Source organism: Amia ocellicauda, chromosome 16, assembly GCF_036373705.1.
Source record: "Amia ocellicauda isolate fAmiCal2 chromosome 16, fAmiCal2.hap1, whole genome shotgun sequence".
Classification (NCBI taxonomy): domain Eukaryota; kingdom Metazoa; phylum Chordata; class Actinopteri; order Amiiformes; family Amiidae; genus Amia; species Amia ocellicauda.
In genome coordinates, this window is record NC_089865.1 from 9,970,058 (window position 1) to 10,213,850 (window position 243,793).

The window sequence follows — 243,793 nt, forward strand, 5'->3', positions numbered from 1 at the left end:
TGCATATGAAATTGGCCTACAGTGCGCCTGACTCCTCCTGAGGATGCTGATGATGGTCTTCCTTGAGCAGAGGAGAACGAACAGGACAGGACACTAGGCATCATGTTGAAACTGTCAGAATTTATAATCACCCCCTGGTATTACCAAGGCAGGAAGTCCCGAGTCAACAGCTATCTGCACACTTCAATCACACCCTTTATTTCTTCACCCTGATGTATTCTACAAGAGTGCGGAAAAAGGGAAGAAGTGCAGTGTCTTCGTGTTTACAGGTGATATGAACCACAGTTATTTTTTAACAAGAATATATATTAATTCCCAGGTACAATAAGTGGCTGCCAAATACAGAATTTATGTCAATGGTTTCCACTCTTCTAGATTTCCATGAGAACTATTGGTAAAAGTGATCGGTGCTGAGCAGGGCTCTGCTATTCCAGGGTTTAATTTGGAAAAAAACTCTTGCTACAGACTTTAATAGGCTGATTTATTTAACAATTCAAGGGAATACAAATGGATATGCGAATGTTTTATATTAGCAATAAACTACAGCTTTGGAAAAAAAAGATTTCATTAATTATTACATTTCAATGTGTCAGTGTCTGCTAAATGTCTTATTTCTGCTAAGTGTCATATTTATATCCATTATGTTTCTGTTTCTCTGTCTCTTCTATTAAAAATTGAAGATTTTCAAAGGCCTTTAAAATGTAAAAACTAAGTTTTTTCTTTGTTTACTGGAAATATATTATATTAAGTAAAGCAAAGGCAGCTCAGACCATTATAAAACATTGGCCTCAGCTTATGCAACATGATTTGGAAAGGTATTCACTATACCATACAATAAAAACTGCATGTGTAACACAGATGTTTCTTAGATTAGTTCTAAATAGTAAGAAAAAAAACAATATTAAGGTATAGCAACTACTTTAAGGGATTCTTCTATTTTCTTCAGTTTTAAGAGGTGGGCTCTCATTTAAATAAGAAAGTTTACAAACAAGCTCGTCCATTTGTCCATGGACCCATTTGTCCATCTGTGGCTGTAATTTAGTTGCTGACAAGTACAGATGTAACACAGCATTCCAGTAACATATACAACTGTGTCTCCTTGACCACTGATAACACTTCCCTGCATTTGTCAAGTATGTGAGCTAAACAGATTTCTTTTTAATGAAGAAAAAAGCACTGCACATGTGTAGCGGCACAGACCTCTTGCGCTTTACATCATTGTGCCAGAATGCAACCCCTCCTGCAAACCGTGGTGTGTGATAGATGACTCCGCAACGCTTCTTAGGACACAAGAAATCAGATAACAGCAAACTGAAGAAACTGACTTCTTGACCGTATGAAAATGCATGGTAACAGCTCAGGGTGAAAAAAGAAAGCAAGGAAGAAACAATCCCAGATTTTTCTTTTTTAATGTGTAGTTTAGAGAAGCTTTTTTTAATTAAATTATGCATACAATGATTTTAAAATGACTGTCTTTGTGAAACCATAATTAATAAAGAAGAACAATCGTGAGAGCTAAGTGTAACATGACAAGCAATACGAGAGCCCTCACTTTTGAATTACATAAATTATATGTTTACCTATTATGATCCAGCCAGCACAACTGAACTTTTTTTTTTTTTGAAAGAAAATGACCAGCACATGATTAATTGCAAGCTCACGGGTTTTGCAGCTTCAAGAGTAAATCAACTGCTAAGAAGTGCTAACTTGCTAAAATATAAACTAATTTTAGGCTCCAGATATTAAAATATAATCCATCTTCTTCCTCCACGGGGAAAGCTAATTAGAAATTGTGACTGGCATAAGGAAAGGAGGCACAAGAACAGTGGGATTAAGTTCACATGCAGAAAACCTGAGCATTACATTAAACGGACAGATTTTTTTTTTCCCTTTCTTCTTATTTTTATTATTTCACTCATCCTGTTTGGCTGGCTAGCATTTCTTTCAGGGGAATCAATGACAAGACTGGATGTCTCTCTTGTAAATGGAGACCCAGAATTGCATTTTTGAATCCTACAGAATCCAACATATCCTTTAGAAATGTTGTATTATATGTTTTAATTTAGAATACTGTAATTATATATATATATATATATATATATATATATATATATATATATATAATTCGTATGTAAACTGCTTAATGTGCTGAAGTGTAAAATTAATATAACTAAATTAATTAATATAATTATGATGGCAATGGGAGAGGTTTCTTTCAGTTTGGTTACTCTACATAAGCAATTCAAAATCTTTACAACAATAAAAAGAGTCTAGGGAGTTTTGAAAAGGTTAGAGAAACAGATTTTAGTCTGTTCTCATTACCAGGATTATGCAGTGACAACTCATTTGTTTTAGTTTTTTATACGCCATACATGTTGTATATTTTACCTTATTTAAAACAAAATGCCTTTCGGTTGCTTTAATATGAAAACAAAACATGTCTACATGTACACATTATTATTTTTTTACCCCTTCCTTTGAAATGACAGAAATTTACCATTAAACAACATTTGTCATGGCCTGAGGGTGCATAGTTACCTGACTAAAGTTCATCTTTTGCTCAGCTTTTAGGTTCTTCATATGAATTGACCTTATTCAGTTAACCATCCGGATTCTATTGTAGATGTTAATTTACGCCCCAGAGGTATACAGCATCTTAAAACAGTACTGGTCACCAGTTCAGCTTTGAAGGTTTGCTCTGGAATATTCTGTGGTTCTCTAGGCTATACAAAAAACTCTAGTTGATTCTGACAGAATACCAGTGCTGTTAAAGCATCTGACAACAGTAAAGAGGAATTCAAATGTCCCAGTCACAGGAGGTATGTGGGACTTCCACAGCAAACATATTCTCATAAATCTTTCTCAATGAGCTCTTTCAGGGCTTTACTATTGTACACCACTGTATTCCTAGCAGGGCAAAGTAAAACTGAAAGCATATTAAAATGCACACCAACTGTTATAGAGGTGGGTACACCATGACAAGGCTGAACTGAAATCAGAAGAGGCTTGATTTTAATAGTGGGTGATTCACAAAGCAAAAGTGATGTTTTCTGCTATGAGTAAAACAGCTAAAAGGTATAAGGTATAAAATTGTTGTAATTCGTGAAAGTAAAATAAAAAAGATTAATCTTTTACCCAGAAAATCCAACAAGAAAAACCTAAATATACCTTTACTTTCAATCTGGGCTGAAACCTTGTAATGGTGGCTTCTTAAAATGAAGCAAAATGTTTGTAATTAATAGAAATGACATCTTTTCTGTTTAATGCTTTTTCTGTTTCATCATCCCATGGAGCATCTAAGGAGCACACAATTTAGCTGAGAGTACCCACTTAGCTGTGACGGCCACTGTTCTGTGTTAACCCTTTCACTTAAGAAGGTATTGTAATCCATTAAGAGGGACACATTTTGAGAGAATTTACTCTTATAATAGCAGGAGAATAGGTAGCCTGCTGAGTGTCCATTTGCTGTTCTCAAATGCATTGTAATGTCTTCCATCAGACTGTAATTATTCTTCAAACATGAGAAAAAGGGAGAACTTATGAACAAAAACTTAGTTTATACAGAATAACATCTTCAGTGGGAAATGTGATATATAATTTAATGAATATTTAAAGAAGGGCAAATCAGTGAGAAAGGCAGAAAAAAAACTTAATAAAGCACACTTCTCTTCTCTTCTATATATAGCTACTGAAAACAGAAAAGAGACATAAGGTTTAAGAGCTCAGACGACAGAGAAATGAAAAAATGAAGCCGAGAGAAAGAGACAGTCCCTGCTAAATAAGATCTCCCTTAAGGAATCATCAATGCCCGTCATGTGTCTCTACCTGTCTTTGACACATCTTTCAAAGTCCCTTATCACTGAATAAACAAACAAATAAACAGAATTAGCCACCACCGACTGGGATTTGCTAATGTAGACAGCTCCAGCCTCTCTATTAAATTCTGTTTGTGTGTGTGCGTGTGTGTGTGTCTGCTTAGCATATCTACACTATTTGGGATATCAGTTTCTGTGCAGCAGTATTTATATTATTTTAAATATTAATAAATGAGTCTGTGATCTTAAAACCTAATTTATTAGGGTATTCTTGAGTACCCAGTGAGACTAACTGTTAAAGGTATTAAACGGTATTATTTTGACTTGCATGTCATTCATCTAACTTGACAAGACATTGTGAGGGGAGACAGGAATAACACTTTATTTAAAAGCATCAAGACGTGTTTTGTTTATTGTTATTATTGCCGAAGAAAGGGTTTTTATTGGTGAAAAGGAGGATGACCCCGCCATTGTGTAACTTCTGTACAGTGTTGTAAAATGTGAGGCTACTGTAAATATTCAGTTTTTAAATCAGTTTTAAAAATAAACAGTCACTAATTAAAAAGAAAAAAAAGTACTGCAGTAGGAACATGTGGACAGTTGTCTACAGAAGGTCAAACTGAAGGGAATGAGAGGAGGCCTCTTGTGCTCATTTATAATTCTGTACACCAACATTGCCATCTTTTGGTGGTGCAGTGTATCCCAGTTGTCTGGAGGATGAGTTGCTTTCGAGATGTTCACATTTACCAAGGGCTATGCATAACATTTCCCATCCTGTTAAATTAAACATTTCTTTCTTTATTCTGTTATGTGAATTTGTGCATTTGAATTAACTATTAAAATGGTTTGTTTGTGTCCTTTCTCATAAGTGTGTTTGGTTGTATGAGTATAAAGACAGCTCTTTACATCTGAACTACACTGCTGTGAAATATACAAAAAATACATTGAAATGTTCTTTCTTCTGTAGGGAAACCTAATTGAATTTAAGGTTTTGGTTTTTCAGTTATTTGGAGAAAAGTTATAATTCTTTCAAGATTTATTTTTTATAGGGGAAATATTTTTTAAATTGAAGTGTCAAGTTTAAATAGAACTATGATTTAATAAAAATATTATGTCACAATGAATGCAGAGAAACAGACAGAATGTAATACAATGCAATATAGTAGATATAAATACCTTGATTTCAATGCTTCATATATGCATTTAGGATCTGTAGAATACAGTGTTGGATAGCACAATTGAATAATAATAATAATTATTATTATTATTATTATTATTATTATTATTATTATTATTATTATTATTAGTAGTAGTAGTAGTAGTAGTAGTAGTAGTAGTAGTAGTAGTATTCATAAAAATGATAAGTATTATTATAATTTTGTGTACATAGTTTAGAAACAATACAACCTAACACAAAATTAACAGCATCAAAACTGGTATATCTTAATTTGTTTGGGTATTTAAATGTATAAGCATTAATTAAATTGAATCTACTCCCACACAGACAGAATATAAAGTACTTGAATATTACTTCCAATGTTTCAATTAATTTGCTTTTACAAAACAGTAAAACACAACACAAATCACCAGCATTTCCATATGTATCGGTGAATGGTAAATTATGCAGTGTGCTTACTTATATGTCATTGTGGCGTCCACATTTTCCCACGGTGCTATATGGAACATCTGTGATAGAAAACTGGATCTGCTCTGACAGAGAGTGACAATTCATCCTGCCGTCTTTCCAACTGACATGTCACATTTTTAGATGACTTTATTGTGCGTCCTGTCAGTGTACTTAATCTGTGTGTCAGTCAGCCCCAAGCACCTTCACTGCTTCCAAAGCAGTTCTAATACCCAGTCCTTTAACTACATTATATTTTGTGTAATGTCATTCAGCTTAGTCAAGATACTATCTTCTATTTGCATCATTCTGCCACTCTTACAATATTCCATGAGTTTACAACAGCAAACTGGTCATTTCCCCATCCATTTCCACCAAGCTGACAGATGTCAATGGAGCCTGGCCATTATTAGGCCACTTTTTTATCATGGCCATACAAGATGTTGCAGTTTGCACATGGTTTTTGCAGGGATTTTCTAATCTTTTCACTCTTGCCTTCATTAATTGTTTCTTCTTGACTGTCACTTGTATGTACTGCTGTATATTTTGAGAAGAATGTCACTTCAAATGTGGAATAATCTTTTATATGTAACTGTGAAAAAAGAAAGAACAAAACGTATGGTCATTGGGCATATCTCACATGCTTAGCCTAAAATTCATTATCCTATTGAATGACTACACTTATGCATTTATTTATTTTCATTAAAATAAATAAAAGGAACAGATATTGTAATAATCACACCAATATGATGCTTTTTGCATTAGCCAGGAATGTAAAATACTCTTTCTTTTACCAAAAGCAAATTATGAAATGAGTCACCTTGAATAAGCAGCCACCAGATACAAATGTTTTATCCCTTTGGCAAATTGTTAATTCAAGTCTGACTGTATACTGTCCATGTTGTACCACCCACAATAATAAATCCATACAGATATCTGTGTGGTTTTGGCTGGTTCACACCAAGGGGTGGCTTTCAATAGGTAGTTTTTAAGAAATTATTTTAGAAGCTCTAAAGTGACAAATAGTTTTTCCAGGCTGATGTTTGGGGAGTACTGTCAAGTGCTGATGGAGCACCCCCAGACAATAAGAAGTTAATGACAGGTCTGAGTCTGAGGGTCATTTTAAGTGTCCTTCTTCAGAGGTAGCATGCCTGTGAGAATCCAAAAGCCACTTAAATCATCGCTCTTCACGTCTGACAAATCTTCACCATCATATTGTTATCTTTGCATAAAAGGGATAAAGACAATTGTACCTTTTTTGTGTGTAAGTCTGCTGTTTTACTCCAGAAACAAAGAAAGCTTTGAAACTCAATAAAAAATGATACAGTACCTGGTGACTGGATTTAATAGGATTTCCTTCACAAAATAAAACAAATTGACTTTTACAAGGGTCTGTATTGGGACTGAATTTATTTTAAAAATATATGTGCAGTACTATCCCTCCTCACAAAACAGGGTGTTTTCTGCCTTCCTGTAAGATTTAATTTCCCCAGGCATTATGAAAGAATATTTATTTAGTATCCAAAACTGACTTTAAAGATAAAGACTGACACCAAACCTATATATTCTTAACACTTTTAAATATCTGGAAAGTTAGAATGTCAAGTTGCTCGGTTTTATTTATTGAAATTATTATTCATTGTCCACTATCATTCTATCTTAATAATTTTCTTGGTAAATAACTCTTCATTGATTGTATTCTAAGTTTGTATTGATTGGTTGATTGATTGATTGATTGTACTGAGTATGTGCACCAAGTGTGCAGTAAATAAAGATATTCTGCATTCAGGGAAGCAGACTGCCAACCGACCTTATCAATAAATGTACATATAGATATTTCAAGTACAGAATTTGAAAATGCTCTCCTCCCTTTGGAGAATAGCAGAGTGTGCAGATTTAGCAAATGAGATGCCAGCGGCACGGGGGACTGTCTTAATCCAGTTTTAAATAAAGCATCATCTGTTCTTAATACTCACTCAGTTATTTATGTGATGTCATGGTTGTATGTAGAAATTCACACAAAAAGGATTTTCAAGTTGAAACTTTGAGTTTCCAAATCACTAACAATGATGGATATGTTTAAATGAACAGTAAGCGTATTGTGTTAACACCATCCTTTGATTTAACGTTTTATTGTTAGAATGCTCTTGAAATACAAGCATATTTCAGCCCACTCTTACAGAAGATCATAATATGTAATACAGTGTCAAGGCAAGTTGAAACCAACACTTAACAATATAGTAGGGTGACATCCTCTTTGAAACCATTGTTTGGGGTGGAGTTGTCTTTCTTAGCACCATGGTGATGCAACAAATATATTACTGACCAAATGACTGACTACAGTATTGTGATTTTCCAATGTGCTGCAAACATGAACTATAAAATGTACTTGTAGAAATCCATATATTATACATCTGTTTTTATCACAACAAACTCCTGCTAATTAAAGAAATTTCACATTATAAATATTCCAAGGGGACAGGTTGACAAAGAGGATTAATGTCTTGCCTTAATACACTAACCTTTCAATTACAAGACAGGGCTGGAAAGCTGCCCACTGCAAAGTAAATGGTGTTCAGCGTGATTCTTATGAATGAAGATCACATTTGTCTCCTGTTTAGAATAGCAGGCTCCATAAATCCTGTAAGAAAAATATCTTACTTGATAGTCACAATCCTGACATGTTGCAAGGGTATGCAAAATATTTTGCCAAGCTCCAAAAAATAATTACTTTTATAATAATCTGTGGGTTACATATTGGTACTGAACACTCTCATGTTTAACCCTTTATCTTCTTTTCTCCTCAGCACATGTTTGCTCCAGCATTTGTTAATGCATAGTTCAAAATCCAAGCAAAAAAACAAAAAACATCCAAATTATGAGACTTTAGTAGAAACAGCTGGTGGGGGTCTCAGTGGGTTAAATACTTATGCAGACATTAACTAATTTCTTTATGTCAACAGAAGCAACTTGAAACTTCTCTCAACATCCCACCCATCACAGGCATAACCTATTGTTGAGTCAGTAATGATAATTAATCACCCCTAGGTGAAAGCCATATGTTTGGAGCTATTAGAAAGATTAGAAAGGGAGCGCAGATAAACATGCTTTCATTTCTCAATTCCTTAGTTATTATTAAATGCTGAGATTCAATTGAATTTTAAACTGGAAGGCATGTTTATTTAAAGTCTAATGACCTCTCAGTTCCTTTTCTGTCTTTTGATACTTAGTAAAAATTAAATTGACTGTCCTGCAAATGGGTTCTGCATTTGTCAACCAGCTTAAAACAATTTTGCCATCACACCTGTCTGTTATTTTTCTGCTGTAATAATAAGTGGTCCCATCTCACCTAGTTGGTTTATTTTAAAGCACATTTCACAATGCCTTGTGTTCCCCCAGAGGAGCAGAGATTTTGGATGACTTCCTGAAGCTTGAAGCCCTTCCCAATTCTTCACCCTTGAAGGGAACAATATTTCACATCTTATTTCTGTGGTGTTTTTGAACAGGATGGTGATGTAGCAAGAATTATGCCTAGCTTTGTTTCACCATGACAGGAAAATATTTCTTGGTATGCTACCTACTGGAAGAAGGACATCTTCTAGCCATGATTTTTGCTTTTTCACTTTTCCATCAGAATTCTTACTGTGCAAAGCATGCACTTCCCCACATTTTATAATTGCAATTTTCTATTAGATAAGGCAATTTTAGAACAAAGTACGCTTATATTCTCCATATTAATAGAAAACAAGGGCCGTAAATTCCAGTTTTCAACTGGCCACTGTCATTTTAAATGTTCCTTCAGGGAGACTACCATCTGCTAAATGTTAAAATATTGTGAGACTTACTTCCTTTCCCGGGCTAAGTCTTCCATTGTGCCTCAATCAGATATCACAATTATGAATGTCAAGATATCTACATCACTATGCTTGACACTTGTAATATCCATATATGCCATTGCATATTAAAGACGAAGGATGAAGCTGCTTGCATTTTGAATTATAGCATCGTATGATATAGACCTGGAATCCTGCTATCTTTCCAATAATCATAAAAATGTAGGAATAATTAGGCATTGAAAAAAATCTGCTTTATACAATGGTATGTTCTTCAAGGGACAAATAAATTATACTCTTTAAATACTGCAGGTCAAAAACATATAAGAAAAAAAGTACATTTTCTTTTATATTACAAAAAATATATGTTAGATAGGTAAGCTACAGCATTTGTAAGGTTGGTGCTAATATTAACTTTGAAATTGTACAGCAAACCCCAACTCCCCGTAAAACTATCCGAGGAGCTAAGAAGAAAATGCAGTTAAAGAAATAGATGATTAGTGCAGCACCACATTTCACAGATGTCTCCAAAGCCACCCGAAGTTCGAGTGCCTATTCTTTTGGTGGATGTCGGTGAGTGTTGGAATGCAATCCGAAGCCTCGGGGTCATAGAGTGGTAAAGAAGCTTCCTTGAAGTAAAAGGCAACACAAGTCACTTACCCAGTAGAAGAACTGCAAAGCCTTTTCTCCAGAAAATCCATATATATTGCTGAATAAACCTCAAAATAAAAGAATGTCACATTTAGTCCTTGGGAACTAAAGTATTGTAGTTTACGTCTGGACAGGTAATATTGCTATGGAACTAGATCAAATGTGAAACATATGTGATTAATGTCAGCACCACTATATGTGCATTATATAGTTGACTGATTGATTGATGGATTGGTTGGTTGTAGCCCTGTTGTTGAAGCATACTGTCTGGGATCCTTCATGAAATGTTTGGATGAAATTTGGAGATTGATTAGTAATCAAATATGAGCAAGATGAGACAAATGATTTGTCATTTCCTTATGTTCTTATGATAGACTGCTTGATTGGTCAATGTGTGTGTGCTTATTTTGTTTTGATTTATTGAAAAAAAAATATATATATATTAATATATTTTGTCAGTCAAATGGGTGTCCTGCTTCTGGTATTAATTGAGTCCATCCCATTTTTTTCTTAATAATTTGCCATTTTTCAGCATTATCAAGTGGGTAAATTGTGCCTTTATTACATCGTATTTAGAATTGCACGTCCTTGGTGACCACGGTCCCATTTCTAATCTGTTAAACAAATATATTTCCTTGACCCATGTTTATTATTATATTAAATGCATTTGGAATCCATACTGATAAAGAGGTTGCTAAACTAGGTTGTGATCTGAACCAGGATGTCTTTCAATCACACCATTCACCATTTAGTTAAAATAATTTGAACTAAAAGGAAATGTGTTTGAGCCATTATTTATGTTTGCCTTTCACCTGCATTATGTTTTCAGATGCATGTGAATTACCTGCTTTGAGATCAACAGTACTTCATTTGGCCGTGTCTTTATTGTCTTTGGCAATCTGTATAAATATTTTAGCCATCAGAAATCATCATCTAGAACATTTTCTGGAACAAACTCCATCATGTGGATTCTAATTTTCTAGCCTCCTTTAAGAACAGGTTCAGAGAAGTGCCTGAGGTACTAACAATTGGATAATCAAGATGGACTGAATGATTTTCTCATCTGAGCTACCTGTTCCAAGTCATGTTCCTATTCCCCCTTCATCGATTTGTAAATTCAGATAAATTTGCTGAGAATCATAAGATAAAATACACAATTGAGTATAGTTTTGAATGTTCTTCCAATGAAATGACTCTATTTAGTTTTTTATTCTCCAATTAGGAAATTGAACAAATAATTGTATAAATGTATGCACCACTCCTTTTTTCAGATCACAATATATATATAGGAAATGAAAGCAAAAAAAATAAAAAAAATGCATGCTGTATCCCACAGTATATTGTTATGATGTGACCCAGGCTGCAAAGAGCATTTGTTAGGTCAGTCATTGTGAAGCTAAGGACGCTGTATACAAGCCTTAGCACCTTATTAGAAACAATGTGTATGCTGGGATAATGAACTTAAAACAATGCTAATTAACAGACGTGAACAATGGCTTTAAATTTATAAAACTGAATGGCATAGAGCTTGCTTGTAAGACAGCATTAAGCCACCTTAATCCATTTTAATTCAGAGCATAACCAACAGTGCAAATGAAATGGATTTGGAGGGTCGAGTTCAGCTCCTGAGAACCTGCGATACATTCACCTGTGACAATTCTTTATAGCATGATAAAGTAAGGGAAGTCTCTCAAGGACTGAGAGTGACTCCATCAAGTCTCCAGGGATCAGGTGTCAAAGTTGTCTATCAGATGCCTGAAAAGAAAAAAAGGACGCATTACTCTGTGCTATTGTGCGACAGTTGTCATTGACTGATCAGGCCTATTTAGTAAGCTTTCACAGTGAATGAAACCACCTGAATAGATGAAAGTGAGACAGCCTCTGACAAACAAGAAACCATGGAATATTCATTGAGCATCTGCGAGGGAAAGATTAATGTATTAGAAATTAAAATAGGGCCAAAACGTATGATCTTGCTCTAACACTTGGCCAGACCTGTGTCACCCGCCGCTAGTGCCTGAAGACGACAGACAATTCTGCCAAGGTAACTGAGAATCATTAAGCATCCTGCTATTGTGTGTGCTGAATAATAAAACTTTCCTCCTATTCTTTGCTTGGAGCTGACAATGAATAATTCTGGAGCCATTTGCAATGTTAACGGTACCTATCTGGGCCATCCTTGCCTTTATGATAAGGCTTCAAATATGCATTTCAACAGTCTGTACAGACACTGATTCACAGGCATTTCAAAGGACACCTGTCACTCAAGTGAAAGACCTGTCAGTCTCAGTTGTACGGTGGTGCCAGGGAAATGGCCAAAAAGATAATCTTTACTTTTTCTATTTTTTTCTTTCAGATTGTAACAGTTACATTTGCCATAGACTGACAAGTGATTTACACTGAAAAATAGATTGTGTTTAAACTAAAAAAGGTTTATTCTCTTAGGCGGTCTTATTCTTCGCTGGTTTACAACTGTATCAAATATACTATCAAAAATGTGATCTGGACAATACAGAATGTCATTATGCACAATATTATGAGCATTAAACCTGTTTCATGGCACAAAGGTGACATTGATAATTCATATCTTTTAAAACAGAATCTGGCTGAGTAAAGTAGCAAAAAGATGAACAGGAGCTATAAAAGTTCAGCATGAAATACAAATAGGTATTTAGATAAAGTTAAAAATATATTTAACAGTTTTCTTTCTTTGATCTAACTGTGTGACAACTAATAAGGGGTTAGGTTAGTTACCTTTCCAGTCATGCACGAATTTCAACTTCCTTTGTTGTGTATATGTATATATAAAGCAAGCCGTTTGTTTGGTTTCTTGTGTTATGCTTAAAAGTATTTCTTGATGCAATTCCATTATTTTTCTAAGACATGATAAATTATTAACTATATTCTGTGCAATCACTGGAAGGATCAAGTCACAATTCTGACCCATGACAGTTGTCAATAAAGAAAAAAGGTACTTTTACTGAGTGCTTGTAATGTGTACACTGTTGGAGGTGCTTTTTAAAGGCTATTAAATATGCAGGAAATATGTGGGTTTAGCAATGTGTCTTTACATATGGCATGGTCCTCTCATAAGAACACACCAACCACACTGTGATTGACATTTGAATTGTAAAACAACATCCGGACCATGCACACAAAGTAGAACACAGGTTGCAATAAATGACTTATTATTAATAGATTGTGTTTCTTAATGTTTACCAAATAATGTAGAAAGAAAAATCATACAAGAAATACATTTTTTTTTTAACTTTAATTTAGGCACAGATCACGATGATGACACACATTCTAAATTATGTTTTACATTTTGAGGAGACCTCAGGATAAGTATGTAATGAGGCATAATGCAAACTTAAAGGAACTGGCTATTTTAAATGTAATACAATAACACAGATATGCTTTAAAAGTACCCATACAATTGCCATTAATAGCCATTGTAAGGACATACTCTTTTAAATCAACATGCAGTAAAGAACTGGCATTGTACTATTTTCTTCAATACAAATGATGTAGAAAATCTTTTTTTGTACTTCTGAATGGAAGGACAGAAGCTAAAGTAAACCATGACAAACAATAAAACTATTAGATATATGTAACAAATCAAGAGTATCACAGACGAAAATAGAAGATTAACTCTTCCAGAAAAATAAAGCAACCACAAATGATTAGGAATTAGAAACATATTAATATTGTAATAATCAACAGATGTAGCTGTGTTATGGATAGTATGGTATATTGGCTAATGTCAATTGTAAAGTAAAAGATTTACCAGTTAATAGGATACATTTTTTTGTGGTTTGCCCAAATTTTATATAAGTATATAAATGGCTATGGGTTCTCTCATTGTCTTTTGTGTCAAAGTTCAAATTGGTCCTGTTTTCTTGGATCGATTCTGGGAGTCACTCGAGGCAGAAAGTGGCCAATGGAGGCTCAGAATTGATGGTCTATCAGAGACGAGTTTAATAGGAGTCTTCCTCTGAACTGGCTGAGCATCTCCATGGTGGGTTTTCGGCTAAATACAACCAGAACCTCATGTCATTTTGCTATCCAAAATTCTCTGACGTGACCTGTATTTCAATATTTGAAAAAAACAATGTGACTTGCTCCACATACTGGAGTGGCTATGTATCGGGATGTTGAAGATGATGGGAGTTAATTTATTTGGTTCATTTCAGTCAACAGTGATGTCAACGACTGAGTGGGCTTAGATATGTTTGGACACCTTTGCACAGTATGATTTTGATGAATCGTTTCTTATTAAGAACACTTGATGCTCATTGCCCTGTGTTCACCCCGTAGCACAGCTGTGTGTCATGCTTCCCTGCTTGGTTGGCTATCAAACCTCAATAAGATATTAGAGACAATACTGACCTGATGAAACGATGGTTACAGCTTTTTGTAATCTTGTATGTGTGTCATTAGCAAAGCAAATCAAGTTGCAAACCTTTCTATGGTTTTATATTTTATTGGGGTTGTTAAGGACACAAGCGGCACAAAAATGTGTATGACTTATAACTTCCTCAACAAAACCTCTTTGTCCAATCAAATAATAAACCAACCAAGCAAATGCAACTTTTATCATTATTTCTAAAGCCGCTTACAATCATAGGGTATATATAATTGTGTTGTAATCTTTACCATTCTCCAACTCTTTCTCAGAAACAGTGGCTGTGTTTTTCCCTAGAAAGAATACCGATTAATTGCATCACTTCGGAAGAAGTGTTTCATGGGAGAATGTGCAGATCTATGTGGAACGAAAAGAATGAATACTCTAATGTTTACAAGTCAAAATTCATCATTGTTTCCCTGAAAAATAAGAACATTTTCGAAATGGAGCAGAACACAGACCCTGTGTGAAAAAAAAAACTTCAAGTGCTCCTTTCTTTCAAATATTTTCCACACCATCTCTACGTTTAACAATATTCCCTTTGTAACACACAACGACACTGTTCATGACTATGACTCAACCCATGAATGTTCACTTTTATACTGAAGTCCAGTAGGCAGGCATAATCACAGATAAACAGCGAATGATGACTCAATGATCCTGTATGTTGTTTTTTTGCTTTTCTGTGGACCTATTTTTCGTGAGAAGGCATACTCCTTTTCCAGCTCCAAAACAAGTGCCAATGCATTTTCTGAATCTCTACAATGTCAATGGTACAATAAGGGCTTCAGACAGTTGGATAAACATTTAACACTAAAGCCACACTCTGAGTCCAAATCATACCTTGCCGTGAAATCGATTTCATTTGTTTTATTCATGGAAATCATATCCCTTAAACCAGGAAGTATTTTTATACATTGACATTTCATCCAAACGTTAGAGGCTACAGTCATGAACATAAGATGAAACCTTAATCACAAAAACAGAGCACGGCACCCCAAGCTCATCGAATGGAATTAATACTTAGGTACAGTTTTATTCTTAATTTTAAAAAAAAAAAAATTCTTCTCTAAAACAGAACAATGGACCATTTATGGACCTTTACTGTAGATTAATAAATTTAATTGAGTCCTTAGGGAAAATAATTCAGTTTAACTACTGGAACTAATTTGTACATTCAGTAATCCCTAATAAGTCAATTTATGTTTCTAGGAATGCAACTGGGTGTCTAGGGTACAGATGTGCGCTATATGTTTGTGAGGAAGTAAATAAATAAGTAGCCCTCTTGTATTCATTAAAATTACCATATGGACCTGTCAACACTTCTTAGAGCAGTTTTGTAACAATGCCATTTAGCCCAACATTGTACTGTGCCAATTGAATTAATGCATGTGACGCATAAGTGCCTCCCAACCCCCAGTGACAAGGAGGTTTGTGATTTGTAAAGATTCCTCTGACGCATAAGAGACCCCACATTTTTACAGCCAGAACCTGGCTCTTGACCAGAGGCCATCGACATCAACTGGTATTACAGTCTAAAGTACCTCACAGCTATTACTTCAACATTTCCATTTAAAGCAGCAAGGAAACGGTCAAGAAGAATATTTTTACTACATGCCCCCACCACATACTGTATTAACATGATGCTGAATACCTGCACTTATCGTATAGACAGAATGGCATCCACAAACAGAAACACGCTCCTTTTGCATTGGAATATGGAGTTAAGTGTTTTGTATAGGATATAGGATAGTAGTATTTGTTTTTGCAAAATAATAGTCTTGTTTATTGCAAAGATAGCAATGCTCTTGAGATCCCATTGGACATGGAATCAGATATATCAGCGGTTTTGACACTACACAATACAGGTTAAAGTGGTCTGTATATTTATTTAAAGCAATGACATACAAAATCAGCGCCACCTTTGTCATATCCTCTGGTTCCACCTTAGAAAGTATTAAATAGTGCTGGAGTACAATTGTGATGTTGTTCTGAGGTTGTCATTGCATCATATCCTAAACTGAAATAGATATTGTTAAGCCCTGGGTTGCCAAAGGTTTTGTTGTATATCATAGATTCGTAGATAGACAACCAACAGAACAACCCATTCCCTAAGCCCAGCAGTAGAACTGAGCCCTGACCTGACGCCAGCAATACAACTCAATAAACTGAGTTCTGAAAAGGGTACAAAATGTAGTACTGTAGCAGCAGCACAAATTAATATAATTGTGAAGGATCCAACATGGATGTCCAAAAAAAAAAACTTTTCTTCCTCCAACAACTGATCTATACTTCTCTAGATACTGATTTGTTTAACATTGCCTTGGTGTAAAATAGGTTTAAATAAATAAACTTAAAAACAGGACTATCATCCAAGAAAAAAATAAGTAATTTCACTTCTTTACAAAAGGATGCTTAATTTGTTTTAAACCCGATTGGTTTGCACATTCACATGAAGATGAGCACAGAAATTGATTGCTCTGCTGTTCTTTGACTCCGTAAGCACTGAAGCACTTGTGCATTTTATTAATTTAAGCCCATTAGGTAGCCTGCTGCTTTATATATTGGCATCAGTTTTGGATTAAGAGCTAATTAACCCCTCAATTTGCTGGTGACAGCGAAATGAAAACTCTGGAACAACAGTGGTAAAAACCAGAGGAAGACACTGTCAGCCCCTTCTTGACTTTGATTTGCTACTACCTGAAGCATAAAAAGTAATGTAAAAGCCTTGAGCGGGCTTTGATATTTCAAGATTTTTTTTTCTATATGACCTGGACCATAGCTAACAGAGCTTACTGGGGGTCATTGAAAAATCACGACAAAAAAGCCTCTTCAAATTCTTCCTCCATCTTCAACATTCTTTTAAAACCGATTTGAGAAACAAAACAGACCCCGCCCTCATTATGAACTCCTCTTCCCCATATTGTCTTCAGTGTAGGATGATTAAATCTCAATCCCTCCCTACATTAAAACCAATTACAATCACCTTCATTCTGTCACATACCTTATTATAACACTACACGTTCTCAGCTCTGTAGGACAGTTTTATAATGAGGATGGAGAGCACCGAATACTAGTTTTTCTCTTTTTTTCATAGCATAAATTATAAGCAATAATGAAAGTAAGTCAGTAAAAGGAACATTAAGATACATCTTCCCCTTTTTGTGGGTCAGTAATATCATATATTTTAAACTATTAAAGAATTATGACACTGGGAAGAGGAGACTGCATTTGCATTGATCCTGTTTTGCTCCATTAGTTTCATGCTCCTCATAATCCACCATAAACCTACTTTAAAACCTGAAGCTTTGCAGGCTGATTTTCTTTTTTATATGTGTATATTTCAGCAACTACTGACATTAGCTTTCAGTAGTTCACTTGCAGTTTGTTCCCTGAAGGAAAGATGAATTGCTATAACTACCTTTTTTTAACACCTGTATTTCCGAATTCTTCAATAACAATCAGGACAATATCTTGGTGAAATAGCAACAGAGGGGGGAAAGGTTAAATCAGAAACATAGGAAATCAGAAAAGGATTTCAGTCAGTAACAAAATCCAAATCCTTTACTGGCACTTAAAAACAATAAAATCAAGGATTCGAACTCTCTCATCCCCGGCCCACCTGAGACCCATCTTCAGTAAATATAGAAATATCCAGCTGGAATAAATGAAGCACCATAAACAAATAACAACCATAATTTATCACACATAGATAATCATGGACTATAATTAATCAAATACTATACATTTTCATTAAGCAGCAGTAAACTGCATGTTTAAACAAGCAAAACAAACCTAAATGTGTAACATTAAAGGTAAACATGTCTAAAAATAGTAATATCAGTAATATATTATTTTTAAATATTATAGTTACACACTTTAGTTTTAGTTTTATTATTACTAATTTTGGTTTGTTTATTTTTTTTTTCAATTGAAACGTGTTCATATATCCTGTTGATCCATATGTGTCAAGTGTAATTAATACAGTGGATTACAGAAATGAAAGTAATATACATTTTGTATGCATAATTACAATATTTAGTGGATGGAAAAACATTTTTGTTAGAAATAATGAGATCATTTATTTTGGAGAAACACAAAATAATGCAAGGGAACACATTTGTAAAGAACAGTTCACTATGTCTCAGTTACAGCTTAAATGCAACAGCTCCCTCTACAGTTTCCAGTACAGTGTTGTATTTCAAATAAAAACGCAAACCTAAGCGGTACATTGCCTAACCATGCTTTTTTATTATTCAGCCTGTAGATTTTATACATTTTCCATTTTCTCAATAAACAAATATATAAAAGCCATTTCAAATATACGTGTATGTGGTTGCATCACCTGTTGCAACCCTTGCAGTTCTCTCTAGTAAATTAAAAATATTATCAGTTCACATACATTTGCACACATATATATTCAAATGATTAGGACAATAACTATAAATGTATGCATTGTATAAATATCCAGACAAGAACAACCATTCCACACTGATAAACTCTGATCCACCAACTATACTAGCAGGAACAGGCTGTAACAGGTTGCAGATTGCCTTTAAATATCTTGAATAAACACACACCCTCTAGATTGCACATGACCTTTGATAGTATCCATTTCCAGCAGAGCAACATGTATTGCAATGTATTAGGTACAGTAGTGTGCATACAGGTATATATATGTATCTAGTGGTCTTATGTAAACTTTGTTTTTTGTTTCACTTTACCTTAGAATATAATGATGTATGTATTAAATAAATAAATAGGATTACCAAATCAATGCATTGTTATTTGTGTATACTGTACAATTGTACTATTCAGTGCCGTTTACGGAAGTCTTTGGGGTAAAAGTTTCCTTGTTGATCAAAGGATTAAAACTGCCAACAGTTCTTAGTTGTGCCCATCATTAATGAATAATTCCTCCATATATCTTATTTGAGAGCTTTAATTCCAACCTAAGGGAAGATTAACAGTGGTAAAAGCATAAGATGTTTTCCCTTTTTTCCAACATAATATACTGTACGTTGCAATGTCCTCTGTCTGTTAATCTGATCATTTCCTGAGAATAAAACTGTTGTTTTATTTCTGCTGTTTACAGTGATGGTTACAACATCTTTCAGAAAATGTTTTTTTCATGTGAAGTAACACAGCCCAGCTTTAAATTTCTTTTATCCCTTCAAGCGCAAAATAAAAAATGCCTGTGCTGCCACTACCTGATTCAATCAAGTGTACTACATTGGATACCCACAGGCTACAAGTGTAAGAAAAAGCTGACTTGTATTTTAATTAATAATGTAATACCCCATTCTCAACAGCTAGGCCGCTGGCATTCTGATTTGCTTTTTTCATATTTCTTGTAAACACTTTCAAGACACCACCAAAGCTGCTTGTAGCATTTTTCCCGAATCCACATTGATATTATTTTACAAGTGCATTTGATCTATAATATAGTTCCCATACTTGTGGTTACAGGCCAGTTCTTAAACCAAAACTCTTACAAACCTTTCTGTCATTAAAACATTATGATTCCTTTCAACTCTGGGAATAAAAAGATGCTTTACCATTTACAATATTCTTTTTTAAGCATCATTGGACCCTGAGAGAAAGTGTTACATTCACTCTCAGAGAGCACACAATAGCATGTGTCAAGGTTGCATTTACAAGCCTTGAAAAGAAAGTAGAATTCCCTTCAAGCCCGTATTCAAGATTGCAATTTAATTTATTTTGGCTTTCTACAACAGATGGTTAAACATTTATTAGTATATAAGGCTATATGATGTTTCTAAGTAAACACTTAGTTTTCCACTTTAGTGTGTCTGAGAGCTGTGCTGATTTAAATAGAAGCAGGGGGACCATGGAGTAGATCTTCACATATCTCAGAAAGAGCTCTACATGCAAATAATCCCACATGAAGGGAGGTTATTGATAGTAATTATGTCTGCTGAAGGCTGCTTCAAAAAGAAAACTTCCATGGATGCTATTTATGTGAAACTGAATTATCCAGCAGGCAGTTTTGTTTGTTTGTGTCTGTCTGGGGGGACTGAGGTAAGTATTATATTTTGTTCTTAATGGATAGTTCCTTCAGTCTTCATTACAAGTCAATTAATGAATTAATTAAATGTCTCTCATCTTCTTATACATAGCACATCATCCAAACCACCAAACAAAATAACCTCCACACCTATATTTGTGCACACAATTTGCACACAGTTTACAAAACTTTCAATATGCAACTTTTCTACCCTTAAAAAAAGAAAAAAAATAATTAATATTTTGTCTATTAGGCACTAATAATGAAATAATGAATTTACAACATAGAATAAATTAATGTTATTAAACAATATATAAATCATGTAATATAATGAATAGTGTAGAATTATCAACATGGATTCCTATTGTAAGAGATAGCACGCATAATGTATTATAATCCCACCATTCTGCTCCACAGCCTTAATTGGGACGGCCTACAGAAAGCCCACTGGCGCTGGTGCTTCAGCTGTTTGCAACCTTTCTCAGTAACACTACCGTGCAGACTTGCTAAATATTTTTCTGTGGAAGTATTAGTATATGTATAATAATGTTTAAATTCATTTTAATGTGTATTTGCATGAGTGTATGCATAATACCTGACAAAACTACCCAGTGTAACAAAGTAACAAATATACATTTTACAAAATATAAAATGACATTTTATTCGATTTCAAGCACAAAATTGAGCAATATAACCATAAACATATAATTTAGAAGAGATCTACCTCACAAAAAGAAATACCCCAGATTAAAGTATTCACACCTGAATTGAATGCTTAGTACAGGCAGCCCACAACCTCTACCCTGACCCTTTCACAAATGTGGTTTTGTTGACATATGTTCTGGATCACTGTCATCCACCATGCTTGAGCTTATGGTTGTGAGCTTCCATATAGGTGCTGGCTCCTGCTTTGGAAATAAATCTATCATATTGCCAAAAATGTATCAAGCTTGTCTGTGTTGTTTTCTTTTGGCATAATGTACACACAGTTTTTTGTATTTTATCTTGTCCATTGACATTTTATCACTACATATTCCTTATTTTATTGCATAATCTTACAGGTCATACAAGCAATATAGTTACAGACTACTATAGTTTTCCAAGTTTATAACACATGTGTATGTGTATCTCTCTTTCTATCTCTCTTTCTATTTATATATATATATATATATATATATATATATATATATATATATATATATATATATGTGTGTGTGTGTGTGTGTGTGTGTGTGTGTGTGTGTGTGTGTGTGTGTGTGTGCTTGTGTGTGAGTGAGTGGATGGATGGGGGGCATAATGTGCTTTTTAAAATCAGAAATCCATATAACAGTTCAAATGACAGTTTGTGAAGTCCATGGGGTATTTCAAATGTCAAGAAAAAGAGGCACACTATTTATGTTCTTTTTTTATCAGTGTATTATCACTTTAGTGAAATGCTACTTAGAATTGCAATTATAAACAGAAATGCATTTTTAGAAAATTATTATTACTGTTAAGTAAACAGCTCTGTAGCAAATTAAAAGTGATTATTTATGCCCTGAAAGAATGACTGTCTTTCTGAAATTCTGTCAAAAGGTCAATCATGGCCTCAAACCGTGATGTGTTCACTATGACCTGGAAGTGCCACTGATGACCCTACAACCAGAGGCCCTAAAGAGTTGATCATCTAACATGCAAATTGCCCGAAGACATGGAAATCTGACATTTTTCCTTATTCAAATGAACACAAACAATATGCATTTCAAGTAAAATGGAATGCTATGCCAAAAATAAATATAAAGAGTCAGAATTTCCTTTTGTCAGCCCTTTGGTATCTTCATAGCGGCCTCTCAGAGAAGACCAAACCGCTAATCACTAACATTGTAGTAGGGTTTCGACACCAGTTTTACTTAAGTTACTTCTTGTTGGTCATCATTTGTGACAAACTGAAAACATAATGGGAAATTCTTTAAAATTAATGAAATCCTAATTTTGGGCATGTTTGGACTCAAGGTATATTGTCACTTAAATGAATTCAGTTTGGTTCAAATATCTTATAAAACAACAATAGCAGGTTTCAGTCATATCTAAAGCACATCATTTTATATTTTATATCTGGAAAAAACAAAGAAAGAATAACATCAATTGTAATTATATACAAAAAGCAAATCATATTGTTTTAGCAAACTGAAAAAAGCATGATCCTATTCTGAAATGAATAAGAATAAAAGCTAAGCCATTGCGATTCTAATGACCAATTAGGAGAAGCATTTCATGTCATGAAAAAAATAACCAGGTTATGAAGGTTAAATTGAGATAATAAAAAATAACTACAGATGATTACCATATATTATACTGGTATTGTTTACAAACTTTCCTTCTGCAAAACTGACCATAATTAACATGATTCAATAATCGGTTTGTTTTGTCATTTATAAAAGGTTTCTATAAGAGAAAAGGTTAATATTTCAGAAACCAAGGCTTCTCGCTGTCCCCACTGTGCTTAATTTATCATTTTAAAATAATTACTGGTATTTTACTAATACTACTCAGTGTATTCATTGTCTGTCCTTGAAATAAAAGCTTCAGCAGACATAATCATTCAGACCATAATTGTATAATATAAACAAGTATAATTGAACTATTTATGCTTATATTTGATAGACACAGCTGTTAAGTATTTATATATAAAGTGAAAGTAAAATCATCAATAAATACAATTGGGAAAGCATATATATATATATATATATATATATATATATATATATATATATATATATATATATATATATATACTATTTTTAAAAGCATATTTACAAATAAGGAAGATAAAGGTACATTAGGCTGTGAAAAATCCAATTAACTCTGATATGTGAGTAATGCCTAATATACTTGATTCAATTTGTGGAGGACTAGGCAGAATATCACTTGGAAGAATCAAGATTTTGTTTTTAAAAAGTAAACATATTGCAATATATTCACTTTCAGTATGTCAGAGAATTGAAGTCTACTTATTTATCCTATTTGGAGTAATTACTATGATGGAGGGAGGCCAAGTTCTACAAACTGTAAACAAGGTTTCTGTCAAAGCATGTTTTAGAGACTATGGGAGCCTTTCCAAGAAGCTCAAGAATTGCAGAGCTGAGTGCAAACTCATCGGTGGTCAAGGACGGCAGCAGATGTCCTCAAAACCAGCAGACAATCACTGAAGAGTTCATTGAGACTTCATAAATAAAAAAGAGAAAACAGGTCAGCTATTAAAGGATTGTGTGGAGTAGCCCAGGGATCACTACTTGCTTTCAGTTTGTTTCTTATTTTAACAAATTACTTGGACTAAATCAAAACCTCTCACAAATTGCAAATTATGAAGTTTATATTTGTTTTATATGTTTATTGAATTTTATATAAATAATATGAAGTGGCTTCTAACACAATAAATTAAACTGTGATAGGGTACAGATTTGTAGGTCAAAGTTTGATGTGGTCTTGCCCTAAGATACATTCACAGATAACACAAAATTAAAAGGGGCTTTGGACTCAAAATGAAAAATAGTTAACTCTAAATAATTTGAGTAATGTTATATAATACTGAACTTTATTTATCAAAACACTTATACATTACAGATATCAGTTGCTAAATGAAAGGCTCATTTAAAACCTGCAAGAATCTAACCCTGGGTGACTGGGGTTGCACATTCCTAGCTTCAATTATACAGTGACACAGACTTGAAACACCTCCCAGCAAGCAAATACATTGTTGCACTAAAGAAGGCTTAGAAACAAAAGCTTTAGGTTAATGCCAGTGTCAATGCTAATGACTAGTAGGCATTGGCTAGCTTGGAAGTTTAAAACTATAACTTCAGTATAGTAGGTAGGCAATACTTTTTGTAACATGAAAAAATTGTTTGCATAACTGTGTCAAATTGTCAATTATAACACTTTACTAGTGGCGGTTGTAAGAGCTAAAACACTGGGGTCATTCAAAAAACAATTAGACACTGCCCTGGGGCTAGAGTTGTGCTAGTGTGGGAAGAGCCTCCATGGGCTACATGGCCTATTTTCACTCCAAAATATTCATATGTCCTTAAATACACAAGGGTGCTCGATACGTGTGGAGCCTAATACAGGAGAGAAAGTCATAAAGAGCTCATATTCTATACACAGCATGTTTATTTCTCAACATATTCCCCTACATCATTACTATACTTCTTCCAACTGGTGTTCAGGTTATTGGAGGCCATCCAAGGAACATTACAGTTCCTAGTCCACAGAAATAATGTTTTTATTGTTCTCGAAATGTATTCTCGATAATTCGCAATGTTCCTTGAATTCTGGAACCAGAAAACATTCGAATTGAGCTACTTAATAGGTGAGCAGCATGAGATAAAATCCATAATGAAGTAAAGTTTCATTGGCTCTTCTTGAGAAGTGAAGTCAGGATACCTCCCTCTCAAGGTTTTTTCTGGCTTGACTTCTCTTGATGAAACAAAGCCTTGTTGTAGGATGTCACCCATGCACTATCCTATATAAAATAAACAAATTTACTGGGACAATAAGATATGTTGGTTTCACCTAGGTTATTTTTTGTTTGTTTGTTTTTTAGCAAATCTTACACTTTCTTTCTCAATTTGCATCAGTTTTGGTACCGTGCTGTTGGGTGGTATGGGTGGTGGTAAGGGGATAGCTCTTTAAATATGGACCTCCTTGTCTTCAGGGCATTTCAGAGTGTATAAACAACAGCACAAATACAGGAGAGGGAAATCTGAAAAGACTGAACTTGGAGAATGATTTGGTCACCTTACAGGATTTATTTTTTCTCTTTTCCTTGGCAGCATTTCGATTTTCAATATATTTCAACAGATCGAAATGTAATTCAAGATCTTTTTTCCACACAAAGGCCAATCATTTTACCGACTGAAAAAAAAGAATAACAAGAAAAAAGGAGAAATTGTTATTTCTTACATTCTAATTCACATCACAAGGAACAGGAAGAAAATACATCAGATTCATTCAGTGCCTTTAGCCCCTGGCTATTCAGTGTACTGATATTAGTTTTAAATACAGATTGCCTGCAATAACACTGCCGCGCGATCCCTGCCTGGAGTGTAGAAATGGTTAGGAATACCTTACATCTACCGCTACACTGAAAACGTTTATTCAATCAAAAGGAAAAATAAATTTAGTCCTTCAGCTCTGTCAACTATAAACTGTTATTGATCCCCTAAATGAAATTTGTTCATGCTGATCGATCAAACACATTATCTTCTTTTCCAGTCTATTACCAGCAAGTGGAAACTCAAGAGCGTCAATAAACCTGGCCTGGTCACTTATGGTAGTAAATTTTGCCTTACAGCTGAGAGACACACACACAAAAAAATCAGCATAATCTACCCCTTGTATTTAAAAGCAATGGACCACTACCACAATCTCAACTTAAGTGCCTGAGAAATTGAAACCGTATAACATGTTAAATGCAACATGTCTGCTGCTCCTTGTGTAATTTTTGCACCCTGTTGATATTGTTTCCCTTCTTGTGTAAGCCTTCCAGCTGGCATATTCCTTTGGTTGGCAGGTCGGAGCAACATGAGACTAAAACCTGAATTGCCCCTGTTACCAGTTTTCAAATATCAGCTGAGACCAGCATTCCACCAGGGACGTATGCGAAACATGTCTAAAATATAAATTAGCTCCTCTCGGTAAAGCGGTGATCCAGGCAAAATGTAGAATTCATGCTAAGCATTTTGCTATTATGGAAAAAAATAAGCTTTAATAAGCACATATGGATTAGCACAGACCTGTGTGACAATGGGTTTTATTTTAATTGTAAGTTATAAGATTGTATCCATCCACCAATCCAAGAGTGCCTGATAAAAACAGCGAAGGGAAAATAATCAATATCAACCTTGTTTGGACAAATTCATTGCAACACCTAAATTTGTAAATGTGAGAATCCCCAGTCGTGGAGTAGGTCTCTTTGTCAAGGGCACTGAAGAGTATACAAATGTTAGAGCTCACAATCTGAACCCATGGAGTGTCAACAAGTGCAACTTCCACAATGCAACCATCACAAAAAGCAACACGAGGGGCTCCAAGCACCATGAGAGAACCTTAATTCTCTTAAATTGAAAACAACATCAAACAAGGGTTTACTTTCCAACCCTAAGGAGAAATCAATACAACTTCCTCCTCTATATGGTTTTAATAACAGCATTTATCCTTCAGTTCTGTCCAGTTACAACCTTTTACACTTCCAAAATGTATATTTTCAAACCAAACCTTTGCTATTTGTAGTGCATTTTACTAAATCAATTTATATAATAATAATATAATAATAATAATAATAATAATAATAATAATAATAATAATAATAATATAGACCATGATTTTCAGTGTGTCTTCAGTTATACCAAATGTTTATAGAGCTCTGTGGGAGAGGTCTGACCTCAGGGGAAGGATGTGCTCATGACAGCAGATTTATGTCACCGCTATCAAATAGAAGAACTAGTGAAAAGTGTTCATTGGTATTCCTGAAGAAATGCCAAAGTGTCCCTCTGTAACCCTCTCAAAACAGCTATTCATTTTTTTTATTTAACACTAAAATAAACAGGTTATGCTGCTAAATAACAGAGACTTCTTTCATCCTCGAGTCCAGGCCAGAGTCTGAACAGGAGCCAGATTTTAACATGCTGATGGTTTTATTTAGTTTCACTGAATTTTAGGGCTGATACTCACATATCCTTAGATCAAAAAGACATAATACTAAACTATTGGGTGAAAAATCATTTAAATTTATTTTTTCATCAATCCTATTTAAAATTTGTGATAAGGACTTTAAATTAGTGAACATTAAGGTAATACATTCTTCTGGTATTATTTTTAAATATTTCTTTTATAAATGCAATATTTACCAGGGTGGATTTGTGAGGATACAATAACCACCATATATGGCTGAAAAATTACATGAGAAATCATAATAAGCTTCCGGTGTCAAATATTCTTCATACTTCATTAATACTTAACTGGGCGCTGTTTGATTAGTGGAGTAGGATTTCAATGATAGAATAAACATCACAAAGGTAAACTTCTGTTTGATAGAAACATGTACTTTAGTTTTTTTCATGATTGGAGTCTTTTACGAGCTGAGATTTTTAAGTGTTCTATCTATAACAATGATTGCATTATAATACTATGTGTTTGCTCAATGTGTAATTTAAGGGAGATTTCCACTTAAAGTAAGACAAAGGGAAAAAGAAAAAAGGACAGAAAGTCTTCGTAGACCCTGCAAAGAAGAATGAAGGCAAGATAAATGTTTCTCACAAGCCAAAGGCAAATTATTTATTTATTAGAAATATAGATACTACTTATCAGTCTCTGTAATTAACAGTTAGTAGTTAATTAGTATCAAAAGGTATAATGCCATTCATTCAATGCTGGTGGTATTTAGTCTGTACACTGTTTTGATGCCTTCAAAGAAGATGCCCTGACTTACTCCATCGCTCAGAAATGCTAACCGAGTGTCTTAAGCAATGAAGGATGGGCCAAGAGCGGCTGAAACTTTTCTCACAATACTTTGACACTTCTAATGAATAACAAGGAAAGAGCGACAGCTTGTCTGCTAACTAGAAAGGCTTACTAAAAAATAAACCCATTCAGTTCCTGTGATAGAGACCAGCTGATAACTCAATTATTATGGAAAATTATTTTAAACGGCATAAAATGTAGGAAGTTCAATTTTTTTTTTCCTGTTTCTGCCACTATCACTCGAGCTATTGATAAGATGTCTAAATTTATTGCAGAATAATTCTGCAGGAAAAGAGATAAAAGGTTGCTGAATAAAATATGAGGCGAAGGCTGTAAATTGTAGCAATGCATATCATTTCATTCAAATGTAGGAGGCAATTACCATCTGCTATACTCATCAGTTCCCTCCTTTATGACTTAATTATATGTTTAATGCTATCAGATCAAGGAAAGGGCAAAACAGATGAATGAGAGAGAAACAGAAAAGATTCTGCAACAAGACAAAAGGCAGATGAAAAGTAACATAAAGGATGGAATTGATTTCATTTGTTGAAAAAAAAAAAGTTAATTTAAACACTATATTCTCCCATCTCCTTTTCCTATTGTGAGATAATAAAAACCATGTGTTTGCCAATATGCTTCCTACAAATTTAACAAATGCAGGCACGTTTCAAGAAACTGGGAGTCTTTCTGCTTGCATTTATAAAGTAGCACTGCTCGGCAACATTTCTGAGGATGATCAATGACTAAAACTTCACAGATACCCACCTTGTTTATAATAAAGACGTGAGCACAAAACACGGTGATCAAAAACAGCAATAAAGATAGTCAATAAAAGCCTGAGCAGAGAGCAGTATTCTCCTAGTGAGGCACTCCTTGCCTTTGAAATCGATTTCTGCCTTCGGTACTGAGGAGTTTTAAGAGTAGACAGATAAAATTTTAGTATAAACAGACAGAATGATATTTGACGCACAATTAATCTTGTTTGCTTGTTATTACAGTGTTCCCACCTGTAGGGATCAGGTTTGCAATGATCTAAAACTGACCCACTTAGATCCCATAAACTGTCAGTGATAGCAAACCCTTTCACAGTGAGCCTCAAGGAGAGACATTTGATTCCTGACTGAGAAACTCAATGTGGTCCAAGTGTAAGGAATAGGTGACACAATGATGACATTATGCGGCATATGATGTTTTACCTTTTATCTTGGTAAGGTTTTCTTGTTGTTGTTGACTGATGTTTGGATATTATTTTAGGATATATCATTATAAACTGTAACTTTTTTCTACCTGAAAGAATGATCACTGACTCTTATATGTCCTGCTGAGGGAGAGATGATTGAACCGGCTACAGGCAGCCATGTTGCCAGTGGGTGCCATGCATGTGTACCTCAAACCAGACCCCACTGCTCCCTGACATTTAGTCCTGGATATATGCCAAGGAAGGCTGTTGAATTGAGTCAAATAATGCTGAGTTTTTTTGATGTGAACTAATGTCCAGTTGAGGCTAAGCTGAGAGCACAAAACTCACTCCATTTGTGACCTATTTAAATCTCACTCTGTAGAGGTACAGTGGTTTAGCCCTTTATTCATGGTGCTTCATCATTTAATTTTAAAGTAGTCTCTAACAGCCAGGAAAGCAAAACACTGCACGGGTATTGACTGAAGAGGCATTGCTGTTTAAACAAAGAGGTATTAATAAAAGAAGACCTGCAAAACAACAACAAAAATGAAGTCAGCTATAAATACATCTAGGTAAAAAAAAATGTATTTTTAAAAATGACTGACTATTATCAAAACAATACAAGGTTCTGGGAATGCCTTGTTGAGCATATTTTAACAGCCATTTTAAAAAGTCAAAATATCACATTGTTCCTTCTTTTCATTTTGCTGATAGATCTTCAAAAACCAAACAGTCTTGTTCCATTGCCTGTCTGTAAAGTTTAATTAACAAACAAACAAATAAATAAATAAACAAACAACAGTGACCTTGGGTTAAAATTCTGATCTGTACTTTTCAGTCAGAAACTGAATAATGATAATGTTCCCCAGGCTTTAGCATTCTTTACAAAGGCCTCTCAGGTTTCAAAACTACTGCACATTTTCAAACCCTTAAGGTGAAATATATTCAATCTCCCTAGCAATTCCTTAATTAAGTCGTCGTTGAACACGGTATTGCAGCTTAGTGTGGGGGAGTTCTGCAGTCCAAGTTTTCACAGTCCAATTGTATGATAGGTGTGTTGTTTAAGGAGTTATAGTTTGGCTTTACTAATTATTTCTAAAACATGGAGTTTAGTTTCTATCCAATATGACATACTAACAAAATATTACCTTCTTAGGAATTATTATGCTTTTCATGTCTACTAGATATGAAACAAACGTCTATTTAAAGATATTGGAATGGAATAAAAAATTAGGTATGGAATCCACCATCTAGATTGAGAACTCGCAGTTCCGTCCACAAAATGTCCCACAGTTCCTGGCTGATGTCCAACTGTACTATTCTTGATTGCAGCTCAGTGCCGATTCATTAAAAGAGTACAATTCTAAAGAAATGTAAAAACCACTGACAATTACACTAAGAAGAAAAATTAATAGAATTTACCTGATGTTAGAAATATTAGTGGGGGGAATAAAGCTCCTTCTTCAACCAGGATTAAAATTGTACAGTGAAAGTTTGTACTGACAGAGCAGTATGAAAATGGAAATACAATTTTAAGAAGTATAATCCAGCTGTAGTCTTACTATTTATAGTCCCCTGTAGGGATGATTCCCTTGTCGACAGGGATATAGCCCAGGTTATCATATGTCACCCTTACATTTTTGCATATATTTCTGGAGAATCACTTATCCTTTTGTCATGAAACTTGGCATGAACATTCTTTAGCACAAGCCACTGAAACTATTAGAATACGGAGTTGTATGGAACGGTCTGTGTCTGTGTAATATATGACTCTATGCAGGTCTTTTAAAACCGTATCTTGATATGTAAATGACCCAACCTGAAAAAAAAAAAACATATTCGACAGATTATTAACAGAATTTGAGTTTGAGTATTACGAAGAGGTGTGGATATACAGCAAGTAACATATTTATTATTTGTAAGCTATATATTTACTTGCAATACACAATGTTTAGCACAAGTGAATGTAAAACAATTGAAATATATAGTATATAGCCTACTACATACACCAAATATGTATTGGAACTAGAGTAAACAGGACTCAAGAATATGATGGAAAGTCACAAAATATATTATAATGGATACACTCCCCTTGTGTAATATTTATTCGAACACTTTTGAAAATCTATCACATTACTGCTATAAAATATACTGGCATAGATTCCCTGCAATGTCCTTGTGGTGATGCAATATCCTTTATTGGTTGGTTGGTTGGTTGGTTGGTTGATTGATTGATTGATTGATTGATTGATTGATTGATTGATTGATTGGTTGATTGATGGATTGGTTGGCAGCAGGTAGAGCTATCATATTTGTTTCTTCACAGTGGTATATGGAACTCCAATGTATTACAATCCAAAGATACTGACAGATAACAACCATCGCTTCAAAGTCATCTTTGAGTAAGGAAACCTGTAAAGTCTACGTGTCCTTGTATAATAGGACCTGCAGGCAACACCTTTTTTTTATTTTTTTTATATCCAGTTAATAATAATAACAACATAATACAACATTGTCAATAAAAATAGAATACAGAGTAGTCTGAACAAGCTGTTATTCTCATTAATTGTAAAGTATCTGGAGATAAAGCAGTTTTTATATTAAATCAAGTCCTTACTATGTCAACCTAATCATAATAGGAAAATACACAAAGAATAAATCATCTACAAAGAGCCCTATTTTTGTTTTATTTTATGTCATGTGACTCCATCTCATGCTTGAGAGTTTTTACTCAAAATAGCACTACAGGATTCCTCTTGAATGTTGTGGTTTACATGTTCTACAGGAAGAACAGGTTTTTATGAAACTTGTGCAATGTGAGAAGGTCTACACACAGCATATATTTCTACGTCAAGATTCAAAAAAGAACAAAAGCTCCATCTTGTGGTTTTATAGTGCATGTCAATGCAAGTTTACAGATCACAAGACCTGGTTTTGTTATAATCTGTGCCTGGAACTTGGTTAATATTGTGTATTATTCCACTTAATAATAATAATAAAACAAGTCTGGTTTAATGACTTAATCCACTTGTTCTCAGGGTAGCAGATATCCCAACCTTTTGTTGCCAAGAAATGTAAATGCGGCACCCTATACCTAAATAAAACCATGTGCATATTTCAGATTAATTTAAATTACTATTATTAATGTATGTATGTATGTATGTATGTATGTATTTTTCCCAGAATAGTCATTAATGTGAAACTCAATAAATTCAATTCTATTTTTATGGCAGAATAAATTACTAGGTAAATTAGCTGGATTGTAAAGATTCAAAATGCAAAATCTCCACCATGTAAGAGTGATAGGCAGATGCTCCCAAATTAGCATACAATCCTTCTCTCAACAGATATGTAATCAAAATAAACCAAAGAGACCTTTCTGACTTCTCTCTGGGTTATATGGCAAAGACCCTTGCGTCCTTTCCATATATTACTGATGATCATTACAAAGTTCACAAAGTTCAGAATCCTATTGCACCATCTCTATGCCATTTACTAAATTGTGACATTAGAAATCTATGGAGGAGAACTGGCATTTGTGAAGCTAGTAGTCATTTATACAAATTACACTGTAAGCCAGTGACTAATTGGTTTATGGTAACATACCTATATATATTTACATATATAAGAATGGCTTAACTATGTAAAAAATGGGAAGGGGTATTTTTATTTATTTTTTATTTTACTGCATTAGAGTACAGTTTCCATGTGTCATGGAACAAAGCATTGCAGCAGTTACATGAAAATGATTTACAAATGATAAACCCAATTTATTGGATTTATGCAGGGTATGGGGTATCTGACCCAAACATGTTAAGAAATAAGTAAGATGAGTAATAAAGGTTATGTGTTAATTTTAATACATTGATAGTCTGATAGTAAACGTATACATATTTTCTTCACAGACTAAGGGAAGTCACAAATAATAGAAATAAAAAAGGTAATTGCTTTTAAATGAATTGTGCAAAGGTCTTGTTTCATTGATGGGTACCATCTGTCCAAACACAAGCTGCATATTCTTTACCTTTAATAGTGATTAATTTAACTGCTAATAAGTTACATACATCACAGTTAACAAAAAAAAAATTACCGGAGGAAATGTTATGAAACAAATTAGCTTTAACAATGATAGAAAATTACTTCACATAACTAAATATTACACCCGCTTCCGTTAGCCATATTTCTTAATGAATTCTCTAATTAATTTAATTCACACATTGTGCATAATTTGGAATTTAAAATGTCACTGGGTCAGATTTTACCATAGTCTTTTGCAGGCTGTCTGTTTCAACAAGAGACATATTAGCAAAACATGACCTCTATGCAAATTACATAGACCAACTGTTGTAATTTTAATTCCTATCCCTGATTAACATGTTCTTAAGCTATCTCTCTTACAGTTCTTATACATTATATACTTACCTGTGTCGATTTAGAAACTAATCATCAGGCTTCCCTGAGCAAAATATGTATCAGAATTCTCAGTTAAAATGTGTTATTAAGAAAACAACATAGGATATGTGTTAAATGTAATAATATTTAATTGTAGAAGAAGGCACACAAATGCTATGATTACATTTATATAACATGCTAGATGGAAAACTGTATTACAAAGATGAAAATAAATGATAGTTAAATTAATCTGATACACAGTTATTAAGAACTACTAATATTTTATCTTACATTTGATTCAAACAAACAAAACAAACAAACAAACAAAACACACAATTTATGACAAAAACATATATTTTCAGTGTTCATCTTGAAAATGCAAGTGTGTTAAATTAACTAATTTCTTCAGGTCGATCTGTATTAATCTCTTTACATCGTGATGTTTGTATTAAAAAAAGCCAATACATTAATATATAAATAAATTTAATCTGAGCTGCAGGGGTTTCCTGAGGGCAAACATTTAGCAAACAGGATAATAAAACAGGGAGAAGTAATGCGAAGGGCAGCCACTGAGGGAGGCCCAGGTTAGCCTGACTGGGATCCCTTTGCCCCAGTAAGAGTGACACTTGATGTGGTTGATGTAGCTGAGGGTACTCTTGGGATAATGCCTGATTTAGTTAGAAATGTAACATCTAAAATTATCCACAGTGACGGTTTCTGTTGTCTCTATCTCCACCTAATGGATATATGGCTGCATTAGCTTGCACAGTTTGGAGATCTAGAAAGTACATTATAAACTATTTAAAACAGAACAGTCATAGTGTCAGCTCCAGAGCATTTCTAAATATCAAATGCAAGTCATAGAATATGGGACAACCAAATTACTTTTATAACAGTAAAACAGGTAAAAACACTGCTTTAATCTAGTTCAGAGCAACACAGACTATTTATAATGGTGACAGCCACACTCAACTTGGGTTTAATTTCTCTGTTCACCGTAAAGAGATATATTAAGTGTATATACAGAGTATGGAGAATGCATAAACATAGAACTGATTGGGATGAATATCAAAAGACTGGAAATATCCATCTAATTAGTTTCTATAAGCATATTATTTTAAACCTTTGTTCTTTGTTTGCTCATGTATACTTATTTCAATGATCTCTGGGTCAGATCACAAAAGCATATCAACATACTGTGTAAAGCTGTAAAAGTAAAACAGGTCACTGCAATGCTGAACTGTCTGGATACAAAGAATTAAACAGGTCAACAATTATCTTTTAATTTAGAAAATATATTATCTTTCAATATCACTTGAAAACTTATACTAACCACATTTGCTTGTCCAGTTTCAATTTCAGAATTTCCTGTTAATCCCCCTTCTTTCAGCTTGTGACAGAAATACTGAAAAATATTTAAAATAAATAAATAATAATAATTGTGTGTGAGTGTGTATATATATATATACACAAGCAGATTATAATGTAAGGAACTATCTGTGTTTCCATTGCTTTATGAACATTCATATCATTATTAGTAATAATAATAATAATAATAATAATAATAATAATAATAATAATAATAATGTGTATTATTATAAGAACAAAATTATTCTTTGAACATGTTCAGTTTATTTAATAACTCGTGCTGAATCACAAAGGCTTTTATTCGGGCTACAATAAATCCAAAGCAATGCAACTTTAAAACTAGCAACACAAATATATATCTGAGTTGTCAGCTTAGCTGACTAGGTTTGGCCTACGTGTAACTTCGGGAAGAAAAAAGAAAAGGTGTCCTGCGCGGCGCAGAGGTGAGGCCGCTTGGCAGCTGCGGGCCGCTGAGCTCAGGTAGCCCATCAGGAAGTGCGGGACCCGGGCAGCGAAAGCGCCGCGTTTCACGCAAAACCGTCACTTCAATGAGCTGCGAGTGCCGGGAAAACATGCCAGAGCCCGGCGTGGAGCTGCAGCACACACAGCGTCGCACTGCGGCCAAGGTAAACAGTCTTGAGAAGTGGGAGATGTGTATAAAGTCAAGTGCAAACATCATATTGTAAAGGTATATATATATTAATATCAACTTTTCAAGCCAGTTTCAGATGAGGATGTGTGCACAACCGTTCATCAGAGCTGCTCTGCTGGAATAGCAATGCCACGCAGGCAGCGCGGAGGAGGACACTTATGAATGCTAAACCATCAGCTGGGATAAGATTTGATTTTACTTTTTAAAAATGAGGATCCGTAAATACTTCCGAGGCAGTGGACGGGTCCTGGCGTTTGTTTTCATCGCGTCTGTCATCTGGTTACTTTTCGACATGGCAGCGCTGAGGGTTTCATTCAGCGAAGTGAACCCTCAGCTCTTAAAGGAGCTCATAGTGAAAGAAAGGGAGGCTCTGAAACACCAGGCCACGACCAGGACACCTTTCCTGAAGAAAAGAGGGCCCAAACTTCCCCAACAGAAAAGTGACATGCAGCGGCTGAATGAAGTGCAGTTCGCCTTCAAAGTCGACGAGCAGGCGGGGGGGAGAGCAGCAGATGCCGCACAGGTGACACAGGATCTGCAACTCGGGCCGGATAAGAAAGCAGCCCGAGAAAATAAAGACTCTGAGCTCAAACGTGCACACAAAAACGCACAAAGTGATGCAAAACTACATGCTAAAGTGCAAGTTAAGTGGCCAAAGGACTTGATCACGAACACTTCCATCCGTGCAGCTCCTATAGCTGTGAACAAACAGGAAAACATTGCTAAGCAAGGCATGCACGTAAGAAAAGAGGCTATTTCAGACACACAAAAGGGTATACATGTCCCAAGCAAAGCATCTGTCAAAATACCTAAGGAATTGCCCAAAGCTCCACCTGGTGCGAAGGAAGAAGAACTGCACTTAACCCCCAAACCTGGGAAAAAGTCTCCTCACACGACTGGGGCTAGTAAACTAGTAGTAGTGGATAAGTCCAAGAACAATGTGTTAGACACAGGTGCCACATCTGAGATCAAAGCTGATGAAAAGGCACATCCGAAAGAAAGTCCAGCAGGGGATGACAACTCTTTACAGGTGAAAGTTAAAGAGTTTCCAAAAATGGACAAATCCAAAGACCAACAAAGTAATATTTCTATCCCTGTGAACAAGAAGGAGGTCTCAAAAGAAAGAGACGGTGGTCCTGGCATGGGGAAGATCTCTGTATTGAACATGAAGGAAGCAGGGGGAGAGGTGAAGGTGAACTCCACAGTGCGGGTGCGGGATTCAGGGACGCACAAAGTGTTGCACATAGATGTAACCCAACACCCAAGAGATGCCAAAGTCATCGGGCAGTTTGGACAACCTGCGGAGGTAGCCAAGGACAAAGAAGTGCAGGTGATGAAAATGTGGAATGAAGGATATTTCAATGTGTACCTCAGTGAGCAGATTCCCTTGGACAGGGCCATTCCCGATACCAGACCTCAAGGGTGAGTTTGACGTCGAATCCTTCACTGAAAAGCATTAATCAACAGATGTGTTGCTTTGTTAAACGCAGTCTTTAATCTGTCATATGTCTTGTTTTAGATGTTCTGAAATGTTGGTGCACAATGACCTTCCGACTACTAGCGTGATCTTCTGTTTTGTGGATGAGGTGTGGTCCACGTTGCTCAGATCTGTACACAGTGTGCTTAATCGCTCTCCTCCTCACCTGCTTAAGGAGATCATCTTAGTGGATGACTTCAGTACCAAAGGTAGGTCAACAACTAACTTATGAATTTCATGATTTGTGTCGGTCTAAAACGTGCTCCAAAATATTTTACAATTCCAATGCATGATGTTTTAATAATCTCATGGCAAGTTTTCCAAAGTGTATATCTCTCATAGACAGACAGACAGATAGATAAAAAAAAATACCTTTTAACTCTTCCAATTGTATGTTTCATTAGATGTTCGTTTTTCTCCAGTTTATAAACTTCTCCTTTATAAACAAACTGCTCATTCGCTGATATTCAGGGAATCACTGGTAGGTTTTTTTGTGTTATTACTCATCCTCTTCTCTCTTGTACCATCAATATTGTAAGATTACCTCAAGGAGAAGTTAGACGAGTATATGTCACAGTTTCCAAAGGTCCGCATCGTCCGCCTGAAGGAGAGACAGGGCCTAATCCGGGCCAGGCTTGCTGGAGCAGCTGTTGCTACAGGTAAACTTTGTAGCCCTTTTAATTTCATATTTACATCAACTACAGTTTTAATTATTGCAAATACATTAATGCTGGCTGTTCAGTGTAGTACAGATTTAATGCACTTGACCTTTTAATGTAAATGGTTTTGAATTCCAGGTGAAGTTTTAACCTTTCTTGACTCGCATATTGAGTGCAACGTGGGCTGGTTGGAGCCACTCCTGGAGAGAGTGTATTTGGACAGAAGAAAAGTTGCAATTCCAGTAATTGAAGTAATTAGCGATAAGGATTTGAGGTCAGCATTATTATATTAATCTAATGAAAAATGAAAACCGTTTCTGAAATTATCCCAGTGAATCTTTATGTACAACTAGTTGGTGTATTAGTTTATCCCATGGCCCGCATTTCTAAAATGAAAACATGCCGCATTTATTCTTTCCTAAACTAATTTCCTCCTTATTTCTATTTGTGTCCTCTGTTCTGGTCTTAAGCATTTTTTGTTCATCTTTTAAATGAAAATGTATTAATATCTCCAAAATAGATATGAGTCAGGAAATGCTTATTCCGGCCTCTCACTACCAAATAGATTGCATCAAAAACTTTTTATAGATCACGCATATAGAGGAACTGAATTTTTATGTGTGTATAGCGAAGTTTATGTGGATAATATGCAATGGTTTTGTGTGTGTGTGTGTGTGATAGTGATTTTATAGCCCACTATTTCAGAATATGAAAATCTAATTTGTTTTTTCTCCAGTTACATGTTAGTTGACAACTTTCAAAGAGGCATTTTCAAATGGCCCCTGGTGTTTGGGTGGAAGCCTATCCCAGAAGAAATCATCAAGAGAGATAAAATTAAAGATTCAGACCCTTTAAGGTGAGGCCAGCAGTCCACTAAAAGTTTTGAGCTGTTATTTAAATCTGGATGTTACTGTTAACATTTAGGGAAGTACTTTCATTTTTGTTGAAAAATATGTATTAAGTACTTCTTCAAAATTGCAAACATGCCTTCCTTTCCTCTTTTCTTAGCCTGTATATGTTTCCAGAATCACTGAATCACTTTTCTAATATCTCACCTGCAGATGTCCCGTTATGGCTGGAGGGCTTTTCTCAATAGATAAAAAGTACTTCTATGAACTTGGGACGTATGACCCTGGTCTTGATGTGTGGGGTGGAGAAAACATGGAGATCTCCTTTAAGGTATTGTATAGTGCTTGGCATTTTCAGAGCAGTGAGCTCACAAGAGGCACGGTGGGAAATGCTGCAATCTTTCCCTGTTGTTTATTTTCTGCAGATTTGGATGTGTGGAGGAGAAATGGAGATAATCCCTTGCTCACGAGTCGGCCACATCTTCAGGAATGAAAACCCCTATAAGTTTCCCAAAGACAGACAGAAAACTGTGGAGAGGAATCTGGTCCGTGTGGCTGAGGTGTGGTTGGACGAGTACAAGGACCTGTTCTATGGGCATGGCTATCACCATCTCCTGAACAAGAACAATGTTGAAGTGGGAGACCTCTCTGAGCAGATCCAGCTCCGCAAAAATCTCAAATGTAAAAGCTTCAAATGGTACCTGGAAAATATCTACCCAGACTTGGAGGCGCCATTAGTGAAAGCTGAGGGTCTGGTAAGATCATTGTGGCTTTTTAATGAAGTTGTCAGAAGAGGATCAAACCGTGGAAAGAAAACTATTGAAGGAGATATAGACTAGTTGATTTTTCCATTTAGTTATTCTTTCCCTACTGTATACAGTGTGACAATTACTTGTTGTTATTTTATGTTAATTAAGACTTATAACCAATGAAGCTTCTACTAACTAAATCCGCTATAAATTGCCTTAACCTCAATTTGTACTTCTCCATCAGCAAACTAATTTTAGTAAACCATCTGACATGCATGCATAAATAACTAAACCTTTGCATTTTGAGTTTATGTAACTTCTACTCCCCCTTATACATTTTTTTGACTTTTTTTTTATATATAGACAGACTGCATAGGTTGTCAAACCACACACTATAACTAGCACATGTACATCCTATGGAAAATTAAACCCAATGTGTGTTTCCAATTATGAATACTGAATTACCATAATTCAGAATCTGTATGAAAAATCCTGTACCAACACCAGAAGAGGAACATTCTCCAAACTGATGTTCAAAGTCATCTTTGCTTTAACATGCATATAAACTATGTTCAGTATGTGTGATTGCAGCACTAATTGGTTGTTTTTATTGTATATTGATAGATTTTCAATCTGGGTGCGAGAAAATGCCTTGTTGTTGAGAAGGAGAAGCTTTCATTCGAAGTCTGTGATCTCAGCAGACAGGTAAAGAATCAGTGTCAGCATTCACCATATTAAGCCTTTGCTCAGTTGTGTTGATGTAGTTTAATAACACTACAATTTGGAGTTCTGTTTTGGTTTGTTTTATGTACCTTGTATAATGAATTTCTTTGAAGGCTTTTCAAATGTAATTTAATCAGTGTCGCTTCTGCTTTTTCATCTTCATTGGACATCTAAACATACTCTTGTCATGATGTGTGAAATTATTTTTGCAGTAATTTGTATTTTTATCATTGGTATACTTTCTGCTTTTTTAATCCATGTATCTCATGAAGTGTCTCTTTTGTGAGATAAATTACATTTACATTTTTGTGATGTACATTTTGTAATCAGGGCAATTCTAATTTAAACTTCATATAATCCAATTTAAAAGTGATAGCTAGGGAAAAAGTAAGAACATCAATAATTACATGTATTTGGACTAGTTTTCAAGCAAGAAAGACAATGCTAGCAAATCCTTAGAGCACCATATGCTTTAAATAAAATTAGACATTTAATTTGTTGATTTCCACATGTATGTTTTATTGATTTTGCTTTAATTGAAGTAGAAATTGGAATTTAATGACAAGGTTTTTGAATTTTTTTTTTTTTTCTTCTGTCAGAACCAGCATTTTAATCACACTTGGTTACGACACGTCAGACAACAAAATGTCTGTCTCGCACTGAAGAATGCAAAAGATGATGTTGGTCCGGTGGAGTGTGACCGTGCAGACCCACAGCTGCGCTGGCTGCATAAATCGCATGTTTTTAATCCCCCTTTGGTAAGTAAGGATTTTATACTTTGATAATTTGGGGGTTTAATATTAGATTTCCTTAAAATGTTAAATTAAATATCTATATTTAATTAGCTGCCTACTTTGTCACGTTTTTGTTTAGTATTATTTCCATTCTTCCCCCATTTAGCTGGAGCATCTCATTCTGGAGCATCTTCCCCAGCCTGCGTGTTTAGAAGCTGACCGTAAGGGAGTAGCTGTGCTTCTGAGGAAGTGTGACCCTGGCAGTCCATTTCAAAAGTGGCAGTTCACAAATTACTATGCCGAATAGTCTTAAACACAAACTGTTCACTTGGGAACATTGAGATGAATGGAGTTCTTCTTCATGTGGATGCTTTACAGTGTAACGTTTCATATGAAGTGACTAAAGATACGTTTTTTTTTTAGTTGTTTCAGATATTTATGTGAAGAATTATGTTTGTTTGTCTACATTTTGAATTGTCTTGGCTGACAATATAACCTGCATACAACAACAGCGAGAGTCCTGTTTGAGGGAATCCGTGTTGCTTTCCAAACATCGTTCTAGATCATTTGCCGACTCTTCAGTAGCCTGCTATAGCCACCTACGGACTGCCTTTGACTTATAAAGCAATAAAAGTTGGACTTAGTTGAAATAAGCTGGTGATGGGGTTTTTTGTTGAATATCATAAGTAGTGCTTGTTGATTATTATGTTGGGGTGGGATTTTTCCTTTAAAAATATAATATGTCTGTCATAGGGATGGGTAGCAAATCAATTCCTTTTCTATATTTTGTTTTTATCATAACTGTAAGGGTGGTTAAGGGTGTAACACTAAAAGCAAGCCATGCAAATAACTCTAAATACAAGAACACAAAAAATGTACACGATGGACATATTATTTTGAATCTATGGACATGTTTTTCTTCTGTACCATAAGTGCCATAATAATGCATTGAAAAAGCTGAGCAGTATGTGTTCATATTTTAACTATGTTTGCAAAAACTGTGAAAATGTGTTACAATGTAATATTCTTTTTAGTTCTAGACAACTACATGCAAAGGGAGGTTATTTTTGTTTTGTTAGTAATACTTTAAGTATTTGTCTTTCTTTTCCTGTAAAAACTAAATGTGTATCCTATATCCAACTAGCATTATATCTTGAATATTAAGTTACAGTTACATTTTTCAATTGTGATCAATTTGTGTTCCTCCCTTCGACCACTAGGTGTCACTTTGTATCCATGAAAACATTTCCTTTCTCTCAAAGCCTTTCCAAAGATTGAACTTAAACTATACTGGTTACAGCATGTGGAAATCAGGTAACACTTACCAAATACTGCCTTCTTAGTGAATTTCTCCTGTGGTGCATTTGTGTGTGTGTGTGTGTGTGTGTATATATATTTTCTTTTTATAAATACATGCATCACCAGTTCATTATATATTTTGTTCTTTTTGTGAATAAATATATTTAAAACAAACAAGCATTTTTGTTGTCATGTATTGTACCTTTTTCTATTTCTGATCTTAACTTCTGATCATATCTTATAGTTTTTATCGCTGATTATCATAGTTATATCTACTATAACAATCCATGCAGCAGTCACCTCAATTGTGTGGAGAGGAGCACTCCGGAAATAAGATGAGCGTTTATTCATGTTACAAGACTATCCACTGTGTCTAATCCCCGGTTGTTGTTTCACTGACTCCATAACACTGAGCACACGGAGAACAGAGGTTTATTTCTTGTCATAAAATAGTGTTCAGCCAGAATGAAAGGTATCATCACAAAAATGCCCTGAAGCTTCAATAAAAGCATTTATATTTTCACAACCATAATGATATTCATGTCAGAAGACCTGCTCCATATACTGTTCAAATAGTTTAAACTAACAGAACACAATACACACTAAGTTCCTCATTGTTTATATCTCCCTGAACACATGTTTTAAACATCATGCGTGTGGTTATATAAATGTACTTACACTGCAGGTATTCCATGACAATTAGAAACTTATTCATTAATATTAATTGTGCAAGCTCTTTGAGAAAATGCTCCCTTCTGCTTTTTTGCTTTGTGAACACAGTTTCCATGTGTCTATGCTATATGTGCTTTGTTTGCAAAACATGTACTTTATCAATAAATTCAGCTGACAGTAATTTTTATTTTTCATGGATGGCAACTTAGATGTAAACCATTACAGCTGTTTATATGACACATCTGGAACTCATCTGCAAACTATTCTTTATCATGGTTTGTCCCATGATATTGAAAAATAGTAATTACAGGATCAATAGAAAAATAAGCTTGATTTTAAACTGTATTGCAGAGTAAAGAACTAAAGTTAAGAGAGTTCAGCCTCTTTCAGATAATTTGTATCTTTTTTCTTAAGGCATGTAAGTAGGATTATTGGAATCTAAGCTCCTTATTATATTATTTAATCTTAAACATGATAATCAGCTTTGTCCTGTATAATAAAGCAGTATTTAGCATACATGTTTAATTAAACCAGTTAAACTTTTTCTGAGGTGAACAGCTGAAATATCATATTTGTTAACAATTCAATAGGTTACTGGAGTCATTTTTCAGAATAAAGTTACACTAATCATTTTAGCAATTCTTAAAAAAGCTAAGAATCATCTCTAATTCAGCTTTCCCATGCATATGAAATGGCGTCAGAGAATCTAATTTGATTAATCATGTATTTCCAACTAATAATAAAACAATTAAGGATTAGTTCATATCTTTTATATTGTTTGTGTGATTTGAAGTTTTGCAGTCTCTGTTATGTTCTGCTTGATTTACTCTTGATTCTGTTTAAACGTCACCATTCAAACTATTCTAAAAAATCTATTCTAAGAGGTACTCAAGCTCTTCACCAACACATATGCCTTCCTTCCTTCATTTCTAGTTGTTTTTTTCTTCAAGCTAAACAGGAACAACAGCAGAAAATCTCACAGAACATAGGTCTCCAGGTTAAACAAGTGAAACAGCAGAACAAAGCAAGCGTGTGATATAAACTGTTCCTTTAAGGAGTGTACTGCCAAATGGCAAATGATAAGTCCTTTACCAGCTTATTTGGCCTCTCTATGAGGGCAGTCAGGAAAGTGGTGGTACTGTACAATGTCTCATTTGTTTTTCTCTTGACCTCAGCCACATTGTATTCTGATCTAAACCCTTATTGCATGTGCACCAGAGGTCACAAGGTCACTTTCTAATTTTGGTATTTACAGGAAGAGCAAGTTTCGATAGCCTCGGAAATGAAAATTGCCACCTTGAATGTAAATATTTGGGAAATAATTGAATCCTTTTCCATCATTTTAGGATCCTGACAAGTAAGCCAAGGTCTTTTATATTATATATTGATAGGCTTATATGAGCCCTTTAATTCTATCCCAGCTCTCAGAGGCTGGTAAAGGCGATACCACGTGCCCATTTCACCACCTGAGGCTTACACATGCATCATGGACTCAAACTCGTCAATTTTTTGCTTGGTGTTTCCTTTCCTGATTTTGCGATAGGACACGGTGTTGTACTTGGAGTAGTTGTGTTTGTTAATGTCAGGCTTCTTCCCAACACTCGATATGTCTCCTGAGGACTGCGAACTCGGGACCGGGCTCATGCTCTGGGAATCCTGGGAGCCGTATTCTTGCTGTGTTCCATCCCAGGATGTCTCATCATTCTCATCTTGGCTTTCATTCTGAAGCTCTTCTAAGGCGGTGTCTGTCTCCTCCAGCTTTTCTCCCTTTACTCCTGTGTCGTGAATTGGCAACTGTGGCTCCCCTGCGTTCTCCCCATTCACCTGGCATTCCTTTATCATAGGGGCAGGAGCTGCTGGCATCACTGCCTTCTCCTCTCCTGGCACAGGTGCTGTAGCTGACAGGGTTTCAAATGCAGCATTAGGTAAAGAAAACATATTAATCTTTACCAGAAAATGTGTAAACCTACACAGACTCAGTCCAGTCATATTGACCTTTTTTTTTCAATTTTGATGTGTTAATTTTTTGGTTATGGGCTTGACACATATGATCTGGAAACTTGTGAGGCTTAAAGTGAGATGGATGTGATTCAATCAGTTTCTTTGTTAACTTATAATATTACCAATGAAACTATATCGGTTTGCCACTGAACAAAATAAAAATGTACTTCCCTACCAGAGAAAATCTCTTTACTTCACCTCTTCAAAGCTATGGAAAATAGGTTGCTTAAAGGGGGATTTAGAGTTTTTATTTACTTTTGACAAATTATAAGGCCTTACAATGACTTCTGAAAAAAAATGTTATCTGATGAAATTTGTTGCCTGACCTGTTTGGGGAAATGTCCTTTTATTTTCATAACGAACTACTGGGCTTGGTTCTAAAAATTCAAACAACATACCAACACTCATAACTTCTTTAACACAGAAATAGTGTCGCATGTCACAGACTGTATAGGTTTGTAGATAAAACTGCACCAATGCAGAATGAATGTTAGTCTGTTTGTTCAAACATGCTGTATTCTAAATGCTTGCTTGCCAAATGTTATTTCCCAGATTAAATCTAGTAGATCTGGGTTTCATGTATTGTAGTGCATCACTAAATAATGACATTCTTTACAACAGCATAATCTGCCAATGATTATTGCCAAGAATGGGATATTTATAATTGCATTTTGTTAACAGGATTTAACAAGTGAAGGACAGTCAGTTACCTTCCACCTGCTCTTCTGTATTTGTGCTAGAGGAAGGGGCTTCGGAGGCAGCAGTCTCTTCCTGTTGTGCTACGTTAACATCTTGAATTGCCACGGGAGCTTCAATTAGAAAAAAGGAACTTTATCAATATCAATCTCCATAATACTAAGAAAAGCTGTGTAAACCTAGAAATAAATGATTGAAGAATTGAAAAACATTCTTTTCTGAAAGTACTTTTTATAACTTACTCAATATGGCTCCCCCAGTCACCAGATAATGATCGTACTATGTCAAAAACATGCTTTGAGCTGTTTTTTCAGGGGGCAAATCAAAAAGATCTTTACCTTCCTTTGACTTCTCCTCAACCGCTGGCTGTGTTTGCAGGTCAGCAGTGCTGTCCTTCTCTGCGTCCTGGTCTTCATGATCCACAGGACAAGATGTGCTGATGTTTGTGTCTGTTGCAGCTGCACTTACATCTGGTGTTATAATGGATGTGTTTTCTTCATTATCAAAAACCTGTGCAAAATCACACCCAAGCACCCTTGTGTCAGGTAGTGGCTCCAATGTGGTGTTTCCAGTATCGTTGGCAGTTGCAGTGTCTTCATGATGCTCTGCAGATGTAGTATTCATAGTGTCAGGCTCGGCTGGAGGAACGACATTTTGAGAGACCCTGACAGCAGTCGAGCTATCCACCTCATTGCTGGTCTCACTGGCGTCTACCGTTCCCTCAGCATCAGCATCTAAGACAGTTGTTCCCTCATCCACATTAACACCCTCTTCCAAAGCTAGTTCACCTATGTTGGCATCATCCTCAAAATCATCTTCTGCCACAGTTTCTTGAAAATCAGGGATAGCTGCGCTTGTATCTGCAGCATCCTCGGATGCAGGAACAGCCACCTCAGGAAGCGTCTCGGTGATTTCACCCTCTATACTCTCAGGCTGAGTGATCGTAATGATATCCCCTATGCCCCCAATGATTTCGACTACCTGTGAGTGGCATTTGGTAATTGTATTTCCTTCCAGATCGATCGGGGAAGCTGTTTCAATTACTTCAGCCATTTCTGCAGCGCTTCCCCCAATACACAAAACTTAGGTGAATAAACAAATGCTTATTTTTGTATATTGTATCTAAAAACAAGACCTTATTTGAAATGTCTTCTGTTGTATCCTAAGAAAGAGTTTTCCACCCTGTTTGTAACAAGGGAAGGACTGATTGATAGAAAAGTAACTCAATGTTTCCCAACCCTGCCAAAAGGCTCTTCGATCCAGCTGTCCAATCAAAAAACATTTAATTGCTTACAATTATGCAGTTGGATAATAAGGGAAGGCACCATCTTGCATTTTAATAAATGAATAATGTGAGGCAGTCAGGCTTTTGTGCTGGTGCGCGATGTAATTCTTTAAGCATGTTGGGCCAATGATGAACAGAGGTTTTGTGTTCTAGCGATAAATAGCTCTTTGTCCATTTGCTTAAACAAATGGAGTGATTGTCCTAATTCTTTAATCCTTCCTGAGTGACCACCTTTTCTCTTAGCCATTTTGTGTGCCGCTAGATTAACATTCCCACAGTTTTAGTGATCATGTTTGCCTAAAGCGAGGATCATTAAGTCTTAAATCTGGCAGAGATATTTCTATACACTGTATTATGTCTATAGTTGATCTAGTAACATGTGCCCTCTATGTAATGATCTATGCCGGGAAGTCATGAGGTAATCTGAAAAAGGAGAGAGAAATTACACAGAATTTATGTTCTTGAGGTTACAAGAAATCATTGATTAGTTAAAACATTATATTTTTCAAAGACTTTCTTGAAAGTTTGCCTCTGCTATTCCAACAGTGCTTTAATATATTGTTTATATAACAATATAGTCTTCATTTATTTACAATATGTGTTGCTTAAATATAGAGCTTACTCAGGAGATTCACCCATGTTGTTTGTTATTTGTTTCTCTATTTAATACAATAAAACTAATTTTGTGTCAATTTGACTTTAAATTCAGATCTCTATCTAATTATCTGAAAATTAAATAAAATAATATTTTACATAGTATTGCAATATGCATTGTACACGAGCACAAGTGTGTTAAAAATGAGTATAGAGACTGCATAGTATTTCACAGTATAATGGAAAATGTGTTTGAACTAAGTATACTAATTTTCCACATCGTATTGTTAGTACAGCAACTTTATTGGTCTTGTCAGGTACTGGGAAGGTGTTTTCTTTAGGTAGTGTCTAATGCTAACCATATTGTGAGAGATTAAACGCAGGCCTCGGCTCCGCTGGGCTGGAAGAAATTCATCCAAAGCCTGGCTAAATACCAATGTTGTATTAAGAGATTTCGCTCAGTTGGTTCTTGTCAACAGCCCGAAGTAACCAAGCAGACAAGAGAAAGAAAGAGCTGAATTCCAAAAACAGCCTGATAGAGGAAGTGTGTGCCTCACTTGTGATTTGTTCAATTTTTTTTTATCTAGATCTTTCCAGCATATAAATAACTTGTTACACAATGAAAAACAGAAGGAGATAAACTTGTTGTTTTTTTCCTCGAAGCTGTTGGTGTCATCAGGGCGATGTACATCTATTCACATTATTGAAGCTGGATGTATTTGTTCAGAGTTATAATTGTCTAGCTAAATGTCCTTCTCTCATCATGTAATTACCTTCAATTATATATTTTAAAGACTACCTTGCAGTATTTCACCCTGTAGGAAAAAGGGTCATTTCTTCTCTGGTGTTGTGGTTTCACACATTATAAATGTTCGTGTAATTTCTGTTAGTATGGGCGTTACAAGTGTCCTTGCACTCTTTCCACTGAATTTCATATTAACCCCTTTGAAAAAATATATTATTATGCTCCGTGTTGTTATCTATATATTCATTATTTTGTTTAGTTTTACTACATTCTTAAAGAACAGAATAGCTGCTTAAAACCAAACGCTTACTCTGACAGTTTGTTTTTTGTTTTTCTTTTGTAAAATCAGGTCCATACAAAGAAAACCATAAACCTGTAACATGTTGTTTTAAAATACCAGAAGCTTTTTAAAGTTTTGCCATAAGAATCTAAATAGGGTGACAGTTAAGGGCAAGGAGCAATTCCAACAGCACTGCAAAACATAAAGAGGTGGTAATACTTGTAGAACAAACCATGCTCGTATGACCAGCCAGTAAAGGAAGCTATTTTCATTTGACCTCAAACCAATAACTTCTTGCTGTGCAACAAAGCTTCCTCCTTATCCCTAGCCTCCACCTGTGTCTTGCTTTTGTGTAATGGGGAAGTGGCTGCCACACCTGTAGTCATACAATGGCCATAAATATAGTGTGAAATATGGGTGTAACAAATTATATACTAATGTCCTGGTTAAACAGTTTGCCATGTGAATTGTCAAGACCTGCGTGAAGTCTTTAAGACAAAAGAGACCTCAAAATGCATATCTTCAATGCAACTAATATGCCTTACACTACAATTGTACATACAATGCCGATGCAATTCCACAGATGCACAGCATTGACCTCTAGTGGATTTTAGCAAAATGTGTTATGGCATCTTTGCATTTATGCTCTTAAAGATGACAAACATGTTATTTGATTATTGTTGATAGGACGCAGCTCCGATATTAATTCCACTTTCCTTTCCGAACTATACATGTTTTAGACAGTCAGGTAACTTGATTCAGCTATGAGAATTGCTAATACTGATTTAGACCAAAGTATTTATATGTATTTTCTTTGGCACCTGTGGTTGTAATATTCTATTTGATTCCTGTATCCCCATTCAATAGGGATGAATGAATCAGTTTATGCTTGCATAAATCATAGCTACATTTAACCTTAATTTGCGCAGACAAAAAGCACTTGGGGTAGGAGAGAGTTAAATATCTAACTTCTTTAGAGGATGAATGGATCATCAGAAAAAAAGGAAAAGCAACCACAAAAACATGTTAAAACAACAAAAAGTGATGTTCACTCAGGCTACATTTGCTTATTTGTTTTATTTTTTGAAGCACTTAAACCTATCGAGAAAAAATAAAGCTCTCACTGACAGCAGCAAGAACATTAGGGCCCTGTTGACGCCAGTCACATACGCACGGTCTGATTTAGCTGATTTTAGAGAATCAGGCAGTGCAGGCTGTGTTTTGAAATACCCAAATGAATTGGCCTGTCTTTTCTTTGGCAGCAGGAGGGATGCTGTGAAAACCTAATGAAGTGTTCCAGTGCGTGCCAATGAGGCAAAAACACAATAATCAAGCAATAGTCAAAAAAAGGGATGAATTGCTTTAAAAGAAGACATTTCACAAGAGATTCACGTGGCCAGCAATGTGTTTTTCAATTATTTGGGGGCTATTGCAACTGAAACATCTTGTAACTCTTCTACTGTACTTTTATTGTTCCCTGATGCAGAGAGACTAGCTGTTAAGGATTTTGTTGCTTTTGTTGCTCTGAAAGAAAAAAATGCTTACTAAAGTTAAAAAAACATAAAACTATGTACTGAAGCAAAGTCCTTTTTTGTTTGTACCACATCTGAATTACTGTAAAACACAAAACTATTTAAAGAAAACACGTTTTGCGTTTCATTTTATGTCGGTTTCATAATGAAGTTAAAAAAGGACTCCAGTTTCTGTTCTACATGTTCAGTGCTGCAGACTGATACAAGGGCTGGTGTCTGACTCTAAGGTTTCACTTATATTTCTAAAGAGTTGTTGTTGTTTTTTCTAATTACTGAAACTATAACAGTCAACGATATATGATTTGCTTTTCTACTGCTAATATTAAAGAAAAAAAAAATTGATCAAAAGCTTCAACCTCAAAAAATAATTTAAATCAGCTTTCTTTTAAGAAACGTACATACATACATACATAATAAATGGTGCAGCCAATGAACAGTGAAGCAATATCATATTTGTAATACTGTGACAGTAGGAGTAGGTGACAAAGTAGTGCAGCTTCTGACACCACGTAAAGAAGGATCACTTTAAAAACCTATAACCAGTGTCAACCCTAGGTCTATTGCATAATATAATTGTACATAATTGTACTCACTGCATAAGTCTTACACTGATCGACATAGTCTCAATACAAATATTGTACAGCATTTCATTAAAAAGGCAGTGCTTTTTAGTTTCCTTGTGTGGCATTTCATGTAAAAGATAATTAAACATTCAAAAAAATAATTGGGGAATTATTTGCTTTTGCTACAAATTGACAAACAGGCAAATGTTTATGTTGACCCTGCCTTAGCCGTCTTACTTTACGTTCCATTAAAGGGTTGTTATGTAACTTGATGGAATTGATTGTCAATGATCTGCTTTTCTTAAATAATCTGACCTCTCTTTCTCTAAATAGTAATACATAGTATTAATAATAGTATATAATAGTATTAAATCATTCTATACATAAACTGTATCCATTACAAAATACAAAAATCACTAATAAACAAGTACGTAACTAAATAATGCACTCCATGCTTTTGACTCTTACAAGGCATGTAGTGTCTTTCTGCTTAAAAGTATTAATGATAAAACCAGCAACATACTGTAACTGGATGTGTCTGTAGCTCGAGGGTAACATGCTGTACTTGCAAACTATTTAAATGACAAATGAAATACCTCTCTTGAGATTTTCTGGCACTGGATAGTTTAAGGATCAATCCCATCACCACACTCTGCGGCGGAAATCCAACAGGACAGAAGATCAAAATGCTGCTATTTGAAAAAACAGACATGTTTTAATCCCACTATCAATGAGATCATAGAAATGCAGCAAATCCATGTTCATGCAGTACAAAGATGAAGAAAAACTAACTATTTTAAAGTAAAATATATAAAATGTCACTGCTTTGCAGTCTATTTTGTTTAGTCAATAAGATATATAAACTAATACATATGTAGGTCTGGGGAATTCTACTTTGTGTTGCAGTGCTATGCATATCAAAAAGGAAATAATATGAATGATTAAGAATAGTGCTTGGTCATTCATTTAATTAAAATGTTAACTATTAAGATTGTAAATCCCCTTAACAAGGTAGCATAAGACTTTTCAAAATGTTGCTAGGTATTTATGCTTTGCAAAGAAAACACACACACACACAAATATGCTACTGTGCATAAACCGTTAACATTTCCTGTTTTCCTCCAGGTTTCTAATTCACTCATTAAACTGTTATCTTCTTAACCATATAAACCTTGTACTAGAGTATTTCCATTCACAAGTCAATGTGCACCATTTCATGAATGCTATTCCAACTTACAGTATTTGTGTATTGCTGAAAGACATTATTGTCACTAAGCTTAAATGTAAAATACATCTAATTATTCAAAATGCACTGCACATGTAAAAGTACCTTTTCGATTAGTTTTATGTCTGTCAATCAAATCACTTTAGTGTTATCTGTATGAAATAAATTACTGTACATGGTGTATTTATGATTACAAAATATATATGTCATAGATATGCAGCACAAATATAAGTTGTAAAGTGTAGGGTTTTAGAGGCTAAGACCAACTGATATTAAATTCATGATACCAAGCACATTTAATTGCACATTTATTGGTCTCTTTATAGGCATTTAAAAAATATAAAACATTCTTTAATCAGACAAAACTATACAATTACAAAGAAATATACCTTTACAAAATTCATTGTTGTATATGTGAACATTCAAAGAAGCATCACAGACTTAGGAAGACATGCAGGAAACAAAAAATAGTGAAGCACTTTGCACCTTGGACACCCACATCCTGTTTTTGATCACTTCACACGCAGCGTGTTTCAGTGCTTGATACTTTTTTGTGGTGATACTAACATCACAGCAGTAAGACCTGTGCTACATCTCAACAGTTTTTGCAGTAATTAAAAAGAGGTGATATGCGTCATTACTTTACAGGGGTCGTGCCACGTAACTCTGTGCTTGACAACTACTCTGTTCCTAATTAAAAATACTGATAACATTGAGCAGTGATGGTAAATAAATTCATATGATATTGAATATGCTTGCTGTAAATGTGTCTGAGAATCAAACAGTTCTGTTTTTGCTTTTACCTAAATGTACAAGCAATATACCTAGATTATGCAAAAATATCATTTGGTCACTCAATAGCTAAACACAGCAGTTCAAAAGACATCATATACAGCACAAATATGAATTTATAGATACATTTCCTCTTCTGTTAACTGTACAGGTCTCTCTTTGGAGGTTTGTTCCCATGGGTTAAAAAATAAAGCACTGTTATCAATCCCTAGTTCAAAAACAGTTATTAAAACCTACTGAGACTTTCACAGGAAATGCTAGAGTGGAGCTTGTTTGCCCACATTTGGCATTATGTGTGTCCCTCTTCTTCTCTCAAACACTGCCCAGTGGTCTTTGTTTAATGAGACAAGACGTACAGACATATTTGGATTGTGTTTTTTTTGCGGGCTGCCCTCTTTCTAACCCATACAACTACACTTCTGCTATGACAGCATAGGCCGTATCTGCATATGCTACCCCAGATTTGTCCTGTTAATGCTAGTTATTAATAATGCTCGTGTGCTTCTATTCTGTAGTACAGCAAAATAATTATAATTATAATAAAAATGAGTAGTAAAAAAAATTAAACATTCTGGTTTGGTAAATGGCTCTCCTCCTCCACCACCGGGCGGGTTAGACCCGGAATGAATTTCATGAGTTTCCTGACACTTCCCCGCTTCCCTATTTTTCTCGGAAGTGTCCCAAAAATTGAGGAGACCCCCGTCGTGTCCCAGGAGGGCGACAGAGGCCCATTGCTGCTGGCCAGGCTGATGCTCCTGTTCCTGCTCACTGAGGCCTTTGACCCCGAATTGTAAATGTCCCTCGGAAAGAAGCAATTGTCGTCCACACTGGCCCTTCGACAGGGACTCATGTAGCCGCAGTCCTCAAACACGCACACTGGACAGAGGCTGTCCTCGCTGTTCTCTGTCATAATGCTCAGCTGGCTCTTGCAGCTGCTGTCGCTGGAGAACCTGTGTTTGCTCCGAAGCGCAGGTGAGAATACGGGGCCCTCGGAGCTTGTGGGAGAAACAGGAGACATGGGGGAGTCCAGGGAGCTGTGGCGGCTGCATTCATTCAGATTGCCTGGAGATTTTAAAGAATTGAACAGTCAGTTTGGTAATGAGGTCAATTCTTGACTGTTGACCTGAGTATGCTTTATTAACCTTTTGAATAATTATGAAACACACACACACACACACACACACACACACACACAAAATGCTTGCACCCAAAAGGTCAGGTTACTAAACAGATTTCTATCAGTTTCTAGTGTTAAACTACATCCTTTCAAACATGATGCTCAGTACTGATCACATATTATTCTCACTTTAGTTGCTGTCCCATAATTTACTTCAGCAATTTGTCGTTATTTGCTATTTATATGTCAGCTATCCATAAGAACGGATATGACACTTAAATGTTTGCAAAAAAAATGTGCTTGCAACATTAGCACGTAGTTTTTTTTCTCAAACGAGATATAATGAAGAAAGGATGTACTGTGGTTTCAGAAGTGGAAAAAACCCTTACCCCCAGAAAGTCGTTGTTCCTGTAATAGAAGAGTGTGCATCTCCACCCATCTCTCTCTTAAGGTTTGCTGTGGGAAACAAGATTTGTCCATTATTATATTTCTTAATGTGAAAGCCCAGCAGTATTTAAAATATTGTGTCACCTCCTTCTCATTTCTCAGAAAAGCTGCTGAACAGGAAATTAATTAAGTAACTACAATGTTATTACAGTTCACCTTCTGTTACAACTAGAAATACTCTTTCATTCACATGAACATAAACTGAAAAAGAGACGCACCTTAAGATACTTTAGCTTTGTTTCCAGCTCAATCCTTTTCACAGCAGTTCCACTGACAGTCTCCAACCTGAAAAGAAAGGAGATTGATGTGAATTAATAGGTGGTGGATCGAAAACTAAAAATTAATCACAATTATCACACTGGCCATGCTACATAACTTACATAGTAAAAACTCAGAGTGGATGTCAATGTTGTTATAACGATTATATACAGTGCCTTGCAAAATCATTCAAATCTTTCCTATGGTGTCCCAGTTTGTGAAATTACAAAATGCATACACTTTTTTGAAAGTTTGAATGCTCATATTATAAATGTCTAAAGGTAAGGTAAGTTACAGTAAATGTCAGCAAGAACAAATGAGAAAAGAAATGTCGATTACGTAAGTATTCAGACCTATCAACTCAATATTTAGGGGAAGCACCTTTGACAGCAATTACAGCCGCAAGTCTTTTGGGGTCTGCCCATTCTTTGCTTGGGGATTGCTTATGGTTTTCAAGTCTTTCCACAGATTCTCCATAGGATTCAAGTCAGGACTTTGACTGGGCCACTCAAGGAGTTTCACTTTCTTAAGTCACTCCATTGTAGATTTGGCCTTGTGCCTTGGATCATTGTCCTGCTGAAAGGTGAATTGTTGCCCAGGTTTTAATTCTGAAGACTGAAAAAGATTTTCCTCTAGTATTTGTCTGTATTTGCTCCATCCATTCCCAATAAATCCTAACAAGCTTTCCAGTTTAAATACTTATGCAATCATGATTTTTCCATATTAAGTATCTATTTACAATCTTTTTGTTTTTGCTTTGAATGTGTGGATCCGTTTGCGCATATAACACATTCGTTCCTATTTCAGAGTGTCATGACTGCAAGATTTAAAGCAACAAAATGTGAAAGCTGTCTAAATACTTTTGCAAGGCACTGTTTTAACTTGTTTTAACTTTAACTTGTTTTTTTAAACTATATTTCAGTTATGCAAAACACAGGGCCAAAAAAATACAAAAAAGGTAATTCAGTATAACATGTTTAAATGAAAAACCTGCCATCAGCTCAGAGTTAGAGTTGAGTTTCACACTGTAGGCAACTTTAAAGATTCATTAACATGTAAATGTATACTTTCCCCCATAAGATGTGGTAACCTATTGTGGATTTAACAAGTCAGAATCTTTATGTTGACTCTATGAAGTCACCAGGCTTCTTTTCATGTTTTAAGATTGAGCACACCCAGTCAAAGTGTTCAGATTTCATAGTCAAGGCTTATATTACTGAACTGCTGCTCATAAATGGTGCTCAAGAGTCCAATGAACTGTCATCTCATCTGCTGAATCTGCCACGACACACAATGTATACAGCCTAGCCTTACAGACCCAGCAAACAATATATACAATATGATTTTAACCATAATATATGATATTATATATAAGTACATTTTTAAATACTGTAGTATCAAAAAAGGGAAATTTGGGGTGAGAAGGGAAGAATTATCACGTCTGCCTTTATTAGACACAGGGATCATTTGATTAGCTGTTTTGGGATTATACCAGAAGTACTCACCTTAAACAATTAGAAGATGCTTTAACTTGGTCAACAATTTGCTGGTGACTGAAGCCCTCGGTGCTGATGCCATTGACCATAACGATAATGTCACCTGACAGAGAGGGAGGGAGGGCAGGGTTAACTGTGAAAACCATGAGAATCTGCACGTGTGTGTGGGCAGCTGGCTGTACGAGAAAGTTAACGGACACCTCCGCAAATGGAGGGGAAATGGAAAAAGATGGCTTACCAGTGGTTAGACCTGCACTCTCAGCTGGACTCTCAGGCTGCACTTTGCACACGAAGGTGCACATCTCCAGCATATTGGTGGTCTTGTGCTGCAAACCATAAGTCTGAAGAAATACAAAAACAAACATGACTTCAACTGCAAAATTATAGTTCTTTTATGTTTTCATTATTATTATTATTATTATTATTATTATTATTATTATTATATCAGATAGAATACTAATTACCTGTAAAATCACAGAGAAAGATATAACCGGCTTACCTGAATTTCAAATCCAAATGTTTCATTGTCTTGCTTTTCAAGCACGATGGTAGTCCTGGGCAATAGACAAGAAATAAAAGGCAATCAATTTCTCTGCAATTTATAATTTCTCATGCAAGATGACATCTACAATCTTTCAGCTACCAGTACTCCTAATTACATTGTGCTGCTTAGTTAAGTTGATAAACTGTTCATAAGTTCAGCAAAAGGGTAATGTTGATGATGATGATGATGATAATAATTTACCTCTGGGAGTCGGTGTAATCCACCAAAGAGTTGGAACGGGACCGAGTAACCTTAAAGGGAAAGGGTTCATTTTCGTGAAAATGAAATAATAAGTGTGGTACATTTTTATCATTTTTATGTGTTAGCAAAAAATATGTCTTTGTTCTGAGCATTTGTATAAGAAATTTATCATTTAAAAACGATAATATGAAATACATTTTCGAATAAAATAAAATAAATCTATGCATTTTTTACATCAATCACTTTTCTGCACCATCTATACAAATTTCCATTGCAACAATTAGTAAATCTAATTTAAATATACATCTGTAAACCAGAGAGCTTTACATCCTGCAGTCTTAACAGAACATATCAAATTTTATGCATGTGAGAAGTGTGTCCTTTACACAATTATGATCTTACCAAGAAACTATATTCAATTTGATTATTTCTAACAAAACGCTTTTTTGTAGATTACTTGAAAACAAAGCAGGTTCTTCAATAACAATAACGGAAACATATCCTGTTATCAGAAACTTTCATCCATTTGTCTATTACATTCAGACTATGTTGGCAAATGCACATTTTGCAGGTGAAAATATGAAATTCTGATATTTTGCATGCATTTCACTGTTAAACTACATCTAAACATGCTATATAAACTGTCAACAACAAAAACTCTTATATGTAGATCTGGAGATTTCAAACTCACCTGTTTGTGTCCCCTCGGCAATGTCCCAAGCGTTGCTACAACATTCTGAAAATGTTTGCTTTCACCATTGACTGAAGTATTATTCCTTAGCTTGTTTTCTAATATGTAATTTTCATTGCTGTTTTGTTTGATCAGTTTTCTGAAATTCATTTTTGCAGTTATTACATGCATCTCATTACACCATTACTGGAGAGTGGTGCACAACTTGTAAAGCCCTGCCCAGCTCTGCATGCAGAGAAAATGTGTCACAAACGGAAATCCAAACCATGTGATTGTTGTGAACCTACTTATGCATATCACCGGGGCTTGCCTAGTTTTTTTAATCTTTTATGTGAAGTTTTCATCTGACTTGGCAGGAGAAGGAATCTGCTCAGGTTTCTTTTTCCAAAACTGCCTTGTCTTTGTACAGCTCTGCGATTTGGTTTATGGTCTGTCAGAAAGCAGAAATGCGTGAGAAATATATGTGTTGTGGGCCACCCGTTAATTACCACCTGTTTCCTCCATTTCTAATTTCTTCACTAAAAGGGATAGACAAGAATCTTTCAGTTCAGCATAACTGTCTGAAAGTTCATCTGTCTGCTGAAAGATAACACAGACAAGCTTTTGTTGGGGATTGTGACAATGCAAACCAAAGTGTATGGGTCACTGAGAGAGCAACACCAAAACGGTCTTGTTCTGCCCACAAGCCAACCAGAGGTCAGTTGTCAAGAATAAATATACATCTGTGGTAGTAGGAGTGTCGAGTTCATTTCCTATTTTTAAACTAGATGTAGTTATCTTGAAAATAATATCAAACACATTTTTAAAAATGTTATGGAATATAGGTATTTGAGAAACTCTTGCTTACTTCCTTTACTGACCAACAATAAAGGAAAATCCCAACTTGACAAACTCATTGTGTTTAAGCTTTCTGTGTATTTTAGTATTCATCCTTGGTAACACTGCAGTATTGAAAAGTACTTTAATGAGGTTTAAGAAAGAGATTTCCCTACATCTTACCATAGTTGGAAACTGCATTGTTCCCTGAACTGAACTTCTAGCAATTAAGAAATTAAGGTGTAGCCAGTCTGCTAAGCTTAATACATTTCTGTCCCATTGACCTTGTTCAAACTGAGCTAGTCTGAAGCCCTTAATTCCTCTGAATACTTTGCTTATTCAAGTATTTTCCACAAAAACCAAGTTGTAAAAATACACATCAACCGTGAAAAGGGATGAAATGGGGGAGTGGATCAACATTTAAATTGCTTGTAGGCCTTGTCCACAGATGAAGCAGATTGTTAGTGTGGGGCTGCAGCTGCATAGTTATTGCAGATTGCCAATTAGGATGGGGGAAAAATAAGTTAAAACTTTTTTTTTTTTATTCATCTCTGATTGACCGAATACCTATTGCACCAATAGTTATGAATAATGGCCCTATCAATGCCCATTGTTAGTTGACATTCAAGACAGAGAACTTACAGAATTGCCTGATTTTTAGAGCAGGGCTTCTCAATACAAATGATTCCGCATATTTCAAAGCCTTCATTACTTAAAATACTAAGAAGTAAAGTACAATTGGTGAAATTTAAGCAAAAAAGTAATATTGGCTCATGGATTTCAATAAAATGGTAATTAATGGTAGGAACTGCCTGCAAAAAAGCCAAACAGATATATGTATTTTAAACCTAAATGATTTTGCACAGACCTTTCAAAGTGTCAAGACTGTGTATGCGTCAATGTGTATTGTTCAGAATGTTTACATGAGAGACATGGAAAAAAACAGACGTTTCAAACCAAATTATTAATACTGAAAGTAGTTTGTTAGTTTGGCATTCTCCATGAAAGGCAAACCACAAAGGCTTCACAATGCAGAATATTAACAGTTCTAGATCAATTCAGTGCAGCTCTCATTTTTTCCCTGAAATCAATCAGATATGACATGCGTTTTCTCTTGAAGCAGCCAGACAAGAACGTTCTCTGGGCTAGCTGCCAAGGAGAGAAAATATACACATTTAAGGCAAACAAAAAGAAGTAGAATAGTCTATAATATGTAACTCCAAGCTCAGAGCAAATCCCTTTACCTGAAAAGACTTTGCTTTGGCATTTACTAGCAATATCCAACATTGTGGCCATTGTGAAGCAGTCAGCTAAAATAACACATTTACCACAGTTGGATAAATTGAAGATAAGTTGCACAGAATAAGGCTTCAAAATTAACACTTGAGAATGATAGGGAGGAGAAACATATTGGGTACAGTCCAGGTTTCAGAAATGAAAAGGGAAACCTTAACCAGACATCTGTTTCATGTCACTGTGATTTCACAAGGCTACCTGATACAATGAACCTGTACCTACCTTCCTGACTCTTGTAAACCAGTGGGGGTGTATGCATGCACTCTACGTTGAAAACCTTTGAAAATGGCCTAAAAAACTAGTAGGTTTTTGAGTTTTTATTATTTTCCTTCCTCACAACTGCACATAACTTTTACATATTTCCACCTTTTGGTTTTAGGAATGTGTTCATGCATGTAAAAAGATTCTATATGCAAAATGTAAAAAGTACGAACAGAAAGCTGCATCTGCAGTATGAAATGGGTCAAGTGGAAGTGAAAAACGTGGGTCAGATCACAGGTTGTGCAACTGATAATCACAGCTTCCCTTATAAACAGCTACAACTGAAACTGACTGTTAAGTACATAGTGTGTTGCATGTTTTTCCACCTTAGCAAGGCTGCAGGTAGTTGTTTTGTGCTCTTTGGAGAAAATGTGGTGAAAAATACTATTTCAAATTTGTATGTCATGTAGGTTATTATTTTTGCTAAATCCTTATCAAGTACATCTAAAAGGAATTCATCTTGCATACTGAGGACTGTTTGACATAACTGCAAATAACTGAGAAGCAAACATTTAGCACCACTGCCTTTTACTGAGCAGTTACATGGCGGGTCACACACACAGTTTAAAAGCACCAATTGACAATGACTCATTTCTGTAGCTTGATAATCTGGGTTGAAACCAAGGACTTCTTTGGTTTAACTGGCAAATTATCTTTAATTATACATCAGGCAGCAGTTCGTAGCTTAATTTCTCTGAGAGAATAATACAGTTCAGAGAGAGAGCAGCAAAATGGAGAGATAGGTCTGTAACCAGCAGTGATTTAATGGTGTCTCTCCAAATTCAAATTGCATATGATGATAAAGTAAGATTGTTTTCCAAAAATGTGAGATTCTGATTGCTTAAACACATTATGCAATGGTTTACTTAAGACATATGACATAATTTGTTTTTAATTGATATCACATGAAAATATGATGCAACTTAAGAATTTGCACACACACACACACACACACACACACACACACACAAAACACATTATTATGATGGCAAATGTTCGGTATAGGGATATATGATCTTAATGCAGGTTAATGCAGTTCTGTCACTGTTTTCCTAACACTAGGCTAGTTACCATGTTCGGTTATTTATTACAGGAAATTTGACAGACATGTTCAGGAGAAATGTTAGAAATAAAAAGATGCAGATTTTTAGATTCCATGCGTTTCATATTTTACACACGTGGAATATTCAATTTGATTAAAGTATGCTGCTGTCCCAAGGTGAAAGTGTACCCTACTAGTGGAGTATGGGACGTGAACTACCTCAAGTATAATGGAAAGGGCATAGGGAACGATCTGAGACGAACAAACGTTTTCTTCACACAATGTAGAAAATTAGGTACTGCTGATTATGGGAGGCTCTACCCCTATGACTATGCCACTGTGCCATATGAATTCATAGTCACCAATCACAGTCACATTGCACCATGTCACTTGATCAGGTCATCTTCAAGACAATAATATTCCAGAAACATTTTTTAAACAGGGCTGTTTTGATAACACAGCTGTTTCAAATATTGTGTAAGAATTGTGCAAGGCATTTAGATAAATACATTTTATTTTATATAATATTTGCAACAACCATTTCATACAATAAACTTAACATTAAAACACAAAGATATGCAATATTTACATGAAACGGGCTACATAACTGAACCCTTCTTTAGCAGAACATATTCAGCCATATCAAACATGATACTTAATAGATTTGGGGGCATGGAGATATTTTCCAGAGAAAACAGCCAACATATCAAAAAAATGTTTCACTTCATCCCTGATTGGATCAATATATATTTATATATCCAATATCAAGAAGGCAGTTGTTACATTAAAAACATCTCAATTGTGTTAATACATAATATAGTGGTAAAATACTTACTGCTTTGCCAGATACAATCAGTCATTTGTGTATACATACATTCAGCCCGAGTTTGCAGCAAAATGTCACTGTTCTTGTTCTCTTACACACCAGGTAATAATACTGTTTTAAAGCAACATTGTTTCATGTCTTTATATATATTTTATAATCATGTAACCCCTCATTAAAATTGTGCATTTAAGATATTTAAATATGAGCAAATGTGGGCACACTACAACCAAAATCTCCTATCTCGGATGTCAACATCACAAACAAGAGGTGAATGAAAGGAATACGTTAATTTGATCAATTCACAATGGCCCAAAATAGATTGTAAATTTCCTGTCATAGTGTAATCCATTCATCAATTAAGGTGTTTGGTTTTAAAGGAGGCAAAGTTCAATTTTATATAAACTATGCAAATGTTTGTACAAAGAAGTTTAAACAATTATTTATTTTTCACACTTACAATTTTAATTCAGCAATTAATTCCTAAGTGAGGACAAAATCACAGTGCTGTATCCAGAAGTGTTTACTCCAACCACTGTAAAAAATCACTGGTTTTACTTTTCCATTTTTTGTTATAAGGGCCCAGAATTATTTTATTTCTTATTAGAGTAGACCAAGGGCCGGATTAAATCAAAACTTTGACCCACCTGCTCATAGCAAACTATTTTTTTTTTCCTATTACCGGGTGGGTCAAAGTTTTGATTTAATCTGGCCCCTTGACTAGTGCTAATCGAGGTCTGTTAAACCAGCCAATAAAGTATTACTTCAGTACACATTCAACTGTTAAAATCGGCCTTGTTCTGTTTAAAGACAAAAACCCCCCAGTGCTACACATTTTCTTTAACACTAATATTTTGGCCTTGATTCAATAAAACATTGATTAATTTGCCAGCCACACATTAAAATCCAAATCCTTCCTGCCGCAGGTTTTCTACTGACTGGAAACCTGCCAACAACTATAATTTGCATTATATGATTGGTGGCCAGGTGAAAATGTAAATTTAGTCTGTGCCTATAACATAAAATGCCTTAAAATCTTTTAACTATTTACAGTGGAATACAGTTTTCAATCTGTGTTTTAGATCTTGATATGGCTGTTTTATATCAACTGGTAACTTGTTACTGCACTGACTATGAGATTGCAAAACTCCCGATTTAATTTCCACCTGAAATTCCAAAGCCGCCCAAACCTGCATTTATACTTTTGCTTTTCACAAAGAAGTAAGTTAATGGTTTTGGGTCAAATATCTACATAGAGGTGTGCAAGGAACAAATATTTTCATTATTTCATGGTTACAGAAAACAGGCCAGTTCTGAACTCGCAGGAACGACACACTATTAACAATTAGTAAGGCTTCATTTTAATAGACAACAAACTCATGAACTGATGATCTGTAACACATAAACCAAAATACATATATATGCAATTAATAAAATCTGAAGGCTATGCATTACAGATGGACAGTGAAATTAATCATTTACATTTTGTGATAACATTTTGCACTTCTATTGACTTTCGATTTACATGCTACAGAACATCAATTTCCCAACCAAACTATTGCATTCTAACAATATTCTCCAAGGTTTGTCTGGTTGCACTTTCATTTTGACAGATGTTGCTGAACCGTATTGCCCTGAGCACACAAGGTGCTCTGATCTTTGCATAGTGACACAGTGTGCACATTTCACAGTTTTATTATTTTGAATGCGTAAATGCAGTATTTTATTCAACTTCAACTTTAAACTCTCTGTATTTGATTTGTGAATATTTGCTCTGTTTTGCCAGATTCTGGAATCTACAAATCTGTGTTGTTACATATTGTTCTGTGTTCTCAATTAAAGTCTTATTTCTGTATCTCCAAATAAATAATTTTCTATCACTGTGTTTATTTAATTTTACATTTTGCCATTTACTTAATCTTCAGTTTTAAAGACTGAACTAATTGATAATCTCCAAGTAAGGTATAATAATTATTATTATACCAGGAGCTTTGCTGGTAAAGATTAAGTTTTCCTTTCCCTTAGGTAACTTTGAGCCAAAAAACATTATTTATCTCTTCACATTTCTTGTCATATGCATACAAAAGACACACAGAAAAGTCACAAACCAAGACAGTCAAAACAATACACGAGATGGAAAAGCAATAAAAGCATACAGAACAAGAAAGATGCATGCAAACTGGGCAAGTTTACAGCAATATTTTACATACAATCAGAAATACTGTCATCAATTTACCCCCCCTTTCCCCTTTAGAAACAAACGTATTTTAAAATAATGTGGAGCCTGACATCCAATATACATTGAGTACATTCATGTAGTGCACATATTCCAGGCCAACATTACATCATACTGAGATATAACATAACAGATAAAAAGACAAATACCAACTCTCAAGCATATTCAAGCTGATGCATTTGATAAACAATGGGACACTAACTCAGAACAGAAGGCTGTTATCTGCATGGTCCTTTCATAATACATTTTATGGGGAGATAATTGCTATGTTGCATTCTGATACTCCACCGCCTACAGAGTCTTATTAAGTAAGCACCCCTTCCCAGATTACGGTATTATTGTAACTGTCAGATATTTAATTAAATCTACAATTAAGCGTTTAAAACTGGAGATGTGGACACAAGGTTGACTATTCAGCGGATAAAATCCAATGAGGTTGCCTAGTGCCAATTAAAAATACAATGGAATTATAGAAATGTGGAAAATGCATCTACACATTTTCCATTTTCAATAGGACTTCTGTCATGTCCAGAACAGGACCTACAATTTCAGCACTGGGGAGTCCAACTTGTCTGTAAATTATAATTCTGGGTTCAACTGTGTAACAATTTGAGTTGAATACAAATAAGTATAGCTACAGCTAACATCTAAATGCTCAACCACTGTAGTGTAACAAAACCTGTTTATAATCTGTAGAAATCCAGTGTAGATTTTTTGGTTTGTTTGTTTTTTTGCACCAAATTCAGATGAATTTCCAGATTCAAAATCCTTTAAATTATCAGCAGAAATGTCCACTACAGAGATTCCCTGTAACATTGCAGGTGTATTTATATATTCAGAAAGTGAAGTACTTATTTTAACAATATATTTTTAGAAGCAGTTCAGAGGAGATCTGTGGCGACAGTATATTGTGTGAACATATTGTTAAATATGTAAAGGTACACATTTTATGGAGACATGAAAGAATAAGGAGAACATTTATACTAATTATGTCTGAAAAAGGGAATATTTGTCATTTAAATTTACAATTTCCAGAAACAGTTTGAGGTTCTACACTACATTGCCAATTCTAATAAGGTTTAAATGATCAAACTGTTTAAAATAATCTGAAAAATAAATGTTAATATTTAGTTAAAATACTTATTTTAAATAATAATTCAAAAAGTTGTATTAAAATAAAAATGTATACTATTTCATGGAGCTCAAATATATAGTGCAGCATAATACAATACAATGCAATACAATATAATACAGTACAATACATCACAATTACAACAAAATATATTTATACAAAATATAAAATATGTGTGCTATTATTTACATCCAGGACTAGTTTCCTGTTGGCATTTTATAATCTGTACAAGAAGTAGCATTCTTTAAAAGGCTCTGAAATAACTGCTCCAAATGTTTATGACTTTAGGAATCATATCCAAAAGCAAAAACAGAATGCTTATTGAAACTTTTTTTTATCATCTTTTACATTTATGTATTCATATTTTCAGTATGATTCTGGAGTAAAATAACCAGCAAGTAGCAAAATATTCTATACAATATTTGTATCATACTTTGTCTGATTTTACATAAATGCATGTGAAGCGGAACATTTCTGGTTATGCTTTGAACCACAACAATGAAATGTTAAAGAAGATCATCTTGTGTTTTAGTTAGTGAACTCTATTGAATTGGAATAAAACATGGTTCAAGCATGTGTTTAACCACCTGTGGAAACGATTTGAGGTTGAGTGTTTAAGATCAAATGTGATTAAGCTTCGTTTCACTTCTTGCTTTCTGTGCACTGTCAATATAAAACATATTGGTTTAAATTTTAACAAAATATATATATGTACACTGTCCTATTATGCCATATTGTGTTCAAAACTACATCAATTTAGTATTTGTGTAACTATAGACATTACAATATTACTTTATACTTATAAGCAGCAAAGACAGTAATACTTTCTTATGCCTGCCCATGAATAATTGTACTTGAAAGTACAAACTAAAATCCCCTCCTATATGTACTACACTGCCCATCAAAGATTTCTAAACTTAGATATAATAACTGTGAAACAAAATTAACAAAATCAGGCTAAAAGAACAAAAGCTTCAGAAGAACATAATAACTAACTCAGAAAAAACTTGGTCCTTGGAGTATTTTTCAAGTGGAATTTGAAAACTATTTCAACTGTGGATGTTAATATAAAAATAACATTTAATTTTACCTGTAAGAAATATGGTGCCATTTGTTTTCACCAAGGGAATAGCCTTAGTTTTACCATCCTGACTTCTATGAAAGGTTCTGTGGTAACAATTATTCTACAGGTAGAACAAAGGTCCTGTACAATCAGGCATGCCAGTGAGTTACTCAGTAACATTAACATTACAATCAAATCTGCCTTGTTGCCTAGCATTAAATGTATGGCAAAAGCAGTTTTACAATATCAAGCTTTGGGCACTTAAATATGTTCGTGAGGTAGCATGAAGTTGAATACATCGAATGTCCTTTGCATCGTCTGCAAAAGCCAACTAATCTTTGACATCCTTGCTTACTGTAAGTTGACAGACCGTTTTCTTGATGCGGAGAGCTGTGAGTCGAGCAGCTGCATTGGCGTACCAGCACTCGCGCATTATTTTACCCATCACTCGAAGCGCCTGTGAGACAGACAAACAGACACAAATCCTAAGGCTCAAAATACCCTTTCAGACAAAGAAACATTTAAGGTGCACATATTCCACATGGTTAGAACAAAAGGCTTAAGCCCATTGCACACAGGATGCGATACGTCATATGTAGCCCGTCATCTGAAAAGTTGTCTGTCAAGGACATTGGATCCATTAATACCGCACCAGGTACACAACCTTTCCTCTTTTTGTACTGGTGTGTGTCTAGCAAGCTATGCTACGGTTTCTTTATAAAACCTTACTGCACACAAACTACACCTCAGACATAATTACAGAATGCATGGTTCAACATTAAACAAATTATTTGAAAGCGCAAATCTTTGTAAATAACGTAGGTCTGTGCTTTACCACTTTCTATGAGAATTCTAGCTACATCAATAGCTACCATGCCCAGCTCCTTCCCGATCGCTTGCTAAACATTTATTTGCTTTGTTGTATACAGTGAGGGAAAAAAGTATTTGATCCCCTGCTGATTTTGTACGTTTGCCCACTGACAAAGAAATGATCAGTCTATAATTTTAATGGTAGGTGTATTTTAACAGTGAGAGACAGAATAACAACAACAAAATCCAGAAAAACGCATTTCAAAAAAGTTATAAATTGATTTGCATGTTAATGAGGGAAATAAGTATTTGACCCCTTCGACTTAGTACTTGGTGGCAAAACCCTTGTTGGCAATCACAGAGGTCAGACGTTTCTTGTAGTTGGCCACCAGGTTTGCACACATCTCAGGAGGGATTTTGTCCCACTCCTCTTTGCAGATCCTCTCCAAGTCATTAAGGTTTCGAGGCTGACGTTTGGCAACTCGAACCTTCAGCTCCCTCCACAGATTTTCTATGGGATTAAGGTCTGGAGACTGGCTAGGCCACTCCAGGACCTTAATGTGCTTCTTCTTGAGCCACTCCTTTGTTGCCTTGGCTGTGTGTTTTGGGTCATTGTCATGCTGGAATACCCATCCACAACCCATTTTCAATGCCCTGACTGAGGGAAGGAGGTTCTCACCCAAGATTTGACGGTACATGGCCCCATCCATCGTCTCCCTTTGATGCGGTGCAGTTGTCCTGTCCCCTTAGCAGAAAAACACCCCCAAAGCATAATGTTTCCACCTCCATGTTTGACGGTGGGGATGGTGTTCCTGGGGTCATTCCTCCTCCTCCAAACACGGCGAGTTGAGTTGATGCCAAAGAGCTCGATTTTGGTCTCATCTGACCACAACACTTTCACCCAGTTCTCCTCTGAATCATTCAGATGTTGGCAAACTTCAGACGGGCCTGTACATGTGCTTTCTTGAGCAGGGGTAACTTGCGGGCGCTGCAGGATTTCAGTCCTTCACGGTGTAGTGTGTTACCAATTGTTTTCTTGGTGACTATGGTCCCAGCTGCCTTGAGATCATTAACAAGATCCTCCCGTGTAGTTCTGGGCTGATTCCTCACCGTTCTCATGATCACTGAAACTATACGAGGTGAGATCTTGCATGGAGCCCCAGACCGAGGGAGACTGACAGTTATCTTGTGTTTCTTCCATTTGCGAATAATCGCACCAACTGTTGTCACCTTCTCACCAAGCTGCTTGGCGATGGTCTTGTAGCCCATTCCAGCCTTGTGTAGGTCTACAATCTTGTCTCTGACATCCTTGGACAGCTCTTTGGTCTTGGCCATGGTGGAGAGTTTGGAATCTGATTGATTGATTGTTTCTGTGGACAGGTGTCTTTTATACAGTTAATGAGCTGAGATTAGGAGCACTCCCTTTAAGAGAGTGCACCTAATCTCAGCTGGTTATTTGTATAAAAGACACCTGGGAGCCAGAAATATTGCTGATTGATAGGGGATCAAATACTTATTTCCCTCATTAACATGCAAATCAATTTATAACTTTTTTGAAATGCGTTTTTCTGGATTTTTTGGTTGTTATTCGGTCTCTCACTGTTAAAATACACCTACCATTAAAATGATAGACTGATCATTTCTTTGTCAGTGGGCAAACGTACAAAATCAGCAGGGGATCAAATACTTTTTTCCCCTCACTGTACTTCTTTGTGGTTAGACATGCAGATGAAAAGCTTTTCCAGAGGACACAAATGAAGTGCATCAATCCACAATCTACCTGTCATTTTACATTAGTCAATGTCATTTTTGATGCATGTAAAATGTAAAAATGGATCGAATCAAACTCGTTTCGATTCCAAAATGGACGCATCACCATTGTACGACACTTATGGACTGAGTGTGCATGCTGAGATAGGGATGCATACACTAGTTTTTTTTTCTCTTTTCAAGCATGTAAGAATCAGATGCATCATCGGATACAGTGTGCAAAGGCCTTTAGTCCACAAGTTAGCGACAAACAAAAAAGTATACAGTACTGTGCAAAAGTTTTAGGCAGGTGTAAGAAAATGCTGTAAAGTAAGAATGATTTCAAAATTTGGTGTGACCACCCTTTGCCTTCAAAACAGCATCAATTATTCTAGATACACTTGCACAAAGTCAGGAATTTTGTAAGCATATAGTCAGATGTATGATTAAACAATTATACCAAATGGGTGCTAATGATCATCAATTCAATATGTAGATTGAAACACAATCATTAACTGAAACAGAAACAGCTGTGTAGGAGGAATAAAACTGGGTGAGGAGCAGCCAAACTCGGCTAACAAGGTGAGGTTGCTGAAGACAGTATACTGTCAAAAGTCATGTACCAAGGCTAGAGCACAGCAACAAGACACAAGGTAGTTATACTGCATCAGCAAGGTCTCTCCCAGGCAGAAATTACAAGGCAGACAGGGGTTTCCAGATGTGCTGTCCAAGCTCTTTTGAAGAAGCACAAAGAAACGGGCAACGTTGAGGACCATAGACGCAGTGGTCGGCCAGGGAAACTTGATGAAAAATGAAAGACACATCATGCTTACTTCCCTTTGCAATCGGAAGATGTCCAGCAGTGACATCAGCTCAGAATTGGCAGAAAACATTGGGACCCTGGTACACCCATCTACTGTCGGGAGAAGTCTGGTCAGAAGTGGCCTACACTGAAGACTTGCGGCCAAAAAGCCATACCTCCGACGTGGCAACAAGGCCAAGCGACTCAACTATGCACGAAAACACAGGAACTGGGGTGGAGAAAAATGGCAGCAGGTGCTCTGGACTGACGAGTCAAAATTTGAAATATCTGGCTGTAGCAGAAGAGTGGTATACTAATGAGTGTCTGCAGGCAACAGTGAAGCAAGGTAGAGGTTCCCTGCAAGTTTGGGGCTGCATTTCTGCAAATGGAGTTGGGGATTTGGTCAGAATGAATGGTCTCCTCAATGCTGAGAAGTACAGGCAGATAGTTATCCATCATTCAATACCATCAGGGAGGCATCTGATTCGACCCAAATTTATTCTGCAGCATGACAACGACCCCAAACATACAGCGACAGTCATTAAGAACTATCTTCAGCGAAAAGAACAAGGAGTCCACGGAGTGATGGTATGGCCCCCACAGAGCCCTGATCTCAACATCATCGAGTCTGTCTGGGATTACATGAAGAGAGAGAAACAACTGAGGCTGCCTAAATCCACAGAAGAACTGTGGTTAATTCTCCAAGATGTTTGGACCAACCTACCTGCTGAGTTCCTTCAAAAACTGTGTGCAACTGTAACTAGAAGAATTGATGCTGTTCTGAAGGCAAAGGGTGGTCACACCAAATATTGATTAGATGTAGATGTTTCTTTGTGTTCACTCACTTTGCATTTAGTTAATTGATAAATATAATCTATTAACATGTCTATCTTTGAAAGCATTCTTTCTTTATAGCATATTTTCACACCTGCCTGAAAGTTTTGCACAGTACTGTATATATTAAGAATAATACAAATAACAGTCAGTTTTACAGTCAGACTCAGTTTTAAAATCTCTGAACTTCAATTTTATGAACCCTGCAGCAATTACAAAGCTGATACTGTGTGCCAGTTTCAGACAGATGTTTTCTATGGCTTATGAAGCTCCTAGTATCTACTGCTTAATTGGTAGTTCTCTCAGCTTGGCTTTTCTAGGTGAGTACTAAGCATATACTTACTTCACAGTTCTGCCACTGATTGGGAATGTTTGGTCTCAGTTTCTGGTCACATGCAATTTTTCTCATATCATCTATAGAAGGATCACAAGGCACCAAATCATAGTAAGGCAACTGATAGTCTTCATAGATTCCTTGACCAAAAAAAAAAAAAAGTCAAGTTATTATTACAAAGATAATAAATAACTGCTGCACTGTAAATAATTAATGATTAATTTACTTTACTGGCATTTACTTAATTTACTAGAATTTAATTCATAGAAAGTTATGGTATATACATAAGTCTGCTACATTAATTTTAAAATAATGTAATTTATGCCACATAAAAAATAGCAAGCCATCGAGATTCAGCATGTGGGGTTTGGGGTCAACTTTCAGGGGATTTGTATTTGTAAAAAACATTAAAACAAAAACAGACACTTTTTTTCCACTGAAATGCTTTTGTGAATTACCTCTCACAGAGCATCTCCGCGTCAACTCCCAATACACCAAGCCCAAGGAGTAGATGTCAGCTCGTTTAAATGACTCAAAGTTGTTCATATTGATTGTGTCATCAAGAATTTCTGGGGCCATGTACCTGAAGTGAACAAACTCAGTTACTATGAATCATTTGTACTTCTGTTCTGACTGTAAGCCATGACACCTCTGTGTTTTAAGGTAGCCTAGATATGCTGTGGTGAAGCACTGATGGCAGTCAGGAAATGACAATTAGTTAATCTTGATTACTGTAATCAAAATTAAGTGTATAGAAGGATTTCCTATCCTTCCGATTTATTTACAGAAACAGTTTGCATGTTGATGAGCTTTACTAATATGTGGCTTATGTATTTTTCTGTAAATAGTGTAAATACAGCAGCATACATAGCACAGTGATATGACATGTGGATGACGTTATGTTGTGGTGCTACCCTTTGCCTGTTTTGCTGTTGGAACTTTTGCCTGTTTTTGGAATTGAGGGATGGATTGATTCCAATATAAACATCTGCATTTTCTCTGTCAATCTACAGTTAGTTACACTTCTTTGAGGAATGAATAAACATAAAGGCTATTGTAATAAACGGTTTTCTTTGCAGGATGCAGGTTTTAAAAAGATGCTGTTCTAAAGCAACTGTGACAGGCTCACCTTTTAGTTCCCACTCTGTGGTTAGATGGTATATCAATCGTGTTGGTAATCGAATCATGTTTAACAGCCAGGCCCAGATCTGCAATGGCCCCCGTTCCGTTCTTTTTCACCAAGATATTTTTTGACTTCAGATCTCTGTGAGCGATAGCTGGTTTTCCTGTTTAGCAGAAAATAAGAGATTTGCATTTCCTCTGTAAACCTCTATTATTATGACAGGGGCAGTGGATGGGCACTGTTTAAATCAGTACCAGAAAAACAAAATTTGTATAAGCAGAATTTTGCTTTGGTGACCCATACCTATTTAGAAGAATATGGACACTTAATAAAGTCCTTGGTACTGGAATTACAAAGTAATGGTGTTATTTTCTGAGTTGGTCTCTGGCATTGATGTGCTTGTCCAGTAATTTGATACTATAAATGTGGTTCATACAGAAAGATAAGTAAATCTGGCAAGTGTAAATGTAATGTGTAAGCTTCATTATTAAGGTCATTAATAATATCAAAGGCATCATTAGATAATCAATTCATCAAATAAAATAAGTCATCTAACAATCACACAGAAATATATTACCACAGCACACTGGTTAGTCGAGGTGTGTTCTCTCTTCGCCAAAACTTAAAGGTCTAATTTACCCTGAGTTCCGATTATTTCCATATGAAGGTGTGCCAGACCACTGGCAATCGAAAGTGCGAGCAGTATCATTCCTTCCACAGAGAGGGTGTATCGGTTTAGATAATCAAACAGTGATCCGTACTCGTGGTATTCTGACACCAGCCAAAGCTGCGTCCAGGTTCCATTGTCTAAAACACACAGAATCAGAAAATCAGTAACACATTCCTTTTCACATACATGAGCTGATTTTCCTCTGCCAATAACTCAGCTTATAACTAATTAAACTGACATATAACTTCTGTGAACTTGATTTGGTTATTTAAATAGCCATTAATAAAACAATCACTTTTGTGTAAGCATCACCATGGAAGGCCCTTTTAAGATTCCACATACATTTTCTTATCGTTTACGTATTAAATTACTTAAATGACAAATAATTCTTCTTCTTTACTAAATGAATATCCATGCAGCTAAGCAGGTTTTGCCATTTCCCCACAAACATTGATTACTGCTTCTATTGGTCAATAAGTTCTATATTATTCAATCCACAAAGTAGAGAAAAGTCTACCTTTGTTATCGGCCGCAATGAAACCCAGTATATTTTCATGCCTTAACATGATAGTCTGGTAGATCTCTGCCTCTCGGAACCAAGACCTCTCATCGCGAGAGGAAAAGATTTTTACAGCCACATCCTCCCCTCTCCACTTTCCCCGCCAAACCTCTCCAAAACGACCTTTCCCAATTATTTCATGGAGAATAATAGTCCTGGCAATTGTCCGTTGCACAAGCAGTGGCAGTCCTAAGATAAGTATTGAAAGATTTCAGAGAATATACTTCCAAAAATAATTAATAGAAAATTATTACATTGTGACATATAAACAAATGCTAACAACTACAGTGATGTTGCTTGGGATCTACAGGATGAAGACCATGAATGAAAATATTGAATCCATGTATCAGATAGAGCAGTGGGTGTCAGGTATAAAAAAATAAATGCATTTCTAACCTGGACCACATTAACAATTACATTTTCATTAAAAAATCTTATTGCGATTTCAAAGTTCAAAAGCATATGGAAACTGTGCATACCAAGTAGTGAGCTGAGGCTAGCTAATGAAAAACTGAAATGACATCAACTTCAGAGCATTTTCAGGGGTTACAAATGTTGCAATGACACATTTTGACACTGAAATTCAGGAGTTCAGCCTTCTACGAGTAAAATCTATATTTTTTGGATTGGTCTAGCATACCTGATCCAGATCCTGACGTGGTTAGATCGAATATCAGGTCTTTCAAGGACTTTTCACTTGACAGTAGGTTTCGGTCAGTCAAAGGCTCCTCCACGTCATGTTTCTTAGCCTTGCTGTAAGTGCATCGCTGGCTATGCACGGTGCAGATCCCCAGGATTATCCCCAAACAGAGGAGACACACTGGGACAATTATGACCGCCGCCAGCTCCAGGGCTCCCCAGCTTGGAGGATTAGATGAGTTTCCCACTAAAATCAAGAAAATGTTCCTTAAGGTTAGAGCAAAAAGTAAAGGCAAACATTACTAAAATAATATAAATATATAAAATATTGTTTTATTTGGAAACACATAATAATGGTAGTTTTTATATAGAATGGAGATATAAATTGGGGAGAGTAGTCAACCCCTAACTAATGACAACACCCAAATTCCCACTCAGGTATAAATACAGGTGATCACGTCTCTCTCCCTGGGGTTTCCTGCTACAAGTTCCTCTGCCTACCCTTTCACCCATCAGCACCTTCACAGCTGCCCCTCGGCTCGCTTGATGTGAAGAGGGGCTCAGGTTGCCATGTGCCCTAATGACCCAGGTGTCAATCCCAAGCCAACTGGGTAGGAGCCACGTCATGCCTGCAGTTATGTTTTTTGCATGGCTACCAATGCAATACCCATTAAGTTGGTGAGTGTATACCTCCCCAAGATGTCAAAATTAAGATTAAACATCCTGCTGAGCAAGCTTGCATGGTTTATGATTTCACCAGTGGTGAAAGTGGTGCACTATAAAGGGGAAATAAAATGACAGCCCAAAGTTGCAAACTGCAGACCTAGTTCCTGAAGGTACAGTTAAAAATTAGAGTGTTCTCCAAGATAAATGTTCTATATAACCATACAGATTGACTTTTACATTATTTTCACAACTGTACAAGAGTTTGGTTGTTTCAATTATCTGTTTTTACCATTATAATCCTGTACATAGCAACAGGGACAGACTTTTAAAAGTAGAATAAAATGAATTCCACAATTACAAAAATAGTTATTTATGAGACATACATACATAATATAAAACTGAAACACACCCAAATACATCTAGAATCTTGCGGTATACAGTGAATAAACCAGAGCACTGTCTTGTTTAATTACCACTAGGAAAAAGAGAACCATGTGGAAACTAAAAGTGATACTTCTGTTCAGAGGCAGTAAAAGTTCACCTGTGGGTGAAAGATACTGTTGTGATTTGGTACTCAAGGTTAAAAGAGTTCACCACCGACCTGTGCATCAAATCGGGCACTATCAATTTCTTAAGAAAATTACATAAAAAACAATTCTTTAGTTCACAGAATCACATCTGATTTTGCTTTATTATTTTATTAGTAGTAGGAGTTGTAATATAGACAAAAGCAGTAGTACAAGTTGTAATACAGCAGTAGTACTTACAGGGGTATTATAGTAGCTGTTGTAGTTGTTGTAGTAGCAGTAGTAGTAGTAGTAGTAGTAGTAGTAGTAGTAGAAGCAATAGCAGTACAGAGAGGGATACAAATATTATAAAATTGCACTGCCTACAGAAATAAAAAAAACGAATTAGGTAAAAAATTAAAAATAAAAAGGGCAGGAGATAAATACCGATTCAAAATAAAACCATAAATAGTCAAGATTAGCCTGGGCTGTCAGACCTGTATCTAATTGATATTAATGATATTGTTATGCCATCTAGTGGCTTGTGTTCATTTTAACAAGTAACCTCTATAACAAAGGGCAGAGTGTGGAGCAGTGGTTAGGGCTCTATAGTGGAGGGTTGTGGCTTCAGTCCCAGGAGGCACACACTGCCGTTGTACGCTTAGGCAATGCGCTTTACTTAGATTGCTCCGGTATAAACTCAGCTGTATCAATGGGTAATTGTATGTAAAAATAATTTGATATATTGTAAGAATTGTAAATCACCCTGGATAATGACATTTGCTAAGAAATATAGAATAAATAATAATCCTAAAACATCAAAGAAAAAAACATGTCCTGTAACTGTAGATGGAACCAAGATGAATTTGTCAAAACAACTAACCCACGAGTCCAATATATTTGAAAGTGATAAAATGAATAATAATATTATTAACACGCAAAAGATACACATATGTATATACATATATATAGACAGGTGACAAATTAAAGGCAAAACCAACAAAGTGTCTCAGTAAGGTGTTGGGCACCACGAGCCCCAGAACAGCTTCAATGCTTTTGACACAGATTCTACAAGTCTCTGGAACTCTACTGGAAGGATGAACACCATTCTTCCAAAAGATATTCTCTCATTTGGGATGATGGTGGTGGAGAGCGCCGTCTAACACGTCGGTCCAAAATCTCCCATAGGTGTTCAACTGGGTTGAGATCTGGTGACTGTGAAGGCCACAGCATATGATTCACATCATTTTCATACTCATCACACCATTCAGTGATCCCTCCTGCCCTGTGGATGGGGCACTGTCATCCTGGAAAAGACCACTCCCATCAGGATAGAAATGTGTCACCACAGGATAAAGGTGATCACTCAGAATAACTTTGTAATGATTTCCAATGATTGTCCTCTAAGGGTACAAGTGGACCCAAACCATGCCAGGAAAATGCCCCCCACAGCATAACAGAGCCTCCGGACCCCCTCACTGTATGGGTCAAGCAGTCGGGCCTGACCCTTCTCTCGGTGTCACCACACATGCACTGGCCCACGAGAATATGGTGAAGGATGACTCATCTGACCAGGTCGGTCAGATGAGTCATCATCTGACCCAGTCGTCTAGTCATCACAATTTGGCCCTTGTCAAAGTCACTCAGATCCTTACGTTGCCCATTTTTCCTGCTTCTAACACATCAACTTTCAGGACAAAATGTTCACTTGCTGCCTAATATATCCCACCCACTGACAGGTGCCATGATAACAAGATTATCAGTGTTATTCACTTCACCTGTCATAATGTTATGGCTGATCGGTATATATATATATATATATATATACACACACACACACACACATACACACTCACCTAAAGGATTATTAGGAACACCATACTAATACTGTGTTTGACCCCCTTTCGCCTTCAGAACTGCCTTAATTCTACGTGGCATTGATTCAACAAGGTGCTGAAAGCATTCTTTAGAAATGTTGGCCCATATTGATAGGATAGCATCTTGCAGTTGATGGAGATTTGTGGGATGCACATCCAGGGCACGAAGCTCCCATTCCACCACATCCCAAAGATGCTCTATTGGGTTGAGATCTGGTGACTGTGGGGGCCAGTTTAGTACAGTGAACTCATTGTCATGTTCAAGAAACCAATTTGAAATGATTCGACCTTTGTGACATGGTGCATTATCCTGCTGGAAGTAGCCATCAGAGGATGGGTACATGGTGGTCATAAAGGGATGGACATGGTCAGAAACAATGCTCAGGTAGGCCGTGGCATTTAAACGATGCCCAATTGGCACTAAGGGGCCTAAAGTGTGCCAAGAAAACATCCCCCACACCATTACACCACCACCACCAGCCTGCACAGTGGTAACAAGGCATGATGGATCCATGTTCTCATTCTGTTTACGCCAAATTCTGACTCAACAGAAATCGAGACTCATCAGACCAGGCAACATTTTTCCAGTCTTCAACTGTCCAATTTTGGTGAGCTTGTGCAAATTGTAGCCTCTTTTTCCTATTTGTAGTGGAGATGAGTGGTACCCGGTGGAGTCTTCTGCTGTTGTAGCCCATCCGCCTCAAGGTTGTACGTGTTGTGGCTTCACAAATGCTTTGCTGCATACCTCGGTTGTAACGAGTGGTTATTTCAGTCAAAGTTGCTCTTCTATCAGCTTGAATCAGTCGGCCCATTCTCCTCTGACCTCTAGCATCAACAAGGCATTTTCGCCCACAGGACTGCCGCATACTGGATGTTTTTCCCTTTTCACACCATTCTTTGTAAACCCTAGAAATGGTTGTGCGTGAAAATCCCAGTAACTGAGCAGATTGTGAAATACTCAGACCGGCCCGTCTGGCACCAACAACCATGCCGTGCTCAAAATTGCTTAAATCACCTTTCTTTCCCATTCAGACATTCAGTTTGGAGTTCAGGAGATTGTCTTGACCAGGACCACACCCCTAAATGCATTGAAGCAACTGCCATGTGATTGGTTGGTTAGATAATTGCATTAATGAGAAATTGAACAGGTGTTCCTAATAATCCTTTAGGTGAGTGTGATATATATTATATATATATATATATATATATATATATATATATATATATATATATATATATATATATATATATATATATATGAGAGAGAGAGAGAGAGAGAGATATATATATATATAGAGAGATATAGATATATATAGATATACACACACACAATTTACACTTAACAGATCTAAAGTCTAACAATATGTATAACAAAGAATCCTATACATAAGCAGCAAAAATCACTGCTAAACATGCATACAACTAATTTCAAATTGAAAATAAATTGTGCCTTGTGCAAATTTAAAATTAATCACATTTCCAGAGACAAAGACTTATAAGCTCCGTCTGAAATGATAATGCGGTCTTAACTTAAATGAACTCTATACACTAGTGGTGTTCGGAGCTTGCCAACTGAGAAAACAGCATTTGTGAGTTGTAAAAATGTCTCTCTTTAAAATATGACCATTGTGTTCATATTGAAAGCACAGTGAGCATAACACAAATGCTCACTGAAAAACAAACAACTAAACCATTACAAAAACATTAAATTAGATTTATTAATCTTTCAAGAGTAGGGTTGTTTAGAAAAACATTCTAAACGCTGGCACCCCCACGTACTATCTCCTGCGAGAAGCAAACACCTGGAAAGATAATTTAATGTGGCTCAAGTGCGTCTTACATTCACAGGCGGACTGGCCATCGGGCAATTCTGGCAAATGCCAGAAGGGCCGAACAATTTTTTTAGCTTCATGGGCCGCTCGACCTCAATTCACCAGCAAACACCCCCAACCACCCCCTCACCCCCCACCAGACTGCACTTTGCCAGCAACCGTCCCCCACGAGTCCAGGGCCGTTTTCTGGTCCCAGCCCGCCCCCTGCTAACATTTCCTTAATTATGGTAGCATTTGCTTGTGAAATAACATAGGAATGTCCAGACAGGTTACCCTACTATGCTATCAAAGCCAGACCTTTGTGACAATTATATTTTAAAACATTATACCCGTCTTATATAAGTATATTATCCGTTTTTGTATTACAGTTTTATGTGGAACTAAAAAGTCCTGGTTTAGCTTTAGTGCAGCAAAGGAAACACAATAAAGTTAATGTAAAACACTAAAGACTCTTATAAATAAGAGACTGGATGGACCTTGCATACGCATACTTAGAAATTAAAGCGCCATGATCCAATGCATCACCGTTTATTAATGTCTTTGTCCTTGTCATTTGATAAGAATATAAGGGCAAATTGACAAGATTTAATTACACACAGTAGCTCGCCAATAATCCCTGAATAATGAAAGGCTACCCCTCCTGTATGCAGAATTTTGCATATTCATGTACATACCATCTAAACTATTGTCATATTGGTGTAAAAGTCATGAAGTAGCCTGAATTTTAGGGATCTGGTCTTAAAAATATATATTTTTGCTGTTTGGGTATACTAATCATGGACTATCCATAGCTGCTACGGCAATGTTCTCTGGTCTTTTTGTTCTCTAATTTTCATATGGTTTGCATCCCTCAGAAACAATTACTAGGAATTCTTCTGGAGCTTTGAACTTTATTTACTTCCATGACAAAATATATAAGTTATTGTGCAAATCAAGGTAAATATATGCAGTGAGTGAAAATATTCTCATGCCATTGTGAAAAAGGAAAGGTTTTTTTTAATCATTCAATTGATATTTATACTGATCTATTCACTTATTCAGAGTATGAATGCTTGAATGTGTTAAGTAAGAGTTGAAAGACAGTTTCAAATGTACATTAAAATGGTATTTTATGTCCGTTTTCTATAGTTCTCAAAATGTAATCTTGGGTTTACAACAGTTATTTACTCCTTTGTAAGGTTAACATTGCACAATTGATGTCAGAAATGTGAAAACAATCAAAGTGTTTCGAAATGTGTTTTGCTTTTGCACTCTTGCCTACAAGTACATGCAAAAAGTGGTCAGCCAGCTGGAGCTGAGTAGATCTCATCAGACTAGCTGCTGATCCACTGCATTAGCAGGTCATGAGCATAAATTCTCTGCAGTATTAATACCTACTTGGGAAATTCAGATAGCTGCCTTCCAGATACAAAGATTTCTCTATGTAAATTGACTAGGGCTGTAACGATACACAAAATCCACAATTCGGTTCACACCTCGATTTTTGAGCCACGGTTCGGTTCATACCTCGATATGTTTTTTTTTTTTTTTTTTTTTTACTGGGGGGGGCAGTGAATAATTGTTGAACCTATTGGTGATTTAATAAAGAACTTTTTTTCTATTTTACTTCGTCATAAAGTTTAGGCAACACATTTTGGGTGAAATGCGGTCGGGTTGGCACTACATATCTGGGTTCCAGCACGCGGAGCAAACTTTTGAATCCATTGTTTTCAACCACTGAAAAGGGGCACATATTCATGACCATGAAAGCACCGATTGCGTTGGTAATATTTTGAGCACTTTCGGAGTTGGCTGGTAACTTCACTTGAAAGGCATTAGGAAGAGTAACCTGCTGATGTTGAGATTTCTTCCGTGTACCACTTAGATCAATGTCGGGATGATGTCTTCTGATATGCGTGTGCATATTTGATGTGTTGCCTGTCACCTGAGGAAGTTTTGTGAAACACTTACAGCAAATTGTATGTGTTCTGTCTACGACACGATTGCCATCCATTTACTCCACTGGATAACCAAAATATTCCTATACTACTGAGTTGTATGTGCCGGAAGGGTCTGCAATTTCAGGGTTATTAGCCATCTTGAGATAACGGAATAGCTCAACGTGGACACGTGATTGGAAAAGTGGTCACATGACATGTAGTTGGAAGACGCTAAAACAAGTGTAAAGTCATACTTGCCTTAACTTACTAACTAAATAGAATAATAATTTCATGATTTACATGTAATGTGTACTGTGCAATGAGAAAATGAATTTTGTTGTAGTGGAATTTTATTGTAGTGCTCAAGAGCTCAAGGGGCTGCAACTGATGGCAGGCTGCTGGGGTTGGAGAGGGGCGTGTGTCGCGGTTCATGCTATTGTAATTCTATAGAGCATTATATGTGAAACCTCTATATATATATATATATATATATATAAAAAAAAAAAAAAAGTTCTTGAACCACGACATGGGATCGTGGATGTTTTTATCGCGATTTCGGTTGAGGTTCGCGTATCATTACAGCCCTAAAATTGACACAGCTCTCCATTAACTTTGGAAAACCATTGCAAATATCCCCCTGCAAAGGAGCAGCACTGATGAAACAGAAGCAGACACGAGCATGACTCGGACACGAAAGATGCGACAAAACGTGTTGCTTAAAGTGCAAATGCAAGTTTTCAGACGTTACTGAGCAGTGAACCACCAATGAACCAATATAAAGACAATGCAACTAAAACCTGATGAAAGCTTGTCACAAAAGTATCCCTGGTAAAAGAGCTTAACCAGAGAAGCTGTTCATATAACATCTGTTAAAAAACTGCCCAATTAACTGTGATAAACTTTCACAAGGGATGTCATGTGTTGTACGAGTGGATGGGAGTCATGCACTGGATTTTATTTTAATAGAATTCAATTAAATGTAGTTAAACATTTAAAAATAAATAAGTGCATGTATTTATATCTCTTCATCTCCCTGTCACCCATGCCTTTAATAAATGAATAAACAAGTTGTTTTTCACCAGATGAGAAGGTAAGAATGTTCTCCAAATTGCTAAAGAGACATAAATATTGCTGAAGCGTCCACCCACTATCCCTGGTCTCAGGTGGCCGATCAGCCTGTTTTGGTTCCTAGGGTTTCCGTGACCCGAGTCTCAGTATATCACAAAGGTCATATTTTCTCAAGGCCTTTTTTGGATATATCCAATTCCAAAACTCTTTATTATTACTAGTTTGTTTTGAGGAAATTTACAGTTTTGCCCCCCTCCCCCATATGTCAGAAGCTGGATGAATATTAAACTTTGTAAAATAAAATTAAGTGCATCTCAGGCATGGATGGAGATCTACTCTAGTCTATATACATATGTGGATTTAATGTACTTCAAAAGCTTAGCCTATAAACCAGGGGGGAACCACAGCCAGGATCCTCAGTTGTCAGCTGGTTTGAATGCGTAGGAGATTATAAATCCAAGGATACACAGGAAAACATGTTGTGATCGTGAACGCACTATACTCCCAAAATAGCTACACGGGAGACCTTGCAGGGAAACTGCTTTATTGCCCTGTACATACCTCCTGTAATTTGTACAAACATTATGACTCCTAGTGCTCTTCAAAACAACATCAAATCATTAACCTGGAGCTTAAGTACAGAGCGACCTAAAAGAGACTCTCTCAACAGTGCTTCTGACACATGACAAACTGCTCAATACATACAAATAAATATTAAAACTGTATATTCTACCTTTAAAAAAAATGATGTACCATCCGGTATACTTTACCTGAATGGAGAGAATACAAATAAAGTATTGAAATAAATATTTTCCAGTGATATATTTCTTTATGTGAATCAGTACATTTTCAAACAGTTTCCTGATTTTTCTCAGACACATTAAAGCAGTGGTGCGAAGGCCTGGTCTTGGGGACACACTTTTTATTTTTATTAAAACAGTTGGGGATTTCAAGTTAAATATAAAAAATATATAAGGCACGTGAATTCCCCAACTTCCTGTAAACTAAACACTTAAAAAGGTCAATTAAAAATTAAATTAAGAAATTGAGAGCTCAGTCAGAACAAGATCCAGTACCAGGGCTGAGAACCGCTACATTACAGTGTGTCCTTAGGCAACCCTAATCGTTCAGTTGATTTTCTATGTGTTGCCTGATACTAAAGAGACATTTGCTTCTACTGATGATGTTTAGCAGTAAATATAGCTTGTGTCGTGTAGGGACAGCCAATTACACATACAAGTCCTCAGTTTACCATGTTTACCATGAGCGATACAAAATTAAATCAGAACAGCATTTAACACGAGTCTTAGAGGCAGCTTGCTTTAAGGGTGAGTTTCTTGAATTACACCAGCAACAATTAATACACTGCGTGTGGGAAGGTGACAGGAGAATTGCAAAACACAACCTTATAACTAAATAACAAACAAAAGTAATCTCAAACGCAAATCTGTGAATGTTTCTTATGCCAAAGTCTGTTCATTAGGTAGCTACCATGTCAAGCGTGCTGCATAGAGAATTAATTTTTCCAAATCATATTAAAACACTGTTGACAGTTTCTTTACACCAGTCCACAACCAAATGTACACAACCATACCTGAAATCGGTTTAAGAAAGTCGAACCCTCAGATGTTTTCTATGGCAGGCTTAAGGCCTGGTCATTAAAAGGCAGTTATTAAACCTGCCATCACACAAAGAAAAATAATTAAATAATTACAACATTCTGCACACTTTAAAATACAGTGTTGAAAAACTTTCAATTCAGTCTTTGTCTTTTATACCATCCACTTATACATATTGTTGTTTCAAACATTCGAATATCATGGATATACATACACTTTCAGCTGTAAACTCTATAGCTTTATTTTAGCCCTAAGTACATTGACAGGGGTACATTTCCTGCAGGATGAATTACTGGCTGGATGCTTGCATTTGAAGCCTGAGGAAATTACATTGATTTCAGCACCATCCAGTTAATAAAGTACAGCATTACAGGCAAATGGATGCTGTTCACTAATAAGGTTCACAATCGATAAGACGAAAGGTCAAGAGTTAAGCCTTCATGAAAGTGCATGGAATAGTTCAGGAACCAAAGGAATAATTATTTATTCCATAATTGAAATGACTCTCCTTTGGGGTCAACACAATCTAGTGTTTGGCTTTGTCTAGAAGATTTGTAGACGCCATCAATATTTTATTCAAAAGGTATTAAAATTGGGACTCAGTTCTCCTCTCTGACCTGCAAATCTTTCTGAATCACCGATGTTTTATGCATCAGTACATACAATCAATTCAGTAACCAGGGGAACAATCATTTGAACTTGGAGAAGCTGAGAGGAGCTGCTGATGACAACAAAACTTTAATTTGAATCCAGCCGCTTCGGCCACAGCGTAGGAAAAACCTAGCGTCTGGCACAGTGTGGGGTACCTAATCTATAACATTTAGGATGATTATTAAGTCATTATCACATCAGCTACTGGTTAAATACAAAATATCTGTTTTGTATTTTTGTAAAAGGTTCAAAAAGAGTAATTCAGATTACTTTTACTTATTTACTTTGGTTATGGATTACAAAAAATTAAGTCTATCTTCTGTTTTTTTTTTTTAATTATTATTTACTAATCATATTGTTTCCCTTTTTATATTTGACAGTGGGTGAACTTAAAATGAAAACGCACCAGGTGGAGATAATACCTAAATATCCATTCATTATAAGGGGATATTTCATAATAAGCCAGTCGATGTTGTGTCGATGACTTAATATTCGTTTTAATTGATAGTGGCACCTGAGGTTCTTAACTGGATTTCTGTCACATTTAATTTATTCCATGCAGAAACCGGGGCCTAATTTTGTATACATCGCTTCTTCCAGAAGGAGGCAAAGACAACAGTCATTGAAGTCACTGAAAAAAAAAAAAAGCTTTTCCAGATGGTTATATTCAACTAAACCTAGTCATATCAATCCAGGTGGACACACAAAAAAACTCCACCTTAAAATCATGAGAACATTCAGCAGAAAATGTAATCTATAACTTATAAATCTATAACACTGATTGCAGAGTCCTGCTAAGGGACATTAGACTCACCAATCTTTACATTGCGAAGTTAATTATTAGAGAAGATGGAAGTTAATAATTATGTAAACATATGTTTATGTTTTTTATTGCTTTGGACATAGTGATTATACAATGCATTTATTCATGTTGATCTTTTGAGGAAATTTACAGTTTTGCCCCCTGGTATAATACTGGACACTTAGTTAACATTTACTATCCAGGATGTAAAACCTAATTTATTGTATTCACTTCTGTAAATTGGAATTTGTAAAATGTATTATGCTTTGAATTGCTTTGTGTTATGTAAATCTGAATTTGTAATGTTTGATGCCTTGTACTGAACTGTATTTTTGCACTATGTATTGCACTTATGTTTTGTAAGTCACCCTGGATACAAATAAATAATAACAACAACAACATAGGGTTTGAATCACCCATGTATAATGACCATAACATCTAGAACTATAAGCTATGTAAGGCTTCCAAGCCAGTATTAATATAATTAAATAATTCAGTTAATATACCAGGATGGCATTTATAGAATGAAAGGTGTATGAAAAGGAGTTTGAACTTTAGAGAGCTTTCCATAAATGTTTTTCATATCCATTTAGATAACATTTTATTGTGAAAACGTATATGTGGAGTGTTCGTCAACCTTTTATAGCACATCCCTTCAAATGGTCAAATGTTCCCTGCAATCTTTCAATACTTGAGATCCTCATCAGTCATTAGAAACCTCTCTAAATTCTATCTATTCTATCTCAGGCATTCCAAGGTTGTGAACCTGAAAAAGCACACAATCAACTTTCCAAACTCCAATCATACCATCTGGACATGGAGGAAAAGGAGAGAGTGTAGGGCTTTTCAGGCATCAAACAAAATTAATAGCCTTCTGAAGATAAGAGGTGAAAAGCAGAGAAAATGAAATTTGATTAATTTACCTTGAAATTAAAATATGTCTGAATTACATTTTGTAAAAAAGAATCCAAAGACAAATTAACTTAATTAAATTATTAATTAAGTGATTAAGACAAATCACTGCATAGCTGAGAAAAATTACTTTTCTTAAACAGGCCTAGGACGTCAGTCTAAAAAGGAAAGTAAGCATTATAAACAGTACTGCATTGTGTTAACTGGCACACTGCTAAATAGGCTTTTCATCAATATTTTTTAAACGATATGTTTTCAAAGTTTGAGTCCACAGGAGGACAGATTGATACCAGTAATTGCACAAATAATCAGAAAAAGTATAAACAGCTACATCGTTTGTGCTCAACTATATTGATTTCTTCTATGAAACAGGCGGAGAAAAGTCTCATTTAATCTCGACCGTGTGCATTTTATCTTTGCTCAATCGTGAAAGTAAATTGCTGTGCTTTGATTACTACTACTATTAAGAGTGAGAGGCAAACCTACAGCTTGAAAACACCACTCAAGAAAAAAAAATATCAAAAAGATACCAAAGATAGGTGCTAACCACAGGGGGATAGATTCGAACACTGAGATGACTCCTCTGATATATTATTTACAGTATATATTTCTTTAAAGCTTTATATGTACGTGAGTTGGCTGGCAGATAGAGGGTTCATCCCCCTGTCTTGGATGGAAAAGAACAGCTGCACCGATACATTCAGGACACCCACCCAAGTCCCTACCACAGCAGTTTCATACTGCTCTCTGCAATTTGTTCCTACAGCAGCTTTATATTCTTGCTACTGGCAGAAGGTGACACACAAATCAATAACAAAACTGTTATTGCTACACACGTTTAATAGTGTGTACAGCAGGCTGCAGACTCCGATGTCGCCACCATTAGATCGCAACTGATATACATTTTAAATTAAAATTAAAGAGTTTGAAAATATAGGGCAATACATCGAATAAAGCAAGCAGAAAAAAAAAAAAAAAAAAAAAAAAAAAACTTTGAACAGTCGCACTGGAACGCTGTCTTAAAAGGGTTTCTCAATCCAGCTACTAGAAGGATGCAATGGGAAAAGGTATTTTTAAACTCTGGTTGGCAGGTCAACACCAGTTCTTTGCCCATCCTAAACTAACATTATTATGTCACAGCATGCATGAATTGGGTCAGTGTTAGTCTGTAAAGGTGCACTAGGAACAATAACTCTAAAGCAGAGGCAGCAAACAATGCTCCCGTCTTGAAGAATAGACAGACAGACATATTGGGGTATTTGCATATGTTGCAAAGGAAGAAAATACCTTGGGGCAGGTGGAGTGTGACGTTGTTGCAGAAGTCCGTGAAGCAGCACTGCCTTTTTGACACGTTCCTGGAGCTGTAGCAGAAGAGTGGACCCTTCATTTCGGACGGTGACACGCAGGACTTCACCACCTTCTCCTTGCCATCGTAGAGAGTGACTGAGTTCCAGCAAGCCCCCTCTGTCTCACACGTATTATTAATACACAGCTGACAAATGCACTTCAGACCTGAAATACAAAGAAAGAAGATTTTCATTTATTCAAGTCTTGTAGGAAAATCACTCTTTCCAAAGACTTCTGAGCTGGTTTCCACTAAATGATCATCTCACAATATTCCATCCATTTCCATTCCAGCTGGCCAGATCTTGTTCTTCCCAAGTTCTCTTTGTTGTTAAAACAGAAAACTGAAATTGTTTAATACGCTTTTACTTCGTATTATTGAACGTTGTGGAATAAAACTTACTCAGGGCTACACCAGTGCTAGAATATGTATGTATAGTTTAAATTACAGGATTTCAAGATGGTTTAAATTAAAATCATGAAGCTGATCATCTGTGGGTGTTATAGTGCTGAAAAGAGGGAAATTGGTCTGTAATTAGAATCTCTCACTGAAAATTCAATAAGAATCAAAACTTATTTTGGAGTAGAAATATTATTATGCAGCTAATCATTACAGTTATTAAATTACAGATTAGGGAATTTTAGTAACGTTCTGAAAATCTGAAACTTAACTGCACTTTGAGTATTCAGTAGTAAGACAAGTATTATGTTATCCTATACATTAAATTATTTTCACAGTTCACCTAAAATGAAATCTAAAATACAGAGAAAATACAGCTCTGGAAATAATTAAGAGACCACTGCAAAATTATCAGTTTCTCTGGTTTTACTATTTATAGGTATGTGTTTGGGTAAAATGAACATTTTTGTTTTATTCTATAAACTACTGACATTTCTCCCAAATTCCAATAAAAATATGAGTGGAATGGAATGGCTGCCATACATTTAGAGATGCTGATTTAAGAAAAAATTGCAGTGGTCTCTTCAATTTTTCCAGAGCTGTAGATCTTAACCTATACTTGGATTCACTTATACACATCCATGACAAGTGGCCATTTCCTGTAGCAAAAAAGGTTTTCCTTAATCAAATATATAACCCACCCCAAGTTGTATGTTCAAAAGCAAAGCAGTGTATTGCAGCCTGTAGTTAACAGACAGATGAATCCTGAATTCTTCTGAAAGCTTCTGTCCGACTTTGATAGCCTTAGGCTTTCTGCACAGTTCCTAGCCCAGACAAACCTACCTCAAAAAAACATTTCAGAAGTAATTTACTTGGAATTACACACTAGGACTATGAATAGGTCTGACATTAGCACACATTATTGAACCTGCTATGAACTTATTCAAATGTTCTTCTGAACAATAAAGGGGCAGTATAAATCTGGGGCCATGGCACAGCACTATAAAAATACAGTGAAATATGGAGGTTGTGTAGGAACCTGCCTTTGAAGGTATAAGGCACCACTGAATTGAAAGGAATATAAAATTTGATTTTCTGCTTTACAATTACAATTTACAGTCCTATGTTTACAGCAAAAAAACAAAAACAAATGACATTAATAAAACACCAGTCTTCCCCATAGCTCTTTTAAATCTGATTCTCAAACTGGATTCATTGCCTGTTGTATGACGGTCTGCTTTGGAGTCTTTGTTTTGTTGTAATGAAAGGTGCATTTTTGATACATTATTTATATATTATTATTTACAATAATATTAATAACTGCTATAGATGCTCATTTCGGTGCAGCTCAATTCTTGACCTGAATACAGTACAATCTCTTGTTGGAAGCCTTCCTGCAAGATTTGTTGCAAAGTATATGAAGAGAATTTCCATGGATAGCTACACAAGTGTGATGTCAGCTCCTAAAACACATGCTCTTTGAAACTGCCATGTGACAATGTTACAGATATGAGCACCCATAAAAAACACAACTCTCCGATATACTTTGTTTCTATATTTGGATGGGACTTAAAGGCTATAAAGGAAGTGACCTCACTGAAGGCAGTGCCTTCAGCAATTACCTCTTAAGTCAGGGCAAAGGTGAGATTTAAAACCATGATCGCTGCTTTCTAGTGCCCCAGCAGAGTGATTGAAAAAGCAAATACCTCCATCATGCTTCAAAACAAGCATGGTGTGAACTCCCTGCATATGGAGAGTTGTTGCAAATCATTGCCACTGGGGGTTTCTCCCATATTATTCCCTTATTGGTGATAAAAACCTCTTTCAATGTAGTTTTAAATCATACCAGTAGATCTTGACATTCAGCATTTGTATGAATTGAATTACTTAATGTAATGTATCAAGAGTTCCCCTCAGATCTGCAAAAACAATCCACAGGGATTGCACTGTAACAGAATACTCTAAATAATAATAATACATGTTCAATATCAATTAATTTAATACAAGTAACCATTTAATACAGACCTAACTGATGGCTACAGCACAACAGCCCTCAATAAAGGCAATATTTTAATGTCCGTAGGAGGAAAACCAGAAAAAGAGATTGAATCTGAAGGCCAAACACATTGAGTATTTTAAAAACATTAAAAAGCATTCACAGCACTGTCTGAGCAACACGCCTGTTGACAACTTGCAGTATTACATTTGGTAATATTGTGTTACATGTTCATTTATAACCAAACACTATGTGACTACGGGAGCTGTAATAATGAAATGGTAAGTCGGGTAGGGTCAGCTGAATTCTTTAAATCAACTTTGAAAAACATCCTTCTGGCATTTTCAACTTACTTTGAAAAGCTGTCTGTCTGGTTAATAATGGACATCTAGCGAGGCTTTACATGGTAGAAGGGATTGGACAGCTGATCCACATTGCCCAGAGCTATCCCTGAGTGAGAGGCATCCTTTACTATATTGTACGTCTCTCAAAGTCTGATCTTTCCTGCTATTCATCTTTGAGGACAAGTTCCTGGAAAGAGACTTGTGCAGATAAAAAAGGTCTTGGCTGGCAACATGACTTAATTCGCTTGCTCTAATATGTAGGTACGTTTTGATTTACAGGATTAAACTTGAACTTTTAATGATTCTGCACATTTAATGATCTGCCCTACACCACAGAAGACCTGCAGATAAAGACTGAATATTGCAATGCTGTCCTTCCAACAGTCAGAGCAACAGGTTGACATTTCACAATAGGTTATGGTTGGGATATGCATCAAACGAAGCGTATACCTTATTTAATACGAGTCTTGTTTCAGATTATTATAACTATTTTTCGTGTCATGAGAGGAGAGAAGAACTGACAAGTTAAACTGAATTACTATTATGAATTGGTGATGCCTGTACTACCTGACAGACCAATATGTTTTTTAGGTCGTTTACATCAACTCTTTCAAGGCTGAATATAATTGCACTACAGCTATTATCATACTAATGAAATGCTGTCAAGAGGAATTGGTGTTGAGGCCTAGACTAGAGAAAGGCCTAAACCGGGAGCTGACTTTAACTTTTAAATTCTGGAAAGGTCGGCTGTAATTTACTCTCAGTAGATTTCTTCCCAAGCCCTATTTTTTGGTTTTTACATTGGTTACATTTCACTTTCTAATTTCCTTTTTGTAATCCAATTAAGGTGGAGTTCAAAGTGCCTAAATTAAGCAGTATTTGACCAATGGTCTATGATAAACGCACACAAATGTGCTGCCTATGCTATGCTTCACCAATCATAACCGTGTAGTCTAAGATACGTTTCTTGTTTAAAAAATAAAAGCACAATTTAAAAAAAGTGATTCTTATAAAATGCATTACAAACCACATTATTCAAGTTCTAGGTGAAATGCGTTATTATAAATACGTTTACTAAAAGTTACAGCATAGACGTGTATATAGACTGAAAATAAAATGTTAAAAATAAATACATAAAAGTAACTGTTAAATCGGTATTTTAAATGGCAAATTGTTAAGCGAACACAAACGCACCAATAACAAACGGCAGAAATGTGTACAGTATCAAATCAAAACTGTATTCATTTCTATCGGCCGCCTGCAACATTAGAAACTTTGTGTCTGGGGAAACAGCGGGTCCCATTTCGCTATTCATTTCGTTTATAGTTATGTAACATTTAAACCCTTGTAAACCTTAAGTGTCGGCCAAATACAAACGCGTTAAAGTATCCATACAAGCGATTTACAAGACCTGTCAATTGTGCTCGCACGCAAGCTGGGTTCCGACCCTTTACAGGTGCCAATAAGGAGATTACACAGCGACGCAGCTAAGAAGGGAAACGAAATGCTTTGTAAATTGTAGCAGAAATAAGCCGCAAAACATCCCTGAATGCAATTCAATAACCGAAGTATTAATATTTGTCCACGTTTGAGATTGTTACCATATACATGTGATTAGGACTCCACAGCACCGAAGTTAAACCGTGTACCTGTGCTGAGCTGAGCGAACGACAGGAAGATCAGCGCCGCCCCCAACGCAGGGTACTTGTGATGGTGAGCCATGGCCACACACTCATCCGAAACGCCGAGCCCCGGATCCAGCCCAGTTCATTTGCTGGGGTTTTGCGCCGCTGCTCTGCCAGCCCCGTTTAACATTGCTGCACTGCTACTGACTGGTCACATAACTGAACACGCAACAGCACCGCCACTCCGCCCCCTGACTGATTGGAAGTAAAGAGGATTAATGCGCTCCCCCCCCCCCGTGATAAAAACACTGACTGACTGACAGTGTTTACTGGCTGGGAGAGCATGGTCAATGTGATGTCCTAAAGCAATATTATCGATCGGAATTGGCTCATAAATAAAGGCAAGGATGGAAATAGAATGTAGAATGTGTCCGTATTCTAGAATGCATGTGTGTTACATCTCTCTCTCTCTCTCTCTCCACACACACACATTGTTGTTGTTTTGTATAGTGTGATTAAAATGATTAAAACAAGCTAACGCAACAGTACACACAAAAACTGCAATGGAAAACAAGTTGGATGAATAATACATTCCCAGCTGAGCAACTGCACTCTTTATAATGCAGCTCCTGTTTGGACATTACTTTCCATAGAAGGTATCGGAGCTACCCTCCCCGGTTCTACGATTTCTTGCCATGAAAGCTATGTATTGCATTTGTATATGTTCCATCCAACCAAAACACAGTATTTATAACAGATCAGAGATCTAATTATTTTAAGCATCTCATAATCTCTACCTTCAGTGACATCTGGGGTCTATTCATAATCTAAACATGAGGCATGTACAGGTTTCATTCAAGTGCAGTTATGCAACGGCTATTTCTGTCCATGCTGTGTCGTTATTTGTCAGTCAGTCTTACAAATAATGTTTCTATGTCTGATCGATTTTAAAGCATATAGCTCGTCGATTGAGCATAGCTCTCTCACAGTCCGGCTATAGAAGAGTGTGGGTGTTGATTTCAGAATTCTTCATCCAACCCAGCTCGGGCACTGCATCCGGAAACTTAAAGAAACCAAGTGTGTTGCGAAGCAGGCCAAAAGTATTTCGAACTGTTGATCCTATACTGCCAAGGACTTGCCCCTGTCCAATCAGGATGCAGTCTTCATCTCAGCCACTCTCTCTTAGACTCATTCATCCCCCCGCACAACTGAAAGCTGCCCCCTCACATCTATCCTATGGCCTAATGTCCAAGATGTCTCCCTAGAAACATGATACTCCCTAATAGCGCACCCCTCTGCCCTCATACTCTTAGTACAAAATTGGCTGAAAATATAGTTTAGGACAGAGCTGGGGGGATGGATGTTGTTTTTTAGTTGTCCGATTGGTTATGGATACGAACAATAGTCATGATTAGCATATTCTTACCACTTACACACGTTCTCTCTTTTCTAGGTAACTCAAAAGAACCCCATACTGTACAGATTTATTCCCCATTGAACTATGTAGAGGTAAAAATTAAATTAACAATCCAAGGTTTATTTTATCTCCAGATGGCCGATAAGGCTTCAGTAACCTTAACACCTTGAACCATTAATAGCTGTAGACTTAATAAAATACAGGCAAGAATGAGAACAGAGACCCCCTGAAGTAGCAAGACCCTGTTAGATCAAGGTGTGGAATCACAGATAATGTCCCAAGTATATACAGTATATACTGGAAACAATTAAGAGACCACTGCAAAATTATCAGTTTCTCTGGTTTTACTATTTATAGGTATGTGTTTGGGTAAAATGAACATTTTTGTTTTATTCTATAAACTACTGACATCATCTCCCCCAAATTCCAAATAAAAATATGAATGGCATGGAATGGCTGCCATACATGTAGAGATGCTGATTTAAGAAGTGTAGTGGTTTCTAAAATTATTTCCAGAGCTGTATCTGGATTTCAGAAAGCAGTTACTGCACACGAGAGAAATAATAAAATCCATAATAAATCAGTGTCTGAAGCTACATCAGTTTCTATTTAACACTATTTCTGTACTACACTAAAGCACAAATTCACAATGTTTGACAAGAAAGGTACATTCATCAAGATGAAAGTCTTCATACAGAGACTTATCTAGTGACATTGTTTGTGATTTGCCTCACAAAAAAATATTGCAATACAATAAATCGACAGCTGGAACATTTTGCTCAAAATGGTCTTTGCTACCATGCCCCTTGTATTAAATGCCATTACTTTGCTTTAAACCTCCATGTCTTTGATAGTGGTACCATAAGCACAGGAAACTAAAGTTCTCCTCAGCATGCAAAATAAGGCTAGAATTTCATTTCAGTTTGCTTTTCATTTAAACTAAAATCAAATGATACAGCCAAGGCGGCAAGAGATCCTAACCTTTCACTTCAATAACTTTGCACTATTTACTTCATGCAAAGCAAAACCAACTCAGCACCAACATCTTGAACTTGTACCAAATGCGACAAATCATGATACATTGAAGGAAAAACAAAAAACCCTCTACTTAATATCCTGAAAGCCCACTCCACACAAATCTTAATGATAATCACAAACCAGGTTGAATTTACCCTGAGTAACAAAATAATTGATAAATTGCCAGGACATTTTATCTAATAAGCACAAAATCAACAACCTTTGCGAGTTAAAATGCCATTCCAGCGAGTTTGTAGAAGGGTTTTCGTCGGACAAAAATTGCAAGCTTCATTTCTGAAAAACAGTCAGTCATTCATGCCAATATAAAAATATAAATAAAAACAAAGTCCTAATATTAAATGCTAAATTCGATCTGCGTACGTTCTCTGTAAACCCGAATGTAACTATAGTAACAGCACAGGTGAGTTGGCGGAGGTCTCTAATTATTAGTCATTTATGAGCACAAAGACATTTCTGGGATGAATTTATAGATTACTTTTTACTTCTTGCCAGATGTACCGATTACATAAATATAGTTTAGTAATAAAGCATTTATCATTCGGATGTGTGCAAACTGCTTTAAGTCTTTATTTCTGTTCAGACTTTAATGAATAATGAATTCTATCATTTGTAGTTAAAATGGTGTGCACTTCAAGCCTTTTTGTGTGAATGTTTTTGTACTATATTTTTTTGTACTAATAAGTATCTTTGCATTCTTACAAAATGCTGCATAATTCTGAGACCGGCTTTAAGAACCAGAGTTTATCTCTCATGCCAAGTCTGTCAGTTACAGCTCCTGTTGCAACGCATAGGAGGCCGAATCTGCTGACCAGGAGGTTTCCGCCATGCCTGTGCCGGATGATTTGGAAGCCCCCTGGGTGAATGGACACATTGGAGATGTTGTAAAGGGTTTTATGCTGGCTTAGAAAGCAATTTTTCAGAGTAATTTGGCAATAGTCCATTCAAATTGCTGCTCTTTTTTCTCCATCTCTTTAAACTCTTACCTTTAAATTGGTATTGTGCAATGTGGTAATCCTTGACATTATTCTACAGTTTCTACATTAACCAGAAGCAATGGCTTATATAGGTGCTGCGGATCATAAACACTTATGGCAAGTTGGGATTCACTGTTCTTCTTTCCTCTAGGTCTTCAGCAGAATCTCTTCTTGTAATAAGTTATAAGCACGAACAGTTTCAGTGAGTCACTTTTTAATAACCTGAAATACATTTGGTTAAGTAACATTGCCTGTGGATACAGAGGATTACATTGGCATCTTCATTTTTATCATACAAAATATCTATACGAGAAATTAGAAACAAATAATTAGCCAATTGATATAGTTGGTTGTAAACATTCTAATTTAATTGATAGAAATCACTACTTAATATAAAATCATTAAATCGAAATAGGTCAATTTCTGGTTGACTTACAATGCACATTTTAGAGTAAATGTACCTTTACAGGGAAAATTACACACACAACCCCTTTCTGATACGTTTTCACATTCTTGCATAAATTCTCAATTGCGTTTTCCTTATTCTAGTATTTACTGTATTTAGCATCTGTACTCAATAAAGCTTATAAAACAAAACAAAAATATAAAACCTTAGATACTTAATGCAAGGACTGTAATGTGATATAAAAAACAATCTGCAGAAGATTATATTCAAAGACAGAAGTTGTTTTTTAATGATGGATAAAAAAAAGTAGCTTAAAATGCAGTTCAATTAATCTGTGCGTTAGCAATAAATAAATTAAAGGTTAAATGAAGAATACCAACCTATTTTCCAACAAAAATGTAAACCACTGTGTAAAAAAAGCTGATAAGATATCTAATTAATTGTTCTTCCGTTTTCATAATGTGTTAGTGGGATAAAAAAAAAAATTATTCATTTTTGGCAAGTTTTTTTTAAATGCATGAGTAACAGTGCAATTAAGGAATGCAAAGACTGCTAGTGCAATAAGCAAAAAAAAAAAAAAAAAAAGCACAGACAATATTGCTAATTGAAACAGATATTGTTTTTGTAATTTGTTATACCAAAGCAGTGTTTTAGAGAACTGTAGCTCTACAGCTACTCATTCAATGCCCATGTCACAGTTTCTTCTTTGAAGAACATGACTATTGGTAAATTCCTATGGATTAAAAATGATAGTCATCAAAGATCCCCGAATAGTGACAGTCATTTAAATGCCAACTAAGCCATCTTTGGATGCCAAAATTTCTCCCATCGGGTGTTTAAAATAAATAATATGTGCCACTATAAGAGCACTTTGCCCGGACAGGTCCCATGTCTCCTTTCCAAGCAGAACTCCTCTCCACTTCATCAAGGCCGTAAAGTCCCACTGGGTGGTGAGGAGTTCAGCAGTCGGCCTTAATTTTGTCCAAGCAGTTGTCAATTTTTGTCAGGGTCTTTTTAATGCGTAGTGCAGTTAACCTTGCAGATGGGTTCTGATACCAACACTCCTTCATAAGCTTTGCAACAGATGTTAATGTCTGAAAATCAACAAGGAGAAAGTTAAATGAAACATTCAAGAAAATCACATATTAGATGTACATTTTATGGTGCAACGTTACAAACAGCTTTGAGTAGTGCTACTTTAAACATTATTGCTCAGCAAGGCTTACAACAAGGCTAATCAATGTACATCTACACTACATAAACTTCCTCACTTGAGGAAGCTGTGCTCAATACAGATTTAAAATCAGTCCAGTCAGGAACAAACAATACGAAGATTTTCCTCCCAAACCAATAAACGTGAATAATGAAGATGCATCTAATGGCTGGTAAGGAGGCATATGTAGTTAATAATTGTTATGTGTTCCTTTTCAAGTGGACACAAGAGATCATGGCATTTTAGTTCTAGTGTAATGTACAAGTACATATATTAATGGTGTACAAGTACCAGGAAATGGGAAAAACAGTAAACAAAGCCATTAATACCTCAAATTAATTTAAAGTGTGCTAATTTGCTGCCTTGAGTGTTTCCTTAATTAAATCTAACTTCACTAATGGACACTATGTGCTTTTGAAAAACTGTTCCAAGAAACAAGGCACTGCCCTTTCTCTGTATTTTTTATGCTTGTGTTACAATGAAGTGAAGACCTTTACTGAATCTGGTAAATGGCTGAATGTAAAAAATCGTTTTGTAGATTTTATAATATTCCTCTTAGTGTTATACAGAAATAATGAGAGCATTGTGGAACCGAATGTTCCATCAGTTTTATACTTTTAGAAACAAGGCAAAATGTACAATACACATAATAGTATGGTTTGTTTGCTGAATATATAAATGGAAAATAAGATTATGAATATGTACAAATTATTAATATTCAGTTCACCCACAGTCACCATGACAACAAGGATAGCCTTCATAGCTATGAACAGTTTGACTCTTCTATTCAATTAATATTTTCCATTCTCCCAAGATTGTTTACATACTACTATCATGTTGAGAGTGCAATATCACCGAACAAATGCATGCACTTTCAAATCCTGTGTCATTACTTACCGGATCTGAAAACCACCTATTAGGAATGTTGGGCCTTTGCTGGTCTATACAAACAACCTTTTTCATATCTTCAAAGCTAGGGTCATTAGGGACAACATCGTGAAAGGGAGGCTTGTAGTCTTCTACAATTCCTGAACAGGAAAAAAACATGTTTAAAGTAAAACTACATATTTTTGAAATGTACTCATTATTTCGCGAATAATGCTACAACAAAAACAAAAACTTTGTAACGAGGATGAGTTTCTTTTTTATTTCCTATGGTTTTGGGTAATTTTATTCTACATTAGGGGGATGGATAACACTCCATCTTCTGGAAACAAGAGGAAAAACAAAAATATAGCCCAAAGATATTTCACGAGAAGGAGCAGATATCACTGGGAACATAGTAAGCACTCCTTACTCCTGAGAGCTGTGGTAAGAATTACAGAATAAGGCGAAATGTGAATTTCTCTTAAAAGTAGTATTCTAACTCTTCAACACAGAACCGCACTGCAGGAAGATGGATTAGATTGAACAACTATGCATCACTTAAATACAGTAATGCACTTAAACAATTAATGATCCCCAATGTGTACATATTAATAACATTTGCAAGCCTTTATACAAGCCAAAAACACAGAACCATTATGAAATATGTAAATAACATTACAATTCAGTATTTAGGGGAGAAAATCCCAGGAAACCATTAATTTTTACTTCATAATAAATGTTCTTAATCTTATTTCAAGGAAATGCATAACATTAATATTGGTAGGTTATTTTTTAAAGCTTTTTTTTTTATTAATATTACATTATTTTCACGAGAAAAGGTTGTTTCCTTCTTATAATACACAATTCTTTATCCAAGAGCAAAGTATACAAGTAAAGCCAATTATTTTCATTTTGGCAAGCATAATACAAAGATTATCTTTAAAGGTTTGAGTTTTGAAAGGAGCACATATTATTCCAGACAAAATTAAGCTGTAGACCAGACTCACGTATTACACTTACTGCACTTACTGCTTTAAGCCTTTAGGTCATTCCACATCACTGTATACTAAAAGAAGTATAATATAAAAGCAATGGCTTAACAGTTTTTGTTATCCTGTTGAAAACAAAACATTTCAATGCATAGCCAAAGACAAGGTACAGCCCATACTCACCATTGCTGACCGTTCTCCTGGCGATCTCCCATATAACCAGCCCAAAGGCCCAGATGTCCACTCGCTTGTAGGACTCAAAGCAGTCAACCTGGATGGTATCATCTAAAACTTCAGGTGCCATATATCTCTTGGTGCCCACTTTTGGGTTGTTTCCAACATCTAGCATGTTAGTGTCTTGAAAATGCATGACAGCAAGACCTGAAATGAACATCAGAGTTAATACAATAAAGGAGAATAGTCAAGGATATGCAAGGAATTCAACAATTATATAGTGAGGGTCTGACCTCAAAATATCTACAGCTGTCAAATCAAATGTCTTTGTGGTTGCCAGAACCAGCAGTTACCAAAGATAAACCGGGACATGCAATTACTACAAAATATGTATGATTAATAACTTTCTTCACATAACCAATTATTTTCAGTACAATACTTTTTTCCTGCCTACAATTTCCAAATATGATTAATTAGTAGGCACAATTTATTGTGTTTAAAGCCAACATTTAGACATTATAATGTTAAGTTAGAAAGATGTTAAATGTTATGTGTGTGTAAGAACACAAATCTAATCCATTGCCTGTTGCAAAGGTCTTTATAGAAAGGACTATACATACTGCCCTCTGGTGGCTAAGAATATAATTACAACTGGTATATCGATTACTTTAAATAACAGTGGTAGTACTTATTCAAATATATTAACCAGTGGAATAAAAACATATTTGAATACAGAGAAGAGGTAAAATGACTACAGACATTTTCTTTCCTCTACCGGTAAAGCCCAACTCTTTTTGCTTCCATTTCTATGATCTGTGCTTTACAGAGGTATAGAAGTTATGCTGTATGCAATAGGCAAGAGGTTTTTTTAGTGTGGTGGGGGGGAATGGTTTCTAAATTCTTGAGTCTGAACAGATTTTGTAATAGGGGTTATAAAGCCATATGAACATTACAATGATTTCCTCTCCACTTCAACCTGGTTCTCGTTTCTATTTTATTTTACTGAAAACAAGAAAAGTGTTTATACCAGCTCTCTGAAGCACTATTCATATATTTGTTTTCAGCTGCAACAAAAAGCCTCTTCAAGTTCTAAGTATTCCTTAATGCATTTCTGGTTAACATTGCTGTTTAACAATAAAGGAAAAGCAAAGAAGCCTACCCTGAGTCACTTGAGCTCAGAGGAGGAAAAATAAGGTTTGAATACCTTAAATTAGTGAACACTGCCAATATCCAGGATTCATTACCACTAAAAAGCATGAAAAAAATCTGATAATTTACCATCAATATCGTGATGGCAGTATCCTAATTAACTATTACTTTTTACAACCATGAATAAATCTGATGTTTACAAACCCTTTTCCAAAACAGATTATTTTTATTATTTATGTTCTTACACAAGCTGCAAAGGAGTTCGGACAACCTCAATAGAATTACGTAGAAGATAAATAGTTTATTCTGGCCTACATTTGCTTGACTAAGGGAACGATGAGGATTAAGCCAACTGGAATCCCCCCAGTATGTGGAATGAGCCAAGAAGCTGCTGCAAAGGCCATGTTTGTAGTGGAGAAAGGAGGCAAAGCAGTGAATGCTGGGAAAGTGTTTGTTGCCAGATACTTAGGCTTGGTGAGGCGGAAGTCAGGTGTGAGATTAGGGTTGTCCTCCACCCGAACTTCAGTTTAAAACTCCATAATGTATTCACATTAAGACATGATTCTTTTATATGATGAATGCTCACTACCATGTGAATGGTAAAATAGTATATTTAATATGTCCCAAATTATGTCTTGTATGTATTCTTCTATGTACAGCTGCAGGTTTGGTTTTTACAACTAAATTCCATATATTACAGCACTGTAACTCAAAATACTTTCAAAAGAGTGGAAAGCAAAAGCAAAATCACATCCACCAGAAAAAGTATTAAAAAAAAAAGCTATGCTATTCATCTGTATTTTTTTTCCAGCGCTGCATGTAGCCTTTGTTCAGGTATACGAGTTTATTCTTACCTAAATCAGCTATACAGCATTGCCCATTTTTGTTCACCAGGATGTTTTTACTCTTCAGGTCCCGGTGTGCAATTGCAGGTTTTCCTTGGGTCCCAAAGATCTCCACATGCAAATGAGCCAAGCCACTGGCTATGGACAGAGCCATGCGCAGGCAGCCCACTGTGTCCAGCGTAGCGAGCTGGAGGTAATCATACAGGGAACCCATTTCATGGTAGTGTGTGATTAGCCACAGCTGAGTACTGGAGTTTCTGGAAGTCATGTCCGAAGCAATAAAACCTGAAAATGTAATTGGAAACGTGATCAGAAGGACACTTCCCCTTTAACATCTCGTGCATGTTTTATTAGGCAGGGTGCATGCTGGAGTAGAGAAATTGAGTAGAGCAGATGGAATTGAATGCTACAATGCAGACAGTGATTCATGTTTCAATCTTGTAAATGTTCTGTATCAATGCCTATACACAAGATTAGTCCTGTGCCAGGGATACACGCTGTATGTATAAAAGGGAGATTGTTCCCCAAAAGATTAGGTTATTTGATTATATGTGGTTGTGTGTGGTTCTATAAGCTTTAAAACTTACAGATATTGTTGAATTCACATTATTATTATTATTATTATTATTATTATTAAAGTAATTAAGATGTAGTCTTAAAGTATATAAACTAAATGCAGTAATTTGATAAATGAAAATACAATGTATTTGGTATTAAATTAAAATGTATATTATTTATTTATTAGCAGATGCTCTTATCCAGGGCATAAGTGCAATGCAGTCTAGAATTACAGATCAAACATAGTACAAATTACAAGTTCAAAATTACATAAGTGCAGAAGAGAAATACACAGTTAATACAAGTCCTAGATCCTAGATTTGTGAGCTAATAATTTCAGACAAGATGTGAGTCCACTATGTTGTAAGTTGTAAGTCCAATATGTATGTAACAGGCCAATTGGTTTACCCAGTATGTTTTCATGTCTCAGAAGCACAGTGTTGTAAATTTCAGTTTCTCGAAACCAGGACTTCTCATCCCTAGAGGAGAAAATCTTGACTGCAACACTTTCCCCTTGCCATTGTCCTCTCCACACCTCCCCATAACGGCCTTTTCCTGTGCAGAGGAAGAAAAGAATCAGGTATTACATCACTGAAGCACTCTATCCAACAGATGTATATTCTGTATAACTAAGCATTCTTGCAGGCTCTTGTTACTCATTGAGAGTTATGAAGTACAAGCGTTTTTTTTCCCTTTCAGATGATAAATAGAGGACATTTCACTGGTAATGATTCTGGTTGTACATGGGTAATGTATTATACAATAGTAAATTGAGGACCTACTTGTGCACTGTAAGATATGAAGAGAGGAAATAAAAAATAAAAAACATATAGCTCTAGGCATGCCAGCACAAGCATTAAAATAATGCCTAGGCAATATTTAATCATGAATGAAACTTTTTATGCAAATGATCCAGTTGTTTAAACCACCTCTTGTTTATGAAACACTTCCCAATTTCAGTTAATAAAACAACCCTTTCAAAGCCCCACGTTGCCCTATGAAAGCAGCTCCTGTAGGTTCCAATTCAAAAAGCTAAATTAGCACATTGGAGGAGGACACGTTTCAAGAGGATTTTGAGTGAAATAAAATGTAATTAAAATTACTCACACAGCACTTGACAGACAGGCTGTATATGAAAGGTGGACATTGATTTATTATTTTTTTTAAATGTGTTTTAGGGGGATAGTGTTTCATTTAATTAATTTTCTACTCTAAGGCACTGCCCTTTAGCATCATTAGATGCATTACAATAAGCCAGTAACAAACTAATGAGATGGTTTCCAACGGTCAACTACATTGAGGACATACTGTACACAAGGTAAAGTTAAAGAGTAAAATTTTGATTTCTGGACCCAGTACAGTGTGTAAATTGTAAAGCCCCCTCAGGGACATTTCAGGGTGGAGTGAAATATTCAAGAGCTATGATTCACAGCTTGAGACTTTACCATTCAAAAAGATATGCAACTCTAGCAGACACTTGATGTTCATCTTAAAAATGACATATATTAGCTCTCATTTTGGATTTTGTACTGGTTTAGTACTCTTGCAGTACAAAGCCTCAGTTCCATCATGATGTAAATATTGGAGGCACACACAGTAAGACCGTGTTCAAATTGTAAGATAGACTGTTGCTGCACATTAGTAGTACAACCATCCTGCCACAGAAACAAAAAATCCTCCTTGCATACCCACATTTGCAACTAATGTAGTCAAATTCAGATTTATATAGAAAAGCAGGCAGGTACAATTATATTTATACATTATATACCTTTTGTTAATTTAATGTAAAAGTTTACACTAATTCCTGGATGTGAGGTAATAACAAATTTGTCATCATTTTGGGTCTGCACTACTCAACACAGCATGGTCTTTTACAAAGCCTTCAGTGACAACAGAAAACGGACCAATTAATGAACATTTAAAAACATGGGATGGGAATATACCCACAAACATAAGATGATACTGACCTACACACTCATTAAGGGTAATCTGTCGAGCCACTGTCCTTTGTACGAGGAATGGGAGACCAGAACCACTTCCTGAGGTACAGGAATGATCCAACAGATCCTGAAAAGAAAACAAAAGATGGGTGGTTATCAATTAAACTCAAAATCCTTATTTTTATTGGGTTAAATAAATTAAGCAAGCAGCAATCCAATACAGTTTAATAGAAATGTGAATTTTTAGATCTTCACTTCACACACAAACACAAAATTTGGGCTGTAAATTTTGTATTGACAAGATGAATTACACAAGCCTTTAAAACTACTTTAAATGTTACTGCAAGTGAAAAACTCACTTGAACCAATAAATAAGTGCTCTTCTGTACACTATTCAAGCCTCAGCAGAAGCATGAAACACTAGGCCTTCTTAAAAGTATTGTTAAGGCTTAGTAAATTAAACTTAGTCACTAGAGGGCACTGCTTAGCTAGTGAAATGTGAGTAAAGAAAAAAAAAAAGAAACATTTGTTAGCCATATGAAGCCAATCTAGATCAACAAGAATGACCTTATAATCCATACAAGCCTTAAAAGGTCACTTCTGTTACAATTAAAATAATTCCATGGTTTTAGATCATCACAAATCCAGCTCTGCCCTAAGGCTAAAAGATCTGTGTTAAATCAGGTCAAGAACCAACTGAGCAGCATTACAGTGGTGAAACGGAGCTGTAGAGAATGGCACATGTGTTTTGCTTTCTGAAATCCAGTTTTACTGCAACAACTGATACCAATGACTGTGGCTGACGCCGAGCCAAATGCGCTTTTAATTATGTGTACATAAACAATCTGAATGACACATTATTGAGTCTGTTCCCAACACTTGTGAAAATGGTTTGATGACAACATAGCTGCAAAATCAGTGTTTTCACAGACACCACCAAAAAACCAAGGCATGCAATGTCGGGAATAAGTCAGACTTAACTTTCCGGTTATCAACAATTGCACATCGTTTTCGGCACCAGAAAAGATATTTCACTGAAGTCCCTTTATGGAGATTAGGAGAGTAACACTTCACTTACTGCCAGAGTGTTTTCCCCAACATTTGAGGCGATCAGTCCATCGATCGTGCCATATTCCGCATCCCGTGCGTTGAGCCTCTCCATCTGATTGCGGTGAATCCCTCTGAAGACCAGGACGGCGGTGGCAGACAGGATGATGAGAACAATGATCGGAGCCACGATGACAATGGCCAGAGTTGTCGCACTATAACTGTGACCATTTCCATGCTCGGACTTTCCTTCAGATACCAAGAAAAACACATTTCACTATTTAATTTATGTCATATGGAACAGTAGGCTGTTCAGTTTCTCCACCCACCCCTGTGTTTCTCAAATAAATAGCTTTATATATACTGGAATAAATCATTCATTGATAAGGTGACAGTAGAGGGCAAACTAGTTTTCGTGACTATTTTCTTTTTGTGAGAGAAAGGGGGTTTAAAATATTAAAATGCATTTTACGTTAACCTACTGATTAATACATTCCCACATCACAGCAAGTGTTAGGTGTGATAATTGGCTATCTTAAACAACAAAAAACCTTCCTCCAAAGAGCCCACTGCTTTGATTTTAGTTTTGAGTTTACTTTAGGTGATACAGTGGCATAAAACAACACACACTAACAAGACTCCACTGCATTGATCTCAAAGCATTACTTTTTTCATATCAGTAGAAAATGCTTTGCAAGACCATATTTTCTTAGCTCTCCACATCTTCACATTATCCTCACTAGACAGAAACGAAATAACTTATTCTTGTCCACGGAAGACAAGCTAGCAATTAAAGTAGCAACTTCTGCCAAGAAAAATATCTTCTGTCCGAGAAAATTGCATTCAGGCCTTCATCCCTGCCTTTGAATGAACTCTGTGAGAGAAACTCAATGAGAAAATCAGGACAATGTGTCAGAAGACAAAGAATGATGGCAAAACAACCAGAAACAAAAGTAATTATTCACTCTCCAAAATACTTCAGATTAAGTCAAATAAAGTCTGAAATATTACAAACTTAGTTACAAAAAGCACACGGAGATGTCAAAAACAAATTATACCTCTCTTACTGGAAGCACAATTTGTATTTCACACACAATTTCAAATATAACCTTTGTTTTGCAGGGTGTTCATTTCAGAAAATGTTATTAATGTTAAAACTCAAGCTATTATTTATTTATTGTGTTTTCATGTGCTAAGAGAGCTTCTACGCTCTGCCAAGAAGTCAGCTCTTTCAAATCACTGTCAATCAGACATTTCTTCCAAGGTACCCTTTTATTGATCAAACTCCTAGAAACTCCTACTTTGCATGCGTTACCTATTTATTTTTATTTTCGGTATACAAATACAGAAATGAAAGACAAATACAGAAGGAATAGTCAAAGCAAATCCCAAAAAGCATGGTGAAGACAGTAACTATGGCTGTAGATCATCCACAGTAAGAAGACTGCCTTTTGTGCCCAAGGTCTACTTTCAATCAGCCACCTATAGAAATCTATGACAGGCGCAAGGAAGTAGACCATGACAAAACAATATTCAAACTTCTATTGCTGCTCATTGTTGACCTTCTCTTTTGACTGTAAAGGGCTTAGGTTAAGCAATATATTAGTCACAAAAGCAAATCTGAGGAAGGCAGTGAAAGTCTGCAGCAAACAATTTCATGCACTATGGCTTAAGGATCCCCCACCCCCACTTTCTGGGAAATGTACAAGCTTGGAAGCTGTATCTGCAACTTTAATGTGGGCAGAACTAACCTCTAGTTTCTGACTAGAAAAGAGGTATTTGCAGACATTGCATTCATGGTACTAGATTTCACACTAAAGGTAATAAAGAGGAACATTTACAGGGGTTTCCACATGTATACTTTACTACTGTTTTGTGGATGTCATGCATTTCCTAGAGTTTACTTATTTAAATTAACTAGCCATAATAATAAAAATGAAAACAGAATGAACAGTGATAAAAATAAAGCAGGAAGCAGTCTAAGAATTTAGTCCAATACAATTTTAGACATCTTACCATGAAGGTAAAACAATTTTGTTAATAAACAATTCTAATGCAACCAACAAAGTAGCCCTTTGACACATTTAAATTTAACCACTGCATATGATAATAAACCAAAACCATCTTGAAATGACATACAACATTATCTATGCATAGTAAATGATGTCATCCTCAATCAAAGCATTGTTTTACCTTTTTCTGGTAACTCCACAGTGATATTCCAGTTACACAAATGCCCTTGGCAACAGTCGACAACCTGGTCTGGGGAAGGCGGGGTTTTGCACGTCATCTTTCCCTGTTCGTAGACCTGAAAGCAGCCTCTCTGGTATACCGAAGTGCCATCGTTTATGGTGAGGGAAGAAAAACAATGCTGCCCAGTGCAGCGATCACCGTGCATACAGGACATGCCCTCACAGACACACTCGTACTGTTTCACGCCCAGCTTCACTTCTTCATCTGCAAAGGAAACAGTTAAGCACATTTAAAGAAACTACACTTCATGTACTTCCAGTAACATGCATTTTACTAGATTATTGTGCAGGAGACTGGGCTAGGGACTATAAATGAACTTAGTGTCAAAGCTTTACAAAGACTAACCCTACCCACAGATCTCAAATTTAACAGTATCTGATGTTGGATTCCATGGAGCAGACTTAGGAAGCCATTCGTAAACAAAAAATCTGTACTTAAACAGTGGGTTTGTTATATACAACTAGCAGGATGGTCAACATTTCCATTTCTCTAGTCTTAAATACAGATTCTTAGAAATACAACCTATTTGTGAAAAGGACACACACAAAAGGCATCAAGGATCACCCTAGCCAGTTTAATGTTTTGCAATGTCCCTAAAACTTTTTTCCACTCATTGAAGCCCATCTAAATTTAAAGAAACCAAAAATAAGCAAAAGGCAACAGATCTTACTTCTAGCATTAAATGTAACAAGGTGTGAACTATTTCATTGTTTTGTTATTTGCCTACAAAAAAAAAATTAAAAAGTGAATACATAATGGGAGCCAAGTGAAGTTTTGGTTAAACAAACAGGAAAACCAAAAATCACATGAAAGACCCTGGGCACTGAAAAGATAGTATTCGCTCAAGTAAGTGTCTACAATAAATAAGGTGCGACAAAGAGGCTCATAAATGCTTAGCAAGCATTGGGCAAACTGATTAATTACACAATCTCAGCAGTTGTCACAGACGCAGTGAGAAACCTTGAAAGTATTCAGTTTACATGAACGTGGCACCAAGTAAAACCCAGGGGTCTCCAAGTCTGATTTTCCCAAAATAAATACAGAAAATAAGACAATATTGGCGCACACGACCCTACTTCACTGGATTCAGACGATCTATGGTATTTTTGGTATTATGGCATTAAAAATTAAAAGGAATTATCCATATTAAGCATTTGTTTTTGTACTGTAGGAAAAAAAACAAATTTTCATCAATACATCTTTAAAAGAATAAATTGCCTGGCAACTTACAGAAAAAAAATATATAAGCAGTTAAAATTAAAGCTTCCTTTTCACAATCAATAATGGGACGTCCTTTGTTTAAATCTATTACTGGGGGAAACAAACACCTCTTCAAAGACTCCCTTCATCTATAGGAAGAATGAAATGGAAAACTTACCCTCCATGCTGGAAGAGGGCAGGATCAGCATCATTAAGACCGGGAGAAACATGACACCATCTAACATTGTGCAACTGAAAGACAAAAAAAAAAAAAGTTTGTTATAGCAGAAAGCGATATGCATAGATGTTCATGTCTGGGTATCCACAGCGTCTTTAAGACACAGACACCAATACAAGATGCCACACACGTTCTCGGCACCATTGTAATGCAGGTACAAATGAAGAGATGTCTGACATGGTCTATATACAAAGTACATACCGACAACTCCGCACATAAATGTCCAAGCTATGTTCACTGAAAACTACAGAAAATGAAAGAAGGCTTGTATATCCATCTTCAAAACGTTCGTAATTTATCTTCCGAACTCTTTAAGTAAACCGTAAGTTACAGACAAGTTAGGTCAGCGAATCAAGTCTCTCTCATCACAGGTCTATTGAATATCAAGCAAAAGGACAAATGTTACTTTTAAGTCAGTAAAGGGTAAACATTAAGTTTACGAACGCTAAGGTTATGTGGGTCTTATGCCTTCTGTTGCCTTGGCAACTTGGAGTTGAGTGGGGAAAAGCAGGAGGACCGGTATTATCCCATTGGCTGCCGCAGTATTTGAGAGAGACAGCAGGGCCGGCAGGAAGGGGAACAGACAGACACAGGAGGAGCTGGAGCAACCCAGCAGGACGGAGAGATGTGGAGCCCAGAACGAAAGAATTAAAAGGAGCAGCGAGGGTAGAACAGGCCAGGAAGGGAAAGGGAACAGTACTGTGAAACGTGCAAATGTGCGGTTTTAAACCCCTGACAGCATATATATATATATATATATATATATATATATATATAAAAAAGCATTTAAATCCAAGGCATCTCATTATCATAACATAATTCTGAATCTGTTTTTTGACTTAAAGGCACAGCATTATTCTTTTTGAGAATTAATGAATTACTTGTTATTATCAATACTACCAGTAACATCCAGAGAGTGATAACTGAGTGTGGGAAACTGTCAAATATTTTTGTGTTTTTTTTTTTTTTTCCAGGTACACCGTTAAATAGAGCATGCACCCCTTACAGTGCCAAGTGCATTTCCTCAGTACTGTTCCAAAAAATAGTAGCAGCCGTAACTTAAGTGCTCGTCTAGCGCGGAGCCGTTTTTCATCACTGGCTTGTCTGAAGTCTTTGTGTCTGCTTTGAAACATAAATGATTAATTACTTTGTTACCATTATCCAGTGAACATCACTAAAAGCTGGTCACACACTGACCACATGCTGCTATTTTAATTAGTGTTGAAAACAGGGGGTTGGTTATTGTGAGATAATCACGGGCCCGGAGCCATTAAGAGGCGTGTCATCCACAGGCATGCAATAGCCTCACAATGACCCAGTTCACCCACGGTCTGGAAGACGCTTCACCGTGAAGCATTTAATACCAGTCTCTTAGGGTTTCTTTCTTCACCTGAACAAATGCATTTGTCAATAATGGTTTTTCAATTTTGTATTATACCCATTTTCATATCTAATAAGAAAAAGGTAAGAAGTCTTCTTCAAAAGTTTTAGTGTGAATATGTTCACTACCTAAAATGCAGTTCCTACAGAACCCTTTTTAATACAAATATTTTATGACAGATGTGGTCAATTACTGAATTAAAAAATGACAGACAATAAGACCTGTACCTTATTTAACATGAACACCATGGGGATTGGAAAAGACAGAAAATAAAGTAATCCCACTTGATGGAATCTTGTTTATGCTTCCGATTACACTAATGAAGTAAATCTTGTGCTGACAGTTTTATACTACACTGATATTTTGAACTTAACTTTTCATTTAAATCCATTAATGCACTCAACACAAAACATTAGCCACACTAAAATGAAATAGGCATGCATTATTCATTTCACATTAGTACCAAAAAATGTGTTCAGATTCGCATTTATTTTTTACATAACCAACATCAGCATCTCCCAACATCCAATTGCAAATAGATGAAACTGGGGGGAAAAAACCTGGAAGCATATAGGCAGAAGACAGACAAACGGCAGAATAGATTTGCAAAACATGTTGAGTACTGGAGCGAGGTTTCAGAGCTCTGCAAGTACTCCTCCTCTGCAGATCTGTTCCCACATATTATATTATCTGGCACCCGCCAACATTTCGTGTTTAGAGAGCTGAAATTCTGCCAGGACTTTTTTTTTTTTGTCGTTGGGCAGTTCTTGTTGGTTGCCATTTTAACTCGGGATGTTGTGCTGTATCTTGTATCAGCCTATTAGAGTGAGCCAAGAAAATAGGGAGAGGAAAAAAAAAAAAAAAAAAACTAATCAAATAAATAAAGAATCACTCCCTCGGCTTTGCGGTCTTAAAGAGTACATCAACAAAAGCTCAATCTCTGAAGGTGAAACTGCTGTGAAATAACATAAAGCAGTGTCTTTCAGAATGGAAGTCTACTCCGCAGGCCTCACAAGAAAGAAAAAGGTGGCCAAGTTTAAGGAATCTGGTCCGTGAGAGTCGAGGCAGCAGCTTTGTGTGGGTCTCCATTCTTATTCTAATTATATTTCACTTGAGAGTTGTTCCTTGAGAACCACCTTAGTCGGCATTATAAGGAAACGGACAAAGCTGTCTCTTTAATGTCCGACATAAACAAGCCTCTCACTTTAAAAGAAAATAAATCGGGATTTGTTTTTAAATACATAACATTCATAAGGTCTTGTATTTAACAGTGTTATTAAAAGGAAATGGGTTTAAACCGGTTTGTTTTGCTTTTTAAATGGTATCGTGAACAGATTCTGGAACAATACTTCAAGCAGGATGGGCAAAACAAAACTATGGATGGTTTGTAAGTCAGTGTTTTTTTTTTCTTTAACTGATAAGAAGGCAGACCTCGCAGGTCCATCCAGCAGCACGTCCCACTGTTTTATCAGTGAGCTTTACAGCCGACTCCCACGGCTTTTGCTTCTGCTAAAGGATTACATGCAAGACAGCGCTTCCATTGTCCTGCTAGTCGCAGTGTTATCAGCTCACCACAAACATGAGCAGATAAACTGATTTGGGCTTGTCTGGGTTACAGTCCAAGAAAAATATGTACCTCCATCTACATAATATACGATAATACATTAAATACAGTTTTCCTTTTTATTTTAGTAAAGATGTAGAGATCTGAGAAAATAAGACCGTAATAGGGTTAACTTTTACAGAAGTGTGGTAATTAATAAATTGGTTTGCTACCGTCAGATGATCTTGCCAAACTTATGGGTTTTCTTTTTATAGGTAGATGTAATATAACATAGAAAATAAATTGTGTTGTTATCTCCCACCCTATCCTAAACATAGGAGTTCCCAGATTTATGCAAGACTCGTGGCACAAGTCCCTGCACGGGATTACCTTCTCTCTCACAAAAACCTAAAGGCCATGCCGATATTAAATGACCAGACAGGCAGAGTTGCTGTGGCACAGAGAGGCAGACGGGCCCCAATCAATTCCTTCACTTTTTATGGGTAGGCTGGGGCAACTGGAGAACTTTCCCCTGAGCCCCAGGCAACAGTGACAGCAAACCATGTGCAGCCGTTCAACTGGCCCACTCCCAAAACACACTGCAACTCCACGTATCGAGCGCTGTGCAAAGTGCCAACTTTCGGACGTAGGTCACTGTGTGCATGCACAAGGTTTGATATAGCAATTGGTTTGGCTGTAGTTATAACCGTCCAATTCTTAAACATGTATTGCACATTCACAAGTATGACAAGGTAATAACATTGACTAGACTAGAATAAAATCATTTTCAAACTTTTTTCACAAGTCAAAAAATGTTATATGACATACAAATATGCATTACAGAACACAGAATGTATCAATACTAAACCATTATATTCCAAAGACAGCATTGAAGGTATGGACACTTTTTTGCCACCACCAACTAGACATGGGTGTTTGTAACTGGACTGTCCCCGTGATTACCCTAACACTAACCTAGGGAATTCCTCCTTTCCTCTTGAGGGCATAGTTAACATGTGATTATAGAGATATAGAAAAACCCAATATCGTAGCATCTAACAACCATACATGCATCTAGTGTACAGACCAGCCCATGCCCTGGTATTGATGTTATCATCTAGACTTCAATCAGCACTGCAGACTCAGAATGTAAGGAATGCAATCAAATGCAAAGGCACTTTAAATACTTCCCCTTTCCAGTGTGCATTGGTTTCATGCATCATACTGTTAAAAAACAAACAAAAATAGTAGTTTTTTTTAATCCAAATTGCTAAATAATTCTGAATGCTTTACTTTAAATAATTCAATCTTTTGAATGTAACAGGAATGTAAAAAAGTAAATGTTTTTGAGATCCCATAATAATGACCAAATATCAACCTTCGAAATCATGCATGTTTTAACCTACTGTGAAATTGCAGCATTTTATTGCAGCTACTCCACAAATTAGTTACCCGAGAACTTTTTTTTTACAAATATTAATATGGTAGCAAAACCAATAGATACGTAAAATCACCATCAATAAAATCACTATACATCAAAGTGTCCTCTGAACCATTGTAGCACTGATGATAGAAAAATATATCCATACTAAAGATACCCACACTAAAACTTTTCCATCAATTCAATGTATGAATTAACTATCTAACACATACACACAGGAACAAATTCAATTTCAACCAACTACACAAACACCATCATTAACCAACTACAATCAAAAGAAAAGTAGAGATGTTTTGCAACTCATTAGTTTCTGAGTAGGCTTTTAATGGATGTACTGTAATTCAGAACAAACTAAATGCAATAGTAATTAAACGCAAGATTCAGAAATAAATAATGTTTTAAGGAAACTATTGTGACCACAGGATCATCACAGTGGTGGGACAGTAGTAGTGGTAGGACAAGCTTCCCATTAAGCAATTACATGAATTGAAAATGTAAACCTTTACCTATAGCAAATATACTATTAGAGAAACACACACACACCCAACCCAATTCTCCAGATTTCCTAGTAAAAGGACATTACACTTATGAGACACCATCTTCATCTTTGGCAGGATCGTTTTAAACAGGGGTAATTTACTGATTCTGTACAAATCATACATTTTAAGGAACAGACGTAATATTGGAAATGTAATGTCACAACAAAATACAAAGGGCACCAATTGGAAGTATTTTTTTTCCCCCTATTTTTATCTTAAGGATATTGATTTGAAGTGGTTTTGTAGCTACTTCTCTCATGCCATCTCCAAGGCTAACCCATTTCATTGTTAAAGAACCATGTCAATGCTCTGCTCTGCCAATTCAAATATTTTTACGACCTGAAGCAATGTTTGCATGAAATGGAATGAACAAACATTCTTCTACAAAATTGGTCTCTAGCTGGAGAAAATAAAAAGGTCACTATGCTAGAATTCACTCCTGGACATCAGTTCTAATAATCTCACTGTTGCTTTAGCTTTGTAAGAAAAACAAAATACACTTACAAATGGCTTTAAAGGCACTTAGTCCTAGAAAAATGCATGCTGCAGAGGGGCGTACTGTGATAATCTTAGTAGTTTGTCACTTAGTAGTGACACAGCCTCCCTAACCAAAAGCTCAGCTAATTAGCAATTAGAATTAATTAGCATTCTTTTCCTGTATTTCTTAGCAAACATAAGATGAAGTTTCCAATTGCGCCTCTCTCCCTCTCCTCTCTGCAAAGACTGCAGGATTCACTTCAATGCATAGGCACAGGTTTAAGTAGGGATGGGGGGTGGTATGTTAAAGTGTCCCCCCCAATAAATGTATCCCCAGTTCCACAGGTTTTGGGGATGTGTGTCCCCCGCCCAATTCTGAAATAAAACATATGCCCTGGCTTCAACACGTGTAATTTTAGGTTGTTTTGAACATTTTTCCTACACTTTGGGCTTCACATCTGCAGTTCTCACAAAAAGTGTCTGCTTTCCTATTAATGAAGGTTCAATCTGTTCATCTTCCTGACACTTAGATAGAGATATTCTGTCCATGATGTCATTGTTTAACTTTTGTCTTGCCATCATTGTTTAGGCTCTACTTAGTTGACTTGTCAAGGCACTATAAAGCTCAAATTCTTGATTTGCAAGCCAAAATAAATGAAATACTTGAGATTATACATTATGCTTTATTTCCAATGTATATATTCAAATCAAATTTAAAAGACTCCATAATTATAAAACCATAAAAACTAAGCAAAGTCAATAAAAGAGTATAACTACAATTGTAACCTGATATTGTCCTAGAGTATTTAAATGATTGTGTGCCATCATTCAGGAAATAAAAATAAACAGTACTTTAACTTTTAATGTAGCAAATTAGTGAGAATAAAAGGTATAGCAGTGAAGGACCTCATAAAACATGCATTCAAGACTGTCTCTGATGCAGACACTGGTAATGGGAATGTTTGGAGCCAGGAAATACTGCAGATCTGTGTTCCTGCACAGACACAGAAAGCTGACTCCAGTGTCATTTAAGTATGCCTTTTACCAAGATCACACTATGAATCATGGGAATCAATAAGAGAAACAACAAAAGAACATACAGTCGAGCAGACAAACAAAAAAGTAAGACTAGTGCATGAAGCAATTTTTTGCTTCCAAGATTTATTAAGGCTGCAAGTGTTCACCAACCTCACACCACACATGATGTTATGTTTCAGCTGAACAAGGCTTATGATTATTAAAGGCTCACGGATTTATACTAAAAATAACACACACTGACAAAGAACCGTAATAAAACTGCAGAACAATACACACAAAAATGGGCAGAGCTTCTACATTTTGCCATCGTTCCTCCTTCGCAAATAACTGCCCAATTCCCAGATCAGCTAAACACCGAAAACTAAAAGCACAACTTACTCCCAGCTCAGCTCGCATATCAGTGCACACATTAAATGCCAGCTTCAGAACTGATGTATCCTTAAGGAGATTGCTCCCTTTCTAGAACTGCTGCCAAGTCTTGCAGAACAAATGCGTTCCCCCACCCCGACCCTTAGTTTAAGTGAAACACCTACCCGTCTGAGCCACAGACTCCTGCTCAGACTTGAATCCCACAGTCTCGGTACATGGCGCAGTCTGTTGTTAATGACAGAGTCTGTAACCTGATCCTCCCGGAGGGTGCTTTGAGTAAGCACTTCCCTCTCCCTCTGCTTTCCCATTGTTCCGCCTCACACTGCCAGCTGTTTCTGACAGCCAAATTGCGGTGCACTGAGAAATGAATGCTGTCAAAGGAGGATTTTTCTTTTTTCTTCACCCCCCCACCCTCCCTTATTGCTTTTTATAATGCTACGGCCTCCATCGACAAATTATACACTTCATGGATCTAGGCTATAGAGGGCAGCTGTATGATAGAAATGCAGCAAAATGGTTAGGGATCATATGAAATACAAGAGAAAATATGTAAGATGAAAATACAGTCACTGCCATGTCACAGTACCATTATTGCATAGGAGACCGAAAGTAGATCAATATATGTGACAGCGCTTACCTTCTAACCTGATAGGCATTCACATGTTTGTAGACAAAAAGTGTTAATACAAACTGTGAAGAAAACACTGCATTCTCTGCCAACTTTTCACCAGACTGAAACCTTTATACTACAAGAACCCACTGTGGCTCAGTAAAAGCATGATTTAAGAAAAAAACTGAAGATTACAATGAGCACATCTGTCTTTGTTTCTCTTTCCCACAAATGTAGTTGTACAACAAAATATATAATTTTTTTTCTTTTTAGATTCAATCCAAGTCAACTGATAAAACCTCTATTATGGGTAACTGTAAACAGAAATGTACCCAAAAGAGTCTTTCAGAGATTCGGAGCAAAAGACATCAAATGCGCTTTAAGATGTTTTAACCTAAAAAAAATAAATAAAATCCCTAAAATCATTAGACTGAAGGCAGTATAAGAAATAAAAATGAGAGGAAGGGATAAGATTTCCATTTTTAGAAAGCAGTTAGCTTATTTCCAAAATGGTGAAATGAACACTTTTCTCGAAGGATGGTATTTCTCTTTAATCAAATTCATTATTTCCATTTAATCATAAGAAGATACCCACAAGAATTCAAATTAAAGACAATTCAGATTTTTTAAAAGCAATAACCTGATCCTGATTAATCTTATTATTTTTGTATTCAATATTTGTTGTGGATTACAATCTGGAATTATTCATGCCTAACTTTGAAATAACATCCATTTATTCTAGAAAGATAGAGACATAATAGCAAAATATGAGTGTAGTAAGAACTTGGCAATACTTCCCTTCACCTAATGTATGGCAGAAATACTTTGCACACTGTGTGGTCTTTGGGATTACAACCCATTCCTGTCAAATAACTTGTGTTAGGAATCCCAGGAAGTGGGTTTACTGGGACACTTTTCTAGGATAGTGATTTGGGATAGCCCACAAGTTGGGTGATTTGCCAGGTTCATGAGAGAATTGAGAAGCCCTGACACGTTTACACATCTTTAACACCTAATTTTAACAATGGCATCAGTCAGATGGTTTCAAATACAGGAGCATTGACTGTGTATTATGCAGAACATTATTTCACCCACATAATACAGATTTGTTTTCAGATCAAAAAAAACAAACTGTTGCTATCTTCTATATGAAGTATTAGAGTTAAGGATTTAGTTGATGAAAAAAAAAAAACAGTATGATAAACTAAAACTACAGAACTGTTCTGAAATGACAGGGTTAAATAAAAGGACATAGTGGATAAAAAAAGCAATAATAATTAATGAGCAATCAAGAAAGGCAGTAAGCTATACAAAAGCTACAGAATCTTAAAGGTAAAATTATATTTGAAATAAAGGTGATCTGTCACAATCCAAATGTCACTGAAACAATTGATGTCTACCTTTTCAAAATGGAAATAATAAAAAGTTAAATTGTGCTTGCTAGGAGAAGTATGGACTCATTTAAAACTACAGCAATATGTGAAGTAACAATTGATTTGTAAGGATATTTGATTAACGCAATCACCTATAACCCTCAAGAGCTCTAATGCTGCATTTTCTTGGGACAAACAGTCAACAAGCAATATCTTTTCCATTGCTGCAGTCTATCCCAGCCACTGATATAGGAATACAAGCAACGACCAAATGTTACTATTGTTTCCTAGCCTCAGAGAAAACAAGTGTCAATTTAAAGCTACTGCACCCAATCTAGACCCTTTAATGTACCATGCTGAGACTTCAGCTGCCAGTCCCAAAAATACAAGTCACCAGGAACTTCATGCAGTTTCCTGGTTACAGTACATGTGGTGCCCTACTGGGTTTCTCATATTATGTACTTCTGTCACCACAGGATAAGAACTGTAAGAAGGACAGAAACATTATATAGCCTTAGTTCCCCTGGGAACCCACTTACCAAATCTTCAACGACAAAACTTGAATACCCCAAATTCCTCTCAGAGCAATTCATTTAATTACATATTTGGGAGAGGGGGCTGGGGTTGTTAATTATTTAAGAAATATCTACAGATAAATGTGTAATACATATGATATTTGTGAAAACTAAAAGAAAACAAACATTGTGGAACAGATACTTATTCAAACTTATGTATTACAGTATCGGTCTCCCCTCATGACCAGCTGGTAACCAATCCAAACTATGTATAACAAAACAAAACTGAACAAAGAAGGTGTTAATTCTTCACTGTCAATTATGTTGTGCCTAGTCTGTATCTCAAACTCTTAGACGTAAATAAAAGGTAATTGCTTAAAAACCATGATGTAAACCATTTAATATTTGAATCGCATTATTTCAATCAATTCTACTAATTAGTTAACAGAGTTAAGTAAACACCCAGTGATCTTAATCAGCCCTAGGGAAAGCGTTTTAAGTACAGCATGTAGACAAATAGACCTGCAGTTTTTAAATAAACAGCCCAATGCTTAACCTTTTCAGCACTCATTGTTCAAAATTTGACTGAATTACCTTTTTAATTTCAAAACAAAGTATCCAACTTTGACAAAATAACTAATTACATCAGATTAGTTTCAGAAGGCTGAAATCACACATTTCTAGAGCATGCCAAAATAAAAGTTGATACATTTTGTATAAAACCAACAAATGATTAATAACCACTTTCAGAATGTATAAATTAGAAAGTTGTTTAACATATGACTCACATTTTAAATCAAACTAATTTCTCTGCTAACAATCTCAATTTAAAACATGCATGACTGCAGCCAAATTAAACTGATTTCACCCATTTAAAAATTACACTGCCATGTGTAGTATTCAGAGTGAGTTTTACTCAAGAATTTTAAGGATTTTAGTGAAAACTGGAGCAGAAGATTTTCTACATCTATTTTAATTGGATTCAAATTAATTGTACAAAGTATGTAAATTGAAAATAAAGTAGAAAAGAAGATGTTGCCAAACCCTTACAGGTTTTATGTATAATCCAATCCATATAAAACTATTCAACCTACCTATAGGTAATTCCCATCTGGAATCAAAACTGGCTGTCTTGGACAATACAACAAGGCTTCCCGAAATAAAGAATTAGGAAGAAAACTCGTTAAATGGATTATACTGGCTGGAAAGAACAAAGACAATAGCGGAGGAAAATGGGTGGCAAAAAGTAGATTTCTATAAAGGTAGTCTCTGAGCACCAGGCATTAGTTTGTGATATTCAAAATAAAATCTCCCATTGGCCTTACATAATTTGTAAAGATTAGACTAGTCTTGCATCAGTTTGAACAGAAAATAAAGAGGTTTGATAACTTGTATAAAAGGATTGTACTCATCTAGATTAACAGAAGGTAAATATAGTCTTGCAGAACACAGATGTCCTGATAAAAGCCTTTGACATTTACCCTTTATGATACATGATTTGCAGGCCATGGGGCATTTGCTAGGAGCATGTGTTATAATCTCAGACAGAAATATAAATAAATAAATAAATAAATAAATAAACACATAGTAAACCAGTAAGCAAAACAGGAATTCTCATCACTGCCCATTGAACCCAAACCATTAATCAATGCCTAGTACAGACAATGCATTCTCACATTTACCATAAAACTACAAGATGGGTCTGCACTACTGGCATCCACAATAAAACATCCTGACCCCATGTCATTTAGCAGCCAGACATCAGTGGGCCTTGCAATATCTACACCAGGGACTGTGTCCAATTTACCCTTTGATAAGTCTTGGTTTGTTTATTCCCATTTGATTGAAGAGGGGGAGGGCTACTGCTGTAAAATAAACAATTCAGTGCAGACGACATGATGAGTTACAGTAAAGCACCGTTGTATCATGTTAGAAAATCAGCATTCATGGTCATTTTGACTGTGGATCAGCCATTTTCTCCAGCCACTATGGAGCATACAGGCACCTTAAATGTTGGCAGATTGAGAAACCAATGTTCACAAATCAAGGGCACAAGAGTCTTCCACTGGACTTTCATAGATGTCATCAGTTCATGATGAAAAATAATAAAAACAAATTTAAAAGGATGATACATTTTTAATGTAACTTTACAAAGTAATGATCAAGCCTGCAGTACAGAAATTAAAATACTGAGAAAGTCTAATCTCATAAATGCATTTCCTTAATCGTTATCATCATAATGCACTGAATGCCTGTGCAAGTTCCATTTGTTGCTCTTCTTTCATAAAGATTATTGCATGTTTTTGCATAGACTTAAATTGTTAATTATAAACTTAGTATTCTGTTAGTATAATAAAGAATAGGTTAGTATAACCCTGTGTATTTTAAATAACATGCATTTAAAACTGACTCACGTAATACAAACAATGAATTACAGTCTGGTATTAGCTTTTCTGACATCATGTCTGGTGTCAAACTGATAAGCTGTGCTGTGTAGACTTGTCGTTTTATTTTCAGATGAGACTTATAAACACCCTTGGACCTTTGGACATGGCTCAAAGCAGTCTGAATTCTCACAAAACTGTCATGTAAAAGGATGCCAGAAACCTTTGTAAAATACATACTTTTTACAAAAATACATTTATAAAAACACTGATTCTGTATAAAAATGTGTCAAAGAGCAAGACAGTTTTACATTTATAAAACAGGGCATATTTCAAAGAAAATGTTAAGATGCAAAGACCGTGACACTACAGATACTGAAAATTGTTTATGGATTACAGACGAGTTAAGGGGAACAAAGTTGCACTTGCCTATGTATGGCTGGCTCTGTTGGTCGAACTATGTGCGATTAACACCAAGGTCAGGGGTTCAGTCCCTGCCTATTCCCACATATACACCACCTTGTCTAGCCAGTGTGATGAGTCATGGCTTCTTCCCAACATCACCATGGCCCTTCACCCACTAGTGGATTGAAGATAATACAGATAAGCTTCACTTCATTATCTGATGTTCAAGTTACACTTATGAATATGTAAATGTGGGCTGAATATCAAGTCACATCAATAATCAATGGAACTAAGGGATACAAGGTTTTTGTGAAAGGACCATTTAAATGTCTGTGCCATTTAGAGAAAATTGTCTAATTGAATTTAATAAAAATAGAAGATAAATGTATTTGCAGGCATTTAGGGAATGTTGTTACAAGAATTACTGTAAATGTGCTAAGACAGGCTTTAGTTAACAGAAATATATATATATATATATACACACACACACACACACACACACACACACACACATATACATATATTGCTTTTAAAACAAACTATAAGAATTTGATTACAACATAAATACCTACAAAAATATGAGCGGAGTTCTATTATATAATTGTGTAGAAGTTTTTTTTTTTTTTTTTTTTGGGGGGGGGTCTGTTTAAAAAAAAAAAAATGTTTCCATTTCCTTTTATTTTCTCAGTGCATCTGTAAATGTATAAATATCCAATTCTTATTAAAGTAACCTAAACAAATTATTATATCAGTCTTATGTATGGGGATTTGGTTAGTGCTCCCCTCTGAATCGTTTTTAAAACCTGGGCCATTTTACTCTCTGCTTTGTTTACCCCCCCCCCCCCCAATACAATAATAATAAAAAAAAAGATCTAGATAAGGGGTATAGCCTTCCAAAGCAGCCACATATAGAATAAAACTACATTTCAAAATGTAGTGTACAATAACTTAATTACAAGCATATGCGTTAAAAAAACGTTTGGTCTTTTGGTGTAAAAGGCGCTTAAATGTAGTGTTTGATTGCAATTGTAAGTTTGTTGCCATATGTTTTACTATTCATCTGAAACCAGACACCTTCATTAGGCTAAGCTGCCTCCAGGGTTGGTTTCGGTGTTCTTCAGAGGATTTGATTTTTTGTTAAGTTGGAGAAGGCTGGATACGTTGCCTGATATAATGTTTAATGCCCAGCATGGGCTCACTGGAACCAACACAGTAAAGAAGCGAGAGCCATGTTCCCAACAAAGTCTACATGACAAAAGGCGCCCCAGCCCAGCGTCAATGGGCTGCAGTTGTGCGCCAAGGGGAACTCAGATGGGGGCACTAAAAACACCCAAAATAGACGCCATGCAAAAAAAAATGTGGCCATGTCTAAAGTAAGAGTTGTATAATAATAAAATAAACATATTTCAACTTCAGCCATTCGTGTACGTCATCCACCGACGAACTGAAATGTGGCCAGCTAACTTTGAACAGCAATGTTTACTACTACAGACAATGGCATTTGTGTAATCGCCCACGATTCGAACGCTGGTACATTCGAAAACATCGGATTCGATTTTTAATTCTCAGGTTAGAGCAGCAACAGGGTTACGCTTACAACTTAATAACGTTCAGACACGCGTACTTTGTGTTCCGTGAGAGGGGGATTGTTTACACGGCCAAAGCATGGAACAATAAGAAACCCCACTGCTCTAACATTCAAGTCATCAAAACCCCATCACATGTAAGAAAGCAAATTCGACACAGTGGATCGTACCGCTTACCTTTATGTAAAATAAATTAAAGTGCTTTCCAAACAGAGGTCAAAGGGAGTACTTTCCAGCACAGTCCAGCCTGTTAGCCATTGGTCTGGAACCAGGATGCGGTGTGTTTTCTGGATCTATTCAAGAGAAACGAGCACCCAAAAGCAGCCGACATCGCCTTTCTTCCAGCTCTGCCATAGATTTCTAGCCCTCCCGGCGACGCTCGTATCCCAAAGACATGCAGCCGTGTCGGCCCGTAACTTCCTCGATGCTATCGGAGGAGCTGGGAAACTTTCCTCGCCGCCCAACACTGAGGAGTGCAGATTTTCTCAGAGAAGGAAGTAGCCCTCAACTCTCTGTCTACAGTCAGTGTAATTAAAAGCCCATTACCACATCATTTCCTCTCCAGCAGCCACCTGGGGAGACGCACAGGGTCCGTCCGATATTTTCAGTCAGAGCTGGGAAAGGCATGAGAGAGACTCGCAATTATCGCTCAAAAAGATAATTGGCAGACAAATGTTTACACAATTGTCCTACTACACCACGCCAGATAAAGTTAAGCCTGCTTATTCCATCTGCCGACTTAAGGGAGGGAGTGTGCCTCGATTTCAATTTTCTATTTATCATTTGATTTAATTATGCCCTAGTCTATTGTTGATGATGTTTTTCAATGGCATTATATATATATATATATATATATATATATATATATATATATATATATACCAACTTTAAACAATAGTGAAAACACAACTGGATGCTTAGTTAAACATGCATTCGTTTTAAAGTGGATAAACTATGCCTGGGTTTTGCCATTTTACATGTACGGGCATGTGCAGCAGAGCATCAGTAAAAATACAAAATAAAATAAAAAATCCCGTGTGTCTGTGTAGAGTATGAGTGAGATATCATTGGATCTAAATAAACAGAATTGACTTGTTCAGAATTATAAAATGTGTATTGTAAATGTAAATATATATGAAAGGGGTTTGTTGTTATGAAATAAGAATCACATTGAAGTCCCAGTTTTAATGTCATTAGTAATGAAGTGCCACATTCCTTGATGTTTCACAGAAGGCAAGAGATAGGAAATTCTGTGAAAAAAAGGAATCCATCTACCATATAAACTGGGTATGACATGGCTCTATAGGCTACATGATTCTCAATAGTTACTGGTAAAACATCACAGCTACACTTCTATCTGTATAGCCTAATAGAAAAGCATCAAAAAATTTGACAATGAAAAACTAAATGTATAATAAACAATATAATATATAACTAAAGATAATCAGAGAGTAATATAAATCAAACCTCAGATATACCTTGAAGTGTTTGTTGTAGCTGGTTTCATAGAGCCCAATTAGGATCAGGATAAGTGTGTGGATACAGTAATCTTGGACTGTGATACCTAAAATAACATTAGGTTGTCCAAGACTAGTGCTTCAATTGGGACTATAGGAATGTGGAATTTAAATGTAAAAAACAAGACAAAACCATGAACAGGTTCATAATTCAACTGATACAGTACTTACACCATACAGTGAAACTAGCCCCCCAATACTAATTTTACCTTTTTTAACACTATAGCCTAACTGCTTTCAGTGCAAATAGGAGACCAATAAGGAAGAGACAATGTGTTGTTTAGGATAGACAATGCCATGTGAGACTTAATTGTCATACGAGAACATATATTAGAGCAACAGCAGCATATATTACAGAATATGTTATATACACACAAACCTTGTGATCTTGCCAAGGACGTTGATTGGCAATTGTTAACCCATAATCCAGTTCTGTCACTAGTTGTTACCATGATTAAAGTGGAAACAGTAAGTCAGGTTAGGAGTAGTAATATATGCATCAGCAAAAGTGTGTAATATAATAGCAGGTGGGTTAGTAACTGTGATACTATGTAAACTACCATTGTATATATAATTCCCAGAAGCTGTGATATTACCATATATAGGCCTAGTTAATAGTATAGGTTACTGTTAATATATTAGTTATTCATCCAGTACAATCACGTTAAAACCAATTAAGCATGGTAAAATCTAATTAAAAATGTTAGGATTATGGTAAAAACGTGCTGGAAAATTAGATAAAATCGTGGTAAAGACATCAAATGGTAAATTGTAGTGTGATGTAGCACGATAAAAACATGGAAAAGTATAGTATATTCAAAAACACATACACACAGATCAGTTGTGGTGGTGTAACATAATAAGTGTGTATAATAAGACTATGGGCCAAACTGCACTCTAGTTGGAAGGAAACCCAGCTCGCCAGGACAGGCATCAGAGACCTTTGCAAAGCAGCAACCAGTGTCCTAATAATTACACAACGGCACAGTCCATAACTGTGAGGACCTATTCCAGTCACCTCCCCATAAGAATAAGTATTTCCTTGCACTGAATTAGCACTGGAATCGATCACCATCACACACGCGTCCAACGCCACCCCGGAAGTGATAATAGCGCGGCGGCGTGTGTGCGCCTGCGCGGTGAAAACCCAGACAGCCTCGTCCCCAGATTTGGCGCTTGCTCCTTGCAGGGTTCCGTCGCCATGGTTACCAGAAACGGCAGCTTCCTCCCAGAACCCAACAGTAAACACAAAGCTGGAGGCAGCGCACCACCCTACGCCGGCGAGGTAGGTGTCCTCAACCTCGTCCATTGAATACGAGCCTCTGGTTTTGTGTATTTGCAAAATCTTAGTAAAGAGTGTCATGTAAAATTGTTACGCTTTCCACTGAATATTGTCAATTGTAACGGAGACGCGTTTTTAATCGAGTGTGGTAGCGCCGGCCTACTGGTGAGCTACAGCTTTGTCAGTAAATGCCTGCAGTCGACATTGTCATTAAGATGTCAGGTGTTTTTACTGGTGAAAGAATTAAGACCGACCCATGTCAATTCTCCGTAAGGGTTTAAATGCGTTGTTTAATGAGAGTGATGTACCGTTTTTAATGTAGACATCACGCTTTGATGCTCGTTTCGTTTGTTCACAGTGACGACACTAGGATCTGCAGACATGAGTGTAACAGAAAAAGACCAACAGGGTACGTATTTTATATTCAATGTGATGTCCGTTCACATCTTCCCAGATTAGTATTTGATGTTATTGTTGATCATCCAGTGATACTGAAATGAGTGGGACACCTTGATGTCGAGTGAAATGATAAGAATCGGCACAAAATATTGATTTGTACGATTCTCTTAGCCTTCATCAAGGGAAAATGACGCAGTGGAGATCTTGCTAGTCTGTTGCCGTCCATTTTTGTCCATTTAGGCCTAACCGGCATGTGGAAAAAGACTATAGTATCTTCATTTTTTTTTAATTAATCTGCTAATAAGGCCTATGTACCAGCAAAGCACCTCCAGATGCCACTGCAGACACTATGCAATATTCTGTCATCTCACCTGTCTGCCATCTTGCAAGTGCAACATAATTTAATTTGCCCATAGTACGTTTCTGTCTTTAAAAAATAATAATGTATATTTTCACCAATCTCTAGGGCTTGTGCCAATCTTCTCATCAAATGTTTTTGAGCGCCAGACACTTGCTCAAAGATTTCTTTTTACTATTTTCTTTGGTCTGGTGACTATTAATGTGGAATTAGAATCTGCATCTCATTGAGCAGTGCTTATGAAAAAATAACCCCAGGCCTTTAAACACTCAATCTGTGGACCTTTTGGGTGTGTCCCAGTTTATTCCCTGTCCGCCTTATAATTCTATAGGTGTGTACAGGCTTCTGTGTCTTGTAGTGGTGTGCAGTCAATGACACCAAATGCTGGTATTATGCATTTTCCATCAAAGTGAAGGCTGATTATGGATACATATGGGTATTTAAATCCTTGGAGCCATACATTCCTCCTCTGTTATCTTTCACTGTATAAAATCATTCAAATAGCTCTCTTCCAGTCATTTTAGGTCCTGTGATCCATCTGCTGTTTTTAACTGAGAAGGGAATTTATATCCATGACTAAGGGTTATAGTTAATGGGAGTAATTGACTTTAAAAAGGGAGTAAATGGTATCCACTGCTACATTTGACTTGTGAAATGATGAATGGTCATGTAGACTTTTTCTTAGTAGGTTTTCAGTAACATTGAATGGAACCATTATAATTAGGACTCTGTATGTAAGACTGTATGTTGGTATATAACTCGAGACACTTCTGCTGTCCTTTTTTGGGTTTGTGAATCACTGCATAAATACATTCTGTAGATCAAATGTTTAGAAGAAACATTGAAAACTGCTTGGTTAAGGTTTGGTATTGCACATGTTTCAAAGTCATTCTACCCAGTTTAAATAAATGTAATGGCTTCTCTGAACAGGTAACCATATCCTTTTTAGAAATGTGCTAAACGTTTCATTTGCAATATGTCATAAATGTAACTCAACATGTCTTCCATTCTGTACAAAAGCTGAACACCTGGGAAGCATGTAATATGTAAATATATATTTCGTAATGTCTGATTATTGCACTAAATGGCTGTTTTAGACATGAGTAATGAGACCAGGGTTCCTGTCTCTCCTGGGACTGATAGGAAAGATCATCACACACAAAAAAAATGCTCTCTATCAGTCTACCCACACAATAGGGTACACAGCTTCGTTAAAATCACAAACGCCAGTGAAAATCGCAGAATTAGTGACATTTTTGGCCACGGTGACTTAATCCTGGCCTTTATTTATGAAAACAGCCATGGAGAAAAAAATGACTGCAATCTATCATACCTACATAATGATACAATTATATTTGTTTTCTGATTCTGGGTTAAAATCTGATCATAAACCTACAGCCAATGGAGCTGTGGGTCCAAGTTCACAGATTCCTGGCCTGGGATACGGCGTTGACATGGGTCCTGAGAAAATAACCCACGGACGTCGGACCGGTGTTTTTGAGTCAGATTCTGACTATGTGAAACTGGCTAAACGAGGAGGACAAAAGGGTATTCTATCCTGTCACCTATTTTCAAATTATTTGTTTATTGCTATGAATTAATAATCTTTCTCAGCTAACAAAATGTACTTTAAGTTCATTCAGTGTATGTTTGTTAATAGTATCTTCATTTCAGCAAACTATTCTAATCTGTTTTAACGGCATTTTAGAAAATTCTGGTTATATCAAATAATATAAACTTGGTTAAATGTAGTAGACTGGTGATTTATGTCTTAACAGCTCACTTATATTTCCCTCTAATGAAAGTTTTACTTATAACTCCTACACCTATTGTTTAATCACATCAAAGTGTTTTTTATTTCTGCTTTTCATTACAATTCAATTTATTCTGCTGAAATGATGGAGAGAGAATGAGTGCACTTAGCACTTTTAGTTTAAGAGAATACATGGCCTGTAAACGGTATGATGCAACCAGTTTCCTTAAGATCAGGTTGCCTTCGAGATTATGCTTGAACTTCCATGTTTTTACAACAGGTTTATTATGGCACGAGGACACAAATGTAGACTCAAAAACCAATTCAAATTACAAACCTCCAGACTGGTTTTCAGCAGAATCTGAGTCTCAGGAACAGCAAAGGTAAATAACCATTTAATATATTTTCTAAGAGATCCATGTGATCACTTGCTCGATTTAAATGATTTGGTTTATGTTTAAAAATGTATTTAGCAAAGTTTGTTTATTATTTTAAGTCTCAGTAACTTCTGACATATGAATAGGCCGTTAGGATGCATGATTAAAACTCTGCATTGCCTCCAAAAGAAGATTAGAAATACTGCAAAACAATTAAAATGTACACTTTTTTTTTATTTTTTATGACTGCATTTGTAACGTTTGAGAATATCCTGTATAATTGCCATTGTAGTTGTATGAGTGTTCATGAATATTTACAAAAAATACAACACACACAAATGCTAATTTAATGCAATTACTTATTTTGTTTAAAATGGCTGTTCTCTTGTGTACTTGAATCCTGTGTTCATATCCTTATTAAGGTAAGATATATGTAAAGCATAAGCATCAGAACTGTCTCATTGTATGAAATCTCAGTGCTCCTCTTTCTAAGATGTTCATGTTAATGGAAGTATTATCTCTCTTTCTAAATATTTTAAAATACAAGCTTGTGGGATACAACATGAATAGAAGTGTAGATTTCATGATTTTGAAGGGAAAGACAGAGTAGTTTAGAAGTACATTTGTTTCAGACCCTGGGAACAGGCAAATATTTGTGATAATTGTTGCTTTGGTAAGAATAAATGTTTCAGACAGAATTAGGTGTAGGGAAAATTACCATGGTTTTCTACTTGCAGCACATCTAAAAGAACAATTCCTGATTACATGACTTCCGAAGAATTCCAGAAAAGTCCAACTAAGGGAACTTTTCAGCCCCTAGATGCTCCCTTTGGGACTGATAATAAAACAACTTGGGAGCGGGAGCCTGATAGTTTTACATCTGGTAAAAATAAGGTGAATGGAAAACAATCATACATCAGTGCATTCTGTGACAAGTTGATTCATATTCCATTGTGTGTTCTATAACATCACCCATAACTGTATCATGAAGTTGGTAGAAAACTAAAACAAACCGGTTTGACAAGGGAAGATGTTAAATATTTGTTAACAGCTGGTTTGTTTGTTTTCTGCTTAACTCTAAAACTAGGCTGTAAAAAAAGCTGCCCTGCCTGCTTTAAAACCTCATTGGAAGTTTTTGTTTGTTATATTGTTATAAGATGGAATTGAACCATCCCGTGGATCAGATGGAGGACCTGACTTTGACCAGTCCAAATTCCCAGGAAGGGGGCAAGTTTAAGAAAACGTATGTAATGTGTTCTAAGTCATGTTTAGCTTTTTGCCACTAGAGGGCAAACTGAAGTTACATTTAATATGTGATGTCCTTCTCGTAACATCTCTTGGAGTATTTAAAAGTCTGTTTGCATACTTTGGATGATGTGTAAATGCACAAAATTCAGCCAACTGCAGTACTACAGACTGAACGAATGACCTAATATTATACCAACTGGTGGTTGATGTTGATCTGTACCACAATATTTTACGTATGTGTTTTAGGATTGAAAAGTTTGGGGAAACCCACCCCAAAACATTCTGCCATAAGGAGAATTCAAACAACTGTGAAACAGTTAGGCTAGTCCAACTTAATTCATACAGATCTGATCACATTCTGCTGTTGATTAATTTGATTAATTCAGATTTTATTAAAATTGTGCAAAAGTACGTCAACAACAATAATAAAAAAAGGCAATTTTTGACATCCTGTCATTTTGACTTTTCTGTTCATAGGTTTGCTTTTGGGGGAAATAGTTGTGAAATAGTGGACATTTTAGGCCTGATTGACCTTCTGTTCATGCGAGAGGTCATCCCTGACTTGCACACGCGTCTTAGTTATGTTTATTTTAATAGTCAGGATTGTCAGCATGTGAACTGTTCAAAGAAATGAGAAAAATATTTGGAATTATGTATAATTGGTGAAAGTATACAGCCACGTGTTCCTTCACAGCAATGTATAAACATCCTCATGTTTGAAAGACAAAACAGGCTTTCACATGTTTTTGAACTTTCCTGAGTTAATGTATACCCAGTGGTTTGATTTGAACACATGACTTCCCTAAGAAGCTGTTATATTTGTAAAACCTTCAGTATTCATATTTGTTAAAGGGAAATATATCCCTGGTCCCAAATACATTTAAAACTTGCATTATTATTGTTAGGGCTATTATAAATATATATATATTTGAATGCAGAAATATAACCTGATCAGCTCTGTAAAATCTACTGGACTTTTCGTAGTGAAGGGGAAAAAATGTCATATACTTTTTCAGGGTGAAAAAGGAGGAGTTAACAAAATCAAATTAAATTGGGTGTTTGTTTTTATCTTTCAAAATAGGGGTGGTGAATATGTTCTGCAAATTCCTTAATCACTGAATGTATTTTTGTTTTGGAAAATATTTGAAGTTGCAGTACACGTGTCTATGGAGACCTTGGAATCTGAAATGGATGTGTAATGGCAGATTGTTAGACGTAGGGCATTTACCGATTCTAGAACTCGTGTTTCAACAGAAAAATGCTGGCTGAATAACAAAACATATCTGAGGACATGGTCGCCTCATTGACACTGTTTTGTTTGGCTGCCTACCTCATACACCCCACCCCTCCCCTTGTTGAGGACAAAATGTGAATTGTTGTTGTAGAATGAGAGCAAACATCTTATATCTTGACTACACATACAGAGCATTTAATGATACCATCTCATCTACTACAACCGCTCCTATGAGTTAAAATAGGGTTAGTATTCTGAATAAATACAGAAACACAACTTTCGATTTTAGTTTTTTTTAGTTTAGTTTTGTTTAAGAATCATCACATATATATTTTAGTAATCCAAGATCTGCAGTAGACTGCAGCACCTATCATATTATTTATCATATCTTGTGGTTACCAAAAACATAGTGCTGTAGTATGACTTTGAACTCATCCTTAATGCTAGTCAAACTAGTAACTAGTAACCTGAAAAGGAAAATATCATTCATTTTGGATAATTAGTAGACAGATCGTATAAGTTTCTAGTTTATTCAACTCCACGTACCCTCCCTTATTAAGCTTTGGGTTGTTCTGTCCAATGCACATGGGCGTTTGCCTGTCTTTATGGTCTGTATGTATGTTCATGTATATAATATTGCAGAGACATCGTGAACGTATCCCACAGAGGGTGCTATATGCTTAATTAAATGTAAAGCAGTTTCGTTTTCCACAGAGCCTATCCCCCAGAGCAAGGTTTCAAATTACTATCTGATGTTGGTGTTCCACTGGATCTGTAAAAATGTGGGTTAGCCTATTTTGTGCTGTGCCAAAAAGTAGATTATTCAAACACAAACTTGTAATTTAAGGACGCAGAGACTGTAATTTATGAATCCTAAATAAGTATGTTCCTAAGAGTGACCTAGGTATAGACAAAGTAGTCCTGTCTACATTCATGGAAATTATATTCTGTTCCCTTTGGTCAGAGCTTTACTTTGGGATTACAATGGTAATGTGCAATGAGATTATAGTAAACACATGAACAAGAAGGTTCAGACTTCTCACCTCTAATTCTAAATTCAATTTACAGGTTACTTTTTATTGTATGGAAGAAATCAATTAGGATGTTTTCGTTTGATGTTGTTTTTAAGGGTGATTATAATGTTTCTTTTAAATAAATATGTTTATTCAGTAAAGGTTAAATAGTAAATTCCCAATGGGTCATAGACTTTGTTTTCTCAAAATTATTTTCCTTTACATTAATTTAGGTCTTTTGACAAAAAACAGCCACCAGTTAGCATGCAGAAACTGCTCAGTTTTGGCTATGCAGATGATTGGCATGCAGTAAATAAAGGAGAAAAAGATGATGAAGGATCAAGTAAGTATATAACTTTAAATCTATATAGCATGCTGTTAAGTCTTCATTGTGTTTATGTTGTCTAGATTGTAAATTACATACCAAAGAGAATTTCCAGTGGCTTCCTATGTTGAAATATGTTCTGTGCACCAGATTCGTTTGCAGCATTATGCCCCATGACCGACCGAGTAAGACTGTTACAAAGGGTACACTTTGAACTGTGAATTCACAATGTTCACAATTCCTGAACAAATAACCAAACCTTTCATAATAATAATTATTTAGATTACTTTTTACCATTTATTAATTTATTGTTCCCAACCCCCTATAACTAGACTCTGGGTTAACTCTTAACCTTGACTCTAATCATAGTGATAACCCTAACTTCAATTGCAGCTGTAACTTAAATCCTAGCCGTAATCCAAAAGTTAGGTATTAACCTTTACTATAACCACCTTAACCCTAACCGTTACCTCCAAAAGCCACAGAATGCCAATTTGGGTGCTGTTGTATTCTAAAATGATTGCATTTCTTTGCATCAATAATTATAATACCAATATGCTGCATTTTAAATTGGTGGTGTGTAGTAATTGGAGCAATCAAATGCTGTACACTGGTTTAGAAATGTAATTTAATCCTCACAGTGGTGACAGGAGGGGAGTTTAGTTTCAGTCCTATGATGAGACGAAGCTGGCAGTCTTCTCATGAATTCTGAATTACCGGTATACAATTCTCTTTCAGGTATAGAGTCAGAACATCCGAGCGCCATCACTCCAGACCAAGACCTCTCTTAGTGTGATATTGAGGATGTTCAGTCAAACCAGTCACATGTTATTAACAGACTGTTTGTATTTCTTTGCTGCAACATAACCGTTCCATTTTTTATTTTGTATTTTCTCTTTTTGTTACAATTGTACATGTAGTTAATCACTTCATCGTTTTATTGATTTCTCTATATAGTGTAACTTAAAAACAACTGCAAAATCAAAAGACACCTTGGTCCATAGAGCGTATTTATTTTTATTTATAGTGCAACCATCGGGAATTGAGTGACAGTAGTGGAGGTTACAACCCTCTTTGTTGTTGCCTTCCTGAAGAGGTTTGGTTATAATTAGTAATTTATTATATTTTTAATTTGATCTGTACTGTGGATATATCTGTCAAATAAAATGGTGTGATTTGTTTTCTGGTTAACAAATGAATTCCAGTTTACAATCTCTTCCCCTGTATTCTGCCACCATTGAATGTGTTTAAAACTTTAAGATATCTGGAGTCACTACATTGAAACAACGTTTAGAAATTGAGAAGACAAACCACAACTCATGCCACTTTCTAGGCAGCTATTTATACAGGTCATTGCCCCTTCCTCTGCCTCCCCATGAAGGCCCTGGCATCTGCCCCTATGCCCAAGGGGAGTCCTGGTCACCTTGGTGGTCTTGGTGGCCAGGCTCTTCTCCACAAGGCAGGACAGTTAAGAGCCTCAACTACTACTTAGGAGTAAACCCATGAGCATTATGTGTTCAGGGTTTTCGATCTCCTGAACTACATTGAGTTTAAATTTATTTCCATGGCTGTTCCTTTAAGAAAAATGCAGCTAGACCTAACTAACTTTCAATTACCATTCATCCAGCCAGACAGCTAGTAGAAGGTACAAGTTTTAGAAGGAAGTTGAAAGGATGTTTTTGGTTTTGATCACTGCTACATCTCTATATCACACTTCTAGCAAAATATCCCATTTTCCTAAATCATTTTCACTGCAATACAAACAGGTTACCTTATTCAGGACTGGTTTGAATTTATCATGAAGGGCTTGCAAAGTATACATATTACTGCTGCACTCAACCTATATTTGTGAAATTGTCAATTTTGTGATGCTGGCCTTTACCGCTGGGGTTTTATTTTAAGAAAGGCCAGTAAGATTTAAGTAGGCATTCAGAACAAGCTCCTCCCTATTGGGCAAAGTAACTGCAGCTGATCACAGCTTTATATAGCATTTGAGCTGAGCGCAAAACTGCTTCTGCATTTGCAAGATGAAGCTAATTTTACAATGTACTATCAATAACATGCTCTGTACACTGCCTGGAGATGTTTCAGCATATGAGAATAAATCTGATTGTTGTGAGCTTATCACTTATTTCTGTGAATTTTCTGTACCACAATATGACCATTTCAAGGACCTTTTCCTGGACTAAAATCATTCAGATTCCCCTTGATACTGCTCTCATTATCGGTGTTCTGCTTATTAAAGGTTTAATACTGTCCAGCAGATGTTGCAAGACTGTATGATGTCTTCCATTAATGTTTTTACCTTTTGAACTGCGAAGTTTGCATTTTTTGTTTGTTAGAATATCTTGAAGAAAATGTGACAATAAACTTGCATGTGCATGAAAATTGTGTTTTGTATTTGATTTCGCATGAAATATTGTAATCTCCCAATATACTTCATGTGAATGGTATGTTGTTGATGTATTATTTCCTGATGAAATAAACTAACCTTTGTGTGTATATATATGTATAACTCATTCTGAGTTAAACATTCATTTGTTAAACTTAAGAAAATGTAAGTAGATCAAAAGATAATTGAAGAAGTCGAAAGCTGTCTATCTTGGACAACAAATCAACGAGATATCATCTTAAGGAAGAAATGAAAATGGGATAGAGTACATTTGAAAGAAAAGGCAGACTATTGAAAGGAAATTACCCATCGACTATTTGATCAATTCAAACTACCAGTACTCCCTTATGGCTCTGAAACCAGGTCACAAAATGCAAACAATATACAGAAACTGGAAATGACTCAAGCATGGAAAGATGCTTGTTTGGAATAACAAGGACACAGAAAAACAAATAAATGGATCAGAGAACAAAGAAAAGTATGTGACATTGAAAGAGTGAAAATAGCAACGGGCCAGACACATTGCATGAACGAACTAAAGATGGACAAAAGAAGTTACAGAATGGATCCCAAGAGATTAAAAAAGACGACCACAATATATGGGATATGGGAAGATGAAATAAGATTATGGTATCTGTTAAATGCATAGAATATAGTCAAATTACACAATAACTTATTTTACTTGTCAGATGTGTTCAATCCTTTTCAAAGGTGTTTTACATTTAAAAAAATGTGTCCTGGTTAGTAACGGATACGGAGTGGTGGTAAGTGCTACAAAAGTATTGTCACATTTAGCTTAAATAGTAAACTATACAGTTACATGGCCCTTATTGATTAACTTGTGTAGTTAAGTATCTTTAGCTGCTTTTTCCATGTTGTCTGAAATAATGGATAATTCAGATGACTCAACATAGAGCCCTTGTCAGACAGCTTCACACACAGTTGTGTACAAAGGTTTGTATAAATGTTTTCAATTTATAAGTCTCAGTTATTACCACTTAGTCAAAATAGGTATTATGGGCTATTATTAATTTGACCTAAATTACAGTTTCTAGCTACACAAAAAACGATTGTGTAAAATGTTTGTTTGAAGTTATGTAGAAAACAAAGAAAAATAGTAATTACCTATTCTGTTAGAAACATAAAGTTAAGGTTGTAGAGTATAAACTTCAGCAGAAATTTAATGATGTTGTTTTTTCATATTACAATTTCTTCATAATTGTAGCTGAACACTACAGGTGTTAATAATGTTTATATATAATACATATAAACATAATGAAGTAGTAGTCTTAAGCTAGTTTTATACCAGGTTTTGCCAGCTAAACTAATATTGCCTTTCTGGGTTCAATGACCTTATGAGAAAGGGAACAGTCAATACACCTCACACTGTGACCAGCCATTTCTGGGACAGGGGACAACAGGTCAACACTATAAAAGCCCTGTGATCAAATTATACCTTTTTATTTTCTTCAGAAGGGGACAAAGCAAGAGTCACAAAGTAAAGCAACCTATTTGACGACATAAAATATCTGGGATATTTGATAAGGTATTGTTCTATTAATATACATGGAATAAAATAAGTTAATGATGTGAGGTGTGTACAAATATTTGTTTTCCATCCCTTTTTTGTAGGTTGGTAAGCTGGAAACGATGGCGCCTATTTTACAGAACTGTGTTGGGAATGAAAGGACAGAATATATTGAGTGAGTATAAATCTACACTCTTCTAAGTTATAGACATGCTTGTTTCAAAATTATAAATATATTAAAGTAAATATGATCTTGTTCTTACACATGTGAAATGTTATGCTTATTTCTGTGATTAAACATTAATTCTCCCAACAAGCTAAATACATACATATATAGTTTTAAAAAAAAATCTGAATTCATGAAATCAAATTCTGTACCTTCCTTGATGTCCACAATTTTATTCAGACATGAAGAGGTCCATGTTAAAAACCCACACTTGGATTCAATGGAGGAGGACATTCTGTATCACTTCAATCTGGGAACCAGGACTCACAACTTGCCTGCAATGTTTGGAGACATAAAGGTAAGTGGATATGGTTAGTCCATAATCTTAAGTAAAACATGTTATGTTGAATTGGAAGTATATTAAACTGTATTTGTCTCCTTTTTTTAAAGTTTGTCTGTGTTGGAGGGAGTGCCAACAGAATGAAAGCATTTGCTCAGTTTATACATACAGAGCTGGGATTAGCTGAGGACATCAATGCGATTGAGGATATCTGCGCTGGAACAGACCGCTATTCCATGTATAAAGTGGGGCCAGTGCTTTCCATAAGTGTATGTAAAACATTTTTCCTACATCACCTTCACCCCTTCTTAGAGATCAACTAATCAGTATCTTACAGAATATGAAATATGTGAAAAAAGTGGAATGTGAGTTAGTGGATCTTTTATAAAAATGGTTTGCTCTGAAGAACTGGAGAATTGTTCTTTAGCTTTCCAGATGGTGAGGTGCTTAAATCGATGTGGATACATTTTGGCATAAATCCTCACATCCTTTTCTTCACTATTAGTTCAACTTCTCGCTTTAGAACACAAGAAACTAAACAAAAGTGAGATAGTGTTAATACTAAACACATATATAACTGTTCTGTATATGTATTTGTATTATGAAACACTGCATCTTACAGTTTTAATCATGTCTCTCTTTAATATGGATGAGAGTTTAAAAATGTATCTAATTGACATTAGTTTTTACGCCTGGAAATTGAACATAAAGTGCCTAACATTCTTCTAAACTTATAAAAACTTGCAGCATGGAATGGGGGTGCCGTCAATTTCGATAATGCTACACGAACTGATTAAGCTTCTGCACCATGCACGGTGTCGGGATGTAACCCTGGTTCGCATTGGGACTTCTGGTGGTGTAGGTATGTTGTCTGTTTTATTGTTAACTATACAGATACAACAGATAGACAGACAGGCAGACAGATAGATATATAGATAATAGATGGATATAGATAGAAAGATAGACAGAAACATATATATTTAAATATCCTTCATTATTCAATTAGTTAAAAAAATAATCAGATAGTCAGATGAACAGATTGGTTTGATGTATTGGGGAAATGTTGGGTATACATGAAATATACATGTTCCAGGTAACTGAGATTCTCCTCCCCCACCATTGCCAACCCTTCTCCGCACTGTATTTCCAGGTCTGGAGGCTGGGACTGTGGTGATAACAGACAAGGCTGTGGACTCCTTCCTTAGGCCCCAGTTTGAGCAGGTGGTGCTGGGGAAGGTGATCGTGAGAAGCACTGAACTAGATGAAAACCTGGCCCAAGAACTGCTGCAGTGTTCAACTGAGATCCCAAACCTGCCCGCTGTCATCGGAAACACCATGTGCACCCATGATTTTTATGAAGGTAAAGCCACTAAGTTCATTACTAAAATCACCTTTTTTTTTAAGTTTTCTTAAGTAGACAGAAATTCCATCACTGAATGGTAAAGAGATCCTTGGGTGACGGGCTTTTGCCATTTTTAATGTTTTCACCACCCACTCACCAGCTGCATAACTCCTGAAAGTATTGTTTAACAGTTATGAGATACTAGAAGACCTAAGCAGAAACAACAAGGATTAAACTTGGGAATGCTAGGGGTTTTCTGTACAGGTTAACCTCATATATTTGTTCTGCCTTATTTGAGTCTTGCTTACACTGGATTGAATATCCACACAATATACTATGCCATGACATACTTACTGAGAAAGAGGCTTCTTTACAGCTTTTCATCTTCCCTGAGGACTTGGGTCAGGTTCAACGGAAGAAGCTTGAATGAGATGTGACATTAGGGAAGACTTCGTTAGGAATACAGTCCACACTTGCTATGTGCTTGCATGAATATAATGGAGTGAAATTCTTATTTTCTAAATGTTAAGCTATGTTTTTAAAAAAAAGCACCAAGTTGTTCTGAACTTGTACTGTTATTGTATCTGAACTAGATGGAGGCCCCACCAATATCAATATTGACATAACTGTGGGTAATATTGACATCTGAGTAAGAGTGGGGTGAGGGGTAGAAGGCCGCGTACAGATGGAAATTTCCAGATTTCAACATTGATTTTGTGTAGTGTAAGCATTTTTGCTTTTCTTTTTTTGGGTGTATTGGGAATTACACAACTGTCCTGTTTATCAATTAAAGGTCAGGGTCGTTTGGATGGGGCTTTATGTTCCTTCTCTACTGAAGACAAGCTGGAATACCTGAGAAAAGCCCATGAAGCCGGGGTAAGGAACATCGAAATGGAGTCGACCGTGTTTGCAGCCATGTGTCGCGTCTGTGGGTTAAAAGGTATTTTGATCTAATTAAAATATGCTCATTGCCATTTTTATGTGTTATTTTTTAAACCATATCGTATCTAGCTACATTTTATCCTTCTCTATATAATTTTACATTCATCTTTCAGTTATATACTAGAAACAATTGAAATGTAATAAAATGTATATGCTGATACTATACAGATTAAGAGAGAAAAATCATACTTTTACCTTTGTGGAGTCCATGTTTTGTTATTCACAATAAGTGTCCATTTTTAATATTGCAGCGGCTGTTATCTGTGTGACCTTACTGAACCGCTTTGAAGGGGATCAGATTTCGACTCCTCATGAAGTTCTCATTGAATATCAACAGCGGCCACAGTGCCTGGTGTCACATTTCATTAAGAAACGGCTTGGACTTTTGAACTAATTTGCAGAACATGTGATTTGTGATTTTCTGGTGTGTGTATATACCCTTCTGTAAATACTGCAGATTGTTGATATGTGCATTGTAAAATGTGTTTATTAAGAAAATGTTCTCCATACTTGTATAGTTGTGGAATGGGGAAATGTGGAAACTACAGTTGTATAGATATTGTGTAAATAACTAGAGGTTTTGAAGCTTCAAATCAATGAAGGGGCCAACAATGTTATAGAATTACTGATAATGTTCTCATATTCAGAAGTTTATATTTAAATAAATCTCATAAAAGTTTAAAATGATTCTTGTAATTCTACATTTGACTTCAAGCTAGTCTTGGTGTTCACAGTTCTGGAAAAATCTGCACAATTTCATTTTACAATTGAACTAGAAAGGTCATTCTAAAACACATAATCTCTAACTAAAACAAAGATATGACTGGTCAATGAACAGTCAATGTTAACTGACTTTTAACTATTCACACAAAGCTGGTTATATTTCAGTATGTTCTGCACCTAGTTAGTCTAAATCAAGTATATGTTTGTTTCATGTCTGTGTTTATGATGACAATGGAGAGTTATTAGTAATAGTCATAATGTACAATATGGGTGTGTACATATATATTCAGTATAGAATTAAACCCTTCAATCTTCGCATCACTTAAAAGGTAACCAAGAGGTTTCAATGCAATTTCAAAGTAAAACAAAACAAAACACACTGACTCATGCTGTGCAATGATAACATTCAAGCCCATACAAGTGAACTTGTTTCTTCAATGCATGCCATACATTCTTGTTGATGCCATTTATCGCATTTTGTAGTTTGCAAATAAAACTAAAATATAATGAAAAAATACTCCTGTAGCTTTTCTTTGCTCAACAGTTACAGCTAAAATTTCTGATTTTCTTGCAGTGACAAGAAAGTAATTCTAACCAGAAGGAAAACAGTAACAGAATTGCATCAGCAGAGCCTTAATCTGACCATAAATCTATAAAAGCAGAGATGGAAATATTTTTTTCATTTGTATAGCAATTCTCAACATGCTCAAAATCGAATTTCGATAACAAAACGTATGATTTATATAGCACATGCAAAATGTACTTTAATGTTATCTTATACATTTCTGTATTTCCAAATGTATCCATTATTTACCTTCGATACTAAAAATGTCACAAGCTTTGAAAAAAGTTACATTACATTTTATTCATGTATCACATTCTGTTCTCTAAAAACTACTTACAATATTTACAATAGTCTAAAGTTAAGAACATTAGAACATAAGAAAGTTTACAAACGAGAGGAGGCCATTTGACCCATCGTGTTCATTTGGTGTCCATTAATAAATAAGTGATCCAAGGATCCTATCCAGTCTGATTTTAAATGTTCCCAAATTTCAGCTTCAACACACATCACTGGGGAGTTCATTCCAGTTCATTTTAGTGCAAAATGTAGCTAAATTACTGAAAACAACACAACTGTGACTGTAAGATCATCTGTACCAGCTGCTCCATCTCGTACTAAAACCTACCATTGCCAAAATTCCTCATTTGGAATTTTCAGTTTGTTTTCTTATCCTGGAATATTAGTTAATCAGTTCATTAGCCTATCACTTACATAATAAACAAAAACTTGGTCACGTTTTTTACTTTTAGAATTTCCCTTCTTATAGTAAACATACAACATATATCTGCTTTTACAGATATGACAACATAAAAACTATTAACTCCTCATGCTGAACTTTAGTACTCATTTGCAGTGTCAAAAGCAGAGACCTTACACTTCACACTATTGTGTTACACCAGTTTACCTGCCTCTAACTGTCAACATTGTTGAATTCTAACTTCAGGAAATACAATATTTTAATCAAGCAATTTGGTCATATTTAGCCAGTATAATTGTTGAAAATAGGTTTGTGACATATTGTTTAAACTAAAGCAAGACAATTCATAGTAATAATAAAGTCCTCAAGTGCCTTATGCCAAGCAAGGATGAATACAGACTCCGATCATGTCTGAAACACAGTGGACTCCATGTCTCGTCTGGCTGGTCTGGGAGGGCTGATGGTGGAGAGAACCTCTTTAGCATACAGTGTGTTATGAAGGCCAGCCTCTCTGAGAGCTTGCTCAACCCGCACTCGCGGATCAGATACTATCTGCAAAAAGAAATAACAGTCGTAATGTACTAAGGTTATTATTATTATACAAAATATCGAAATTAATAAATAATTCACAATTAATTGTCAACATTTGATCTAAAATCTAAAACAAAATGTAAGATTAAACAAAACAAAACAAAAACAAGTTAATGATTAAGTAACTGTATTGGGCAGATGATTGGTCTATAGTCCAGCCAGTTAGAGAACTGGTAGAAAGATCCAACAGACCTAGTGTGAAATATATTCTGATATACACTGTTTGGCCTTGAGAAAGAAGGAGGTAATGTTGTTGTATGTTTGGTTAAAATATAACACAATTGTGTTGTTGTTGTTAACCCAGAGGAGTTATATAATATGGTCGATATGTATTCTGCTCCCTTGATCTTTAATATTGTGAGTCAGCTACTACATTGACTCATTGTACACAAATGTTTTTTTTTAAAACAGTGCACAAAGTTAATACATTGATCTGGCATTAAAGGGACAAAACTAATGACATTGGAATAATATGTTCACCTGGTTGTTAGTGTATGTATGCAATTGGAAGAGTGGCCTGTGAAGAACAAACTCCTCCTCCACTAGCGTCTTGTGTCGGGCCTTTGATGCTTCTGTCTCTCCCATCATCCTTTCTGGGTCCAGCTCAGCCACAACTGCCACCTTAGAGAAGAGATCACCAGAAGACTGACAGATCAGGATTAAACCTGCTCCGTGCCAGAAGGTGGCAGTGAATCTAAAGGTTTGCAGTCAGGGGAAACACCTGGTGTACAGCATATGTATTTTCGTGTTAAAGCACATTGTGTTAAATCTTAGCTTGGGTATACTCTGTCACTCCATAATTCTTTAATTTTTGTATGGGACTGAAGCTGTTTAAAGCAAGTACCTGATTTTTGAGATTCTCCAGTCGTTGTTGCCTTTCCGCCTCCTCTTGTTGCTGGAGGAAAGCTTGTACTTCTTTTTCCTTCTTATGCTGCTGCAGTAGGTCCTGCCGAAACTGCACCCTGGAAAGATATGAAGGAAAAAGCTAATTAGGCACAGTAAATTAAGTTTCTATCCTTCACATAGAAGCACAGCCTAAGGTTGCATTTCTCAAACATCTTCTCAGGGAATCAACATACAGAAGAACACAGAGGAGTCTTACAGGAACAGCACTCATGTTATTTGCCTAAATGCAATCATCCTAAACTGTATGTCCATATCAGTGTCTGCTTGCCATACTGGACTCCACAGCAGCTCTGCCAGACCCTAAAGCTTTTCAACTATTTTTCCACTGTGTATACACAGGGCACTTGAAAAGAGCTCATCGCTGCATGTCTTAATGGACCAATGAAGAATGAATCTGCAACTGGCAGTGGAGGGCGATAGTACTAACTCTCAAGAAACAGCCATTGTATTAATTAACACATTAATTAATATTTACATATATTATTAAAAGGCTAAAATTGAAGGTATATAAGTATATATACATACATTTAATCACTAAAACCCTGTTCAATAAAAGGTACCTTTCTCTGTCCTTTCTATTTTTCTCTGCAATAAGTTGTTTCAATTCCTCAAGTCGCCGTTGATCCCTTCTTTCCAGTTCTTCTCTCCTTCTTCGCTGCTCTTTATAATACTGTTTAATCTGGGAAAAGGAATATGTGTCCTTTTTACCTTTGGAACAAGAATATTGACTCTTTTTCACCAGATGTTGGGACATACAGTGTTTCTTTTAAGTTAATTGGTTAGCCAAATCCTTTATTAACATGGATGGACTATAGTCACAAACTTCAATACATTTACAGAAAAAAGGGTAAAATCTTGTTCAAAAAACTATCAAAGCAATAAATTACCATAAATATCTGAAAAGTATCTACTCAACTCCAATCTTCTGGACAGATTTACAAATCCCAGATTGGCAGAGAAAATTTGAAATAACTCATTTCAATTTTGTAGTATTTGATTGAATTGTAATTGCTCTTCAACATATTTAACAACATAAACCAGAAAGAAGTTGGCGTTTTAAAGAGCAATCTGTCAGGAATTCTAAGATAATTAGAAAAAACTGGCGCTTAATGAGAAAATAGTATTGCACACTCAAACAGCTCTCCATGTCATTGACCTGAAAATGGTTTAGTGGGACACTGAGGCAGGCACGATACATGACAAATGTGTTTATAATAATATGGATTTTGACAAAAGGAAAAGCAGATATAGCAAAAAAACGTGTTTAGTAAACAAGATAATTCATTGCCTGAAATATTATTTTGCAAAAATACACATAATCCATTTCAGCCTAAATGCTGTAATTAATCAGCCTTCACAACTTTCCCACAGAAGCCCTACAGTCATAACTTAATTAAAGAGTTTTGGAACTCCGAAATTTTCAGTACCATCTGTCAGAATGCCAAAAGGAGCTCTGCTAAAATCAAACTCTGCATGACAAATGAGTGTAGATATTATGTTACATCCCCTCTTTTAATTAAGCAAAATAATAATCCTTTACATTCATAAATCAAATTGAGAGACAAATATAGTATAGTGTTCATCTATTTGTTAACAATACTTTCTTAATTGAAGGTTAAAATGAATGTATTCCTAAAAGCCCATGCCATAATTGATATGCACACAGGTGATAAGTCCTACAGGTAATGGTAGTGGTTCTTTGAACTGCAGATGATGCTTTTCATACTCAGGAGAACACGTTATTCTTAAAACCTTTGAAATACACTGATCAGCCATAACATTATGACCACTGACAGGTGAAGTGACTAACATTGATAATCTCATTATCATGGCACCTGTCAGTGGGTGGGATATATTAGGCAGCAAGTGAACATTTTGTCCTCAAAGTTGATGCGTTAAAAGCAGGAAAAATGGGCAAGCGTAAGGATCTGAGCAACTTTGACAAGGGCCAAATTGTGATGGCTAGACGACTGGGTCAGAGCATCTCCAAAACTGCAGCTCTTGTGGGGTGTTCCTGGTCTGCAGTGGTCAGTACCTATAAAAAGTAGTCCAAGGAAGGAAAAGCGGTGAACCGGCAACAGGTTCATGGGTGCGGCTAAGGCTCATTGATGCACATGGGGAGCAAAGGCTGGCACGTGTGGTCCGATCCAACAGACGAGCTACTGTAGCTCAAATTGCTGAAAAAGTTAATACTGGTTCTGATAGAAAGCTGTCAGAACACACAGTGCATCGCAGTTTGTTGTGTATGGGGCTGTGTAGCCACAGACCAGTCAGGGTGCCCATGCTGACCCCTGTCCACTGCCGAAAGCACCTACAATGGGCACGTGAGCATCAGAACTGGACCACGGAGCAATGGAAGAAGGTGGCCTGGTCTGATGAATCAAGAGTTCAAGGTGTTGACTTGGCCTCCAAATTCCCCAGATCTCAATCCAATCGAGCATCTGTTGGATGTGCTGGACAAAAAAGTTCAATTCATGGAGGCCCCACCTCGCAACTTACAGGACTTAAAGGATCTGCTGCTAATGTCTTGGTGCCAGATACCACAGCACACATTCAGAGGTCTAGTGGAGTCCATGCCTCGACCGGTCAGGGCTGTTTTGGGACCTACACAATATTAGGCAGGTGGTCATAATGTTATGGCTGATCGGTGTAGGTCAAAAATAATTTTGAGGTAATGGGAATTTACTTTCTCCTTCTGCATTGTTAATCTGGCCTCCTCTTTCTGTTGTTTCTTTCTCAGCCTCTCTTCTTCTTCCTCATGCTTTCTGGCAGCAATGGCTCCTTCCAGCCTTGCTACTTCCTCCTGATGGGCACGCCACTGTTGGAGCTGCAGAGAGACAGGAGGGCAACACGTGCATTTATTAGCACAGGAATGGTCGCCATTTATTCCCCTTCCCTTTCCAGGGCACTGACACTGCAGAATGCACAAATGAACAATTGAACACAACAAATGAACAACAAACACAACTAAGCCCTGCCGCTGGAGTCGAGGGTAGCAGCATTGATGACGAAGACAGCAGTGATTTTGTGTTTATTGTCGAATGAGCTGAACCAGCCCTTTGAACCACATCTGTTTAAATCCCTCAGGAAACCAGTCATGGGCTGTTGCACCATGAAAAGCACAGAAGAATGGACCACATCTAAGCCACAATTCAGTACACTCTCCCTGCCAGGTTCTTTTGGTGCAAATGCTGAAATTCTTGTGACACTTGCACACCACAGTTACAGTTTTTTTTAAGGCTACCATTTACAAGTTACAGCTCATGATTCTGTGTATCTAAACTCAACATACACAGACTTTAAATGGAGCATAACTGCCCTGCTGTTGTCTTAAATAACATACAAGACCATTAAGAATCTGTTTTCCACTGGCATCCTCTGCTGTGTTGTTGAAGCATTTTGTAACAAACCTTATCAACACTGGACAAGTGTTTCCCAAGAAAGCATCTAGCATTTGCAAATCGGCACCAGAAATATTAAGTGTGTCCTTCTTTCACTGTGGTGCTTGCTTTTCAGAGTAAATAGTACTATTATTTGGGATTGCACAAGAGGAACTATTAAACTATCAAACTATTAATATGAATATTATCGGTATTCAGTAAAAACTATTTTCTGGTTCAGCAAAATTAACTAAAACCAATAAAGACTAAAATAATACCAGATGACAAATAATAATATAATATAAAAGGCATGGGGGGGCGGTTTGTAGAGAGAGAGAGAGAGAGTTTTTTTTAGAAAAGGTTGAGTTGCAGAGTATAAAAAAGGTCTGATAGAAAGAAAATGTATTTCAGGATGATCTAGGCAAAAGCCTTTCTGTGGTGTAGAAAGAAAAAAAAGTGCAGTAATCCAGAAATGTCCTGGAATAGAATATTTTGATCACCTAAAATAATTGTGCATATCAACTCATTTTAATTCACACCCTATTCAACCTATTTATATAGTCCATTACTAACACAGATTACTTTAAAGCTTTAGACATTGTTTAAACTGCTTTAAATACCTGTAAGTTATACTAAGCTGTGAGATGATATCACCTCTACCAAATGACACTGTGAAAGATGCCCTTACTGTCTGAAACTTTACAGGCCAATTGTCTACTATAGCACAGGGGGGAAGGTAACACTCCCTACATCACAAGAGGCAGACAAGTACTCTTATTATGGCCTTCAGTGGCTGGAACAAGCAATGACACGTCAGTGTGCTCTCTGATCATGCAGAGAGATTTTTTCACTGGGTCTTATCTTAAAGCTGCTTAGATATAAACAGAAAACTCAACTGAAGCTGTTGTTAGTTGTGTGTGTGTGTGTGTGTAAAAAGGATTTAGGTCTATTTTAATTGATATTAAAGGTTTTCCTTGATGTTGCATTGGGATTGAAGTTGATGTCCATGGTGCTATTAATCTGACCATTTACACTAAATGATGTCCAACTGCACAATTCCCAAGTGAGAAGTACAGTCCTGGAAAACAATGCCAGCAAACCGTCATTAATATATTCAGGTCCCAAACTTTTTTCTCTCTTTTTTGACACTTAGCTCCCTGTAGTTGGAAAGGTTTCAAAGCAGAAATTTCCATATGTGCATGTAAAACACGTGACAGCAATGCAATATAGCACAGATTTCATGCTTCACGATAATAAACTCTAAATATTCACAATGTACAACTCGCCTGGAACATGCACAATACAGGGCAAGCAATGACTGATATAGAAACATAATGTTTCAATATTGTTTCAATATTTCATCACTCCAAAATGTTTATGGTGTTCAATTAAACATTAAAGCATATCAACCTCTGATTATTAATATAACCAAGAGGAAAGTTTGTGATTTAGATTTCTAATATCCTTTTCTGCTCTTGAAATGTAGACATTTAAATTTGATATATTTCTGCTTTAAAACTATTCAAATTACTCTTAAAGTCACCCTTTGCAGAAAACGTTGTCCTTTCAGGTCCTATACAACTGAATTAATTCAGTCTGAGTTTAAATATAATTACTATTACAAATACACCATCATATAATTTCCTCCCCAGCTGACAGTTTTCCAGAATCATTGGCAAGACTAGGCATCTTGAAAAGCTAGAAAGAGCCATGACTGCTGAAATCATGTAGCCAGTACGGTGCTTGAGTTAGGACCTCATCACGTTTCAAGAGTCAGTGGTCCTCTTGGTTCTGCAGTTAGTTTGTCATGCCTGACTCAAAATACTTTTCGTATACCTGATACCAGATTTTCAGATGTGAATGATGACTCCAAATGTGATAATACCTGATAGAAAAAACAGAAATGACAGCTGATGACTGATTGCAAAACTAAGTGACAATGACAAACAAACCTCAATGCCAAAGGAAAACTGACAACTGCTTCTTGACAAAGGAGGAATTCTTAATATGGACACTGTACCTGATCCTTATACCACCGAGGTTGGTACTTTTAGATAAATACTCAAAACACTATATTTTGCAGTCACTGGTACAATACATTGTTTCTGATTTTCTCACAACATGAAATAATATCACCTAGATTGGAAGCAATGTTACTGGAATGGTCGTGTTTTAAATGTAATAAGGTGCCCTTAGGGAAGTGAACAGGTTTGGGTATGTGTTTTACAGCAGCTGCTCTAATGAGTTTAGCGTTGGTATATTAAATCCTGTTAGCATATCACTTCCATTATAATTCCAGAAACTTTGAGAAAGTCCAGCCCAGGAGCTGGATGACAATATGTTCAGTCTACCCCGTGATAAGAATGCACTAACACTGCAAGGACACATTTAACAGAACTGGGGAATGAAAATGTATCATTTCTAGTCCCTACTAGTTATTCATACTTTTACAGTTCTTCTGACTTTACTTCTATATTTTAAATATAATTTCCAGATAAAGATTCCAGCAACTGAGGAAACAGATGGATGTTAGTAAGAATACCCTGCTACAGATTTACAATTGTCTGGGGAGAGTACATGCACACTTTGAATACTTTTAAAACAGCCTTAGATACCCCTCAGCTGCTCATGAATGTGTACATACAAAAATGGGTTTAAAGCAGACAGAGAGCCTGCATTAACTGCAAATGCAAACTAAAAAAAAGAACCCATTCATAAAGATACTGATGTGATTGAAAAAAACAGGTACACTTGATCAATAGTCATTTTATCCTTGCCATTTCTCCAAATGTGAAATTGTTTTCCTTTCCCCCAGACAGCATGCATGTAACTAATGTGGAGAATAGTGACTAAAAACAGTGATTTCGTAAACAGTCCGATAACCAGCAGCAATAATTGCACTATCAATCAAGCTACTCTCCAGCTCCGATAAGATACTGTTCGTCTTCATGACAGCCACTGAGAATTTGGAAGGCTGCACGGGGAATAAATAAAACAAAAAACAGTGTTTGTAGCTCCTGACAGCGGAATTCAATGGTGGGTTCTATCCTTATTAATAAAAGTTCAGAGGGAGGAGAAAAGAAAGGTTCCCTTGTAACAGAAAACATCAGGGCTAATACCCAGGTGCAGTAAAATTTCATATTCATCATTAACTTCCTCAGTAAGATTACTTCCAAATGTGCATCATTACAACATAGTACCAAGTATAATTATATTTTATATCTTGTTCACTTTCCAACCTGGACATGTGTTTTATTTTAACAAAGATGTATGATGTGATGGAAAGTTAAATAGTAAAATTATTTTATTTTATCATCCACAGGGATATTATGGATCATTTTGATAGGTCATAATTATGTAATCATTTCCTTTTTCCTATGGGTTAAGACTAGGAGAGTTACATTATTATCAAGTGCTCAGTCATTTTAACTGATTAGCACACATGATGAGAAGAACATCTTCTGATCATTACCATAACTATAAAATATACATACAAATAATGTATTGCACCTCTATAACTGTTAGGAAGTCTGCTATGTTTTTGTAGTAAAGCACCATACAGAAAAAGTCTTGAATCTGGAGACAAAACCATGTTAAATTCATTTTCTAAGAAGAGGATCACGGCTTCATCTAAAGTTGTCATGTTCCTGTGGTGTGCAAAATAGCAACTGGAAAAAGAAAGGATAGCAAACTATTTCACTCAAAAGAAGTCTGTAGCTGGAAATGTCAAGAAGATAGAAGACCAGCTGCTCCTTCACATCTGCAAGTGCAATTTCTAAGAAGCTGCTCCATTAATGCGATGTTACAGTGTGCTGATCACAGCTATTACTGCACAGACTGGGGGTCCATAAAAGGGCTTTCATAACTTATTTTTCATTATGCGCAGAATGGACTATTTAAGCATGATTATGCATAAGTGTTCAAGAGGGAAAAAAAATTGAAACGTTTATGGCTGTAAATATCCCCTTCATATACTTACTGTGCCATTTGTAATTCTAATGGCTTTGTTCTGCTAAAGGAGAACATGTTGCTACTATAAATGTAATGCTCATCATTCAGAATTGATGTTGTATTTATGTGTATTTATGTTGATATCAGGAAAGATACAACAAGGCAAATGATGCTGTGAAAACCCATTGTGTTTTGATTGTATACCCAGCACTTCCTGGCCAGCTAAACAGATATATTTGCTACCTGCCACCGATGTTACGCCAGGGACAAAACTCCCATTGGAGATTAATGGTGGCCAGGTGAGCAGTTAATCAAATGGAACTGTCAGCTTCCACACCTTCCATGAGCCTTACATTAGACTCTGGTTTGACCCTCTCTAGTATATTAACTTGCAGTTTTTCACTGCACTGACTTAAGTGTTTTTGTACTGCAGAGGTGAAATTACTTTTTTCATTATGGAAAAAATGCCTGCCCATATGTCATTGCATTTCATTCACATAAAACATCTGTCGAGATCAGAGTAAAGCACTTTTTTTAAATAGGACACCTGAAATAAGCCAATCTTTTACAGTTCATACACTACTGTCAGCGGTTATGTTTACCAGTCCCAATGAGATTGTCACCTTTGACCTTTCTACTCAAATGATGAAGTTTCATTTGAAAATTATAAAACAACATCAGTATATTCAATAGAATATTTAAATTGCTTGTTTTCTAATGCGCTTTCACACAATAACTCATTAAATCTATGAAGCCATGAAAAAAATGGCAGCTCTAAACCATTATCTGAATGCTTTGATTCCGGGTAACCATGGTGATATTTTGGCCTTTTGTTTACAAAAACAGCAACACAGAAAAAAAACTAAAAACTTGAAATAAGTATAAACACTGAAATAAAATGATAAATATTTATATCTATATTTCTTAAGAGATTTAAAGGTAAAGGGAAATACTCCTGTTGTAAACTTATTTAAACATGTTCTTGGTTGTTTTCTGTTTGCTTATACAAAAACATCTCATTATACAGAACACAGTGTCACTGCAGAGGTGGATAGAGAGATTTAGATGAGGAACAATTTAAATGTGCATAATGTGCATGGTAGCAGCACATACACAGATTATAAAGTGCTTAAGGATTATGTCCATGTAGTACACTGTTATCATTTTATGGGGTCTGTATTTCAGGAGCATAAATGCAACAGCAAATGATGCTAATTCTGGCTGTAGCTTGTGATACTTATTATTCTCCAAGCGCAGTAAGATAAATACAAATGTAAAACGTTATAAATTACATAAATTTCTTCCAGTCACATGTCCAGTTTCATTTAAACACTAGAAGATAAAACTATATATGTGTGCACTGCAATCATTTTAACAAGTATTCTTCACAAAAGCAAAATGACATGACAGATTCCTGAAAGCATTATTTTATTGTAAGAATCTTATTACCCAGAAAATAAGAATCAGTCTCTTTTCTTCATTTTTTAGCATTTCCACTGGGATGTGTGAGGTGAAATTATGGACAATACTGACATTTGTACTACAGCTTTCAATATTTAGGTCAAGCTTACTTTCCTGATGAATGTACAATCTCTTACATTGTGGATTAAATACAAAATGGTCACATGTGGCTAAAGTGAGAAACGGTGAGAAAATTGCAGCTCTGAATACCACTGCTCACTGTATTCAATCAAAAATATCTCGAGCTTGCGAACAGGGAAGAGACATGGTTACCAGTATGGCTTACAAAATGGACTGGCAGCAACAAAGTCACTGTGAGCTAATCACAGTGTTTGTTATTAAAACTAAAATTGAGGGTGAAACCACAAGAGGGGTCAACGAGAGACTGTGCTGCAGTAGTGATCTGGTTGTTGTGTATTTGTATTGTATCTGGTGTATTTTACTGGGTGTCAGTAGGAATCTTGTGTTTACTGTCCATATAAAAGCATTTCATGGTCTTGATTTTGTGTCAATTGATAACAAAATGTGTAAGATAATACGAGCAGTAAAATAATCAGCTATACAAAGGAATAAAAATAAGGCTATATTTGGGGCTGTCCCATACTATAGTTTTGGGATGTAATTTATTTGTTTGCCTGGTGTTTACATTTTAAAGGAGTTTATTTAAAAGCTGCTTAATTAATTTTGGAGACTATTTCCATGGTTTGATTAGTACAGTTTAAGAAGGAATACTCTTATTAAAGCATTACCAGGTTGTTTCTCACAGGTTCATTATTGTTTTAATACATTGCTTACTTGGTATGTTAATCAGGTTCTGTGAATGCTTCTCTAAATTACAGCACACTTATTTCTGATGTAATCCAACCACTAATCAAGCTAAAAGTGTTATATAGGACCTCAATAAGGAGATAGTGACCTGCTATCCTATTTTGTTTAGCACTGCAAGTTTTTCTGCTTTCTGACACAAAATAGACATGCAAGACTAGTTCAGAGCAGTAGCCCAAAGGGTTTCTTGCCCTTGAGGACAACAGTGGTATATTTAGAACAGATATCTGCTTGCAGTGGGGCTCCTTCAGTTGTGGACTATAATGGTACATCAGACTATTCAGTAAGTCAAAATACATATTAAGCCTATTAATGAGACCTTCTTCTCCATGACAGTCGCTTTGTATACAACTGGCACTAAAAACCTGTGGGGAAAAGATCACTGCTCATCATTTAGCAGAGGCATAGGGGAAAATATTTTAGATTTTCCAAATAATATATAAATTATCCAGGAAACAGGATCTAGGAAAATCCATCTCCTCTTTATCAAGAGGCACTGTGTTTACATGGAAAGAACTGACTGTCACTGGAAACACTAGATGGCTGAAAAATAACTCTGATATCTACTGCCACATAAATCAAGATTAAAATGATGTTGAATTTTTTGATAAAACACCCCTAAAATATGGAACCATAATTTACTAATTGTGACCTTAGCAATTGTTTTGTATTGACATGTTCAGTGTACAGCTGAGGATAAGGCTATTCCACTACTGCTTTGGTTCCAGTTAAAGAGTTAAAGACATTGACTCTTATCTACCGTTGTCTCCACCAAATTGCTCCTAGCTCCCTACAGACTCTCATCTTTTCTAAGACTATTGTTAGTAAACTATCATTTTACTGTAACTTCCCCTGTGCTGAACCCATCCCGGAGCACATAAAGTTAGGTCCATAAATATTTGGACAGTGACACAATTGTTATCATTTTGGCTCTGTATGCCACCACAATGGATTTGAAAGGAAACAATTGTCAAGACAGCAGAGTATCGAGGTGGAAAAGACTTCAGATTACAATAGGCAAAAAACTAATATTTTTGTATTAACTTACAGAAGGATGCACACTCTCAGCAAGCAACACAGAGTAGTGTTGGATCAATCATGCCAATAATACATACTCAGCTCTGCAAAAGGCAGTGTGACCAAACACACCCTGTGCAGGTATCACCGACTGCAAAAATATGATGGATTTCCTTCAGTTTTGGAAGACTTATACATTACTATAGGAGATAAAGTATGATGTGCTTTGAATGTTTGAAGACAAGACTTTCATCTTTAATTTGAGGGTAGTTACATCCAAATTGGGTGAATGGGGTAGGATTTACACCCATTTTTATATGTGGTCCCCCCAATGTTAGGGACCCAAAAGTAATTGGACAATTGGCTGCTCAGCTGTCTCAGCTATTCCATGGTCAGGTGCGTGTAAGCAGATAAAAGGTCTAGATTTGATTTTAAGTTTGGCATTGGCATTTGGAATCTGTTGCTGTTAACCCTCAATATGAAGTCCAAAGAGCTGTCACGGCGAGTGAAGCAAGCCATCATTAGGCTGAGAAATCAAAACAAACCAATCAGAGAGATAGCAAAAACATTAGGTGTTGCCAAATCAACTGTTTGGTACATTCTTAAAAAGAAAGAACACACTGGTGAGCTCAGGCCCAGAAGACCACGAAAAACAATTGTGGTGTATGACAGAGGAATTCTTTCCCTGGTGAAGAAAAACCCTTTCGCAACAGTTGGCCAGATCAAGAACACCCTCCAGGAGGTAGGCGTATCTGTGTCAAAGTCAACAATCAAGAGAAGACTTCACCAGAATAGATACAGAGGGTTTACCACAAGATGTAAACAGGAAACAGGAAGACCAGATTAGAGTTTGCCAAAAAACATCTAAAGAATCCTGTACAGTTCTGGAACAGCATCCTATGGACAGATGAGACAAAGATCAACTTGTACCAGAATGATGGGAAGAGAAGAGTATGGAGAAGGGAAGGAACTGCTCCGAAGCATACCACATTATCTGTGAAACATGGTGGAGGTACTGTTATGGCATGGGCATGTATGGCTGCCAAGGGAACTGTGATGTGATGTGACTGCTGACAAAAGCAGCAGGATGAATTCTGAAGTGTTTAGGGCTATATTATCTGCTCAGATTCAGCCAAATGCTTCAAAACTCATTGGACAGCACTTCACAGTGCAGATGGACAATGACCCAAAGCATACTGCCAAAGCAACCAAATACTTTTTTAAGGTGAAGAAGTGTAATATTCTACAATGGCAATCACCTGACCTGAATCCAATTGAGCAGCATTTCACTTGCTGAAGGCAAAACTGAAGGCAGAACGCTCCAAGAAAAAGCAGGAACTGAAGACAGCTGCAGTGCAGGCCTGGAAGAGCATCACCTGGGAAGAAACCCAGCATCTGGTGATGTCTATGGGTCCCAGACTTCAGGCAGTCATTGACTGCAAAGGATTTGCAACCAAGTTTTGAAACTCACAATTTATTTCATGATTATGTTAGTTTGTCCAAATAGTTTTGACCTCAAATTAAAGATGAAAGTCTACACTTTCACAAACACATCTTGATTCAAATCCATTGTGGTGACATACAGAGCCAAAATGATGACAATTGGGTCACCGTCCAAATATTTATGGACCTAACTGTACATGGGACTTCACTGAATTACATCTACACTTGCACTTGGATGTGTGCTTATTGTACTTCGTACTGATTGTATTCACTGTGCTTTGCAATGCTTTGAAAATGGGTATGGGTGTCTGCTAATAAATAAATAAATAAAAAAGCAAAATGTGACTTGAATTAAAATATCCATGTAAACATGCCATCGGTTCAAGGAAAGCTGCGTATTTGATAATGGAAACAAGATTTAAGATATTTATTAAAAATAATGATGATTTCCTGGTAGATAAAGGAAAGGGACAAATTATGCTTTGGATAAATAAACACCCTTCTAATATTAATACTATATGTGTATTGTATTGTGTGAGTTTCATTATTAATTATGTAAGAAACCAAGACAAATGAGCGTAGTTTCAGTAGTCAGAAAATCAGAAGCTGTCGTGTTTCTCCTGTTATTTTTTTTAACAGTGCATGCTTCAGCGCTGAACTGTACTGAGTTGGATGGAATTGCCATCGGAATTACTGACTCACGCCCTGCAAATGTTTTGAGAATAAGATAACGACAGCAGTTCTTTGATACCGGAATGTCAAGTAAACTGACTTGTTGATTGATAGGCAGGAAATGTTTAATATTTGAGCCATATGAGTCTCTGATGATGCCAAATGCCATGCCAGAATTGTGATTTCTGATGCAACACATACCCTGTGCTCAGGCAGTGCTGTAAGGAAGAGCTGACTGAGTTAATTGCAGTATTTTTGACAGACATTAATGAAACCCACCAAGCCTCTGGGAAAGTAGATTGTATTATTTTTGAAACTGAAGAAAACTGTAAAGGGTTACAGTGTAAATATCTATACATTCAAACACTGAAGAACACATCAAATCCTGTACATTTACTATAAGCATGCCTTAAATACCTAATTATCTTAATTAACAGCTGCTGTTTTTAATTAAAAGCCCACAGCTACTGAAGAAGTAGGAAGACACAGCCCACGTACAAGCTTAGAAAAAATAAATATAAATATGAAAGAGCTTCAATTCTGTGTTATACAGTAATAACTGAGATACAAATAACTGAGATACATGCAAACCTATGACACAATATTGTTTCTAGTATATAAATTGCTTTATTTAATGGAGAAATACAATTACAAATAAAAGCCAAGTCTGTCTTAAGGCATATAGAGGTAGCAGCAATAAACAGGCAAGGAGTTTTTATTTGTTGTTATATGCTAAGCGCAGTGTGTGGGGAGGAACAGAAACAAACAAACACAGCTAGTGCCAGGGTAATGTACTGAGTTTGTTACACGATAGTCTTTTAAGTGATCCACTAAAGACAAAATGAAGCCTAATCTAGTTATTCTTGCTAACGTACCTTATCTTTCAGTTCTGCACATATTTCCTGTTGTCGTCTTTGGTCAGTCCGCAGGGCCAGCTCTTCTTCATAGGCCGTGCAGGCCTCGTCTACGGTCAGCCGTGCTTTCAGTAGGAGGTCTGCCCTGTCTCGGAGCCAGCACCGCACCAGGACCTTCTTCTGCTCCACGGTGAAGCGGTACCAATCCCAGCACCTCTCGTGGTCACTCTGAAACAAACAAACTGACTTTTCATACCTGTACCAACAATATTTTATTTTAATTTTTCAATCAAACCAACTGGCACCAAAGTACTTGTGTATCATTATCTTTTTTGTTTTTAAAAATTGCATTTACTTTTTTCTTAGGAAGGAAGATTCAGGTTACAGGGGTATGGAAGGAGATGTTCATATAGAAAGTAGAATAAAGGCAAAGTGTATTCAAAGTCTGCATAGTTTCAGTACCCTTTTTATGTTTCTGAAAGTCAGTTCCTACATGATCAATGTTCGCCTCTGAGCATGGCATCTCCAGAGCTATTCATCATTGTCACGAGACGCGTACTGGATGCTCCTTGTAGTTATATGATTGGAACCCAGCAAAATTATATTAATTTTTAGACTAATGGTGGCTAACTGAAAGTGTGAATATATTAGATGGCTGAATAGGTTTATTGGAAATGGAGGAACTAGACAGATTTGCTGTTCCAAACATTCAAAGCACAGTAGACTTTATCTCCTATAGTAATGTATAAGTCTTCTAAAACGGAAGGAAATCCATCATATTTTTGCAGTCGGTGATACCTGCACAAGGTGTGTTTGGTCACACTGCCTTTTACAGAGCTGAGTATGTATTGTTGGCATGATTGATCCAACACTACTCTGTGTTGCTTACTGAGAGTGTGCATCCTTCTGTAAATTAATAACAAAATATTAGTTTTTTTACTATTCTAATCTGTAGTCTTTTCCACCTCCATGCCCTGCTGTCTTGACCACAGTTTGGACATCAAGCATCCCATGGCATTTGTTAAGGGATGGGGGAAGAATCCAAAACAGGTCTGAAATTCTGTCCTGTTAAAAATGTGTCTAGCCGCTATGCAAATTGAAATGTGCCTGCTGGCCAGTGCACGCCTTTCAAGCTGTCCCTGGGGTCCAGTTTGTAGTGTGAACTGCTATGTTGTAACAGGCTCCATCCCAGAAAGGGGCTACACTTTGCTGCCTGACTTGGTTCAACTGGAGTGCTTTTCTAAAGCACATGGGAGAGTCTTGATTATAATGAAATGCACTATGTAAGTGCAGTAGACAATGTTATATAGTTGTGTTGTGTTATTACAATACAGAGGAATCCTGTAAACTCTTTTAGGTGGTTTCATTAAAACCTATGTTTTTCATTTTATCTAATGCTGTAAGCTACAACTTTCTCATTTGTTTAACTCTTCAAAATGGACGAATCTGATGATTCGACACACACAATGATACACTGATGTGAGCCAGCAGAGGGCAAACTTTACTCCCCTACTACTGTACTCCTTTTGAGAAGGTTTGAAAATTCAGATCCTATTTGGACACAGAAACACAGAAGCGCTTTGGAAATCTTATATCTTACATTTCTGTAGATAAATCAATGTAAAATAATAAAAAAAGGATTTATATAAAAACATTAAAGCAGCAATAGACTTTTCACAGACTTGACAGGAAAAAATATATGAAGTGATACCAGAGAGATTCATGGAGTGTCAGGCATTGAACAATTTGATTGAAATTATATATACTAGAAGAAGAAAGAAATTATGAAAGAGTTCTGAGTTTACCTTATCTGAAAGCAAAAAGACAACCATAAGAGTTAAAAGTCTAGGAAACACAAATTATCTCTCCTTACAGAAGTGTTAGCTATCTTGTACACACCAACACATTTTGTCATCACGTAAGAATCAAAGCTTTGGATTTGCATTTTAATTAAATACAAAGTGCTTGTGTGTGACAGTGCAAGGAGGTATTAGTTGTGGTGGGAGCTGATAAGACTGATAATTGTTAAGGTCAAAGAGAATGTAATTACTGAAAGTGGTCACAAAATATTGTTTGTATATTCATCTGTGTATGATACATTTTGACTGGGGTCTCGAGGTTACATCTCTTTGTTAGGCATTCAGCTAAGCATCATCCCAGGAAGTCCAAGTAGAGCTCATGTATTCTCTTTCAGAATTGTTTTTCAAATATAATTAACATTAAAAAATACCCTTTTGAAAGCCACTGACTTCAATTATTTCCCAAAATTATGTGAGAAGTAGGGGCATATATATGAAGTGATATTTAATCAAAATATTTTTAATGGAAAAAGATAATTTAAAATGGAAAAAACGAAAGGCATGACCCTGATAAAAGACCTTTTGCCAAGAAAATTACACAATGTTCTACAATCATTGTTCAATTAAAATGGAATTTACAACAGTTCATACATTTCTGCAATTTCTGTCTTCGTAACATTTTGTTACATCATGCAAACTGGTTTACACCACTGACCATTTTTCCTTTCTCTGGAACAGTGACTTCACCCTTGTAAAACATGTTTCAATCCATGAAACAAATAAATAAATAATCAAATAATCTTGATAATAAGCTACAGCTAATGGACAAGGGACACTCAAGCACATAATGCAGAAAGCACAGATCAAACTCATCACAAAATTATCCAAAAGGTGGGCAAATCCGGATTATAGTAACAGGTGTCACCGTGGATTAACAGATCCATTATGGAAAGTATTTAAAAAAAATAAGGTATGTTTTCCGTTATGTAAGAGATCACAGCCAGGCCAATAAGAGCAGTTATTTGCTTGGATGAATAGAAAGAAGAGGTAAAGAAGGGATTTAGAAAATAGTGTTGTGTATAGTATGGTATTGTGTGAGGTTAATAACAATTGATTATTTCCATAGAACTTGCAGAAAGACTAAAATCAAATACAGAATGTTTTTTTTGTTCTTTAATAGGCTTCTATAACTTAAAAAGTAGTGGAGTTCCTATTGAGGAATGTTGCTTTCTTTCACAGCCTAAGTCTCTTACATGAATCCTGCTGTTTTGACTCCCTGAAATGTAAATTGTAGCTGCTGTTTCTAGCATTCAACAGAAATTACTGCTCAGAACAAATCTACTTTCAAAGTGAATTTCTAAACAATATAACAGTTGGACTGAATGCTATAGTTTGAATGCAAAGCTTCCAGAAAATTGAACTGAAAAGACTTTTACTTATGCCTGCTACACAAGAAGAATGAAACATTGAAATATTCAATAATGAATTACAATGATGAAGGCAGGCTATATTTACAGTATATTCTGATAATCTCAAATCAAAAGAAAACCCCAACCCACTACAGCATTAAACATATGCAAAGGCCCCAGGGACCCTTAGAAGCCTTATCTTTTCTCACTATGAAAAACCACATATTTATTTTAAAATCTGTGTTGCTTTCCTCTGCATAAGATGCCACTAGCAAAAGGGTTCTTTCATGTAGGCAGCTTCTTTAAATATGCATTGAGCAGAGCATAAGCCAGAAATATGTACATCAGACTAATTTGTTCAGAAAACAAAACATAAATGTGTAGTTGAGATCAACCAAAATCCAGAATAGTTCTTCTTGCATCTAATGAAGTGATAAAAATAAACAGTTCATTAAGCAGTATGTATTCTACATGATAGTGCATTGTTCTAGGGTGACTGAACAGGACTCATATACTGAGCACACTGTCTTAACCATCCTGCATTTTTTCTCATTAAACCACTGAAGTACAGCTATGACTGTTTACTCTGCATTGAGATAGCATGATGCTGTAGTTGTAGTGTTATTAATAATACTGATTTGCACATTGCCTTTCTAATTAAGTAAAAATAATTATAATTAATTCATATTTGCATCATTTTCTTTCATCCGTACCTTTCCATGCTGTATTATTTCAACCACATCAGCCAATGCTGCCGATTTCAGTTTGCTACATTTTACTTTTCTTCTTTCATGAACAGTCAAGTGTATATTTCTGTATATAATTATCAACTAGTTTCATGAGCTTCTCATAGACAAAAAAACTTTCTCTTTGAGTTGTTTTCCTCTTTCAGATTTGTTCCTTATATATAGTCTTTGCAAATTTTGAATGTTGTTTGTACCTCATTAAATAAAACATTGACATCTTTTGCAATCTGCCTCACAGAATACCCTTTGTCATCAAGGGAAAATATGGACACACAAATATTTTCTTTTCTTCCATGAAGCCACTCTCACAGAGTCATATAAGGGATAATTATCTCATGGGAGTAACTGAGGTACTATGCCAGTGAAATTAATCCACTGTTCCATTTTCTTTGGAAATGGATTTTGTAGAAGGCAACAGATTAAAGCTCTGCTGAACAGTATTGCAATAAAATGTATTCATAAAAACAATATTTTCCCTTCCTTGTATTAAGATGAAGTGGGGTTTGTTTGATATATTTCATTCTGGAGCTATAATTGTAACAATAAATAAATACATCAATCTCTGCTGTCTCCACTCTGCTGAAGTACTGCTGTTTGGTTGACCTTTAGGTAGATTGTCCTCCTCTTAGTGGGATTTCATAAAGATTTATAGATGTTCCATAATTTTGACCACCTTTACCTATACTGTATAGGCTATATCTCTAAACAAATAGTCTGCACACACATGTACCTGGTTCTAAAAGTTATTTTCACAGCTAACAGTAATATATAGTTACAAATTACAATACAAATTTCCAGTCTGTCTATAGGTGAGGGAATGATAAAAGCATTTCAGCCTCACTGAACTGAAAAAGTTAAAATTGAACCACTATTCAAAATTTTCTACACTCCCTTTCTGTCAATTAAATAAGCCTACATTTTCAGTGATGGTGGATTATAAATCTCCCAGGGGTGAGAAAAAAATAAAATTCCACATTAAAGTGTGACAGATTAGATGTAGCTGGATATTAAGGCCTTACATCTAAGCAGAGAATGCCACATAGTTGCTATTGATACTATAAAGCTGGGTCTTTAAGAAGGCGAATGATACTTTTTCCAGTTGTCATAGTAACATCTAGGATGCAGCACATAAGACAGAGGAAAAACCTGTTCACACAGGCTGAGACTGGAAATCCTACAGCTCATACACAGATTGTATAGAGTAAATCATTCCCAGCACTACAAGATGATTGTTCACCCAATTTAAATCATAGATCCTCAGCAGTCAACAACACGCTCCACAAGAAGAAACAGTGATGAAACTAACCAGGTCTTGTCTCGATCTGTGAGGTAGAAGCCTCCGCAACATATCCATGTACAAAACTCTCCTGTCATTCAGGTCCTGTGGATACTGGTTCACAATCAACTGAAATACAAAGTGATCTGCCATGTCCCATCCACAACACCTGAAATAAAGGGCAAGAGATTAACAGCTACAATAAATAAAATATATAAAAATGTAATTTGGATTGTTAAAAAATATATATTTACTGAAGCTAATATCATGAAACAGGAGCACAGGAGTCTGATCTTAGGGCACACCAGTTTAGGTCAGGTTAATTGTCATATTACACAAATAAACATTATACCTGTCCATTCCACTAAGCCTTTGTGTGATGCTTTGTAGCCTGGATGTGTATTTTTCAGCGAGGGCCTGGAATTCATTCAGCAGAGAAGCCTTAAGGTCAGGATAAGGACACTCTAAACATAACACTTCCTCTGGAATCTGCTGTAAATCATTGGGAACCTCCTCTGAAGAAAACCATTCCTACAAATGTAAACAAATAAGACTATTTTATGCTGTGTTCATAGCACCACTAGGGAGACAGATAAACCGATCTCTAGTCTTTAAAGGTTTGAGGCAGTGCGTTAAGTCCTACCTCTCTAGCAGTGGCATTGATTTCCTCTTCCATAGATAGACATTGTGATTCAAGTTTTTCTGTAATGTCTTTTTGCTGTTCTTTTACATACTCCACCTAGAGCAAAGATGGCAGAATCCAGTTTTTAGTTTAATGCATATAATTGTATAACTACTACTGACATAGCATTAGTCTGGACCTTATACCACATTTAGGAAAGTAGACAACACTTTTAGAATTTAGCTTTGTGCAAACTGTTAGCTTTTTATTGAAATGCAAATAAATCATGTTTAAAGGATCAATAACTATAGAAAACCCTCCGATGTAGTTATTATTTTTCTCTACACTCCTTCATTGCAATATCATCTCTCCAAGCACAATTAATCCTGCATGGCTTTTACCCCTGCTCTCATGGGCTGCTTCCCCCCACCAGACTTTAAATCGTAATTCGAAATTTCAAATTATGCATACCAATAAGGTATTTGCATTAGGCTGGAAACTCTTTTGAGAATCACAGTTCCAGTCTCATCAAACCATCGAGTCCCAATTTCACAAATTCTTCACTGTGAACGAAGGAGGACAAGATATAATAAAGTGGTCCCTTAATGCACTGCCAGTATTCCTGTAAACTTAAACAGGCTAATAAAGTGGTATGCTGAGTTGCTAAGGAAAATTGAACAAAATCATCTAATTTCAGTCTACTAATGACATCTACTATAATTTCCTTCCATTATTATGATGTTTTAATGTGGAGTCAGCAAACAAGCTATACATCATTATTAGCTGTAGTATAATATCAGGTATTTTCATGTTCTTGATAGTATGTAAGTTACTATAAGTATATTTAAATATTATTCTTCATATTATTATTATTATTATTATTATTATTATTATTATTATCAAACAATGTAAATAGCCTCAAGAGTAATTAAGCTGTTTTTACGTCATAAACCCTTTATGATATGCAAATAAGCCCAATATGGAAAAGACGTGGTAGAGGGCAGCTGAAAAGTGGCATAAGGGAATAAGAAATGTCATATGGGACCAAGGGCTAATTATGAGGCTGTGACACTTTTGTCCCCTACAACATATTACTAGTGTGTACTGTTGTAAAAATACAGTAAGGCATCATGTGGTGCAGCATGATAATCACATGGTAAAGTGTGGTTTCCCACTGTAAACAAATATGATTAAAAATGGTAAAGTGTAGTGTGGTGTAGCATGGTAAAATAAAATCTCTGAATATTTAAACAGCTGGTTTCACAGACCTTGATTAGCACTAGTCTTTGCAACACTTTGCCTAACTAAATATGAGTATTACTTGTGGAAAATGTAAATCTTCCTTTGTGCTTTCTAAGTTTGATGCTTCAATACCATGCAGTCCATAGCTCATATATATGATTCTCAATAATGTGGCCTGAGTTCTACACATTGCCATAAAATACATAGAATCAAATTGACTTTACTAACTGAACTAATGAGTCTCATACATTTTTAATCATTCATATAAATATCAGAATGCATTATTTGTTGTTCAGAAGCATCATTTAAAGCCTTGAAGAAGACAATGTACAGAGGGCTGAGGACTGTGCTAATAAAATCCTAGGAGTGACTAGGATTCTAAGATTCACTTTCTAGGGAGAAGGATCCTTAAAGAAATTGATAGAATCACATATCATTTTAAAAAGCAGTTAAAATCCTGACTGAAGTCTTTGCTTGTCCAATCAAGCATGGAGGAGCTAAACAAATTATATCCCAAACAATTCAGAAATATTGGGAAAAAATGATGGGAAAAATTAGATACTCAGCTATGAAGCTGCTTAAATTGATTTTTTTTGTAGCAATTTATTTTCCTTTTGTAACCCCAAAGAAAACGCAATACAGTTTGTAGCAGTAAGACCTGCTTGATAAAGGATTTGATGCAGAACTCAAATCTATTTTTAATAGTAGATGTACAATAGCTGCAGTTTTGCAGGAGTAATCTGCATGCTGATTTATGATCAGAAACAGTAAAGAAACAAGGGAAATAAAATACCAAGAATAAGAGAAAAAGCCTAATCCAAAGCAAACCTTAATTAATTAATTAATTAATTAATTATTGTAATGTTTTTACTTTCACATCCACGATTGCGCTTTTATGATTACTTTGCACAACTTTGTTCTTTTCAACATTATGTAAATTTAATTTACAACTACAGAGATATTGTGTAAGCAATAAATATCTCTGTAATCCTCTTTTCTTGTATTTGCCCATTTCTGTGTTTCTGATTAGGCTCTGCATAGCTTAATGGTGAAAGCACTACTGGGATACATTGAGACTTATGGTCCCATACAGACAGTAGCCTACACTTCATAACATTTGGGCCAATGCTACAGAATCCATAGATGTATATAAAAACAGCCATTTAGGTGAGAAAAGAGTGAGGAATGATCTGCTGCTTTACTATATTATACTTCTTGACACATTTGAGCGTATCATTTAATCTTTGATTCCAGTGGAGGCTAACACTTTCAGACACACTCTGCTTTGCTTCAGTTTACTTGTTGAGGTACCATTCCTTGATATAACAGATACATGGCTTTTATATGATTAATTATTGATGTAGGCTATGTACTTCGTCTTTCTACATTTCTAAACTCGAGTCTCTATTATATAATTAAGTGGAAAAAGATGGCAAAACACAGTCTCCCTGCCGTGTCTTTCAGGTTGAAAAGACCTAAATGGATTTGTTTCACCCACTGCAGTGGAGCACTCATACAGTGTTAGGAGTGATGGAGGAGTGCCAATGGATGACTCACAGTGTTGCTCGAAAGAAGGAAGCATGTGGCTCAAAGAACACTTCTATTCATCCTGAAAGATGGCCCTTTTTCAAAGACATTTCGTCTGCCTTTACTTCATCTGTGTATTTAAGCCTGATGTATTTCTAACTGCAGTTTACTTTCTGAAGTTGAGCCTCCAGGAGAAGAGTAACCCTTGGCTTTACAGTGTGATTTAACAAGCCTTCAAATGTAATGGAAATAGGATGGAAGAAAGCCAATGAGGGCTTGGGTTCACTAGAGTTCATTGTATTTTAAGAAAATGTATCGTCTTGGTATGTTATACTTAATAATCATCAGATCTTTAAAATCAATGTTTTATTTTTATCCAATAGGTTAGATGAACAGATATAATTGATTGTATTTGCATTGTCTAAACTGAAGCTAAATAGGGTTATTATTAGGGTTATAATTTATTTTAAAATCTTTATTTACTTGATGGGGCCTCTTTAAAATGTTGTCCTACATGAAGATACTGAAATCACATGTTCATACCTGCTCAAGTATTAGGTCACAATGAAAGGACTTTGGGGGGAGCTGGGAGTTATATGAACGCATTTCACACAGTCTATAATGTAAATCATCCTTTAGTTGCCAGACGGGGTCCACTGTAGCAGCTCTGAATGATTCTCTGTCCTCCGTTAAGATTAGCTCTGTCAAAAAACGTATTACCAAAATATTTAAGTGTCAGAAAGAACAGATATAGGAAATATTAAAAAGCAATTTGAATGTGGGCATCATATACAGTACCATAGTCTTTCATTTCTAATAAGAGATGATCATTTAATCCATTTTGCTCCAGGAACCTTTGTAACTCTAACTCCGCTCTATCCCTGAAACATGAAAAGAAAACAACATTATCCCATAAAAAACATTTCTTAAAGTCATGCTCTGTATCTCCTCGTTACGGTGCCTGTTTTCAGCTTGCGCAAGCTGTACCTGCTGCTATAATACACCTGTTTAGGACAGGGGGTTTCAAACAAGTTCAGGCACTAGTCCCGTGTCTACTGCCGAGACATATTTAAACCGTAATCGAAGTAATGATTTTGCTTAATTAGAGTTTTTCAGCTCACAATGAGTTGGTAATATCATGTCAATTAAATCAATTTAGAGATACCTTGCACTATTTAACATTGTTATTTAACATTTCAACAGTTCAAGAATGAAAAGACATTAAAGCAGGTTGATTGAGTAAATTATTAGTTTTGGTGAGGGTGTAATTACGTACTTCAGAGCTCTGTCGGAAATAAAACAGATGTAAGTGTACTACAGGACCACGGTTTAATAAAAGCACTGTTGTCTCATTACCCACATACCACTATTTGTGTTTGTAAAGGTAAAGTTCACCTAGTGAATTAACACAAGCTGCTTCTTTCCCCCACGATGCACTGCATTCATTGATGCTTCAGAAGTGTGGAATCATCATTCCATCTGCCAGCAGTGAGTCATGGTGGCGGCTCATGCATAATCTCTTAGTCTTTTACATCAGCAAATATTCAACACAAAATGCTACCCCTAACAGTGGTGTACTTGCAAAGTTATAATTGCTCTATAATCAAACACGTCTTGCTAAATCATTTAATCAGTGGCAGAAGGAAAATATTATAACTGAAATGACTTCGAGCACAAGATTAACACTGGGGTAGTAGCTCTCACATAACACATTTTATAGAAGCAATCCCTTTTAAAGAACAATGTGTGAATGGGTATTAAAAAGTGATTCCCGTATTTCTGGATTATTCTTGCTGGATATCCTTTTACCTCCTGCTTAAACTGAAATTAAATTTGGCACAGTTTATAAGCTTACATAAAGTCTGCTTTATCAGAATACACTTGTGTAGTTCAAAAGTCCTTTGTAAGCTTGCCAAATATGAGTTTGGAATCACTAAATCCTATCATCAGAGGAATGCTTAATACAGGCCAATTGTAGTGTGTACAGTTCCAGAATCTACCTCACTGCTCACTCCATCATAAGTAGAGCCCTGCGTTTAGCATGACCAGCCTTTTAAAATTGTATTGCAATACAAAATGCAGGGCCTAACCATAACATCTAATTGAACTAAACATGCAAATAAACAAGGAAATTGATCAGAGTAGAAATATTTGCAGCAGTAGCAGTTAGGGCTCTGGACTCTGGAGTTGTGGATTCAATCCCAGGTGGGGGACACTGCTATTATACCCTTGAGCAAGGTACTGTATCTAGATTGCTCCAGTAAAAACCCAGCTGTATAAATGGGTAATTGCAATATATATATTGATATATTGTAACATTTGCAAGTCCCCCTGGATAAGGGCGTCTGCTAAGAAATATAATAATAATAATACAGATCATTTGTTTGAAGATAGGTGATTGAATTATGATATGATACTGATAGTCAGAATGGCCAATGATAGTCAGTCCTGATGAATGGAAAAGATAAATATGAAATGAATCCTCCTTCAAATAGAAAATCTCTCTTCAGTTATTGAAATAAGTCTCCCTTGACTTCAGTTATTGAAATAAGACCTCCTATCACCAGCAAACACAAACTGTTTAAGAAGTATTTTGCATGTGCCTTCATGAATATGATTTTAAGGAGCAGATTCAGTACTCTGAAATGATTACAGAATACACGGTATACTATATTATCTCTATTCTCCTCCAAATTTTAATTCAGAGACAGCCAAAGTTACTGACTACAGTGGTTGCCGGCATACTCCTGCTCCAGGGGAAATTGGTTTAAAAACGTAATTGGAGACAGAAAGAACTGTTTTACAGCACACTAAATATAGATTAACAATGGTATTAATGAGGCAGTTTGATAAAATGGGACTATGGGGTGTCCACTTCATCAACCTTATTAATTCAACTAATGCCTTTCATATTTTCTAGCGTCCGGCCTCGTCTTCAGGAGGCATATTCATTATGGGATCATGATACTTGTGCATGACATTAACCTTGAAACTCAAAGGTAAAAACTATTAGCCAGAGAACAAGGACAATATTTAACAATACCCCTCAGCTAGCAACGCCCTACATATTTCAGAAGGATAAACATAACCAAGGCCAAATTAACATTTTTTTTGTTTCAATGTAGCTTCTCTGAGAATGCTATTCATACCCCGCCACTGCATTGGTCACTGAATTCACAGCACTATCTTAAGGGTACTCTCTGTGGGCAGGAAAAACAATCAGGAAAATAAATAGCTGTTGGTCTCATACTCAATCCATCTATAATCTGGGTGACAGGGACTCATTTTTCTTTATATCTCCCTGAAATGTTTCTGCAGGATCTATGTTGTTGGTTTGAGGAGAAAGTTCCAAATCATTATTGCATAATTAGGTGTCATGTAAAGTCTTACCCTGCCTTCATTAATCTTGCATGTTCTTGGGACCAAACCTGTCGATGCTGTCTTAAAATCGTATTTTCTTTGGTCATCTTTGCGGCATGCAGGGTTTTGTGGATCTGAAATAAACACCCATTTTCACAGGATTCATTGTCTAGACAAACAAAGTAACAAATGCTATGCCTACTTTAACACAGGCAAAGTTGAAAGTATGTTATGAAACCTGAATAAACATTATGTAAGACTATATAGAATGTAATGTTTTCATCCTATTTTGACTTGTTTGTTTGCTTTTGTGGGAAGGACGTGAAACACAGTAATCTATACAAGCTATATGTCCCTCCACTTGGTGCTTAGAGAGCTTTGCAGTAAAAAGCTGATAATCTGCAGGAATTAATGTCATAACACAGACACATTGGAACATTTAGAATGAAACACACTTTCAAATTGAAACTGTCAACTGGAACATGCATAATGCACCTTTAACATGTTTCCAGAGGCAATATAAAGTGGTTAAGTTGTGCTTAATCTCCTTTGTTCTTTCCCCCCTTTATATTATTTCAGGATGCTTTGCTGATTTGATTTTAAACTCTACCCTGGTGGAACATAGTATTGATGAATAGTGACACTTTTAGAGCAACCTGTGCAGGTCACTGGTTCAAATAATTGTGCATAAAATGTTTCACCAAAAGATAGCAAATTATACAGTGATTAATTAGAGTCGAGGAAACAATTACTAAAGACATCAGTAGTTGCCTCATGCCTGCCACAGCCAATGAAATAAACACAAGAAAAAAGTTATGTCTATAAAGATTAAAATACACTTTGGATGATAAACTGCCCAGTTTGTTGTCTGATTGTAAGAACATACAAAATATTACATATGAAAAAAGGCCATTCACACAACTGTGATTTTCCAGTTCATGGCTGTAAATTGATCTACAAAAGAAAACAATTTTTAAAGCTATTTCTTCAAAGACCCACAGGAATCGATACCTGTAAGTTGGGACTCTAATTCAGAAAGTGCCTTTTATCAAATTCAACAGAGTGGCATGCTATTTTTGTATGATAATTATCATTAAAGACTTAAAGAAGCCCTAGAAAGAGTGCTATTCAGGAATGATAGGTATACAGTATTCACACATAACCTCGCTTATCTAACCCATGCAGAGTGCTGAATTGCAGTTAGCCACAGGGACCACTAATGAGGCAATAAAATGCTGCTGCTGCTGCATTTTACCAATTAGTATACTGCAGGTCTACAAGCATAATCCCCTTTGCCCCAGGGTTAACATCACAAAGTGATATGATACAGAATGAGAGACCAGAGGCTCCACACAGCTTTATAGTCAATCATTGTTAACCCAAAATCTACGCATTAATATTTATAGATCTGTTACGTTTTTCGCTCTCTTAATTTTGCATGCCTTATTATCAAAACGTAGCATAAGAAGAAGAATTTCTGCTCAGAATATATGTATAGATATTCTTAGTCAAACAAAACTGGTAATGCAATGGCTAGAGCTGAAATTAAGGCATCTAAAGCAAGAAGGGCAAGGTCAAATACTCCACCTCCATACAACATACAACTCCCTGCTGACAAGTTGTCAGAAATGTATCTAGTTATTTAAATAATAATTATTCACGCAAGGGAGGTGCAATATCGGCATAGGTATGTGAGCACTGCTATTAGCTGTTCTTCTCAATCTGTAACTTGAGTTTGATCAGAGACCGTCCATTTGATGCTATTGGAGCATTGACACTACTTATTTTACCCTCCGGTACAGGTTGAGGTTTCCCCTGCCACACAATAGCTTAAGACTTCCAGGTGTGCCTGACCAGGAGGCTTGATTGACTAATTGCCCAGCATAAGAATACAGCAATTTGCTTTCTCACAAATGGCTGGCCACTCAGCCAACTATCCCCCCAGACAGGCACCACTTTATTCAAGGAGTCTTCTCCTCAGAGAAAGAGCACACAAATGCTTTCAGTTACACTGGCCATTTGTAGAAAGGCTCAAAGCCCGCTTTGTGTGGTGCAAATACTTTCAACCAACTCTGAGCCATCCTACAAATGACCACCTCCAGAGGGGACCCCGCACTAGCTTCATCCTAAAACAGTGTAATTGTATCCGACCTCGGGACAGACTGCTCATGCATGAAGGGAGATTTCAAAAGGAGACACTGTGGTTATCTGACAGCCCAGCTGTGCTACAGGAACATAGGACAATAGCAGAGGACCATGCATGTTCAGTGCATAAAATAATAATTTACAGTGTTATGGTGTGGAATTCAGAACTATGCATAGTGGTAACTCTAGCAACAGCGTTTCTAAAAAAAAAAAAAAAACATTTGAACACACTTTTTTGAATACGCTGTTTCTTGGTTAAAACATATATGTTACGCAATTCTAAGAATTAGAATCTAGCTAATATTATATATTAATAATAATACAAAAATGTTAGCTATATTAATGAAAATTCATATTACATTTCTCTCAAACTATGACTTGCCATTCTGTACATACTGTGAGAAAAGCGAGTCTCCTTTTAGCAAAAAAAATAAAATCCCAGTTGTCTCTTATTATCTGTATTTTTCCCACACTATTTGAAATATATGCGTGTGTGTGTGCAGTATACAAGCCCAATTATGTACTGCATAGGCAACAGGTAAATACAAGAATCATCCCTAAATACTTGCATTTTTTAAATTGAGTACATAATCGTATGCATTACGTGCTAGGAATGAATTCTCTTGTTAATTAAAATGTTGAAAATTGGCCATGTTGTACCAGACAGTCAAAGGACAAAACTGATAATAAAAGTATTCCTTCTACAACTGAACTGATAATTGAGAGGAAATAATCCCCAAAACTAATTGAGCTGTTTTGGCCAAATGCAAACTGTCCAAATAAGAAAAAGACAGATACAGTGTCATATGGAATGTCAAAAAAGCATCATATGGAACAGCCTAAATGTCATACGGGATGCAGCTCAATATCAATTGCATTTGGCTTCTAATACAATACAAACTTTTCATGCATGACAAGAGCATTGGAGAAACATTTTGTGTGTGTATGATTTATGATACTGTATGTATAAATATATGTGTCTATGTAAATAAAATTGCTTTAATAATAGCAACTTAGTGTATACATGGCTTACAATCTACAATATTTCTACCAGTCTACTGTTTTAATGCATTCAATTCCATCACTGCTTGGAAATCTGCCTTTATTGTTTATTTGATTGCATTTTAATTGCTTTGCTTTGTTAAAGAGCTCTGCTGCTATAGCACTTGCAAAAACATTCATCAGCAAGGTTTTTTCTAACCTTAATAGATTCAAATATTAATGCCACACTTGTGTTTAGGGTTACAATCTTGATTAATCTGAAGTATGGTTGAAAACTGAATGGTCTTATTTTGTAAATCCAGAGCATGACAAAAACACTCTCAGATTGCTGTAATAAATTTATACTCACTCATTAATTAAATATCTATAAATAATTAACAAATCAATGTAATAAGTGATGCACTAATGAATATGCCAGTAATGAGTATGAACATACTGAAAACAAATATATGTATGCAAGTGTAGAAGACATTTCAATGAAGCAGCTGTATTGTACATTTTATTCACCTTCTGAATTTCCTACAGAAATACAAATCTTTTAAGAAAATACTTTAACTGGAGTGACCAGAATCACTCAACATTTGCCTTGTTGGTGCAAGGCAGCAACATAATTAAGGAATACAGCTCCTAGTCCTACTCTGACACTTCACAATCATGGGCACACTGTGCTCTTCAATATTTGTAAATATCACCACAGGTTTGACAACCATACAACATTGTACTGTAGTCTCCAGGAATTATAGATTAATCTGCAGTACACTGCTAGAAACAGCTCAGGTGAAGAATCAAGGGGAGGAGAGATCTAATTTACTAATGAATAGAGATTTTTGTTTCATATAGACTGTCTTTGCTGGTGGATTGGAGTTGGCCTTGATGTGTTAAAGGATAATTTGGATGTTTACAACCTTTTTACTATGGTAATAAAAAGTGAAATTGCAATATAGTAACATTGAAAATGTAAAAAATATATAAATATAAGGGATTTTCTTAAAACAAAATTAGTAAGTCAGTCGATAAAACAAATATAACATGCGGTAAGATCTTCCAGGCGACATCTTATCAGAGTTGGCAAACCTACTCCACATGTTAGGAAATGTCTCCATGTCGACATGTTTATTTAAAATATATGACAGGTACTTAGTAAGCATTAGAGTAGGACATCGCAAACGTCATTTTCGTGTAGGCTTTGGTTATGAAACAGATCTGGATATCAGCAATGCGACCAGTGCTAAGTGAGCATTACAAAAATAACTGTAGCGTCTGTTGATTTAAAAATAGACAAATGTGTTGTGTATATTCACTATATTTTTTTGCATTTTTATAATCAAAGAAACAAGATACAGGAAATCATTTGTACATACATTGGTAAACTGTAAAACATTATACAATAAATAGACTAGCTAAAGAAATATTTTGTGAGAAGTAATGTATTTCAGAAAGAATTCAAGATATAAATTGGGACAAGCGGTAGGGACTGTCACAGTTTCTTGCCCATGTTATCCAAGTGTCTCCTCTGTACACTGAGCTGAATTAATGAAAGTCCATTCACGTTGTATACAATACACACACAAGCCACTATACTCAAATATATCATTACCTTCAGTTCTATGCCTGCTGATGCGAGCCTTTTGGCTTCTGTGATGGCCTGCAATTGTTGATAATCAACTGGTCTGTATTTTTTGCTTCCAAGGCCATCTTTCATTCTGAATGTCAACTTTTCTGCAAGAAGAAAACATACATCCAAAAAATATATTAAAGAGATTTAAACAGACTAAGAAATTGTTTACATAACCTTGAGGGTATAAGGCCTAATATAAATCCAGTGCAGGTTGTATTGGGTTTCACCACAATTTTATACAAAAATTATAAATGTCTGTTAAAGGGTGTTGATGAACTGAACAAGGCCAAGGGTATTCCCCCCACAGTGCAGGTTCGAGTGGAGCTTGTCTCTTCCAGATTGCCATTCTAATTCATCACAGAAGTGTTCCATGGGATCGATGTCTGGACTGACTTTCCCCACAAAATTCCTTGAACACTGGCACCACACTGTTGTCTATTCATTATTTATTCTTGGTGGTAGAGTTGTATTTGAAAGAATTCAACTTCTGCATTGCACATTGCCTTTGCTACAATCCAGTACTGGCAGATGGAAGCATTTTCCATTTAATGTGTGTCTTTATTTAAGTATTAATATATTACACACATCTTACAAATCAATTTTATATTGCAATCTGTCAGACTATATATTATTCTGAAAAAGCCAAACACCTTTGCAATAATAAATACACATTACATTTGGATTTTGTTCCTTTTGCTCTGTTAGCAGACAGTATGAACCACAAACTTACCTATATCTTCTGCTCTGTGATTTGTGATAAACATACGAAGGTCTCTGCCACTCATAGCTTCTAAATCTACAAATGAACAAACATTTTTTAAATTAATGAGTAGTGATGGTTAGCTAATGTTCAAATCCATCAAAGCTCAAGCACTAGTTTTCAAATTCCCTCAAGGTGGCACAGTAAGGTCACAGCGGATTGTAAATGCTGTCTTTCCTAGCTGTTGTAATCTACTTATTTTAGGGATTAAATTTTGTTTTGGAAAGCTAATGGAACATGCCATATCTCAGAAATTCTCATAAACATTAAATTACGCTATCAAGGTCTATAAGAAGGATTGTGTTAAACAACCTCCAGATTTACATTCTTCTTCAATTTTGATATTAATCTACAACTTTACACCTCAGCTAGAGAGTATTATTTGTTACGGGCCGAAGCTCATGACTAAAGGTTTTAAAAACATGCCACATCTTATAAAATATTGTAAATACATATATTTTGTGTTTTTCTTTTTTAAAAATAGCATATTAACATATAGCAGTAAAAATATCCAAGATATCCAATATGTATATTCTAACAAAAAACAAACGTTAAAAAATACATTTTAATTGTCTTTAAATATTTCAATTACAGCAGTTACAGTGCTTAAATTCCTCATGTGACCATTAATGTATTCTCTTTGCATTTCATTATTTACTTAACAGTGAGGGTCTAACTTCGTCTCCAAATAGCAGTGTCTTGAGGTTTTTCCTGTATTGTATTGAATTAATGATTCCATTCAGACTTGTCAGTCAAGATAAGCACACTGTGCTATGTGCAGCTGAATAAAAATAATGTCAGCTGTCTGAGTAGAAAGCAAAATCACACACACGCCATTAGTGTTCTGAACCATTGGAGATAATTGCTGTTTCTCTGTACCATGAACCATTAGACAGTTGACCCCTTCATATAGTATGTATTAACAGTCAGATTATTCAGGGTGACATCACATTTGATAAACACCCCTCCCCATTAGCATCTATAAGATTAACCCAAAAGGACAGATATAGGTATCAGTAATAAAAGAGGACATACCCACTCTCTTATTACGGCAGCTCAGCATCAGAAAAAAATGACATGTCTCCAAGATCTGACAACACTTACTGAGGTTTAAAATATCAGTTTCACTTTGTAAGAATATTTTCATGTATTTGTTTTACAAACATATTTGCCTAAATGCAATTAACTGTGATTACCAGTATAATGCTAGAGAACAAACCCTAGCCAACACTAAAATTTCTAACTACGCTAAATCTGAAATTGGTTATCTCTAAGTTAACAGAGTAGAAAAACAACTCAAACTTTATTAGGAATCTAATGTCTAATGTCTCTAACCCTTGACCAAACATAAAATGTAGGCCCTAACCTTAATCAGAGCCGTGATTTTAAATATGAATCATACAATTATTTATATTGAACAATACCAGGAATATGAATTGTTTCGTGCCCTTGACAGATTTGCTAGAATTAAAAATTCAACATAAGCAATTTTGATGGGCCACTGGGAAGATACAGGGGAGGGGGTGGGTTAAACATCAAAAAAGGGGGACTTTGTTGTACCATCTTGGGTTACTATGAATTAAAATAAATGGCAAACATAAAATGGCTCACCTTAACACTGCCATTCAAACAAATGCTCTTATTAAAGGAGGAAGCGATGTGTGGAGCTGATACAGGACACAATCAACAACTGCGTTTATCATCAGTGTTTTCAGGATGATTCCAGATAAAATAACTTTTCCTGTTTTGTGCATGTTTTTATTTTTATTTGTTTGTTTGTGTGCAATCACTTCAACAACATGACAAAGTGAAATACAATTTAACTCTGGTGTCACGCCTGTTTCACCTTATTCAGACCCTGTCATTACCTTCCTGTTAGTGAAGTATACATATCATCCCTTCCTTCACCAAGCTAAATAGTTGCTATATCTGCCTTGCAAACTGAAAGACCCATGACATTATGGTACCAGAACAAATTCAACACTGAGGAGAATCATAAAAGCTTTTGTATTTTGTTTGCATCGCTGCTGTAATATTAATGTCACATCTTATAAAATAATAACCTCCTCGTGTGTCAACATAAGCTATACGTAAAGCACCAGATTGAGCTGCAGTGTAGTTTCGTGCATTGGGCTTTCTTTCCACACACAACTCTATATCAAACTATTTGAAATGTACATGTATATTATATATGTGAAACAGCTGTAACATGTATACGTTATGCTTACGGAATCTTAAGAGGATGTATTGTAACTACACATCCTTACAATAGTCTGACGTGCAGGAACGTAGAAATGTAGTTAGTATAGCTAATGTTCAACTTACATCGATTTTAAATACTGCACAAATTAAGTAGGGAAAGAAACAACGTTTATATGAGTAAAATATATGAACCACCATAACACCGGCTCGTTTACCTGATTTCTTCCTCGGTACCAGATACATCGGGGGGCTGACAACACTTGTAACCAAGGTAACCTACCTTTCGTGCTAATTGGTCCGTTTGACAGCAGAGCTGGCCAATGAACTCCCGTCTTCCTGGCCGGTGCCCAATAGCGTCCGGAGCTGGGAAAACTGGTGGGTGACGTCATGCCTCCTGGTACTCCCGGAGTGGAAGCGCTGGGGAAAGAGAAGAGCTCTCTCCGAAGCATGGAGACGGGCTGAGCGTACGTGTGGGGGTTTGGTTAGGATTTTGTTTTTGTGGGGGGGGGGGAGCAGTATTATTCTCATTATTGATCAATTACAGTGTTCGGATGGCAGCCTTCAGCAAAGCACACGGATTGCGATAATACCCTCCTCCTTTGGGTAAGTGGGGATTTACATTTTGTTTTTTACCGTATCGTGTGCGTGTAGGATCCAGCGAGTTGCGACCTGACTCGGGCTTCACACTTTCCGCCAGGTTGCATTGCATGTTGTGCATTTGTCTGCTGATCTACAACCACAAACCAATACAACCCAACGGCCGTGCCGGCGATACGCACGTATTTCTTAACCGGGACTTGTTTACCTCCCACCTTTAGACCTTCCCGGCATCCCTTTGAAGTGTGTCTACCTCTTGTTTGCATAGTAACTTTTAACGCGTGTGTAGTGTAGCCGTCCATTGGTTTCTGTTTCTCCTTTCTGTGTGTGTCGGGGATTGGTTTCATTGTAATGGATCTGGCGTCTCTGGAGTGCAGCGATTGCAGGTCGGCTGCGTTGAATGAATAGGCAGGTGTGCTGTGCCGGAATCCCAGGAATGCGTAATGGAGTGGGGGAAGCAAGCGTGTGTGTTATCGCCTGTCCGCATACTCGACTATTCTGCTATTCCTGTTGTAACCCTACAATAGGTATGCGTTTTGACAATACGTGGTTTTGATTTAAATGTGGGTTGGGGAAAAAAAGGCAATACTGCTGGTACTTTTACGCATATGTACTCGATCCATTTAATGGCTGGGTCTTGCGTTTTATGTAATTCAACCGAAAAAGTAATCACCCTGTTTTGTTTTGGATTGCATCCCAACCTTTGGTGTCCTTGTGCAAAACCAGAATACGGCTGCAGGGCATTTTTACTTGGTAGTTAAACTTTATAAACTGAAACAGCCCTCAACGTTTTTTTTTTTGTAACCAAAAGTACTGGTGACTGTTTTGAAAAGAAAAGCAAAAAGAGAGAGAAAACAACAGACAGCCGTGTTTATAGAGACTGTGCAGATAGTTGTCTGGTGGGCTTGTTAAAGTGCTGGGCGTGTCGACCATCCGAAACAACAGCGCTCAGCAGGAGCTCCAGTCGCTTCACAGCAGACAGGCGAGCGTACACCTCCCTTTCCAGGACAAGAAACCCCGCTAATTGGCCTGTTTTAATAATCCCTGATAGAAATTTGAATTCCAGTCTAACAACTAGTTTTGGCGCATTCTGCCTAGTTTTTTATTTTTGCTTCAGTTTGCATCTAGCGCGCTGTATACAAATGGTTAAACAAAAACGCCTACAACGCTGAAAGCCTAACAGTCAATAAGTAATACGTGTGTGTTTGATTAATAGACTACAAAGAATAAGACATTCTCTATTGCATTAGCAGAAATCCCATCTGCACAGATATCAGTCATGTCAATCTCTGTCATTGCATGCTGCTTTTGGTTGTGTAGGCACACTGCCCCCACAGTGGTCTACCTGCTCATCTTTCCAGGAGATGTTGGCCCTGTTCTCCCAGTCCATTGTGCAAGTACTGGATTTGCTGCCATGAAACAGTTGTGCCAAGTGTCTCCCCTTTGAAAACTCTCATCTGCTGATGTAGGCTACCCCATAACTGTTTCAATTGTAATTGGCTCTTTCATCTCTTTATCAGTCTGCTCTGCATAGTGAAATATATTCATACCCTTACATACCCCTTAAAATGAACTTACTCTAAGTCTTGTACATTCAAGCAAGTCACAGGTCTCAGTTCTGCAAAAAAAAAAAAACTAAAATCGCTTGTTGTAAGTAAATAAGTTAAAAAATTGAAACGATGGTTAAACAATCTATTATTGCTGATTTTTTTTTTTTTGCATTCATGTCTGGTGCATTATTTTAATGCTTTATAGGTTATTGAATTTGAGAACAGTGGTGATTCTTTGTTTTCCAGTTCATAATGGATTCATGCAAAAATTTATTTTTAAACACAATTTAAGTTAATTTTAGTTATGTGAGATAGTCAGTGTTATTTGTTTATTTTAATAAATATAATTGAGTTAAACATTTTTGTTGATTATCTGCTGCTCTGTAGGACATTACTTTGTAAATTAGCATATTTTCACATATTTTGGTTATTTGCAATCAAAGCAGAAAAAAACCCTTAAAGTATTTTGTTTTTTTTGTATTAAGCACTGCAGTCTCAACCATATCAATTTTCATTATCTACAAAACCCGATATGTAGGCTATGTATGAATTTAATTCATATACACAAAAAGATAACCTTAGGTAGACAAATGTAAAGTTCATATTCGTCATGATTTCTTCCCTCAGTGTTTTTTCAGGGCAAACTATAATGTTTTAATTAAAAAATGTTTTCACTAACCTCTCATTTGTAACCATTTTTATTTCCTAATTGATTATTAAATTGAGAGAATTCCTCCCACCCCTCCTTTATGTCAAAGAAAAAAAAACAAAAAAAAACAAAGCTATGAATTTAAGCTTTGATGGTTAGCTAAATGAGGCATTTGAAGTTTAGCTTTGCTGACACTGTACAGCTATAGTAATTTCCATCAAATGCTAAGGTTTCAGTGGGATTTTGAATATCAGAATATCAGATGCTCAGAGCTTCTCATTGTGCTGTTCCCTTTAGATTGTATGCTTTGCATGCTGTAAATTACAAATGTGTGCTGTATGTGGCCCAGTCTTTCACACTAGATTTAATTTTGTGCACCAGCAAGATCCTGTTCTTTCTTAAAATAGGGTGTATGACACCACAGGGTGTTTGCCTTTTATAATGGGCAGATCAGTGCCATGGTGCTTTTCATATAGATGCCTTGATTTTGGAGGCACAGGAGTAAGAAATATCCTTTGTAACCTACATTTGAAAACATCTGACAGTTATTTAAAAAAACATTCTCGCTCAATCAATCTCAATCATATCTTCAAAATGCATGATGTTGGTCTCTGCTAAACTAGTGCTGAAGGATGTGTGAGCTGATGTTCTTGAATGAATGCCAGACAACAATATTTGAATTCCTTCAAGTGGAAATTTTGTGTAACCTTTATTAAGGTGTTGTAGTCAAAGGGAACCAGTGTGTTCTTTTTTTTTTTTTTTCTTTCATTACTTGTTTTATCCATGTGCAGGTTGAATAGGGTACTTTATAAATGTTTTTACAAGCTTTGAACCACAAAGTGTTTCTAAGGTGTACATACATGGACAGGAATTTGGTTTTAATCTGAATCAAAATCCTCTACTGGAATATTTGAAAAATACATTAATAAATAAATTCTGTTTCTTTATTCCAAATCATTTTAAGTGTTTATTCTTTCAGATAATTTTGCCTTGAAAATACTGGTGTACATTTAGCCTACTTCTCCTTTATGTAATTGGAAATATTGCAGTTTTACCCAGAAAATGAACACGCACACAAACGATAAAAATCCTGATTCATTCACATTTGAACCAAGCATTTTCTGCATCTATACTTGGTTTCTAAAATTCATAGGTGTAAATCAAATGGTTATATTTTTTCTACCATGATTTGTGGTAGACCTACAAAATCGTAGATTTCACCTTTACGTTTATTATACTTACTTCTCATCTATATCCTTTGGTAATGTTTTTTCATCACAACTGTTTCAGTTATTTTATTTGCATGGAGCTGATATTCAACACCCAGTCGCGCTTGTTGTACAGTCAAGTTTACAAGAGGATGTGGTTTGCAATAGCAGTAGTTCAGTCAGTTCAGTCGGTTGTTGTTCAAGCTTGTTCGGTGTAACCTTACCCTGAGGCCCTGTGGAACCTTGGATGAGCCTACTTTGATGTGCCCTCATTCCCTTGTTTTTTCCACTCAAATGTGCTGCGTAAGAAGCCCTGGGGTTTTCATTACAAGAATCTTGTGATCATTGTTAAAACAGTGCTCCGAACAGTTGTCATTCTCTGTAATAATACTTTAAAATCATACAAATATATTCATTTAATAAGGTATTGCATCCAAAATAAAATGTATTTAAAACAGATCTGTGTGGATTAACACTTTCTTTGCTATGTGAGTAAGCATCACAGTTTTTGGGCTGCGCCATGCTCTCTATATGATGACAATAATGGGCACTTACTGTGAAACTGAAGGGAAAAGTGCAGCCAATGCTTTGGGAAAAATGCCTTTTAACAGTCGATGCATTTGAATTGCTAATTTCTACAGGGGAAATTAAACCCCAAATTCTCAGACAGGATGTTCTAATCACCTTCTGTCCTGATTGTATGAATAACTTAATCTTGTGCAACTACACTGATTTATAATTATTTATCTGCAGTTTGAGTACTGTGACATGACAGGACAGCTATTTCTTTTTATATCGATTTATTTATTTATTTCCCATCTGTTAAGCAAAGTGTTTCCTGTGTATTTCTTAGCTGCTGTTTGTGTCATCTCCTGATTGGTTTGTTGGTTTGTTTTGGCCAGTGCTCACCCTGGGTCACAGTAGACTGAGCTTGACATGAGCTGGACAGTTCAGCTGTGCATAAAGATACATCCTCTAAGGGTCTTTTATGTTTGCAAATATCATGCGATTTTATTTACATGTGTACATCAGCTGCTGTTTGTGAATAAAGTATTTTAATTTGTTACTTTATGGTAAGTGTGTTGATTTCCCACTGGAAAACAATGCTGTTTTATATTCCTTAGCTACATAATGCATTTCTGTATGACAGGGATTTTAAATTGCTATGATAAAGTAACAACATGGAAAAATGGTCAATCCTATTTAAATGCTGGGTTTGGAACTTGATGACAGACTTATTCACTCTGTTCAATGTGGTTAATAGCTATACTGTGCTTAGATATATTCCCAAAGGCTACCCATGTCAGATACAAAAAGTCTGTAAAATACCTACAGCCTTGTGATACCTCTTTTACAAACAAACTATCTAAAATAAATGTGAAGATGTTTAAAGGTGAGGTGTAATTTTATAGTAACACAGTTGTAAATCACATTTAGTTTTTCATACCAAAGCCTCCACAAAGTAGTTATCTACGACTTTCTTCTAATTAGTGACAAATACTGGTTTTGACAAATATCGGAATGAAAAAAGGAAAAATAAACCTTGTTTTCCAAATTCCCTTCTCTGATTTTGGTGGCAAATTTTCTTGCTGGTATGGGGGTGGGGAAATGGTTATGGTTTCATATAGCCTATTTATTTATTTCTAAATATTCACTTAGGATTGTATCTTTAGAACGTCAAACTGGATTTACTGATCCTACATTATGCAAATAAGGCAGAGGCTGTTAAGAGCAGAGAGTAGTACTTTTGTGACCCACAGCACAGTTATGATGTGCCTGCGAAATACACATTTCTCTGCAGTAGTCCCTGCTCTGCCTGCAGAAACTTTCTGATATCAAATGTCTTTTTAGAAGTCAGAGCTACACTGCCTTTACCCTTCAGAAGCTGCGATAAAGGATCATAATCCCCTTCAATGATTTCCCATTTCCCCCTGAAGGTACTGTTAGAGCTTCAGTTGGGGTTTCCTGTGCAAATCCCTGACAGTGAAGTACATGGATTAAATGTATAGCTCTTGCTTTTTTTTATAAACTATCCACATTTAAGCTGTTAGTTATTTATTTTTTCAATACAGTTTTGGAAGGGTGTGGCATTCGGAAACAATCTAAAATAACCTTTTCATTTTTTATTTTTTTCCGGTGGTTATACAGTATGCCTTGAGTCCATCTTCAGCTGAGCTAAACACATTAATTTATACATTGGTACTGTGGCTGATGATGCTGCTCTTGTTTCCATGTGGGCCTGTTGTTTTTTGCTGCTACAGGATGTGTACAAAATAGGACACTGTGCATCTTCCACTGTTAGTTTAGAATGCAACTTTCTGAGTGAAAATCCTTTAAATATATATTTGCACAACATCGGTGTACAAATCTTCTAAATAAAGGGGGTGGGGGAGCTTTTTTATATTCCTTGCTTTAAAAATAACCATCTTTCTTGCTTCCTGCTCAAACATGACCAAGCGGTCTGCCTCAGTATATAATTAAATCTTGTACCATCCAAGTTGGAATGCTAAGTACTTTCATATGGTTCTGGGGTTTGTACAAACTAACTTGGAGACAGTCTCTATCAACTTTGAAGGCACATTGGGTTTAGAACAGTCCCGTATGTCATTCAGGATGATAACTTGATGTTTTTATGCAGTTTTGTTTAATGACTACAGTACTTTTTAGTAAATGTATTAAACAAAAACAAAAATCCCCCCACCCCACAGTAATATGGTTTCGTTTGAAGGGGATTATTTAATTCCTTGAGGACTAACCACAAGCTCTAGTGCTGGCATTCTTGTCACAGTATGTCATATACTCTTATTTGAACACAGAAAGTATTCTACTGGATACAGTAAAATAAGCACACCACTTTGGAAACTGCTTTAAATATTTCACAGTTAGTTTATTGGAGCAGAAAAGCAATAGTACTTTATCAAGCTTTAAAACATTTTTGTGATGTCATCCTTTGGTCTCTGAGTGGATTGCCTCTCCATACGATCCCACGGTTGCAGCTGAGCAGCAGGTGTAACTTGTTCATCAATCCCGAACAGTCATCACATACCAGAAAAACTGTTTAACCAAATATCTGGCTATTAGTGATCAGGATTACATTTCACCCAGTTCATTAGCCTTTGGGGTCAAAATGTTTTTTTGTGTGTTTTTTCCCCATGAATATGTTTGTTTTATTTATTTGTACCCAAATTTCTCCTAATTTTTTATTTTACTTCTTAGATTTATCGAGCAGTTTTATTCCTTTGCCTATATTCTTGTGCCTGTTCTTCATTCCAGATGTTTACGTGCATTATTTTCACAGCAGCAATGGCATTTTCACCTTCAAAACCAACAAAGACTATGGTAAAAGTGCAAGACAACATCAGAAATTCAGATCTGGTCTTTATTCATAACAATGTTATGTGTAACAGGCAGGACACAATGAGTGTTGTATAGCTTAGCACCCTGCTAGCTATCAATTGTCTAATAAAATAGATTCCTAGTTTGCTAAACAAATTAAAATGAATCCTCTAAAATTACATTTTATTTATCCCTTACTTCAGACAAAAATGCTTGGAGAATAACGGAGCCAATCATTTATTTGCAGGGAAAAAACTAAATAACCACAATAAAAGTAATTGAACAGAACGCTAGCCTATAGTACGCTGACATTTGGTATTAGTAATTTGTCTAGGTTTCATCAGGGACAAACCTTAATTATATATTATTATTATTTTGTATTTTTTTTGCAACACTACCATGGTAACATTGCAAAATAGCTGTGAAAGTAAGTAATGCGATCTTGTTATGTTTGCAGTGTATGCACTCTTGTCACTTGCCAGGATTACTTAGCGACAAGGTTTCTAAAATTCTTGGTTAGATAATAAACTGCCAGTATTCATTGCTGATTTAGCTAGATATGTTGATAAATTCCTGAAAGAGTTCCAGATTAAAACGATGTTCGGATCCTGGGCAGCACAAGATAATGCAGAACGCAAAGCCAGTCAGCACTTTGGAAGATTAGGCACACAATGGATTTTTGTCCAGTGAAAATGCCCTTCTCAGTGAATCATGCTGAGCCCGGAATGGACGGCACGTTTGCAACGCGGCAACAGTTTTCAGTCAACTTCATTTGAACTCTGGTCATTTAGAGGTGCGTTTGTAATGATGAAATGCTCTATCACACTTTACCCTGTGCACAAGAGAGTATGAGGGCACCGTCTACTACCCTTGCTGGAGATTTACCTAGATATATTTTAATTAATATTATACACTCACCTAAAGGATTATTAGGAACACCATACTAATACTGTGTTTGACCCCCTTTCGCCTTCAGAACTGCCTTAATTCTACGTGACATTGATTCAACAAGGTGCTGAAAGCATTCTTTAGAAATGTTGGCCCATATTGATAGGATAGCATCTTGCAGTTGATGGAGATTTGTGGGATGCACATCCAGGGCACGAAGCTCCCGTTCCACCACATCCCAAAGATGCTCTATTGGGTTGAGATCTGGTGACTGTGGGGGCCAGTTTAGTACAGTGAACTCATTGTCATGTTCAAGAAACCAGTTTGAAATGATTCGACCATTGTGACATGGTGCATTATCCTGCTGGAAGTAGCCATCAGAGGATGGGTACATGGTGGTCATAAAGGGATGGACATGGTCAGAAACAATGCTCAGGTAGGCCGTGGCATTTAAATGATGCCCAATTGGCACTAAGGGGCCTAAAGTGTGCCAAGAAAACATCCCCCACACCATTACACCACCACCACCAGCCTGCACAGTGGTAACAAGGCATGATGGATCCATGTTCTCATTCTGTTTACGCCAAATTCGGACTCTACCATCTGAATGTCTCAACAGAAATCGAGACTCATCAGACCAGGCAACATTTTTCCAGTCTTCAACTGTCCAATTTTGGTGAGCTTGTGCAAATTGTAGCCTCTTTTTCCTATTTGTAGTGGAGATGAGTGGTACCCGGTGGGGTCTTCTGCTGTTGTAGCCCATCCGCCTCAAGGTTGTACGTGTTGTGGCTTCACAAATGCTTTGCTGCATACCTCGGTTGTAACGAGTGGTTATTTCAGTCAAAGTTGCTCTTCTATCAGCTTGAATCAGTCGGCCCATTCTTCTCTGACCTCTAGCATCAACAAGGCATTTTCGCCCACAGGACTGCCTCATACTGGATGTTTTTCCCTTTTCACACCATTCTTTGTAAACCCTAGAAATGGTTGTGCGTGAAAATCCCAGTAACTGAGCAGATTGTGAAATACTCAGACCGGCCCATCTGGCACCAACAACCATGCCACGCTCAAAATTGCTTAAATCACCTTTCTTTCCCATTCAGACATTCAGTTTGGAGTTCAGGAGATTGTCTTGACCAGGACCACACCCCTAAATGCATTGAAGCAACTGCCATGTGATTGGTTGGTTAGATAATTGCATTAATGAGAAATTGAACAGGTGTTCCTAATAATCCTTTAGGTGAGTGTATATATGATCATTTTTGGCCTAATTCATTTTGTCTAGTAGTGAGTTTTTGTATATTTAAAAGGAAGCTGGTGAAGCAAACTGTATGGCGTCAGCTTCCCTGGGTGGAGGACAGGGTTCCTACAACATTGAACTTCTATCAGTGAGGACTGGATAGTGTGACATAATGTATGATGAATGGTGTATTGTTAAGCCCCGTTCCGTGAACCTGAAAGTAATGTATAGCCAAGCCGACTGGTTTTCTCACATTTTCTCTGGTCTCTTCTGTATCAAACAAAACACCCTGTAGGTGTAGATACTTTACTTATTTTCATATGATTTCTGGTGATTACATACATGCTTACATCATTGACTCTAAAGAAATGAAACCGTTTTCTAGCGATACCATTCATATGTTAAGTAAAACTGTACAATATTCCAGAACTCGAATAAAGTTTGACAATATAATGCTCTCTTCAAATACACAGAAGTACCAGCTTTGTTTTTCCAATAAGTTTACATTTCTGTTTTAAATTTTCAAGAACTGCTACCCTTTAATGGACTCGGGTGTAAACTCAGGTTTAAACAGGAAATTTCAGTCTCTACAGGATTGCGGGCTATAAGGGTTGTTGATGGTTTTTGTTGATATTTTATCTCTATGTATTGTGGGAAGCTTGAGCTGACATCACAAAGGGTAGAGTGTTCCTCCCCCCTCTAGTCTATCTTTACCCACATATGAAACGAAACAACTTTATAGGAAATGAAGGCTTAGTGGTATCAGTTATCATTGCTTCAGTGACCATGTTTCTATGCATATTTCTTCAGGTACGGGGCCGGCTGGCTGTGCACAGCTTTAATCAGAAGTGAATAAGGCATTGCTTTTGTAGACTGGGAGTGACAGCAGGCCTTGGCAACGTGCATTTTCTTTTGCAGCAGGATTTTTTTTTTCTTTACTTCACTTTGCCCTCTCGTTCTTCTAAAAAAAAAAAATAGCTTCTTTGACTGGACAAGTCATGTCATGTGGAAACAATAGCCACTGATTTCTTTATTTCTGCATTTATCTGAGAATTAATTGAAATGAAAAACTAAGAAAATGCTTATGCAGGCAGCAGCATATGAAAAGACTGTTTAAAGACTAATTTCTCAGTTGTAGTGAGTTGTGTGTTCTTGGTGAGAAAACTGCTCAGATCAGCATTACCCTTACTTCACTTCTTACCACATTTGTGGCCAGATTTTTACGTCTATATACAAATAATATCACAGAGGCACATTCCTTGGCATTAGCTGTTGATAGCCAGATTATCATCAGAGTATTTGTAAAACACTGTACATTGTTTAATTAAACATATAACTGTACGAGTCGTAATCTACTTTAGACTACTTTAACTCCAAACATGATGTAAATGTGGCAAAACAAGCCAGCTTTGGAAACCTATGATTTATAATCCCCGAAATTTTAAACTAATTCTCAGTATTGGTGAGATGCAGAATTGGGCTAGAATACTGCACTTTGTTGGGTTTGTACCCTACAGACATAAATACCGGCCAACGCCTCTGATCAAACCACACATTCCACTTTAGTATAGTGGCATATGCTCCCATTAATCATAAGTGAAGGAATAAAGAAATCTGAATTTATTTTACATGGCCTATTCTCCAGGTCTGATCTTGATTTATAATTCAATTAAACTCCTCCTCGTAGAGCGGGTTCTGGCTTGCAATTTACTCCTACACTAGGCCAAACAGCGATCCTGTGGGGCCCCTCCTCCAGCTTTTTCCACCTCTTTACAGCACTGTTAGAAAAAGGACCATACCCTCTCCTTGTTCAAAAGTAAACTGGGAACATTGGTTCTCTTTGGCTCTTTCATAACAGGTTATCTTTATTAAAATCAGTGTTAAGTTTATATAGTAATCTTGCTTGTAAATGTTGAATCTACTGTAAATTCATGAACACAAACTTTGATGTTATCCTAAAAAAATATTTAGTGATAGAATAAATATAAGAAAACAAACTGTACCACCTGCCTTTTTTTATTCTGAATCCAATGTCACCTCTACATTAGCCAGTCCAAACAGGAGACACTTCCAAGAAGAAAGATGTTGTGAAGCCTTACCTCATAAACTTTGATTGGTTTTCTCATTGAGCTGCCATTATTTTTACCTACTGTCACCAGTGATTATTTATACATTTTATGTGTTTATGTGGTGCTTGAGATTTTTATAGTATCGTCCCCCACAACTTCTGTGTAGCGTACCAATAATGTACCAAAAATAAGTGTAAATAGGGTAATTGTGTCCAGAATTAGGTGGAGAAAAAACTAAACCCATGATATTCCTGCTCTGGGTTGAGTTATTTGTGAATGCTTGAAAACACATCTAGTAATTTGTTCAGAAAGTAAAGAGTGTGAAATTCTTTGCTTTCAGATTCACTAAAGTATTATTCATACCTCATTGCCTGTCATGCTGCAGTGTCTTTGACGTGTGTCAGATGCACTTTCTTTGTCCTTGTCAGTGTACTGTTGTACACCACAAGGAATTATCTCGATGCAACAGCTTTTTTTAATTGTGTGAACATTCATTTTGATGAAAGGCTCTCGAAGAGCTTCATTCAGGTAATATAATCAATTAACTGCAGCACACAAGGCAAGTCAATTTCTGTAAGAACTTCATACTACCCCACAATATGATACATAGGGTCTCCTTTGTGATTTTCATGCATTTGGCTTTGGGTTAAGGTCAAGTGTGATGAGCACAACAACTTCATGCGGGGATTTAATGCATGGCACCGCAAGGGGGGCTGTGTTTCATGTTTTCAAACTGACAGCCGTGTGTATGTGTGTGTCTGAGAGACGGACAGAGATAGTTAAAAATAACAGATGAGGTATTTTTCAAGCTGATTATAAATGATGTATCATTCCATCATGTTTCTGTACCTTATGCAAATTTAAAAGTTCTAGGCTCCTAAGTGGCTTCCAGTGAATGGAGTTAGAAGAATGAGTTCTGTATTCTTACATCATAGTGGAATATGTGCCTCATGCTGTCGTTCCAATAACTTCCCTTATGGCTAACATGTTTTGTCCATACAGCTTTTCAGCGAGGCAAAGGCAAGTTTAATCAAAAAATAAATTTAGAATATATTGTCTGTGTTTCTTTTGTACACATCTTAGATTTTATTGTTTATCTCGAATATATTGCATGTCCTTGAATTAATATTACTTTTTTCTTGTATTGAACTGTAAAGGGATTCTTGAAATGATTCTAATGCTGCTTCCAGTTAATTGAAACATTTGATTGTTGAATCCTATGAATGTACCAAGTGGTAAGAAATATACGCTATAAATATTTTTTTTTTCCATCAATGTAATGTTTGCCATTCAAATTTGTCATTTGCTTTGTCATTCTTTGCTTCTAATTACTTTTTTTTAAAAATATAAATCTAAGACATTCCTTCTAACCTATACTAAAGGACTGGTGATGCCCGAAAACGTTTCAGCAGCGAAAAAATAATAATCTTATAATGTAAATCAAACAGGCTTGTTTATTTTAAGACAGTTGGGGACACATTAATTAAAGATAACACAAATGCTGTGTACATGTTTGGTGTGTTAATGAGTTGCAGAAACATAGTGGGTAAACTGTATACAGTACAGGCTTACAGGTTGGAATTATTGCTAATTTAAATATTTCCTGTCATTTTCTTTCTTGTTTTTTATATTTTAATCTTTTGGTTTAAGACCTCTTCTTGTCCCCTGATTAGAAGAAGCTTTCAGCAAATAAAATAACTGTACAGTATTTCTATACAACATACCTTATTAAACACTATACTTCTTCAGGGTAATCATTCCCTCAGGATAATGCAAGACATTTTCTATTATCACCCCTAACACTTTCCTCCTTTGTGTAGCAGTGTCCATTAGATTTCCCATTAAATGGATTTATTTATTTTCTCTGACCACCCTGGAAAGTGCAGGGAGATGAGTAAAGCTGCTCTAGGGGACAGGACTGGCTTCCACAACCCCCTTCCCTCAATGTCAACACCTTAGGACATGCCCCAAGTACTGTATTGTAAAACAATCAATTATCCTTCATTTCCCTTTATAGTGTACAAGGTTTATTACACTGTAATATCTAGGGAGTCTTGAGGCTATGTCTGAATTGGCCATAATTCATGGTATCATATGGTTTGTCAAACAATATTCAGTTTTTGAAGAATCTATCTGGGGGGAAATAAGGAACTGCCAACAGGGAAAGAGGTCCCCCCATGCATATGCTGTTGTTAACATTTATGCTAAGTTTATTAATTAATCCTATATAATGATCGCTTGCTTTGATATTCGTGATGTTTTTGTGAGTGTTGGTAGATGCAAAAATCAAGATTTCTTCTATCCCAGGGTCACAGGTCATGCCTGAATACATAGATTTCCTTAGTTGAATGCTTTCTCTGATCTGTTTTTATTATGTTTCAACTGACACTGAAAATATATCTTTGTTGTTCTATGGTTTCACAGATTTGTGCTTTTCTGTAAAAAAAGTCTTTTTTTTTTTTTTTTTTTTTGCTTAGGCTACCTCTCCCTTCACCATTACAAACAGTGGTCTGTGCTACATATGAGCATTTTTCAGCTGTGAAAACCATTCCTTTTGTGCTAAAACTGCTGGGGATTAGAGTTGCGATTTTGCAGCCATATCTGTGGTTTTCACATACTATCAGCTAAAGAGGTGTGAACAGTTTTCCCACATCAAAGTAGCACTGCATTCAAAATCTACAACCATAATACAGATAAACAGGATGTTTATTCCCCCCCCTGAAGGTGTCAAAGGGCAGTACTGAGTCTAGAGAAGTGTTTCCATGACTTTGTTGCAGGAACTGATTTTGTTCTGTGACTTGACATTAACTGTGTGTGGGGGGGAAGAAGTCATCTTTCCCTTTTACACAGATTGCAGCAGGAATGGTTTTGCAGTGTTAATTCTGTAGATGCTGATTGAAAGAGAACATGACAGGCACCCTCCAGGAATTCACAAAAAGAAAATCAGCCCTAGGAAGGCACAAACCCACGCATACATGAAGGTTGGTTTGTTTATTTTCCCAAAGCTTTAGCTGAGGCCCTGTTTAATTAGGTAGAAGATGCAGGAATCTCTGCAGCATTATCAAAACATTCAAATTTGTGACCAGAAGCTGCATAGTCAGTATTGGCAGAATAACAATGTTTTTGTTTTAATGAGAAGTCGAAAAGTATGACTTAATACAGTGTTCCACATTGAAAGGGAAACTTGCTAATGAGCAGGAAAAAGCACTTGACTTTAATTGTTGCTGCTGTCATCCTTGTTATCCTTAAATCCAGCATAATGAACTTACAAGTGTTCCCTATTGATGAATGGACATCCTGCTAAGCTAAGCTAATGCTATTCTTACAAGGTTGATTGATCATTTGATAGCCAGTTCATCTCCAGGTATAATCAGTCAGTATGGGTATATTGACAAGAATTAGATTTTTTTTTTTTTGTGCAACTATATGATAGTTGGCTTTTATAGCAGAGTACAGGAATTAAACCCTTTATTTTTTTTTCATTCAGTTATTGTATACTTTGTTCTAGTCATCTTGCACCTTTTCATGCAGTGTATTTTGCTACTTTGAGAACATTTCACAATCAATTTTATATCAGCTTTTCTTCTGGGTATAAAAAGGTCTGGATACTCAACCATTATTCTAAAGAAATGTCTGCAATTTAAACCTGCATCGATTTAAACATTTCTTCAGCATACAGTTTTGCCTGTTATTGTAAAGACCATTATTAATCTAAAATGATATACAATGCCTATAGAATGTCTGCACCCACTTGAACTTTTTTTTTACACTTTGTTGTGAGTGCCTCAGAGTTGCATGCATTTTAAATTATATTTTTTTTTTCAAATTTGTTTTTTAATTGGATTAAGGTCAGGGCTCTGACAGAGCCACTCAAGGACATTTACCTTTATGTGCCTTAGCGCCTCCAATGTAGATTTGGCTGTGTGCTTCGGGTCATTGTTCATGCTGAAAGTGAACTTCTGTCCCAGTTGCACGTTTCTTGTAGTGTGCAGTAGGTTATCCTCAAGGACTTTTCTGTACTTTCCTCCATGCATTTTCTCTTCTATCCTGACAATTTCCTGCTGATGAGAAACATCCCCAGAACATGATGCTGTAGGGATGTGGTGGTCTTTAAATAAATAAATAAATAAATAAATAAATAAATAAATAAATAAATATTTATTGGCAGACAGCCTTATCCAGGGTGACTTACAGTTTACACAAGTATTGCAAAAGTGCAGTAGTCTAATCAATACAATGTACAGTTTAAGAATGACACAATTACTATACAAAGCATACATCATAGGTCAAAGAGTGCAGATGTGATGCAGTGAAATCCTAGGTATGTGCTAAAGGGAGGGGGCATAGGTATTCTATCAATGTATAAGGAAGCATAATTATATACTGTTGGGTTGATCTGTGCCTTTCAACAACTTTGTCCCAGCTTATTTTCAATGGAAGTTGTGGGGTTGGATGTAATAGATTTTTTTTGTATTATTTTTGTATGCATTTTACTACCAGGCAACAAAAGGTGAAAAAATGGAAAGGTGTACACTTTCCATAGGTACTTTACAATGAAAGCACAATAATGATAAAGCTAGGTCACCATTATTCCTTCACGGAACAAGACAAATGAGGTCTTTACTCATCCATGGTTTGCAATAAAGAGAGAATAGCAATATTAATCAGGCAGTCTTGCTGGACAGAAATATCCATAGTGATAGTGCTGCTGTGCTCTGTCAGTGCCTGTGGATGCTAAAGTCAGATTATAATTTCAGGTTGAACAAGAATTTAATGGAAAGGATTTGCAATGAAATCAGTAAATCCAGCTTAAGCCAAGAAAAAGTGGACTTTTAAAACACGCCCACCTTGTCTCCGCTCCAGCTAACATTTTCACAATCAATTTTTCAGGGAACACCTTGTGATTTTCCCTGTGTTTCACAACTCCGTGGTTATGGGTGAGGCCAGTGTTCATTGGAGGTGCGGGACAGGGGGCTCTATGCTTGGACTAGCTGCAAGAGATTTGAGAATTCCTATGTGTCACACATGACTCTGCTTCCTCTTTTACACGTTGTTGGGCCCATCCTTATGTGTACAATGACTGATGTATTGAGATTTACACACACAGACACTTTATGCTCGGGTACAAGGTGCAGACTGCAGCGGAACTGACAAAGTATCTCTTCACGTAATGCGAGATCAACCACTCAGCGGAATTAGCATGAAACTAAAGCACAGGACTGCATTTTCTCTCTTTCTTTAAACCGTTGAACTGAGATTTTGCACAGGAATCCTCTAGTGTAAAGGTATGTTATTTTACCATTGTGTTTATACTGTTTAACTGTTGGATCCAGATCTGGGATTGTTGTATCATAAAGTTTTGTTTTTTGAAAAAGTTACACTACACCCAGGACTGTCTGGAAACATTCCTGAGCCCCAGGGTGTGTCAAACTGAAAGTAAAACACTTTCAGCTGTCAAGATTTACTGAAACTCAAACATTTGCAGAAGATCTCATAATAGCTTTGTTTTCCACCATGAAAGAGTATACCTTGCAAGGTGGAGCTGCATTTATTTATTTTTAAAAAGTCCTCTTAAAGGATAGCTTTAGATGAAGAAGGATATAAGACTGTGATAGAGATTTAAAATAAACTAAATCACTTACTTCTCTACACAAGAACAACTAGCAGCAAATAATTGTTCTGTTTATTCTGCAAATAAAGTTTAGGATTGCATCAAACATGTTTATAGCCTGCCTACTGTAGTTTTGGGTCTGGTCCATTGTACAGCTAAAATACTTTATTTCTGCTCTTTATAAATTTCCTCTGTGCCTTTCCATTTATGTAATTTGAGATGTAGCCCTAATAAATGAGTATTCACTTTTTGGCAAGCAGTCTTTAAAGGCCAATATTTGAATAACATATTTCTACTATAACAGGGTGGTGCTTGAATATTCTTCCTATGTCTTTTTTTTAATATTGTATGGATTGTGATCAGCAAAGTTTGAAAAGAATCTGTGGGCACAAAATATCACCTTTTATATCAAAAAGTCAATACATTCTTTGAGAGAAGCAATTAAAGTAGAGCCACTGGGTTCTGGGCAAACATAATGAAGCTGCTAGGAGCAATGGTGTGGAGGAATTGCTTTTCTCGTAAATGGCATTACTTTACTACCTTTGTTTTCACCTCACTGGTAGCTACAGTATAACCGTTTAATTTAGCACGCTGCTGAAGTGTGAGTAAACAATGGTCTTCCATTGGGTTCCAGCTTGTCTGTGTGAATCCTGGAGAAATGAAGATGTTGCTGACAGTACATGGATGGATGTACATGGATGTGTGTGAAGAGCTAAATTGCAAAAGGATTTCCCATCTACAAAGTCAGGTTTTGGATTAAACGCTAAAGGACGATATTGTTGTTGTTAAAAAGATAGAGGTATGACTTAACTTTTAAATAAGTAAACATCGTATGAAAAAATGTTAGCTTGTAGACTTTAATACATTAGACCCTACGTCCTAGTCCTAATTATATATTTTATAGCAGGCTGGGGATTCTGGCAAGTGGCTGGTTAAGTTGTGGATAGGGTCGTGAGAAGTGCAGAGCAAACACTTAAACCTTGACTGTCATAACTTTGGTGTTTACGTCTGTTTGCAAAAATAGACAGTACGTGTACCCTTTAACAGCTTTCAGAGCCTCTACCTCTGGCATTGAGTTCTGATCAGTCTGCATTCCTCTAAATTATTTCATTTTTCCTTACATACCTCAGTCTTAATGCATTTCTCATATAAAATGAATCTGTCTTATCATATTGACTTAATTCCTTCAGATGGCTTCAATGGATTCTGTGACTGCTATTTGTGGTGTGGACTGTTGCTGACTGGAAACTGAAAGTCTAGTTAAACTGCTCCTCTTTCTTCTTTTCAATCTAATGCTGGTAGAAGTTTCCAGGATAAACTCATCCAAGTTAATTGTCAATCACTTTGGATCCAGAAATAAAAAAAATAAAAAAAATAAAACGGGTCTCGACTATTCTATTGCTTGTTAAGTTGTTTTCGTGACGTGTTTGTTTACTGCCCTTCTGACCACAGTACATGGTACTGACAACTTTCGGTTAGCTGAGCAGGATACCCACTTTTTAATTATAAAAACCAACACTAATGGACTCCGAGGTCTGTGTGTCTTCAGCTGTTTGATTAGTCAGTCCTGACAAGCTTTCAAAGCCACAGGTTCTGGTGGTAAACATGCCTTCCCTAAGTTATGATAGAGACTGTCTTCAGATTAATTTGTCAGCTGGAGAGCTGTTAAACCATTTGTTGGCTTTAGGCATGAAGAAAAACAGAGCCCCTTGTAAACCAAATGCCTGGTTTTGTTGCTGCTCTAGGGCTTAGGGTTAAGTATTGTTTCTCTTTCAGCTGGAGTTGGAGTGTGCTGTCAGAACTTGCTGTGCTATTCATTACTATTTTATATCACATTTAGGACCTTGTTAAACTTTGAAATGGCTATACTGCAGACAAAGACTCTCTTGAATCCCGTAGGACTGATTATTGTTTGGCCGATCTAACCAGTAGTGTTACTGTATCTAGACAAAGTGCTACTGGAAGACTTTCATCAGCATGCAATGCAAGTCAACAATTTCTCTTGCTCTGTAGCTTTATTGGCTTGTCATTTCTTCATTGTATTTCACATCCATTGTAGGGTGAGCTACGACACATTTTTGCTTGGTCAAGCTGTCCTCTGAGCAAGGGTTACTGCTGAAATCTAGAACATTGGATATGTAATATTTTACAGTAAGGTTTTATGTCCTTTAATTGTGTAATATAAAGAGCTTTAGTAAGTGCAAGAAACTCAATACTATCAATATTACTGGCAGAAATGCATCCTAGCTGTCAAAACCTTGCTAATACCTAGTTCACTGGGTCAAACATGGAACGTCTCTAGCGTGTCTGGGCAAGTGCACTGTGACAGAGGGAATAATTACACTACACCTCTGCAGTGATCCTGCATGTTTTAACCCTTTCCCTTGATTCATAATGATTTATGATCAGCATTGCGATTTGTTCAGGGCAAGTCATGTTGCATTGATAAAGAGTGTGATTAATCACTTCTTAACTTGCAGAGTAAAAAAGAGATCACTGTTGAACTGTACGGTACTTAATGAAGATTTGCTTTATAAAAGTTGTACAGCGGACAGGCTCCTGTAGTGCTATGCATGGAGATTTTTAAGTCAAACATTGAAAGAAAATGGGAAATGGTCAAATAGTTGAAATAGCCCTTTAAGAAAAGAGTACTTAATGACTGGGCCTTCATGGAAGAGCAGCCAGCAAGTAGCTGAGGGATGAAGTCATCTGACCCTGCGCCTGCCAGGGTGGGCCCATGGTGAGCGCGTTCAAACACAGCTGTTTCTTGGCAAACTGAGAGATGTTAGGGATTTTTAATGACTTGGAGGATTTGGATTTGAATTCTGTGATGTGCCGAGACAGCTTGGACAGCTAGAACTGGCCTGCCTGAGTTGGGGTGGCAGGTTTGTTTCCCCTTCCTTAGAACTTTGGGCTACAAACAAGACCGATTCGTTGTTGGCTCTATGGTGGATACGACTGTTGGAAATGTTGCATTACCTATATAATGCTATATTTAAAATAATATGAAGAAAAGTTAAGAAATCCAGTTGCCTCATCTGGTAAAAACCTTCTGTAGGAGAGCAGTATGTGTCTTATAAGCTAGAAAATGCTGGTTTTGAATTGAGGCTATTTCATCAGCCACTTGTGAAGCTCATAGGGGGCAGTATACATTTGACCTGGCACAACTGATTGAGGTGGCCTGAAGTTCGCTGCGGCACTCTTGGCTCATTGCTTTCTCATCGATCATTGTCACTGGTTGATCTATTCCACGTTCGTGGTGTTACTGGGGAAAGCGGTGTCCGTTATCTATCTGACATGAGAGCTATGCTGTTTGCACTCTGACCTGCCAGTGCAAATAGAAGAGGCAGCCGCATGTTGGGTTGAATAGTAATGTCAAGTGTGTTCTTGTGAAAGAGAGTAAACAAGTGGCAATTGTAATGGATTTAGAAACGAGAAGACTATAGCAACTTGTGTGTACTCTTCATTCCTTGAATGTGGTCTATCCTATTTAGTTTAGATGTATGCAATATGTACTTTTAGTCCCGTTTCATTAAATCAAGCTATCTGCAGATTTTGCTAAAACAAATTACTCTCCAGTAATGTACACATTAAACAGTCTTGAAGGCACTTGCCTTTCTTGAGCTATAGTTGAACTACCTGACTAAAGATATATTAACTGTAAAGTTTATCCTAGCTTAAAGAGGCTTCAGATATTTTACCATTCCTACGATACAGAATGTCTTTAAGCATTAGGCCTACCTTCCACACACTAATTACTGCCTACACAGAGGACTGATTACATTTGACAGCTTTTAATTGCATCATGGGTACTTACAGTAATGGTACTAAGTTAGTCTGGAGACAGCCTTCAGGTTGTTCAGAACACTGTATGTATGACTTCTTACCAAATCAATCCAGTTAATTTCTTTGTATACAAGACAAAAAGGAAAGGAAAACAAAGAGGGGGGAAATCTTGGAGAACCAGCTAGGTCGCCTTTGTAACTGAACTGCTTGGCTCTTGTGTGTGGATATTAGAAGACATCTATGTAGAGCTGAATTGTTGTAAAATGGATAGAAAACATGGAGGGCTAGACTGAGGTACGTGCCCTTATTTAAGAAGTATCTATGGCGCTGGAAGTGTTGCTTCTCAGTTAGGGGAAATGTTTTGTTTGATATTGTAAAGGCAGTTGTTGAAAATGCAGAGCAGATTTCTTTGCATGGTAAATACAGCCTGTGGGTTTTCTGAGACTTCAAAGAAGAATTCATGTTTGAGGACTTTCTCTTTAGTAAAATAATGGTTTGATTTTTCTTGTACTCCACAAAACAAAAATACACACATTATTGGGGTTGTGAATGGTCTATAATTGTATTTTTGCATACTGTACTGTTTTTTTTTTTTTTTTTTTTTTAAATTCCCTTCTGGCTACTGAAATACAGAAGCTTGATTTATAAAGTGACATGATTTATTTAGCAAAGCAAAGGAGCATGAGTTCACCAGGCACAGATAAGTAGTAATTGTGCCATTGTACTGTAAATGAAAGCCAAATGGCCTTAGTTTTCCCAGTGAAATTGAAGTTGAATAATCTGTGGTTTTGTTTGTGAGTGTGTATCGTGTGGCTAACTCTGTACTGTATGGTGAGGGTACTGCATAAGACTAGTGCAATTTACTGTTACTGAATGGGTGTATTCTTGGAGAGATTTCAATGGGATATCATCGCAGCATAACTGATGCTTTTATTGTGGAAAATGTGTGCCTTCTGTTCAGATGTTTGTCATTGACACTTGTGAAATAAATTCATTTTATTCAGTTTGTGCTGTGAAAAAAGACCACAGTGTTCATTACCTGTGCAGCATCCAATACCCAGTCCGAAGTGGAAAAGTAAATTGCAGTATAAAAATAGTTTCCTGTAGTAATGCTCTTTGTGTTGAGGTATGGTAGGAAGCTTCTTAAATAAATAATATCATGGACATCTTTAAGCTTCTAAAATACTGTTGAATTTTATTTGTACTGGTTTGATGTCGACGGATATGGTTTCCCATACAAGCACCATGTCTGAAGGGGGATCTCGAATGCCGCTGTTCCGAATATGTGGTCTATTGCAGAATTTGTGACCTTGAGATGTGTGGCCTCTGCGGTGAGAACTCTCGTGAATGCTACTGGGTCACGTTTAATGTTGAATGTGTGGAGGATCTACGTAGCATTTCAGTTCTCACTGGCAGCTTGATAGGGCTGACTGGTGTCAGTGCAACACTGTGCTCTCCCCGTACACTGCTGTCATCTTCTAGTATACTATTCATATACAAAGAGCATTGTTCTATAGCATCAATAATGCATAAACCACACGGTACAACTGGTTATGAAAAATTACTTGCATAATCTGAAGAAGTGAACATTGTGTGGCATTGCTATTTACACCTTCATGTGCACCTGAGAGATACTTATTCTGTCCTGTGACAGGGGGACATCCAAGAGTGTTTATAGCACATAGCAGAAGGAAATATTGCCGGCTAAGTGCATCTAGTGTGGCGGAGGGCTTACTTGAGTTTTGGATAGCCTTGTGCTGAGCTGCAGAATCGGATAGGTCAGCAGAGCAGTGATGTTTCCCTCGGGCACCCATTACAAATTAAAGCGCCAGGCTGTGCTGTTTAATGCGACACTGCCTTTAGTATATGCAAAGCAGGCTTTCTAAAGAAGAAAATCAGCTAATTGTAGTTTGAACTGTTTAAAATGATCGAGACTATAATTTTTTCCATTATATCTTTGCCATTAGCCTGTATGTTTCTGCAATTTACATGTTTTATGCCCTAATGCTTTAATTAAAGTGTAAATATTTAAAATGTGAATAAAACTGTGGTACTAATGTGTGTTGCGGTTTAGGTATATAGCCCGTTGTACTGTACGTGTTAGTGCACAAACCATTACTTAACATGGTTGTAGCCCTGAAGCCATATTTAAATGAAATGAGCTTTGCTTTTACCAAATCAACTCATTTTCTGTTTTGCTGAACAGTTGCTTCTGTTGACAGACGCGTGTGTGGAGGAGTCCTGCGGGGCTGTGTGTGTGTCAGAGTGGCTGTGTGCTGCAGTTAACAGATTGTGGCTGGTTGTGTTGGCAGGAGGCATGCCAGCTCCTGAGCAGACCCCAGTGTCGGAGGAGGGGCTGCTGCTCGGCACCCGGGAGGGATCCTCCACCACAGGCATGGAGACGGACAGCACGGCAACCACCATCCTCGCCTCGGTCAAAGAGCAGGTACGCCACATACCCGCAGCATCCAGCTTCCGTACAGGGGACCACAACTGAGCGCAGGGAACTACACGTCCTATAGAATATTAACATGTTAACCTCAGGCTGCATTGAAGATAAACATCATCAAGTCATCCTCCAGGAGCTAATACCAAATGCATACCTGATAGCATCTTTTTTTGACTAGACGTGGGGCAGGCAATTCCAGTGTTTAATGGCTAAAGGGGTTTCTGGTTTTATTCCACCCCAGGACTTGATTTCTTAATTAGTTAAGTAGTTCTAAACATCAGAGGCCAAATCACTGCTTTATTCCAGATCTTAATCAGTGGCTAATTGAGTTACCTATAAAACCTGCTGGAGTCTAGCCCCCAAGGACTGGATTTGCCAACCCCTGGCCTAGATCTGACCACATTCTTGCTTGTGTAAAGGTGAGCTGAAGTTTTGATTTAACGAGATCCCTACTCTACCAGCAAGCTTGTCATAAAAATAAAAATAAAAACGTTTCTGCCTTGCCTGCCTTGCATTTCACAGTTTTGGATCATAGATGCATTAGTGTCTGAGATATGATGTGGTATTACTATCCGTTTTTTCCCTTGTAGGGCCTACTTAATACTAATTTCACTTATGGGTGCAACAAAATGTAGGAATGCAGTCTCTCTCCCAAGACTACTGCATTACTGTAGTACTGCACTTTCATTTTATTATACAAAGTGACTTATCTGAAAACTATTTAATTGGAAATAGTCTTATATTTTTTTTTATTTTCTTCAGTAGAGCTATTAGAGTGTCATATCCCTAGAACTGCTGCAACACCCTTCCTTTGTGGCACTTTGCCATGACTTGGAATACTCCAGCCCCCATTGTTTACTCACGTCAACAGGAAGACGGCTCCATTGGAGAACACCTGTTGATGCAACTTCCTTCCATGGAAATGAACTCCACGTTCTGGTCCAGTGCTCAGTGTTTAGTCAGGGAGGGAGCAGTAGTAAGACTTAAAAGATGGCTGGAGAAATGCCTCAGAGGAAATTCTTGTGTTTGAGATTGTAAATGAATCTCAGTCTGTGTTTAAATTGCTGTTGAGTGTTAAAAAAAAGAAAAACATAATAAAACTGGAGGAAGCAGAGTGCAGCATGAAGGTCACTTGTGTTGCTATGGGAGTATTTTTTTCCAGAGGCTTTCCTGCTTTTCTGATTGCAAAAAGACAAAAATAATCTCTTTGGGGTAAACATGCTGGTCTGTGGTTCAGGGATGTATGATGTGTACTGGCATGGTGAGTAAATGCTTTTGAAGAAAATGCGCAAAGATTACAATGAATTAAGATGGTTATTAGTTTCTGGCAACATTTGTCTGGTTTTGTGGAAAATCTAAACTAGAAGTTACATAATTTCATATTGTTCTTTGTAATGTAGTTTCTAATGTTTCAAATTTTTTGGAGATTGTGTATTCTAATACATTTTATGCTGGACACCCCACAGAAACCAAAAAATGTAATTTGAATTGCTTTTGGTTATTTAACTTAATTATTATAATATTATTTTGTATTATTAAAATACAGTGGTTTTCATACACTTGTGACCAGGAACCGGTTAAATCATATGCCCAGATTAGCACTGCACAATTCATTGACACTTTTCATTGCCTTCCTTCGAAGCATCCGTTTTAGATTATACCTTTAGACCATTCTAATCTTATCATAATTTCAGGCCATTGTTATGAGGTTTTTTTTGTAAGTGAGTAATGATGAGCATTTTTACTGTCTTGAAAGGAATAATTTTGTATCTAGTTTGAATAGAAACCTGACTGTTTTTTAAAAGTGAATTTGTATAAATGAAAAAGCGCAAAATTGCTTATGTTTATACATTTTACAATAACTAATGTCCTGATAATGTTGATCGTGGAATCAGTTTAAGGATCTTCATTAATATGACGCATTATAGAATCGTGTGTGCCCTGTTCGTGACAAATAGTTTAAAAAAATTAATTAAATATTTGAAAGGAAGCACTTTTCTTAAGTACTGGGCATTTACTTTTGTCTTTCCTTTGTTTTTCATTTGTGAAGAGTAATGGGAATGCTTAGTGTCTTAGTATGGTATAAATGAAAGAATAATGCTGCACAGACAATCTTTACAGTCCCTCCTTCACAAATGTGAACGCTTAGTTCCCTGATGAGTTCCTCATTGATTTAAATAATGGTTTACAATTTTTACTTTATGGAACTGAAAATTAAAGTGTTTATGGTAGTTTGCAAGATTCATATTTTTAATCATCCTTGGAAAATAAATTGGTTGTAGTCATGAAGCCAGTATTGGAATTGTGAGATATTAATACATTGACAGAAGTGTTTGTGTGCTTGGTTACATTTTAATGACATCCTGGCAGTTAGCTGTAACAATATTTGTGTGTCTGAGTGACGACTGACTTGGTTAGCCAAGCCTGGCTCATTCGGCACCATTGCTAGCATGTCCTTTTTTCAACTGGGAGATTGCTATTTCAGTCCTCTCACTTCCTCCACATGCATATTAAGGGGTGCTGAAACATCTTCTTAACCATTCCTTAAAGTCAGCCATCCCTTCATATTTTTCAGTATTGTTTATTCCCACTAGATTGTTTTCAGTCTGCGTCTATCAGGTTGCGTTTCAAAGTGAAGAAGTGATGTTGCATAGAGATCCTTGTGAAAATGGCAGATGGCAATTAAAACCTGAAGATTTATTATTCTCCTTAATTATTAGTATTTCATATCCAGTCGTCTTCCCAGTGTTTAGACTTTCTTAATTTGCCTTGTCCAAATCCAAAACACTTGAGGAATTCACACATTTTTCCTGTGTGCGAATTGGGGACATGCATAGGACCTTTCTTTCCTCCACTTCTGCTTGTGAGAGGCTTACCTTGAGTCGACCTTAAAGTCCTGCCAGAGTGGAGCTTTCTGCAAATGACTCTTTTTGAGGTGCCCTTGGTTTATAGGCGAAAAAGAAAAATCAGTTTTCGAAACCTGAAGAATGACCTCCAGGATATCTTTCACATTAGTCTAATACTGAAGTTTGTAATGTGTACTACTTTAGCTTGTCTGTTGTATTGTTCAGGTTAGGCCCCATCATTTCAAAACAGGGATTTCAAAGTCCTTTTACTTCAGAAAATACAGTAACGCTTTTTCTAATCCTTTTAATTTTACCTCTTCTGTAAGAATTAAAAATGTTTAGCAGTAATGAGGTAAAACTCCATATACTGGCATGTGCTGCAGTACTATAGGTGAAATTCAGAACTTTAATGACCATTTTAAGCCATTTTCTGTTCTGCATGTTATCTTTATTTTCCACATTAGAAAGAGAATAAACTGAATTCACATACATTTCAGTTTTGATAGTGCACTTCTTCTCAAAGCTCAAAGCAATTATGTTTGAAGAAATTAATAAAAACAGGTCCAGTGAGAGCTGCAGTGCAATGCAAGCGAACATGGTAACTACAGAGACTGGCAGAAGGAGAGGAGATAATCTCCTGCGAATGTGACGTGACGGGAGAAGGAAGGGCTCAGCCTGGTGTGAGGCTCATTTGAAGCAATTGTTGTTCATATGGAGCCTCAAGACATTGCTCTCCTCTCACTATACAAGGGGAAAAGGCTCAACATGAGGAGTACTTGGGAAATGGTCTTGCAGGGAATTATTCAGATGAGCAGAATGGAGGATGGACACAGTGTCTGGATCTTTCAGGGGTGATCAGTGCTGCTTAAGAAGGAGCATTTCTCTCTGCAGGATTTATTAACATGAACCACTGCTGAACATTGTGAAGGTAACTGGGTGTATCCTGTACCTTATTTACTCTGTTCGGGTGTATATATCTCTGTGCGTGTGTGTGTATGCTTGTGTAATATATATTCACACTTATGTTACTGTCTATAAATATTATCTTTGATATTTTCTCTTTCCATTTTTGTTTTTCATATTCTGATCAAAGTTTGATCAAATTACATACTGTAAATGGTGTTTGTTTTGTCTTTATCTTGGCTGTGATTATCCTTAAGCTTTGAGGCAAGTCTGAGAACTTGAAAATGTGTTAGAAGGGCACAATAAACAAAAATATTATAGACACCTGTATTATCTAGTGTTGCACTGGAACGGCATCTGATTGGAAAAGTATTTCAATTAGCAGTCACTCTAGGTAAAGAAAAAGGCAGGAGGTATTGCAGATTTTAATTAGACCATTCAACAAATTTGTCGTTTTTCTTATCTGTGGACTACTGTACCGAGCTGATGCAGTTTAACCTCATTCTAAACCAACTAGGATTCATGGGTGTGGAATCTGAATTAATCATCACAAACTTGCATTTGTTAAGTATTGACATCCTATAAAACATGTAAAAGCCTGTGAAAGTGGAGCATGTCAGTTGTTAGATATGGGCCATATTCACATAGCCCTAGGCTGCAGAAATACAACACATGTGCTGACGCTTGTACCTTACCAAGATCAGAAACTAATAAAAGATCACAATAAAGCCATGTGCACGGCAGCAATTTTGCTAAAAGTATTTTTGATCCCCTGGAAGTAGATGCTATGTTGCTTCCATATTACCGATTTTTATATTTTTGAAAGCATTAATAACAATAAAACTGATAACATTTCTGAGATAACCTTGCACTCAAAACGAAAAGGTATTTTATCATTGTCCTTGTGCATAGTGGGTTTGGATGTAATGTTTTAATGAAAATGCCACCAACAATATAATTTCTGAAAAAGCACACCAACTCTTTGCAGTTCATGTGTACAGACAGACACATGTATATGGAAAAAAGCTATATACATTTTTCAGTGATGTCTTTCTGTGTAAGTATGACAAAATACCCTTTGAAACACATTAGTGAGAGTGGTAGTAGTGGTTTAACGACCCTCCATTTAAACAGTCTCCAAAATTTCAAGGATGTCCTCGATATGTTTTACTTCTTTGTCAGAAGTGCATCAGAATTCCATTCAGGTATGCAGATTTCTTCATTACTTCAATATTTTTTTTTTAACATGATGTATTGAATCAGTGTTGTATTCATATGCAATGCAATTTTGAATTTTCAGATATAATTAACTGTTTGCTAAACATATGGCTTAATTAATTAATTAATTAAGCCACATCACCAAGCTAAAATCATTAGCTTGATCATGCCAAGCGTGATGTGAAACACATTGCAATACATCGTATTACATATCAGAGAGTAAAAGAATACAATCTCTGTGCTGTTCCATTTGTTTCCTTCCCTAAAGCATTTTTTGTGCTTAATCTGTCTTTTTACTGCTATAGGAATACAGAACATTTTTAGGGAGGGGGGTGTATTGCTGGATTAAGATAAGGTTATTTGGGTTAAATCACTTAATATTAAAGACTGAGGATTAAATGATGGTGAATTTTTTTTTTTTTCTTTCTTTGGATTTACTCCAAAGGGTCATGAGGACATATGAAGAAGAGATTAGTTTTTTTTGTATTGCAATTACAACACGTTTGATTTAAACACATTTTAAGTTAAATTTGAGCATTGTTCTTTTTTGCCGTTAATTTCAGTCATGTTTGATGGCTTCAGTTTGTCCTCAAAATGTTCATTTACACTCGATTTACATTCAAGTACATGGCTACAGCGGTCAAGACAAAAAATAATAATTTCACCATTTTTGGCACATCAGCTTTTAGGGATGAAGGCCCTCTAGAATATGTTGTCACAGACTCCGCTGAACATAAAGTGCTGACTCTCTCCGTGTTCATATGACATTTCTGTGCATTTCCCTTGGGTTGGTTTAGACTCAAAAGAACAGTGTAAGGACTTTTGCATACCCCACTTCTGCAGCACAACCACCTATCCATCTACAGACCTATACATCATTTAAATCATACATTTACAGTTGCCAAAATTGTCAGATTAATTTTCTACCAAATTGGGATGCATAATTTAAATATTATGAGATTAAAGTGATACGCCTGAAGGCCTACAGATCACACTCCTAGTCCCTCAGATTTTTCTTCCCTCCATAGAGTTTCAAAGAACTGTTCACTTGAAAGAATTAGGGGTTACGTGTTCATAATATATGGAGCTTAAATAGTCATGGCTTTGAAACTTTTATGTTTTGATACTGTCATAAATATCATGCATCTATATGAAATTACATACATTCCCAATCTCACAATACCCAGAACCTGATGGTAACACACTCCATGCTGGCATATCTAAAAAAATAAATAACGTAAGCCTAATGCATATGGAAACCCACCCCCGCTTAAAACCTCTGATTTACATAAACTGTCATTCATAAAAGCCTCCAGTGTACATCTGATATTCTCTTAAGAGCTATGGGTGAATAGGAGTCTACTTGTGGATGCTGTTTTTTTTTGTTTTCCTTTCATTTTGTTAAAATTAGCCAGTTTTCAATGCCCACAAACCCCTTCCTGTTTACATTCAGACCCTCCATTGATATTCCTCCCATGCATATGGCTTTAATTGTGATACAAGGACACAGTAAGCTGTATGTAAAAACTCCTGGAAACTGTTAAGTGTCAACACTACCATATTCACAGAAATAATTCAGTGGGTCAGCTCTGTATTAGGTTTTATTTATATATATTTGGTATTTTTTTGCCTTATGAAAAAAGTGTGCCATAATAGACCCTGTTTGTGCATTTTTACTGACAATTTGCGAATGGTACTGATTTAAATTATTTTGTATGAGATGCTGACTACTGATGTGGTAATAAGAAATAAGTGGCAGTAATATTTAATTGTATACTTCCTTTTGACAGTAGTATCCTGTGGGACTAACTCCTTCAAGAAAGGCTTTCACAAATAATGACAACTGCATTTATTATAATGTTAAATGTTGCGTACAAACCTGTCAATATAATATTAAATACCTTTGCTTAATGAAGTATTAAATATGATTGCTTTCCAAAAATCTTAATTGTGGAGTACAATTTGACACGCTTTAGAAATCATAAACCTGTCATCAAGGAGGCTATTGAGAGTTGCTCTTCCTGAAGGTACCGATAGCACCATAGGAAGTGACCTTATGACCTCTAGCACATACCCATGTATTAGTTTATGAATTTCCAATTAAGTCACTCAGTCATTTCTCCTTTTAAGTTTATCAAATGCAATTACTTTAATTATAAAAAAAAATATGAGTGAGATTCAACTTGTATATAAAAAGTTAAGAAAAAAAAATCAGACTTGTGATTAAAGTTACATAGTATCTTTCAGTGGATTTTTGTTCTGCCCAATCAGTTACATCTCAGTTATCCTATCTGTGCACATTGATGTCTGTTTCAATGTATTTCAATGTATCACTCTATGTGAAGCATGCCATGAAAAGAAAATGAAGGATAAAATCTAAAATTGCAATCAATGTTGGAATTGGGACAGTTATCCTTATTGAGGGGAACGTATGGAGAGATTTCAGTCATCGGTTATACGATTATGGTGTCATATTTTGCTAAACAAAATGCTGCTGACTTGACAAGATGAAATGGGCAGCTTTTTCATCCATCAGTAAATTCCATCTTCAGAGTGATCAGTCATTTTCACTGCAATAAGTAATTTGCTGCCTCAATGATTATGATGCAAACATTTGGTCCTATTTCTGTTACTGCTCTAAAAGCAGGATATAAGTGTTTTGGCAATAATTATGGGAACACATTTCATTGCCAGCTCTAAATCATCCTGCAACACAATCGATCAGCCTATTTCAGGACACCAGTTCCAACCGAATACTGCCGAGTAGATTGTAATTGACAGTTCTTACTTTTTTTTTTTGTTTCGTAAAAAATCCTAGTGATTTTCTTTTTTTTTAAACTTAACTTTAAATGCTTCAGAACCAATTAATGAGAAGATTTTAGTCTTAGTTTGCTTTCTATTATCAGTTTGGTCAATAAATAAACATTTGCACCAGTTGTAATGTGAAAGTGCTTAGGCTACACTTACTGGAAGATTCAAGCCTTTTTTCCTTGTAGATTAAACAATTTATTATGGTAATGTCATTTTGTGTCACAGGGTATTTGGACTGTGATTTAGTGCAGCATTTGAAGATACTAATGTCAGGGGAATTATAGAGAAAATCTATCGTATGAAAGGGAGGAATATACAAATGATGCCTGTGATTCTTGTTGCTGACTTCCTCTGCTTTTTGACTACAATTCTAAAATGAAAGGAAAACACTTAATTACCAGTTGATGATTTTTGTACTTTTAATCTTTTGATACCAGTGCTAATTTCTATTTATTTTGACATGATTAAGGTATTTAGTATTGTGGTATCTGGAATTGGTGCAATATCCTGCTCAAATACTTTGCATTAATCTCTGGGATTTTATATTTGCACTTGGTATTTTATTTAGTTTCCAGTAATGTCTTGTCTTGTTGATGCTCAGGGCAAGAAAATGTATGAAATCTCTTTACACTTCAGTGTGGCTTACTTGCGTGTGCATTGTTCTTGTCTCAGTGGCTAAACATTAACGAATGTTAAAAGCAGAGAATGGCTGGTTTAATCTAGTAAAGCCAATTGCACACTGATGCGTCATGGTTTTGTTGAATTAATCAGCATCCTACTGTCTAATCATTTGGATCTACTTGATATTTGGAACAGCTTGCCCCATCTGAGTCTTGTTACATCATTTGTATTGGTGCCAACTGATCTGTGGTTATAAACACTTCAACTGTGGTAGTTTGATGCTGTGTCCATGCATGAATATTTGGTGTTGGATTTCCCAAGAAGCATATTTGTTTAAATGAACACATTTTAAACAGAGGGAAGGGCCTATTCACAGTGTCCTGCTTACAGTGATGGCCTTCAGGAGTCTGTTTGCGTTTTTTTTTTTTTTTTTGCTTTAAAAACCTTTCGGTGATGTTCTGGTTTCAAAATTAAGTGGATAAAGGGATGTGGAATGTGTCATCTGTTTGTCTTTTCCCATAATTGCACAGGATCTGAATCCGCTTCAGTGTCGGAGAGGTGGCGGACCTGAGAATGAAAGACATTGTGATCAGCACAATAACTGACCTGATCTGACAAAACTGTTGGTACAGGCAGAGCACGGGCATTGTTTTTAATTGGCGCAGCGATGCACGTTCTTACATGTTTGGGCTTCCGAGATTAAATTGGACAATGGCTGTTCAGTCTGAAGTGTAGGCTTTTCCAGGAATGACCCTTATAATGGTAATTTGTGCAGAAATGTTCCTGATCAGGGTGATCATTTAGTTCTTCATTAAATGTATTCTAGCTTTCATTTATTATTTAGATAATTCCACAAAATTGGATACAGATTAAGTATAGATTTGTGTGTTTGTGTGTTCCTACCACAACTCTCGTCTCCTCCAGCTGGGGCCATTTTTTGTTCTTGCCCTTTCAAAATTGACATTTGCCTGAATTAGTGTCAAATTTGTTTATAAAAGCCACTAATTATACAAGAACTGTATATTTGTTTGTTTTTATCATACTTAAATTAAACCTCTTGATAGACTTGCTTAAGATCTGTACTGAAGAGGCAAAAATGTCTGTCGATGAAATGTATTTTTATTTTGTGGCTAGGGTGCTGTAAAGTCCCAAAAAGACTGATGGTTTGAAGACATTATCATTGTTATTGCCATCTGTAATATAGCATTTGCAGGAAGGAACAGATGGGCAAGAATTTTAGGCACCGAATGGATAAACAACCATCTCTCGGCAGGTTGGAAATGCCTCTATTTGAACACTTCTAACTGCAGTATCTTCTAGTATCTAAAAGTAACTACGGTGCTTCATATTCTGGTTTCCTGAGGATCAAGTCTTTGCCTGCCTTATGGTGCTGGCAGATGCTTCAGTCAGGCCTACAATCTTCAGTCTAGGAAGGCCTTTATTAGCCTTTTTAGTTTTTGTTTTGTGCTCTTTGTTGCCTTGAATAGTGTTAATTACTGTTTACAGTCAAAGCTTGCTGCTTCCATATCAGTTTTTGCTGGTGGTGTGTTGAATTCTATTTTTTTCTGTCGATTTCCTTTGATATAAAATAGTTGTTCAAATTCTAACTGAAGGAGACTGTATTTACTATTGAAGTTGAACTACAACTGATCTTAAAAGGTGGTTAATGTTATCACTATGGTTCCATTTTGGTGTAGGCTGCTATATAAACTACCTAATGTAGTACAAAAATTGAAAATGAAACCCCTAAATCATACAGGCCTAAAAAATAAATTTCTCTCGGTAATCTTAATCCATTTATCTATATTTATTAAGGGTCACATTAGGAGTTATTTCCAATTAATCTGGATTAGTTTTGCCAAGACTAGGCGTGACACAATCCTCTTTAAATCTGCATGGCATTGAAAGTAACTCATTGGGTGTGTTGTCTTTCCCAGAATACCCGTGTATCAAACAAAAGTTTAGTGCTGTGGTTTAGTGGGATTTCTTTAGTTATTGTTATAGTCACAGCATCTAGACTAATGCAGTGTCACTTAAAAGCAAATGTGCTTAGACGTTCCTTAGAAGAACTTATCACAAATGCAGCATTACATGTTGATCCTAGTGGCCTAGTTTTCTGTGATCCTGACAACTGATCACTAAAGCTCTCGAAGCCCACTGCACATCACAAGGGCCATTTGTTCAATTTTTCACGGCCATTTGTCTGAATGTGGATATTATGTCTTATGCTATTTTTTTATTCTCTTCCTTTTTTGTAGATATTAATTTATTGTGCGACACAATTTAGCAATTTGGCATATCATTTGAATGTCAATGTGTGATATTGCACCATTGGTTTAGGTCAAGTTAAAGGCCCCGTAAGCAGTGTTTGTGCGTTGAAGCCATCCGGGGTCCATACAGGTCTTACTGGAGCTCAGTACCCGATCCACTCATTCTGCACACTTTACAACTAAACTGCTCTAGCAGATTTTATCTTTGAGAAATGACAGATAGTTCTAATATGATGTTCCAGTGAATAAATAATTTTGTCATCCTTATTCAGACGCACAAAACATGGGGATGCTGTGCTTTTGTTATTCCCTTGCCTCTTGCATTTAAATCCTTTCCAGTATCCTTTATTTACTGTAAAATTTTTGCATGTAATATTACATTTATATCCTTTAACAATATTCTAGGTCATGTCACACAGACCTATTTACAGCTTCTGCTATTTGAAGCGTTAAAATAATAATGATGATTATTTTAAATATTTTAAACTATTATTGGTAATGCTAATATATTGTGTAAGCAAAACCCTCCTATTTAGAAATTGTAGGTTCATTTAAGCTGCTCTATTAAAGAGCCAACAAATACCTACATTTTGGTTTAATCGGGGATATAGACAGATAGATAATATACATTTTATAAACCTTGACATTTTCATGTTGGATTTGATGTGAAATTTCCTCCTAATGTATTATTAGGCATTAAGTTGACAGTCTTCACTGAATTTGCAATTTTCAATTTATTTCAGTTAAATATTAACTTTGATATTACTATAGTGATTTAAATTGTACATCAAATATTGGAAGAACTTGCCTATTGTAAAATCTTCCTTAGTTTAACACATTGTATGGTATGCACAAGACGATGCAAGTCCTAGCAGCTCGATGTTGACTTCAGCTTCTGCTTCTTGTGTGTGGGGGTTACTGCCAGAATGAGTAAATAATTTACCTTCGCTGCTTTAATACAGTGAAAAAGCCTTTTTGTAAATGTTCCAGCCCATGCTTCATCATCCTAATGCAGAGAGGACTGCCGCAGTGATGTTTCTGCTGTGAACAGAACTCCTTCAGGAAGTGTTAAAAGTAAATGCCTCTCTGCTCCAACATGCCGTCAAACTTCCTGAGAAAGAGATCCTGGCTAAGAGGGCTTTCAGCTTCCTCGTCTCTGCACCAGGTTGCACATGACTAGCTCTGAGAGAACTGGAAGGGGGGAGGGGATGCAGCAGCAGTGAGAAATGTCGCAAATCCTGGACTGTGGAGCTTTGACAGAAATGCTTTTCTTGTACCTTGAAAGGTTAAGATCCGTGCTAGAAAGGCACAACGATTACAGCCTGAAATCTGATCTTTTGAAGAGCCCTTCGAAAGCTTGTTTTGTTGAAAAGCTCGAGTGGCAGTGCTAACGCCGACGATGCATGCCAGGGAATGCGAATGCTAGATCATTGTGCCTCAGTCATAGACATAATTAGAGAAGGTGAGTGCTTAAGCTACTGTGTGACATACAGCATGCTGCAGTGCTGGAGGAAGCAGAAATACTGGGATTCCCAAGTCAGAGCTTCGTACTCCGGGTAATCGGTAGAAGGATGCAGATCTATTGCGCTTGGCCCTGAGGAACTCAAAAGGCAAGGTTAAAGATTGGTCATTGTTGCCTAAGCTCTGTGCCGGATATCTCGAGATATAACTATCTAATGAGTGAGAGCTGTATTTGTCTGAGGGAGGGGGAGTGTTGCCTCTCATCAGTTATAAAACCAAGTGGGCAAGATGGTAAAGTGTTACTTTTCTGTTTAGAAATGACACTGTGTGACATTATGATTATTAATATAATATTTATTGGCAGATGACCTCATCCCATTATGATTAACTCATTGAGCAGATGGCTTTACTCAAGGTGACTTACCTTTTACTCTACAGCTAATATGCAATGTGCTATGTGTACACAGCATTACAGTGGTTACAAGAGCTCTATGCATACTGGTGTGGTTTGTCTTTGATAAACATTGAAGGTGAAAAGGACATGCTTTTGAGTGACAGTAAACCCTATATGCAGTTGATATATATATATATATATTTTTTTAATTAAGTGCAGCCTTTGTAAAACGTCCTCCTTCTCTCCATCCCTAGGAGCTCCAGTTTGAACGGCTGACCAGGGAGCTGGAGGTGGAACGACAGATTGTTGCCAGTCAGCTGGAGAGATGCCGACTGGGGGCAGAGTCGCCTAGTGCTGCCAGCATCAGGTAGGGGCTGGTTTTCATCCTGCATTCCCCAACACAGAGGAACGACACTAAACAACAACTCCCGTATCTCAACTCTTACATCGGTAACTCAGTAATTCACCACTCAGCAAGTGTTGCCAACTTACATAGAACATGCATTACAGTGAAAATGCTTATTGCTGTTTTCCTTAACAATGGTAAACCATTATCATTCAGGGATTTTATGGGCAGCCAGAGTAGTTCCTACATTATTATTCTTTTTTTTTTTTTTTTCCTTTCCTCTCCTCCCACAGTCTAGGGAGTCTCCATTTTTTCCATGCTTCATTGATTCCTCCTTGTACAAAGAATCTGTCAAAGTGAAGCACCATTAATTCATATTAAGCAACATTAATTTCAAATTATCAAGCTTTTTTTTTTTAAATACAGGCAGTAGTATCATTTGAGATTTGTTTCCTCAAACTCCTATTGGTGTGTGTGTGCGTGCCTGCATGCGTACGCGTATGTGTCTAAATTTACAGTGGTCATTTTACAGTGTCACCAAAGGTTTTGGTAACATTGGGCCTTCAACAAATTGAGGACTTTGACCAGACACTGAGGTTTACAAACAATGTGTCTATAATTTCATGCTGAATGTAATGCTAAAATAAATAATTCTGTATCAGGCAGTATGTGAGGTACACACTAGTCAGGAAAAGTGCTCCCTGGGTAAAAGCTACCGTGAATATTGATTGCATGACCTTTTTGTTCCTACATTTGAGCCCGATTCCACTGTTCAATTTTCAGATTCATATTAATACTGTAGATGAGCTGAGTAACTCAGAGTAAGGTTGTGGGTTATTAAGCTTTACATAGTGCATACCAGGGATTAGAAAAGGTCAACACACTATGCCAGCTTTCTAACGAAGTTGCTCTTTGCAAATCTTCATCTTATCTGAGCAGTTATGAATTATGTTCATTATGGATTTCTCAGGTTTTTATACTTTTTTTTTTTTTAAATAGAGACAAGTATCTAGACCAGCAGTGGAAGTCAGGGATGAATTAAGACCATCAGCTTGAATTGCAAGCTGAAGGTGCACTGTAGTATGTGTGTTGTGTGTGGGGCCTTGTGTTTTGCAACTGAAACACTTAATAAAGTCAAGCCAACATAGGGCTTTAATTATGAGCAAAGCGAATACTATTAAATATGTTGCTCATAGATGTACTTACATAGCACAATCACTTTGCATAAAGATTCACTTTAATCAGCCATCTGGGAGCTTGTAGGTGGATGTGAAGAAAACTAAATAAATAAAACTTAAACCTTAAAATAAACCTATACTTGTATATATTAAGAATGGGAGAATGTAATTAACTTAACTTCGTTAGTTAGCCTACATCTTCAAAACGATTTGCTACAACACCAGAGTTGTGGACATTTATGATTTCCAGTTCTTCATGAATGAATGGACTGATTGATTAACAAGTGTAATGCAGAGTTATGATTTCATGCATTACATTTCCAAGTAATTAATTAATTTTAATAGCCTTATTTTTCAGCTGTGGTAATAGTAATTTTAATTAAAATAGTTTTTTTTTGGTGTAGGTAAATTGTAATTAGCCACATGCTTCTACTAAGTAGACATCATTAGTGAAGGAATCTTCTGCTGTCCTTAGTGATCTTTCTGCCCTTTTCAGCAGTAGCTCTGTCACTTTTGCATATTTTAGTGGTCCAGTGGAATATTCCTGCTGGGGGATCTATCCAAAACTCACAACGGGTACCAATGTTATGTAAAATACACACACCAATTAATCGTTTTAAAGATCCTGTAAGAGGCTCTTTAGTGACTAGCCACTGCGTTTGAATAAATGCAGTTATCTAATCTGTCGTGCAAACGGGTCAGCTCAATAGACCATTTTTACTGACAATAGGAACTGTGCAGGTGTGATGGGTCGTTACATTTTATTATAACCCACCCATCCCCCGAGTCTAGTCTGTTTGGGAATGCTCCTGAGAAATTCTATTCCTTGGAAGGCCTACACGAATATCCAAGAATTGAGGAGAATGTGTTCCTTAAAGTATTTCTTCAAAATCATTAAAAAAAAAAGTTGTAAAATCTTGAGCAATGTAGTCAATCACACCGTTACCTGAAACATAACTAGAGAATTAGGTCAAGAGGACAAGACCTGAAGTTATGATCACCCCGAGGAATGTGCTGTCTTCCCAGAACATGCTTTTCAGACATCCTTAAAGAAGCAGTTTTGGAAGTTCTTGAATCAATAAGCCAGGAAATGTAACCTTTATTATGGTTGTCCAAATGCACATATCCCTGATCTTCAGGGTGTTCATACAGCATACATCTTATCTGCAATATAAACATCTTCAGGATCCATGCGTACATCACTGAATAGCAATTGTGAATATATGCAGAAATGTAATTAATTTGAAACGGCTCACTGAAGCGAAGTTCTTCAAGCATCCTTTTTTTAATTGCTTTCATCTCATTGGCATTCGGATCATAGTCCTTTAATTCTATAAACCTGTTTAACGTTTCCTCAGATGTAAAAGTAAATCTAGTAAATGGCAGCATCAGGTACACTTAAATGTCTTGCTAAATCACCCAAAAAGGGTGCTTTTATCTTAACAGTATTTTGTTTAATTGGGCCTATTTTCTGTAATCATGCCTCTTTGTTTTTAGATAACCTATGAAAAGGCTTTTTCTTTTTATAAACGTGATTTTAGGGATGAAAAGAAAAGTTGCTTTTGTTAATCTTATATTCCAAAAGTCTGTGTAATTCCCTTCTCTGTGTTTGTCGTCATCTCTGTGGGAGGCCAGTGATGGAGGTTGTGACAAGTTTGTTTTTGCATTGTGGCTTTCTTTTAAACCTAGTTGTTTGAAATGCTGCATACCGGTCTGCCACTCTTCCATATGTGGGGTGGGGTGTTGTTTTCGGTATTAACTGCTGCCTGATCAGTGTCATGTCTCGGCCTCTATGCATTTGAAGGGAAATGAATCCGAATTCTTCTCACAGACCTCTTTGGCATAAATTTAAAAATGTTAATCTATAAACCGCCGGTCATTTTCTAACTCAGCATTTCTTCGGGCTCATTTTATGTTCTTCTGACAGAAGCTCAGTCTGGCTTCACATTTCTTGACAGCAGCTCCAAGTGCACAGACTGCTCAACCAGGAATCAGTCCCACCACTTATGCGTTTACTTTTGTGCAGTATTTCATGGTTGCCAAATGTTTATGAAACCAGCTGTAATTTAAAATTTAAGAGCTTTATTCTTTTGCGATAATGCTTCCTGGATTATATGATCCTGGGGGCAATGCGAAAGAGTTCCAATAATATTTTCCGATTATGTGAGATTCTGTGCAACTTTAATTTTGTTTTCTGCTCATGTAACCTAAAAGACATTTAAAAAAAAAAAAAAAAAAAAAAAATATATATATATATATATATATATATATATATATATATATATATTCCTCACAATGCAATGTAAACACCAAGATCAATACATTTTATATTTATCCTGGTCAACCCATTCATCCAGTAGCACATGAGTTTTGGTTTCTCTGACCTTTCCATTTATTATATAATTTCTATGTTGAATCAGCCTGTGAATGCAAAAATCTAAACTGGTTGAAAATAAGTGATTTTTTTTTTGTCTTGATTCACAGTAGTACCTTCCTTATTTCTTTTTATTTTTTATTTTTTTTTCTTTGGTTTGTTGCTAGTGATAAAACATCATACAGTGCAAGTTGCATGGTGAAAGAATCATAAATCCTTTGTTATACATGCCCATATCTTATCTGTAATTTAATCTTGACATCTTCGCTTTACAGTTAAAGGTTGAGGTTAATTTTCATGGTGCCTTTTACTATAAATGCATATGGTTGTTGAGAAATGTGACTGTCCCTTTTGTTTGGTGGACAGATTGACAAAATGGAGCTAAACTGAGAATGTCCAACTAAAGTCCCACATTGGGCCATTGATCTGTTTATCTTTGAATGCTACTGTATTCTGTAAAATCCTTCTGCTTTGTTTCTGTGCTGATGTAATCATCACTCATTTTTCTTTTCTTTTTTTAACAGCTCATCTGAGAAGTCCTTCCCCTGGAGATCAGAAGGTAGTTTTTTCTTCTGTCTGCAATGTGACGATAACTGAAATGCTGAAGATTGATTCACTCGCCATAAGCAAGAGCTGGCATCCTTAGAAACTCAAGTTAATGAAACTAATGGTTTGGAAAAAACAGATGATACTGATTTTCAAAGCCTCTGCATAAAATAGTGTCCATTCAGATTCTTCAATGGAGTGTAAATTGCAAACTGACTGGTTTGTTGAATTCTTAAGGATTCAGAAGTCCATCTGTCTTCCGTCCACTGACTTCAATATTTGAAATATTTTATGTCTCAACCTCTGATTTTATTTGAGTAGAACTGACCATCCCCTTAAGTATTAACTAAGCAATAACTCACAAAACATGGTTAGGTGTATTTGTTCTGGGAGTTGTGAATATGAAATTACTGTGTCATTTGTGTTGGTGTAATTTGAATAAAATGAGTAGCACAATATGTCAGTATTGAAAACCTAGCTTGTGTTTGCTGTGCATTACTCCAGAAAGGTCTTTGTTACTGGCCTTCTGAGAGACTAGCACCAGCATGTGATTTTAAGAATAAAACTGTCATTGTAAATAACCTCATGAACCATCGAGACAAGCCAGAGCTGTCACAGTTGAAATCTTACTATTTATAATATGGGGGGGGGGATAACAGTGATTCATTGTAGTTTTTATTGGAAGAGTTGGAACACTGTTATTTTGTTCAGCTGGCAGACAACAATAATTATATATCTTACTATATAGTGGGTTTCTGCCACAAAGAGTTTATTCATGTAAAGAACTAAAATGTTAGTTACTGCTAATTCACTTAATGTAGAAGAAAATGTTTGTGAACTTCTGTTGCAGAAGACATGGCATGTTAAACATTAAAAAAAACATGCATTATTTGCATTTGAAAATGTATTCAACAGTATTGATCTAATCCCATGTTATTTCCCTTTCTTTCCCAGATGCCCCAACAGGAGCGACCAAGTCTCGGGTGACGGACCCCCCGCAATCCACATCCTACCGCGTCAGGAGTAAACAGGAGCAAGTTACCCTGTACTCGCCTGAACAGACCTCTCTGCATGAAAGTGAGGGTCTGTTAATACCCACTAAATTAAGGCTTTTTTATTTCTTCTCCTTTTTATCTTTATTCTGTGACTGGACAAAACAAGTTGAATTCTTGGCAAGTCGTTTATGATGCTCTGTCTGTCTCCTTTTTAGGGTCTGTTGGAAATTCCCGCAGCTCAACACAAATGAACTCGTACTCTGATAGCGGTTACCAGGAAACGAGCAGCTACTACAGCAGCCAGAATCTGGTGAAGCCAGAACTGCGATTGCAGCATTCGTTCCCAGGCACTGCCAGTAATTCTACTCTGATGAGAAACACGAAAGCAGAAGGACAGACCATAGTGCAGGTACTGCCAAAAGACTGGACAGTATTACAGAACCAATGTTTATGTGTGGATTTATTTTATTTATGGTGACTTAAACAATTTTAGGTATTACATTTGTAGATTTAATCAATCAAAACATCTATAGAAATAAATGTTTTAAAAACACTCACTCTGTTAATTCTACATTAAAGTATATTTTGTAAGAGCCCTCCATTCACTCAGGAAAGTGAGCCCCTCGTTCTGTGTCCCTATGCCAGGCTCCGGTGAACATCGCGGCAGCGTCGGGGCGGGTGATGCGGAGGGTGAGCTCGGTGCCATCGCGTACCCAGTCCCCCGCCTACGGCAGCAGCATCTCGCCCTCCAGGGGCTCCTTAAGGACTTCCCTGGGCAGTGGATACGGCTCCCCAGCTGTCACTGAGCCCAAACCCCTCGCCAGCATATTTTCCACCACAACGCTTCCCTCCTCGCAAAGGCCCGGGTCCCCTTACAGCGCCCAGAAATCCAGCTCCCCGGCGGCTGTGCGCAGGGTCGGCTCCGTCAACTCCAAGCAGTCTGCCAACGCCACCCGGGGCACCTCTCCTTACCAAGTGCTGAGCAACCCCACCAGAATGGGCTCCCCGCTGACCCTGGTGGACCCACAGATGAGGCTGGGGTCCCCCTCCCACGCCCAGCAAACCAGCTCCTCCTCCCCCATCCGCTCCGGCATGACGGCGGTCCCACAGCACTATGGCTCCACTCTGCAGAGAGCGTTGCACCACGACACCGATCTGTACGGGCAGTCGTATGACATCTATGACAGGATGATCCCGCCGCGGCCAGACAGCCTCACAGGTTGGTGAATGTAAGAAGTAGACAAGTAGCTTTTACAAGTCCGGCAACATGGTGCTCTGCCTTGTATAACTGTCATCTGCTCTTCAAGTGTCTGTTTATCTTTTCATTTCCACAAAATCATTCAAACCTCTGGAGGGCAGGATATAATGAACTTAACTGCCAACTTCATTTACTCGACCCGCGGTAAGAAAGATGGCTTTGCCGTACCTCCTTAGCCGATCTTAAGCTGTATTACATTGGACCTGAAGGGCACATCCATGGGCGGCCTGAGGGGCCGAACACTGGCAAATTAGTTAGTCTTTCACTGTGGGATTATCAGTCTTAATAATTAATGTTTAATAGTGTAAAATTATATATATATATATATATATATATATATATATAATACACACATTTCAAATCACATCAGGAAAGAAGTGTCTTTTCATTTTGATATTGAATCATTACAAGATCTTTCTTTCTGCAAAAATGCAAGGGTATTGTTCTACTGGGGCATAGGTGTCTGCCAGCTTTTGTAATGCAGAGTGATGTAGTAGACCTCGGGGCTGATTTTGAATGAGAAATAGAGAGGGGAGAAAAAAATAAAAGGGTTGGGGTTTTGGCGTATGATGCGTGTCTAAGAGGTCTGTTATTTTCTTCATGAACTACAGCCTGTTTCTGAGGCAGCACTTTCATTAATTAAAGGATATTCATTGTGAATCTGTTCAGCCTAGGGGGAAATAAAATTAAGGTCTCGTAAGTAAAGCAAACGCAGAGCCTGGAAAAGTGATCAATTATTTAGTTTGTTTTGTTACGTAGGTGTTCTTTACAGCTCCGTTTTTGAAAAGCTCACAGACCAGAGTCCCGAGTGCCTTACAGGGGTTACTCATATTTACCAGCTTTTGATTCTGGATTACTGTGGGATAGGAGTGATGGACCCAGCCACCACTGAAACATAACCTAGTGAAATGGTACTGTAAAGGGTCTCGTTCACTCTTTTATAAATATCAAACACATCATGTTCTGTAATAGAATGCATATATAAAATGCATATATAAAGAAACTGCTAGTTTATAACACTGCAGTCTGAAATATTTTACTCTGTCTTGAGTAATTCCACTTTGTTTTTATCTTTTTAGGTTGAATAGTAGTGCTATGTTTCAAATGATGTGTTTCCTGAGTTGAGATTTCTAGACGTATGATGGTTTCTATTCCCTTCTATATTAAAAACCAATTCCATTTTAAGTTTTTCCCTCAAATTCTGTAACGCTATATGTAAAATTCTAACAACATCAATTGATTCTTCAGGATATAAATGGACAAGTGGACATTCAACATGTTGCTTAGAACCAATCCGTGAACAAGGTCCTGCTCACTGAAGTTTATTTTGTTTAAAAATCTTTTCTAGACACTCATATTTCAGTCAATAAAAATATTGTATAGAGTGGAGGGGGTATTACTATGTGAGATTGTAGTAAAGATAGTTGGGTTTTTACACACCGATGAGCAAGTAACATTGTGTTGCTAGAGGATGAAAAAGGTTTGCTTCTATTACGAGGGAGCAATTTATCACTGTAGTAACATTAATGGGTCAGCCTATATTCATTTGCTTCTTTCCTTGGAGCTTAAGAACTAATCATTCTCTGCTTTGAAGTATCTGGCACAATAAAATATGAAAAGCTCTGGAACAGTGAGATGGCGAGAAAATAAACTGAAAATAATCATTCTGACTGCTGACAATGAGAAATATTGTAAATGGAAAATTAACACTCCTCATTCAATTAATACTTCCATAATGTGTATTTTTGTGGTGTTTCTTAAGTAATAATAATAAGCGATTTAATTGCACTGTATGTCCCTGATGTTTAATGCATTTAAATGTTTCGTTTACATGATTCATGTTTCCTTTGAATTTTGGATATTGGATATTTTTAGGCAAGTGTAACATCTCGAAAAAATCTCATCCCAAGGTTCCATTCATTTGTATATAATTTATGATGTGATGTTTTATGTTTTTTTTTTTTTTTTTGCGGCCCTTGGAAATCTTCAGAACCGCTGGTAGATGCAGTACAAGGTGACCCATTTCATTGATCTTACCCCTGAAAAGTGTTTGTATTCTTTGCAGATTGTGTGTATGTTGCTGACCTACCTTGTTTCTCATGGACAGTACATTAACTGTGCATCAGTGCTTAATTTGAACTCCAAGTGGATTTGAAGCACTTAAATTACTTCATGACCAGCTCACAGCTCAGGAGTTGTTTATGTGCATTCTTGTCAACTCAGTTACTTGTGATACACATTTTGTGCCCATTTTAAATTAGCCTTAAACGTTTAACCTTAAATCCAACCTCTTTATGCTTGTGATGGTGTTTGTATGTGCATTTTCAGTTTTGCTTTTTACAAAATATACAAATGCATGCCTTTTTTTTTTTTTTAACTTTCCCCTGACCATTTGACCTCAGAATGATGTTTCTGTCCAAGTGGAATGACCTAAATCTTAGTATTAGAAAGCTTAACTTAAATTCACATCTGTAAATCCCTGCTGCTCATTTCCATATAGTTTAAGCTTTTTGTTTTTCTCTACTTAACAGAGATAAACAGCTGGTCAAATGCTAATTTAAATGGGTGGGAAAAAAATTCAAAGGCTCTTTTATATACACACACACCTTACTATATTGGAGTAGGCAAGTCCTATAGTTTGTGTGATTCACTGTTACAGCAGAGCTATAAAGTATACAGCTGACTCAATAATTCAGTCCCGCGATCTCTCCTCAGACAATGACAAACAATTGTAGTTTTTCTTACCCCCCCCCACTATCTCAATGCAAGTGGTATTCCCATTGATTTACTTCAATGTGAATAAAGCTCTGTGCCAGGAGACTACGAGCATCATGACGACCAGAGAGAACCTGAGATATATGTGCAATGGAAAAATTACCTTGGTTGTTGCACTCTTTTCCATCTTAGTTGCCTGAAAAGGTTGATGACTATAACAATTCCCCGTTCTGACGTCCTCAGGGCAGCAAATGTGCCAGGTATAGGTGCCCTGATCATGAAGACACACTTAAGATTCAGCTCATACAGGCAGGATGGCTGATTTACTTTCCTGAATTTTTTTAAGAGACAGCGTTGTTCCGTGAACATGTTGGTCGACAGGAAAGATATGAGGATTGTGTTAAAAATAACTCTAAACCCATACAGCGTTGAGGGGAAAAATCAAAAACAAGCCTGTGATCACAACAGATTGTGTCAAGTAATTTATGGTAAACCTGATCATTTCAGCTCAATACATGGATTCTCAAATGCAGGATATTCCTTCTAAACCTCTATAGGGCAAGTCCCAACATCACACTCTTTCTCCCAGCTGACTGAACCAGCCTTAAGCTGTCCAGTGTGCAGTGTACAACCTAAATGCACTGTAAATATTGTTTTATAAATAACCCGTTAGAGTAGTGTGCAGAACTCTATCGTGCATGACTATTACTTACTGATAGTCAGCCATAGACTGGTATGCAAGGTGTGGTCAAAGGCTTTACTTGCACAGGACACTGCATTGCTTGAAGCACTAGACTTACAGCCTGATATCTGTGCTGTAGACGGCATACAGCACAGACTGGATTGCGTGCGTTGCATAGTCACACGGACATCTCCTTCACATCCTCGGTGGTGATGATATTTGCAATGATGGCAATCTTTATTTTCAGCTATTCATAGAGTATCCTCTGGCATACTGTATTTGATACTGATGATATGTGCACACAGGAAATTTTGTAGGGATGCGTTTGCAGTTGACTGGCTCATACCAGTCACCCATGGTATTTTTTTTTTGTTGTTGTCGACTGTCACAGTCTCTGAAATCGTCAGAAAGCAGCTTCCAGGACAATAGTTGCATTATGCAAGATAACTGCTTCTCTTGCGATTGGCTAAGCTTCCGGTGTGAAGGAATCATTCCACTATCTGGGTTATTGTGGATTTGTAAATTGTGCCTCTGTCAGGGTACTTGCTAGCTAAAGCAGCAAATGTGGCACTACTGTTGCATCCATTTTCACCAGGCAGCAAAATTCCTTCTGTTCTCTTCACACATCCACCCTGACATTTGTTAACGTGCGTCCTGCCGGGAGAACCGAGTGTTCATTTCTAGAACGTAAAATACCCTCTGCATCACAGACATTCTCCTTTGCAAATCATGCACTGGTATTGTATGAATCCCAAGGTACATTTAATTTAAGATGTTTGATTTATTAGTAGGATTATAATAATAATATTGTCTAACTGCCATAAACAACTGTTAGCCTTTTTCCTAATGGGGAAGCAATGGAGTTATATTTTTTTGCCATTTAGTGTATCTAGTGCTTGTAATTTCCCAATTTCCCAATTATTTTCTGGACCATGTCTGATAAGTACATTATTAAATGTGTGGTCTCTGTAATTTGCTTGTATTGACAGTTCTGAACACTTTTAATTTACTTTGTGCTTCTATTTTAGCTGTTGGAACATAAATACATATGGGAAATGTGCATAGGTTTTCTTTTTGTCAGCTCAACAACACATTGGGTGTTTTTATTAATGATAAGCAAACAAACCAAAGAACCATACAGTATAACCATTATATTGTCCCCAGGTAGGAAATTCTAACAGTGGGTGGAAAAGTGGAAATATGTGAGATTCATTCTGATTCTGCTTATGGCAATAATATCTCAAATGAAATCATACTTTTTATTCTGTTAACTTTTCTAAAATTTGAATTTGTGTTTTGGAAGTAATTGTTGTAGTTTTATTACCAGTAGTAAAAAGTTTAATTAAACTCACCTATATATTTTATAGATTTTGGTCTAAAATCCATTATCTATTGCAATTAAAAGTACATTGTGCATTAGTTCCCCTTCAGGGTATGAATAAGTATACCACCGAGGCCATGACCATGTCGACAGTTTCAATTTAAAGGAGAACACAAGGAAAAGCTGGAACCCAACTGTTTTTGCATTTGTCTGAAAATCCTCCATCTAACTGAACCTAATATACTGGTCGATTTTAATGAATAGAGAATCGTTTACGAGTGCATGAAAGGCTTCTGAATACTGAAGAAAATCCAGCAGTGCATTTGTAATTATTTTGCAAGTGAACACACAATTATTTAATGCATGACTTATGGCAATTTTTATTTGATAACGCAACCTTTATACATCTGTCATTCAGTAAGCTGTACTTTTTAGGCGATATTTGTTCTTTCTTCAGTCACAATGTGTGAGTACATCGGTTTGCTGCTACAAGATCCATCATTTAAAAACCCCAGGACACAGCGAATGTAAATAGTGCAAGTAAAAACATCGGCCTGTTCCTCTCCCGTGTTTGAGAAACGGATCCTTAATTAAAGCGGTCGTGTCAATTTTGGATTAAGACTCCGTGCAATTTAGCCTCTCACAGTGTTGGTGACCACAATCTGCCCACTAAAATTACCACTGTAATGCCTCAATTCATCAATCGCAAAAACCCTTAATTTATGCTGTGGTAGTGACTAATGGGCATAATGAATTCCTTCTTGTACAGAGGCACACACTCTTTTAATTTGACATTTGCTAGAGCTTGTTTTGCTGGCCCATTTACCCTTCTAACAATACAGACCTCTTAACCCATGTGAGACACAGGCATCAGCAGCAAACCACATAACCGCATTGCTCAAGGTTTGGTTTCGGGGCTCTTGATGAATAACACATATACCACACTTGAGCTTTTACTTCATTATAGGTTGAGGTGATTCTTCTTTCTCTGTCCTAATTCTTTGGATAATTTTGTTTTAAAGATTAATGGTTTCCAAATACAGTTTTTGTTCACATCTTAGTCTGCTTTTAAAGAGTCTTTTAAAAGCCTAAGCATAATTATCAACCCAGGTTATTAGCCTGCAGTACCAAGGCACTGAGTCTTGACCGCTAGCAGTCCACTGTAACATTAGACAGCATTTTAAATCAGGCCTAAATTCTTTTCAATTATGCAATTAGTAGTTAAAATGTCAAACTGAAATGCAGATAAAATGGGGTCTAAGAGCCTTTGATATTTTTTTTTTTTATATACATGTATTCAATATTGCTGTTCATCCGTTTAAGCCATGTCATTAAAATTCACCCAAAATGGACAAGTTTCACTTTATTTAACAGGTGACATTCTGCTCCTTTCAGGATTAAGAAGCTCGTATGCCAGTCAGCACAGCCAGCTGGGACAAGATCTTCGGTCAGCCATGTCTCCAGATTTGCATATCACACCCATCTACGAGGGCAGGACGTTTGAGAGCCCTCTGTACCGCAGCCCCAACCATGGGGCAATTGAGCTGCATCATGGGACGCAGACTGCAGTGTACAGGGCTGGCTCAGGTAAATGCCTCTTCGCATCTCTCCATCTTAACATGAAAATGTATTGTATTCAGCGACTAGTAAGTTCAGAGTACTCGGTTAATCCACTTTAAATCTTCAACTCAAAGGTTGAGAGAAAAAAGGAATAGACACTCAGGAACTATTGGTCTGCAAAACGCAATAAATCACCCAGGTGCCACTGTAATAACCAGGAGGAGGAAGGCCTAGCAGAGATTGCTGAACAGCAGTTTGGAAACTGTTTTGAAATTTTAAAATTCAGTCCACATTGCTCTCTCCCTCTAGCAGACACTCAATGCAGTCTCTTCCAGCAGATTGTGCCGCAGACCTGAGATCTTTTCAGTCCGATAAGTCCTGTAATAAATTGTATTGATGCACAGAACAGTCCTTGTAGATAAGGGCCAGTAATGTGTTTACGCTCCTTTGTATCGAGAGAAGGCTGTTTTTGGTCTTTCGAAAACGTTCATTAGAAAGAAATCCAATTTGATCCCTGAACTCTTTCATGAAATCTATTTTTAATTGCTTTTCACCAGTATTTGTTTTCATGGTATTAGCCAGATATATTGTTAAGCAAATGAGATTTAGTTTTTTATATATATGTGCATATACAAAAGATATGACTATAACCTATTGCTTAGGTTAATGTTTGTGATTTTGGTTTTTGAAAAACTTTGAACCGTTAAGTTTTTTTGTATTGGTTTGTAATTCTATTTTTTGTGTTAGAGCTTAAATTAGTTTCAATATTATTTGGGATTTAGGTTAATTTTGCATTTTGACTTGTACACTGCCTACAGATATTAATTATATCCAATATCTGAGCCATTAACAAGCATGCATACATGTGTAACCATGTGAGAAATGTGATTTTTAAAATCTAGCATCAAGTTGACATGTTTCAGTTTTTCTTCACATTCATTAATATTCATTAATATTGCTCTTCGTCCTGTGGGAGTTTGGGATTATGCATATGACCAGAAGACGTTTAATGTTTGCTGAGTAAATGTGTATGAATAGGCATTTGGTAATGCATATTGTCTTGAAAATTAGTTAGAATCTGAATTAGAAAAATAAAAAGGTAGAAATACATAATCAGTATTAATATCGAGGGAGTGGACTCTGCCTTAGTAAACTTTTTCACTGTAGTATCTTGGTTCACAAAAAGTTTTTCTCTGCACTTGTCTCAAGTGTCTATTGAGAGATGTGATTTGGGCAGCAGACACGGAGCTGATGTATTGAGGATTTTCCACTTCATTGAAAACCTTGTTCTCTGAGGAGGTCTCTGTATTTCCAGACTGCAGAATCCTTTGCTTAACCATTTACATGTAAAGGCAAGAGAACGGGGATGTATTGAGGCCTTGCAAATCCAGTGGAATCAAGGTCCTTATTCATCTACTTATTAAAGGATTTACCCAGTGTTTCTAGGCTGTTTCAGACGCTTCTGTTAGTATTCCCTTATTCGGAAGGAGGTATTTATCATTCATTCTTCAAGTGGAACACTCCAGCCCACTATAAATTGGTTCTTAAAATGGCCAAAAATGAAAGTGCCTAATTGGATATCATGTACTGTGCCACAATTGGCTCAAAAAATGACCTAAAATCTGCTCCAGAGAAGTTGTGCACATTTCAGTTCAGATTTACCTAGTAATTGTATCTCATTGTACACCTAGGTGCAGGAAATCTACAAAGGACCTCCAGTCAACGCAGTGCTATGACATACCAAAGAAGCAACTACGCCCTGAACTCAGCGGCTACCTATGCTGAGCCCTACCGCTCAGCTCAGTACAGACCCTCCGAGTCCAACTATGCCAGGCAGGCTGTCCCTGTTGATGACGGTACCACCAGATCCCCCTCCATAGACAGTATTCAAAAGGACCCCAGGTAAAGCTGCATGAAATACTTATATTTATTCCAACTGCCACTTTTAGATTCAGTATCCCTTCATAGTCAGTTAGCACACTTCCAACATTTAATACCATTTAACACCCGATATGTTCACATTTTGCATGTGGATATAAAATGCCATGAGACATTTGCTGTGAATGTTCTCTTCTCTACAGTCCTCAGAACCAGAATGAGTAGCATCCTCTCAATATATTTTCAGTGGCAAGCTTGCTTTGGGCATATCAAACATTTACAGGAAGTACACTTATACCTCTCTGGGGGAGAGTCTTGCCATTGGCATTGCAGAATTTGGAAACAACAGTGCTGAGATTTAAAGAAGATTGGAGCTGAAAGTAAGAGTCAAACTTTCAGCAGGCAGACTCTTTGAGTTACCTTGGGAATGGTGAAATGTAACACTTCCAGTATTATGAACTTCAGGGCCCTCAGGCTAATTTAAATTAAAACAAACTTACATTTGACTCCTGTCCTAGCTCACCTGCCGCTGTGCTGAAGCAAGGTCAGGAACAGTGGCTCCCACTGTGCACACGGCACATGGATATTTATTGCCTTTGCATTTTTCCCGACGCATGACCTATCAAGTTCAATCATATGCCTGCACCTCAAGCTCTATAAGAAATTGGGCTACAATAAATATAAAGGTTTCTTTTTTTATAGAATGGCTTCAAGTAAACGGTCTCTTTTAAAAGCATGTGTGTTTTGAATAATACGTTATAGGGCCAGTAAGATAAACAGATCTATTGTGACTAAAATATTCAAGAATCCTTTGCTTATTATGAATCAATTTCATTTTGATTATGAAGCTATTCATCTATTCATGTATTCTCAAATTATACTGAATAACACCCTCTATTACCTTTTATAGCAAGGAAAACAGATTTTTAAAGAAGAAAAAAATATTTTACTGTAGCTTGATGGTGGGTTTTATATGGCAGAACATCCATGTGAGAGGTACTTTTTTCTGTGAAATAAAGCCACCCATTCATATAACCCTGTAATTGCGGTAATTCTCGAGATGATAATGTTAGATTTCTTTAAGACGTCTTTCATGGTTAATACCAGTCACAATTTTATTTTGAGAAATGTACAATGGGGTTTAAAAAATAAATTACAAGGATATTTTTTAATAAATGTGGGTACTATGCATTTTTCTCTTGGGAACTGAACTTATTAAACGCCTCCAAAGTGTTTTATATTGTAAGAATTCTATAGTTGTATTCCCATGTTTTTTTCTGTCTTTATTCCAGGGAATTTGCTTGGCGTGACCCAGAGCTGCCGGAGGTGATTCATATGCTACAACATCAATTTCCCTCGGTTCAAGCGAATGCAGCGGCTTACCTGCAACACCTGTGCTTTGGAGATAATAAAGTGAAAACTGAGGTACCAAGCATATTACTGAACAAGCAATAGAGTGAATCATGGGAGCAGCGCCACTCGAGTATTAAATGCCTTTCTCTATAGGATATCTTCCGATTTCCCACTTTCCCCGATTTGATGTAACCTAGAATTTGGCATCTTGGCAGGGTTCTGCTATTGCTGCTGGAATTTACTCCTAGTGATGCGTGCTGGCAGTCGAGAGAGAGGGCATTGACATTCGTTATTCACAGAAACTACAGGTGCTTCGGTCGTGACAAGGTTGCTGTTGTACATGCTTTCATTAAAATGGCACGTCTGACAGTTTAAGGGAGAAAATTTCATTTTAAGGGGAAACTTAGGTCAAGACCTGTGTTGGAGTATGTGGTTTGTGGATGGTACATCCAATATATTCTTGTCCAAATATGGCACTGTATTGAGTCCATTCAGGAACAAAACCAAAGACTGGATGGCTTTGTGTATTTGCTTTTGAGGTGGATTTCAAATTTCCTATGCACATCGCTTATTAATAGTTTGACCAAAAACATGTTTTAATTGTTGTTCTTTTCCTAACAGGAAATCCAATCTGTTCCCACCAAAAACTTGATAGACCAATTTCTCTTAAATAGTTTTCTTCAGAAAAGTTTAATTAAATATGAATATATATTTATTCATTAGGATTCTGCTGTCAGCCACCAACATTTATTTCCCTTTAGACTTGTCCTTTATGTGTAAATGTACCTACCATCACCTCTGTATGTGTTTCTTTCATTAATATTACTGAATGTCCTACTTAAATCTTTACCACCCATGAGCAAAAGAATACAGTACATTCTATACAGGTCTGGATAATACTAGAGGAGATTTAGGTTATATTTAAACCTGTATGTTTCATTCCAAAACCAAAAATGTCAAAGGGAAACTGGAGTAACTACATTTTCAGTGTACTTTTTTTCCTTTTTTTTTTTCTTTTTCCTTCTTTTCAGTGTTCACAAAAGCACTGTGTTTTCTGGAAATCTAATAATATAATATTAAGACAATATTGGATAAGGGCGTCTGCCAAGAAATAAAAATAATAATTTACAGTTTACAGTGTAGAATCTTCTGTAGGATATATCTATGCAAAAAAAAATATTTTTGTACCACCTTTATAAATGGTATAGCAGTAGATTCAGTCAAATCCCCCCATTTGAGGAATAGCATCCCAATATAATCACTGACAAAAGAACTGTAATACAAGACACCGTTTGTCTTCTCAGTGTGCAGCTTTGTGCGTCTATTTCTTACAGTTATGTGTTCAAAGGAATTCAGTTGTATATCATTTAAGTACTTTGTTTAACCGTTAGAAAAACACCACTATGATACAGGCAAATATATTCATACAATTTAGCAAAACTTGTTATTAATTTTATTTTTTAGGTGTGTCGGCTGGGGGGTATCAAACACTTGGTTGACCTTTTAGACCATAAAGTCTTAGAAGTTCAGAAAAATGCCTGTGGAGCACTAAGAAATCTTGTCTATGGAAAAGCAACAGATGAAAACAAGATCGCTGTGAGAAACGCCGGGGGAGTCCCTGCTTTACTGCGACTGTTGAGAAAGACGGTGGATGCTGAAGTGAGAGAGCTTGTCACTGGTATGTATCCACTTTATTTATTGTGTTGCACTGCAGCTTTTCTGATCAAAGCTGGGATTCTTGCTGCCTATTTGCTCTGTTCTTTGTCTTATTTATTCAGTGAAATTACATTAATTCCTATTTTTAGAAATGCATTAGTTAATGCAGTTTCAGTCAAACAAACCTGACTGAAAAAAAAAAAAGAATGAATCAAATAAATACTCTGCTTTGTTAATTAACATGTTTGTATAGTCTAGCAGTGGCGGTCATCTTGACATCTTGTTGCTGTGAATGCTTCCAGCAAAGCAGTGTCTCTGATATAGTCACTGAGTCAGAAGTAGCCCAGTTATGGCTGGTTTGCATCTCATCCTCAGACATTACATTTGTTCTGATCCAAAGGAAGATCATGTAGGCATTTGCAGCCTGCATCCTTTTGCTCAGTGATCTGAAAAAGGCAACATGGATATTGTTGTTTTTTCCCCCCATGTTATTGAGTAGTGGACAGCAATCATGGCTTTTTGTGATGTAGTTCAGATTTAATGATAAGTTTGTTGTTTGTACACAGAAACTGGAGGGAATGTAAGTTTTAAATTTAAAACATTTATTAAGAGCTAGGTTTTCTGCAAATGTTGTTGCAATGAAATCTCTCAGCTTGGGTGTTGGATGAGAGAATACCGATTTAGATCCTTTAAATCTGCCCTAGGCTTTTTCCATCAGAATTTATTCTGCTAATAGTAAATTAAGTTGGTCTAATTGCATCTTTCAACCAATTAGGAGTAAAGCATACACTCAGAATGCTAGTGACAAATAAGTATCAAAGACAACCGAGACAGTGTGAATATAATGAGATTTATAAAATGTATTGAAATGTTTGTAGCTTAAAACGGCTGAGGAAGCAGTTATTTTTGGCAAAGTATTTTAATTCCTCAAACTTTAGCTGAAATTATCAATTTCTCCAAAGGGTTTTCAACAAAATATAATTTGCTATAAATAAATCTATCAATCAATGAATACTAAAATAAACATTTAACCTTTATTTAACATTTTCTTTGACTGGATTTACCTAATCTTCTTAGCAGTTTGTTGGGCTCTTCCCCCCCCATTTTCTTTTATAGTCCAGTATATCATCTCGTAATTTAATAAAAGTTAGAGGCACTGGCAGGCAGACCAAAATCCTGCTTTTATGTAATTTAGTTGTGTGTGTTGAAAGCTGGCAGAAGTGAACAGAATATTCCCAGTTGATTTGGTCTCCTGTGCATGATCTCTGCTGAAGCATGCTTCAATCAACACAACAGGATGTAATACTGCAAATGAAGGGCCCTGTGGAGACTTTGGAATCGAGAACGTTTATTCTTGTTCTATTAGCTGTCATTTTCTGAGGGCGATGCACAAAACGGAGGACCTGTTCCACTGATGTGTGCACCGAGGTTGCTTACAAATATTTAAGCTGATTGTTGTGAATGGCTCCTTAAATTTGACTTATCATGCATTTAAACAATATAATAGTGTATATAGACCACTTATGCTATGTAGTTAGTCAAGGACATTACCAGTGTCACATCAAGATAATCAATCACAAAGAAAATTATCCAAATTAAGTCATTTCAATTACCGTTTTCTTAATTGCAAAGTAAAGATAATTATAATGGACATTAAAGGAGTTGTCTGCTATTCCAGAAGTTAAATGAATAATGATTGCATTGTTGTAGGAAGATTCTATACCAATGTGCTGTGTTTTATGGTGTTGAAGCCCTGTATAAAGTTTCAGAGTGACTAAAGGACTAAACAGATCTAGGGAAGTCTACAGGGTTGTATTGTTTATAGTGTCCAATTGGCCGCAGTATTACAGAAGGCTCTCTGCATGAACAGATGCTTAGAAAGATTGACCCCTGCAAATGTCGTAGTTAATCAAAAGATGTGTCACACAGAAAGAAGGAATGTGTTTGATAGGATGGTGGTAACCTCCCGTGGAAATGTATTTTTAAATTATAACAGGTTGTAATCAATTTTAGTTTCCTATTTTGAGAATAACAGTTTTCCAGAGCCAGAAAAGTGCTGGGTCATGGAGAGAAATTGCATGTAAAGGGAGTCTCCACAGAAGAGTCATTATTTACCCAGGGGGCAGGGCAGATCTAACACCAGCTGTTTTCCTGCCCTTCACCTCCACTGTTGACACCAGGCCAACTCGTCCCGTTACAATTACAACTCTAAGACATGATCAGCAACTTAATGCAGTTCAGTTCGAACCTTAAGTTAAAGTAATCTTGTCAATACTTTTGCAGTTATGATCCACTTCAAAAGCTTTCCAGAGCTTTAATGACACGTTTTTTTAGAAGTATGTTTGTTCCTTTTTTTTCCTCCATGTGTTCTTAAATGTCAAATGGCTGAGTTTACCTACATAAATTAAACATAATTCCTTGCATGTCATTTCCTAGAAACATTTTCTTATAGTTGTATAGTTATGCGAATGATACTCGAGTGCATGGGTTAATGGCACCATTCTGCCCAAGTTTACCTGTCTCTCATTTTTGGAGACCTGCACCCTCAAGGCATCTGTTATAAAGTCTGGGATGAAAGTCTATGAAAATGCTGTAGATGTCTGCTTTGATGATCAGTAGAGGCATTTATGATAAAGGAGGCAAATTAAGTCCTTTGTTTTAATTTAAAATGTCTGCCCAAACCTGTAGGCAGTGATTCCTTGGCAGATATCGCCAGGATTTTAACCACACTCTTAAAATCACATGTGCCTTTACAGATTTACACTCTAGCGCTCTGCTGATATTGATATTTATCTGAATATTAGCATAACCTCTCTTCTGGAGGCTGTTACAAAAACTTTAAGACTATAAACAACATCCAGAGACAGCTTTGTAGTTTGTGAAAAACTAAAGGTTTGAGCATTACCGGGGATTAAAATAAATATCAAAATACAGACTTACAAACATAAAAATGGTTTAAAGACTGGGTGAGCAGACTTCTAAAAGTAAGCAGGTTTGTTTTCATCCCTGAAAACCGCCATTAAACCCATTAGGGACAGAAGCGATTGTTCCTCGGGTGTGAAGAATGGGTTGTTTATTTTAACGGGAGAAGGAACAAATCAGGCTTTCACTCACTTAGATCTTCACATTGTGGGTTGCAAGCAGGAAGCCTTTGAGAGAAATGTTTTTGCAGTTCTTTGTAGACGATGTATCTGGAACTTCTTCTTAATGACTTTGACGTAGTGAAAAACATTATATTACAAAATCTTAATGCTGCATAATGGCTCTGCACTTTTGTTTCCTATTTAAAAATGAACTTCTATGTTGCTAATATATTTTTTCCTAAGAATTAATTCTTCAGATCACACCCACATTCTTTCATTTGTTTAAAGTCTTCATGTGGTAAATGTGTTAAAATATATACATGCCTATATATATATATATATATATATATATATATATATATATATATAATTAATCCAAATCCATTTTAGATGATCTGTAGTGAATATAAATGGTATGTAGTCAACTACCGAGTTAAGATGGAGGTAAATTATTCCAGTTAATGGTTATTACCGTAATATAAGAAGGCAATTAGAAATGAGAAATTTGCTTATATTGTAGGATAAATAAACACATACGGGAAAGGCTCAACAGAAGTATGTCAACATATGATTTAAAAATTCTGCTCAGGACTGCTATTACACCAGTTAATCAGATTATCAATAATGTACAGAGTATAATAGCAATTAATTCTGTAAGATTTCATCACCTCTGAAATACAGACATTGGTGTTGAACACAGGCATTACTTTTATAAACTGGAATTAACTGTAATTTGTGACCCACATGGGTCTCCAACTGAGTAATGGGCATCTTGGCTTGTATTTCTCATACAGCAGGCAGTAACTGAATAAAAAGCCCTTTGAAGATTTCATTATGTATAGAAAGGATTTCTTAAACCAGTTCTGTGACTTTGCATCTGTGAAAGCCCCACCTTTTCCTCTGTGTTCAAATCAAGGTTACAACTGTCCCAGATTACATTGCTTCTGGATGGTTTTGAGGTCTGATAAAAGGCTGTTGTATTTAATTGTTTAGTTTGATTATTACTTTTGGGGGTGGGGGTTGTCTTGTTTATAAATCTGCAATTATTTCTTCCTTTATTTTCAATTTTGGAATGGCCCGTCGTCAGCCAAGCCACTTAGCCGTTGCAGTCCCGCAGTGACTGTTTCTGAAGACCAGACACCCACAGGCCTCCTCAGAGAGGTGTATGGAGTCAAGCCAGTCTTTTTGTGCTTGGATTTCATGCAGAATGCAGATGGAAGAAGTTTTATGCCAACTGTTGGACAGACAAAGCTGCTACTGATAGCATTCGGTCCTGTAGGAGACGAGCACGTTCTCTTGTTATTGGCCAGTCTTGTGCCACCAAGGGAAACCTTGGTTTCGCCTAACATAAATGGCACAGCTTGGATTCAAATTGGTTACAGTATGTGCTGACTATAGGTCACAATCTTCAACCACAATCAGGAGTTTTAACCCTATGACCCAGTGAGACCCTCTCCGACTTTTACAACTAGTTTTAGAAAGGCTGATTACTATTCAAGCCATTCTCAAGCCTCTGTTCACTGTAAATTAGAAAACCACAGATCTACCATGTCACAGAGGGCTGACCTAGATCTCACTGATAGCAGGGGTCTGAGCAGCAGGGGTCTGTGCAGCCACAGGGGATGCTGATTTAGTGAGCCGAGGGTCCCTTAGCTCAATGTTTCCCAACCATCGACCCATGGCACATTGGGGAGCCATCAGCCATGAACGCGTGTCCCACGGAATTTTTGAAAATCACACTAAAGAAAACAACATGAATTTGCTTAAATTACATTTTTACATGCCCAAATTCAACAAAGTCTGGTGTGCAGCCAAAAATGTTTCAGGATAAATAGATGTGCCTTGTTGTGTTACATCAGTTAGATTCCTAACTACCTTAAAAATCTAAATCTTCAGTTTATACTGGGATGAAAAATAAATAGCGTAAAACCTTAATATTCAGAACCAGAATGTAACCCTAGTTTTATCACTAAACTTAATGTTAATGCAAACTGTAGAAAAATGTTGCAGAGAAGGGTTGGTGTATCCCATGAAAGTTGAATGTAAGCACATGCATCTTGAAAAGGTTGGGAAACACTGTCTTTGCCATCTCCACCCACCCCATCCCCAGTGCCACCCTGTCAGTTGAGTGCCACCCTCAGTTAGCCCCTTACCAGCCAGCAGTCGAGTAGCAAAATCCATGCTTGAGCTTTATTGCATGTAACCTTGTCTTGACTGTTGCATTAGTATACACAGTTTTCAGTCAACTTAATTTGAACTCTGGTCATTTAGAGGTGCGTTTGTAATGATGAAATGCTCTATCACACTTTACCCTGTGCACAAGAGAGTATGAGGGCACCGTCTACTACCCTTGCTGGAGATTTACCTAGATATATTTTAATTAATATTATACACTCACCTAAAGGATTATTAGGAACACCATACTAATACTGTGTTTGACCCCCTTTCGCCTTCAGAACTGCCTTAATTCTACGTGGCATTGATTCAACAAGGTGCTGAAAGCATTCTTTAGAAATGTTGGCACATATTGATAGGATAGCATCTTGCAGTTGATGGAGATTTGTGGGATGCACATCCAGGGCACGTAGCTCCCGTTCCACCACATCCCAAAGATGCTCTATTGGGTTGAGATCTGGTGACTGTGGGGGCCAGTTTAGTACAGTGAACTCATTGTCATGTTTAAGAAACCAATTTGAAATGATTCGACCTTTGTGACATGGTGCATTATCCTGCTGGAAGTAGCCATCAGAGGATGGGTACATGGTGGTCATAAAGGGATGGACATGGTCAGAAACAATGCTCAGGTAGGCCGTGGCATTTAAACGATGCCCAATTGGCACTAAGGGGCCTAAAGTGTGCCAAGAAAACATCCCCCACACCATTACACCACCACCACCAGCCTGCACAGTGGTAGCAAGGCATGATGGATCCATGTTCTCATTCTGTTTACGCCAAATTCTGACTCTACCATCTGAATGTCTCAACAGAAATCGAGACTCATCAGACCAGGCAACATTTTTCCAGTCTTCAACTGTCCAATTTTGGTGAGCTTGTGCAAATTGTAGCCTCTTTTTCCTATCTGTAGTGGAGATGAGTGGTACCCGGTGGGGTCTTCTGCTGTTGTAGCCCATCCGCCTCAAGGTTGTACGTGTTGTGGCTTCACAAATGCTTTGCTGCATACCTCGGTTGTAACGAGTGGTTATTTCAGTCAAAGTTGCTCTTCTATCAGCTTGAATCAGTCGGCCCATTCTCCTCTGACCTCTAGCATCAACAAGGCATTTTCGCCCACAGGACTGCCGCATACTGGATGTTTTTCCCTTTTCACACCATTCTTTGTAAACCCTAGAAATGGTTGTGCGTGAAAATCCCAGTAACTGAGCAGATGGTGCCAGACGGGCCGGTCTGAGTATTTCACAAACAACCATGCCACGAATTCAGACATTCAGTTTGGAGTTCAGGAGATTGTGTTGACCAGGACCACACCCCTAAATGCATTGAAGCAACTGCCATGTGATTGGTTGGTTAGATAATTGCATTAATGAGAAATTGAACAGGTGTTCCTAATAATCCTTTAGGTGAGTGTATATTTAAGATGTGTGTTGCATATAGAATTCATCACAATGTAATGGGAAATGATACTTCTTCGTACTGAAAACCGAATGTCATTGCATGGTCATATTTATTGTAGCTTAGGTATTAGAAGTACTATTAAGATGGTATTTGCCATTTATCACAATACAAAATGATGGTGCTTACTCCTGCTTTTGACTGTAAAATGGAGCACATTAGCGGTGTAGCTTAATGAACCCTGCATTTTCCTTAGTAACAATTTTAATTGCATCATCTAATGAATGCAGCAAAACATACAAATAACTTATTGAACCAAATTAGCAAGCACAGTAAATGCAGAATCATTTTATCCTTGGAGTTGCCTTTTATCAAAAGAAAACTGCCTTGAGAGTTTAAATGGCAGCGTAATTCAAGGCCATTTCAGCCACTGATGAACAAAGCAATCAAGCCCGATATATACAAAATGTGTGGAAATTCAGCAATGGAAAACTGAACAGCTGTCGTCCGTTATTCTTTATGGATTTTTTTTTATTTAGCTAAGGCTTAGGAGGATGTTTAAGATGGTGAGTGAGAAATATTGAATATAACTATTAAAATAACTTTGAAATATTGAACAAAACAAAAAAAAAATCTGTGACTTACCTACATTTCCAAGACTTCATAAATGATTTCAAGGCATTGGCATGCAGTTCAGTACTGTGCATATTTGCGAGCAGTCTTCTTCCAGCTATGCTGTGTCTGCTTTAATTTGTAAATGGCTGTGAATTTCGCTGTCTGCGATTTTGTTTACAGGTGGATTCCCTATCTGTATAAAATTAACACATCCTGGCAGAGAACTCGAAGAATGCCAAACTGACTTCTCAGATTTTCCATTTCAAGTTATTAATTTACTCTGTCACTGTGTGTCTGGGGGAGGTGGCCCTGGTGTTTTGCCATTGAATAACACAGGGACAGATTGGAGTTTGCTACTTATAGGGAAAGAATACAAAAACGTACATGTCTCGTATTTAACTTATTTAAACTAATTTAATTAAACTGTAATGTGATTTAATATTGATTTTGAATGAATAATTGCAATGATTTATGAAAGACTGTCCTGATTCACAAAATAGGTTGTGTCCTAATATTTTGAAGGGAAGTCCCCATCAGTCTGGGAAGCACAAGGCCAGGGAGAGGATGGGATGTTGACGTGATAAAAGCAGAAGCACAACTGGGAATCCCCCAGGATTACCTAGAGCTACTGGTTTAATTCCTGCCCTATTTTAACCTGTCAATTACAATAGATCAAGTACAGATAGAACAGCTTGTAATGTCTCCCTTCCCTCTTTGGTAATCACCAGAAAGGTAGAAATTGCATGCATGTTAACTATTAAAGTATTTACTCGCTGTCTACAGGTGCTTGTTGAAAGTCATTCTGCATTTGAAACTTCCTGTATGAAATATCTCATTAAAAGAACACGAGGCATAATTCAGAACAGATGTTGCTTTACACTACCTCGCTACAGCTAGGCACTCGAAAGGAAATAATTTAAGATGAGTTTCCATTTAAATACATATACTTGAGGCATTCTTCCATTGCTTATGCACAGTTTAAGTACAAATTAAGACTAATGTTATTTCTCATACTAACTGTTGAGATTTGCTTTAAAAAGGACAGTTGTCAACAGGTTTTTATTTTATTTTTATCTTTTATAAAAAATACTGTTAATGTTTAATCTATTGTAGGTAAATGAAGATCCCCAGATTTCTCAGTACGGCTATATTATTAATTCTACATGACAGCCAACAAAAGCGGTTTGTATCATCTGTTTGAGTTGTTTCCCCCCCATATTTGTCTCCCCAGGAGTTCTGTGGAACTTATCTTCTTGTGATGCAGTAAAAATGACAATCATTCGGGATGCCTTAAGTACTCTGACAAACACTGTGATAATCCCGCACTCTGGATGGAACAGCTCCTCCTTTGATGATGATCACAAACTGAAATTTCACTCTTCACTTGTGCTGCGAAACACCACGGGCTGCCTGAGGTAACATCCCAACCCTCTCCAGAATGAGCCAAAAAAAATGTTTTACTGCACTGCCACCTAGTGGGAAATAAGTGTTTATCTTTCTTTGTGTTTTTCCAAGTTGCAGACCTGATAAAAAATAATACTTCAGTTTACTAGGGTATTTCATTTCTCTATTGGGTGGATAGAAGTATTTTTCTCAAAGTAAAACTCAAAATATCCTGAAATTTGAGATGAAATAATGAAAGTTTGATCTTTTTTTATTATGTGCAATCATGCATAGATTGCTTTTCCTTTTCAAATCCGTTGTTTTTCTTGTAGATTTGGATAACACCGACACATAGCAGAAGCACAGTGTATGACAGTGCCTGGTACTCAGTGTTTGCAGAACTGGCAGCACTCCAGAATTTGACAGTAGCTCTTCAGTCCTGGCACATATCTCGGGCCCTGTCACCCACAGACACACTTATTTTGTTCTGCTCTTTACATTGTCAATATACTGCTACACATACTAAAAAAATATATATACAGAAGTCAGTTTTTTCATTAAATTGTACTTTTAATTCCTTGTTTTTCAAATTTTGTCATCTCTTCTAATTTAGTCACGTTTATAGAGTTTTTCACACTATTGATGCACTTCACAGAGTTACATTTTATAGACTTGGAGAAATAACTGAATGTCTGAGACCTTGGAGTTTTAACCACAAATACCTTCAGTAATGGTTTAGTACCAGATTCATTAAGTTTCACACAGAATGCATAGGCGTACTGGAAATAACTCAACTGCAGCCACCAGTGGATTTTCCGATCCCTGTTCCTGCTGCTGCTCTTTTCAAATGAGCAAATATGAAGTTGAGTATTTAATTGTTGGTGGGTACTCTGAGATTTGCTACTACACGCACGATTACTCTCATTTGCCTACCAAAGCTTTCCTAATGGCATCATTCAGTCTCCGTGGGGTTTTTCATAAATAATTGATCCGGTTTCTCGAGCAAACTGTACAGAAGTACAGCGGAAATCATCTCCTGAGTCACGCTGCTTATTTGGAAGCGAACGCAGCCGGGACACGTTTCTACTGCGGGGTGAACTGCAGTATTGAAGGAGATGTCTTTGTGGTTGTGCAGGAATCTCAGCTCAGCAGGGGAGGAAGCACGGAAACAGATGCGGACGTGTGATGGGCTGGTGGACTCGCTGCTGTACGTCATCAAGGCCTGCGTGAACTCGTCGGACTTCGACAGCAAGGTGTGCAGCCTTCAAACCGCCGAGCTTCACAGGCCTCTCCTGCGCACACCTGTAGTGTCTGAGCCTAGACAGTAACAGCATAGCTCCCCTGTGGCTGGGGCAGGATTTTTTCCCCATATGTCTTTGTGCATTAAAAACCTATTAGCCGAATGTACTCAGTTTTTGTATTAAAGAGAACATAACATTTTTTACATTTTCCACAGTGTTTCTGAATTCACACTGCCACTTTCCTTGTTAGCGTTTTAAAAAAAAAATTAAATCTTCACATCAGATGCAAATGCAGGATACTGTTATAATGTACATGAGCTCTTGAGTCTCTTTTTAACTTCCTGTTTAATATGCACTGCATGTAATTTTTTTTAAAGCTATTTATTCATGGCAGCCTGTAATGTTCATGCCAGTATAAAGACATCCCACAGTTCATAATTAAAACAATTTGTTTTAATCCAGACATTTACAAAAAGCTCTGAAGCAGTTATTAATTATCATAGTACTCATGTACTGTATGCTTTCAATGCCCAAATGTATCCATTCAATTTATGTGTGTGTGTGTGTGTGTACATATATATATGTATATATATGTGTGTGTGTGTTTGCATATATAATATATGCATATGATGCTTGTTTTGTGATTTAACTTTACTAATAAAATTCCCGTCCTGTTCAGATTGTGGAGAACTGTATTTGCACATTAAGGAACCTTTCTTACCGGTTGGAGTTGGAGATGCCTCAGTCTCGTCTCTTGGGAACCAATGAGTTGGACGGTTTGCTTGGAAATGAGTCCCCTAGTAAGGATGTGGATTCAAGTTGTTGGGGGAAGAAAAAGAAAAAGAAAAAGAAATCGACACAAGATGACCAGGTTAGCTGTTGTACACTGACTTTAAATAACTTTGCACGGAAGGTACAAAGCTGCATAGTCTTGAGTGAGGCTAGATATTCTGAGAGACCAAGATAAGTTTCTTTGTGTCAATGTTTCAATATCTTTCCTCAGTGGGATGGTGTTGGCCCAATTCCTGGATTTTCAAAGCCTCCTAAAGGTGTTGAAATGCTGTGGCACCCGACGGTAGTGAAACCTTATCTCACTCTCCTCGCCGAGAGCTCCAACCCGGCCACACTCGAGGGATCGGCCGGGTCTCTTCAGAATCTCTCCGCGGGCAACTGGAAGGTAGCTTGTTTATTTTATTTCATATCAAAACCTACTGTCCTTGATTTAACAGGTTTCCAGCTTGCAAGTTTTTGAAAGGCTATTTAAATGAGTCTATTTTCCGATATGACAGGCTTTACACATTAATATAGCAAGACTCACTGTTTATGGTACACTGAGACCATATCACAGGACGCAGCTCTATGGGTTTGCAGACTTACTCTCCCGTGTATAACAACAAACATGCCCTTTCACTTCTCTCCATTTCCAGTTCGCAGCATACATCCGCGCGGCTGTGAGGAAAGAGAAGGGTCTCCCTATCCTCGTGGAGCTGCTGAGGATGGACAACGACCGGGTGGTGTGTTCCGTCGCAACAGCCTTACGAAACATGGCTCTGGATGTACGAAACAAAGAACTGATCGGTATGGCGTTTATATCAATGAAAGCAATTAAACTGGGTGATGTTACATTTCTCTTCTCCAGGGCCACACTCCTGCTGGTTTCACTTACGTTTTCCAATTGAGAGACATAACTGTTGTTATCACTGTAATAGATCATTCAAATATATTGAACATATTTCGCTTCTTTATAGATTAGATATAAACTAGTGCTCTCTCACTACAATGCAAGTGTCAGGGGACCTATAATAAGTGACAATGTAATATTATTGGTGAAAGTAATCAATAATATATATAATCACGTGGACCTCTTTCTTTTCAACAGGCAAATATGCCATGCGAGACTTGGTCAATCGTCTTCCAGGAGGCAACACCACGTTACTGTCCGACGACACCGTGGCAGCGATCTGCTGTACCCTGCATGAGGTCACAAGTAAAAACATGGAGAACGCCAAAGCCCTGGCAGACACTGGAGGGATTGAAAAATTAGTGAATATCACTAAAGGAAGAGGAGAGAGGTGTGTATCCCTCTGGTTGGTTTCTGATTTATTTATTTATGTGTTTGCGTGTTTGTTTATACTATGTGGTTGAATCTGTCACACAGCTTTTACAAATTGAACTTCAGGAAGTCATACTGTTTACAAAAGTGTTAAAATGGTTAAGATAATGCCAATGATTGTACCTTTGATAGAACAGTACTGTGATAGCAGTGAAACTATTATTACTTACCAATTAAAAGAATAAAAACAGAACTGAATTTTATAATAGAATTGTAAATTGTGCTGCTGTAACGCAAAACATCATTTAAATGTAAAATTATCAGAACATTACAACTTATAATTCTCTATGCTCCAACTTGTATTTGTTTTAGTTTAGTTTTTTTTTTTTTTTTTTACTTTGGTCTAATTCTTCTAAGATTCTGCATAAAAAGATACAGAAGAATATCGGCAAAATATGCTGATATTTTAAGTATATTAAACATTTATTTCAAAAAATACATCCAATTGTTTTCTTTTTGTGTCTTAGGTACTCAATGAAAGTTGTGAAAGCTGCAGCCCAGGTGCTGAGCACACTGTGGCAGTACAGAGACCTCCGCAGCATCTATAAGAAGGTAACCGCCGGCTGTCAGTGGCTCATTGTTGGCTCAGTCCAGTTGTGTATCTTATTATAATATGTTTTACTTACTGGGATTGCTCTCTTTCAGGATGGATGGAACCAGAACCATTTCATCACCCCGGTGTCCACACTAGAGAGAGAGAGGTACAAATCTCAACCCACCTTACCAACCAGTAACCTACAGATGTCCCCAGTCATCCAATCAGGTGAGTGGCAACACTAAGGATACAAACAGGGGGATTCACATTACATTTCTAGGATGCATACACAAAATAGAGAATTTGAATTGATGGATTTGTAAATCATAATCTTGGTGTACTTTTCACTTTCATCTGATGTGAAGGGATTGTTTTTCTTTTCTTTTTTCATACAGCTGGTAGTGCAACCTCTTCCCCTGCCTTGTTGGGAATAAAAGAACAAAGATCTGATTATCAAAGGACACAGCCATCTATGCAATTTTATAACTATCAAGGCGACAACAATGTACATAAAAATCAGTACACAGGTAAGTTGTGGCAACCGATAGGACCAGTCCGATTGTAAGCATTCTACCGCAGTATCACCACCACTGCACAACTGGAATTGCTCATGTTTTTGGCCCAATAATAAAGCAGCCGTAAAATTCCTTCACTGTTTTAAAGATTTGTTTTTGATATCAGCCAGTTCCCCCATGCTGCATTAAAAACAGCTCAGCTGGGCACAGACTACAAAGCTAATTTTGTTTATGCCTTTGAGGTAGAAAGGCATTGTTTGCTAGACACGCTATTCCCAGATGGACTTTGTACATAGCACTGCTGCAGACTGACTCTCGTCTGGGATGCCAGTGGATGCCGTTTGAGGAGGGGCTACAGGCAGATTTCCATCTTTCTTTCACCATCAATTTGAGTTGAAAATCAACAAATAGGATTCATTTGTTGGCAGATATGTTGATAGGTTAATTGTATGATTGTTTTAAGGCAACACCTGCTTGTTATACAACAAGAAGTACATATTACTTTTTCTTCAGGGTCTGGGAAGCCATCTCCATTTTATATAGGCTCCTATTCTTCGCCACCAAGGGAGGAGTCAAGGAGGACACAGGTAAGAAACTTTCCTACAGAGAACCACAAAACCAGTTAAATAAATAATATTTAAGTTATATAATACACACTTCAAAGCTGGCTGGGCATTCTTCCTCTCTTCTGCACTAATGTGAAATGACTGTCACACAGTTTTGTTGTGATAAATGAATGAGGTCTGAGAAGCGCCGCGGGCCTCGGCGTCGGTCTTCTCCAAAGTGTGTGATAGCCTCAGCAGGTGCCGTGTCTGAATCTGTGGCATCTGTCAGTAGCTATGTATTTGTTAAAATGCTCTCGTCTGACATAATTTAAAGATCCGATCAAACCTGACGTACAGTATTTCCCTTGGTTGCGTTAATAAATAGAACGTTTTGATTACTTTGCCCGTTTCAATAAACCTGAAAATGGTTTCAAAATATTCCAGTTTAAGCTGCACGACTGCTTTTTTCTTCTAATTTCCCCCCTAATCAGTATTCCATTGACTTTTAATTATTCCAATGAAGTAGTTGGAAGAGCTCCGCCCAGGATATGATGCAAGAGAACAGTCATTAATCCTCACACGGGTGTTGTGGTGATGGAACGACTTATGGATCTGGACAGCAAATTGCGGACAAAAGCATTTTGTATTTTTGAATCAATAAGAAAACAAATATTTGGATGCATGTGCTATTTCACATAAATTACATGTCCGTATTTGACATCACATGAAAAGTCTGCTCTCTCAAGCAAAGCCGTCATTATATATGCCGTGTACTGATTGACAAGTGAGGATTCATTTATTTTCCTTTCATTTTGTGTGCAGCATCAACAGCTGTACTATAGCCAAGATGATCCAAGCAGGAGGAACTACGACACCTACAGAATGTACCTGCAGTCGCCACACAGCTATGAGGACCCTTACTTTGAAGACCAGGTTCATTTTCCCTCTAGTGCGGAATATACTTCACAGCAGCACGGACTCAAATCTACAACAAACTATGTGGACTTCTACTCTACTACACGGCGGCCTTCCTATAGAGCAGAACAGTACCCTGGATCGCCAGACTCTTGGGTATAGAGGTTTTTAAAAGAGATGGACTGTTCGATGAACTTCTGTTTGTTTGTTTGTTTGTTCATTTATTTTTTATTTTTTATTTTTTAAGTGATTTGAATGTGTCTGATGGAGAAGGGAAAGTGAACCAAAGAAAGAGAACAAGGAAGTGTTAAAGTGAAAGAATCATGGACTGAGATTGACGGGGGCACTAGACGTTGGTGTGGCAGTCTTTTTTTTGCTCTGTCTAGATGTTAGAACTTTTTATTTGTAGGTCATGTAGTGTGGTGACGGTGTGGGTCATGTGATGAAAGGTTTGCAGTAGAGAAACAGATGGGGAAATGTGTGTGTAGGCCAAATTAATCAAGACTGCATATCTGTGAAGAGAATCTAATGTTAGTTTGTACAGAGGAATCAAATTGTATTCCTTTTCTGTTTTATTGCTGTACTTAATATTGCGATTGTGTATGCCATCAAGTCTTGTACATTTCCTTCATGTATTGTAAATATAATACAAAAAAAGCCACCGGATCCAAGATCAGCAGCACTGGTAAAGACTTGTGCCATGTTAAGAAATATATAAACGTATATATAATTAAAAAAAGAAAAAAGAAAATGGGTATCATTACACAAGCATTTGAAGATTAAATTACACATCTTTGTTTTGAAATGAATTGTGTAATTGAAAAACATAGATATATTATCTTTATTTTTCCATTTCCTGTCCTGTTTCTTTCATGGGATAGTTCACTGCCATTTTCTATGCACATGAAACAGAAATAAATGTGAACGTTTTGTCCATGGAAATCCTTTTACTTCTCATTTTCTAATATAAATCTTGTTTTTGTTTTTTTATGAATGCCAGGTATTGTTTTGGATGCTCGTTCCCCAGTTTCTTTTGAGAAAGTTTCAGTATCCAGTATGAATAATTGACCGACACCTCAGTGAATGTGACTGGGTCAGATAGCCTCATGTGTTTTTCACTTTCTATTTTTAAATTACTTTTTCAGACTCGAATCTCTTTATCCCTTCCCATACCATATCACAAGTTTTAAAATATTGTCCCTTACTCTGAAAACATGATGCAGGATTCCACAGATACTCTTTTCCGACCGGATGTACTGGAGACTATAAAATTGGTGATCATGTAAGACCGGCATTATTTTGTTTACAGAAATAAAATTACTGTCATGCTCTTCCAAATTCGAACTAGATTAATATGTATTGCTTTGTGAAGAAGTCTTGCTTTTATGAGCTGATCAGATACCTCAGTGTCCTGTTTCCTACACCCAAATCATGAGAGGTGGACAAACCTAGAAGGATTAGATAACACCTGCTTTCAGTATATTAAAAAGTTTACGCTCCAGGGTGTCAGATATCGATAGTTCCTCTGAAAATCATCTGGGTATTTGCATATGTTTTCGATTTGCTTTAGGTGGAATCTCTTTTAAGCTTCATGCTCTATGGTTTTATGCCTCTGGCGAGATCACACACCAAGGCAACATGGATGTGACAGTTGATCCTGCTGCATTCAGGGAGTTGCGCTTTGAGATGGTTGCAGTCCAACACCACC

General features: G+C 36.4%; 9 protein-coding genes across 22 annotated transcripts; 4 read left to right on the forward strand and 5 right to left on the reverse strand.

Moving 5' to 3' along the window:
• Positions 1-35,239: 35,239 nt before the first annotated feature.
• On the forward strand, positions 35,240-41,218 carry galnt5 (polypeptide N-acetylgalactosaminyltransferase 5). Its single transcript, XM_066687463.1, has 10 exons — positions 35,240-36,873; positions 36,971-37,137; positions 37,468-37,587; positions 37,726-37,861; positions 38,324-38,443; positions 38,649-38,766; positions 38,861-39,190; positions 39,809-39,889; positions 40,507-40,665; positions 40,808-41,218. Exons 1-10 carry the CDS (start codon positions 35,660-35,662, stop codon positions 40,946-40,948), a joined length of 2,586 nt encoding a protein of 861 aa, XP_066543560.1. The 5' UTR covers positions 35,240-35,659; the 3' UTR covers positions 40,949-41,218.
• Positions 41,219-42,354: 1,136 nt separating this feature from the next.
• On the reverse strand, positions 42,355-46,638 carry ermn (ermin). Of its 2 annotated transcripts, none has more exons than XM_066687465.1 (3): positions 45,648-46,638; positions 45,324-45,422; positions 42,355-44,504 (listed from the first exon to the last, which is right to left on the reverse strand). In XM_066687465.1, the coding sequence occupies exons 1-3, from the start codon at positions 46,360-46,362 to the stop codon at positions 44,086-44,088; spliced, it is 1,233 nt and encodes a 410-aa protein (XP_066543562.1). In that variant the 5' UTR covers positions 46,363-46,638; the 3' UTR covers positions 42,355-44,085. The 2 variants fall into 2 exon arrangements, with proteins under 2 accessions (XP_066543562.1, XP_066543561.1); XM_066687464.1 differs by having other exon boundaries at positions 42,355-44,510; positions 45,648-46,637.
• Positions 46,639-51,824: 5,186 nt separating this feature from the next.
• On the reverse strand, positions 51,825-57,484 carry LOC136711707 (cytohesin-interacting protein). The gene is made up of 8 exons (XM_066688132.1): positions 57,080-57,484; positions 56,389-56,438; positions 56,143-56,197; positions 55,882-55,984; positions 55,653-55,746; positions 54,108-54,174; positions 53,832-53,898; positions 51,825-53,387 (listed from the first exon to the last, which is right to left on the reverse strand). Exons 1-8 carry the CDS (start codon positions 57,248-57,250, stop codon positions 52,888-52,890), a joined length of 1,107 nt encoding a protein of 368 aa, XP_066544229.1. The 5' UTR covers positions 57,251-57,484; the 3' UTR covers positions 51,825-52,887.
• Positions 57,485-62,662: 5,178 nt separating this feature from the next.
• acvr1c (activin A receptor type 1C) lies at positions 62,663-91,018 on the reverse strand. The gene is made up of 9 exons (XM_066687860.1): positions 90,854-91,018; positions 86,408-86,632; positions 73,270-73,515; positions 72,588-72,818; positions 72,040-72,207; positions 71,407-71,563; positions 70,736-70,860; positions 70,287-70,417; positions 62,663-66,205 (listed from the first exon to the last, which is right to left on the reverse strand). Exons 1-9 carry the CDS (start codon positions 90,924-90,926, stop codon positions 66,080-66,082), a joined length of 1,482 nt encoding a protein of 493 aa, XP_066543957.1. The 5' UTR covers positions 90,927-91,018; the 3' UTR covers positions 62,663-66,079.
• A 3,437-nt stretch (positions 91,019-94,455) lies between these two features.
• On the reverse strand, positions 94,456-121,464 carry LOC136711296 (activin receptor type-1). Of its 4 annotated transcripts, none has more exons than XM_066687451.1 (10): positions 121,345-121,464; positions 107,078-107,151; positions 105,640-105,903; positions 103,478-103,695; positions 102,427-102,526; positions 100,868-101,014; positions 99,911-100,186; positions 97,917-98,114; positions 96,775-96,905; positions 94,456-95,758 (listed from the first exon to the last, which is right to left on the reverse strand). In XM_066687451.1, exons 1-10 carry the CDS (start codon positions 121,350-121,352, stop codon positions 95,624-95,626), a joined length of 1,551 nt encoding a protein of 516 aa, XP_066543548.1. In that variant the 5' UTR covers positions 121,353-121,464; the 3' UTR covers positions 94,456-95,623. The 4 variants fall into 4 exon arrangements, with proteins under 4 accessions (XP_066543548.1, XP_066543549.1, XP_066543550.1 ...); XM_066687452.1 differs by lacking the exon at positions 121,345-121,464 and adding an exon at positions 120,976-121,338; XM_066687453.1 differs by lacking the exon at positions 121,345-121,464 and adding an exon at positions 114,090-114,164.
• A 2,032-nt stretch (positions 121,465-123,496) lies between these two features.
• c16h7orf57 (chromosome 16 C7orf57 homolog) lies at positions 123,497-132,806 on the forward strand. Its single transcript, XM_066687642.1, has 8 exons — positions 123,497-123,600; positions 123,956-124,006; positions 125,753-125,902; positions 126,388-126,490; positions 127,222-127,378; positions 127,642-127,727; positions 130,213-130,322; positions 131,043-132,806. Exons 2-8 carry the CDS (start codon positions 123,979-123,981, stop codon positions 131,093-131,095), a joined length of 687 nt encoding a protein of 228 aa, XP_066543739.1. The 5' UTR covers positions 123,497-123,600; positions 123,956-123,978; the 3' UTR covers positions 131,096-132,806.
• A 1,322-nt stretch (positions 132,807-134,128) lies between these two features.
• Positions 134,129-138,254, forward strand: upp2 (uridine phosphorylase 2). 2 transcript variants are annotated; one of them, XM_066688008.1, is made up of 8 exons: positions 134,129-134,242; positions 134,329-134,399; positions 134,631-134,748; positions 134,841-134,999; positions 135,478-135,592; positions 135,881-136,090; positions 136,866-136,948; positions 137,266-137,407. In XM_066688008.1, the coding sequence occupies exons 2-8, from the start codon at positions 134,347-134,349 to the stop codon at positions 137,281-137,283; spliced, it is 756 nt and encodes a 251-aa protein (XP_066544105.1). In that variant the 5' UTR covers positions 134,129-134,242; positions 134,329-134,346; the 3' UTR covers positions 137,284-137,407. The 2 variants fall into 2 exon arrangements, with proteins under 2 accessions (XP_066544105.1, XP_066544104.1); XM_066688007.1 differs by having other exon boundaries at positions 134,135-134,242; positions 136,866-137,012; positions 137,266-138,254.
• Positions 138,255-138,576: 322 nt separating this feature from the next.
• Positions 138,577-171,637, reverse strand: LOC136711634 (coiled-coil domain-containing protein 148-like). The gene is made up of 14 exons (XM_066688006.1): positions 171,576-171,637; positions 170,825-170,946; positions 166,111-166,214; positions 163,519-163,601; positions 163,264-163,421; positions 159,973-160,068; positions 159,682-159,860; positions 159,360-159,498; positions 154,121-154,327; positions 143,183-143,323; positions 141,057-141,175; positions 140,435-140,552; positions 140,071-140,211; positions 138,577-139,551 (listed from the first exon to the last, which is right to left on the reverse strand). Exons 1-14 carry the CDS (start codon positions 171,628-171,630, stop codon positions 139,405-139,407), a joined length of 1,809 nt encoding a protein of 602 aa, XP_066544103.1. The 5' UTR covers positions 171,631-171,637; the 3' UTR covers positions 138,577-139,404.
• Positions 171,638-174,227: 2,590 nt separating this feature from the next.
• On the forward strand, positions 174,228-243,423 carry pkp4 (plakophilin 4). 9 transcript variants are annotated; one of them, XM_066688466.1, is made up of 23 exons: positions 174,228-174,410; positions 197,051-197,184; positions 209,966-210,078; positions 214,134-214,168; positions 215,110-215,238; positions 215,366-215,559; positions 215,796-216,369; positions 218,399-218,422; positions 222,522-222,713; positions 224,378-224,588; positions 225,857-225,989; positions 227,382-227,595; positions 236,070-236,253; positions 237,357-237,474; positions 238,142-238,333; positions 238,466-238,639; positions 238,890-239,040; positions 239,342-239,549; positions 240,043-240,127; positions 240,221-240,338; positions 240,506-240,637; positions 241,139-241,212; positions 241,993-243,423. In XM_066688466.1, exons 2-23 carry the CDS (start codon positions 197,056-197,058, stop codon positions 242,245-242,247), a joined length of 3,639 nt encoding a protein of 1,212 aa, XP_066544563.1. In that variant the 5' UTR covers positions 174,228-174,410; positions 197,051-197,055; the 3' UTR covers positions 242,248-243,423. The 9 variants fall into 9 exon arrangements, with proteins under 9 accessions (XP_066544563.1, XP_066544567.1, XP_066544566.1 ...); XM_066688470.1 differs by having other exon boundaries at positions 239,342-239,534; XM_066688469.1 differs by having other exon boundaries at positions 215,110-215,232.
• The last annotated feature ends 370 nt before the right edge of the window (positions 243,424-243,793 follow it).

What these genes read in the sequence shown, in the direction of transcription:
- galnt5 (XM_066687463.1), top strand. Translation starts at nt 35,660, where the DNA reads ATGAGGATCCGTAAATACTTCCGAGGCAGTGGACGGGTCCTGGCGTTT. An exon ending in GGATGACTTCAGTACCAAAG is followed by an intron (nt 37,138 to 37,467) that starts GTAGGTCAACAA and finishes CAATATTGTAAG; the next exon opens with ATTACCTCAAGGAGAAGTTA. An exon ending in TCTGTGATCTCAGCAGACAG is followed by an intron (nt 39,890 to 40,506) that starts GTAAAGAATCAG and finishes TTCTTCTGTCAG; the next exon opens with AACCAGCATTTTAATCACAC.
- ermn (XM_066687464.1), bottom strand. Translation starts at nt 46,362, where the DNA reads ATGGCTGAAGTAATTGAAACAGCTTCCCCGATCGATCTGGAAGGAAAT. An exon ending in TGAGGAGAAGTCAAAGGAAG is followed by an intron (nt 45,423 to 45,647) that starts GTAAAGATCTTT and finishes TTCTAATTGAAG; the next exon opens with CTCCCGTGGCAATTCAAGAT. An exon ending in TACAGAAGAGCAGGTGGAAG is followed by an intron (nt 44,511 to 45,323) that starts GTAACTGACTGT and finishes AAACCCTGTCAG; the next exon opens with CTACAGCACCTGTGCCAGGA.
- LOC136711707 (XM_066688132.1), bottom strand. Translation starts at nt 57,250, where the DNA reads ATGCATGTAATAACTGCAAAAATGAATTTCAGAAAACTGATCAAACAA. An exon ending in CATTTGGATTTGAAATTCAG is followed by an intron (nt 55,985 to 56,142) that starts GTAAGCCGGTTA and finishes GTATTTCTTCAG; the next exon opens with ACTTATGGTTTGCAGCACAA. An exon ending in GGAACAACGACTTTCTGGGG is followed by an intron (nt 53,388 to 53,831) that starts GTAAGGGTTTTT and finishes TAAAATCTCCAG; the next exon opens with GCAATCTGAATGAATGCAGC.
- acvr1c (XM_066687860.1), bottom strand. Translation starts at nt 90,926, where the DNA reads ATGGCTCACCATCACAAGTACCCTGCGTTGGGGGCGGCGCTGATCTTC. An exon ending in GGAAATAATCGGAACTCAGG is followed by an intron (nt 71,564 to 72,039) that starts GTAAATTAGACC and finishes TCTGCTAAACAG; the next exon opens with GAAAACCAGCTATCGCTCAC. An exon ending in CACAGAGTGGGAACTAAAAG is followed by an intron (nt 70,861 to 71,406) that starts GTGAGCCTGTCA and finishes TGTTCACTTCAG; the next exon opens with GTACATGGCCCCAGAAATTC.
- LOC136711296 (XM_066687450.1), bottom strand. Translation starts at nt 113,966, where the DNA reads ATGTGTGCACTGATATGCGAGCTGAGCTGGGA. An exon ending in TGTGGAGTTACCAGAAAAAG is followed by an intron (nt 103,696 to 105,639) that starts GTAAAACAATGC and finishes TGGTATCTGAAG; the next exon opens with GAAAGTCCGAGCATGGAAAT. An exon ending in GAGACATGAAAACATACTGG is followed by an intron (nt 100,187 to 100,867) that starts GTAAACCAATTG and finishes TTACATTTTCAG; the next exon opens with GTTTTATTGCTTCGGACATG.
- c16h7orf57 (XM_066687642.1), top strand. Translation starts at nt 123,979, where the DNA reads ATGAGTGTAACAGAAAAAGACCAACAGG. An exon ending in AACAGAAAAAGACCAACAGG is followed by an intron (nt 124,007 to 125,752) that starts GTACGTATTTTA and finishes ATAAACCTACAG; the next exon opens with CCAATGGAGCTGTGGGTCCA. An exon ending in AAAAGATGATGAAGGATCAA is followed by an intron (nt 130,323 to 131,042) that starts GTAAGTATATAA and finishes ATTCTCTTTCAG; the next exon opens with GTATAGAGTCAGAACATCCG.
- upp2 (XM_066688007.1), top strand. Translation starts at nt 134,347, where the DNA reads ATGGCGCCTATTTTACAGAACTGTGTTGGGAATGAAAGGACAGAATAT. An exon ending in GAAAGGACAGAATATATTGA is followed by an intron (nt 134,400 to 134,630) that starts GTGAGTATAAAT and finishes AATTTTATTCAG; the next exon opens with ACATGAAGAGGTCCATGTTA. An exon ending in TGGGACTTCTGGTGGTGTAG is followed by an intron (nt 135,593 to 135,880) that starts GTATGTTGTCTG and finishes CTGTATTTCCAG; the next exon opens with GTCTGGAGGCTGGGACTGTG.
- LOC136711634 (XM_066688006.1), bottom strand. Translation starts at nt 171,630, where the DNA reads ATGAGTGGCAGAGACCTTCGTATGTTTATCACAAATCACAGAGCAGAA. An exon ending in ACAGATCGAGACAAGACCTG is followed by an intron (nt 154,328 to 159,359) that starts GTTAGTTTCATC and finishes TGTTTGTTTCAG; the next exon opens with AGTGACCACGAGAGGTGCTG. An exon ending in ATACATACACTAACAACCAG is followed by an intron (nt 139,552 to 140,070) that starts GTGAACATATTA and finishes TTCTTTTTGCAG; the next exon opens with ATAGTATCTGATCCGCGAGT.
- pkp4 (XM_066688466.1), top strand. Translation starts at nt 197,056, where the DNA reads ATGCCAGCTCCTGAGCAGACCCCAGTGTCGGAGGAGGGGCTGCTGCTC. An exon ending in AGTGTACAGGGCTGGCTCAG is followed by an intron (nt 222,714 to 224,377) that starts GTAAATGCCTCT and finishes TTGTACACCTAG; the next exon opens with GTGCAGGAAATCTACAAAGG. An exon ending in GTCCCCAGTCATCCAATCAG is followed by an intron (nt 240,339 to 240,505) that starts GTGAGTGGCAAC and finishes TTTTTCATACAG; the next exon opens with CTGGTAGTGCAACCTCTTCC.